Source organism: Tyto alba, unplaced genomic scaffold (genome assembly GCF_018691265.1).
Source record: "Tyto alba isolate M040663 unplaced genomic scaffold, T.alba_DEE_v4.0 Super-Scaffold_17, whole genome shotgun sequence".
NCBI lineage: Eukaryota > Metazoa > Chordata > Aves > Strigiformes > Tytonidae > Tyto > Tyto alba.
Window position 1 is genome coordinate 7506947 of NW_024881279.1, and position 227288 is coordinate 7734234.

The window sequence follows — 227288 nt, forward strand, 5'->3', positions numbered from 1 at the left end:
CACAGATGTCTCTCCCCTCCTCCTCCCTCCCCCATAAACATAATTTTTCAAGTTGTCTTTACCTCCTGAAGGGCACAGTGTTTTTCTGGCCCCGGTTTGTCACCATCAGAACTTGCCTTATTTTCTGTTCTCACTCGGTGTTTGCAAGGAGCCGACACAAGTACCCTCCTCCCAGCACCGAATACCCTTCGATGACAGGACTGTCACCAGTGGGCAGCCTCAGCATCCTGCGCACCACGGTGGCCACCAGCATCCCTGGGGGGGCGTGGCCATGGCATGGTCCCCCTCACCGCCCCAGCCCTGGCCACCTTCCTGCCGTTTGCATCCGACCTAATGGTTACACAACCGCACGGAGACTCAGATCACGCCGCTTATGGAACAGAAAACTTTCTGGTCCTCAAGCAAAGGGCAGCCTGCTTGCAGGCAGCTCGGCCAGCCCAGCTGGCTGCACGGCCACCGCATCCCTGGGCTCTGCTGGAGAGGGGCTGGAGGGGCAGCCGGGGTGGGGAGACGGGGACAAGGCATCACTGCTGTCATCATCTGCTGGCAGTGACTCTGGAATAAGCATACTGCAAAACCTCACCCTGAGGCCAACACAACCAAATTTCTTCCTAAGCAAAGAGAAGCTCTGCGGTCCCAGGCTCGCCTCGGGATGGATTTGCGGAGCGGGAACTAACAAAATGCTGTCCCCCACTCCCCAGCGAGTACTTTGCTCTCCAGGTTGCACTGCGTGAATGTGGCTCTGCGTCACGGGGTGCCCGGACCTGGCATGGTCCAAACTCCTCACACCTCCCACTGAGTCATCAGTAGAGGCATTTCTCTGTGCCCACGGTTGCTTGTGCCACCTCTTTTTGCAGCCATTAATCCTTTCTGCCTCCTAATTACCACTGTAAGGCCACACTGTGAGCTGGATTGCAACACCAATGGGGATTAAAATTAATTTTGACAAGAAAAATAAACAAGGCAAAAGGCTTGGAGGAGTTTTAAGCATCTGCAGAGTTTGCAATACCGATTACTTCCCAGGAGCAGCAGGGCAAGGAGAAGCCAGCAGCACTGAGCCCAGCACCGTTACATGCAATAACATCCCCCTAGAAATATATTTAATGAGGGTACCACAGACTAAGAGTTTTCTGTTAGTGGAAGAGGGAACATTCTGCAACTGAGCAACTTACCCTTCAGCTGTGAAGCATGGAGGTGCCTCATCCTTCCAGTTGTATTGTAAAAACATGGAAGTATTTTCTAATCTAGTTGGCGCTTGCACTTCCTTTCCCTTCAAATTCTTTTGCAGCTGCTGAGCACATGCAAACCCATGACCATGGAACTGCTTGCGAGAACAGCTAGTGTCTCTCTGACAGCCACATAGAAAAAAAGAGTTTTAATTCCAAAGAATTAAAAACTACACAGAGAAAAAAAGAGTTTTTCTAGTTGAAGAGAATGAAAGAGAGCTCAGCCCTGAGCACCTCAGTCTGTTCAACTCAGAGCTCCCTTGGGCTGGGCCAGTGACGCCTTCCTGACCTTCCACGCCGGCAGAGCCTCCTCTTAACTCAGACCAACACATGTTGAGATTTTCCTGGAATTCTTGGATTTTGCAGCTGTAAGAGGAAGGATGGACTCAAAACATGTCAAGCCAAGGCCAATTCATTATTTCATCCCTTACAAAGATGTGATTGGCTAAACGTGGCAATTCCTAAGAAGCAGGGTCAGTTGCAAGCAATTTCAGCTCTGTGGTTCCCACCAGGGCTCCCAGCAAGGCACAAGCTGGCTCAGATCTCCTGAGCATTTTGAAATGTGTCCTGGGTTTTGCATTTTGCAATAGCCATAAAAACTTTGCACGACAAGAATTAGCAAGTCTTCTTAAAATGTGCCTCTATATAGAGGCTCCTTCTTTCAGGAAGTAAAACAGCAGGTGGTTGGTTTTGCCAGCAAAATCCAAGCTGGCATTGTGCAAAGCATCCCTTGGAGTACAAACTTGGTATATATTGGAGACGTGCATCAGCCTGTTCATCTAGATGGATTTCAGATGGATATTCCTGAGATTTCTGTATCTGTGGCATGTCAAAGAAGTCACATGAATGTTCTCAAATGATTAGTTGCAGCAAAATTTCTAAGGGCCAAGCCAATTTTTTGGGGGCTGCTTTAACCCTCTGAATGCCACTGCATGGAGCAGGACCATGGCCAAGTGCTCCTATTGACACTGCTTCTCATCTCAGTACAGGTGACAGGCTTCACTTTAAAGATAAAATGGGGAAATGTGGAAAACATTCAAAGCCTTTTTCTAAAAAGCAAGATGGAAAGCTGAGTGTCTGTGAAACTACATAAATGAGTATATATACTCATTTAGTTAGGGAAAATCTGGAGAAATATTTTTTGAATCTTTCTTCTAAAGGAATTTGGTGAGCTTTATATGTATGCATATTAAATCTGACTAGAGGGCACATCAGTATAAAAGCAATGCCAAAATTCCCCCTTTAACCCATCACCAAAGGGCACTGATGCATGCAAATGAATACTACCCCTTCTTTTACGGTCCACATCTGTTAAAAATATTAAAACAGGCAAATTAAATCCCAATCTTGTCCTGCCTTGTCTTGTGTTATTGTCACATGAGAAAACTCCTTTCCATATGTTTTGCCAATTTTTCTACTCCCTTTTCAGCACAATGTCAGAAATAGCAAATAAACAAAAAAGAATTATGCCAAAAAAGAAAATGAACAAAAAAGAAAAATAAACAAAAAAGAAAAATGAATCTCTGGAGCGATAAGTGCATATGGCAGGGAGGGGGAGGATTTCCCTTTGCAAAGGGACAAACAATCCTTTCAAACATCTTTAGCAGCTGTTATGTTAACACACACTTAGTATTATCCTATAATGATGTGGTGAAAAAAATTGCAAGGCTACAGGGCACATCAAAATACATCAAAGGCTGAAGAGTGGTCATGGAGTGCAGCTTCCCTTTCCCTAAATTACAGGGGTGAAGAAATAGAGCCATTTAGCTTTTCTGTCTTGTTTGGAACAGAAAGCTGGATGCTGGCCAGCCCTACCCAGTTATGATATAGGGCTGGGCAGGGCATCAGAGAAGGGCTGAGAAAGGGCAGCTCTAAGGAAACATTTTTTAGGGATTCATAAGGAGACATCTTAGGGATTGGCATTTCCCATGGGTCTCCTGCAAAGGAGAGACCCTCGGCTTGCCAGGCACAGGGGAAGAGTGGGGGGAATCTGCCCGAACTGGGGAGGTGTTGCTCTGTAGGGTCGTATCTGTAGGGATGGGGCAGTCAGGAGGGCAGTGGTCCCTTTGCCATTACAGTGACTTTTCACACCAAAGTCCTCTCCCACATAGGGTTAGGGGAAAGGAGTAGTTTTGGAGAGACAAGGGAGGTGGCCTGGGGGGGAGACCTGCAGTGGGCAGAGTGTGCTGTGGGTGGAGATGCAGGCTGGGCTGCCCGCACTGGAGGCCAGCTCTGTAAGCGGGGACCATACTGCTGGGAGGATGATGAGCTGCAGAAAACCTCTGTGGGTGCTCCTTGGTTTGGTCGGGAGCTGTATTTAACCCCAAGCCCTCGCACTCAGTCTTTTCCATGGCCAACTCTGTCTGGCCATTTGCCTCACCCCTGAGCTTGGCTTCCTCAGACATCACTCATCACAACAGGCTGGTGTGGCCATCTCTGGGCTGTGTCTGTCCCTGTGAGGCTCACCAGAGCAGCTCTGCTCTCCTTGCTTGGCACTGCGGGACTGTGCCCGGTGGGACCCGCATCCTGCTGAGCATCCTGCCCCACGTCACCCTGTCCCATCGCCCCGGGCCACGGCTGAGCCAGACAAACACAGAGAGTGAGACCACAGAGTTTCCAGCTATCAGCATGGGACATGGGACAAGGCTGGCGGAGGAACCCCTGAGAGGACAGAAGGTGCTGGCGGCAGCGCAGCTGGATGCGTTAGGACACAGACAGATGTTCCTGTAAAACTCCTCTGACGTCAGTGGTGTTAAAAGGTTTTGAAATACATCTTTGGAAGGAACCAAAGGCAGATGCTGTGGATGAGAGTGGGTTATTGTTTGTACTGTTGTTCTTTGAACTCTGTAGATCTTGTACCCCCCCGAAAATGCCCAAGGGGATAGGGCAGCCGGGCAGGGAAGGGATGGGATGCTGCTAGCAAGGGGTACACACACCATGCTGCAGCTGCAAGTGTGAAGAGGCTGCCCAGGTCACATAAACAGCTGAACCCAGAGGAACAGAATGGGCTCTGTCCCTCCTCCCGTCTCCAAAGCAGAAGTTAAACAGAGCTGGGCTCCTGCTGCCACAGAACCAGGGAGCCAGCGGCAGACAAAGGTCATGGGGGCGAGACGTGCGTCTGGGAGTGGATGGGTTTCTGGCTACTGGCTGCTCCTTCTTGTAGCCTTTGTGTGTCAGAGCCTGGCTGAGGTCAAGGTGACCTGGGTGTCCTCGACACTGGTGGCAGCCGCGGGGAGAGCAGGGCTGGGGACAGTCCCTGGGGAGAGATGACACGGGAGTGCCGCTCCGGCCTCATGCGAGCCCAGACGCTGCATGAAGGCTGGCCCAGCTCTGCTGTGCACCAGCAGGGGCAGGTAACTCCTACCCCCAGTGTCTCAAGCTGGGGCGGGGGCATCGTTTAAGGTACCATAAGTGGAGGCTTCTTCTGAGCTTTTCCATTTCTGTCCCCGCTGCACTTGCAGAGCTGAGCTAGAGCAATGCTGGAGGTGCCACGGGGACCAGGCATCCATCCTGGCATTGGTCTTCCTTCCAGCACCTTCTGAGCAACTTCAGCCTCTCCAGCTATGAGGGTGCTGGCCCACAGAGGCAGGCAGGTAGGGCCCATGTCATGGGAAGCCAGGACAGGTGGATGGACAAAGGGTCTAAGTTAGGAAGACTTGCTCTTCCCAGACGCCTTTGAAAAGCAGCCCATGAGTTCAGCAAGAACAGGGAGCTTTTGCAAAAGGTGAGAAACTGCCTTTCAGCAGTCACAAAGCCATGGCCAATCCCACGCTGGGACAAATGAATTGTTTTAAAAACAGCTGGGTTTATTTTTAGGGTGTGAAATAGTTGCATGATGCAATTGTGTAAAAGAATTGAATGACCAGAAACAGTGCTAAGTACCAAACTTGCCTGCACACCCTTGCTTTTAACTGCTGGGAGCCTGAAAGGAAATTGAAGTGATGTTACTGCGTAGACTATCTGCCTCCCAAAATCCAGAGGTGGGATGGATGGTGTCTGTAAATGCTCTGACAAGAAGAGGATTCATCAAGTGATGGTGGGCAGTTACTGAATTCCTGGTTGGAGCTGCACTACGGGTACCTTGGATTTCTGTTGGGAAAAAAAGACAGTGAGAACCTGCTGTAGCTTGAGGATTTCTTGTAGCCCTTACACAAGAAGTATTTCACCACTTCCTGTTTCCTGACGTAAATTCACTGCTCTTTTCCAGTGAGGTGCATTCATTGTTTGTTTCAAGGAAAACTTGTTTTCTTAGTGATAGGAATCTCCCACCAGCCATCACACTTACAATACATTGTCTGTAAAACATAGACACACCCTTTTTCACTTGTGCCTGTGACAGCAATAAGCAAGATAGACAGTACCGGGATGTGGATCCCGCTGCCTGTTGCATCACACTTAAGGAAATCTGTTTTCCAGCATCCAACTATCACTCCACACTGCACAGGACTGGGACGCTGTCTTAATGACTTTGCATGCCTTGATGGTAGCCACTTCTGTTAAGCAAATTCTCAATGCCCAAGTCAGTGCTTGATGCCTCCCGGCCACCCAGGCTTCTGTCCACAGGACAGTGTTCATCCCCCGCTTCGGCTTTTATCCGCGGCCTGGTGTGGCAAAGCAGAGCTGAACACAGCAGACACGAGCTTGGTCTTTGGTGTTTGAAAGCCCTGACATTAATGCTGGTCATCACAGTTTTATATCACAATTTATTACTTTTGTTTAGCACCTGCAGAGATCCCAAATGGATGCTATGCCCTGTACATTTTCAGTGATTACTGTAACAGCTGGTGCACTTTATTCACTCTCCTGGTCTTCTCCTCCTGAATACCCCTCTTAAATTTTTGGCCGTTGCTATAGTTCTGCAAATACCAAAGAATAGTTTGCCTTGCCCTTTGAGTGGACAAAAGAGCTCTGGTATCTGTGTGACAACAAAGCTTTTGGCAGCAGGAATAACAGCACTAGAAATTAAAAATAAAAGCAGATTATACAAGAAAGGGATTTAAGGGAGCTCATCCTCAAATTCCTGCAATTGCCCAAGAGGACCACTGGTGTCTCACAAGCTATTTAAAATATCTTTCACTAAACCACATGCCACAGAAAGAGAATTAGCAATAACCCGTATGACTGCTCATCATTTGCTGATATAATCCAATGCTATAAGTATATTGCCTGGGACAAGGCAGCCAAATAGGTTTTTAATTCATTGCCATCACCAAACCAGTAAGAGCTTGCTGTTTTTAACTGCCTGCCTGCCAGACTTTCTAGTAGCAGACAAGACTAGAAGTGATAGTTAAGAAGCAACCTGAGGGCTTCTAGGACTGGCTACAGCCAACCAAGCAAGCAAAATCCCTTCTGAGCTAGTCACCTGTAGCAGGGAAGATGGGCAAGAGAACCTGGACATCAACTTGTACCTCCATTTGGAAAAGTGTATCAGCAGGAGAACGTGGATGCCCACCTACAACGGCATTTATTGTACGCTAACTTTAAGGACCAGTCTCACCTTTACCATAATGAAATGCCAACACACTATACTGCAAGAAAAAATCTTTTATTTTGTCTGATAAATAGCAGGATGCATGTCAAGCAGACAATAAGGTCCTTACAGAGTTATCGTTAATTCACATTTTTGTGGGAAGTTTTATGAGGACGCTACTAGTTTCTATAATTTTTAACTTCTGTCAAAGAAGTGTGTGGCTTTGGTACAGGACTCATCAGCGACTAGTGTTTAGGTTATTACTAAAGCAAACAGAAAAATCTCTGCCCATAATTTCCAGAGGTTCAATATTTACAATAGATTAAAATGGTCAGCTGCTATCTGAAGAACATTTTTTTTTATTCCAGTGAAAATGAATTCAAATTTCACCCAAAGTTCTCTAATGATCAACCCTTTCAGTATTTAACATTTCTTGTACCAGTGATCTTCTGAAATATATGGTTTCTTAACCAGATATATACATATAGACTTTTTATTATGTACATTTTTACTACATATATACTTTTATTTCACAGATACAGATTCTTAATATACATATAATCCAGAGTTGTAAAGCAGACCCTGGTTTAGTAATAATTTTAAAAAAATAGTAAACAATTAGAAACAGGTTTCATGTTAAATTTTATTCGGGGATTTTTCTGAGTTTGCCTCAGATCTACATCTTTATATTCATAATAGGAGGAGAATCTCTTTGATTCTTTTTTCTGCCTTGTAAAAAAGTATCAGAAAACAACCTCTAACAAAAGTCTATCTAGGATTACAGAAAGCTTGCAGCTCAGTCCACTTGTATCTTGGATAGGGGTTGTCCAGTGGGAGCAAAAGGAAAGACCCTTGTCACAGAGTTGACAGACAGATTAAAAATGTACCTGTTCACAGGATGAAGTCTTAGATTAAAATGTCCCAAAATAATGAAGGAATTTAATGATGTGCTTTTATAAGCTAAGTCAGTGACTGATTCCAGTTCCACATATAGACACCTGCAGAATAGAGAGTCTAATGGAGGAAATGTTTAGAATAAATGGAAGAAATTAACTGGAAATACAAAACCAAGATAGTGAACTTGTCTGATATGCACCAGATAGGTATAATCCACAGTATCTATGAAGGCAAGTGAGGGGGCAGCTCAGCTGCAAGCCTCTTCATCTCAGCGAGGTTAGCACACTCTGAAAGCTAACTCTCACCTAGCCTGGTTTCTTGATGGAATACTAAAGCACCATATTTTTGACTCTGGAATTTGTGTTTGAGAACAGCAACCTTCCCTGAGGCACAGCTGACATTTTTATTAGTCTTAATCAGACCTATCTCTTAATTCCTCTTCATTCTTTTGAGTTTCCATTGAGCTTGGTAGCAGCTTGCCTTTATAATTTGATCTATTTCTTTCAGTGGTAATACTTGCCCCACGATTAATTCAAGTCTTGAGTGATAAGATCTAACTCTAAGCTATTTGACTTGAAAATGAGAGCAAAGCTTGTCATATTTCACTTGTGTAACCTTAACCATTCCTTTCACTCTCGTGCCAAGCAGACATTTTCTGTGACTGACACTAGACTACCTGCATTTTCCTATCAGTCCATATATCAAAGGAAGCCTCTCATTCTCCAGCTTCTGTTTCATTTTTTAATAGCCAGCCAGTTCTGAAATAAATCCCCACATCCACACTCTCTGGGGTTTCTACATTAGAAAGCTTCTGCACCTTCTAACTCTACAGGGAATACTGCACTGCTTGTTGCACTTGCACACAGCCACAGCGCTGCTCTTCAATCTGTGACTCACCATTTTCCCTGGAAACATTATTAGACCAGCCATGTTTAGGGTTTTTTAACAATTTACAGCTTTTCAGCTGGCTTCACTGAAAACTGGGGTGAATCTAAGCTCAGAACAGTACAGAACAGCAAGAACATCACACCCTTAGGGCCACGCTAATCACTCTCCTTACTTCGAAGCAGAAAAAAAAATGGTGGATTCCAGATTCTCACTTACAGCTTCTTTGGTTGACATGCTCTTGCCTAAATCTGCTTTAAAAAAGTTTCTTTGATTTCTGAAATAACACTAAGCATTATTTCCTTTCATTCCCCTCTATTCAAACAGCAGTGGCAGCAAGACCCAAATGCAGTATTTAAGCCTAGAGGACAGGCTCTACTATTGCCTTGGTCTGAGTCACAATGGGCAGAAATGTTTGGTGTTAATACAAGGAGAAACACAGTCATCAGGTCCCTCATCTCCACATTCTTGTAGTCATGCACAAGCAGCTCCAAAGCAGAGGCCTCAGAGTGACACCAGGGAGGACTGCAAAGCTCTCCTGGGCACTTGCCAGTGATGTGGACAGCCTTGGCCTCGGCTTCCCATCCAGAGGGTTTTCAGATGTCTACAAAGAAAATATGGACACCACAGGCTGTGTCTCAAGTTCGCCCTACACTTCTGGGAGATCCTCGGAGCAGATGGCTCAGGTACAATATAAACATAGATATTCTTATGAAAGAAACCTCCAGTACCTCTCCATAGTGCGCAACTTTTGCCCATTACCAGATGCTTTCAGGCAAGAGTTCAGGCTGACAAGAACAAGTGAATGAAAGGAAATTTTTATCCGTAACAATTCAAATGAGGGAGTGAATGCCTACAGCACCATAACGCTATCTTGGTTTTGTCAGCCACAGCTATGCAAGGAGATGCAGCATATTCCCACAGAAAACCCTGGCAGACCACCAGGTTAGACCTCCCGAGGTTGCCTTCACTCCACACAACTCCACGCAATGGGCTGGAAGAAGGGGCTGGCTGTGGTCCTCCTCCTCCCTGTCCCACTGCCGCATCTGTGCCGACTTCGCTGCCGTCCCTGGTTACAGCACAGCTTGGCAGCCGGTCGCTCCGGCGGTGACAAAGTCCTTAGCACACCCTTTGTTCCTGCTGGACTTCAGAAGCCGGGCAGGCTGGGACCACCTCCAGACCCAGCAGCTGATCCTTTCCTAGGAGATGACTATCACAAATACAAGCAGCAGCAAATCCTATAAACCCTTCACTCCTGGCTGCTTTGCTCCCGGCAACTGGGGATGGAAATCCGTTCACCATTCCCAACCAGCTAACACAGGGCAGCCAGAGCAAGAGAGAGCCTCGGAGGTGCCTCCACTTTTGGGGGATGTTAGCAAAGGGCTGCCAGGAGCTGAGAGCCCCGTTGAGGCAGAGAAATGTTGGGGATGCATCTCGTGCCTGGAGGCAGAGTCAGATCCTTAGAAACACAGGCTTTGCTTATTCCCCACCTTCCTTTCTGGCACAGAAACGAGCCGTTTTCTGCAGAAATGAGGGAGAATTTCAGGGTGACTCTGCAGGAAGGGGAGGGCTGGGCAATGCCAGAAAGGCTTCGAGGTGGGGCCCCAAACCACACGCCCGGCACAAGTGTTTGGCACCGGCTTGGGAGAAGCCCTGGCTGGGCGGGAGATTTTAATGCATTTTTGCCACCAGAAGGCAGTGGGGAGCTGCAGATGTGAACCGGGGATGTTCAGCAGGACCTTCCCCTGGGAGAAACAGCAGAAGGAGCCGTTCCCTCCGCAGTGCCTCTTGTTCAATCCCCTTTGCTGTCTTCGGAAAGCCCAGCAGATTGCAGTTTACAAAGACAGTCTCATTATGATTTTCTTTGGAAAATAAATGTGCATCCGCCTTTTTCTGAGTAATAGCTATGCAAGACAAGAAAATAAAACCATCAGAATGGGAAGGTGGGGATGGTCTCCTGGAGCTGGGATGCAGAAGCAGCCATGGGGCAGCAAATGTGCCAGCGGTGCTTTAGCTGGGAGCGTTGCAGCCCCCCCGGCACAGCAAGTGGTGTCCGGCCGGCACAGGGAGGGAGCCCAGCCTGGGATGAACGTGCCGGAGATCTTCTGGCCGCTCGTCGGGCAGAACATCTCTGTGGCTGCACAGGTCACCTTCCCGCCAGGCACGGTTAGGTCAGGGGAGTCCCCAAGGAGGGGAAGGAAACACAGACACCACTGTGGTTCAGGGATTTGAAACCAGTCCTGGCAAGGCAGGCAGGAGGGAGCACCACAGGCCAGGCCAAGCGGAGGTGCAAGGACTGGAGCTGCTGGTGATTGTAGCTTCTGTAAGGACTCTGGTGAGTTTGTGAGCTTAGTTAGAAGCTGGTGTCAGGAAACGGCTCTTAAGCAATTTAAATTTTCACCTGATTAATGACAAAATTACATTCTAACTGAGAAATGGACATAAATCCTCAGCACACACAGACCTACCCTGCCCTTCCACCTGCTGAAACCCTCCTGGGGTGAGCAGAGGCATGGATCACCCCCAGCACGGATCACCCCCTTAACCAGGGATTGTCCAGTACTGTTGTTGTTTTCGGAGGGGGAGCTAAATGTGCAAAGTCACTCTGCCCTGCAGCTCCAACATATGACCGAGTGGTTATTGGGAATACAGCAAGGGCACACGAAATCCTTGTTGGCTGGTTGCAGCCACCAGGGCCACAGTGCAGCTGTGCTGTGACCTTCCCTCTGGGCATGTGCTCTTCCTCGCATCCCACACATGGTGGGGAAGAAGCTGCTTCTAGGCAGAATTTTTCCCTGGAAGGGTTGTTTCTCAGAAGCAAGTCCCTTCAGCACATACTGACTGACTGAGCTCTTGATGGCAATTTAAGAGGTTGCCAAGCTCAGTTTGCCACCTGGCCATCCACCAGAAGATGCTGCTCCATAGCAAGGGCAACCGAATAGGACGTAGGTCCCACCTCAGCCATTCTGACTGATAGTGGAGTATTTCAGCACAAACCTACCATAATCAACAATTACACTGGGTGTTAAAGATTCAATTACACAAGTCATTCAAGCGTATCTACAGTTGTGCTGCTTCTGCTAATCCAGCTGAGATCAAACCATGTGTCTTTTAGCTGATTTGCGTTCAGCCAGGACAGGTGCCCAACTCTAACCACGTGAGCACGAACAAGGAAGCCCCACTGAGGGTGGCATGCTGGTAATATAAAGAGAAGCAGGGTCAGTGTGAAACCACATGTGAGATTTAAGTGAAAACAGTACAGAAGTGTAAAAATATAAGACTCAATAGCCAGCGTGCAGAGTATCAACTGCACCTGGGTTTCTGTCTTCCTTAAAAGAAGAGAGTGATGAGGGTTTTTTGGTCAGACACAAAGACCTGCCAAAATGACTGAAATATTTGCCTCTTGCAATCCAGCCTCTTCAGATGCAGGAGCTGATGATTGCAAGAGGGAGAGTGGTGCGTCCAGAGAGGTCACAGAGCTAAATGCTGCTAATTCCCTGTTTATTGACTTCAGCAAATTGGGATTAGGATGGGCCAGGGATGTGAGGTGGCCTTGTGCTGTTTACACGGCATGTCAGGAATGCAGCTGCTCTACCACGATTTCTGTATGTTTTTTTAAGGAGAGGAGGTGGTGGGGAAGGCAGGCAGCTGCCAAGGGGAAGCGCTGTGCTGCAGCCAGTTCAGATACCCCAGGGTTGCGTTTGGCCCCAGATGCCTGGCTTCTTGTGCTGGGCTGGAAGAGTTTGTGTCCCCTGAAGCCGAGGGGTAAGCGGGGTGCAGGTGGGGGGCTGCTGGGGAATCCTGGCCATGGAACCTCGCCATGCCCTGCAGCAATCACATGTTGGCATGTGAGAAGAGATTTCCTGTCCGCCTTCCTTCGTAGAGTCAGTCTGGATGTTGTCCTGCCCCTCTCTCCCCCTAAATAAAAAACTCATTTACCTCTTTCCTTTCTCCCTGTGATATTCTACATTTTAATGGAATTTCAGTTGCCATTAATTGCACCCAATCAGTCCGTCAAAACTTAAGACATTTGCAAACTTGACCACTGATAATTGAAAATGGGTTTTATTCTTCAAAACAAACAAGAGCTTCCTTGGCAAAATAACAGCTTACAAACAAACACACAAACAAGCCCTGAGCCAGACAGCCCCCCCCAGCTGGCCACAAGCAAGGCAGCCCTGACTCCCAGGGGGGGTTGCATGTTGCTGTGGGGACACTGGTTGTAAGGTAGTTAGCACGGAGATGGGAGCAGCTCTTGCCAATCACTGTTGGCTCCAGCTGATCTGAAACGTGTGAGCTAAAGTGGAAAGACTTTCTGTTTCAGCGCTGCGTTCTCTCTTTTGGCCTCATTGCTAATAACACTCACAGCCCCTCTCTGTGCCCTGGCTCTCCGCAAGCTGTGCAGAATGAACACTTTGTCCTCTGCACAAAGTTTTGAGCATTGTTGATGCACTCAGGCCAGTAAGGTGGTGGCAGCCTGTTGCTACTGCTGGCGGCTTTAGCTGGTTGGGGGATGCTGTGTTTGCATCCAAAGGGTAATCTGCATTTCCCTAGAGAGGGAGTAACAGCAGAAGCCTCAACACACCAGAAGGCATCTGACGTCCAACTCTTGTTGCATGCGTTGCAGCCATGCTCAGATAAAATGCCTCAAGTGTGAGACCCTCAGGGAGGACACAATTCTGGAGACATTTGAAGGTCTGTGAAAGAACTGGTGGAAAGGGGCACAGTGGGAACCAAATGGTGCCCAGAAAACTGGTGCAATGCCAAAGGGAGCCACGAAAGCTGTGGTACATGCACAGAAACCATGAGGATTTCCATAGCTCATGTCCAGATCAAACTTGCACCTACTGTCTTGTCTTGGGTAACTCTGAGCTTCTGGGTTCCAGAAGTTTTCTGTAAAGTTCCTGTTCCCAAGAGCACTTCCTAGCTTGTGCAAATGGTATCACGTGGATGGGTTATCTTCTACCTCAGTACTGTGTCTCCCTGTCTCCTCCCATCCATCTACTAGTGGTCTGGTTCTGGTTCTCTGTTGCTTTTTCCTTTTTCTACTTATCTGCCTCTTCCTATTACAATTAAATTACAACCACAGAATCATTAAATGGTTTGGGTTGGAAGGGACCTTAAAGACTATCTAGTCCCACCCCCCTGCCATGGGCAGGGCCACCTTCCACCAGCCCAGGTCGCTCCCAGCCCCGTCCAACCTGGCCTTGAACCCTTGCAGGGAGGGGGCAGCCACAGCTTCTCTGGGCACCCTGAGCCAGCGCCTCACCACCCACACAGGAAATAATTTCTTCCTCATATCTAATCTAGATCTGCCCTCTTTCAGTTTAAAACTGTCACCCCTTATCCTATCCCTACCCCTCTGACCAAGAGTCCCTCCCCACCTTCCCTGTCCCCCCTTTAAGCACTGGCAGCCGCTCTAAGGTCTCCCCAGAGCCTTCTCTTCTCCAGGCTGAACCCCCCCAACTCTCTCAGCCCGGCCTCCCAGGGGAGCTGCTCCAGCCCCCCCAGCATCTTCGTGGCCTCCTCTGGCCCCGCTCGAGCAGCTCCGTGTCCTTCTGCTGTTGGGGGCCCCCGAGCTGGCCCCAGCACTGCACGGGGGTCTCATGAGTGTGAAGTAGAAAATAACACTTCTTACATTCACATTTATTAGCTTTGACACCAGCAGGACTTTATTATTTCCTTTAGACACTTACACCCCCACTGCCCCATTTTGACAATGTAAGTGTATCTTTTCCCATCCTTTACTCAGGCTTGCTCTTCAGAGATGTCATTGTAAAGAAATGTGTTTTCCATGAAAAGCATTCCAGGGCACATGGACATTGCCCCGTACAGAGATTTGAACTTGCCTTCCCTCCTGCAGTTCAAAGTTTGAAAGAGCAAAAGTCAGCGTTCTCCCGCTGGTCATCTGCCTTGACTGCCTGCTATCTGTCAGTATGGTGTCACTAATGTCCTGCTACTCTGACCTGCTTGATTTTCCACTAATTTCTTGCCAGTTTTCCAGAAGAGAATGAGTTTGAAAAGATCTACTACTAATGTTTGAAATGCAAGGAGAGCGCTAGCGATGTGGCAATGCCCTGCAGAAATTAAGGAAGGAGGAATTCTTCGGAGATTGAGGTTAGAGGGAATTAGGAATGGAAAGTATTATCTGAAAGTGCGGGAGGTTTCTCTGTCTGATAACAGTCAGGGCAAGAAAAGTTCCTAAAAATACAATTATTCGAAGCTGTGGTTCACTTAGAGACTGAGGATTGCCTCTCACCTTTGAGTGCTGCATGTTCAGGCTCTGCCAGCCTCACCACACTGCCCGTTTTCTGCCTTTCCAAATTTACTGCCAAAATCAGAGAACAGTACGCTCCCAAGTGTTTATCAGCAGAACAAGGCACATCTCCTGCAGGAAAGCCTGAACACACCTAAATGGTTTTCCTTAACAATTTCATGTTTGCTGTGTGGTATCTGCCGTTCCTCTTTCATCGCCCCTGCCCTGGCACTCCATAGTCTGGTCTAAAAATACCACCTTCTTGGCTGCCAAAGCAGTTAAATCTCTGTGCATGTTTCTTCTGTTCCCTTTATACTTTTTTTTTTTTTTTTTTTTTTTTTCCTTTCTGGGTTATCTCTCTTGTATTGATTTTGTATTCCTTTTATCTAAGTTCAAACATCTCGAAAATCACAGCATAGCATACGCTTTTAGCAGCTTTTTCTTTTTTTTTCCTTTTTTAAACTTATGCTGTTCTGTTCCCCTTGATGACAAAGCAGCACGGGCAGGAGCAGGCTTCAGGGCTGCCTGCCTGTGCCATGATTCAGCAGGTTGTAAAAGGAAGGAATGTTTTCTTTTTTGGGAAAGGGTGGGAGGGAAAGGGGAAGCATGTGTGATAGGCATGTGTGTGTGTATATTTGACTTCCTGGTGCTTATTTGATCGCAGTGGAAGTGTTGTGCTGTCCTGCGAGTTATGTTGGAGTTAATAACCTGTTCCCAAAGAGGGGCTTGAAAGATATTTGGTGAAAAAATGGATTTTGCCTAGATTGATAGAGGGAGCCTGCTAAATTATACTGCTTTGTTATCCTTTAAAGTATTCCTCCACGGTGTTTTTAGTTTATTTAAAGCACTTGGTATCTCTTGTGCTGCCTGTTGTTTACAGCCATTTCCCTGCCTGTCTGCCTGCATCTTCTGTTCAGTCTCTGGGTGTACCTCCGTCAACAGGGAGGTTTAGGAGCCAGCTTGGTGGCTTTCTGGAAAAATGTGAGCATTTGATTCCAAACTTCAGTGTAAACAGAGATTTGCTGATTTCATTTATGCTGAGCCTTATTTCTGAACGCCGGGGCCCTGTTTGTATTGTCCTAACGCGGTGGAATTTTCTCTGTGGGGAGACTTATGTTGCTGACTCATTGCATCAACTCAAAACAGATTTGTGTTTACAAAAAACCCTTCTTTTCTTTATTCCTTCTTTCCGCCCCTCCTAGCAATAGTGAACTTGGTATTCCTACAGAACAGCTTCTATCTGCTGTAACAGGCTGCAGCCCGCAGACCACACAGGAGCTGGATTTAAACTGGGCAGTTCAGATACAGCTTTCCATGTAACTGTTCTCAGCTGGGGCTGCTCGGATACAGCTTGAAAGTTGTATTAACAATCAGGGAAGAGTCGTCTGCTTTCCTCACTGTGGGCCCTTGTTCATTGCCATTCCGCACTGCTGTATGTTTCCAGGAGACCGGGACGCCTAAAGTTTAATTTTGCTCTGACAGCGGTGGTCCCACGCAAACCAGTTACCTCTTGCAGCCTCTCCTTCCCAGTCAGTACAGGAGGGACAATTATTTCTGCATTTCTCCATGCTTCTGGACTTGTCTGGATATATAAACATTGAGCATTTACACCGTATTTCAACTCGATGGAAATACATTATGTTAATTTTGGAAATATAGCATAGCTTAAAGCTTGATATTACACAAGGCCTTTAAACAAGAGGCTGCCTGAGCAGCACTGCCATGTTCTAAACACACTGGAGCACGTGTCATTTTTTATGGTTTTCTTAAGCCCTCAGCTCACAATTTGAGCAAAAAACACTAGACGTACTGAATTTTCTGAGTAGGCAGCAAAACTTGAAAAGCCATTCTAAGGAGCTATGGAATGAGAGAACAGGCGTAAAGGTGACTTTGCTGTTTAATATCATGGTGCTCAGGCACCGGGACAGGCAGCGGCCTCCCCCTCCCAGGCATCTGCAGCTGCACAAGGCAGACCCAGCGCTCCTCCTCCCCTGAGCGGGGTGAAACGAGCCGGGCCGCGGGGGTCTTCGCCCCAGGGCCTGCGACCGCAGCGGCCCCAAGCCTCCCCTCGCCCCTTGCCCGCTGCCGGGCGCTGCCCCCCTCAGCCGCCCCCTCTGCCGCCCTCACCGGGGACCCGCCGTGTCCCCGCCCACACCTCAACGGCCTCCCCTCAGCCAGCCAATCGCCCAGCACTTCCTACAGCCCCACCAACCAATAACAGCGCTCCACGAAGGGCAGCGCCGTTGGGGCGGGTTTGGAGACCGGCTGGCGGTGGAGCGGCGGCTGCGGGAACCAATAAAAGCGCCGGGATGGCGGCGGGGCGGGCGGGCGGGAGAGCTCTCCGCCAATGGGAGAGGCGGAGCCAGGTGGGCCGGAGGGAGGGGCTGGCGCGCGGTAGATAGGCGGGCGGGCGGCGGCGGCGCTGGCGCTGAGCGGGTGGACACGTGACGGAGGTGAGGGGAGGCTGGGGGCGGCGGCAGCAGCGCAGCGGTGCGAGGGGTGAGTCCCGTCCCGTACCCCCCCCCCCCCCCCCCCCAAACTGACCCCCCCAAACTGTCGCGACCGGGGCAGTTCCGCGGTCTTTGGGGCGGTGGAGCGGGGAACGGGCCCGCCGCGGGGCATGCCGGGGGATTGGCGGGGTGAGGCGGCGGGGGCAGCTCAGGGGGATCCGGGGAGGGGGGGGCGGGATGCTGCCGGGCCTGGGGTGCGGGGGGTGTCCCGGGGTGGGGTGGAGGGGGGAGCCAGGGTGAGAGGGTAGGCCCTGCGGCGGGAGGCGGGCGCGGGGCTGGTGCAGGCGCTGAGAGGCCTGGCGGGGAGCGGCGGGTCTTCTGGTAAATTCCGGCTGGCGAGCGGCGTGTGGCAGGGCCGCGGGTGGGGCGCTTGTTCGTGGCCCCCCCCCAATCCCCTCCCCCGGTAGGGTGGGACGGGGAGCGGCTGCTGAGGGGGAGGGAGGCAGGTGGGGGTCGCGGGTGGATGGGGGTTGGCGTGTGGTTTAGGTTTTATCTGGCTGCTTCTAACGTCGGCCACCAACGCGTGGAAATAAGGTACCTAAAAGCGCTCACCATGGGTAGGGAGCCCTGCAGAGTTAGAAGAGGAGGTGGGTGCGGAGCACAGCGTGTGCCTGGTTCGGGCTACGCGAGGGGAAGTAGAAGTCTCTGGAAAGGGGGAGTTGGAGGTGCAGAACTGGAGGCCCAACAGGTGGGGATAGATGTGGTAATCGAGCGGCGAGGGAGGCCAAAGGTGAAATACAGATGAGGAGACTGCAGCAGCAAGGTCTGAGAATTTTGGGGACTTAAAATGCATGCTTTGATTTTTATTTTTTTACCACCCAAATATCATTTATGTTGGGTGTCTTCAAAATAATATATAAATGACTTACCGTTTTTGGATGAGGATTGTATTGTGTGCTTTTGAAACAAAAAACCTCATACCTTTCAACTAAAGCATGCATAGCCTACTGCTTTCCTGTCTGCAGGGATTCTAAAGAGGGAACTTTCACAGGCAGTTCTGTGGTTAAGAACTTTCTAGGCTGTAGAAAGAAGCGCTGCAGGAAATCTGGTTGTGAAGGGAAGCAGACATGTATTAATAGTAGTAGTAGTAATGGTAAAGGTCCAGACTTTATTATTAGTGTTAATGTTAGTAATACTGCAGCATTTCTGCCAAGCATCGTGGAAAACTCTTTCTGGAACTTATTTAGAGTATGTTAGATGTCTGAAAACTAGTCTCTAGGAGTGTAATGTATTTCTAAATGCAGTATGTTTACTTAATATTGTCAGATAAGCATAGCTGGCACACAGGCTTTATGGGACACTTTACCCACTGTGGTTTGGGTTGTTGCTAAAATATTACAAGGAGACAGCGGAACTGTAATAACTTGAGATAATACAGATAAAATACTGGTTAAATACAGGTTAAAATATGTTACTGTAGGTTCACTCTGCACTTCAAATGACTTCCAAAACCTGCTTACTGTTGATTTGGCCATATACATGTTATATATTTAAATATTACATGGCCAAAACACTTACCAAAACTAGGAAAAGCTTTTGAGATAAATTTTGTGTTTATATTAAGTCTCGGTATTTCTATTTAAAAAAAAAAAAATATTGTAAGGAGAACACTTGTTCAATTCACAGACAACATCACAAGCTGTGTATAAGATGTAATCTACTTCCTGGTATCAGCTGCTCTCCTAGGAAGGGAAACCTAACGCAAAACAGTAGGAAAGCTTGCAGCTTCTGTTAGATTACCCTCTCATTTGATGTGCTGCAGCACTTCCCCCTAAGTAAATGAGTAAATCCTTTATTGAGAATCCACTCTGACTTGTATTTAGCCCTGCCTTTTACTTCCTTCTCTGGCCTTTCATTTTTCTGCCTCTATTAGTGATCATGGTGGCAGCCTGTTCTTGCTGGAATCAATTCTGTAGCAAACTTGAAATGATTTCTAGGCATGATGGTCTAAAAGATCTTGGGGCACCTCCAGATCTCCCCCCACCTAATGTAGTTTCCCTTAGTAGCCCATCTGTTTTATGGTCAAAAAGCCTTGTAGTTCTGTCTTTGCCCTCCAAGGACTTGCCATTCTGAGGGAATGATCTCTCTGCTGACAAATGGTACATGTTGTTTTTTCCCTTACTGCATCTGCACTGGTGTACGTTATTTTTAGAAACTGGCATATTTGAAATGCTTATTAAAAACAAGCTTTGTTGCTGTTGCCTTTTACACCTAATCTCTTGTCTGGTTTGCGCTCCTTACAACCCAAATAGAAGGCAGCTTTTTCTGTGGGGCTGTGGAGCTATCCAGGAGAGGTTTGGCTAATTCTCTCCAGGAGACACCTCAAATCTTATGTAGCAGTGTATCCTAGCCACCCCCTTCTTGGGGAGAAAAAAAAAAAAAAGGGGGGGAGGAGGGGAGGGGTCAAATCACCCCCACACAGAGCTCCTGCCTCTGGCCAGTTGTAAGCAAGGTGGTTTTAGTTTAACATTGTCTGCTGTTCTTTGAGTTTAAGGGAGAATCTTCACAATACTGGAAGTTGTCTAGCTGGAAAACTAAGCATTTAAGGGGAAAAAGGGTTGTCTGCATTTTATGAATTGCTGCATATAATACAATCATGTTCATATATATCCCTCTTAGAGGAGTGGTGAGCTAATGCACGGGTGAAATTATGGTGTTTGGCCATACAGTTGTTCAGCTTTGCCATAGAGTGTGGATTCCCCAAGTTTGCCTAAAGGCAGGTCTGTCTTAGGCAAGCGCAGATGACAGAATTGCAGTTGAAACTATGGCATTAGTCTGGCTTTGCTGCCAACAGCTTTATTTCCTCTATCCTTGGCTACTTTATCTCTCAGTACTTTCACTTGTCCTCCTACAACACTTTTTGCCTTTGCATGCTGGATTGGACTGAGGTATTGATTCAGGGTTAAAATACCATGGCAGCAGGACTTCGAGCCATCTTAAATCAGCTGCTAGTTCATCATGAGGCTGTGTAAACAGTTACCCTGGCACCGCAGAGGAGCCAGGATGTGGAAGGTGGAGGGACTGTGAGGTGTAGAAGAGATTTCCTCTGCTGTTCAGTAGTTCTGACTTTTAGAAAAAACTAGCGGACTACCAAGTAGAGTAGCCAAACCTTTGTTCAGAAACCAAAAAATAATCTGAGAGGGAAAATGGGATCTGTGTTTTAGCTTTTCTGTTCTTGTCTCCTTGCATTTTTTGTGTTCTAATGAATTCTTTACTTCTGTGTCTTTAAAGTTTTCTTCCATAATTCTTGCCTTGCATAAGGATGGATGCATTATGCTTGTTTTTATTGGTGTGCTTCCACTGTAAATACCATACTGACATCCAGTATTTGGAACACAGTACTTTGCTAGCAAATTTTGCTCTTCCTATACAAAAGTCATTCAGCTGTCACTTCAGATGCTGCTGAAATTGAAACCACTGATGTTCATCTAGTTAATATGAATTACACCTCAGCAATTTAAGTGACTTATTTTTAATAAGACCCATTTCCTCTGACTGTTAATTCCTTAAAAGAAAAGTAAGTAGTAAACTAGATAGCCAGTAGCAATTCAAATGTAGTTATACATTCTGAAATATGCACTGTTAAGAACTCGCTTGATGAACCACTCAAATAGATAAGTAACCAAGGAGATGATTAAACTGGTTTTGCAGGCTCGGTTTGGCCTGACAGGGAAGTTACTTTCTAAATAGTATGCTCTTGAAGTATGCTAGCAAAGGACTTAAACGTGCTTTGTGTGGACCCTTTGACTGTCTGTCCTTCCCCAGGACGTGTATGTTAGAGAGAATAACTGTCTGCTGTATTGGGTCAAATGTTTCCTGCGTCATGCCAATAATTAAGAATAACTTCCTCCTTTATGCTCAGTGAAAGAGGAATTCTAAATATTAAATCTCTGAAGCTGCATGACTCCCTTGAAAACCTTGAAATTCAAATGTATCAATCGCTCAGCCCTACATTTTGAGTGCCACTTCCATGGCAAGAAGCTTATCCTGTCTCTGTATTTCACTCCATTTTGGTTTAGTTTTTACTTTGCAAAAAGTAGTCTGTGTAATGCAGCTGTTCCAGGTGTCTGTTTTCAGTGCTCTGCTATAGCTCCCGTAAGTTCTGGGGGAAAATGCTTCGGCCTTTTGACAGTTGGGAACAGTGCTTAAATATCAGCTATAAATTTTTTAGTGTAGAAGCTGTCTGTGGATGGACAGACAGAGAACAAATGATTTGTTAGCCCTGGCAGTCTCGAACTCTCTTCCTAGTTAGTACTTTTGTATTATACTGCAGTAGTCTTCCCTTTGATCCCCAAGTGGTATATGAATGTCTGTGTCTGAAGACCTTAAAAAAAAAAAAAAGTTTTAGTCATCTCTGATGAAACGTTGTTATGGTGAAAATGAGGGTTGCACTGAAGTAGAATGGAGACGTCAGAAGCTCTCACCTATTATGAAAGGGTTCCTTTGTTAAAGGCTTTTGGCAGTTGCATGATCACTAACCTTCAGAAATATTACACAGTTAAACCTAAAGAAGGGAAGTGCAGGCAGAGTCAAAAATGGCTAATGATGATAATTTCTTGGAAACTGAACACTTCAAGGGAGAAATCTGATCATAATAGAGTAGGTGGCTGTGTGTCTGAAGGTTGGGCTACAGTTTAGGTAACTAATTGAACACCTGTAGTTGCTAGCAACTTAAAGCTCCATTGAAAAATTGGTTTATGCCTGTTCTGTATAAAACATGAATTTTTACTTTCTCCCCTTTTCTATCTTCTGTTTAGGAATAACCTAATTTACTAGGGCATAACCATGTTTCTGTTGTGTCCCTAAGGATTGTGTGAAGTGAAATTGAAATTTTCTCCTGTAACAGTACATCCGTTATGGTTAGAAGTAGCTTTTTAAATATCAAAAATGTGTGCTTCACTTAAATTGCTCTTTTGAGAACATAGTGTCTTTTATTTCCTATAATTTAGTTAGTTTATATATTGTTACAGATTAACAGAATAAAGAGTTTGGCAGGACAACTGGCGCAGCTGCAGGAGATGCTACCAGGCTGTACTTAAGGTGTGTGAATGGTAGTTTATGTTGAATTTGGGAATGATTTAATATGTAGGAGGTGTCCTGAACAGTTTTCTGTAGGGATATAAACTTGCGAATACTGCTTGCCAGTGATTGGTAAGAGGGAGGGACAATAAAAGTGGACTGGCTTCTCTTCATGCTTTTATTTTTTGGGGGGGGGGAGGAAAAAAAAATCTTGCTGGGGAACTTGAACAGATAGTACTTCTACCTTGAAATGAGGTTCAATGAGGCCTCAAATTCAGTCAGAGCATTAACTGGTAGATGTAGACTCATGCTCCCAATACAACCACACCTGTTTACCCTGTAGATGTGGAGAGTGGCATATCTTCTGCCCCTGCTGTATGGGTCACTGGTAGAATTGTCTGGTTTCACTGGGATGCTTTGACAAAAACTACTGGAGCAACCTTGCCTGCAGTGTGAGGCTGTGCAGTTTTGCAGATTACATGCTAGCATTTACCAAAGTCCATTTGCTGCTGACAAATATTTCCAAGGGATTGTAGTTGGGGTGGGATTGTGAAGTAGGTAATTATTACATATGGAGTCAGTACTGGTATGAAAGTTAGGGGAGATGATTTAATTCTTTTGCCAGTACTTTATCGTTGGTTGGCTAGTGGTAAGATTACTTAAGGGATTACTTGTGTGCTAAATCATTAATATCCTTTGCACAGGCTTGGGAGGAGGTATGTAGAAACTCCTTCATTTTAGAGAGGAGGAGATTGGCTTATTTTTAACCTTGCTATATTTTTAAGATTAATGTCCTCATATTGTTTTCTAAATCATGAAGTAGTCATTCTATCTGCATGATATAATTTGAACGCAATTTTAAAACTTGGGGTCAAATCTTCCTGAATTTAGCTCTGTTAAAAATACATTTGATGAGGCTGTGTTGGTTAAGGCAAGACAAAATTCAACCCTTCCCTTGAAAAGGTGTCCTTGTGCCATCTCATCTGTAATTGCTTCAGTCACACAGGACACATCTAGAGCTCTAGACACTTTTTCAAATGAAGTTTCAGGCTCTTGTTTTCTGTACTGTTTGTATGGCAGTGAGCATGAGTTTATTCAGAGAATATGCTATCTGTGCAAGAAGAACTTGAACTTCCAAGGGTACCGATGCTTCCTTGACAGTTTCCATTCCTTGGTTTTGTGGTTCCCACATTAGTAATAAGAACTGTGAGCTGCTATGAGGTCTGTAACTGTTCTCAATTTTGGCTGTACACTGTGCATTAAGCAAACAAGTGTTGTTACCTATGAGCAAAGCTTGAAAGTTTGTCAGCTGTTCATGCTGCAAATGGTGTCCTTTTGGCTCGTAGGTGTTTCAGTGCAGTTGCCTGAACTGTGAGGGGGAGGGTTGTGAGCATGCATTTAGACCATAATCCTCAAGGCCATCACTATTGTTAGAAAACTGGCTGCAATTGCATGTTGCTGTAGTGACAAACTGGACGTGACCTCAACATAAGTCTTCAAAATACAGTTTTGTTGTAGTTATAAAACATACCCTCTGTCATTAAAAGTAAGTTAAAGAATAATCTAAGAATGGTAGATGTGGTATGCAATGTAGTTTTGGAGTATTGGGTAGTGCTGATAAGACTTTTAAGACTGTAAATTCTTTTAGTTGCCTAAACATGCTTTGGAAAGTTGCAAGATTGATTCCTAGCATGATCTTATGCCCCTACAGGCACTATTAGCTCTGCTTGTAAGTCTACAGGACTACAGCCTGAGGCAGGAGTGTCAGGAGAAAAAAGTATTAGTCTCAGTTGCAACTCTGGTTTTGGAAGAAAAATTTGGAATGTGATTCAAAGGAGAAAAGGTGAGGTGAGCAAGGCATAGGCGGTTTTTGTGTAGGTTTTTTTGGGGGCAGATAAAACTACAAGAAGCATGCTAGGAGTGCCTTCTGTATGAGCCTAAAGGTTCAGTGATCTTGTTTTTCTAGTGAGAAAGCCAAAACAGATTTTACTTACAAGATCTTTTGAGCTACAGTTTGCCAGGGTCTACCATATTTTAGGTGTGACAATGTGCTGGGCATCTGAGAAACAAGTGTGATATTTTAATTCTGTAAAGCCTCTATTAACAGGTGTTGTTTTTCTTTCGTCATCCTGTTAAATTAGAGATCAAAAGAGGGTAATCAAATCAATTGTTAAATAGTAAAAAATTTTCTGCTGGGTCTGCCTCAGTAGCCTCAATTGCTTATAGACATCTGCCAGTAGTATCAACAACTGTTGGCAGCAATTCCGGAATAAAACCTGGAGAAGGGGACTGATGAATGAAAATGCCAATGTCCCACAGCTGAAAGGACAGGAAAATATTGAACAGAGGATAGAGGATTGATTACGCCATAGATTACTCTCTGCTTGAAAGAGCTAGCTATAATTGTATTTAAGTTCCTGAACTGAATGGCAATTTCAGTTTCTGCATGATGCATTTAAAGTCCTCCGTAAGCAAAAAATAGGTTTTTTGTTTAGGCTTTTGCAGGTACATAGATCATGGTGTTGTGTACATGTGTCTGCTGTTCTGCTCGTGGACCGTGGCAGTGTAAGGAGCAAAATTATGACACTTCTGCAGCATGATCTGCAGAACTTGCACACATGGTCCTCCGCTGTCATTAACAGACACAGTTAATATCTGTTTTGTATTCCATACTTTAGCTTTATCTTGTATTCCTCTCCAGCTTTTAGAGTTGTCTCAACTAGCCAGATGTAGTAAATAAGAGCTAAAAAGAGAAGTTTGTGCTTTTCTTTCACTGGTATGACTAGGCACTTCACCTGTTGGCTTGGATGTTTGGTTTTGTACCAAGAAGCAGTGCTTCACTCTGTGCAGTGCTGGCTTGACCTCTTTCTCTTGTCTTATTTATTCAGATCATGGAGCTGAAATGGCTACTGTTTGTGACCCTGCTCACTCTCGGGACTCTTGCTGTCCAGGCGCATGATATGGATGATGACAGTGATGGTGAAGATGTAGTTGATATTGAGGATGACTTAGATGATGGCACTGAGGAGGTAGAAGAGTCAAAGCCTGAAGTGAGCACTCCTCCTCCAACTCCAAAGGTTTGGCATGGGATTTCTTTTAAAAATTGAATTACTGCTTGTATTGTGGTTAATGTGAGTCTGATTGGAATTGTCCTTACTTTGCTAACATTTAATATGTTGTGATGTTATTAAAGATGCTATCTGGGAGTAGGGCTTGGAATTAAGCTTAGCTGCTTTGTTCCTGTTCTCATGGGCCGCACGTTCTTCCTGAAGTCTTAGATCCACCCTCGAAATCTGTGGTGTGATTATCAGGACTTAATGCTAATGTGTTCAGCTAGATATATACTTCAGTTTTAGTTACAGACAAGAGCACAATGGCTTGGCAGAAGGAGCAATATTTACATAACTTCTGTATTTATCCTGCAAGGTGTTCCAGGGAAGCTGTAGTTCAGTGTAGAGGGGGGAATGTGTGCTGTATATGCCTGTATTTCTTTAGAGTAGAGAATGTCCCTTGAAAGGTGCACAAATGCCTCTCTTCTTCAATAGGTTACCTACAGGCCCCCAGTCCCAACTGGCGAGGTATATTTTGCAGAGTCCTTTGATAAAGGAACTCTTGATGGGTGAGTATAATCTGAAGGATGATTCAGTATTGCAAATAGTTAAAAATTTTAATGAAAGGCAATGAAAACCTCTAGAGCCTGTGTTGTTCAAAACTGAATCAAAATGCAGTGCTTGGTAGGGATTTTAGCAGTGACTGTATGAGGCTGGATGTCTAAGTGCTGAGCTAAACTAGTATCTCCTTAAGCCCTAGTAACAAGGGGGAGGTGACCGATAGAAGTGTAATGTTTTAATCCTCATCTTTTTATTTTCCTCGGGTAATGTGATGACGATGAGGTGGTACTATTACTTTTTTACGAGAGGAAGACACTGTAGCCATGATCATACTTTGGGGGTGGGAAGTGGCGAATGCAGAAGACTTTGCAGGCTTGGTGATGGAACTTAAGATACTGGGGTGCAAACATAGAATAGCAAGGGCTGTCTTTGCTTAATGGCAGGATTTTTGTGGTGGGAGGGAGGGGAGAAAGAGTACGGTTTTCCAACCATTGGATGTCTGTCTTCTAGATGGATCCTTTCCAGAGCCAAAAAAGATGATACGGATGATGAGATCGCAAAGTATGATGGTGAGTCTGACCCAGGTTTTGGATGATAGATGTTTCTGCTGTCTGTCATCATAACTGAAGAGGTGCAAGTCTTTGTTTTCTGTTTCCCAGTTAAAATTATATTTGCTGAAAGGAATGGGAAGGGTATTTATATACTTAGCTAACATTATAAAGTATAGTTCTGATTTAGACAAAATATCCACTTGGAGATTTAAAAATGATTTTAAATGAAGTTGTTATGCTAATAACTAGATAAGGTACCCTATAGGGTGTTATTGCAAATTGCTTACTATCTTGTTCAAAATTGGACTAAACAAAGATTGTCTTGAACAAGTCATGTTAACTGTGGTTAACTTCTCTCCAGGTAAATGGGAAGTCCAAGACATGAAGGACACTAAGCTTCCAGGAGACAAAGGGCTTGTACTGGTAACCCGGGCCAAGCATCATGCAATTTCATCCAAACTTTCAAAGCCTTTTGTATTTGATACTAAACCCCTTATTATACAGTAAGTAAAGGATAACTTAGTGTTCTATTATTTCAAGGATGACACGATAACAGGCTGAGGTTCATTCCACAACTGAGCTTTTGTTGACCAGGGGTCTAGATGACACAAGATTCTGTAACCTATTATTATACTGTTTAAGTAAGAGTAAAATAGCAACCCAGATCCCCCAAATGGGAAGTTAGGAGCAGCATGGGTTCCTCTGAAGCCTGAAAAGGAAAAAAGTCTATGAAAACTAGACTTGGTAACCCGTCTCAGGAGTTCGATTCACTTGATTTAATTGTAGTAACAAGGTCAGGCAACTGACTTTTCTATTGCTAACTGTGAAAGTCCGTGTCCTTTTGGGCAAAAGGTGGTCTGTATGTGGGTCAGTGCAGTTCCTTATGCAGTAAACTGCCCCCTGTTTCCAAGGTGGAGCAGACAGAGTGGTGAAGATGTACTAGTTGCCTCCTTCCTTTGTCTTAGTTCACCTGTAGTGGAAGATGAACAGCTTGCCTGTCTCTGGCCATGACTGATGTAGAAGAATCTACTTGCATGTATGTTAGACTAGCAAGTCAGGAAGGAAAAATTGAATGAGAATGGTTGAATTGTGGATAATAACCTACTTTATCACTTTTAAACAAAGAGTAAGCTAATTCATATTTGCACAAGATAATGATTTGGCCACTTTACTTTGCATGACTGTTTAGTTTTGGCTCAAAATACAAGGCTAAAAATAAATCCCTGTGGTCATCTACTCCAGCAGCTGGCATTGGGAGAGGATCAAGCATACTGAGCCTATTCCTGACAGAGATGTTTTGCCTTTTTCAGACACCTTGGCACCCCTAAATATACCGTTGTATGCTTATATCCCTAAAGGGGCTTCTCCTAGGATCCAATTGTTGTTGCTTTAATAGTCTTGCAAATTAGGTAGCCTGCCACAGTAGTTGTGGTTGCTGTAATCTCTGTTAGTGTCTTATGTATAGAAAACTTTTTCTTCCTTCTCTCATTCTAGATCATAATCTTCTAGACCAGCACTCAATTCCTTTAATCTTTTCTGTCAGATATTGTCTTCTGAATCCTCAGTTTTTCTTTTCTCAGGCCCCTATGAATAGTTGTTTAGTTCGTAGGATGCAGTGTGTTTTTTTAATATTCACTGGGAACATGATAGAAAGCAAACAACAAAACAATCTTACTCTTAATTTGTACTTGAAAATTGTAGTTGTGTATTACAGAAATAATGTTTCCTCGTGTGTAACATGTTCTTCCCTTCTCTGTCCAAAACTAAAATTAGGTATGAAGTAAACTTCCAAAATGGAATAGAGTGTGGTGGGGCCTATGTGAAATTGCTTTCAAAAACCCCTGAATTGAACCTGGTGAGTAATGCTGCCACTTTGAGTATTAGCAGTGAAAGAAAGCTTTTTCATTTTGCTTCTTCCTGAAGAAACCTCTTCAGTAAAGTCAGTGGGGCATATTTAGGACCTGATGGCCAAAGTACTTTGCACTTGGCAGTTTCCCACTATTGTCAGTTGGAGAGGATAAATACTGAAATCTTCTGGCCTCATGAGTGGAAACTCTGGAGCTCCTTAGTAGGTGAGCAGTTCTAGACCATTGCTAAAGTCTGCAGTACTTCAGTTTTCCCTAGGTTCTAGGGTCACAGAGGAGATATTTTACAAGAGTAGCCACTATATGAGGACAAACCCTCTCAGGAAGCTATTGCACAGAGGAAGATTTGATGTTTCATCTTCTAAAAAACTAACGCAAATAACTAAAAACACACCTTGCATTTATTGCTTTGCGTTTGACATGTGAACACACTTGTGAGTTACTGGGTATATTTAAAAAAAAGTCTTGAGAGGTTGGACTGGATAAAACCTTAGATGTTCAGCTGCACATGCTAGTTATATAAAACCATTTGCTTCATAAATGACCCTTGAATGCATTGTCTTTAAGAGTGTGGTCAATGAAAGAAACAATGCTTCAACTCCTAAGGATTAAGAATCACTTTTTCTTCTCTCAATCATATACCTACCTAAGGTGGCTTAGCCTGTTCAGACAAAGCTTAACTGCTGATTCACCTTGCATAGGCTTTTGTAGTCTGAGTTTTCTTTATCCATCTTCCTATACTTTATAGGAAATAAATTTTATGACTTGTTAACCATCCTTGTCCTTTTATTCTGATTGGCGTTGTATTATTAATTCCTATAATATTAACTCCTCATTGGAGTTGTATTATTAATACAGATTCCAAAGTATTAAAAAAAAGACGCCCAAAAGACTACTTGGTTGTTTCCAGTTCCATACGTGCATTGAATTTTAAGATAATGTTAGCAAGAACAAAGAGACTTGCTTGCAGTGTTCAGTGGTGAGATTATTATATCCAGTTAGCTCTCAGATTGAGACAGTACAGCAGTTTATAAGTGTGTAAACTAAATACAGCTTGGCCTCGCTTTTAATGCTGCTTATCACTTTGTGTGAAAGAAACTCACTGAATTAGCTAGTCATTCATTATTATCAGTAACTGATATTTCTAATTTCTACATTGCTAGCTTTTAAAATCCTTTATTGTAATGTAGAGATATACTTAAACATTGTGGTTGTCACTTACACTTATCTTTTTGATAACACTTGAATAGCTGTTGTTTTCCATCTGGAAAGTAGAGACCAAAGGTGCAAAATCCAGTAGCTGGGATAATTCTGGTGTTTTTTGTAGAGACTTGGATTCCTCATGCAAGCTTTAGTGTGGGTACTTCACTGACTTGATACCCAAGTTGCAAAACAATTTGTAATGAATTGGGAGTTCTTATGTCAGCCAGTGACTTACGTTGTATTTCAAAATAATGGAAGGAAGTTTTGCGTTGTTTTTAAAGGATCAGTTCCATGACAAAACTCCATATACAATCATGTTTGGGCCTGACAAATGTGGAGAGGACTATAAATTGCACTTCATCTTCCGACACAAAAACCCAAAGACTGGCAAATATGAGGAGAAGCATGCAAAGCGTCCAGATGCAGACCTGAAGACTTACTTTACTGATAAGAAGACCCATCTTTATACTCTGGGTATGGTGACTGTTAACTATGCATGCTAATAACTATGTTTCCTGAATCAAAAGATTGTAAAATGAGCCAGATGAACAACTGAAAATTTGTGTCAACACACCGTACAACTAAAAACCACTTAAACTCTGAATATACAAAGGCTTATTTCTTGCATACAAGAAATCTTGATTCTTGTAAGGAGAATTATGAGACCTTGAACTTAATAGTTAAAGGAGAACTGAATTTCAGAGCAGTCATGAGTAACTTGATATGCTAAGTATATCCAAACTAATTACCAACATCTATGAACTGCTTGAATGCTGCCCCCTAGTAATTTGGGGCATACTAGGCATTAGATTTAGAGGGGATAGTCTTTTTTCTTGCTGTTTTCACAGTACCAGATAAGCTCAGTGGTTCTTGAAATACAGTGTATGGTCTGGTGTATTAGCTATGGTTAAAATATTTCAAGGAGTACTGAGGAGGATCTCCAGATTTTCCTGCTACAGAGGCAGCAGTGGATAAAGGAGTGAGATTAAGATCCTGTAGGTCGGTATTAGGGCGTCTTGAGTAGAATGTGAATACATACATTATTACTACTAAAGCAATACTTAGTGTGCCAAAGTCAACTTGCTGTGCTAACTGGTAAATCACTCTAAAAGCTTTTTTATGCTTTTAGCACATTTAAAATATGCCTTCTGCAAAGAGTCGTCTTTGTCACAAGGTGAGATGTGGTACATAATCACTAGTTATACTTTGGCAGAAGGAGAAAGGTTCTTAACAATTCTTTAAAACAGTTGCTTGGTAGGTGCTTCTTGGATCGCTGAAGTTTTAGTTGTACAGTGGGGATGAGGGATGTTTTATGGTGTGTGCTTTGTCATATGTGTAATGGCTACATCAACTTTTTTCCTTACAGTCTTGAATCCCGATAACAGTTTTGAAATACTGGTTGATCAAACAGTTGTCAACAGTGGGAATTTGCTAAATGATATGTCTCCCCCTGTGAATCCACCCCGAGAGATTGAGGACCCAAATGACCAGAAGCCTGAGGACTGGGATGAGAGACCAAAAATTCCAGACCCAGATGCTGTTAAACCAGATGACTGGTAGGCTGTTGGAGGGGTGGAATTGAGGGAGGCCTTTGACTGATAACTTAGACCTGATCAAAAGGTCTCTCTCAGATGACTTATGGAAGGTTTTGAGTCTCACCCTTGTAGTCAAACCATAATCAGTTTAAGCATCTGAGCAGCACTTTGCTAGACAGAGGCAGACAGGATCCATGTCCTCTGGGAATTACTGTTCAGTGCTTCTGTTACTGTGCAGGCCACAGTTAAAGTTGTTTTACTGAAACGGCTATGCTAGCTGATGCTTTCATCCTTGATGAGATCAAAAGATGATCTACAGAAGGTATAACTGCAAGATGTTTGTAGTTGTTCGTAATGCATAGTTACAAGTGACTGAAATATCTGACATCCTGAACCAGAAACTGATACAGGGTTTCTGTCTTTGAACCTGTGCTTTTTGAACCATGGGCTTAATTTCAAGCTCAAATGCGTGCTTGCTGTGATCACTAAGATACGGGATTTGCTGCAATATGCTCTTTATAGATTTGTTTTAAAAAATAAGTAGTATTACCTTACAGTTGGTGCTGTGACTGTGCCATGAGGCACATGCATAGGTAACAGGTTGCAAGGCAATTCTGTTCTGAAATCATGGTGTTACACTTCCCCTGTCAGAAGTGAAGCTGACTGGTTGTCTAGATCCAGTGGGCTTGTTCAGAGTCTGTAGAGTCATGTCTTGGCATTAAGAACTACTGCATTGTGTGTGTTTAATTCATAATCTGTTCTCAAGGGATGAGGATGCTCCTGCAAAGATCGCAGATGAAAATGCTGTGAAACCAGAGGGCTGGCTGGATGATGAGCCAGAATATGTAGCAGACCCTGATGCTGAGAAGCCTGAAGATTGGTATGTTAACTGCCTGTTGCAAATAACAGCAAATATTTCCTGGCTTTGGTACTGGCTTTTACAAGTATAACTCACTAACACTTACTGTTGCTCACTAACAAAGTCATGAATTCAGACTATCTTGCTTCAAAAGTAGAAAGCAGAGTTGGTCTGAGGAGTCTTCTTGCATTCCCCTATGCACTTTTCAACTCCTGTGATTGTAAACTGAACATGGTGGGGATGGTATCTTGTAATTGTATGATACTTGGAAGGGGAGGCTGTGCTCAGGGACTGGCTTTTGTTGAGCTTCTGTGCTTCCAAGCTACTTTTTAAAATCCTTGTTCCTTCTGTGGCATCTTTGTCTACAGACCTATGCTATACAAGGTTTCAGTATTGTATGGTAGGAATTTTAACTTTCCCAGAAATCAAACACTGTCAGAGTCTTACTCTGTATAAAGGTAAGGGGCAGACTTCAAATTTAATTTCCCTTTTCAGGGACGAGGATATGGACGGTGAATGGGAGGCACCCCAGATTGCAAATCCTAAATGTGAGACAGCCCCTGGCTGTGGTACCTGGCAGCGACCAATGATTGACAATCCAAACTACAAAGGCAAATGGAAGCCTCCTATGATTGATAACGTCAACTATCAGGTTGGTGTTTTCATTGCTTAAACTTCAGGCCAATGCAGCATCTCTTACGAAAAGCAGAATAATTCAGATTCAGCAGGTATAATGAAGAATACAAATACTGTCATAATTGTACAGAGTTTCAAGTGGACAGATTCAAAGTGCTTTCTTATTTAGCTTTGCTTTTTTTTAGCACAAATGAAAATTGATTCCCAAAACCTGAGGAATTGCACACATAAACATGATAATTAAGTGGAATGGATTGGTCTTTCTCTCTGTTCAAAATGGGCTGAAAACTAACAATTGTATTATAGCAGGTGAAGCTGAATGTCTTTTGTCTTTCCTAGGGTATATGGAAACCTAGGAAGATCCCAAACCCAGATTTCTTTGAAGACTTTGAACCTTTCAAGATGACTCCCTTCAGTGCTGTGGGACTTGAGCTATGGTCAATGACTTCTGACATCTTTTTTGACAACTTCATCATATGTACTGAAAGAGCTGTGGCTGATGATTGGGCCAGTGATGGATGGGGACTGAAAAAGGCAGCTGATGGTGCTGCAGAGGTGAGAAATAAAGGTTTAATTGTGTGCTTCTGACTGGAATGGTAGGAGCATTGCTGCTGTTCTCTCCCACAGTCTTTGTCAATATATACTTATATGTACCAAGGCTAGGGGTAATGCTAAACCAGACTGGAACCTCAGTTCCTAATTATAATATGGTAATTGTTGCTATAAGTAGCAACAAGTACTTGCTACTCTGTTGTGAGGCCTTTGGTATGACAATTGGATTGTTAACTTTAGCCTAGTTCTTAATTTGTAAACTGGAAAAAGTACTTGTGCAGGTTAGCTTTAATTTTTTTGACATATGAAATATAATGTTTAAAGTTGCAAAAAGCCTATTTGAAAATTCTGTAGCTTATGCTTAACTGCTACAACTTGCTGTATGGCGTAAAATTTGACAGTTCTCTTTGTTACAGCCTGGTGTTGTGGGCCAGATGATGGCAGCTGCTGAAGAGCGTCCCTGGCTTTGGGTAGTCTACATCCTTACTGTGGCTTTGCCAGTGTTCCTGGTTGTCCTTTTCTGCTGCTCTGGGAAGGTAGGCATTTCCTCTGATAATTAGTATAATGTTTAAAAAGAGATTCAGCAAAATGTGCCTTACTGTCACAAATAATTGCCTGGGCTTGACAATTTTTTTTTTTTTTATTTTTAGAAACAGCCAAGTGCTGCAGAATACAAAAAGACTGATGCTCCTCAGCCTGATGTGATGGATGAGGACAAAGAGGAAGAAAAGGATAAAGGAGACAAGGAAGAGGAGGAGGAAGAAGCGAATGAGGAAAAGCTAGGTAGGTAAACTAGATAATCTTGAAAGAGTTTGAGTTTAGTCTCTGATAGACTAAACAGCAGGATTGGCAGGCATGGAATAAAGCCAAGGGTGAACTGAAAATAAGTCAGAAAAGAATTATTTTTTTTAATTTCCTTTAGAAGAGAAGCAGAAAAGTGATGCTGATATAGGAAGTGCTAGTCAAGAGGAAGAGGAGGAGGAGGAGGAAGAGGAGAGGAAACCTGCATCAGAGGTAAGAGTGCTTAATCTTTGAGGGAAGTCTTGTGCATTTTTTTTTTGTCCTTAAGTCATGAGAACAGGCCTTACTAAAGTTTTCAAGTTAACCTGGCTCATGTGATGCTCCCTCCCAGTGTCAGAACTTTGGAAAACTTGATCACCCTGGAGAACAGGAATTGCTGGGGCCAACTTCAGCAGAGCTGGGCACCTTGCTAAAGGCACTGTTGTGAGAGGAGTGGGATTGTGTGGAATGCATCTTCTTGAGGCAACAGGCTTATTCAGCTTTGTATGCAGTCAGGATGTGACCTCTTAAGTGCTCCACAGTGACACAATGGCTGACTTAACAGTGGGTGTAGTGTTGCTTGAAGTTAAAGGGATTCTCACTGCAGCAGAATTTGTTGAGGACTCGGCAAAATAGTGTACATTCACTGTGAAAACAAGAGAATTTGTCTTTGCCATGTATAGAAAGGAAGCGTAGTAACAGCAGGTCCTTGCAAAAATTAAATCATATGTAGAAGTGAAAGTAGATTATTCTTTGTAGATTTGCTCAAATGGTTTTTATTTCTTTCATGTTTACACAAATTTATTTCTTGCAGGAGGAGGAAACTGTGAATAGATCACCCAGAAACAGAAAGCCAAGAAAAGATTGAAAAAAAAAAAAAAAAGTCATAAGAACTTGATCTGTGATTTTTTTTTTTTTAATTTTTTTTTTTTTTCAAACATGGTTCTGGGAGAGGACCTTGGACACCTTACATTGAAACTTGGACAACCTCAAGATTTCACCATCCACAGGTTCCAGTCACACTATCCAATGTAACGGAGTGTCTAGCAGTAAAATATTTGCAATCACCTGTTTTAAAGAACATCATTCCTGTAGAAAAAATGCATTTAATATAATGGGCTGTGGATTTTGCAATGTAACATAACTAACCTTTTCATTTTTGGTTTTAAATATTCTTTTCTGTTTAAGTAGATTGGTAGAACTTTTCCAGTCTCAAACCTTGGCTTAATTTAATATATTAATTAGTGAAAAATAACAATGAATCTTGAAAGTGCTAGGTGATAAAAATGCAGTTTTATAACTAGTTTTTTTTACAACTATGTAAATTCCTAAATGCAGCAATGTCTTTATATCCCTTAAAATTTAATAATTGTTTAAAGAAAAGTTGTCAACATATTTGACAACCCTTCTGCCCTCAAAAGAAAAAACTGGGGGGGAGGGGGGGATGTGTGGGGAAACATTAGTGAAACTCCAATCAACTTCATTATTTTGGGGGAGGGGAAAGAGGAAGGGGTGGAAGGAAAGGGTTAGTCATTCTGTAGAATATTCATACTGTGCATGGCGAAAGCCCTGTTAAGTGTTGACAAATGATCTAGGATTTGGAGTGGGTCATCTTAATGTGGCATTTAATTCTGCAGACCTTGCAGATAATGGATTTTATTAGTTACTGAACTCTTTTTGTAAAGCTAATAGGTTGGGGGGGGTGTGGTTGGGCTACTTCCCCCTCTCCCCTCTGTTCAGCCACTGATGCTTTCCTTTCTCTGTGACTATACAGCTTTTTCTGAGTGCAGCTTTGCCTCAGTTGCTGAAGTGCTTCATGTTCAGTTCATCGTCAAACTCCTATTTTTATAGCTAGGCCTACTCCTTTCCAGGGTCCAAACACTGGATAGGACAGTGTCCCATATCCTCTCACTGTTATCACTGTATGTCTACTCCTGTAGAAATGGGGGAGGTAGTCAGGTAGACAAGTTGAACTGATTATTTGTTAAGGAAAAAAAAAAATAAAACCAACCAAGATGTCAGTATTGTAGGTGGGGAAGGAGCATGTGGAATATCTTAACTGGTATGTGGAACTGTAAGTCTTTTATCTGCTCTTCATGTAACAAATGCATCCTAAATTATATTGTGAATGTTAGGGAGTTCCAATTCCAGCTGAATAAATTTTTTTTTAAAGCGTTGAGTCTATCATATTATACTGTTTCAAACTTCTTTTTCTTTGTGGAATGCAGGTGATCACTACAAGAGCATACCTCTGAAGGTGAAATCTATGTAACTTCATTACACTGTACCAAATATGTTGGCGTTTGGATGTCTATATAGATAACTTGCCTTTGTTTAGAGTGAAATTAAATGTCCTGAAATTACTCTTGCACTGAATTTAAACACTCCAGTGTTGTTTGGTTATAGGATAGATATAGTGTGGGGAGTAATTCCCAGGGGTTGGGGAGAAAAGAGTGTTCCAATTACCTTGCAAACAATCTAACCAATTACTAAGACTCTTGTTTTGGTTTTGTTGTTTGTTTTTTTGTGTTTTTTTTTTTTTGTTTTTTTTTTGTGAAACACCTTTTGCTGCCTGTCCTTATGTTGTATCCCTTGGTTGTTGTGTTTGAAATACTAGTGATCACAAATGCATAGCAGGATTTCTTGATCTTTTCTGCAGTGTGCAAATAAACTATTGTAAGCAAGATACTGGAAGTAATTTCAGACTTCTGTTGGGAGCTATTGCATGTTTAGAATGCCTTTGCCTGTTGAACACCTGGTAAATACTGTTCCTTACTGCAAAATTAGCTTATACTCTGACATGGAAGATGTCATAGCTTAAGCATTGCTACTAGCTTGTTCTCAGGACTGTATTTTTATCAAGGAGCAGCTGCTATTTATGACTCTTAAGTCCTTTGAGATGAAGTATATGTAAATGGTTTCAATTCAGCTAACATTTTGAGCACAACATAAAAATCTATTAATCTAATGTGTTTTTTATCTTAATATGCAGATTGCCTTAAATTCCTGAATTCATGTGCATACATGTTCTTTCAAAGCATCAAAAGTGAACTTAAGATCTGCTTTCAGCTTTTAAATAGTATTATATTAAAGCTAATTGTAAATCTACATTTGCTTCTGCTAAGTCTCCTGAAGAGGTCTCCTGTCTGCATGTTATGGCTTTTTTGATACCATAGTGTATGCTGCTTAAATAATCACAACAATAAATGAAGACTTTCCAAAATGGATAGACAAATCCAAAGTTACTCTTTATGCTTTCAGTTTAACCTCAGCATCACTCTTGCTCTTAAAGCCTTGGAGGAAAAAAAAAAGCTATCTGCCTATCCTGATCACTTCTACAGTGTAGCTGTGTTTTTGAAGTACTGAAGCTCTAACTGTTTGTGACCAGTGAATTAGGTTTGGAACGGTTACATAATACTTGAAGGTGTATTTTGGGCCTTTTGTGTCTATGCACCCAAGGGTGGCAGCTTCTGAAAAGGATGCTCTATGTACCTGAATGTGCTGTGTCTGAAGATGGGGGGGAGGAGGTTAGACTGAGATGGTAAATCAAAACAAAACCTTAGGAAAGCAGGTGCAGACAGTCTGAAACCCAAGGCAGTAAAATGCTGAGAACAGTTTTGTTTTTTTTTTTTTTTTTTCTCCTGGGGTTGGTGCTCAGTAAAGGGAGTTGATCAATATGCAGCTAATCAATGGACCTGTTCCAGAAGTATCCTTGGCCGTGCTCTAGCCTTTCTGGGTCTGGCTAATAGTGAATTGTCACAGCTTGAGGTTGTGACCTATAAAATGCGTTGTGAATGTCTGTTAGTGACTCCTGGGCTGGAGGAGGGATTCTTGCAAGTGCTAATTGCTGGTAGATACGCATCTCTGTGGTTGCCTGTCTCTTCTCTTACTCCTTCCTCAAAAGCAGTGCTCCACTTAGGCTGTGGTTATGTATGCGGGGCTTATGACCACTCTCCATACCCAAGTGTTTCCCAGTTACTACCACTATTGCCTCATGGTTTCAAAAAGGGGGTTGTGTTAGGTTGGTGTTTTTGGTTTGTTGTTTTTGTTGTGGGATGTTTTTTTATTTTTGTGTTGCTGAGCAAGGGCTGTGATTTCATTTGCAGAAGAGACCTGTCCATTTCAAAATGGTACTTGTAGATGCAACTTGAGAGGAAAAAAAAATGTAAAAACTAATCAATAAAGAAACTTAAATCCGTATTGGTTTTCTTTGTCTAATTAGCAAAACTGCCTCGCTGTTCCTCACTTCTTCTTGACTCAAAGTGCAGGGAGCCGGTCTGGACTTCGGCAAGTGATGAAGAGGTGACAGGAGCGTATCCCCGAGGCGTGACCGGTAATTATCCGCTGCACGACTCCATTGCCCGCTGCCCCGAAATCTAAAGGTTTGAGCCCAAACCGGAGGTTCTGGGGCTGCAGAGGCAGGTGAGCCAGGCCCTCCCCTCTGTCAATCACCTCTGGCTCCGCCTCCCGGTGCGCCTGAATGGCTGCGCCGTCTCTGCCCCGCCCCCTCCGTGCCCGTGCCTTTTAAACGTTCCGAAGGCCGCCTCCACCTCGCCGCCCACGCCTCCGCCGCGCCGTTCGCGCCCCCGCGCCTTTCTATTGGCTCGGAGGCATGTCCTTCACGGCCCGTGACGCGCTATGCGCCGTGACGTTGCCCACCACCCAGGAAGCTCCGCCTATTTAGTCGCTACTCGGCTCTTGAGGGGAAAAACAATTTCAAGATGGCGGCGGCGCGGATAACAATGGGGAGTCGGGGGTTCGGGCCGGCCCGTGCCTGAGAGCGGCGGCCGCCGGGGCGCGTCGCGCCGGAGAGGAGCGGGGCGGGCCCTGGGCGGGGGCGGGCGGCGGCCGCCGGGCGAGGCTGAGGGAGAGCGGGGCGAGCGCAGCAGCACCGGCCTCGGGGGAGAAGGAGGAAGTGGGGCGGGGGGGAGCAGAGCGGGCGCCGGGCCGGGCCGGGGGGCAGGAACCGGGGCGGGGGTAGCCCGGGTGAGGCCGGCGGGAGGGGGGAGGAGCGGCGGAAGGCCCGAGGGGGGCGGGGGGAGTCCCCCGCCATGGCCGGGGCCGGGGCGAGGAGCCGGTGAACGGCGGCAGCCGCCCCCCTCGCTCTCCGGTCCATGGTGCTGCCCCCCTGCCCCATGGCGGAGTTCGTGGTGCCGCGGCACAGCGCGGTGATGGAGCGGCTCCGCCGGCGCATCGAGCTCTGCCGGCGGCACCACAGCGCCTGCGAGTCCCGCTACCAGGCCGTATCCCCGGAGCGCCTGGAGCTGGAGCGCCAGCAAACCTTCGCTCTGCACCAGCGCTGCCTGCAGGCCAAGGCCAAGCGGGCCGGCAAACACCGGCAGCCGCCCCCGGCGCCCCCGCCGCCCGCACCCCCCCCGCCGCCGGCCGCCGCGGGAAGCGCCGACAGGACCGGAGCCAACGGCCTGGAGGCCGAGGCGGCGAGCGGCGAGCAGCACGGCCGCAGCAGCACGCTGATCGCGGTAAGCGGCCGGCCCGTTCGCGGCGTGGGGGAAGGAGCCGCCGGTCGGCGCGGTGGTGCCCGGCTGGCACCGGGCGGGGAAGGGGAAACGAGCCCTCACGGTCGGTGTGATGGCTTGGGGAGGGCGCTGCTTTGCGGAGCGCTCGTGGCTGCCCTGTTACAGCTGATGAGCGCTGTTTTATTTTCTCTCCTGTCACCTTTGTGCTCTGGGGGAGTACGGGAAAACGGCTGCCCGTTGAGGTAAGGATAGGGGGTGGCCGCCTGTGATGGTTACAGTCATTCAGAGTAGCGTGGTGTTCTTAATTGCGTTTCTGACTAATTCACCTAAAATGTCCCTGCAGAAACTGTCAGAGGAGCATTAATGCTGTGGTGGGTTTGGATTTTTTGTTTGTTTGCTTGCTTATGTCTTTAATTGAGGCTGTCAGGGTTTAGTGGAGTCACTTGATAAGGATATGCTTATTACTGAGGGGGAATTTTTAAGACAAATAATGTGTCTATTAAATCTGATATTGGAAAGAATTTCAGTGGAAAGGCAACTGCTTATTTGCACTCACTCTAGTGGGTGTGAACACTATGAGAATCCCACTCCACCCATTAAAAACTGGATTAGCTCAAAATCTTAATGTTTCTCTGGCTTCTCTAGCATTTCTGGTTGTCAGGACATATTCATACAGCCCTGTTTGTATATCAAGATAGCTATTGCTTAACTTATTCTGAGCCCTTTAAATATACTGCTGTGTACTAATGTGCCAGTAATGTAGGTTAGTAGGATAACCTCTTAAATGTTGCTTATCTTAATACCCGTCTTTCTTAAAGCCAGGTATTTCTAAATGGTGGCCTGCATGAAAATGATACAGCATTGTTCTGGGTGTCTTTAAAAGGGGATACGGGATTCACCAGATGGTGTGTGTGTGTTTGATCATGTTAGAAGCGAAGGGGGATGTGATCCTCTGCTGTCTTGCTCAGTTACAGTTTTTAAAACAGAGTTGTGATAGTGCTTATTGTATACTTGGGTATGACTAGATGTGATGTGAAATAGTAAAGCACGGGGCACAGCAATGTCAGGTTTAATGTGACTAGCACTAGGCAGAATGGGTGCAATTTGTAGTATTTACGAGATTGACTGAATTGATTATATTCTTGATAATATACATATGAGAATCTAGGACATACTGACTTTTCTGAAGAGTAAGGTACTTGTGGCACAGTAAGAGCACTTCAGATGGTTGTTAAAGAAGAGTCTTTGAGGAAGAGAGGAGACCTTGTGCATTCCTGACAACGATTCAGTAAAACTTTGTGGGTAGCTGTTGTTTAGTAGACTGATACTGAATGCAAACGTGTCAGAATGAAAATGACTCAAACTCGTATTTTATTATCTAAAGACATGGTGGGATTTCTGCTTATTTTCTGTCTGGGCTCTAAGGCTTTTTGCATATGGAACTCTATCCATTAATAATGCGTATTTTTGTTACATGGAGAGCTCTTTAGCATGTTAAATCCTGTTGCTTAAACTGCTGCCACACATCTTCATATTGATCTTCTAAAAGAAAGACGTCCTTAATTCATTGGAGGTGTTTCTTTTAAATTGCTTTGGATGTGGATTTGATCTAATTAGCATCCATTATAATGAGGACTCTCAACAGCAGTGAGGTTTTGAAATACACTACACATCTGGGGAAGCCCTTCTTGTACAGGAAGCTGCTGCCAGTGGCCAATTTACACAACAGAAGAGGGTTTTAGTGTATGAATGACTCTTCCTCGTGCTGGCCTGCTGTTTCCTTCCTAGGATGCATGGCTGTAAGCTTAATTGCAGCTACTGATTCATCACCTCGTTACTAGGGTATAAAGTTGGTTTGCTTAGTAATTCAAGTTTTGAAAAACAACAACAAGAAGAACCCTCTGCTGCTAATTTAATTCCTTCGGTGTAAAAGGTACCTCTGTAGGCTGGTATTTTACCTCTAGCAACCATGTTGCTGTTATCAAGACCAAGCATGTGCTTTGTACAGGAAGGACGTGGGTTTGGTTTACAATATTCAATAAAGTTTGGATGAACACCAGAATTATCTTGTTTTAAAATATCCTGGACATATTCCTTTCAAAAGAATGCTGCTAGATCAGTGGAACGTGTTATATCAGCTATCACTGCTGTTACGATCCAGAGTTTTCCATGAAGCTGCATATGAATCTTCTCTTGGAAACTGGCACTTGGTGTTGAAAGTTAAGGAAGCATTTATTGTGATCCTTGAAAAAGAAAGCATGTCATGTAAAGGGTTTGTGATCTAGCATCAAGGGCTTGTAGTAGAAGGACTTGAGCTGTGGTGCCACAAGTGTGAGCACAAGTATATGCACTCCTAGAGCTGTACTTCAGAGCATCTTCTGCAAATTCAGAATAGTCGTGGGGAATAGGATAGCACCATCACTTCCTTCTTAATGTCTTGTATGATTTTTCATGTGGCCAAAATCAGGTATTTTCTCTTCCATTAGTCTTTTCTCTATTTTAGATCCTGAAGTTGTTTACGAGCAGAAGTAAGTGGTAGATTGTTCCTTTGTTTTCTTACTAAGCAGCTCTAAAATTTGAGCCACAGAAAACAAGAGAATACAGTATTGATACAGAAATACCTTGGATGATTTATGCACCATGTAGGCCTGTCCTTCATTAGAGGATGAAAAACTTATTAGTCTTTTTTTTTTTTTTTTTTAATTTTGAGATCGTTATTTAATGGGAAATTCAAATACTGAAATTTACTTCACATTTCTGTTATTTAATGTATTATTAAGACTGTGTTCAAAGTAGATTATGTTTAATGTTTGGATAATGTATTCTCTGCTGTGTTAATCTTTTATTTTTGAGAAACAGGGAAGTGGGGAAGGGGCAGGACTTGTCATGTAGAATGTTTTTTTTTTCTTGCCAGGTTTGAGATTGACTTGAGAAAGTTCATTCTAATAATGCTGTTTAAATTCTCTGCAGTAGAAAGGTTGGCTTCCTCGTATTTATTTCTCTGATACACCATAGCGTAGCATATCACTGAGCTGAACAGAAAGTATTTCACTGGCATATGAATGAGGAGGATCACAAGATCTGGATTTTCATCTCCACTCCTTGTTTTGTGATGTGGTCTTTTGGAAGGAGACCTGCTCTCTGTTTCTTACTGTTTTTCTCCCCACCTGAGAGCAGTTGTTGTGTAGATGGCTTGCTTTGTCTAGGTCTGCCACAAAACCACAAACAGTATTTCTGGAATGGGCAGAGGAGGTCTAGTCAGTAGCCTGTCTTGGGAATGCATTGTGTTAAAGCTGAAGAGCAGACCAGCATTTGTTTGGGAGTGCTAGAAGATTTAACATTAATAATAGATAAATTCTGATTTAAGCAAAGGCACCAAGTAAAAAGTTTAAAAAGAAACTTAAGTATAAGGAGTGCAATGCAATGTTTCTTGGTTGAAAAGACCTAAAGTAATAAATTAAAGGGAATAAATTGCCTGGATTGTACTGAGAAGCATTAATAGCATTCCACTAATGAAACTTAGGCTGGTACACTAACAGTTCCAAAGACCTCATTTTTGTTTAAGCTGTGGTAAAGGGGTGTTAAATTGTGAAATTATGTTTTACCACAAAAATAGCAAATTATTTCCATGTTATTTATATATAACTATAGTGCAGTGTAGTCTTGCCACCGTTGTTTGTTTTTGCTGACAAGTCTGATAGTTTGTTGCCCAACAACTCAGACAGGTTTTTCTTTGTCTCCTTGTAATTCTGTGTGAGGTATTGTTGTATGTTTGAAACATTTCCCTTACTAGATTAGTTAGATATGCAGTGATGCTTCCTAAACTTTAAGGATCTGGGAGTGACTGATCTGCTGCTGCTGTTTAAGTTCAAGTGAGGTGGAGGATCCGGCATTGCAGCTGAAGGCACAGCAGTTTATTTGATTCAGCAGAACAATTCCTGTAGCAGAAGCTGCCCCTTGTGACTAATGCAGGCTTGGGATATTTATAGACGTGCATATCCACAGCCCTTCTTCACTCCAGCAGGCAGTCACCCAAATACAAAAGTCTTCTGGAATTAAAGTAAAAGTCAAAATTAAAATTAGTCCAGCAGTTTGGTTCTGACAACACAGTGGAATGTAGGAACACATTGAGTAATAAAATGCTTTCTTTGCAGCGCGGGTGTAACTTTGGAAGCTGTGGATAGATGCACAATAAATGGGGAGTTCTTAGCAAGTCATGTAGTCAAAATGTTGTGTTTTCTATCCAAAATTCATACACTACAATTTCTGATATTTGCATTGTTGTTCCAGCTTCAGAGGTTGTCATCTTTCTTACTCCTGTCCTTGGCCAGGCTGGAGAGAAGAATCTGTTTTTATAGAGGACCTACTGTAAGCTCTGGTTCATGGGAGCTTATATGTGTGGCAATACTACCACTTCCATGGCAGAAAAACAAATATATTCTATTTTGGTTTCCCCTTCCAGGTGAGGGGGCTGGTATTTAGCTAGGAGGCATATGGGAACTAGATCTCTACTATGTTTCTAGAGTAATATAACATTTCTTCTCTGAAAATGACCAGCATTATATTTCTCTTGCTGGTATTTCATGACATATAGTTGTAGATGTAACTTAATTCTGAGACTGAAATGGTAAACTTATTCAAAATAAAAAATTAAAGCTTTGTAGAGTCCTGTAAGAATATTTTAATCTCTGTAGCAGATGCTTTAAAAACTAAATGAGAACATTATATGGAGCCTAAAAGGAGCAATGTAAAAACTGTTTTTTTAAAGAAGTTTTTTCTGTCATGTTCACTAGGTATTTTTTCAGAAAAAAATGAAACTTGCATGAAGTTTCTGTTTTACTTTTTTATATATATATATATTTATTGTCTTCAGTTACAGGACTCAAAATATGACTGTTCTCAGTTTAAAAATTATGCATTCTGAAGGTTTTCTTGCTTTCACATGAACAATGTGAACTGTTATGCTTGTTAAGATCTAATGCATTGAAATGTCATTGGTTTCAGAATATTATCTAAAACTAGTTTCAGGTATCGAGTGTTTCACACTGATATTTTGATTCATGGAATAATCTTTTCCTCTTAAGAAAAAAAAAAAAAAAAGAGACGCAGAACAACTTTGTGCCACTTTTTTGATCAGTGATTCATGCCCCTTTCCCACCAAGGCAGTAACAGAGCACTGCACTGAACTCTGAAGTTTTGAATTCTGCGAGTGCTAACAGAAAAGCTGTAGAGGAAGTTTTAAAGCTTTCTCCAGTTTCTTCTTGTCGGACTTCCATGGTACTTTGTGGACAACTTTTATGAAGTCTGCCAACTTGTCCCTGCAGTAAGACAACAATATGGCTGAGCATCATTGTGGTAAAACTGGTGGGTTTGGGACACAGATTGACTATAGCTTATCAAAATTATTTGTGTGCTGTGCGTTTTCTGATGGAAGCCTTGTCATTTGACTGGGCATGCGTCCATCTCCGGCGTTGTGGTCCTGTGTCCTAGTCAAGTATAGCGTGCATGTACTGTGAATTATATGGTCAGAGGCTGCTTGTGTTGGACACCCCTTTTGTTGTGATGGATGACACCTGCGTTGTATCAGTTTGTGTTCCTCACATGAGGAATCCACATTTAGTGCCTGACTTACATGTGTGCTCCTGCCAAATGGGTGTATTTATTACCATGTTGAGGACTGTCTGTTTTGCTCACGTGAATAAAATGCAGCTCTGACGTGATGTGGAGGTGCAGCCTGTGGCCCTTCAGAGGCTGTTTGAGAAACTGTCTGTCCTCTCTTGGGCCAAAGGGCTGAGGCCTGCTTACATCCCTTTCTTCGCACTGTTGCTATATCAGTTTAAATACTTTGAATAAATCTTTTTGGGGTAATACTTTTAAGCAAAGCTAAATAGCAGAGGTCTTGGAGGTTCATCTTTTGTTGGGAAGTTGGTTAGGCTGAGAAAATGGGAATGCATTTCTGTGTCTGATCTTCTGTCATAGGAGGATTGGCTTGTGTATTACAAATAAAACTGAGTGATTCTGCTAAGAAAACCATGGACAGCATACCAGAGGGCCACTGTGCCTTACACAGAGTGATAATGGACAATAAAATTAAAGCTAAAGGGATTTTCTTAGTGGCAAGTAAGCTATGCTTTACTTTGTCAGTGTGGGGGTTTTTTTGGTGTTTTGTTTTTTTTTTGGTTGTTAGTTTTGTTTTGTTTTTTTTGGGGGGTTTTGTTGTTTTTTTTTGTTTTGTTTTTTTTTTTAGTTTTGGTAGAGGAGAACAGGTTTTTCTTGCATTGAGAACTCTTTTGGAGCAGCTTGATATGTAGACAGCTTGCTGTCTGACTTGTATCTTACGTGCTCCTTTTTATTTTTTTTTCCACAAAAAAACAGATTATTTGGATAGAAACAAACAGGGGGAGAACTGAATGTAACATTTCTTTTTCTGTTAAGAAGTCAAAAGCTAAGATAGTATGCAAGAAATGCATATAAGAAAGGAATTTCACAACTGGCAGTGACACTATTTGCAGACTAGTTATATGAATGTATCTGGTATGAGAATTTCAGGTTCTATTACTCAAAATTGAACATGAACAAATAGAAGGTATCTGGATATATTTCTAATGGCAGAGCTGAAGGAACCTGTAACTTTTGGCTCCCCCAAATTTTGATAGTGCTGTCTTTTCTTAGAAGAGGGAAGGGGGTAGAAAATGGAACACTGTTACTAGGTTAGTTTTAAACTGGTTAGGTGGCTGTATTGTAGATAGCTAACTACAGTAGCATAAATGTTAGTGTAGACTTACTGCCCCAATATCAAAGTATGCTTTTGACTCTCTTTAAGATGAAAAGCGAACTAGGATGCAAGTGCAGTTGGTGAATAGCTTCTAAAACTTAGAAGTTAAGTGTCCTGGTTACAATCTGGGCTCAGTCTTTTCTGATGGAAGATAAGCAGCTTTTCTTCTTTCCTATGTGTCTGTTAGCTGTCCTGTACAGGTCAGATATCTTTCAAATAATCTTAGATTTAGCTGAGGTGAAGCAAGGCTGGTAGCAGTCACCCCCACGTTTTACTTCATTAGTGAATATATTAAACTTATTTTTAATTCAATCCTCTTTTTTGACAAAGGAATATAGTTTTAGATCAAAGGAGGACTTTGTCTAGGGCAACTAAAGTCAAGATGTCACCAATAATCAGAAATCCGAGCATTATGACTGTTAAAACCCAGATAGATATGAAAGCTCTTACGTGCTTTTATTGACAGAAGGAGCCTGTGATGGATATTAGGGGTCTATATTCTTTTCTAAACTGTAGTAAGTGTAGTTTATAAGCATGGATAATTTAATCTTAGTCTAGGAAGCTGAATATATTGCAAATGTAGTAGTACAGTAACAAAGACATTACAACAGATTAACTTCTGGAATATTTGTCCAGCAACCCAGATGGGTTTTGCAGCCTGTGAGGAGTTGTGTGCAATTGTAGCAATTGTAGTTATAGTGCTACCAAAAGCCTAGTTGCCTTGAGTTATCTATATGAATTATAATTACAGCAGTGACCCCAATGGGCATGTATTCTGATTTAATATAGAAATTTTGCTACGAGAAGTTCAGAGTACACAACTAAATTGTTATTTGTATGTCAGTTTTCAGGGAGTGTTTTTTCCCTAATGATTGAGAATTAAGGAGGATCCATTCCCAAACTTTGATTGACTCATCGTATGACCTTGGGCAAGTTACTCATCCACCTTGAGCTTCAGTTTTCCCAGTTGAAGTATTAAGTAAACAAGGGGAAACTTGCTAAAAGCCAAATGTTGCGATTGAGTTGAGACTTCCTTGCTTTCTGTTGTTTTGCCTTTTACCAAAAAGTATATTTCCATTACTCTTTAAAGTCAGTATTTGAAAAATTCACTCCAGATCTGCTACTCCAAGCTGTAGACCTAATGTTCAAATAAATAGAATTCAAGTTCCAGCCTCCTCTCCAAATGTACACCACACCTCATCCTACTAGGTCTTCTGCTGATTTTGCTACTCTGCTGCTATTTCCATGAACCATATAGAAGACCATAGTCACCTGGGAAGCTGCAGTCTATCCCTCAGATAAAAATAAGATTTTGCTGCTACCTATGCAAGCATTAAACAAGTAATGTTTTTTTCCCAAAGATCAGCTAACTGCAGACTGTTTGAAAAAAAAATTAACTGTGAACCAGTCCTTCTATCCTTAAATCAAATAATGCTGTTGCCCAGGCATGTGCTGTATAATTCTTCTGATAATTTATGCTAGCTCTACATACTACCTCTTGCTTGAGTGCTGAGATCTTGAGGTTTCCCCTGTTTGTTCTTGGATGAGACAGTTTTCCCCAAGGGTGAGTGGACTGTGTTGTTGGGACTGCAAGTAATACTAAAATAAGTATACTTGTCTTGAGGTTTGTTTAATGAGCTGTTTTTCTGCCATCTGAAAGGACTGTTTTTCAGTGAACCACGATTCAGACGGTGGCTTTTTGAGGGGATTCTCCTCATGTGTCCTGCTGAGATGTACAAAAACATCTCGTACAGGTCAGGGGAGCTGATGGGAGCATTTGCTCCTCAAGCGCACTGCTCTGTTCCAGCAGTGTCTCTTCCCTACAGGTTTGTCTGCGTTGGTGTAGCATTCCAGCACAAGCAAAGCACAACTTTTTTTTTTTTTTTTTTTTTTTTTTTTCAGAATGCACCTGCGGGAGGAAAAAGTTTATAGTCAACTTTGATGTGTGTATGAATTCTGTTTTCAGATGTTTTTGAGGTCAATGGAGAGAACTTTATATTTGAAAGAATACTGCCAGGAAAGAGAAGTTGAACAAAGACTCTCAAACTCCAGTTGTAAAACTGTTGCTGTACCTTCTGGTTGCTTCTAGGTGGCACTACAAGAAAAAGAATATGTGCATTATTCACTGGCTATGAGAAGCCAACTGTTGAGCTGGTTGGGGCTCTGGTGGACATAATGCAGAGAGGAGCAGCTGGCAAACACTGTAGGAGAAGAGGAAAGGAGTAACCTACGGTGCTGGGATAGAATTGACTGAACTCTGAACTGCATTTTACATAAGTGTGGAACAGCGGTCACTCTAGTGATAAACTGGTTTTGCTTTAGTGCCAAAAATATGATTGTGTACAAAATTTATAGACATAGTTCTTATCCAAAAATTGTAATCACAAAATAAGTGGCTCTCTTTTTCTCTAACTGTATAAATGTGAAACTGCTTTATAAAGCAGTCTGTCGTGGTTTGGGCCTGGTTGGCAGCCAACCACAATGCAGCAGCTCTCTCTCCCTTCCCCTCCAGCAATGAGAAGGGACAGAGAAGCCAGGCTTGGGGTCTGAGATAGGACTGGGATGGGGAGAAAATTCCCCTTTATGGTCACGAGCAAAAGGCAGACTCGTTAGGGGAAGAAAAAAAGAACATACATTTATTACAGACGCTAACAACACATAACAGAGTAGGACAGTGAGAAGCATTGCCACATCTTGAGAACACCTTCCCCCCACCCCTCCCTTCTTCCCGGGCTCAGCTCTGCTCCCGATATCTCTACCTCCTCCCCCAGTGGCGCAGGGGCAGGGAATGGGGGGTGCAGTCAGCGCTGCCACTTCCCCTTATCTTCGGTGAGGGGAGTGTCCAAAACTTGTTCCTCCTGCTCCATCGTGGTCCCCCTCTCACAGGAGACAGTCCTCCACAAACTTTCTCCGACATGAATTCCTCCCATGGGCCGCAGCGTTCCCCACACTGCTCTGTCATGGGTCACTAACTTCCTCCGACTGGATTCCCTCCCACGGCTGCAGCCCTTCCCGAGCTGCTCCAGCGTGGGACTCCCCCGCATGCTGCAATCCTTCCAGTGCTGAATTACAGCAGCGGGGCTACCTTTTCCCATGAGACCCCGGCCTTCGTCAGGCACAGAACCTTGATCATCTGAGCAGGAGCAACAGGCCATAAATCAATGTCTGCTCCACCGTAGATCTTCATGGGTGGCAGGGGGGGCCGTCCTGCCGTCTCACCACAGGATACAGGGGGGTCTCTGCTCCGGCACACCTCCCCCCTCCTTTCTTCCTCCGTTCCTCCACTGACCTTGGTGTTCAGGCAGCTGCAGCAACTCCTCCTCACAAGTCCCCCTGCCCGTCACCACGTCCCTTCTTAAATACGTTATCACAGAGGCGCAGCCAATTGGCTCAATTTCCCAAACAGAAGTGGAGCTGAAGTGGAGCTGGGGGAGCTTCGAGAAGCTTCTCACAGGGGCCGCCCCGATAGCCCCCTCCCCTGCCACCAAAAAACTCCACCACTCACTCAACCCAGAACACAGTCTTACAGGATAATTACACCGTGTATATATGGGCCAAACAAAATACAGGTTTTTAGTCTCATCTAAAATTTGGATCTTAACCTTCTTCAATATTTTTTCATTTTGAATAGGAAAAATCACAATATATTCCAGTTCACAGCCATTTCTCAACTTTTTATTGTTGTCAAAGTGTATGGCAGATTTTGGGTTTATTTGAAAGAGGGGGCTTTGTTTGATATAGTACATATTTTTGAAAGCCTCCCCTAAGAGATTATAGTAAGGAAGTCAAAACAAATCTTATCTTTGTAAAACAAATCTTATCAAAGCAAAGATGTAACTTTTTTTTTTTTCAATCTTGTTTCCCTAAAATGTTTTATTCAGAGCTAGACAATGTTCTGGTAAGAAATAAAAATCCTAATCTATGAAACATAAAACTAAATAACTAAAACCTTCCTTTTTTTTCAGCAGCTCCATGAGACTGTGAAAAGAAAGCTTGATAGTGCTGCTTCCCCTCAGAATGGAGACCAGCAGAATGGCTATGGTGATGTCTTTTCTGTGTCCAAGAAACTGCGTCGTGATGATGGCCTTGGTGGAGTGAGTGGTTCTTCCAATGGAATGCCTCCTGTGTCTCCACTTCATCATCTTGACAAGAAATCTGGCAGTGGAGATACCTTACAACTTAATGGAAAACATCCGATGGGGCTAGATGGCATCAGCAAGAAGTGTCTTCCAGATTCCAGCCTACAAATGAATGGAGGTGGTGATGCTGATGATTCATTTCCTCTGAGTTTGAACAAAGAGCTGAAGCAGGAGCCTGTAGATGATCTTCCATGTATGATTGCTGGAGCAGGGGCTTCTATATCACAGAATAACTTGATGCCTGATCTTAATCTTAATGAGCAAGAATGGAAGGAACTTATTGAGGAGCTTAATAGGTCAGTGCCTGATGAAGACATGAAGGATCTCTTTAATGAAGACTTTGAAGAGAAGAAAGATGCAGATTCTTCAAATTCATCTGTACAGACTCCATTGCCACAAGATATTAACATAAAGACTGAGTTTTCCCCAGCACCCTTTGAACAGGAACAGATGGGATCTCCTCAGGTGAGATCCAATTCATCAGGTCCAGCATTTATTGGTGCTGCTTCTGTACCTGTAAGTGCTGCTTCTCCAGCGGTTGGTAGTTCACAGGCTATGTTTCAACCTTCCAGTCAGTCAATGACTGAAAATCCTAATCAGCCCATGATGCAGGCATCAAACCACTCTCAGAACGTCCAGAGGCCTCTCCCCAATGTGTTGTTACCTGGGAAGGGCGCAGGAAGTGCCAAAGAAATGTCTTCTGCTCATCAACTTCAGCAGATTGCTGCCAAGCAGAAGAGAGACCAGATGTTGCAGAACCAGCAGCAAGCTTCACAAGTCCACCAAACAAATCAGATGTCTACATGGCAACAGTCTGGGCCTTCTCATAGTCCACTGGCTGTCCCATATACCATGGAAAATCCCACCAGCCCATCAGTTTACCAGCCAGACTTCAACAATCAGAAACTCTTGATGTCTAATATGGGAACTAAAAGCTCACCAAGAGCTGGAGGCAATTACCATGTGAACATTTTGGGTCATCAGCAAAACAGCTTGAACCAGAACCCTGTGAATAGTCAAGGCTCTATCCTAGATTATGGGAACACCAAACCCCTTTCTCATTACAAAGCAGAATGTGAACAGGGGGTTACAGTACCAGGTCAGAACAAGACTCCCATGTTGGCATACATACAACAACGCCAGCAGCCACCGCTGTCTCACGTGAACGATGACCAAAATGGGATGATCCTGTTGAAACCCAAGTCTGGAAACATTGCCTACCGACTACCGCACAATCAGGTGAAAGTTGTGGTTTCTGTTACCCTTGTTTAGTAGCAGACTTAAGGTTTTGCCAGAGGGTTTTGGATAGATAAGGTTAGAGGACAGATTACTTGGTATTGTTTCAAAACAGTTGCTGCATGATTTTACAGAAGAAAACGATAATGTGCAATAAGATGAGACAAGAATCAAGAACTCTGTTTTCTATTGGGGAGTTTTTAATACTCTGTTGTAGGTCATGTGGTAATGTGTGATTTCCAGCTTAATATACTTTGTGGGCAACAAGTTATGTCACATTTCATAGAAGCTTCTACTTACAAAGATAAATAGATGCTTTGTAAACTTCTGCCTAAAATAACTCATACAGAACTGCAGTGTTAAACAGTGTTCTCAAAGAAGCTTTGATTTCTTTACCTTCATTTTAGTCCCTACTTGTGTCAGAGTTGGCTTACTATAAAAAGCCATGCCTTCAGTTGCTCCTTTTTTTGGAGAGAGCTGGAAGTCAGGGCTGCATTCCTGATTTCTTGGGTTTTCCTTGGGGCCCTTCAAATCTAAGAATTTGTTATTGACTAAGTCTCTACCTGGACTTGTGCAAAGCCTTTGACATTGTCCCGCATGACATCTAAGAGCAGTGACGAGTGACTTTCTTCAGGAGTTGGTATTGGGACAGCACTGTTTAACATCTCTGTTGGTGACACAGACAGTGGGATTGAGTGCACCTTCATCAGGTTCCCCGACGACCCCGAGCTGTGTGGTGCGGTGACACGCTGGAGGGCAGGGATGCCATCCAGAGGGACCTGGACAGGCTGGAGAGGTGGGACTGTGCAAACCTCATGGGAGTTCAACAAGGCCAAGTGCAAGGGCCTGCCCATGGGTTGGGGCAATCCCAAGCACAAATCCAGGCTGGGTGAGGAATGGATGGAGAGCAGCCCTGCGGAGAAGGACTTGGGGGTGTTAGTGGATGGAAACCTGTCTGTGAGCCAGCAACATGTGCTCACAGCCCAGAAAGCCAACAGTGCCCTGGGCTGCACCCGGAGCAGTGAGGGCAGCAGGGCCAGGGAGGGGATTGTCCCCCTCTGCTCCGCTCTGGGGAGACCCCCCTGCAGTGCTGGGTCCAGCTCGGGGGCCCCCAACAGCAGAAGGACACGGAGCTGCTCGAGCGGGGCCAGAGGAGGCCACGGAGATGCTGGGGGGGCTGGAGCAGCTCCCCTGGGAGGCCGGGCTGAGAGAGCTGGGGGGGTTCAGCCTGGAGAAGAGAAGGCTCTGGGGAGACCTTAGAGCGGCTTTCAGTGCTTAAAGGGGGGACAGGGAAGGTGGGGAGGGAGTCTTTATCAGGGAGGGCAGTGATAGTATGAGTGGTAACAGTTTTAAACTGAAAGAAGGCAGATCTAGATTAGATGTAAGGAATAAATTCTTCCCGGTGAGTGTGGTGAGACACTGGCCCAGGGTGCCCAGAGAAGCTGTGGCTGCCCCCTCCCTGGAAGGGTTTCAAGGCCAGGTTGGACGGGGGTTGGAGCAACCTGGTCTGGTGGAAGGTGGCCCTGCCTGTGGCAGAGGGAGTGGGACTAGATGATCTTTAAGGGCCCTTTCAAGCCAAACCATTCTGTGATGGGGGAAGCATGGGATAGGAGAAAAATATAACTTTAAGAATGAGTAATAGTAATATTTGTATGCTTGAAGCAATATGCTTCAGGTTTTTCCTGTAAAGGAATATTCTGGATGGTGTTTTATTGCCTTGTACATAAATGATACTACAGGTACGCTGCAGATAAAAACTTATGTAGTAGATGGAGGTACAGACTCGTTGGAATTTTGTAACATGTGCCTGCAATGCACATACTAGAGGGCTTGCTGAGAATAAAGGTCTTTGTTACAAGGATTAAAGCTCCTCTAGGAAAAGCTATTGGGGATCCAACTGTAGTCATATGTTCCCTCGACAAAACAAAAAACACGTGAAAAAGATGTGATTAGTCTGTGATAAAGACCACAGTGATACACAAATAAAAATCTGACCTCAATGTGTGCTTCATAAGTCACAAAAAAATTAATCTCTTTAAAAGCTAGCGGATGTAACAATCTGAAGACATTTTGGTGGAAGAAGGGGAAGGATAAAGATGATTGTGTATGTCACATCTCCCCCCCACTGAAAAACATGAGCGTGACCTTGAATTTACATTGCCACACTTGTACTGAATTAACAGAAATACTGATAAATGTTTCTGGAGAATTTCACAAAAGCTTGCGTATAGAAAAACTTAGCACAGCATTACCTATATTTGGCTCATGATTTCTTACAAAACTGCAGAGAGTGAGAACCAACAGCCAAACCTATTGGCTGAATTCTAAACTTGAAAGGAGTATTTGTTTGTGTAATTAGAGATGAGGCTGAACTGTGCTTAATAATTATTAAAATTGTCAAATTTCAAATGGATTTGCTGGTACAAAGAGGACAGTATCAGATCTTGTGTGGTAATTGTCCGATGTTGCTGTTGCCTAGACCAAGTTCCAATTTCTAAAAAACCAGACTTATGAAAAATTAGTAACAACAAGCTTTTCTGGAGTATTTTTCTATGGAGTATGATGATGGTTGGATTGCTGGAAAAATACATTGACTCATTTTCATCAGTGACAGCCTTCTTCCCCTTTTCCTGCAAATTTTAAATACTCTCATACTAAAAAAAAGCAACTTTAGTGGGGAGGCATAAACGCTTGCTGAATTAAATGCTGACAGAAGAGGCGGATTTAAATAAATGCGTTGAATAATGAAAATTTAAAATGTAGTGTTTGAAAAGCTGCTACCAAAGTAAGCTGAAGCTGGTGTGTAACTGGTGCTCTTCCTCTGGCTGAGCAGAAGCACACGGAGCTATACTCACCTGTTTGAGCTGGGCTTTGGGAAGTACTTTGAGACTGAAGTTAAAGCCTCTCTTCCTAAATGTTGTGGAGCTTCTGACCTTAACTCCAGACTGTTACTTCTGTGTCTGGCACTTTGTATTTTTGGCTGTCTTTAATCAGCTGAACTGGAAACTGTATCACATTTTGCCCTTTTCATTAGTGAAGAAGCTTTTGCATAAAGATTGCAAAATACGAGGAACTGATCTAATTTTTATGAAATAGTGTAAATGTACAGAGAAGCAATAATTGACAATTTCTGTTTTTCTGAGATGTGTTATGATTCCTCTCCCTGTGTAACTTTTTTTATATCTTCCTTATCCTGTAAAATTACGGTAATAATACAAATTGTGGTTATCATCATGAAAGTGCCTTTCCTCATCTGTGTAACCATGTAGAGTTTCTAAATTCTGGAGGGCTAACCTCTTTCTGTAACTCATGTCACTTTTTCTGTGTTCTACAGGATCAAAACCCTTCTCCTAACGTTCCTCGTGTTCCCGTTTCTGTCCCGGGCCCTGGCGTGGGTGCCCAGGCTCCCAATGTCTCCATGGCAGGTAACCACAACAACCCCCCTTATCTCAGCAATCAGCAGCAAGCAGCAGTGATGAAGCAACACCAAATGCTGATGGACCAGCAGAAGCAGAGAGAGCAGCAACAAAAGCACTTGCTCATGGAGCAACAGAAGCAGCAATTCCTAATGGAGCAGAGACAGCAACATCTTCTGGCTGAGCAGGTGAGAGGGGCAGGGGCCAGCAGTGCTTTTTTCTTTGCACTGATTTGCTTTGGTGGATGAAACCGAATTTGGTATTTTGCTGAACAGTTGTCACATTACAAAATAGGCAATGTAAACTACAAGCCACTTTGGTATCATAATTGCTGTTTTATGTTTCTATAAAAGTAATCCAAACACGTAGCACTTGATTGCTGAGACTTATTTTTTTCTGTTGTTACAAGGTACTGTGGTGAATGAAGAGAATAAAATAGGTAGAATTGAGTAGTGTGAAAATACAATACCTACATGGAGAGAATGTATCATACCAGAGATGGTGTAAATTCTTTGTGAAAGAAGGCAGGCAAATAGAATTAGAGCAAAAATAAAATAAAAGGTTGGGATACTGTTGATGTGTTCTATAAAGCTTTAAAAATGGGAGCAATGAGCAAGGAACCTGCATCCAACTTGCATCTTATCCTGCCAGAAGAATTTAACTCTGCTGCCTATCAGACTGTAGAAAGCTGCTTTAGCCTCTCTCAGGGAATTGTGCTCCTTGTGTGAACCTTTCTAAGCTTTAAACCTTTTGCAAGTTTTTCAGCCCAAAGGGCCTTATTCCCATCATTGGTGCTTTTCCGCATTTTTAAAAGTCCATGCAGACGTAGTCCAGGCACTGGCACTGTACATACAGAGAAGCTATCAATATCTGGTATGGAGGAAGGGGAAGATGAGTTTTCAAAGAAGGTTTGAGGCTCAGGGACAACCTGGTATTCAGATCTTCTGGAAAAAGCGTAATCATCTGTGCTGCTGAAAAGTTTTGTCTTTGAAGACAATGGGGGGAGGGAAGAGCCACAGAAACTGTTGTCTTCAGGGATAATAGTTAAAAAAAAAAAAAGGAGCCAGTGGTTTAATGGAAAAAGTTGTGAACTGCATCTATCCCTGAGATTTAAAAAAAGTGTTAAAAAAATATAAATTTAAATGCTCTGGAGTCCTTCAACTAATAACAGTTGAGAATGTGTAATTGCCTTAATTTTCAGTGCTGTTAGAAGCTGATATATCTCAATGTTCTCAACTTTAAAGTTGGGAGTCATTATCCTGGTAGATGGGATTTTCAGTGTAATAATAGTTCGGAAAATAGAGGTGGTGAGAGAAGGTCAGATAATGGTTGTGGGGGGACACACACACCGTAACTTCTATTGCAGTGACTGTCCATCAGAAGCTTTATTTAAGAAAGAAGGAAATGATACAGTCTCCTCTGAACTGAAAATATGTGAAAGCCCATTTTAAGGGGAAGGGTTGAGTAGGATATGCAGTATTGTGGAGCTGTGGCTGTGCCAAGTCCTAGCAAATGGTTTTTTTGATCACCTGGAGACTTCCATTAAAATAGAGGACTAGACTGACTTGACAGAAAAACCCTTTCCGTTCTTGACCCAGTGGAGATAAAACATAACCATGTGGTTGGCAGTGTTTTAAAGAAAACTGTATGAATGTTGCTAAAGATACATTTTGATATTTGGGTAATAATACAATTTGAGATTTGAGCTAAGGGAATATCATGTTGGAAATAAGCTGTCAAAGGCTGAAGGACAAAGGGTGCCCAAATCATAAATAATATAATATTTTCTGTATGAGTTCTGTGATCTATAAACTTGCATAAATAAATATAATACTTTTTAGTTAATCACTCAGTTTTTGATGACTTGTATTTTAATATTAAATGTCAAAAATTACAAATCGTTACTCTCCCAAAATGTTAACGAACAGGCACTCTTTGAAAGAAAGTGGGAAGAAAGGAAGTATGGGGTATTGGCATCCTGCTTGTACTTTTGCACCACTGGTGAATGGTGATTATTAGAACTCTATTACAGCTCTTAAAGCTGTGGCCCAGCAGGTTTCCTTAGCTAAGTAACAGACCTTGCTGAACAGCAGGGTGCTGTATTAACAGGGTGATGAGTAGCATATCTCAAACAGAGTGTCAAAATACATATTTTTTTTTCCTACTACCTATTTGCTTCTGCTTAGCCAGCGCATGTTGCTGTAGTAAATATCAGTATTATGAAAATATTTTATTCCTGTCCTAGTTATGGTAACTATGACTAACTTCTACAGCTTACATCTTTGTATACTGATACTCCCATCCCAAGTAAGGAGCAGCTCTGCTTTGGAGCTGAACAGACTTAGATACTGTGTTTGCCACATTTCTTGGCCTTATGCTGCTCAGTCAGTCTAGATCTTGTGAGCATTCTAAGTTGAAATTTGGATACACATGATATTAGATGTAGTTTTACAGAAATGTTTCTGAATCTGAATCAGCTGATCTGTATTTTGCAGGAGAATTACAGTTTCAGGTAGCTTCAGTGCCATTCCCTGCCACTCGAAAGCTGTCTTTCCATTTGGTATTCTGCATCATTTTTTTTTTTTTTTTTTTCCCCCGAGCCAGGTTCTGCAGCTCTGGGTTTCTCTCAAACTATGGCATCTCTTCTTGGCTTCTGTGGTCAGCCTCTTTCAGGTTTGACTGGTCCTGCAAGCAGCAGGTCCTTTCTGTCAGGCAGCCTGCCCTCTTCATTCCTCTGCATGTCTCAACAGCTTCTTAGTTGTAGACATTTCAAAAGGATGGTAGTAATGTGTGTCTGCCTATTAGTTACATTGCACTAGTCTCTTCTTTAAAGGCTTATTGCTCGTGTCCTTACCCCAGTACTCTTGGAAGGGAATTTCTGTCCCCTTCTGTGCTCTGTGTAACTTTCAAGGTAAGTAGGTAGTTGTGCTTTGTATCACTGCATGGTTATCCCAGAATTTCACTCTGGTTGAAGATACCTGTGGAAGAAGAGCCAGAAATACTGTGTCTGATATGTTTCAATATTGTAAAAGCAGCCTCTTGGCTCTTTACGCTGTCAGGATCTCTGAGTGTACTATTAATGCATGTACCTACACTCTTGACATTCCCTTCAAGGCTTTAAATTTAATTTTCCCAAAAAGCTTCCCGTAATAGAAAATTTGCTTGTTTTATTTTTCAAATATTTTTATCATAAAGTAGGTATGGGTTAAATGTGCTTTTAAAGAGGTAAGGTTATTTTGAATCATTAATAGTATTTGTTTCAGTTGATTGGTGCATTGTTAAGAAAATGGTTCTGAGCAGTGATTACAAACTTGTGTAGCTTCTGTTATAAACTTAGTTCTGCAGTTTTCCATAATCTTCTAGGAAGACTTGTGGCATATAAGAATTTGGGTTTGTATATAGTTTTTTCATTTTTGAAAACAAGGGCTAGAAAATATTTACATACTGAGTTTTTACTTTTCTGTGTAACGTTAATATTTGACTTGTACTTTAATTTCTAAGGAGATCTAAAATAAGTTGATCTGGAGGTAAAGGGCAAAAAAGTATGTGTGAATTTTTTTTATATGCACTTGCTTTTGCTCTTTTTGTACCTGTTAGTGTCTTTAGAGTATTGGTAAAAATGCCTGTTGATTATGTTACTGATTAAAAGACTCTTAGATTTTCAGTATTTTAAAGGCTTCAGACATGTATTGCAGTAACTCCTGTAATGCATGCTGTTGTCCTGTTGTCTCTGAGTTCCTGGTCTTGTCACTCATCAGATTAAATTGACTGCGTTTGAGCCTTGAGAACAAAGGTCTGAAGTGACTTTAAGGCTGTGGAAGCCCCTTTAATTACCAGCTCCACATAAAAGTATACGGATAGCTTGGTTTTATCTGAGATAGTCACCCTTGGAAAAAGTTTGGCTTGTTTTCTAATTGTCCTGCATTGGACCTTAGGAGAAACAACGGCAGCAGCAAGAGCAACAGCTGCAGCGGCATCTGACTCGACCACCTCCCCAGTATCAGGATCAGCCGCAGAATCCGTACCAGCAACAGGTTGGACAGTTCACAGGTAAGTAAACATGGCAATTGAAATAATGGCAGAAAAAATATCAGGAGTGAAAAATAAGGTGTCTTCAAATTTCCTGGATTGGGTGGCTTTTAATTAATTTATTACAACATCTTCCCACATCACTTTGTCTTAAAACTTTTAGACCTATACTCTGATTCAGTTCCAAATTAACAGCTTCCAATGTCCCAGATATCTGGGACAACTTAAGCTTCTGATTCTTAATATTGCTTTTGACATTCTTAGTTCTTAAGTACCTTCATTGTTCTAAAGGCCTTTCTATAATACCATTTTCCTTTACAGGCTCTAAATTCTCCTTAACTTTCATGTATTGGGATTCAGGTTTTTTTGAAGCTTAACATCACAGCTGCTTGTATCTATCACAGGCTCTCATTAAAGAAAAATAAGTGATGTATTATTTCTCTCATCTACTAGGATGAGTTTAAAATTCTCTAATATTCTTATCCCTGCTAGCTTTAGAAGAGAATGCAATTTGAATTCTCTTCATTATGTGTTAGTGTCCTACATGTTTTTTTTTTTTTTTTGTAGGAGAAGCAGCTTGGTATGTGTTCAGTCTGTTAATGCTGATAAATAAAAGATGTTGTTGCCATTAAGCTGGAATAACTTCATGAATGTGGAAGAACTAGAGAACAGTAAAAACTCATCTTCCTACCTGAAAAATCCTTATTTAACAGGGCATCAAGAAGCCACTTGTCTTTTTTCATAAGCACTTTTTTCTACTCTAGGTTTATTCCCTTCGTTTTGTTTCCTTACTCTGTGTTCACATAGAAATAAATACTGAAGGGAAAAGATGCAAATAGAAATGTGATACTGTCAGAACGAGGATGTTCATGACTGCAGTGTCTAGCAGAGCTATGACTGGGTTTTGTTACTTAACTGAAAGAACTTGATACCAATACAAAAGGATTGTGTTTTAAGTCATCAGTAGCATTGCACTGAAATATTGCACTGAAACATTTTTTTTTCCTGACACTTTTCTACAGCAGTACAGTAGTACACCTGTTAGAAATAGAGTATGTTTTGCTATAATGAACATCAGTATTATTAAAACTCTTTTTTCCATGTTATGATCATTGTAACTTTTTTGCATCTTAAAACCTGGTATGTGTACTACCTCTTCACTGGAGTGTTCCTCCTATCTATCCACCCACCCCCCGTAACATTGGTGGTTTTATGGTATGCTTTGTTGATAATTAATTCAATATAATTTGAATAAAATTATATTTGACTAAAAAATTGAATTAAGAATAATGGAGGGCCAGTATTCCTTAACTATCTTAAAATATAAAAAAAAAAAAATTTCAGCTTTTCGGTTTGAAAGTGAAGAAATTAATAGTGCAGGTAGGTCTCTCTTGGTTGTCTGTAAGAAGTTGGGGGGGATTATTTGCATTACACTTCAGTGCTTTTTTTTTTTTTTTTTAGCTTTAAGTAGGGGTCTGTTACTTCTACAGGAAGTCACTTTTTTACTCAGAATTTACCAGAACAAAGGACTCTTCTGTTTGCTGAGAAGACTTATTTTTGCAAATCATCTTGCTAGGTTATCAGCATTGCAAATTAACATAATGAATATTTCATTGTTGAAATCCAAAAGATACTTGACCAAAAATTTCTGAAAGTTATATAAAATAGAAGAAATTTCTGGAATTGCAAAAACACAGGACTAGAAACCCTACACTTGTACAATAAGAGATACACGGTGTATGCACGGAATAACTGACAGTGTGTATATGCAGTAAGTGGTATTTTTTAACAGCCTAGCAAATGGTGCATGCACTTCAAAGTATGTGTGTATACCTTTGTTCACAAAGAAGTATCAGTCCTGCCTTTACAGTCTATTTTATTTTTTTAAATTGATGATGCTGAACTCTTAGAAGTGGTATTCAGATTTTTTAGGACATTGGCATATCTGGTTTTGAGATCAAGGTGGAGGTGCTAACTGGAGCAACAACTGACGCCCTTTAATTAAAGTACTGCTGTCTGTGTGTTGGTTGCATAGGTTGGTTTATACAAATGCAGCGGCATCTCCGTTCTGGATTACAGTGTCTTCAAGCCTAGCTTGGCTCTAGTTGAACTGATGTATTTAATGTGCAAAATATTTCTGTGTATTTCAGGGTCATCTTCAGCCATGCCTGGGGTCAGTAACTTAGGACAGTCCAGCTCCAGTAGTCCACGGATATTTCCTCAGACCCAGAACATGATTCAGATGGGACCTGGACACAGTTCTGTTCCTCCACTCCAGTCAGGCTCCAGTCAGCAGGATCGGGGGGTGACTCAGTATACCAATATGCAAAACATTCAGCGAGGGGGATTATACAATTTGGCGTCTGGTATGACACAGATGGTTCCCCAGCATGCAACTCAAAGTGCCAATGGACAGCCACCGATGCAGAGACAAGGCAGCTTGGGCCAGAGTGCTGCCGTTCCTGCTGGGTATGGGCAGAATACCTTAGCAAACTCAAGTATTTCTCAGCAGCACAATAAAGGTGCACTGAATCCAACCTTATCTAAGCCACAGATGGCAAGAGTACCAGCTGCTATGGGGGCTCAAAATCCATCTTGGCAACACCAAGGGATCCCTAATATTAACAACCAGACACAAGCAAACAGTGGCTTAGGACCATTTACCGCCAGTTCCTCTTTCCACATGCAGCAAACTCATCTAAAGATGACCAACCAACAGTTTGCCCAAGGAATGCCTCAGGTAACCCTAAGCACCAGCAGACCGATGACCTCCATGAATGCTGCTGTCTCTGGGCAGATGTTGTCGTCATCTTTAGGTGCACAGCAGCGGACAAACCCACCTACACAACAGCAGGTACCCTCACAGCAAGTGTTGCCTGGCATGAACCAGACTGTTCCAGATCTGAACGCTTTCAACCAGAATCCAAATCAGCAACTGCCCAACAGAGCTAATCTGCACTGTAGTCAAGGGTACCCTGTGAGGACAACCAGTCAAGAGCTGCCTTTTGCCTACAGTGGCCAGTCGGGCAATAATGGACTTCAGAACTTAACTGGTGACACAGATCTGATAGACTCTTTGCTGAAAAACAGGACTTCAGAGGAGTGGATGAATGATTTGGATGAGTTGTTAGGAACTCATTAAAATGGGGCCGGGGGTGGGGGTTCTACCTTTTTAATTATTTCATGAAATACAAACAACACTTGGACCAAAAAACCTGTGGCATTGAGGAGACTTGCAGGCATTAGAGGTAAATGGTTGAGCTGCTTCTCAATGAGTGTTGATACATGGTAATGGCGCACCGAGCAGGTCTGTAGGAATAGTGCGCTTTATCTTGGTGTCTCTAAGGAGTCACATGCTTGAACAGGTCAAAAAATACTGTGCGTGTCCTAGCCAGCCTTTCGGAGATCTCACTTGCAGTGTTCTAAAGTTAATTTTTTTAATTATTTAAAAATAAAACAAAATTCCACAGAAATAGTGCAGAAAGAAAGCAAATAGTTGCACAAAATGTGTTTAGGGCTTAGTCTCCTGCAGCTATTATTTGCAATCATTATTTGTTCATAGCTTGACATGCTATTGTAGTAGTGTCCACCAAACTTCTGACTTTTTGTTTGAGAAGAGGCTGTATTGCACCTGAATATGCTTGCAAAATGTTTTGAATTGTTTCTTTTCCCCATCGCTGAAGCATGTGCCTATACTCTCAATAAGCAAGTGATATTTCACAGTAAATATTTCTATACGCTGGTAATAGATGAAAGAAAGTATTAAAACCCGGCCAGTTAGTCTAGGTAGTTGTCTTAATAGATTGTAGTCTTTTAAGCTGCAGTTTGCACTCTGTTGTAGAGAGGCACAGTTCTTGGCTTATACCTTGCTGTGTTTAAAGGGGGAATTTCTTACGGGAGAACTTTTAAACTATAGTAGGTTTAACATGAATTGTAAAGCCATTTACTTTGCACCTGTTTCTTCATAACTTATTTCCAAAGGTAGTTGTATTTAAATGAAGGCTTTGCTTCATGACAGCTCATCTAGTTTTCTTTGTTGTAAAAAGTAGAATTAACTTTTGAGATCAGTTCATTCCCCAAAGCTAGCAGTGACACAATGAGCACAAGACTTTGTCACTTCAGGATAAAAATTAGGAAAAAAGAATTTGGCTGAGAGGTAGAAAGTCCTTGTAAGCCATAATAGCACAGGCAGCCTGGGAGAGTACTTGTATCAGGGTTGCTCCAATATGGAAGTCTCCCCCTTTAAATACTTTTTTGTTTTGTTTTGTTTTACATACTGGGTTACGAGTTTGATAATCTTTCTATAGACTGGTGGATTTACTTCTTTAATATCCCTTGAAGCAGATGCTGGTTCTTTAGCTCAGCCCAAGGAGACCCCTTATCCATGTGTTGGGGTCAGTCCCAGAAAGGACAAAAACCACAATGGAACAGTCAATGTTCCAAAGTCCTTACTTTCTACCAAAAAAAATCCCCTATCCACCAACAAACCACCTTGCCTTAACCTTTATTTTAAAATTAAAGTTGTAAGCTTTTGTTTGAAATGCACAAATACCTCTTCCCTTTAAAATCCACTTTTTTTGAAAACTCCTTTAAACTTTCAAATCAAACCCAGCATTGTGATTTAAAAGCAATTTCCTTCAACACAGACTGGCTTCTTCAGGAGTTTTCTGCACTGCAGAGATGTGTGAGAGAGGGTTATTTCCCTGAGTGGGTGAAGGGAAGTGAAGGATAACATTGATTTCAAAGAAGGAACATATTTTACTGTATCTGCAGCTCCTTTATGAGACAATTTGCACTTTTAAAAACTGCTTTTTAACACTAATACTTTAACCCTTTCCAAATATGCATGGAACATGGTTTGTCCAGCACACTTACCTAGTGTGGATGAATTACGCTCTGTTGAACAGATTTGATATTCTATCATGTTGAACTGTTGGTGAAAGATGTGCATTGATCAGTGGATCCCACCGTTGAATAGTGGATAAAACTTCACTGAAGCAGACTTAATCCCTCGTAGAGCTTTTGAAAAGATAACATAAAGATTGTCTTCAAATGGGAAGATGAAGGTGTTAGTGACTTTGGTTGTTGACACTTCTGATATTTTCTAGAATAAGTAGTTGAGATGCAAATAATTAATGCTAACTTTTCTTATACTGGCAATCTAAGAAAAGAACTAGGGAGTTTGGTTTACTGTTAAGTTAAACCAAAAACTGGTCCAAGGTGAGTGTCGTTAGAAGAGTATAGCTATAAACTAGCAATGGCAGGGGAAGGAGTGTTTGCTGTAATTTTATTTTTAAGGGTTAACTGCACCAGTGTGCCTTCCCTTCCTGTTGGGGGTGCTTGGGACCTCATAATTTCAAGTGACATCCTTCAATGTCACTGTTTTTTTTCTCCCCCTTACAAACACTTGAGAGAAATAACAGGGTAGTAGGATTCAGCTTTTCTTTCTTCCCTGTTTAGGTTGTGGTGAAATCTGCTACATTTTCCAGTAGATTTTGCACACAGACTGTTCTGAATAAGTCAAAATACAATCCATCCAGTTGTGATTTCTTAATTGGAGGAAAAGAACATCTGCTGTTTGTATTATTACTACCAAAAAGGCAATCCAGCTAAATGTCCAGGAAAATGCAGATGTATTCCTTCCTCCGCTGTTTCTGGAAGCTAAGGTGGATATTGCCCTGCTTGACTAGAGGGTTTGTTCAGGAAGATATCTGGATTTGATGACGGCCTTTTCATGGTACTGTTGAAGTAAAATTAAGTATGATTCTAGGCAAACTGGCTTGTAATGCCCATCGGTCTTCATATGTGAACAGGATCCAAACAGCATTTAACCTGATAGAAAACACAGCCCTCGCTTCTGGTTTTGGTCCCTGTCCACATAATACGACCAGACTGTTGGAAATACGGTATCACTGTAACAAAGTGGAAACAGTTCAATGGAAATGAAAATACGGTTTAGATGTACATAGGTGCATGGGTAGGGCTGGGCTTTGCCTTTATGCCCTCTAACATGTAGCTGTCTATATATGCACTTGGGCTTTCCATTTGCTGCAGCTTCAGAGCAATAAAATACATCTCCCCTGAACTGTACCCAGCCAGCCGCCCATGGCTTTATTTATAAACTGCGGTTTTGGTTGGGTAGGAAAGGTGAGAGTGTCACTGTGCAACATCCACTGCCTTCCAAAAACCACGATTCAATTGAAAAGGGTGCTCAAAATTTTGTTATACACATTTCCTTTGTGTAAATAAATGTTTACAATTTTATATTAAAGATTTGAATAAGAGTTAGATCTTCTGACTGTATATTTTTTACTTTTTATAGATTTTAAAACTATAATTCTTTATATATGTGTTTGGGGGGGTATTATGGTAAGTTTTATGCTTGTAAATGGAGAACAGTTGAATTTGATGCTAACCTTTATGAATTTTTGTCATTGAAATGTATAAAGAGTCCATTAATCCCCTTATTCTTTTACTACAATTACTGGTGCACACCAAAAAGAAATCCTTCACTTCTGTTTTATCATTATAAAATAAATATTTTGCTAGTGTATTAAACATACATGGTGTGACTTAATACGTTTGTGTGAGTTGAGCAGAGTTCAGCATTGTTGTTTTCAGTGAGATGGTTCCCTTCATCCCAACACACAATTTTGGTCAGCCTGTTACTAAGGCTCAAGTTCTTCTGCTGTGTTTTACCAATTCTTACAGTTTCAGAAAGTCCATTTAAACAGGCCAGAAGTGGATAAAGAGGCCTTAGAGAACTTTTACTTTGAAAACAAGGCTTTATGCTATGCCCACTGCTTCTGGACTTTTTAAAATGCAGTTGTAGGCCTTAAGCTAGGAAATAGAACTGCAGTTGCGGTTGTTACTAGTGAAAAAGATGTTAATAACTACCGAGACCTCACAAGTGCAAAATTGTAGAGTTCCCAAAATACGCTCAGATTCCTTCAAAATAACAGGCCTTAGAGATTCAGACTGGTTTCCTTGAGACTTGTAAAAAGACAAAGATTATGTTTGTTTGAGATAGGCAGATGGCACACACCAAAAAAGCTCAAACAGAAATGAGGAACATGTACGGTAGGCATGAGGTAATGGTTCTGAGCAGGGAACAAAGTACTGGCAGCAGGTTGTGTGAAGACTTTGGCTTAACGCTGGTAAGGTCCCTCAGCCACTGCACGGAGCTGGTGTGTTGAACAAGCTGTGGAAAATAATGGCAAAATGGGTCTTTCAGCCCCTGCTGGATTGTTGAGCCTATTAAGAAGGACACTTACTCGTTTGTTGGTTAGAAGTAAAGCAACGATCTGTGGCTCCACCAGTGCCCAAAGGAGCCTAGCTTTAGTGGTGTGTGTTTGGATGTTAATATGTTCTTGTTAACAAGTTATTACTTGACGAATTACTCTGAATTGAACATTTCAAAGCAGTTCTCTTAGTGAATCATACCACTTGCAGCAGAACCAAGAATTCAGTTATTTATGTAGTATTTCCTGTTTGTCAAGTGTGCCTTTAACTGATGATATCTAGTCTTAAGTTCTAAACTTAACATCTCAAATCTCTCCAACCACAGATTTAGCAGTAGTGATAAACAAGAATTTGCAGTGTGACGCACACATTTCTTGCTAAGGCTGTATTAATTTTACACATTACTGTAATTTCAGGCATCCCCCTATGTAATAAGAATCTTAATCTGCTTCAAACACTGAAGGATCGTTCTCCAGGCATTGAAGTTGGTGTCTTATTATATGGCTATTGTGTTTAAGACCGCAGCTCAGAGCCATCAGATTTCCTCACAAAGTGCATCCTGATTTACCAGAATATAGTTTGAGTATATTCCTACTCTACAAGTTTTGAGTTGTGTTTGGGTTGGGGCGACAGACCTGTAACTTGAGAAGCTTATAAAGAACCAAATGCAGTGATAAGTAACAATACCAGGATGAGCTGCTTCTAGCCTATGGGAACTGTGAAATTATAACCTTAACTTTTGCTTTACTGTCCAGTTAAAAGTGCTGCATTGTATTTAATGTTGAGTAAAAGAGAAATTTCCTAAACTATCCCCCGGTGAAGTGACATGCATGTGCGTGTTTTTTCAAAGATTTTAAGGAGTCAGTGGCAGCTTGTGACAAGCCTCTGCTCAGAAAGTGATTTTTTTGTTTGGTTGGGTTTTTTTGTTTGATGTTAGTGTTTTTCCTAATGTAAACCTGTAATGGAAGTGCTTTCTAAAGCCTGAATTGTTTGTTGAAATGGTGTAAGCAGAAGTAGACTACGGGTGACATAACCCCTCTGACTTTTATATTGGACACCCGCAGATAAATCTTGGGTCACCAATAGATTTTTTTCAGTCTAGATCTGCTAGCAGCTTGGAGGGTCTAAAGTCACATCATATGAGCATTTTGCAGAGAAAGGGAGTGGGTTTGCTGTTTTACATTTATGGGGTTTTTTTAAAAAAGGGTGCAATTGTATATTTGAATTAATGAACTTTTCAACTTGATAAGCTGTCACGATGGGGTTTTGAGGTGATGAAGAGAGAGACCGGAAGAACAAGCTTGCTGCGTCTCACTCGGGAGAAACTGTAGGTCTGGTCACTTCTTGGTGTTGTGCAGAAATTCTGTGCAGAGGTTTTGTGTGTGTGACCATATGGAGAGAAATAAACCATTCCTGTCCCCTCTCTTCACCAAAATCAAGGTAAAACCTTCATTGATAATGAATGACACCTTTTTTCTCTTTTGGTTTTAAAAAGTTTAAAGTCAGAGTAGTCTTACCCATATAAAGTTGTTCCAAAACACAGGATAACTTTTTGAATTAATGCATATTTTGCTTTTGTGGAGCAGGGAGAAAAGTTATTCAGGGCTAAAATATTGCTGTTTTTCACATCTTACAATTATAATTCTGATGCCAGTGTAACATTTCTGAGAGTCTGCATGTTTCTACATTCCTCTGCTGCCTTCCATTCAGAACTGAGAAATTTTATTTTCTATGTTAGCCAGGAAAAGGTTTGTACTGCAGAATTTTAAAAACATTAGAAAACTACAAAAAGTGACTGAGTGCTAGAAAAGAATTGTACTCTTATTTGGTAAACTTACAGTATTAACAGGATAAAATATCTGAATGCTTTTTTAAAAATTCAGAATCCAGTAACAGAATTAAGTTACTCCAGCCGAAGTCTAGAAAATCTTTTATGTGGTCAACTCCACTACTTGGAATAAGAGCAGAAGGTCAGGTCATTAATTTCTAAATGCTTGTTAATTTTTACATCGCACACAATTTAGATGCTTTAGAGCTGATTAAAACTAGCAATAAAAGATCTGGAAAAAATGCTGTCTTCTTTCAACTGCCAGCAATATATAATTCAATCATGGTACGAAATCTGTAAAAGTAATTGCCAGAGTTTCACAGTTTGCACATACAAAACTTTGGCTGTTACGTAGTTCAGCAAGAGGCACCTGTCTGGAGTAGCTATTTTCTGATGGTTGGCTGCTTTGGAAAATTATGTGGCGTGGAGAGAGTTAAGGTGTGGTGGAGGAAGCGGCGTTGCTGCAGCGCAGCAAGAAAGCTCAGCTCAGCCCTGGAGCTGGCGGTAGTGGGAGAGGGGCTGGAGAGCAGCTGTACGCGTCACACCAGGCTGGGGTTTTGGTCCACAGTCAGCAACATGAGAAATGAGATAGACTTGCTGGCCACTGTCACAGTTCTGGGAGTCCTGGAGCAAGGTAAATGTCCTTTATATAATGCTAGGTACTATTAAGGTAATTATATTAAACTTCATGGGCCTTGGCTCCTTTATTTTGCTTGGAGTCTCTCTGGAATGAAAGTTGCTGTTTTCCAACATAGTGAAGTGATGTTTGGCCATTCACAGGGGGAGTGTCATGCCTGAGGAGGTTCATTATTTAGTGAGGATGAAAACGATTCACAAACCTCAAAGCTGGCATCCTAGAAGGAGATTAAAGTTTTATTTTTAAACTTAAACCTATTTCAACAATAGAATGTCTTTAAAATATTCTTTCCGATTGAATTTTAGCAGGTAGTTTGTAACTTAGGGGGTGGCTGGAGGTAGCCAAAATAAAGGCAGGTTAATAAATACGCTGATGAAGAGGTCAGTGTACAAACATACATCGTATATATATAGAAAAGACCATCATGTATACATGTATTTCTCCTCTGTGACCGATACCGTTATGTGTTCATAGAGCTTAGCTGCATGGAGCAGATGACAAGATGAGTTGACAGCACACAGTAATTTGGAAACTCATGAAAGCCCTTGTGGTCAGAAGTAGACAGAGACATCTTCAAAGAAACTCATCGACTTCTCATAATTTAAATAGGTGCATTTGGTTTAGACTTTTTAGAAAGAAGTAGTGTTGCCAAGATGTGTCTACTCTCCTGTTTAACTGTGGGGCCTTTGGGCAAAGGTCTGTCCCCCTTGGGCTTCAGGAGGGTCACGGAAGGGGACATTCCCCCTGCCTGGGGAAGGAATAGAGCCCTCATTCTTCACAGTTGTATGAGGGAAAGTTTGTTTGTGTTTTTTTTTAATTACTGAATGAATTCACCATAGAGCTATCGCACCTCTGTCTACAAATGGATATGAATCTCCGAGCAGCCTGATGTATTTTTAGCCATCAGATGATATATCTCTTAACATAAGTGTTATTTAAAGCACAGATATGCTACTTGAAAATTAGAGTTCAAAATTTCTGAATTATCAGTAATTTCCCCTCCAACAATTTACAGAGAAATATCTACAACTACAAATGGAAGATACTTTTTCTCTTATGAATTTTTGTGTTACTAAACTAAGTGAGGATGGACGGAGTGTTTAGTGTGCAAAGAGAACACCTGAAGAAAACTTGAAATTGTGTTATGGAAATGTTGCTAAGCCCTTTCCATTGGGAAACCCTCAGTAGCAAATCCTTAGATAGCAGATTTGTCTCAAAAATACTTGTTTTATGAGAGCTTCAAGTGTTTTTTTTAAAGGTTGCAGCCATGAAAAGAAAAGCTTTCATGCTATGCAAACCATACATAGGTGTGAAGCCAGCAGATGAGTAGCATGCATTGACACCCTCTTATCTGTGTTAGATTGGATAAAGTAGCCTTGTTTCATGGTCTGTGCATGGGAAGCCAAGGAGCAATTACAAAATACTATGTGTTTCTCTTCTCTCTACTAGTATGAAATGTGTGTGATAATGTCAATTTATTCAGAGCTGTGCAGTAGCTTTTCTTGCATATTTTGAAAGGACATTCTGTAGGTGATTTCCAGACCTGAGATTCATTCTGAAAATGCAGAGCACCGAACCACGGGTGTGCACTGTATATACAAATACTCTTCCATCGCATCCTGATTCAGGAGGTGTAATTTAATTGATTTCAATTGGCTGATCTTAATACAGTGTTGGTTGATATTTTTTTCTTTTTTTTTTTTTCTTATTTTACTGGGAGCCCACACTTTACTCATTCTTTCAAGTAACTTCCCCCTTTTTAATTTAGTTAAGCTCAGTTTAGCAAGGTTCTGAGCTCAGTGATCTGTAGATACATGCCCCTGCCCTGTGTTGAATGCTGCACCAGAGAACAGAACAATGCTACCAGTTTCCCCGCTTTCCCTCTGCCTCCCTCCCCTTTTTTTTTTTTTTTAAATGGTTTCAAAGGAACTAAAGCTTATGCAATGTCACTGTCTGTCAGTCCCAAAAGAGCTTGTTTGCCAGGTTCGTTCGAATGTGGCAGATATCAGCTATAATAGGGTTTGACAAGTTTGTGCACATAATCAAATAGAGGATGAAGGTCTGGCTGATATTTCCACTGAGGAGCAAAGTGCAGGGAGAGCTCAGCCCCTGTGAGCTATGTGAGAATCAACAGGTGCTTATCCTTAAGACATGAATCACAAAAAATTGTTCTGAATCATTCTGCAGAGTAGATTGAACTCTTTTCCCTAAAAGTCCATGCTGAGAAGGCTTGTGCAGGGTGCTTTTTTTCAACATCTTATTCTGAGAAGTGCTTTTGGAGGGTGACTGCATCCTTTGTACTTCACCTGTATGCCAGTTTGGAGGAGGGCTAGCTGTCCTCCAAAAGGCTCTTGCTCCTCCTGGGTGGTTGTTTCATATGTTATCCATCCCTAGGCATTAGTGACCTGTTGCAGGACTTGTCTGAATATTTGCCCCAGTACACAAGCAAGATGTTACACACAGAGTTGATGGAGGGGGTGGGTCTGAAGTTCTTGCTAGTGTTCCTCAGCCACAATAATGCTGTAAGGAGGGGTGCAGATGGCACGAATTAGGATGAAGACTGTTGCTCAACAGTGTCAGGCTTATGCCACAAGCCAGACCTGTGCACGATGCAGTAACTTTAGCTCAGTCCATTTATTGAGAGGTGTCTGGGGATGAGACCCTGAGAGCATTAATTGTGTAGGAGAGACATGCTTATCTGAGGTGAAGAAGAGGTATCAGGCTGGGTCATGGTTTCATCATTGTTTTTTCCAGAGCACTGCTAGCCACTGATGAATTGTCAGTTAAGCATCACTGCAGACCCAGCAGTTTGGTTTCACAGCGAGGATGCTGTGTTGCATCCGCCCAGATCTCAGGGCCAGAACGATATCCTTGCCCTCGACCATATCAACGTGCTACATGCGAATCAGAGGAAAAAAGCAAACTTGTTCCTCCTTACCTTTCTGTCCCAGCACCTCTTGTTTGGGGCTGGGTCACTGCACACACTGTGGAGGACACTGGAACACACAAATATTTTCTTAAATGAATGTCTGTGTATTTAAATGAATAATATGCCGTGTAATACACACATCACATAACATCAGATTATTTAAATTTCTAATTCCCTTCTACATGTGTTGTAATGCTCTTCTGCAGGCACACATGGATCTGTTTTTAATCTGTCTTTCATCTTGCAACATCTGCCCCTACTTTCCCTTCTCTATCCTGCTGTTCTGCTTTTATCTTCTTTGTTAGAATAAGACAGTCCACAAGGCAGTCCTTGCAGCCTGTCTCCTTGTCTCCGTTCAATGCTCTGGAAATGTTCCTACATTAGGACCTTGCTAATACAAGTGACTTCCTTAGCAGCATGCTGCCACAGCCACAAAAGTAATTGTTTTTATAATGTAGCTTTCTCCTATAGGAAAATTTTAATTTTTGATAAAGGCAGCAATGTAATACTGCACCTAAATATGAACACTTGAAATATCAGCAATCACCCATGGGTGTAAGAACTTTCATCAAACAGTGAAACAGTCCAAGTCTTCATGTTAACAAGTTTTCATCATTTTGAAGTGATTTCCATGTTCCTTACAAATGTACAAGGGAGTGATGTAGCAGACACTGAGTTAGTACCTCGGCCCAAACTTGGCACAGGCTGATAGCAGTCGTTGGCAGCACGCCTGCTCCTTGAACTGCTCGAGACTTGGGGCTACCCTGCAGGGATGAAGTGGAAGAAATAACCACCCCCTTCCCCATTTCCTTCTATTGACATGATTAATGGACTTAATCATACCCCAGTGCTGCAGAGTCTGGATGCTGCTCTGTGGCATGGGGCCATCCTTGTATAAAAGCTTTGTACCTGCCAGGTAGAACAGAAAGAGTTGCACATCATTCCCATCAGACTGGCTGAGGGTGTACTAATACTCAACACACAGTGCAAGAGTAAATAAGAAGAATAATTTTGTGATTGGGTGTGGATTCAGTTATGTTTTGGTGTGTCGCCAGCCTTGTGCAGTACCAGGATCTGCTGGGGATCGCTGAGGGCTCCACAGCTGTGCATGAGGGTATGCAAAGCACCAGCCAGCACCTCGGTTCTGCGGCACAGGTGCTCTGCCAGCATAACCAAATCTGAATTTAACGTACGAGCGTGAAATAAATGGCACTTTTATTCCAGGTTGTACGTGACAGCCCTGGACTAAGAACCTAGACAGGATCAGCTCTAACCACTTGCTTGATTCCAGGCTAGATAAAGCTTGACTAAAAACACTGCTGGACTGTTACCATTCCTGTATTGTTCTTTTTTTAGCCTATTTTGCACTGCAGGTGATCTATGCCCGGCGGAAGTACAAGATCTCCCCTCCCGAGACAACAGGTCACCCTGAATTTGACCGGATCTTCAGAGCTCAGTAAGATTTTAACTTTTTTGCGGTGACTCCATCCAGGTATGACTTGACTCAAGTGTTACTACCAGGAAAGACTGAAGTCACCCTCAAGTCACCTTTTCACTTATTGCTACTGATACTAGTTTTTTTTTTGTTTTTTTTTTTTTTTTAATGCTCTGCATCGGAGGTCTGAGTTTTGATTTGCAGCACTTTGCTCTGGCTGGAGTGTTTCTGTCCATCCACAATAATCCTCCTTCTGGCATTGTGAAAGGCAGCCAAATTACAAATTAGTAGATGTATGGAAGGGAAGAGGTGCTGAGTTTTAATGCATTATAATAATTAACTTTGATATTAACGTTGGGTCCAAATTGTGAAAGTAGCTGAAGCTACATTAATAGCAATATTTGTTTGTAAGTTTTTGCCATTGAATTGAAGGAAAGGATCTTGCTGGTGGAACCAGCTACAAGGATCTTCTAATTTTTTTCCTTTTTTTTAGCTATTGTGCTATGAAAGTCAGCACTTGCAGGCTCCTGCTGAGGGCTGTTTATTTTTGCTCTCTTCCTATGGAGAGAGCAATGCTGGAGCTAAACTGGAAATGTCCACAGATCCCTTTGGCTTCTAGCAAACACCAGATCCCATCTTTCATCTCAGTCATTCTGTTTCATAAGTGGTAGAAAGGAATCGGCTAGAGCTGGTTTGAAGGGTAGTTCTAGCATGGCATTAAATCCTGAACAAAGCAGCTGCGTTTCCTTGCCAGCGTGCAGGAAACATTTGTGGAGTGACAAAAACACCCGCTTTGGTCCTTTTGCAATACAGTGAAAGGCCAGCCCACATGGGAGGCATCAGCCTTCACTAGCTGGGTAGCTGCTGATGTGGCTTTTAATTAAATACTGGGCTGTGCATTAACTGAGTTGTGCTGTGGGCTGCGACACGCCAGGAAGCCCTCCACTATATTCTGCGGAGAAGGCAGCCTCACCGAACTCGGGTTTGAGAAGGTATTTCTTCCTTGTGTTTTTTTTATCCTCTCCTTTATTCTTTTCCCTGTGGAAAAGCATAAAAATGTATAATTTGTTTTGATATGTTAAAAACAAAAGAGGGGAAAAAGGTATTGATTTCTTATTCATGGAAACCTGGCAGCCTCCCCTTGCTGAGGCTCAAACTGCATTTGCAGTGTAAGGCTCTTCAGACTTTTTCCGATTCCCAGCCTGGCTCCATTCCCTGAGGCTTGGTAAATTTTTGGCCAAATTTAAGATTAAATTATGTAGGGAAAGGTAAATAGTAGAAGAAATTGAGAAACAAACCCACTGTCTTTAATAGCACTGCTCGCACTGTCTTTTCTTGCAGAAAACCTGTATTTTTGTCACTAAAAGTAAAAAGAAGAAAACCTGGCTGCAGTTCTGATCTCCTCCTGCTGAATTTGATCCGGGAGAAGGCTCTTTCTTGGAGCATGACTTGTGTGACACCCAAATTTGGGCTGTGCTCAGCCAAGGGGAAGAGCAAGCTCCTTAATGATAAGAAACCTCTACCTGTGCAACTTTTAAGCTGTAGCTGCACTAGATGTCTGTGAAGGTGCTGTGTGTGGGGCCGAGGACGGAGCCTGGTGAGGGTCCAGCAAAGACAAATCTCCCTCTCAGCCAGAGCTTGTTGTTGCAGGGTCCATGCGAATGTGGGTGAGGTGAACACTGCGTTGTTTGCATGCTTTTCTTCTCTAAAATACAGATAATGGTGTGTCATGGAAAAGGCCCTTTCTCCCCAGCACAGCACTGTCTCTTACTGGCCCTTTCAGTTTGATTTGATGTGCATTTCCAGCTCACCTTGCTGGCTTCAGTTAACTGGTCTCTGATGTATGAGGATGCGGTTTTAACCCTCATCTCTGGTTCTCACCAGGGCAAATTGCTCAGAGTACTTCCCGATCTTCATCTCGCTCCTCTGGGTTGCTGGAATCTTCTTCCATCAAGGTAAGGGGGCTGAGGGGGAAACCCAACCCAAACCACATGCACAAAACAAATAAACAAACAAACAAACCCCAATTTAAATCCCACTGCAACTGAGCCATGCCCTCTCTATACCTGTGAGGCTCTTACTTGGGGACAGCAAAATTCCCCTTTGGCGGGACAGACCAAGGAGCACCACAGCTCCGGTGCGCACAAAGCCACTGGTAGCAGGCGAGCTAGTCTGGGGCCCAGAGGAGAGGTTTGGTGGCATCGTCAGCCCTCGCTCCTTCACCGGAGCCTGGCTGTCCCCCCTGCACTGTTTCTCTAAGATAAGGTCAAGCTGGCACGTGATGCCAGGGTGGCAGCAAGCTGAAGCAGAGCTGCAACACGATACCCAAATCGCGTCAGAAGGAGAAACCATAACCCAAACAATTAGTCATCCACTGTCCATCCTGTACCAAGCGGGTTTTGGGGATTTGGCTGCTGCCACAGAGAAGATGCAATGAAGGACCACGGAAAGGAGCATTGAAAACCCAAGTCCCAGGGCAGCTTTGGAGGGCACAGAAGTTCATCCCTCACAAAAAGGGAAGAAAGAAAACCTGTTTAAACTCCCACAGCGTTGTAAAGCCGAGCCCCTCTGCATTTGGTTCTTGTGGCCCTGCCCCATCTGCAGCAGGAAGAGGGAACGTGGGTGACCGAGCTGGGCTGCAGCTCCGGCATCGTCTGAGGAGCCCCGGCCCCATCAGGACTCGGGTCCCCTCTTCCCCGCAGGTGTGGCTGCAGTGTGTGGGCTGCTCTACCTCTACACCCGCTTCAAGTACTTCCAGGGATACACCGTGGCTACGCAGGGACGGTTAGTACCCAGCTGGGGCTGTGGGCACCCCAAACCAACCCAGGGAGGCTGGGTGGAAGATGCAGCCCCTGGGACAGGTTTCCTTTCCACGGGTGGGACAGAAGGCAGATTGGCATCGCCTCCTCCTCCTCCCCTCATGTTCTCATGGCCATGCTACCTCTTCTCTGGCTCAGTCTGGAAGGAAGGTGGGGGGTACCAAGCCCTGCCAGCACACTTCGTGCTGCGGGTTGGCTGACAGTGTTTTTCTCCCCGCACAGGTTGGGGCCGCTGTACGCCAGCGCCCGGCTGCTGTGGGTGCTGCTGGGGCTGGCGGTGGCCGGGCTGCTGGCACACTTCTTGCTGCCCCACTCCTCAGGGTGGGCAGCACCGCTGGCATGGCCCTTCCAGCTGCTCGGCACCTGGTGAGAGGGGCCGTGGCCCTCCCAAAACCCACTGGTCAGCCTCAGCGGAGGGGAGGGAGTTGTGCAGCGTGGTCAGAGACCAAGTACCTCCCCAGCTCCGTGCTTACCTTTGAAGGGAGGCAGATGCTGGCACTCCTCTGCTCATGAAGCTCCACTCTCCAGAGATAATTTCCCTTCTAGAAAGCAAACGGTGCCCAGTCTCTACCCCTGCTGCTGGGCTTCACTGCCAGGTTTTGTAGCACTGTCTGCTCTAAAACCTGTAACACCTTTGGCTCTGCCATTCGGAGCATGGATTGACCCATACGCTGTTGTCACTCCTTTCTGCTGTAATGGTCTATGCTGAAGGATCACACCATGGATATACAAAAAATAAATTCCTTTTCTCAGTAGAAATGACCTGTGATTGTCAAAGGTGCTTGGGGACTGGGTGTGAGAACATCTGAGGGTTAGGGGACTGGGTTGCATGGGAAAAGCTGCTGCGATTAAAACTAACTTGAAAGGAGAGGTAAACTTGTCTAAAACTGTATCCAAATTTTGAGAAAAAAGCCTGACTCTAATCCAAATGCTAACATCTGTGTTTGGTATTGACCTGAATGACCTTGACTTGGCCCTGACTTCACTTATCACCCACCCACCAGTAGGACTCTGACCTCTCGCTGGATTTCAACCTCCACTGGAAATTCGAGGTTTGCCAGTAACTAAAGCAGGCAGCTCCTTGCTAATTTGTACATGGGTATTAAGAAAAAAAAAACAACAACATGTATTTTTTTAAGACAAAGAACTGGTCCACAATTGCACCCTCAGGTGTACAGGTGCCCAAGTGCTGCCTTTGCTCCCTTCTGAGGAAAGACCTGAACAACCCTTCCTTTTTTTTTTTAATACCTGGCAAAGGTTCCTGTGGCACTGGGGCAAAAATTACCAGTTTCCCACTGGGCTGCTCTAAGTGCTCTCCCCAGCTTGAGCAATGCTTTGGGAGTATCAGGCACTGGTGAGTGCTGAGGAATGACTCCATTTCAGGTGTAGGGGCTACAGCAGGTCCCTGCCCCCAGGGATGCACACCCTTCCTGGGGGGGGGACAGGCGGGCAGAGCAAGTGCCTTCCTGCTGTGAGTGACTCTCACTGCCACACCAAAGGTTTAAATTTAGCTTTTATTACAGTGCACATTATTTTATATATTTATATATAGAGATGTACTTGAAAAATCAAATGTATCCAATAATAAAAAATACAGCACATTAAAGTAGTATAATGCATTCCAGTGTATAGCTGAAAAGACATTGGGATTTACACTAATCCCTACTATTTTTGAACTGGGCTACTTCTGCTTTTTTTTTTTTTTTTTTCCTTCCAAAAAGGTCACACCAATCAATAACTGAAATAGTTATTTAAAAAGATGGTTTCTGCACTCAATCTCAAGGCATGAAGACACTGGAGACTTCACTGTGAGTTAAGGGGCTGTGTTCAATGCTGGCAGGCACAGTGTGGCATATTTTATTTTTTTTGTTTTCCCTGCCATACTCATAGCTCCAACCCCTTCGGATTTGTTCCTCCTCTGCTAAAGGAGGGTCAGTCTTCACCCTCATTTAATCCTCAGCTGTGGCCAGGACTGTTGCCTGGGCGAAGTCAAGGCAGACCTCGGTCCCTGGCTGTCTCCATCCCGGCACGCGCGCAGGGTCAGCCGGCAGGACTCAAGGTGACCAAATCCCACCTCTGTCCCCAAATACAGCCAGAGATTGCCCTGTCCTGGGCTTAAAGGTGCTTTTTGTCCCCACGCTTGCTAAAGCTCATCCCGTCCCCAAACTGTCCCCTGTGTCAGTGCGGCCCGAGCGGCACGCACAGCAGCCCGCACCCACCAGGGCCGAGGGGAGCAAAGCCAGCCCTCCGCAGGGGATATTGGTTTTTGCCTTTTTTTGCTCTTCTTCTGGAGAAGACGACGTCCTGGCCCTGCAGCACCAGCTGGGGATGGTGGTGCTGGCCTGGCGGCGGCTTTGCCGAGGCCTGTGGGCATGGGCCACCTCCCGGCAGCCGGGCCTGTGAGGTCCTTGTCCCGGGCGAGGCGCCGCGGGGAGGAGGGAGCGGGAGGGGAGGGAGCAGGACCAGGGATCCACGCGTGTGTCCACCCTTCCTCACGCCCGTTTCACTCCACTTTTTTGATAAAAATCTGCAAGAAGGGAGGGCTGGGATCAGAGAGGAGCGGTGGGGAGGCGGTGGGGAGCCCCGGGCTGAGCAGGGCTGTCCCTCTGCTGACAAAGCCCAGCTTACCTCGCTCAAGATGATCCATACCGGGGAGTCGGTCTGGATGGACAGCCTGATGGCCTCCAGTGGCCCAAAGGACGGGTCCACCTCGCCCTCTGCGACGCCCTTGGAGAAGGAACCTGGTGGGGAGAACATGTGGGTGACGCGGGATGGTCCCCCAGCTCCTGGGGGACCGCGGCAGCCATGGCAGCCTCCTGCTCGCAGCTCCCGGACACCAAGGCGGGCCAAAAACCTGCGGCATGGATGTCAATACAGTGCAAAATGCTACACTTAGGGCAACAGAAAAAAATCAGTGAAACAAAACAAAATGCAGAGTGTTTGGGTATATAGCACTGCTGTGCGAAGCCGGGGGCAGAGCGGCCTGACAGCAGCACTGTCCTGTAAGACACAAGTGTCGGTTCGGGTTTCACGCCATGGAGGCAAGTCTTACATCCATAGTGCTAGATTTTTTGTTTTGAAAATGCAACTGGGAGAAACCAGAGAGCATGCAGAAGAATGCTAAAATGGCAAAAAGCTATGCATGCTAGTGAATTTTTCTTTTATTTATCTATTTGAAAAAAAAAAAAAAGTTTTAGCAGGGACACCAGGGCTTTACCATACACCAGCAGGTCTCTCTAGGCTGAAACCACTCATTCTTGTCCAAGGGCAGGACAAGCACTGAAACAAGTTCAGGTGGCCTGAGACAAAGTCCAGCTGCAAGTGAGTACCAAGACAGGCCGTGGAAGGAGAGCACGAAATCGCCCATGGTAGAGGTTTTTAACACCAGGTTTGGCAAATGGATAATCTGAATAATTTGGTCCCAGCTCTGAGCAGAGACAGGCAGAAATGTAGGACTGAAAACTACCTGAAGAGGACACCTAGTCTAAGAGAGGAGGGCAGACAGTGGAGGAGAGGAGATAGTGACAAATCCTGTTCCAACCTGGCTCCTGGCAAGCAGAAATTATTCTCTGCCAGGCAAACAGCACTAAGGGTTTTGATTCACTAGAAGGTGAGGATATGGGCTGTGTTATCAAACCCAGTGGGCAGTTTGCCACCCTGCACCCTGCTGTACCTATCTGGATGTAGCCATCCGGCGTCCTGCGGTATCTGACAACTGCACCTCTTCCCTCCTGCAAGGCCTCCTTATCCAACTGCAGGCTCTGTGGGAAGGAGAGGAGCTTTGTGCAAGGCCAGTGGTAAAAGCTGTGCAAAAGCCCCAAGCAACAGCAGCAACCCTGGAGCTGCCCTCTCCAGCAGCCCTTGGCACCTCATCCCCCCAGCCTGGCACCCTGAGCCTCACGCCCCAAAATGAGGATATTTGCTGCCCTCATGCTGCTGTTTCCACTGCACCATCCTAACTCCATCCTCTCTTCTGCAGCCATCCCACCCATGCGAGCATCCCCTCTGCAGGCTCCTACAGGAACTGCTCAGCACAGCATCCCCACTCCCAAGGTGGTACCACACCAGGCATGACACCCCGACTCCCAGCCAGCACCTCTAAAAGGCACTTGGGTCTTGTAAAGATTCTCCCGATGGCTTTAAGCAGTTCCATTCTCTCAAACCTCTATTGCTTCCCACTCCACCCCCATCCCAATTCTCAATAAAACACTTACGTCAAATGGCAGAACCTCCACAGTCGTATTGAAGAGTTTGTCTTCTGGGTGCTCAATGTTCCCGCTGCGGAAGAAGAACCTGTGACAGAGACCAAAGCCATAGAAACCTGCACTGAGTGAGGGGGGACATGATGGCTTTCATTACAGCGGAACTATCAAACAGCTCAACGTAACAGGTACCTTCTTAAAAAGTCCACAGGTACATGGGTTGGAAGGAGACCTTCTGTGCCAGATTAGCTATATCATGGATCTCTCACAAGTTCAGGAAAGCAAAGGGCTACAGCAAATACGGCCCCACCAAAAAAGGGTCAAGTCACCCTCCCCCTGGTAGAGCACAGCTCCCTCCTCCTGGGCAGCCAAGCAGGAGATGGGCAAGAAATTCAACATGAGCCAGAAGAGCAAAAGGAAAGTGTCACCGCGTGCTCCAAGGTGTTCCCATCCCTCCCCCTGCTGAGCCCCCAAGCACTGGCCTTTCGATGCGGAGCGGTTTGAAGAATCTGAATCTGATGAAGTCCCCGGCAGTGGGAGTGAAAGCCCAGAAGAAGTCCTCCCGCAGGTAAGCCTTCTCCAAGGTGAAGTGCTGGTAGGTTTTCAGGCTGGTGCTCACCTCCGCAGGAGGGTTGACGTGCTCTTTCCGCAAGGCCTGCTTGCCAAAGTCCTTGTCCTTGGTGGGTACAAAGCAAAAGGGCAGAAAAGGGTCATGAGCTGCTCTTGCTCGTGAGGAACAGGGATCCCAGCAACAAGGCACCGCAAATTAAAAATTCTAGATTTGCATGGCACAGAAGGATGAGGGATGGAGGTGATCTGGGGAAGGGAGACAGGGCAATGCATGGCTGGATCCCAGGAAGAGACAACTTCAGGAGAGGCAACACAGAGGAGCACCACTGCTCTGCACTCTGATCCAGCACCAAAGAGCCTTTCATTGTCCAAGTGTCCCCAAATGCGTGTCTCTGCAAACAGTCCTTACACCTGAAGAGAAGGTGGCTGGGAGGCTGACGATAGCCTAAAATAACTGGATTACACAGCCTGACAGGCACTGCACTGTGACAGAAACTGGATTACACCATCCATTTACCTGGGGATCGGACAGATGCAGGACAGAGCACAACCCTGGGATGCGTGTCTACGGGTCCTGCACATATAGCTATGGGAAGCTTGATTTTGTTGATGTTTAAATACACACACAAACAATTTAAGCTCTCACACAGCAAGCTCTAGTTCGCCTATCAGTAAATCCCAGGAAAAAGGAGCAGGTGGGAAGGAAGTCAGATCACCCCAGGAGACACCTTTCCAGGGTTTTTCACTAGGTGTTCCCAAATCACTTGCCCTGACCATGGTTCGGCACTTGGGATGGGCAGTCAGGACCAGTACCAAGGCTTAAAATCTTGCAGCAACTCTTGGAACATGTCACTGTTATTCTGAGAAGTAGGACCTACATGAGCTCACTGTAATTCAGAATAAAACACAACCACTGCACAGAAATCCAGCTGCCACCATCCCACCAGTTGCTGTCACTGATATCCCCACCTCGAAAGCAGCCAGTTCCCGGGTGCCTGCAGGCCAGGCCTGGCAGAAAGGTCATCTGTGGCTGGGACAGGCAGCTGGTACCCACCTTCAGCTTCTGTATCTTCCCAGCCAGGGAGGAGTGGGTTCCCACATGCTGGAAGAGCGAGGGCTTGAAGCGGATCCTCAGGTTTGCCTTCTGCCTGTCACAGTGTTTCTGAAACGAGATGATCCCGCAGATCCCCACGGTTAAACCTCTGTGGTCAACTGTGACCCGCAAGAGGAACAGAAAAGGGCATGAGGAGTGGTAAACATCCCTGCCCCTTCATCTCCATGCCTTTCTGTGTTATTTTGGCTTTAATTTGGCAAGAGGGCTTTTAACCACACTCTGGAGGAACGTGACAGTGAGTCTTGGCCACTCACCCATCAGGCTCCACTGGGCAGCTGGAGTGCCCAGGTTCAAGTGCCAAATTTCTCCTTGACAAGCATAGCTTAGCAAACACTGAGCAAATCTCCTTTGTGCTGTCAGGTAGGGACAGCCAGAGAATTTAGTTCCTTTTGTCCTTGGCTTATTGAGAAAGCCTCTTTCCTACAACTCAGAGCTTGGGACCACCAAAATCTGAAGGTAGAGTAAGTCCTGGGATGACTCAGAGCCTAAGTGAACAGGTAGCAAGTGCGGGCTCTTTTCAGACAGGCAGAGTTTTCAGTTTGTTGGCAGGTGTTGTTAAGCAGATATATGGCACATGCCAGTGTCAAAGCTGTTTGGCTCATCCCACCACATAAATAAACTTGGAGATGCCACTCTGATCCAGGCAGTGATTTTCAGGGGGGTGGAGGGAGAGAGACGATGGAGAAGGAATAAAGGACAAAGGGGAAAAACACTGAGAGTGTCGAGACAAGAATTTACATTTTAAAAATAGTTAATTTCTCTCAGTTTGGGGGAGCATGACAAAAATACAGTGTTAAAAACTGGAGGGAGAGGGTATTTGTTTTCCGACTTTTGCTTTTTCCAATAAAAGAAATGCATGCACAGCCCTACCACCATCTGCTCTTGCAGCCTCCCACCCAAGAGAAATCCCGTCAGAAATCCCGCTGCCGGGTGCTGTGACACCAGCTGCCTGGCACCAGGCAGGGAGCAGTGGGGAAAGCCAGCCACACCGAGCCCCTGTGACGGGCTGCCCACACAGGCCACCACCACTGCACCGGGAGCTGGGAAATTCCAGGCATGACCCCTGTGAGCTGCAGAGGAGATAATCCCCTAATCCAGCTCACGTTACATTAGAAAATTAAAACTAGCCATGCTAATGGGAGAGACACAACTCATTGCCAGCAACCCTAGACACAACTCCATCGGGTCTGATCTCACTCTGGATGGGGAGGGGAGGAGGAAGGAGAACGGAGGGAACCACAGCATCTCCTGATTTCTCTTTCTCCCCTTTTCTACTAAAGAAACATTTGCTGAAAGCAGAGCTGTCTCACTCAAAATAGGAGGGGGAATGCTCAGTTGGTGGTAAGAAGGTCATCCTTTCACACAGCTCTACCCCAAGTAAATCTAAAATTAGTTAAAAAAGAAAGGGCAGAATATATCCAGAGCTGGCAAAGCACTTGCCAAAAGCTCAGGTCAAACAAACTTTCAATCAGAAAGTCAAATCCTCCCCGCTACCAATTCGATTCTGCACAGTGGGATTTACAAGGGGAAGTCATGTTTGAAAGGGTGCTGTGCAGAGTTAATCATGCAAACAGTGGGGGAAAGGAGCCAGAAATCCACACGGGAAGTAGGTTAATTTTTAAAAAGGCAACAAATTTAAGAGGTTTACAGGTTCCCCTGGGAAAACCTTGGCTCTGCCAGGTAGCAGAAGATGAGTGAAGATGAGCTAAAGAGAAGATGATCATGCGCAGCAGGATCTGCATTTAATCAGTGCTCAAGCTGAAGATTTTGAAGGGGGTCACAGGCAGCAGCCTAATTCCCAGCTCCATCCCAGCATCCTGCCACCTTGGCTTTGCCCATGGCTGTGAGGACCTGGACAGGCCTGGGGACTGCTCTGTCACACCTGAGCATGTGGTTTGAACTGCCTGGAGAACATGATGGACATCATCTGAGACTGGTCCTGCTGCATATGGGGGACTGGAGCCGACGTCACAGCCTCTTGCCAGGGATCTGACCAAATTAAAGCACATCCTTGTCCCAGTTCTCCAGAGCCCTGAGGATGCCCTGTCCCCCCCAACACATAAAGACAGCATTTAACCCCAGAGTGACCACTTGCTCTGGCATTTACCACCATAAAGTAGTTGTGGCCATGATGTCTGTCCTAAGAAACCAGCTTCAAGCCCTGCACAGGAACTCTGCTGCTCATTCTCTGCCGGGGGAGGAGGGTGAACGAGCATATGAGTAAATACAGTATGTTCAGAGAGGAGACAGAAGAGTATCTGGTGGTGAGCTCATCTTACATTTGCTGTCACACACTCCTCCTCTGCCCGTCCCACTCGCTCTAGCCCCTTGCTGCTGCTGCCAATGGAAGTTCAAACACAACCTCCGCAGGGCACAGGGGCTTCTGTGCTGCCGTCTGCAAGGCTTTGTGCAGGCATGGCTCCGCAAACGAGATGGCAGCATGAAAACGGAGCACTCTCCCAGAAACCCCGACATGAGCTTTGTGTGCTCTGGATTCGTTTTGGCACACTACGCATGGCGGGCTTGCTCTTGGGTCATCTGGGGTGAGCTCTCTGGGCAGCCTGCATGTGTGCTCCAGGCGGGTACAGCACATGAGCCCAGAGCCAAGGGGTTATTCTGGGGTTACAGTCAGCGAGCGGGGAACAGCTTCAGGGAGGGAAGCACACCGGAATGAAAAACAACACAGAAAAATAGGGAACAGCTACTCTCCTCTAGGACTGGAGGAGGAATACCCTGTTTAGTGCTCAGATGCAGAAATAATGCCTTTTCTGGCAGCTGCAGACTACAAAAGCCTGAACTCCCAGGTCTTTGCTTATATGATTCGCAAGGACACCTCGTGGCACACTTCACAGGGACAGCACGCTTCAGTGCAAAGTCAGTTAGCACCAGAGAAGATCCTCTGGAGACACAGACCAAGTGTACAGTTGCCCACATGCAACAGAAGGTTTCCTTTCAACAGAGGTTGTTTACATACTGCATCTTTCTCAGGGTTGCAGACTTTCACCCAAAGGATGTGATCCAGCAGCCAGTCAATGGGTTTGTCCTTATAGAACATCAGGATGAACTCCACGATCAAGCTCAAATCCAGAGACTTGAACATTTTTCCTACAGGACAAAGAGAGAAGAGAGAGCAGCTATGGTATGAAATGGTCAAGAATCAAAGCTGGGAAGAAAAAAACTTGGGAGACTGGGCTGTGGAGGTTAGATGTGTCCACCTCTCTACGTAAAGGACAAAGCATGAAGCTCTGCTTTATGAACCAGTGCTGCTGGCATTGCTAACACAGTTCCAGATTTAATATTCAATGCAGAATTAGAAAACATTAGTGTCTCACAGGTCACAACAGTATCAAAAGGTCTAAAACTCTTCCATTCAGTTGGGAGAAATAAGGATGAAAAACATTCAACCAGCTGCAGGAGAGACCATTTCCTGCCCAGAAAACTACAAGTTTTAAGCCATTCAAACCAGTATCCAAAATAACAGATCAAGCTGCTACTGCAACTATGCACTGCTGTTCCCAAAATAGTTCTGTGCTGATGTAAACTTCCTTCTGTACACTCTTAGGCAACTCCAGATCCTATCCAGCCTAAAAGCTACTGGTCACATCTAAGCTGTTCGACTGTCAGCTGGGCAACCGACCAGGTTTATTTTTATTAAAAGTGAGTATCAGCAGTATCAGCTGTGATGATCTTTCTCCCCTGTGCAAACACAAGGGTCACTGCAAAAATAAGGAGGGATAAAGTCCAAGTATTTTACCATCTCATAGGGACAACTCATTGGACCAAGAGCATAAGCGCTTGTAAGAACCAGCAGGCACGTGTGCCCATGCCTGATGGGACTGGGGTGAGTGGGGGGAGAACGTTACCAATAAACCCCAGCTGAGAAAACTCCAGGATCATCCACTCCTCGGAGGGCTGCTGCAAGGCAAAGTTCTTCATCGTGCTGAGATAGTTTGGTTTGGCCACAATATCATCCTCCAGCTGCAAGAGGAAAGGACACTCAGTGCCAGTGACCCATCCAGGTTCCAGTAAGAGCCTCTCAGTGCAGAGCAATCACACCGTAGACTGGAGGAAAGATTTGGCACAGACCTACTGCATTTTGGAAGATGCTCCAACCAGATTTTTCTCACCCAATCTAACAGGTAAATGAAACAAGGATTCCTGCCCTTCCTAGGTGGGAGCTCTCCAAGTCTAAAGTATCTTAAAACCCTAGCTTTTGAAGCTATCTGCTTAAACTGCACTCCCACTCTGCTGCATCGCACAACTGGACATGATCTTTGCCCTCTATCACTGGGGTATAAGCCATAGTGAACTCATAGGTACACCCATCTGCCCTCTGCCCCCAGCATCAAACCCACCTGCACGTAATATATCCCTTTGGACTGGGCATACATCATTAAAAAGCAGTAGTCGAGGTTCTGCTTTGTCCTCCACCTGCAAAAGACAAACACGATGGGAGTGTCGATCTCTCCTCAGATAACAAGCTACTCAGGGGAGCCAGTCAAGGCTGGGTTTAAGCTGGGAAGGTGACTCAGCTGTCAGAAGAAGGGATGGCATATGGCCTCTCCCTTTTGGTCTCAAACTGGCCGGCTAAGAGTTACTGCAAAACTCAGGGACTTCCAAAATAAACATCATCTGGCTTAAAATGACCCCCCTCGCTTGGTGACAGAAGCATCGCAGCACAAGGCAAGCCCTGCAAAGCTGGTGCCAGTTCATACCCCCACCACATCCTTCCAGCTCTTGGACAGAACAACTTTAAGGGTCTTGCCTGGCCCTGCAGAAGAGCTTTCCCTGCTGGAGTCAGGGTGGGAGATGCTGCAGTTACTTGATTCAAAGCCTGTTTGTTTTTAAGTTCATTGATTCTTACCTGACTCTTTCCTTGGGGTCCCCAAAGGATTCGCGCAGGTGGGAGAAATCAGGATAAAAATGCGGAGATGGGGAAATTACCTCCAGGAGACCTGAGTGTATTTCCTTTGGGAATCTGAGAGAGAAAAGCAGCAGTAAACAAATACCTCTATGTCTGACATACCATTTCAATAGACCAAATTGCTGGGTAAACACTGAGCTGAAGAACCAAACAAAAAAAATATAGCCTCTAAGATAAAACTTCCCCAGCAGCTACTGCATTTCCAGGCCTCATCAAAGGACATCAGCAGGGACTGCCAAGGAGTTTTAAAACTGCTCTCTCCCTCCCATGGTCTCTAATAGCCCCACGTTCGTGTGCTCTCCGCCAGCATCCCTCCTGAACACTCAGGTCAGCTTTAAAGACCAGCTGCAAGCACAACATATTCTCCACAGGATTAAACGGACCAGCAGACTGGTGCACCAAAGAAAGGACTTGCTGGCATTACCAGCATTAAGAGATTTTCCAAATGCATCAGTAATTAAAAGCCATTTTGAAGAGATTATGTTATACATTTCTGATAAGTTACTTAAAACACTGCTGTGCTGTAGTTAGGACAGCCGGCAGGAATTCTACCTAGTTTTTCCTTACACTGATAAAATCAGCATCTATTTTCCCTATAATGTGGTTAAGAACCCTTTAAAGAGTCACACTCAAACAGAAAAAAATGTCACCCATCTGAAAAATAGGTACCTACAACAGACTTGCAAGCAATACTCAGCGATTACTGTGGCTGTGAGAGATAAGCGGGAAAACCAGTTATTTTTATACTGTCTTTCTGAGAACATTCAGTGCAAGGCTGACTTCCTTTGTTTGTGCAGAGCCTGGAGGACGGGAGATGGGGCAGAGGGAGACAAAGTAGTGAGATTGCCAAAAACTCACTTATTTTTTCCCTTCCTTATTCTCCCTTCGGAACTGGCAAGATTTTCAGCTAATGTTTTCAAACCTTCCCTTCATCAAGCAGTAGTGAAACAGGAGCTTCTCACTGACCTGACAAAACCTGTACTGAAGCAGCAGTGGCTTTCTTGCTCCTGAGATATGAGCTCAGCCTGCCCTGGCCCCCACACCACTTCAATTCAGTTTGGAAGAAAAATAATTTCAATGAATCAGGGAAGGGCAGGAGGCACTGGAGGCGGGGGGACAGCAAGAAATCAAATCATTAAGCCAATTAAAGTTTCAAGCCTTCTATGCAGAGGCACCCTCTGCAGCAGCGCCCAGTAATTTCATCAGGATCCATCGGACAATCAGTCCATTATCCCCCGATAAGTGCGTCCTCCTGCCAGCAGGCAGAAGGAGGGGAGCTCTGCCAGCTCCTGCACAGCAAGATGGAGGGCTCTGTTTCAGCTCTTCTGCAAGTGCCTGGGAACACAACCCTCCCCACACACGTCCCAGCCCCTCTCCCATCATTGGCTCGAGGACGTGGGGCGCCGGGAGGATGTGCTGCCCTTTCACATCTCCTTCTTATGGCGACTGCGGTCCTTTGGAAACATGAAATTGCAGGAGCTGGATGGGAGTCACAGCCTTTTCTCTCACCACCTTTTCCTTTTGCCTCTGAGCTCTGATGCTGTTAAATGCCTGGACCGGCTCACGGCTAATAATCCATCACCAGCTCCTGCTTAAACAGCCACAGACAAAGCTGCAAAAGCCACTAAGACTCCAGGACATAAATAGCAGCGAGCATGAGAGACAAATGTAACTAGTGCCTAGAACAAGGGAAAAACAAACAGGCTGGAGCAGGAAGAAAAATGGATCATGGATTTTAAAGCAAAATAAGGCAGGAGCATTTAGGTGTGATTACCACACTGTCCAGTTGCTCTGACTCCACAGAGCAGGTAGAAAGCTGCACTAGACATAGAAACAATTGCCAGGATCTCTGGAAATCTAAATAATCCATCTTCTCTCAACAACACAGGACAGAAAGAGAAAAATGAAACAGCATGACTGCGTGTGTTAAATATTGCAAGCACAAAGGCGCCTACGGGAAGCTACATATGGGATGCATTTTAGAACAAGCAGAAAGTGGAAGTGGCAATAGCAGAGACAGCCCAGTTTTAAGAACAGAAAAACAAACAACAAAAAATACAAAAAATACAAAAGAGAAGCAGAAAAGCATGTGTTTTCTCCTTAATGAAGCCATTCACTGGCCTCACTACAGGCGCAGACCATACTGCTGTAGTCATTTGGAAGTGCTTACAAGTTTTTGATATTTTCTGCCACTCCGGCTGTGTACTGCGGATCTGTCTGAAAACAAAAGATAAGCAGTGTTAGGTGCTTCAGCCTCAGCTTGTGCCCCCCATGGCTCAGAAATCACCTTGAACACACTCGAGAGGTACCGTCAGCACCTCTGTACCAACTTCCTTCATCTTCATGTCTCCTTTTATCCAGTTCAACTGCTCTCCCCATGCTGACAGACTCCTAAGAACCTTCTTTTGTGGCCAGTGTGGCATCACACACCAAAATCCACTCCAAAGGACTCAAGACCCTGCACATCTTCACCACGTGTTCTCCTGGTACTTCTGCCCCTGCCAGCACCAAGCGTTTGCACAAAGTGTTAACTTCGGGGCTATTTATTTTTTTTTTTCTCTAAACATGCTGGCTTTCATCCAAGTGAATACTCTTGGCAGAAAAGGATCTCTACCCCTTTTGTGAAAAAGAGGGGTCTATTTATAAGTGTGCATTTTTCATTTCAGGTTCATTTCAATGCTTTTCTTCCTAAAAAAACAGTCTGTCCCACCATCAACCTATATTGGTTGGGAGGCAAAGGTCAGAAGCGCTGCACACCACTATCTGCAGGCAAGATAAATGCAAACACAAGGGCAGGCACTGGACAGAAAACCATCTGCACAGTGACCGGGAAAACAAAATCCAAGAACAAAGGGCAGGAGACCCAGGAGCAAAAACTGTGCTTGTTTCCTGGTGGTAGCATTGTTTTGGGCAGTCGTACAGATCACGGGACCATGTGTCCCAGGCGGATCTGCAGACGCAGCATCGCAGAAGTTGGGACTGGCTGCTGCTGCGCTGGGCGCCAGGCGGAGGTGAGAAGTGAGACACCGGGGAAGTGTGTCACAAACTGAGGACAGCGCTTCCACGCTGGAACAGTGACAAAGCAGGGTTTTCTCAAGAGGAAAAAGGTCCCCTTCCCAAACAGGGCTCAGACTCCCGGTGCTGGACTGATTTCACACCCCGACGCTGCCAAGAAAACAGCAACGGGAAAAACAAAGGCAGGAAAGATGTTCCTGCATCACTTTGGGAAGAGGCAGAGCAGGCACAGCAGTGGTTGCACGGAAGGAGGACGTTGTGTAGCTACAAGAGCAAGCTTGGCAAGAGAGGACAGTGATGGCAGTGGTGATCTGCAACAGCTACCATCGCTGTTACTCGGATATGGTGTGTGTGCTCCTGCACTTCATGGTATCAGAATTAATATATTCCTTGTTCACTTCCCTTGTTACAGGTACACAAGGAAAGTCAGCAGCTTCCACCACAGTGTGCACCCTATTTTCAAGTCAACTAGAAGAAATACTACTGCAGTCCAAAACAGGAGATATTTCTGATCAAGTTGCTTAAAATCTCTCATGCTTTAACTCACCTGCTGTGAAAACAGCCATCAAACCTGTCCCAGCCCAAAGAGAAATAATGGCCAGGACCAAACCTTGTCCCGGGCACTTTGGGCTGCACCCATCTGTGCACATCTTCTCCTTGTACAAAATACCAGCCAGAGTCCCAGAGGCCAAATGCTACTCAAAACATCAAAATATGGGTATACAGGCATCAAACCCAGACATTTATCTTTGTTCTGCTCCCAGTAACATGCTACTGAGGTTTATCTTTCTCACCGGATTTCTGGAAATTAAGACAAATGCACTTCAGGCTCAAGAAAATAATCCTGAGGGGAAGGCCATGGAGAAAAATAACCACCTAAACCTATAGATAAAAGCAGCTCTCGAGGATTGATCTATCAAGGTTTTTTAGCCCTTGGATTCAGCAACTGATTCTGGGCTCCAGACACCAGTAAGAAGAGGCATATTAGTCTCAGCCCCAAATCAGCGGGCTCTTGGGTTTCAAAAGGGGGTTAGTGCTGTCTTACAGGTATGTGGAGAAACAAAGCTGCTTCAGGAGCAGACCCCAGAGTTCCCCTAGACATGGCCCTGGGGCTGCTCCAGCACATTTTGGGAATAACCACTCAGACACCCTGCAAGAGCCATCACGATTTAGATCAGAACGATAAACACATGTGCTACACGTTTGCCTGCTCACATCCGGACCCTCTCTGGCCCAACCGGTGTTTCATTTTGGGCAGGACGCACCTAATGAGGTGGGTGTCAGTCTCTTCTACCAAGTAACAAGTCATAGGACAAGAGCAAACAGCCTCAAGTTGTGCCAGGGGAGGTTTAGACTGAGTATTAGGAAAAATTTCTTCACTGAAAGGATTATCAAGCATTGGAACAGGCTGCCCAGGGAAGTGGTTAAGACACCATCCCTGGAGGTATTTAAAAGATGTAGGGACATGGTTTAGTGGTGGACTAATGTTAGGTTTATGGTCGGACTCGAGGATCTCAAAGGTCTTTTCCAACCTAAATGATTCTATGATTCTATAATGATCCTGGTCAGATGGCAGCCTAAGGTTGGGCCTATCTGCCTTGGCAAGGGGCAGAGCTGGCCTCCAGGTGGGCAGCTGTCCTGTTTGGCACCGAGTTTGGCAGAGAGTGGGATGGGATGGCAATGGGGTAAACAGGCAGAGCTCTGTCTTACCTCGGCGATGAGGACGACGATGACGGAGTCCTCCTTCTCCTGCTGAGTGAGCTCTGAGATGAGGGAGTTGAGGGTGTCGGTGAGGTAGGAATGCACTTCCCGCTTCACGCTGGGGATTCCCATCACGACAGACACTGCCCAGGGCCATGGAGAGATTTTAGAGAGGGGGGTGTGATGTGACAAGACACTTCGCTCCACTCCCATGACCCATGGTTCACCTGCTTGATGCCACGCTCCATCATTAAAAACCAGAAGCGATCAGCAGGTTGATGGGTTCCTGGGATGCACAGGGTTCCCATACTCCTGTCCCCCAGCCCAGTACCAACCAGTAGCACCCCGGTGTGCCAGGCTGGCAGGGCACCCATGACAGTCAGATAGACTCTTTTCTCCCTGAAAGTCTGATGCCTAAAGAAACACCCCAAACCCCTTCCTCCTTCTAGGGGTCTTTTCAGCCTGTGAAGAGCAACTTCAAGACCACTCTTGTTCTCTCTCCAAACCCCTCCCATGGCCAGAAACACTTCAGTTTAGGAGGGGGAAGTCAGGTCTTTGACTTTGGGTTGGGATTTGGGAGCAGGGGGGAATTGTCCAGTCACCAAAATCCTATTCCAGATGGGATTTGTCTCCTAAGACAGGTTAGTCTCCATGAAGTGACCTCCAAACTATGCTTTCATCTGACCACCTTCCAGGCAAAGTATAGAGCACTCTGGAGATGGAAGCAGCAAAAAACATCTGGCAGAAGCATTGAGAACATTTTAGTGCCAGTCAAGAGCACAGAGAGCACTCCCCCATAGGCTCACAGACGTGACATGGCTTACCCACCCCACGTGTCACGATACCAAGGAAGCTTGCATGATGCATGCAGCCGTTCCTCCAGTCCTGCTCATATCCATACACAGCCAGGCCCGGAGGAAAGGGGAGGGACAGGCACCAAGGTGAGGAAGAGCACCAGAAGCAGCACTAATTCCCATTTACCTCCAGTGCGCCCCTGTCCCACATGCACGGCTGGCTGCAGACTGTTCTCCTTTGACAGCAAATGTGGCAAATGATGGAAGATGGTGGGAAGGTGCAGCACATTCTTGTTGGTGATATTCCACAGTTTTAACTTGGTTTCGTCTTAAAAAGGAAAAGGGAATCAATTGCAAGGCATGGTAGGTATGAAGAGACTGCAAGGCAAAAAGCCTTTTTAGAGCAGTCTGGCCACCCGAAACTACTGCTGGGTTATAAAAAATCAGGCCAACCTTTAACATGCTACCAGAAACCCAATTAGAGTTCAGCAGGAGCCATGAGGGCCTTAAAGAAGTCCCAAAATATTTGGGAAGAAGCGGGGAGAATGAAGATCAAATGAAGGTCAAATCGGATCTTTCTGCAGAGATCCAATTTTCTTCAACTGAGCAACTTAAAAAAAAAAAAAAAAAAAAAAGAATAAATAAATTGGCAAGGGGTGCTCAGCCAGCCTAACTCCTTCTTCCCTGCTCTCTCTGGATACCCATTTTCCATATGGATTCAGTACAGCCATAGGAAAAGGCATGTATGACTTGCAAGAAAAAATCCCAAACCTGTAAGCAAGCAAATTGGCAAATATGCTCAGCAGAGGCAAATCTCAATGTTTCATGATGCAGATGCACCTCTAATTAAACAGGAGTTTAAGAGTTCCCAAGTCCCTCTGCACTCCACAATTTGCTCGTGCCGGGGGAGAGAAGAGCATGTCCTGTCTGCAGCCCTGCACACACACACACGCATGCACACCTCTCTACCTCCTCATTAGCAACTGCTTCAAAACAGCCCAAGATCCTCAACTCCTCTGTTTATTCACCAGATAAGCTGCTCCAGGTCCGGTTAATATCCCTCAGGGCCTGCTTCTCTGAGATTGCTCTCTTGATCTCCTCCAGGACCAGGTTGAGCTCCTTCGAGCGCTTCAGGCTCTCCTGCTCGGCTGCGTGCAGTCGGTCCCGGAGGGCAAGGAACTCCCTCTGGTAGATGTCCACAACGTCACCTGCAGATGGAGAAGAGAGAGAAGCTTTCTCCTCTGCGCTCTGAAGGGTTTCAAGCTGCAAAAGCAATGCCCACCACTCGTACTTCCCCTACCTCCACAATCCTTAAAACATGGATTTAGGGAGCTGTGGTCCAGCACGCACCCGTCAGTGAGAGGGTTGGAGAGAGGGCAGTTTAAATTGCAGAACTACAATTAAAAAACTACTCCCATTTTTCTCTTTAACTTGTGTTTCCAGGTCATACAGAAATACGACCTAGTTCTCTGTGGCCAAAGCATGCAGCAAAAAATAAGTTGCATGTTAGTTCTTCATCACTGTATACTTGGAAAAGGGGAGTCAGATGCTGGCATTAATTTTACGAGCAATATTCTGCACGTCTCTGTAGCTGCAGAGCTTTGGGTGCATGAAATGGTGACCACTGGAGTGAGCAGTGGGGAACCAGAGTCAAGAGAAAAATAACTGGAAGCACTGGTGGTGATGGTCTGTTAAAGCCATGACAGACAAAAGGCACATCAATATTTTTAATTGTCTTGCTCCTTGCTTTGGTTTCCTTATGGCACACAACGGAAAGTTTTAAGAGCACATGTCAAAGGGCGTTCACGGGGGTAACTCAGGAGAACCCCCAGACAGCATCTCAAAGGCCTTCTCCAGGTGGCAAAAGGCATCTCCCTGATGACCCTGGGTGATGGAAAGTGAGATGCTGGCATGACAGATGCTGCTCTGCACTGAGACAAGTGTGAGGACAGCATCTCCTCCAGCTACAGAAGAGAGTCCCAAATTCTAATGGCCAAAAGGGATTTTGGAAATCTAACCTCTCTGAAACACAGCAAGATAAAGAATATCACATATAAATCCAAGTCATATATAAATCCAAGTGTTTGGATACACACCTTAAGGATGCATCATAAATGTAACATATAAAAAAGAAACTTTTGATAGGGTAATAAAGCTTTTTATTTTGAAACAACATCTTATGACCATGCCCTTTTTAAGCAATAAAACTATTGAGAGCCTTCAGTCAGAACTAATTATACAATAGCTGGGAGTGGTATCGGTTAGCCATTAATGGACTTTCCCAGGCCATTTTTCACCCCATTATTAATGAAACTACTCATTAAAAACACACTTTTATCTGTGGTCACTCATGTTTTCAGTAAGGCTGTAAGTCACAGGACTATACCCAAACCAGATTTAGCCACTGAATAGTAGACCCTTAGCCCAAACACAGCCAGAAGAGTTGGTGACCAAAAATACTGCACTGGAACTTCCCAACACAGGGCTAAATATAAATCAGAGCCATTGAAAAAAGATACACTGACTGCATCGATAACTTCTATTTTGGAGTCCATAAAGAAAAATGAATTTTGAAGATCAGACATACCCAGCTCCAAAGCACAGAGTTTCCAAGACAACACTGCTTCCCAGTCCAGCTCCCGGTAATGCTTTTGCCTAGGAAAAGTTTCTGCCATGTGGTCTCTTCCCCCCCAAAAAAGCCTTCTTAAAGATGCACTGCTTCAACACAAGGGACCTCCCCAAGGCAGTCTGGCTCCTATTAACCTTTCAGCATCATTTTCAAAGCCACTGGCATATGTGGAGGGAGCAGAGGAAGTTACACCCATTTGACTTCTCCGTCCATCTGAGAACACGTTACTCAGAGAAAGTCGAGGGATAGACATAAACAAGACCAGTCCTTCCTTTTTCCTCCTGTGCAATGCTGCTTGCTTTCCACTCCCATCAAGAAAACATTTAAAAACTTGCAGAAAAACAGGTTAACACCCAGCTTTGGGAGCTGCTATGAGAATTCACAGGAGGATGTCAGGCTTTAAACTGACGCCACAAGCAGCTAGACCTTTACCTGCTAGTACCTCTCAGATGTAAGAATATACCTTTCACCTTCCCAGTACTCTAGATTTTAAGTTTTCCTACCTGTATTACCAGCTGCATCTGCAAGCATCAGTGAGGAACAAGTCTCACTTTCTGTTTTTGCATGACATGATGGCAGGAACCATGCTTGTGCGAGACTGGAAGCATTTGGCTCTCAGCATACCAGGGGGTTACTATCCCGTGGACACTATCAAAGCCAAATCATAGCTAAAGGCTGCCATTAGATCCTGTTCTGCAATACCTGAAGCAGAGTAAAGGCAAGGATTTGCACTTAATGGCTTTTTCCAGAGCACTGCACTTCATTTGTGTCAGATTTAGAAGGGAAATGTCACTGATTATTCAGTCACTAATGACCTGCCCGCCAAAGCCAAGAGCTGTACTTTTCATTAGACTGCAGTGGTGATGTGCAGTCAACCATTTGCTGCTTTTCTGGCTAATGGTTGGAAGTGAAATTGTATTTGTTTCCGGGGCTCTTGTCCTATGATGTCTTTGTAGGCTTTCCATACTTTAATTAAAATTTCATGAAATTTAAATGCTGATTGATCGTGACCAGTTCTGCTGACAGCTTGAACAATCCGAGACAAAGCCCAAGATGGGTGTACAGTTTCCCATGAATTTCCAGTAATGCCATTTTGCACTCATCGATCTGCAATGACACATGGATGCAGATCTGCCATCCTCGCAAAAATCCTCAGCTGCTCAGCCAGGGAGGGCTCTGAAAAGCCATGAAGGGCAGCAGGGAATACAGTGGGGGGAAATTGGCTCCCATCTCTAAAAGCAAGGTTGGACACAGAAGTCATTTGCTGTTAATTAGGCTGAACGAATTTTTCAGCTAGTGTCAGTTCAGCACAGACCCTTTACTTACCTTTCAAAGAAGCAGCACTCCCTATCTACATATTTATTGTATTCTCTCCCAGTAGAAGACAGAACTCTTAAAATATCCCCAGACTCAAGTACTTCAGGACAAAAACTCCTAGCTATAACTATATTAAAAGAAAGACTTGGCTTTTTCTTGAAAGATAACACATTGCTTCAGGCTTAAAATACACTGGTTTAATAAAGAAAGTCAGTCAGTGTTAGGTGACGGTCTGCAGGACTGACCTGGGAGACCAAAAAAACCTCCTGAACAGGGACATGCAGTATTTGCAGCACACATTGTGCGTGCCCAGTGCCCCGCAAATAGCACATTTCACACCTTGCCATGCCCAGTATTTATACTCAACGGTCTTCCCTGAGCCTGTCTTGAGGAAAGGGCTGGCTGCAAAGCTCCAGGCGTGCATCGAGCATCTTCACGCAAGCCGGCTCTCTGCAGCCCAGACACGGCAGCGCTGGGCGCAGCCGAGCACCGGCCGCCATCTGTCCATCCCAGCACTCACCCGAGCACATCTGGGGGTGCATCCCTGGATCCCCACACCTGGAGCGGGGAGCAGCCTGCAGTGGAGGGACAGTGGCTGTAGGAAGTGTCTGGCTGAGCACTGTTCGCTGACCTGCAGCTCCCTTCTCTTGCCCTGGCTGCACCCGCCCGCCGCTGCCAAGCTTTGGGTTTTTTAGCTGGGGGCCTCCAGCTGAGATCCCTGCACTGGGTTTGGCGAGTAACAACGCAAACTGCTGGGGAAGGAGCAGGCAGGGGTGGTGTGAACGGGCTCCCTTCCCGGCTGCCGGGGTGCAGTGGTGCCCAGCGGATGGGCACACGATGGTGGGGCTCACAGGAGCCTCACGCGGACTCTGCAGAGTTCATCTCCTGCAGCATTCCCAAAGGTTCCTGTCCATCCAAGACAGCATCCATTTAATAAAAAGTATTTCTCCTTGATGGAGAATTATGGGAGTTTGTTCCTATTTAAGTGACTAATAAGCGCAAACCATGTTTGCTAGAAGACACGACGACTGGGACATCCATGCTCACTCTGTTTATCCATTTTCAGATTTTGAGTGAAAGCAAAATACCTAATCTAATCCTAAACCAGCAGACGGGCACAAAATCAGACCAGTATTGATACAACCCCTCCTTGAAATCTCACACAGTCATCCATATATATATATATGTATAGTCAGAAATGTTATAATTCTATATTCTGCATTAGTCTTTCAAATCACACTCCAACCTCCCAGGGAGCCTGTGGTGCATTTTAAACATGTCTGTATTTCAGGACCAATTACTTTTTGTTTTGTTCTCCGCAGATAACCTCTCCCAGCAGAGCAGACCCATGGCCAAAGCCAGAGATTTCCCTCCAATTCAATCTTTTCAAAAGCAAATGCAAAGTCTTTGCTAGCTGGATTTGCTTCTCATTAGGAAGACTTTCTATAGACTTTGTTTAAAAACTAAAAAAACAACCTCAAACCTCTAAACCGTTTATCTTTATAAAAATCTTGGCTTCAAGAGCACAGCTGCACCTTTTGACCCATTGGCTGCAAGAGTTCTCAGGGCCAAAAGAGCTGAAAAAAAGTGCAGTCCCCACTTCACAACACAAATGAGTTGGACCAGAAAACTAAACTGCCTACAGAAAATTTCTCTGCAATGACTGTCCTCCTTTGTTTTATTTAAAGCATCCCTTTAATAAAAAACTGTTCCCCCCTCTATGACTTGCAAGGGCCCGGGGTGACTCCAGAGCACACAAACAACCCTCTCCCCACGCTACAGCATCTATATTATCCAAAAATGCAACCGGTGAAGCACGAGGAGCCAGGCTGGCGAGCCATCCCACCCCAGCTTGCCACCGTCCCCGTCCCAGCCAGGCGCCTGCACTGCCCACGCCTGGCTTTGTCCCCAGCTATTTACAGGAGCTCTTGGAGTTAGATGATGATTAGGGATTTTTTTTTTTTTTTTTTTTTTTTTTTTTTTACATTTTGATGTTTAATGATTTATATAATGCTGGCACCACTCCACACATTACACTCTAGATTGCCCTGATTGAATTGCAACATTCATTAGGTATTTTGCTAACGTAATTTCACCAGACCATTAGAATGGATATAAGGAGTTACCGCGCCATCAGTGAATTAAATTCAGCTCCTGAGATGTGAAAAAAGTTAAGTCCTGATTTACATGGAAATCTGATGGCTAGTATAGCACACAGATGTTAGACACTTTGTACACAGGGATTGGCAGTAACTCTACAATAAACATTTTACGACATTAAAAGCAAAATACTGCCCTTTGCTTGTTTGGCTGTAAAAGGAACGGATCAGCTTTAGACTCACCATAAACAAAATCCCAAAGCATCCCCAAAAAACACTGGAAAATGACTCTGCTGGGGTACATGGAGCTACAGGTAAGTCGTGACAGCAAAAGTACTGTTTTAAAAGCAGAAAGAAAAAGAGAAGATAGTTCAGAATCCAAAATACCCTCAAAAGTCACTTTCCTTGCACAGGATGAAGATTCAGCAGGTCTTTTCCTTCAGATCTAAAGAAACACTAACTGTGCTCCTTTAAGATAAACAAGATGAGAGATATATCATCTCCTCTTCCATGAGCCACCACAACATTGTTCCCAGTCTTAACACTGGGACACCAAGATATGCCAAGCAACAAATTACACACGGTCAAGGCCAGATTTCAGGGAGTGGATGTTATCTGGCAGAATGGACCTCCTGAAAGGCTCCAGCAGTTGCAACTACTCTGCTGGGGGCTGATTCATATCCATAGAAAGAAAGAGCATTTCAGCAGTGCCATCATCACAGAGCAAACATGGATGCTTTATTCAGCAAACATTATGTGCCATTTACAGCTCCACTGTGTCCCAAACCACCTGGATACTGAGTCAAAACAGGCATTTTCTAGATGCTGCTTATAAAATACACCTTGAGTTTCTTTATTCTAAGTGTATTTAAACTTTTTTTTTTTTTTTAAGAAAAAAAGGTTTTAAAGGAAATCCCACTACACCACCGTCACGCTGCTCTAACATATCAGTTGGCACAAGAGTCTTATTAAAAGTCAGCCTGTCTGAAAAAATGATCCTCAAATAAAGGCGGCGCTTCCACTGGCTGCAATCTGGTGTGTGTGTGGTTTTTAATACAGTCATTCAGTAAGAGCCTGTGGTATATTTAACAGCATTTCAACCTTCAACAGCTCCATGTAATGAGATAGAAACGCAATGCACCTCTCCACTGACAGTCTCTACCCAGGGAACCTGGGCGCCCTTAAATCACTATTTCTTCTTTCTGCAGCAGTATGTTTTGATCATATTCCTGTTGCACATCTCCTCGCTGGAGTTTAATGTTGTCTCAGCACATATGTCCTCAGAGGGAGAAAAGAAAATACATCTCCCCCATGCCTTATTATTCCAAAGTAGGAGCAACTGTTTGCATTTGAGATCCAGTTCCGACAACATTCACAGAGATTATTCCAAAAATAAGCTATTTTTTTCTTCTTTCTTTTAAAGTCCTAAGTAGCAAGTTTCCAGGAATGGGGATGAATAGATTTCCTATTGAACCACAACATGGATTGTGAACATTACAATTCCCCTTCCAAAGTGGTGAGCAAGTCGCAGGGGTGCCTGTGCCCAGACCCAAAAAGCTCCCCAGGTTGCTGCAGGAGGGATGCAGGGATGTAGAAACCCAGAAATTAGGAAAACAAACAGCAATGCCCATCACCTATGCCTAAAATGTCTTGGATCAGGGCAGAGGCGGCAGCAGAGCCGTCAGACTGCTCTCGGGTACCTGCAGAGCAGGTTTGGGATCTCTTTCTGCAGCCCAGCTCCATGGGTGAATCACACTGAAGGATACAAAGAGCTCCGAGATCACTGTGAATCCCCTGGGTTTTACTGTGCAGCAAACAAAAGCACGGTGGGCGAGGAAATCCCCAGTAGGTATAAACCACCATCAGGTTCTGCAAAAGGAACTAGTCCTTCTGATTTCTCCTGGAGGTTTATTAACCCGTTCAAAGGATTTAATGAGACGGAGAAATCTGGCAATTAATTTTGCTACAAAGCAGCTAAGAAGGAGAAGGGAAGAGGGCAAATACTGCCCTTGATCTAAAGAGAAAGAAGACACAATTAAATAGTGAATTTTCATTGTAGCAAAAGGTTAACTATTAAGAGGAAGCCATACGGATTGCTATTAAACCCCCCCGTCTAATAGATTTAGCGAGGATCTGGAGAAGGGGATGAATTTGTGAAGCAGCCAAATAGAGAGCTGACACGGAGATAAGTTTGTCAAAGCCAGAAAAGAAGCAAATGACCAGGAGAAAAGGCAACAGAATGGCAAATTAACAGCAAAGCTGATAGATGCAAATTAATCAGAGGGGAATCAAGGTATTTTTCACATGGTTCTTAATTAACAATATTAACTAGGAAGGAGACCAGACCATCAGGGTGTCTTGATGCTGCTCTGCAGGCAGCAGCAATCCAGAAAAAAAAGCAAACAGGGATAGAAAGGGAGGCAAACAAGATGTTCTTCTGCTTAGTGAATGGGATCGGGAATAATACTATGAAGATTATAACATTATTAAAATGATGCTGCCTAATCCCAGAATAGTTTTCACCTCATCTGGAAAAGAGTATTATTACAGACTTAAAAGGGGCTTTAGAAGAGGGTGATGAGAATGATCAAAGGCCTGAAAAAAAAACCCAGCTCTGTGAGAAAAGAAAAAAAAAAAAAAAAAAAGAAAGAGATTATTCATTTTAGGATGGGCATAATAATAGGGTTCATGATGAAAAGCATAGAGTGATATAATGAAAATATATCACAGACTTCCGTTTGCCTTGTCTCAAAATACAGGAGTGACCATTCAATTCAAATATTAATTTGAAACTGATAAAAGGAAATGTGTTGCACAGAGAAAGTATATTATTTCTCTGAAGTCACTGCCATGGAAAAACACTGAAAAGAGGAATTTAAACAAAACTGAAGAGCTGGAAGGTGCTGCAAGCATAGAGGCTCCATGAGATGGGGCTGAGACCAGGGTGGGTAAATCATCAGCCTGCTGGTGGTCCCTGGCCTCGTCTGGGTTGGCAGTCCCCTTTTTCCCCTGTTTCTTGGGAGGAAAACTCCAACTTTCTGTGCTTTTCTTCACAATTTAATTAGAACCACTGCAGCTTTCTTCTTCAAAACAAAGCTAATTCATTAGCAATCTAATTATTTACCTGTGTAGCAAGAATACAGTTTTCAAAGCATTTTTCTCTCAAATAGAAAGTGAAGACTTTGTTCTTGGTGGGTTTTCTAATACTCTCTATTTGATTGGGGGATAAAAACATGCTGAAAGTGAATAAAATAAAACATTACAGAAATCATAGGTCATTAAACCTCAAAATAATTGCAGCTCTACAGGATTTTTAGTGAGGACTTTACACACGCAAACCTGGGCAAGGGGTGTAAAGAAAAGGGGAAAAAGGGGAATGGGAAAGGCTGGGAGCTTGCACACGTGGTCAGCCCTGACAAAGCAAACCTGTGCGGTTTAAAAGAAGATACATTTGCCTAACGCACCCTCCTTCCATGGCAGGAGCAGGGCAAACGCTCTCGGACGCACTTAAGGGCAGCAGGAACAGACTTGCAGCAGAAAGTGTGTTGCTCTCCTGTATTGAAAATGCACTTATAGGAACCTGCTGCAGCTTCGTCACATATTGTCGAGGTCCAGGCACATCGGTCATGGTGCTGGCCGTGCCATGGGTTGTTTTGCTTGTCACTTGTGGCCGTTAGCTTCACGCTGGATCGCAAACCATCACATGCAGTAGAAACCCAAATCAGATTTGCTTGGCTCTCACCACTTGCAAACTTCCAGACTAGATTTCTTTCCCTTTTGCCTTGTTGTCATAACAAGTACCAAAGCTAATGAGCAAAATCTCATAAACTGAAACAATCCCAAAGAAACAGCTGATGTCTGGAGCGTGCAGGACCGCGTTCCCATGGGTGCTGGCAAGGCCCAATCCTGGGGCTTTAAAGAAGCAGAAAATCCTGAAGCAGAGCAAATGCTTCACAGTCTAACAGGAGCCCCCTCTTTGTTAGAACTTAATTATGTTAATAGTGAAACAGAGACCGTGTTCTGCCAAACCCCAAAGCACCCACGCATCCCCCTCTGTGCCTAGTGCTAGTGGCTCGCAAGTCCATCAGAATCCCTCTAAGGAGGGAAGCCTTCTTGGATCTTTGCAAAGGTCACTGTGTTAATCATCACGCCCTTTCTCTAGCAGCAGCCGTCACTAATTGCCTGTGAAGGAATCAAAAAATTCTTGTTAATCCTCCTCCCAACATTACTAAAGTCCAACATCATCTTCATTCCCCCCACAAATGACCACGAGTTACTGGCACTTTGCAGCTGATGGACGAGCTCAGCCCATCTCGGGAGAGATGCAGCAGGGGTGGGTGGAAAAAGCAGTTCCACTTTGCAAATTGAAGGACAGCTTATTGATTAGTAGCAATAAGTGCCAGCACATTGTATTTCCGCACCCCCTTGTACGATCGACCATTGCACTCGTCATTCCACTGAAGTTACCACCAGATTCAGAACAGTCAAAATCCTGGAACAGAGGGAATCTGTTTAATCAATAACATATGAAGCTTTTGGCACAGCTGAGCATATGAAAGAATTCTACAGCAGCAAAATAAAGTATTGCTGTGTTATAAATCAGAGAACACATATGGAAAAGTTAGAGCGAGGTACTAAGTCAGAGGGATATCAAGGAAATCACAGAAGTTCTGGCTGGTGTCCCTGGCTCCACTGATGTTAATAGCTGAGAACTTCAATGCAGGTCAGGTTTGACTTCTTTTTCCAAAAGAGTAACTCATTTGCAATGCATGCAACTGTATTAGAGTGAAAGGATATTTAGAGCGCTCCCTTCACTCCACTGTCTATGTAAATTGTACATCTTGTCTACCTACAGATCCGCAGCAGCAAACAGATTACAATTTCCCTATTGTACCAATGCCCGATCGGATGCACAACTGTTCTGGTGGGTAGAAGCAGATTTTTAAATCACCACATACTGATCATGGGATGAGCTGATCTGAACTGCATTTTGTTTTAGTAGTCTTAAGTAATTTGCAGAATGCTTAAAATAAAATGCATACAGAACCTTTCAAAAATTACTCAGCATTAATATTTGAAATATTTATCCCCCAGGGTACGGGCTTGTAACATGAGCACTTAATGGGGTACATTTTCTTCTCTCCAGAGAAAAAACAAGACATTGCCACTAAATAGCACACTTAGACCAACTATAAGTGTTGATGCTATCTGAAGGCTCTTGTTTCATTTTATATGCTAGGATAATTCCTGGGAAAAAAATATACTGCTAAGATAGTAGGAAGACCCACTTCTCCCTTTTCTTATTCAGCACTCAAGAAAACATGAGAAAGGGTTACCAAATAATGCCGATATGCCTTCTCACAAAACCACACCAGCCTGATTTGGAGTGCAAAAAACCTTTTTATTTCTTCCTATTGCAGAAAGCACATCGCTGGAAGTACAAACAAGACGGAGTTCTTGACTTGCCAGCAATAGCAACCTGCAGTAATTTAACTTTTCCCTATCTGAAAATGCAGGGACTAACCGAGAGCTGGGAGGCCTTGGTTCCACATCCCACAACGGTTCAGCTGCTGAGCTGCCTGCCAGCCCCGTGCCAGCAGCAGCAGCAGCAGCGTTATTCCAGCAGATCGTCCCTGCTGCGAGGCAACACAGATGCTGGCGATGGCACAGCACAATGTGGGAGTTGCAGGGCATTTCAAGGGTAGAAAATAAACAGCTGGGGGAGGAGGAGGATGCTAACTACATGGGTGTCCTACTAAGACCTTTGGTTGCTTATTAAATAATGCCCAAAAGCTTCTCAACAAGCTGCTGCTCTGAAATGTTACTGGCATCTCCCACGCCGCCATGCCAAGCTCTGGGCAGGGTGTCACGAGTGGCTTTTGGGGATCTCACGCCAGGAGTGCTGAAAGGGGCAGGGTGCTCCCTGCGTTGTGCCTCTTTGGACGGCACCAACACCCATGCAGCCCCATGGTCCACTGTATCCATGGGCTGATCCCGCTGGAAAATTAAGCACCCTCGTTGCAGGCTTAATTTTTGGCCAGACCATCCCGCTGACTGAGCCAGCAGTGCAAAGGAAGCATGTGGAACCAGGATGCCCTTTTGGACAACAGCCCAAATGGAGAGCAGTTTAAATGGCTTGTGAAACCACATCCCTAGAAGTTTCGCTTTCTTGCAATGTCAGGTTTACTTAATGGCTTGAAGACTGCACCAAGACTTACAGTATGCTGCTTATCCACCTCCAAAAATAGGTATGCTTCCCATAGCCTGGGACCACAATACCATGACAGCTATGCTTAATTTCATGACTACTCCTAAAGTGCTGTTTAGTCCTGGCAGAGGACATTTCATGCTCCCTGTAAGCGGAGATGCACAGTTCACACCTCTCATTTCCTTTGAACATGTCTATTTAAATGCATTTGGGTTTTCAGTATTTCACACACCATTACCTTTACTGGTGGCATATATAAGGTAACGCTAATTGCTGTGTGGGCTGCTGTGGCTCAGTTTTCCAGACTTTGAAACCAGAGGGAAATGATACAGAAAGATTCAATCTGACATGTTTAGGTGCTGCAAGAATGCAAGATGGACGGGTTCCCTGCTGAAGGGAGAAGAGCCCCCGTCTCCCCACTGGAACCCATGAGCTGCAAACAGTGTCAGAGCCCACAGAGAGAGTTTTCCACGACTCAACAGTTGCATTTTATGCAGCCCAGAAAGCACCAGCGCAGCCGTATGTCCGCACAGGAGCATGTGCAGGACGAGGTTGAATCGGGCTGTCCGCAGAGCAAAGCGCTGCAGCACCCAGCCATGGCTCCCCCGGCAGCACCCCACTGTCCTCAGCCGCTCCTCAGGAGGAAATCAATCGATCAGTCAGTTTTGTACTGGGACAGGACGGTTTGCTGAGATGCTCAAACATTTTTAAACTCAGGAAGGTGTGAGGGGAAAACAAAAGAGAGCAGAGAGCTCCGGAGGGGCCATGGCTGCTCAGCAAAGGCACAGGAGGGAGAGGGCTTTTGCACAAGATGAACCCCAAGCACAGCTGAGCAAAGCCCCAGCTCATACCGAAGGAGTTAAATTGCACAAAATCACAGCAAACTATACCGGTGGGAGTGAGAGAGCGCAGTGCCTGACCCCACTGCTCCCTGCAGTCTGGCTGTCCCAGGGGTGCCAGCAGGTCAAAACCCAGGGAAAATCCCACTGTGGGGGAGCGGGGCTCAGCACGGCATGGGGAAAACAAGCAGTGTGACTCAACCTGATGGAAACTGCCCTTAAAACTTGCAGCACAAGTATTCAGAGCTCAATTCAAGCCCCTGTTCCCTCTGTACAAAGAGGTTTACTGTTGGACTGTAGCGCTCGGGGAGGCCACTTCTGTACTCGGGTGCTTTAGGTACCCTCGATGCATCTGAACATTGCTTTGGAAGTGGTCTCTCACCAGCCACCCAAGCTGCTCAGCACTCTTGGAATACTAAAAGCTGTCATTTGAGCACATGAAGAAACGTTTAGCAATCAGTTAATCCTTTGGAGTGCCTTTGTGAGACATCCATAAAGCAAATCACCCTGGGTGAGTCTCCTGTTAATAACTTACCCTTGTACCCAGCTTCCCAAAGCTTCCTGGGCATAGATCAGCTTTGTTACCCAGGATCACCGCTGTGCGTTGCTGCAAAAAATCTAAGCCAATTTTCTTCTTCTTTGGGATAAAACATCAAAAGAGGACAGTCAGTCTGTCACATACATTAACAATGTGGAAGAAGTGGAGGCAGAGCTGTGCCATAATCTCCAGTAAACCCATGTGTGAAAAGGAGCAATGTGGATGGGTGAGCTCTAACACTATCATGGGCTCAGAGGAGTGGTTCAAAATGCACAGCCCATTTTGCGGAACTCATTATTTAGTTTTATGACTATAGAAAAAAACAAAATGCATAAACAATAAGATCATGACTTTGTATGTAAGTATTTATGATTATGAAGATACTCCTTGAAGACTCCCATGACCATGTCCAAGGCTTGGTAAGAGCAGGGGCATTCTGACAGCCTTATAAATCAGTACACTTGAAGAAATATCTTAAGTTTTCCATAACAAACCAGAGCGAGCCCTGCCAGTGAAAATACACTGAAGGGATCCTGGACGCTCTCAGAGTGAGGCAAGCATTTATTAGCCCTACACTGGTGCAGGCCAGGGCAGCCCCAAGCAGAGCTGCCCAGCACCCTGCACCACGTCCCCAGCACTATGGGTTTTGCCTGGGTGCATATCCTCAGGCACCACCCAGAAGTGATCAAACCATTATGAAAGCCAGAGTGGGGTCAGAATGACACCGACCGCTGCTTTGGCATCACTGCGCCCCAGCGACATCCCCCTCTCCCTCTGCCAAACCACCTCCGGCACCCCTGCAGCTCTGGCACCGCTCATTTGCAACCCAGACAGTGCACGTTGACTGTAGCTAATTCCCTGGATATGCTTTCCCGAGAAGAAGCCTGGCAGCTCTGTGTGTGTGCGGCATATCACATTTCAGGGGGTGGCATTTCTACGCCCCTTCCTCGGCACAGATTGGGAAGGTGTCAGGCAGGCAGCCACACAAGCACCCAGGAATGGGCAGGATGCGAGTGCTAAACCAGCCTTGCACACCTGCAAAGACAAATAAATTCTTTACTTTAACATCAGACAGTAGACTATAAAATGAAGCTATAAGAGCATATCACTGCACATGAAGGGAAATTCATTCTGCTGCTAATGCCCATAACTTCCGTACTGAGAGTAATGGATATCAACAGGAGAACAGACATCTGAGAGTGTTAAAACGTGCACTGTTTTTTTTCCTAAGCTTGTGCTGGGCTCACTACTTGAAATACAGAATTGCTGAGCTCTTCCTTCTCCCCAACCCTCAAGCTGATGTAAGTGTGATTAACTATTAGCATAAATTACCAGAGTTATAATGAATTATCAGAAAAAAAAAGCCTGACTGTTTCTTTGGAGCTATGTTCCAGTTGTACACGAAGTTACATTTCAATCTAAATAAAAAACAACTCCTATGATGGGTATCAGATAAGAAATCAGTCTAAATGATGCTGGAGGTCTTTCCCACCTCCGAAATACACTGATTATAAATAACATGTAAGTTTATGTACTACGGGGACTGGCTGATTCTCCAGAGCTGAAGAGGGAGAGCCAGATGATCTTCCAAAGGCAAAGGGAGAGGAGAAAAGCCAGTGAAGTTTCCCAGCCAGGGCAATGATTTATGGATAGGAGCATTTTCTAACTTCAACTTCTTCAGCAAGGAGACCGTATGCACACGTCTTGCTGTTCAAAGGACATCTTGTGCGTATGAGTAAATTTGTCCAAATTGTTTTGGCTCTGGCCACGGTAGTATGTTTAGTACACTATTTCCAGATGTGTTTTGTATCCTTGTCAGTCTGGGTGCTGCTTCAAGCCAAGAGAGTTATATAAGCTGCAAAGCTTAATTGGATTATTTAGCCCAAATCATTGGCCGAGAAGCAGCGGGGCTGAGGAACTGGCCAAACAGCCTGGAGAGGAGCTGCACCACCACCGGCTTGGGGGGAAAAGGGAGGAAGCATAAGCCAGCAAGTAAATTAAAGAATTCATAAAGCAAGACTGGCCTCCCCATCTCCCTCAAATGTTTTCTCACACCTCCCATCCACTTTACAGAGGGTATATTAGCTGGTATTTTATTAGAGGTATGTTTTCCTACTTTAACAACAATTAAAAAGAGAATGCAACAAGCATTTAGAAGACACGAGCATTTCCTCTCTATCCTAACAAGCATTTCCTGACTGTGCAGCACTACGGCAAGGAATAATACATCCAGCAACTTCATTTTCCCACAATAATATTTTTTCCCAAACTCTGGCTGTTGCAGCAGCTTATTTTCCATTTAAGGGCATAATCCTGCTTGTGGGATAACCCACCCCAGCAGATCTTCACAGATGTAATTACTAAGGCAAAGTCCTAAAAAAGAAAAGTGTTGCAACTATTCTTGGGAAGGAATCAGGAGGGAGAAGAGAGAGAGAACCTGAAGAGTTTCCAAATGCTGTAGATATCAAAGTGTGCCAGAATGTTTTCGTTCCTTTTCTTTTTAATAAAACTGGATAGTTAAGTCAGAAGTTAACACAAGCATATAAACTCACACTAAACTTTGAGCAGGTTGCCTGCCCCATTGCTTAAACAAAGGGCATGAGCATGACTGAGAGCTACTTAAACCCTTGACATGAGGCCCTGAATGGACTTCATACAGCTTCACTACAAATAATTAAAAAAAAAAAAAAAAAAAAAAAAAAAGCAGCCTGGCATCCTTCTCTGCCACTGCTGACAACATTCCCACCGCTCTCCACCAGGCAAAGTGCCATGGATAAGTTCAACAGATTAAAACAACCAGAACAGTACAACAGGCAGGGATGTGCTCAGTTCTACTGGAAACGGCTACGCAAATACTGCAAATCACACGCAGCGCTCCCAGAGAGAAGATGCCTCTCACCCATCCCAGCTCTGGTCCCCAAAGCATCACGCACACAGCAAACCCCCAAAATCTGGGGCTGCAAAGTTCCACCACCTGCATCCGTGCTATGATTCATTAAGAATATTCCCATGAATGAGGAGCTTCCACTACCATGCTGTACAGAGTAAACAGCAGTGGTGATCAAAAAGCTATTTACAGAAGGGCTCTCTGCTACGATCCCTTGATTAGTAGTTATGGAAATTTTTCAAAAATGGAATACAAAGACATTTCCATAGGGCACAGTGAGCCATACAATTTGTGCTGTACTTGGACTTTGTAAATCAAAATCCAAGTGACGTTTACAGCACTGTAGTTGTTCCTTAAACTTTATTTTTCTTTACTGCGTGCATTTTATGCCTTCAGTGAGCTGCAGTGTAAAGCTCTCTGCTTTCCATCAGTCACACAGAAAGTTGGCACAGCCTGATTGTGCAAACCAGCCTCACGCCCACGTTATCTGCATTAAGAGCATCCACAAATTTGTGTAATACCCAGCATTATAGAAATGGATTTCCAACCAAAAGATCAGTTGGCAGGATTAAACAAGTAGAAAAGCACATGCACATAAAAAATCAGGAGGTCTGCACATGAGCTAATGGAGCAAGCAGAAAATAACTGGGCATGCTCCCTGGGCTCGGGACCGCTTCCTTTACGACAGACAGTAATGTCTCATTACGGGAGAAACAAATACAATAAAGATGAATATTCCATCATCCCCTGGCTACATTTTAAGTGTTAAGCCAATACAAATTCTGAGGTTATATTTCACAAAAACAGCTACTCAAAAAAACCTGCTGGCAGTGCAAAGCAAATTTCATTTGAAAGATAAATCCTACATTCTTCATAGGCAGATGTGAAAATATATCAGACTTTATCGTAACAGCCCCTCCCAGGACCAAAAGAAGCTACAGAGTAAATTTACAACAAAAGAAGTTGTTTCTTGTGCCCTTCTCCTATATTGCTTAACCCAATACAGAAAAAATTACTAGCAAACCAGCAGTTACTGCATCTTATAAATAGACACTACACACCTTCCCAGCGCTGTGGTACTCTGCAAAGTCAATATGGAATCAACCCAGCACTTGGGATCATCAGTAAAACACTTGGATGGTACAACTACATGGATGCTGCAATTACTGTCATTACAAAATGACCATTCAGTTCCACTTCTCCACTGAGACAAGACTGTACCAACCCTCTGCTAACAAACACAGCCTTGTTGGGGTGTCTGGGCACGAAAGCGCCTGACATCAGCCAGCGGCTGCCAGGAGAAGATTGCTGGCAATTTAAGGACATGCTTAATGCTGAGCTGCACCAGGACACCACAGCATCCCGTTTCTAGCTGATAAAAGGGCAAGCTCAATTCACCTCCACAATTTCATGAGAACTACTACAAGCTGATACATAAAATGGACTTAAAGCTGACCTTTGGTGCAGGATTATAAATCTGGATCACCCTTGTCTTCCCTCCCGCAGCAAAAACAGGGGGGAAGATCCAGGACATCACACAGAAGAGCAATCATCCATCTCGTACCAGGATGGGGCAGGGAGCAAAGGAGGAAGCATCTTTAATCAAATTATGCTCCGGGGCCCCCAGTGTAAGAGACATGGGATCTCCTTGAGCAGGTCCAGAGGCCACAAAGATGCTCAGGGGACTGGAGCATCTCCCTTATGAGAACAGGCTGAGACAGTTGGGGTTGCTCAACCTGGAGAAGAGATGGTTCCAGGGAGACCTTAGAGCAGGTTCCAGTGCTTAAAGGGGGTACAGGGAAGGTGAGGAGGGACTCTTGGTCAGGGGGTGGGGATAGGGTGAGGGGTAACTGTTTTAAACTGAAAGAGGGTAGATTTAGATTAGATATAAAGAAGAAACTATTTACTGTGAGTGTGATGAAACACTGGCCCAGGGTGCCCAGAGAAGCTGTGGCTGCCCCCTCCCTGGAAGGGTTCAAGGCCAGGTTGGACGGGGCTTGGAGTGATCTGCTGTCCCTGCCCTTGACAGGGTTTGGAGCTAGATGATCTTTAAGGTCCCTTTCAACCCAAACCATTCTATGATTTTATGAAATCCCAGCTTGGTCTGAGCTAGCCGATCCCTGCAAAGATCAACCCTTGGTTGCTTCCCCCAAACAAACAAAACCCTCTACGTGTGCAGAAGGTGTTGGAAATAGAATGCAGGCAGACATGCACTGTACTGAGGAGTGTGCTGAATGCTTAAAGATTAAAACCTGTGGCTCTACTCAGTTCTTCACCTGCAGTTCTCACCTACCCCCATGGCTGGGAAAGGAAAGGATTCAGGGTTGGGACTGTGGTGACAGGAGCTGGAATTGTCCCAGGCAGCAGTGACACCAGAGGACTGAGGGTGGCTTCCTGTCTTGTGCCTCTTGCAATCTCAAGAACATTTTTCTGGATTAAAAATATTTTTAATTAGGACTAAATCATTAATTATGATTAGTAACTTTAGCTTTAAAAGAGGTATGAAGCAGCCTAAATCTAAATAAAATCTGGTATGCTTGGCAAAGCTTTCCTGCTACCTAAACCAAGGCAGGAATAAGCTCGGTGATGAGCTCTGAGGTGCAACAGAGCTGTGCATGGGTGGCAGCTTCTGAGATTCATGTCTTTGGCCAAATCCTGACTGCAAACTCCAGAAATCCTGCTGGCCAAAAGTCCCTCGGATTCAAACACTGGAAGCAAACCTGCACCAAGAAACAGCTGTTTCTGCAGGTAGTAGCTTGGAAGAAGAGTTTAGGCTTTTGGGATTGCTTTTTTTTTTTTTTTTTTTTTTTAAATTGGTTTACCATATATTTATTCCATCTATAGTCTCCCCTTGTCTTGCATCTCCATTCTGAATTATTTATCATCAGGTATCACATTCATTTGCATACTTTATAAGGTGCAAAACAAATGATTAGTCATTACATATTAGACTTTCCCAAACCATCTGTGCCAGACTCTGCAGCAGTTTTGGTTTGGTTTTCTCTAATACTTGGGGGGGGGGAAATTCCAAGGGGAGAGAATATTGGATTTGCTGGAAACACACAGCAAAACAGTCCACATGCTTGCTGATAGCAAAGCCTTATTACTCTGTTATAGCCGTGCTCCACAAGGAACACACAGACTATCATCTTTGGCGTAATTTAACCTGTGATACAAATTGCAAGCAGTATTATTTCAAAGACCTTTATTTATTGATTAGAAACAAAGTCCTTATCCTCTTCCTGCTCCCTCCTTGAGTCGTGCTGATTGCACACAATAGAGAGCTATCACTTAAAGAGCCAATTAAGTCAACTTCTGAAAGGTAATTGAATAGCTGAAATTCTCAGTGCAATATTGTACTGCATTATCTTGATTGCAATGAAGAAATAACAAAGCAGTCAGAGCAACAAATATTAGAGAATGAGGCATTTGCTATAGGTAGGAATACTGAAATGGATGGTCCCATTACCAGAAAAAAAAAAAAGACGATTATTTTCTTTCTGTGGTTACTTCTAACCCTTGCTAGAGGTGTGAGAAGGAAAAAAACCCAAACAAACAAACAACTTAAGTCTTGTTTATATTCTGCACTTTGCAGGATTTTGTGCAGGATCGGCTGAGCTGCTGACTGGGCACAGAGAACAGTGCTGGCCACGGTCACCCCAGAGCACCCCATCCCATGAGGGAACCCAACATCTGGGTATCCCATACTCAACCAAAAGCTTTGATTAAAGCATTTATTGGGGCTGGACCTCACCTGTACCTTCTGTATGGATTCAGCCACACCTGACAGGAGTTCACACTACCCTCTGGCAGAGTCACCAACAGACCTTCTCTCTTCTGCCCTCCTGACTACTTTCAAAAGTACCTGGAGGATTTTAGATCACCTCTGGGACTTCCATACCATGGTCCAATTGGGCTAAAGCGAGACTAGGAGTTTGAAACCTGTTGTGAAGAAGGACATAGCTTCAGTCCCTTAAAACCCCAATCTTAAACAACAACAACAACAAAAAAAAAAAAAAACAAACAAACAAAAAAAGGGGTGTTGGGGGGAGAGAAAGTGATTGTAAGCCTGCCAATACTCAGAAGTTATATGAAATCACTCATTTAAATGCAGTAAAAAAAAAAAAACAAAAACAAAACAAACAAAACAAAAAAAAACCCACCACATCACAAACCGAGAGCAGAATCCTCACGAATTTGAAGATTGGAAGACACTGGCTTGTATATGGTCAAAATTCACCATCAATTTTTGAGGAACTACTCAAAGTCACAACACTTGCGCTATAAAGCAGTTACACAAGCACATAAAATGAAAGCTTTTTCCAAAGTAGAAAAGAGGCACCACATACCATAAAAATCTCCCTTTTCCTTCCTGTGCCAACAGCAGACTCTGGTGTGACCCCACTACCCCTGCCCTCCTGCCCCTTCACCTGCCCAGGTCTCCACAGCAGCAGAACCAATCGACCCAGCCCAACCTCTGCACAAGTTAATGGCTAACTGCTGCTTTCCTGGAGCTGCTTCTGCACCATCAGCCTCTCCACATGTCTATTTTGTCTAGCACTGGAGTCTTACTGTAAAACATACAGCTGAGCAGGGTGAGATGCTGCAGTGTGGATGCCTTCTCCAGCTGTCCTCCCAGCAGCTACCGCAGCGCTCGAGGTCCCTGTCCTGAGCCCCCCAGACTTTCCAGCCCAGTACAAGTGCAGATCTCTTAGAGCAACCCAATAAATGCCATTCCTCTGCTAGCAAATGTGCCAGCAGAAAAATGCAAACCCATCCTTCTGTAGACATGGCTTCTGTGGTCGAGGGGCAACAGGAGGGATGGTCAGAGGGAGGTTTCAAAGGGATTTATGCACCTTGCAGGTTGGGACCCCCTCCTGTGCCTTCATTTTCCACCTGTGAAATGGGCTGAATGATACCTAGCCAACTCTGTAGAGGGCTTTGCTTTTAATCAATTCACTTCCATGTCTAGAAGTCTGGTGCCACCACACTCACCCTGCTGCTCCGGGGCCTCAGGAGCTATCTGTCTGAACCAAAATGTCCATTAGTCCATCAGGAATTTGTCAGTAGCATGTAACTAACCTCTCAAATATGTGTGGTACCAATGTTTGCCACTGTGCACCAGAGATACGGCATTAGCACACACCACGGAATCCTGCTCAAACTTCTGCCCTACTAATTTTTGTCAGTTGCTCCTCAGTTTATTTTGCAATTATCTCTGCAATTCCCACTGAAAGTCTTGACACAATTTGAAGAACTTGAACAATTTTTTTCAAACTTAAACGGTCCTTATCCAAAAGAAGCCAGAAGGAAGCCTAGGTACTCAAATATATTCTAAGAGTCCTGGTCCTCAGACAACACTCCATAAAATGAGACTTAGTTTTTCTTAATTCAGCAGACAAAGCTCATCAAATACAGCAAAGCACCGGCCTCTCCCTGGTCATACTATACTTGAGACTTGTTCTATCTTTTCAAAAGCTCTTTTCAGTTACACAACCAAAAAAAATCTGTAAGGACTATATCTAGAACAGCTCTAAAAATTTGTCATACTTCCCCTGAGAGCTTACATCAACACATTGGATGGAGGAGCCAAGAGAACAAATATTTCATGGACCTGTACATAAATATTGTCCTGACACAGATGCACCATGAATACAATTACAACCTCACATCAATTACTAGTACACTCCAGAAACACCGTTTGTAGAAGACAAATAAATAAACAAACGTACATAAGCTTGAAATAAGAAATTATTTGACATTCTAGCAAGCCGCTTCACCTTATAATCATTATTTCCTGAGACACATTGTGCTGGTTCGTATTCCAATAACACATTCGTGTAACTGCACAGGTACAAGGGAAGCGTACAAATCATGTCTCGCAAAACAACTGTTGGCAAAGAGCAGGATTTGTATATTCATTGCTCACCACTGAACAGTTACATACATTTTAATTCTGACCTCAAACACAATTTGGACCACAGCAGATGTTTCCTATAGCGCAGGCTTCCTTTGGATGAGAGTTAATTCAGTTTGAACATAGCAGCAATGAAGAAAGGGATTTAAACATTTTCTGCTTATCCTCCAAGCTTAAAACTGCAGAGGTAAAAACGGGGGAGTACTAAAGCAAGCAGCTAAACTTGCCCCTCCCAGCCTCGGCTCTGAATTTAGACCAGCTCAGTAAGCCTGTGCTTTCCCTGTCACCCAGGTCTCCCTGCTCTGTGACACCAGCCTGTGTCGAAAATAAATTAAATTATTTTAATGAGGTTCTTCTGAATGCACACTGATGTAACCGAGAGGAGAATATGCCTCTTGTTTTAGGCTGGTTAATTTTCATCAAAAAAAAGGGGGCATGCTCCTCTGCAAAATTCCTCCTCCTTCTCTCCCCCTGTTACCCTCGGCAGCCTCCTCCTGTTCCTCCACATTAATAAGCAGATCGTTATTTCACCAGCCGCAATCAAAACCTTCCATAAGAGAAGATCCAATTGCAATTTTACATTCACATAGTTGCCCATACTGAAGAGCCCTGAAATGCTCTTAATGAGTTGTACGCACAGGGATCGTCTCTTCACCTATCAACGGAATGGGCTTGGGAAGCGACAGCTGCTGATATAGCACACATGCAGCAGAGTAGTGTAAGCGGAAAAGAAATATTATAAATAATTGAAATCACAGTAAGAAATGTAGGCAGAGCAGGGGGAAAGAGGGCAACTCAGAGGATGCTAGCAGCAGAAGAGATAAGGACTTCTCCTGGAAGCCAAACTAGAGTGCACGTACAAATAAATCCACACCTCTTCACCTATGTGCTACGCCACACAACAGCAAACAAAACAAGTTCTTGACCTTTTCTGCACTGTTTGGCAATTCAACTTTTACCCATCCGCAAGCCCTCTTTTGCCAACATCTTCCCCCCTCCTCCTCTCCACCGAATCCCTAAGCCTGATGCGAACAACCCCCATGCTCATCCCCAGCACTTCAGCAATCTTGGTCACCAAAGGATGCTGGATTTTAAATGATGTGGTATTTAAATGGCCAATTCTGCCATTGATGACTGTGTCACCTACACAGACTCACTTCTCCTGGCCCAGGCTTTCACGGTGAAGCTATGTGGAAGCTCCCCCATGCACCCAGCAAGTTCAGGGCACACCAGAGAGGATCCTGCTCTCAGCTGGGGCTTCTGAGCACCATAGGGTCACCATCAGGGGTAGCTGCAGAAACGAACACCTTTGGTTTGCAGACTTTAAGAAAAATTAACCAGCGCTCTGGAACAACAAAGGAGTGACTTGAACAATGCACAGAGAACTCTGCAGACATCCAGAATAACACCATTTCTCTCTGGGTACAACTCATCAAGCAGGAGATGGCAGGAGATAGTTTATTATGCTCTATGGAGGTAACACTTGGCACAACAGCTCCAGGTACCACTTCATCGCAGCACAGGGTTAAGCAAAGCAGACTTCAACTAGCAACTCAGTTAACCAGACAACTTTAACAAGTAGCAAGTAATGAGATTTCTTAGCAAGTGGTTCATTCAAAGGGCATGCAGTGATATCAAGAACCAGGAAAAAATCCCCATTAAGATCTCTGTGGAAGTCAAGAGCATGTAGGAGGGCCGGTTTTCTCAGAGATAAGATGGATATCTTGCCTTACACAGCAATTGATTGATTTTTAAGGGTCAACTGCCAGACCTCATCAGAATCTTCCTGCAGATTGTCAGCGGTTTTAGGGCAAAAGCCTGTGCCAGGCACCACTGTTAAATTCCAGTCCAGCTCCTAGAGCCACAGGTCTAGTAACTGCAACCGGGGGTAAAGAAACCTTGATACTAACTCTTTTGGGTGAACAATTCAGTTTGAGAGCTGCTGTTCAAGAAGCATGGCATCAAGATAAAAGGCGACCACATTTCTTAAATGTGATTAGTTTCTTAAAGAGCCTTTCAGAGGCAGCAAGGATCCCACATACCTCTTCTCTACACACAGCCCTACTAGGCAAATACCTTCTCTGGATATGCCTAATTACATATCAGACCCTCTTGCAAGCTACCTGTCCCAAATCCAAGACTGGCACGGGAGGGCTGTGCTTCACATGCCTCTAAGGACATCCTCCAGTTGGGACAGGCAAGTGACAGCTCACGGTGGTATGAACAGCAAATCTGGTGTCAAGAGCAACTTCCAGCCCACAGCAAAAATAGACATACCAACTCCTTGGATTTCGGCACAAGATTGGCCCTTCTAACCTCTCAGTGCCACATGATGGAGACTGGAAACCCAAGTTCACCTTGGACAGGACAGCATTTCTTGTTTGACTTCACATTAAAAGCAAGGAAGCCCTTCTATACTTCCAAAAGACATCTGAACCTTAACTATACTGCCACATCAGCAAGAAAAGATGGGAAACTTGTGATTCGAGAGGGTCTATTGCTGAGAAACTACATTTGGGCACTCTATGCAGTGAATGATGGAGTGTTGCCCTGAGAAGACAGCCATGCACATCATCTGTCCTCCAGTGTGCAAAGGGATGATGCTGACTGCCCATCCTCCTCTTCCAGATGGAGGACAGCTCATGGGAAGCCGTCTCAGCTGAAGTCCCCAGACCTGGCTCCCGTTGTTGGATGCACAGCCTGGCTCACCGAGGGATGCTGCAGCCGGTTCAGGCACGCCTCGGTCTGCTTAGCGTGAGGCTGGAGAGAAATGGCTCACTGACAGCTGGCAAACGCAGCTGCCTGCAGCTGATGGGGGATAATGAAGAACCAGCTGCCTCTTAGATGTGTGTTTCTGTCGCCCATACCTCCAAACAGCAGATTTCCTCTGACCACAGGGTCGGAGTGAACAGAGGTCTCGTAACAGAGGTCTTTAGTGCTGTTAACTGATCCGACCCCATCGAAATGTCATGGTTGCTGTCTATACAAAACTGTTCCTTTCTCTTCCTGCCATCCTCCACTTCATCCATGGGGCATCCACTAGGTTCAAACACAAAGGCAGCAAAGAGCCTACAACAAGAGCCTCATTAACTGACTCTGCAACTGGGTTTGTTTTGGAGCACAGTGCCGTCCCCCGCACTGCAAAGCAGAGCTCTTGCTGGGGGAAAAAAATGGATCAAATTAAAAAATATCTTGCATACGTTAATATTGCAAGCAGTGCTTCCATAAGACTTAAAACAACAGCATTACCAGCTGTAAAAGGGAAAAAAAACCCCACGAATTCTCCCAAAACTGCGGACCAAATGAAAAAAGAAAAGGATGAAGGAGGTTTCAAATCTGCCCTGGAGAGAATGTGTGTCACAGCTGTAACCTGCTGCAGGGAGGGGGAAAAAAGGAAACAGGATAGCAGAGACCAGAAATCTGATTTATTAGGACCAACCAGGTAGATAAAAGATAGATGATCACCAAGCAATGATGGCTATTTTGGAATCAGCTAACTTCTGAAAATGTCTAGTCAGCTTTAGCATTTCATACACATGAAATTAGTGTCCACACAAGAGTACTCTCCTGAAAGGACAGGATTTAATGCAGCTGAGATAATTATCTAGATCCTTCTTTATCCCATTAGTGGTTTTCATTCGCATCCTGGAACGCCATAAGCGGATTGTTCAAGAATTATTTGCCATCCGCTGTTTCAATCCCGATTGGAATTATCTTTATGCCTCGGTACGAAGAAAAGAGATTACATCCCTGCCCAGGCTTGCTGCAATGCCCACTTTTCTGAGGTTCCTTTTATCATTTTCATTCTATAAGGTGATGAAAAGAACCAGAGAACAATTGTCACGGACATGATTTTGCCCTCTCCTCCTCTTTCTTCCCCACACGTGCATTTGGGACAAGGTGGAGATGCTCTTCCCACCACATGCCCTGCAGGAGATGCACCACTACACCTGCACAGAGATGAAGCTCAATGAGACTGAGTCATCAAATTACCCAGGACAGGATCCAAAAATGGTCCCAGCTTCCTTTTGTGCCACGCTCCACTAATAAAAGAACAAGGATGAAACTGTTAAAACCAATTAAACAAATCGTTTGATGCAAGAGAAAGAAGTGGGATTCACTGTGCTAGAGATCCCAGGGGTGTGTGCTAAACGCCGCATTTCGTGCTCTCTAGTAATATATGTCACTATTCAAGCTCCGATGGAGATAAAGCCAACATCAGCCAAACAGCCAACACAATCCCTTGCTTCAAGGCCTAAAACAACAAGACAAAACTCCCCTCCCAGCCACTCTAACCACTTGCCAGGTTCTGTATTAATGAAAGAATTACATCTCCTTCCAGGTATGGTGACAACACAGCTCATCTTCCCGTGGGCATCCATGAGTCTGACCAACAGTGAGTAAAGATGCTTGGACAACACAAAAACTATCACTCCTCCTTATAAGGAGGTATGTGTTCAGACACGACATGAATAGGGATGCATGTACTTCTTAAAAAAGCATGCTTTACCGCTGTGTAATGAGATCTGTAGGAGAGTTATCTTTATAAACAAGTTATTAAAAGGGGGAGGAGGGACACAATAATAGCAGGTGCCAATTACTCAGCTCCCAGCAGAGACTTTCCAATTTCTCACCTTCCCCCAAAGCAAGATGTGCCGCTGTACGGCAGCACATTTACTTGCAAGCAAATGTGCTTTACTTGCCTTCTTGGAGTATTGCTTGTCTCCCACAAAACAAAGCTGCATTGCCGCTGTGCAACTGGAGAGGGGCAGCCCGCTTCCCCACCAACCCTGCACCAGGCTTGAGACCAATACGGCATGAAATTAATTTGGAAAGAGTGAAAGAGCAGAACGTAAATAAAATTATCTTTTCATTTGACTCCAGAATCTGGCCACTCCTCCCGCCAACAGGAACATCAAATTTGTGAGCTAACTGCAACAGCCAGGTTTGCATCTCTGCAAATATCTGCTTAGTTTCAGGAACAAAATGCCAGTAACAATTTTGTTATTTTAAGACGGTGGCATAGCTTCAGATAGTAAATGTCCACATTGCAACTGGAGCTGTCAGAGAGATTCCATCCTTTGAGGCAAGTACACCAAGGTAATGATTAATATTACAAAAGTAATCTGAGCTTTTAAAATCACTATTTCCAAAATCAGCAAATAATTACCAAGGTCCTCAGCAATCAATACCCAAGATAAGTAGACAATTAAATTGCAAAAGAAACAGAAGAAAGTAGTTAATATTTGCCAAACACAAGCCAAATACAGTTTTTCATGGTAACCAAATACTTCCAGTAAATAGATATTTTAGCTCACTGGAGAGGCACTTTCAGAAAGTAATAAATTAATCTAATAAAACAGACAGACAGGGTGGAACCAGACATTAACGAAACACAAACTGATCTATACAGAGCCAACCCACAATCCATGTCCTAATTATTCTCATCCACCATTCCGGGCACTTACCTCCCCCACCCAGGTCAGCTCTTTAGCTCGAGGAAAATACATGTTTCAGGCAGATTCACTGGCACAACACAGCAGAGAATTTCAGCCATCAAATGACAAAGTTGGTGCTCAGCTAGAATCTGCATTTCCATTTATTTTTTTTTTCTAAATACCTCTCGCTCCTCAGAGTCAGCAAATTAATCTGCTTTTAAAGATGTTTCTTGCCTTGCCTTGAATTTAGTTTAAGCTCCATCCACAAGACGCGGGATGAGCCCTCGCTGCGTGGCAGCACCAGCCGCCCACGCGCGATGCCCGTGCAAGTGTCCCCACGGCACGGCCCCACTCTGGAACTGGGAGGGTTTGTCCTGGGGGGCTGCGCCCTGACTCGCCATCACTCCTGGGACCCGGTGGGACCCAAAGCAACCCCTGACACTCAGTGCAAGGACCAGCACCACCTCCTCCCTGGGCAGCCCAACCTTTACTAGCTTCTACCCAAAATCAGTGCTTGGAGTTAATGAAGCCACACTATTAGGTGAGCATATGGTAAAGTTCCTCAAATGGTGGATAACTTGAATGGGACAAGATTAAGAGAGGGAGAGATGTGTGGGAAGATGTCCATCCTGGTCATTTTCTGAAACATCAAAGGAAGGGAGGAAACTGAGGGAAATGAAAGACAAAGAGAAAAGATATCAAAGCTAGATCTGGAGAGAGCACAATGAGACATGGCACGAGAAAGGAATAGTTAAAACACAAAAGGCAAGATCAAACAAAAGCAAAAGATCACAGTCTGGGCACAGAGAGGAGGGAGGGGAGACAACCACACCACTTTTGCCAGTATTAACTGAATAATTCATCTGACAGGTACTTGTTGGTGGCAGTGGTTAAGTCTGAGTGTCCAACACCGTCCAGGTCCATCCATGCACCAGGCAACTCATGGGATCAAATAGTGTTCTTGCTCTTCACATCCAGCGTGGACATGCCATGGAGACACTGCACAGCAGTTCCACTCTCCTAAGCTCCCATTTTGGGGGGAGGAATACAGTAATTTCATCCTCACCCAGAAAACTTCTCCATCTTCTTCTGCCTGAAGTTGTTGGTACTGGCAGGGTTAGTGTTGCTATCACGCATCCAAAGAATAGGTTATACAAACATGCAGTGCTATTATACATATCTTAAGTAGCTCATATCGTAGTATTGGAAGTGTTTCTTTGATTATTTACAAGGACTTTTGAAGGCTAAACAACTTTTTTGGTACCACAGACCTCCTCTCTAAGCCATAATATTCCTCAGACCAGTGACAATACAGAGGATTTATTGCAGTGTATGTACAAGCTGTGAGTGACAAAAAAGGGTCTCCAGGTTAAACCTTATTTCCAGAAAGTTCTCGCTATCACAGAGAGAGAAGAAAAACCTGTGCGCTATAAGGCAGTCTTGAAAATGCGATCAGGATGGTCTAAAAACTCACAGAGCAATAGGTGGGGACCAGCTAGCAGCACTGACACAAGTCAACGCTGTGCTCTTTGCCCACGTCAGCATCCATCCCATGACCAACAAGTCCTAAACCACCAGTGTGACAATAATACTTACAAGTAAATGGACACTGCAACTCAAGAAAACTCGTAATGAAAATAAAAGACAGGTGGAGATTAATTTTCACACAGAAGCTTCTTTAAAGCCTAACAATTTACATTTTAATACTACTGCTGTCCACTTTAACACAAGCGGAAATGAAAACACCTTGCACAAACATGTCTAGTCACTTCAAAATACAGATTAACCTTTAGGTAAGTATTTATCCTGTATGTAGCACAAGAGGGCAGAGATATTTAAATATTAGGGGAGTCACTCCAAGGCAGGGGCAGGCAGGAGGGAAGATGGAGTTACGGAGCCATCGCTGTGAATCAGAGATGAGTCCATGCTAATGCACAGACCCTGGAGACTCAAATGTGACTTGACACCGGGACAAAAACAGAAGAAGCAGCAGCCAGTGCCACAATTAATGCAAAAGAGATGATTTAAAACAGAAATCTGCCCCTCCCAGATTTTCTTGCTTTGCAAGAGAAGCCTAACGTGAGCTCAGAAACAATCTCAAGGGCATCGCTGAATAAAAAGCGCCCTACACTTCAAATAAAAAAGGCAGAAAAGACGCATTTCCCTCCGTCAAAAACAACAATCCTCTCCCTGAATCAGGAAGCTGTTATGCAGATGCTTGATCAGCACTCCTCAGAAAGCCTCTCCTCCTAAGAGCATTAACCTGCCAGCCCCCACTGAAGCCCTTTGTTTATTTTCATAGTTTCCACAGTCCTTTAATTTGACCAGTGACTTCTGCCGCTGCAGCAGCCCTGTTCACCCACCGAGCCCCGCCGATCTCTTGGGCTTTGTCTCATGAAAAACAAAATGTCAACATTAGAATTGGCACGATAACGATATGGAAAATCTTCAAGTGAAACACAAAAAGCTTTGTCTTCAAATGCTTTTAGGCAGGTGGCTCAGCCCCACCTCGCACAGGTTTTCTGCAAAGCACCGGGTGGCTGTGGATGGGTGTTTGTTTGTGTTTCTTTACACCATGAACTGAGAAATTGGTACTTTGGGGACTGGTTTGGGTTTTGTGAGGAGGGAGAACTACAGGTAACTCAAGCCCACCTGCAGTAGCCTGCTAGCAGCCTTGTCCAATCTATCACTAAAGCAATTTCTCCACCACTTAGCAGGCTTCAAAGCTTTCTGGAGATGACTGGCAGCTTCACTTAAACCAGCCAGCTATAGATGTGTTTTACATTAAACACTAAGTGAATAATCAATGAACATTCAGGATATAAGCACAAATCAATGATTTGTTTTGGATGAATCAAAGGGAATCACAAATTAGAAACGGATTTGCTCTGTAACAGAAGTAAACCAAGAGAAGCACTTGACTGTAATTGGGTGTGTATGTGTTAACCTCCTCTGCCTGTTCCTTTCCTACACACTGACACAGACCCCACTGTCACAGAAGAGTGGCTGTGTCCTCCAAACCCCTGTGACAAGAGATGTCACGGTCCCCAGAGAGCAGATGGGACCTGAAGCATGAAACCAGCCAAGTGACTTTCCCAAGACTGGGAGGGATACGGCATGGCAGGGACCCAAATCCAAGTCTCCACTTCCAGCAACTTCAATTCCATCACACAACTGCAACTCATCACTGGAGCAGCAGTGGGACATGGGCAAGCACACAGGCAGTACAAGAAACCAGCTTCAAGACCTAACAAAACCAGCGAAGAAATAATACCAGAAATACAGGCGACTCCAGACAATGAAAGACTTATTTCAATAAATGCATATCAACAGATTGTATGGTGTCCCTTGCACTTGGGATGAATTTGGGCAAATCATATGCAGGATAATTTTACAAATGCAGGTGCATTCCAGCCACCAGTTCCACATAACACCTTCTGAGCACCACACAGACCAAGTAAAGGCTTTCAGAAATGCACCTGCATATCTTTTTATTCACTATGCCTTGTAATAATAGACTGCTAAGCTCCATGGTTCCTCAATCAGGTCCCTGACTGCACCTCCTCAGCCATTAGAAGCACACGCTGGGTCTGCTGCCGGCATCTCTTCTCCTGGTAAATGCTTCCACGGATCGCAGTGAAAGGAGCCCAGCTCAGACCAGAAATTTCACTCACACCAGTCCAACCACAGCTTGTGCCCAGGACTTCAAAGAAACTACAAAAACCTGAAGTCAAGCCAGTGCAGGTAACTGAAATGAAAAAGCAGCGTGAAACCCTGCATGCCGCAAGATTCGGCTCGTATTTAGCGGTATCACAAGCTTTGACTCTGCCGCTTCTAGAGCGGATTAGCGTTCACGGCTTTTATGCATTATATAAGACGACTTTGTAAACACGCTCAGAGGAACATCCCTCCAGGACAAAGTCTGCTTCCCACAAAGGACACCCCGAGCAAGTGGAGCATCCCGCCATGTGTGGCACCGAACAAGCAGTATTTCTTTAGGGAGGTGCTGCCGGAGCCTGCCCCGCCGCAACGGGCACCGGAGTGACGTCCACGCTGCAGCTGCTGCCCCGCGATCACCGACACCCCAGCACCCCGCTCCCCACCACGGGCGCGGGTCAAGAGGGAGACCCCGTGCTCACACCTGCACCGGGACACCCACCCGGGATGCGAGTGGGGAGCCCTTCGAGGAGCCTGCGCGCATCTATTCCAAAGCGCCTTCACAGCGCCCGCGGGAAAAACAGTTCCCAGGGGGTGAGTGTCCGAAATACCGCACAATCAAAACCAATCTGAAGGGCGTGAAGCCACCGTACAAAGAGCAACCCCACTTTGCAGGCAAATCTACAGGTGCAGAGGTGCCTGCAGTTTGGGGTTTTATTATGGAAACCTGGAGCTGGCTGGTGCTGAGTAACTACAAATTGTTAAAATTTGAGGGGGAAAAAAACCTGTCAGGGGAGGCCTGCACCAGCAGCATGGGTACGGAACTCGTGCTAAGCTACGCAGCCATACCCTGGAAGTGCAATCCCAACCTCAAAACGCAGCATTTCCAAGGGGCAGCACATCAGGAGTCTCCTAAAAGGCTCACACAATGTTTAGAATTTCCTATTCGATAAAAAAAAAAAAAAAAAAAAAAACACAAAACAAACACACACTTAAAAACCAAATAACCGGTAGTATTTATGGCTCTGGGGTAAGCTGCAAGAGGCAAAGAGAAGGGCTGAAAAAACAGTATGTGGTTGGTCAGTCAGTCCAGACGAGAAAAAACATTATGGATGAGAACTGAACAGTTTTCATCATTGGAAAGAAAAAGATTCACAACAATTTAATTGCAGGTAGGTTAAAATTTGTTCACCTTTGTCCCATCTGCACCTGTGACTTATCTAAAGTCATGAAAGCTTCTTGGTTTTATTAGGCCCTCAGTGAAACACCCCCTGTAATCCCCACATCGGGCACGCTAATGCCTGAGCCTGCCTGTGCCTTCCCAAAGGCTTGATCCTCAGACTGCAGGTCACCCTCCAGTTAAACCCTGCAGGTCCACCTGATGACAACAGGTTACAGAAGAGCTTCTTCCACAGCAGTTGTTGGTTTTTGTAAGTTTAACCGTACTTAAAATCAGCAAACAGAGAATATTAAACTTTGGCCAAGACACCCACCACCACGATGCACAGCACGTGGTCCACCTCCAAACCACCCCGTGATGCTGGACATCAGCCACCTGGGTGACTGGTTGTGCTATTTGAGGCTGCCCTTCTCTTCCTACACCATCAGACTATTTCAAACCTCATTTATAATTGGAAAGGGGCAGCATCTGTTTTTGCAGACCATGAGGTCAAAACTTCACTAATAACCACAGCACAGCAAAACATCATTAGTGGGTAAACAAACACTGCATTGGTCACAGAAAAGCAGCTCTAGAGCTGTTTTAACCTGGTTTATTTTCTTTAAACTAATTGTTTTGTCCTCCCAACACAGAGTGGGAAGACAAGAAGGCTCTGCAATGCTTTACATGTCTTTTAATATAGTTTTATTCCCTATCAGAGGCAATGTGGACACCTTGCCAGCCTCCTCAAGAATGCAACAACATGAGCAGCTCAGGATCACCAGGAATTCTCTGCAGCCACTCACAGGGAACGGCTGATGTGACACAGGACTGGCAAATGCAAAACCTGTCTTTGAAAAATAAGGGGATGGGGATAAGGAGGATGCAGGAAATTACAGAATAATCACCTTAGCTTCAGTTGAAGTGCTTAGAAGACAAAGAGAACTTGAGTAAGAACTAACCTCTGTTTATCAAGAACAACTCACATCAAATCTATCGTATTTCTTTCTGTGACTGTGTGCCAGGACTTGTAGGAAGGGGAGAAGAAACAAAGATTTCATAGTGTCTCACGGGACACCCCCATGACACAGCTAGGGACACAGGGGCTGGACTGAGCCACCTGAAGGTGAGTGCACCACTGCTGAGAAGACCAGCAGTGAAGTGGTCGTTGTTCTTTGTGCACAGACTGGGAGGACCTTACCAAAGTGGGTTCCAGAAAAACCCATCCCAGATCTAATACCACGTGGTGTTTTCATCTACAACTCGGCCGATGGCAGAGAAAACATGCTGACTGCCTCTGACCCCAAGCTGAGAGGGACTGCAAGCAAGGAGGAGGACAAAATCAGAATTCAAAACAATCCTGACACTTTAGAAGAAGCAGTCTGAAAAAAAAAAAAAAGGATGCAGTTCAAAAAGGACAAGCATGAGGTAATGTGATTTGGTAAGAATAATTAGCCAAGCAAATACAAAATGAGGAACGAAAAGCGGGAAAAATTCTGGAGAAGAGTGGCTGAAGGGTCAGTGGGATAAAAAAAAATTGAACACAAGTAGCCTGTGGCAAAAGTAAAAAGCAAACACACTGGGATGTATAAACAGAATCATCGTATGTAAAAGGCCTGAAGTAATTCCTTATTCTTCTGAGCAAAAATAAGGCAGCGACTTCAATCCTGTACTGCAGGTTAAGCATCACTCTTCATGAAAGATGACAGTCCAGAAGAGAGTAACAAGATCAACTGCAGACCAAGAATACGTGACCAAAAAAATGATCAAAGGAACCAGTGTGGTTTAATCTATATTAGCAGGGACTAAGTCAAGACACAGTAGCAACTTCTAAATATCTAACAGGCTCCTGCAAAGAAGGAAGGAAAGAAATTTTCTGCCTGTGCCCAATAAATGGAGAAAGAGCAACAATCACAAAACCAAACTAAAGGAAAAGATATTTCTCTTCAGATCGTAAGAAAAACCTAATGGCAGGGCTGCTAAATGTCAGACAGATTGTCCGGGGAGCTTAGGCATCACTGTCATCAGAGGTTTTTAAGAATGAATATGATAAACATCTGTCAGGAAGGGCTTGGTTATCACTGATCCTGTGTAAGGACAGGAGCTGGACTGAGTGACCCCTCAAGGTCTTCTCCAGCTCTGCACTGAGTAATGGCCTGATACGTAAATGACCATAATAGCCGGAAACCTGCTGTGCTGACACAGCCTGACCTGCGTTATTTGTGACCTGTCATGGTGATTGCTGTTTGCAAGCAACAATCTGTTGCTGTCAGAGGTAAACCCGTATCCCAGGAAGGGTCCTACCAAGAAGGACAGGGACAGCGGTGCCCAAGGTTGTTATTTTGGCATATGAATGCACAATGGGAAATGTACTTGTTAAAAAATAAAAGTGAGTCAAAGGACGACACAGTCCAGATGGCACAGACTACCTAGCAGGGTTGGCTGCCCTGCTTCAGAAACCAGGAGTGACTGCTCAGTGCCCGTGCAGCTCTGCACACTGGTTTCACTTCATTTCTGGGAGGGAACTACGAGCAGAGCAACTGTTCAGAGGTAACCACAAGAAAGCAGCTCTCAGAGTGCTCTTCTGCCCCTCCACAACTTCCTACAGTCTAGCATTTCTGGCTGAAAGCACATATAACACCTGGTTTGTCCAGCTGAAAATCCCACCAGCAGAAGCTAACCGATCCACCGGCAGTACCCCTGCGTTAAAAAAGCTCATCACCCAAACCTTTGCAAGGAGGCAGCTCTGGTGGGATTAAAACCACATTAGCAGCACATCAGGAGAGCCCTTCAGCTGAAGAACAAGAGAGAGGAGCCCAAGCAGCCGCAGCTGCCAGGAGATGACATGTCCCAGGCACTCCTGCCCTGCTGCCAGGGCTGAGTGGGCACCTACATGAACTCACATCATCCTGCCTATTGGGGCCAAAAAACAGTCCCGCAGTGCTGCCTCAGCCCTGACACCAGCCTTGCACCACGCACAAGCTGCACCTTGTGATTGTGCGTGGTGTATGGCAGGATTGCAAAGCCACCGAGTCACGTCTTACGCTCAGCAAAAGCCGCTTCTCACCTGTAGCGGGGAGAGATGCTAATAGGGTGAGTGGGAAGAGAGGGTCAAGGGCTGAATGGCCAGACCGCTCATCTTTAACAACCTCTAAAATTGCAGGAACGGGAAGAGCTGAGTGACTAGCATGGACATGAGAGGTTGCACACCCATACATGAGACAAATCCACAATTCAGAAGCAACTACCAGAAATGTCCTCCAGGCCAGGATAAGTCTGGTGTGCTGCTTTAGTGAGCGACAAGACGGGGAGAAGCAACTATTATGTTGTCAGGAAAAACTGGTGGTGAGCATCTCTGTGACACCTGCACGGGGCTCCCCCGCGGCCTCGGCGGGATGGGGCCCTGCACCCCTGCTTTACAGCCGCCTGCTCGGGGCAAAGCCAGCACCGAGGTGTAAGCGCTGGAGGCGGCAGCCCTCGCACCCATCCCACGTGCACTTCAGTTCCGGGGCTCAGCACTGAGCGGCAAGAGCCATGTGTGGTGTGGGGAGGGCTGGGCTACCCGGATCTCCCCCTCACCTTCAGCTTGCCCAGAGACCCCCTTCCAGCAAGCAAGGGCTCCCCCCAGTTGCTCAACCCGCGGGGTTTGCATTGTCCACGAGGGTTTTCACCATAAACACGGGGGTGCAACGAAGCACATCGCCGGAGCGAGGCCTAACGCACCCCAACTCGGATGACAGCCCATCCGTCACCTCGCAGCCCCCCGACCCTCTGTGGGTGCTCCCGGGGACGAGTAGGGACGCCTGGCCCCTCCCGCCCTGCTGGGCACGTCCGCGGCGGGGGTCCCGTGGGTCACGGTCCCGCGGGGGCCGGGGGGTGCTGCGGGGCCAGGGGAGCACAGGACCCTGCCGGGTCCGGATCCCAGAGGCTACAGCCGGATCCTCCCGCTCAGGACCCCCCGGGTCCCGCAGGATGGGGAGCAGGGGGTGGAGGGGGGGGGCGCTCCGCATCCTGCCGGGCCCGACTCTGGGAGCACACCCTCCCCCCCGCCCCGCTGCAGCCGAGCCCCCCTTACCTTTGTGCCCGCCGAAGGCGCCGTACCAGGACAGGGAGAGCAGGGCGCACAGGCAGCCGAGCAGCAGCGTGAGCGCCGTGCCGCTGCGGAGCCTCATCGCCTCCTCGCCGGCGGGGGCGGCCGCATGTCCCGGGCGGGGCGCGGCGCGGCCTCGGTGGCCCCGGGGACCCCGGCGAGCGCGGAGCGGAGCGGAGCGGGGCGGACCGGCCGCACGCAGCGCCCGCGCCGGGCCGCGCCGGGCGGGGCGGGGCCGGGGGGCGGGGGCGGGGGCCGGGGGCGGGGCCGAGGGGGCGGGGCCGAAGGGGCGGGGCGGTGGCGAGCGGAGGGCGCCCCCGTGCGGGGGAGTGAGGGGCGGCGGCAGAGCGGGGGCGCGTGGGCGTGGGCGCACCCGTGGCTGCACAGACCCACGCAACCCACCCGTAGATATGCACGTGTCTGTGTGGGCACAGGCGTGTGCTCAAGGGTGCGTGGATGCGCCTGTATGAACAAGCCAAGTGCGTAGGTATGTCCATTAATACATGTAACCCATGAACGCGCACGTGTGTCCGCATGTGCATGCACATGCACACACGTGTGTGCACGTGTGGATGTGCGTGTGCATGCACTCGTGTGTGTGTGTGCGCATGTGTACACGTGTGTGTGCATGCACATGTGGTCACGCGTGTGCGTTCATGGGTTACATGTATTAATGGACATACCTACGCACTTGGCTTGTTCATACAGGCGCATCCACGCACCCTTGAGCACGTGCCTGTGCCCACACAGACACATGTATATCTACGGGTGGCTGTGTGGGTCTGTGCATGCACGTGTGTGTGCATGCCTGGGCCCATATGTGTGTGCACGTGTGTGTCTGGGTCCATATGTCTCTGTGCATGTGTGCACGTGTGTGTCTGGGTCCGTGTGTGTGTGTGTGCGCCTGGGCCCACGTGTGTCTGTGTGTCCATATGTCCGTGTGGGTGTGCACACACGGTCCCTCGCCCGGCCCCGCGTGTTTGCAGCTCTGTGTGCCAGGCTGTGTGGAAACGACTCAACGCTTGGACTGCGCCCGGGTGCCGATGGACGGAGGGGGGTGCTCAGCCCCCCTGGATGGGGTGTCCCCACAGATGGGGGTGCACCACGGGGGGGGTGCAGGACAAGGTTGGGGTGCAGCAGCCCCCGTAGCTGTGCCGTGCGTATTTGCTGCTGTTTCTGCAGAAGCGTTCCGTCTTGGTTAAGGAAACAGTGTCTAATGTTTACTGAATGAAAAGTAATGCCAGATGAAAATAGCAAATGGAAGCTGCTGCCCCGGGGGGACATCATCGCTCGTCCAAAGGACCCGGCATTCAGGGGTTATGGCCTCAAGCTGTTTGCCTGGATGAAGGACAGGAGAAATCAGATTTTAAAATTATTTTGCTCATGTTTTCTTCTGTTGATGGGTCTGGCTTTATTTCATTATAGACCAGGAGGAGCTGTGCAGTGAGGTCGGGTTCGAAATGCCGAGTTTACACGCCTCCACCGCCTGAACTTGCTTTTGCGGTTGTTTGTGAGGTCAAACAGGAGGCGGCAGCTCGTGTGCCCCATATGTGGGTACATAATTCCTCCAGCTAAAGTTGTCATCTTCCATTCCCTGGAGCTCTTTTAGTGAGTAAATATTTCTCAGACGTGTAAATATTGTAGGACTGGCTTCCAGCGATCCAAGTCTGTTGTTTGAAATGTTTGGATCAATTAGTAATGTAAAGCGAAGCGTGTGCCTGTGCCAGAGGCAGGAGCGGCGACGCAGGCGCTCGGCGATGCTCAGCTGCAGCCTCGCAGCCGGGTTCCATGGGCTCCACGGGCATTTCTCCTCCCGGCAGCACTCCAGCCAATGTGGGAATCCTTTTGAAATGGGGAAACCCAGCAAACGGGCCCTCCGGCCTCCACTCCGTTTCCTTCTGGAAAGGCGAGAGGTGAAGGGAGCTCAGCATCCAGGGCGGGCACAGGGGCTGCCTCGGGGTGCTCTGGGCGATATGTGTGTCTTGTTGAAAGTCATAAATGTGTATGAGGAAAAGCGTGGGATGTCGTTTCTGCAGGAGATGGTCTTGTCTACCTGTGTCCTTGGACTCTTCTCTAGTTTATAAAATTAACCACATTTTTCAAGTCTTGAAATGGCCTCTCCTGGTGATTAGAAAATCCAGGAAGGAAATCAGCAGAGGGAGCCCTTTGGACGGCACCAAAAGTTTCTGCCTCTGCTGCCAGAAGCTGGCGAGGAGCTGCAGGGCCCCAGCGCAGACCACCGTTGCTCACACCGAGCACATCCCTGAGTAGGGAAATGCACTGAATATCACTCTTGGGAATACTGAAAAACATCCAGCGGAGGGAGGCTGGATCCGTGCATCCTCGCCTGGATTTTGCAAGGCCCTGCCCAAGCGACCGTCATCTGCAACCCCAGCATGTCCCGTGTCCCTGAGCAGCCCCGGAGCACTTGATCAGCTCCATGGAGAGCAGCCATGAACCCAGGCTCACACCCCGACCCCAGCACACCCACCTGTAACTCACTCAGCTGCAGATAAAGCCTCAACCACATCAGCAACAGCATTTTCACCATCAGAGCAAATAAAACAAACCCCAGAAGCTCAGTCCCACCCAGGCTTGCTTTCTCGCCTTAAACCTACGTGTTAAACCCAGGAGCCAACAGAGGGTTCACATGAATTAACGGCAAAAACTTTCCAGAGGTGACAGACAGCTAAGAGCTGCCTGTGGGAAAGGCGTGTGAAGTCCTACTGCCGTGACAGAGTTTAGAGAAATAACATGACACATTTTAGTGCATTAGATGTTGGCTGGTTATTTTCAGATGTGCAAAATGCTCTGACTGCTTGGGATATGTGGTGTGTCTGCAGCGGAAGAGAACGGAGTAACATTAATAATTTCTCCAAGACAATTAATTAGACTCTTTCCCAAGGATAAGGCTTAATCTGATTTCTACCGTTATACTTCGTCTTCATAAAAGTCTGAAGAAATTAATAAGCTTTATACCACCTTCACATGACAAAAACCTTGGGCTCTCTTGGAAAAAAATGAGGGACTAAGAAAAATTGCCAGCACTTGTGATTTTTATATCAGACCTGCAAAGTTCCCTTTTATTCTTGTAGTTCCTCCCTCTTCTCCCAGTTTTGGCTTTTATTCTGTTTTTAACAAGCAAGTTTTGAGCCTTGGTTCTTTTGCAGAGTAAAGTTTAGAATATGAACTGCAGAGATTCAAAACCCCAGCAGCAAATAAACAAAGTGAAGATTTTTTTTTTTTAAGGTCATCTCATGATCTTTGAGCAGTTGATGTTGGCAATACTGAGCACGCTGCAGAAATGAGGACCTTCCATGGAAAGCACTCCAATAGCAATCCACAGGTCCTGAGGCCATTACAAAAATTAGAAAGAGGAAACATTTATTAGATCTAAATAGAAAAATGCAATTAATATTTATAGCTGATTTATCTTGCTCTCTAGAGAGTTTGACTCTGGAGTTTGGCCCATCTGTGGGAAGGTCAGGCTCAGTCCTTCTGGGGCTGCTTGCTTTAAGCAAAGAGCACTTGTTTTTCTCATAAAACAAAGTAACTTAATTTACTATGTGTTTTACAGGTTGCTGTATTCAAACATCACCAGGGCTTGCTTCACTGCAGCACAAATGTTTCCAAATTCTTAGCTATGAGAGATGAAGATCACAACAGATTGCTTACCCTCGATGTGTTCACACGCTGATGCTTTAATTCAGGGGAAAAGCTACAACTCAGGTTCTCAAAGCAACACACCCCGAGCAATTTGTGTACATTGCAAAAAGTTCCCTCTCACCTTTGGGAACGAGAAATCCTTACATATCTGTATGACACCCTGAGTGCGCTTGTACTTTGTGCCTGCTCTCCACCCATTTTCCCTATCTGCTCCTCTGTCTCAATGAAAACACTGTCCCAGAGTTTTCTGCTGTTAAGTTTCATGTCACACTAATGAGCAATGATGTTGAGCCTGTGTAAACAGCGGATGTGGCAGAGCTAACCTTCAGAAGGACTCAACTTCAAAAATGAGACAGCAGAAAAAAAAGCTCTCGGCTTTCCTTTCTGCCTGCGCCACTGAGGAGGGAGGGTTTCTGCTTCGGAGGCGGCAAACAGCATTTTCGCTGGGCTGGTGGAGGAGGGAAGCTGTCACAGGACCCGGCTGAGTCACCGGTGTCTGACCCGACGCGTCCGGAGGATCCTGCACCTCTCCAGAAGCCTCTGGAAGGAGCGTGTGGCACCTGGTTCAGCCTGGTGAGAACCTGCCCACTGCGGCTCTGTGCTGTCTCTCCATCACTGCACATTGTCCTGCCAGAGCCGAGGAGTGCACAGGGGCCAAACCTTCCTCCCCTTCACCAGGAGTGCCAGGGCAGTGATGGGGGCCTCAGGCTGGAGTGATGATTTGGGGAAGAATTCCCTCTGGAAAATTATCAGCAGCATCTGTTGTGGTTTGCAACCAAGGAAAAGACTGGAGACAGCCCCCCTCCCTCCCCCCATCCCCATCCCACCCGGTCTTTACTGTGAGCATGAAAAGTTTGGACACAATGAGTATTTCTGGTGTTCGTGCCCTCAGAGCAAGAACCTCACCAAATATTTTTAAACACTTCCCAGCAGAAGGTGGGCGTAGAGAGAAAGCAGAGTGCTGCATGGATGCTAACTGCTCCTTTTCAAGCCTTTCCTCTGTTGAAATTTTAAACTTGAACAGCTTTTTTTCCCCATTCCCTTTGCTACATCCATCTGCAAAACTGGCTGCTCAGCAGCTAGGGCTGAGAAACCTCTTTTTGGGCCAGGGTGCAGTGATGCTATGGGATTCCTAAACAGCCATAAGAAAACATCCGCACAGCCAGTGCTGCATGCCGAGAATGCCAAAACTCGGATCATCTAGCAAACAGAGGGAAAAACATCTCGAGTTAATATATGTGGGAACACAGCACAGCTCCTCACACAGCCTCTCCAGGGGGCTGAGAAACTGCCCGCAGCCACAACCCAGGGCTGGGGGCAATAGGAACAGCTGGGAGAGCGAGGTCTGAGGTCTGCGCCGGAGAAGGTCTCGCTGGGAGGAAATCCCCAACCTCGAGGAGGAGGAGGGGACGACTCAGTGAGTCACCTCTGTCCCGTGATCGGTGAGCTAAGCTAAGAAGAGCAGGCTGGTGAAAGCCTTGTTTTCCTTATGTTTTGTAAAAGTGCATGATGTCATGACCAGAAAGCTGCGCGTGACTCAGCATGCCCCACCAGGAGAAGGGAAATTCCCTTTGGCTTTTGGCCCCTTTCATATTTGCCAACTGGATTAAAGTTCACACAGAGGAAAACTTAGATTTCTGGTTTTAATTTGGTGAATCGCCTGATAATTACAAATGCATCAATTAATCTGGAGACACAACTGGCTTGAAAAGACCTGGTAACTTGAGGACAAGACTCTGTGCCTCAAAGAGCCAGGCAGTGATGGTGAGGGGAGTAGGAATTGGTCCTGCCTGGGATGGCAGCAACTTAGTGCCTGAGGAATGAATGTGTTGGGGCTGGGTCCCAAAATACAAGTCTTTGGCTCTATAAATGAGACCAAAAGTGGCCATTGGTGTCCTCAGAAATAGGGCACAAGATGGGCGTGCTGGAGGTGATGCTTGCCAAGGCAGATACAACACTGTCAGTGTCCTGTACTGCATGCCCTGCTACTGCCAGTCCCAGTTCTGATTTTATGGAAAAAAAAAAAAAAAATCATTGACATCTAGGCAGCAACTTTCACTGACATTTTCAGAAATAAGGATACACACATCAAAGAGGCAAAAGGGCAGGAGAGTGAAATACACCTTTGCTGCATGCCCAAGCCTTTCAATATCTTGTGCTGTAAAACCTGGTGAATCATTCCCTGCACAGCACTATTCATGCTTAAACCTCAATCTGCTTATGTTTAAACTTTAACTCAACACTTCATGGTGGAATAGTGGCTGTGTCATACCTAGAAATCAAAATTCCTAGACAACTTTTAAAGTAAAAAAGGGCAACCCTTCCTACTGTAAATACTGTTTTCCAGAAAACTGTCATGATTTCAAAATTGTCACACATATGCCAAAAATGTATCTATACGAAAGGCCAAGTGTTTTAACATACATGTGTTAGGTCAAGAAATAAATTACTTCCCCACTGTGGAAATTAAAATTTATCCTTCTCTTGATTGCAGAAGATGATAAATCATGACAGTTTCTCCTAACTTTTTATTATCTTAGACCAAGAGATACATCACTAAGAGTCAAGCGTGGTCAGGCCCTTGGGTGAGAGGAAATTAACATCAACGAGGAACCTAATAATCATTGATCCATCTTTATTTAATTACGCTTGGGCGGCACAGACAGCGTGTTCTGCCAGCTGGACACTCCTGTGGCCAGATTAAGAGGCCTGTCAACTCTATCTGATCTGCAAAAAAATCTTGCTGCCAGCCAACTTGGAAAGCCCCCAGAACATCCTCCTTAATGTCAGTTATGTTTATACCAGTATCTTTATTTTTAGCCCCCACCCTTCCGAAACAGTTCAGGGTTCAGGGAAGGGCATTAGCTGGAGAGTTATTTATTCCTGTCATGCTGAGCATGCAAACCCCTCCGATGGGCACCGCCATGCAGGCAGGAGTGGGGCAGGCGCACGGCTCCCCACCTCCGTCACCCCGCTGGGTTGGCTCTGCTTGTCCTGGTGCAGGTGACAGAGGTGACGAGCAGAACCGGGGTGGCCGAGGGCTGTGTTAGCAAGTGCCCTGGCTAATGCTGGGTGGCTACTGCCAGGCAGCGATGGGACCAGCTCAGCGGGGGGGCCGCCCCTTGGGTGCACAGCAGCTCTGCCGTTGTGTTTGCCCACCGGTGGGTCTCAGAGGCCGCGTGGGCACCCAGAAGGCACCGACACGGCGCTCGCTCCCCGCTGCCCAGGCACCGCTGGTGCTTTTAGCACCAGCAAGGCCCTGCACCCCCACACCGCTGGGCCCCCCGGCACTGCTCCGTCTGCCGTTCGGGGGGATGCAAACTGGGGCGCAGGGCCCGCTCACGGGGCTGGGCGCGAACACGTGTGCAAGTTCACTGCTTTTTTTTTTTTTTTTTTTTTTTTTTTCTCCCCCCTGTTGCAGGCGGCGCACCGGGATGGAGGGGACCATCGGGAGCTAGCGAGGGGGCGTGGCCTGCTGGATTGAGGCGTGGCTTGGAGCGAGGGGGCGCGGCTTTAGGGTGGCCCGTACCCTGAGCCGTCACTCGGGGGCGGGGCGAACGCTGCCGGCCCCGCCCCCTCGGCGCTATAAGGCGGCGGCGGCCAGGCCCGCTCCCGCCCCGCTGCCCGCCCGCCCCCGGCCCGGCCCGGCCCCCGACGGCAATTCCTGCTGCGCCACAGCCATGGCGGCCCTCACGGTGAAAGCTTACCTGCTGGGCAAGGAGGAGGCGGCCCGCGAGATCCGTCGCTTCTCCCTGCCGCCGCCCGCCCGCTACCAGGCCATCCACGACCGCGTCGCTGAGCTTTTCCAGGGGTTGCTGCGGGCCGGGCCGCCGCCCGCCTTCCGCATGCACTACAAGGGTGAGGGGGGACGGGAGGGCACGGGGGTCCACTGTGGGTCAGACCCCCAAGTCGGTGTCGCTGGGGGTGGGAAGGGCACGGGGATGCCCCCCCCCCCCCGCGGCACCTGACCGGGTGCCTAATCCTGCGCTTTACCCTCCCTAGATGAAGACGGGGACCTGATCGCGTTTTCCACCGACGAGGAGCTGGAGATGGCGATGCCTTACGTGCAGGACGGCATCTTTCGTGTTTACATCAAAGGTAACGCCGCACAGCCCCCCAGGGCGGTAGCAGGTTTCCAGCTTTGTCTCCGAAAATGGGAGACGCCAGCCCTGGCCTTTCCCCTTGTCCTCAAGGGCCTGGTGTAGGCTGCAGCTTTTTTGGGGGGGACACGTTAAATAAAGGGCAGGGTCATATGCCAGAATCTGAATCCTCCCTGCTGAGGTGGGGTAAATGACGACAGGTTTCTTCCCAGCCCTATTGTCTCAGCTGGCCCACTGCAAGCCACTGTTGTCATGCTGGCTCCCTGTAAACACTGGCCTGGCAGTGGTATCTTTAATACAGTATGTTAGGAAGCCTTAGTTCCAGCTTATTCAGCACATACTTGCTCCCTAGTCCCTTCTGTTTGGATAGATACCCCCAAAGCTTTATTCACAGTGCATCTGACGAGTCACACAAGGCATGGCTGTGGTCCCCATTCTTCTCTGTTACGGCTTCTGGCATTTATTCCTAACTCCCTCTCAAGAAACATTGTGTTCTTGCAGTGCTTAGGAAGGTAGGATGAGAAGCCAAATGGGGCAGTGCAGTACTAACCTAAAATAAACATGCCAAGAGACTGTTAAGGATAAGGCATGCTCAGTTTAAGGAACAGGTATCTTTGCGAAACCCTTTCGCACTTGGTTTAAGTTTTCTTACATGTCCTCAGCTTGTGTTTGGCAGACAGTGTAAAAATAAACCGACCTAGTAAGTCAATACTTAAACGGTGCTTTTGCCAAGAAAGGTTATGATCATTGAGGTCCCTTCCAACCTGGTATTCTATGAATACTGATCTGACAAGGGCTGTTTGCACTTCCTTCTCTTCTGCCTGATTTCCAGCCTTTAAATAGTAACCTTGTTCTTGATGCAAAGTTTCCTTTCCTTAATAGAGAAAAAGGAGTGCAGGCGGGAACATCGCTCGCAGTGCAGCCAGGAGCCTCCCCGTGACATGGTGCACCCCAACGTGATCTGTGACGGCTGTGAAGGACCGGTGGTGGGTGCCAGGTTCAAGTGCACTGTCTGTCCAGACTATGACCTGTGCAGCACCTGCGAGGGTAAAGGCATCCATAAGGAGCACAACATGGTGATGTTTCCAAGTCCACTGCTAAATCCATTTGAGGTGAGGACAATCTGTGGAAGGGAACTAATGAATGGGATATTCCTCAAATTTAAGTCTTAAGTTACAGTTACTCAGAATCTGGCTGTGTGAACAGAATCACATGAACATTACCCTTTACAGTGGTTTCCCCGAGGACGCTGGCTCCGTAAAATGCAGCACGGTGTTCCACCCTTCCCGTGGATGCACTGCTGGGGATATCCTGGCCCTGCAGCTCCATGCCAAAACTCCGAACAAGCCCAAGCCAGTGCTGCAGCCTCCAGCCCACCCACTGCAGAAGGTAAGAGGAGATGCCCTGGTAAACAAGGTGGTGGTGGAGCCAGAGTAGCTGAGGTTCTGCAGCAGAGGGTAGAATCTGGGTGGAAAAATAGACATAGGAACTAATCTAGTTTGCTTGAAATAATTAGCACCTTTCAGCACAGAGTGGGATTATTTTAAAGCATGCTTGGGCCCATGCAATCAATGAGGATACAGAGAGAGTATCTGGAACCAAACCAAGCTGAGCTATTAGGTCAAGCATGTTGCTACTCAACTCCAGATCTACCTTTCAGCATGGCTAATGAGCCTTAACAATGCTAATGCCACTGGTTTTCTGTTCCAGTTTTTGTTTCTATACTGCCTTTGTTGTGCAGTGTATGTGAGTGACAGGAAATAAGCACCAAGATCTCATGGGGATTGGGGATACACTCTGTAGGTGCTCTTTCCTTCTCGGCTTCCATGTGTGCTAACAGAAATTGTTTTTCTAGAAGCTTCTACTAACAGCCAGCCTCAAGACCCCAACGTCACCTTCTTAAAGAATGTTGGGGAGAGTGTTGCAGCTTTTCTGAGCCCCCTGGGTAAGTGACTTAGTTTGTTACCCCAATCCCTGAGACTGGTTTTAAAGGTCCTTTTGACAGGAGCAGCAATCAGCTTTTGTGACTGATACTGGAACAACCTCATGCTTCTAAGCCTTGAAGGCTTAGTTTATTGCTGCCTAGGCTTAGAACAGCCACTCAGTACCTTTTTAGAGCCCTTCTTTGGGTGGAAATGAGGAAAGATTTCACTAACATGTCACCACTGTAGCACAAGTTAGTGGTGACTCATGATTTTGCCTGGCTTGTGTGGACATAGGTAACTTCTGCCCTGGCCCTCTAAATGTATGGCTTGTCTGTCTAGAGGAAGATGACTGTTTGGTGTTTTAACTACTCTTTGTTTAAAGAATGCTTTGCATATTAATTTCTGCACGTTACATGGCAAACTGTAGGATTACAGAAACCTTGCAGCATTTAGACCAGGATTGCCCCATGCTCATTTAGGACTGTGCTTTGGAAAAACCTCTGTAAGACTTTGTTCATCTCAAACGCACTTGCAGGTATTGAAGTTGATATTGATGTGGAACATGGAGGACAGAGAAGCAAAGTGACTCCTGCTTCTCCCAATCAAGAGAAGAACAATGCTGAGTCAAGCAGCAGTACTCTTAACCAGAATGTTCAGACCAAACCAGACTGGAGTAACACAGTTTCTGCTACAGAAGTAAATGTTGTTGCAGAGCAGATACAAGACATGGTGATAGATCCTGTGCCCACACAAATGGAAGATGGCAGCTTCCAACCCCAGGTACAAGAACTATGACACTAATTTAATAGTGCTTGCTGCAGCTTTACTAAGAAGGAAGATGATAATTTAGCATGCATTGTGGGGTTGACTATTAAGATGTCAGCAGATTAAGTGATAAACAGCACCTTTGCTTTACCAGTTTACAGCAAAGGTGGTGGGACTTCTTGTGGATGTAACTTCATATTAAAGGCAGATAGTAGGGAGCATGCATCTTACCTGGAAAGCACTGCAGCACCCAGACATTGCCCCTTTCCATTTCAGGAACAGAGCGAGTCCAGCAGTTCATCAGGGGGTGAGGAGGACTGGACCCACTTATCTTCCAAAGAAGTGGATCCTTCCACAGGTGAACTGCAGTCTCTGCAGATGCCAGAGACAGAGGGTCCCAGCTCCCTGGATGTATCTCGGGATCCTCCCCATCTAGGACCTACAGGACTTCGAGAAGCTGCGCTCTACCCCCATCTCCCACCAGGTATGAGAACGTGTGCACGTTTCACAGCTGAGAGTAATTGTCACTCAGGAACTGCCAACTTGCTTGATACAAGCAGATGTGCTTTTAGAGAAATGGTAGAAACCAAGGTCACTTAAGTTACAGCTAAACTTGTCCATAACTTCATTAGCAGGTACAGCAGCTCTTACATTGTTAGAGACAGACAGGTTCTCCTCTTGAATGTGGGCAATTAAGTCTTAACAAGACTCCTGACCTTCGACTAAGAGGCCATTTGAGTGATATGAAAAAGTGTGGTATCCTGAATCATGTCCTTGCTCTGTACTCTTGAAGAAAGCCTTTTAATGCAGGATGCAGACTAATACATCCTGTGACTTTAAGACAGCATTTTTCTGGTGGGAGCCAATAACACTGTACAAGGCCATTTAATGGAGATCAACAGCACAGTCTTAGAGCAAGGCCAGCTGAGTCTGACTCAGCAGTTTTCTTAGCTGGTTATGTATCTTTTATCTCGGACATCTGCCCTCCTGGGAGACAGGGCATGTCTTCTAGCATTTAATCAGCTATGCTGGATTTACTAGGATTAGTGCTAACCCTACCCACTCTGTGGTATTAAGAGCCTTGGTTGGTTTGCCACCTATGTGAAATATTTCAACTTTAAACTATTCTTCTCTTAATAGAAGCAGACCCTCGCCTCATTGAATCTCTGTCCCAGATGCTCTCTATGGGTTTCTCGGATGAGGGTGGATGGCTCACTCGACTCCTGCAGACAAAGAACTGTGACATTGGGGCAGCACTAGATGCCATCCAATATTCCAAACAGCCACCTCACTTGTAGTCTGTGTAACAAAAAGCACTTCACTTTCTTCCTAACTGAAAGCAGACAATGCAGTACAACTTGGCACTTCATCTTTCTTCCTGCTAAGGGTTTCTGTCTCATGTTCCTAAGTGCTTGTAGAATGGAAGAAAAATAAATACTACTTCCTGGGATGAGTCTGTGTCAGTGTTTAAGTAGCACAGCTGTGTTACATTTGTTTACTGTAACTTAGAGAAGAGTTGTGGGACTGAGCTAAGAGCATGTGATTTCACTGAGCAGCTCCCTGTGCAAGGGAGGCAGCGCAGGACTTTAGGCCTGCCTTGCACCCTTCTTGCACATACCTTGGTCTACCCTTAGGACTCCACTTCTCAAGAGAAAATAAATGCTTTGCTGGCTCTGAAGCCTGCTCTGCAGCTCTGGAAGAAAAGGTTGCTATGGTAGCTCTAAACAAAGAGGTATAGTACAGGGGAAAACAGTTTGTAAGGGGGAACTAATCACCGAATTAAGTGTGCAGGCCAGAAATCTTGCCTGGAAGCTTTCTCCCCCCCAAGCTGACCTACTTCTAGTCTTACTTCAAGATGACAAGGTTGCTAGACAACACTGCCTAACTGTAGCACTTGCCCATTGCAACATTATTCCACCTTCCTACCCTTCCCCCAAACACAGCCATAAAGCAAGTAAACAGCTTTAATCAAACACAGCCATAAAGCAAGTAAACAGCTTTAATAGTGCAATTCTGTAAGGCTTAGAGTAAAGCCACTTTCAGTTAAAAATTTTGCCAAATACAGTGTAGAGACAAACACAAAAGTGATGCCTGGACTTCTCAGAGATCAGCATCAAACTCCTCACCTGTACAAAAGAGGTGTTCAGAAGAAATGCTGCTAGGCTTTGGCCCAGTGTTACAGGTAACAAGGATGTCTGCCCTGCCGGTGCTAGCCAAACTGTACCTTCTGGCAGTGGTCTCTACACCACCAGATCCTGCCCCTACCAACTGACTTTGAGGTTCTTTGAACAACACGTTCTCCTCAACTGAGTAACTGGTGCTAGGCAGTTTTGAGACAAGCTGCTCAGGGTTAGCAACACACTTTTTAAATTCAAAACCTGTACCTTGAGGTAGAGTTCCTCCAGCCTGTTCTGAGCATCTACTGGCCATACCATCTGCTGCAGCAGTGCTGCGTAGCCCCAACCTTCCACTGCCCTCCTGTGGTGACAAGGTGACCCTGGCAGTGTTTTCACTGCAGCTGTCAGAACATGAGAGGAATTTTTCCCACTTTGAGGGTTTGGTACAAGCAGGTGGGGTTTGTGTATTCTCCTCAGGCACTACGGACTCACAGACAGCAGGAACCATACTGACCCCAGAAACAGCATCTCCATCATCTTGATCAGGTGCTGCTACTAAGTATTTCTTGCGCTGTAAGGAGAAAGAGAGCTTAGTTATAAATCCAGCACGCACAGCCAAGCCACATAGAAACATGCAAAGAATGAGCACTCAGGTCCTCCAAATGCACCCACATTCTCACCAGCCCTCCAAGGCAGCGCTGAGGCCGATGTGCTGAGCCCTATGAACTCTGGGCTGTGAAGACTCAGGCCAGCTTCACGGGCACTGCAGGTAATCACAGTAACCTTAGTGATGGCATGCTACACAGCTGCCACTGCTCAGTAAGGCAAAGCAGCACAGACTGCAGCTGTGCTGATGGAGGAACGTGGCTCAACCACTCAGCCTGCACAAGGTGGCGTTGTTTTTCCTGATGAAAACCCTTCAGAAATGCCTGACAATTTTCTTTTCCTACCCAGTCATTCAAATAGAAGACCAGGGAAAGACTCATAAAAATACAAAATTATGATGACACAAGAGGTCAGGATAACACTCTTTTGTTGTATTGGTAAGAAGCATCTTCTACAACAAAAATACATCAGCACTTTTAACCTTTTTGGCTTGGTAGGCAAGCTGGAAAACTCCATTTTCTTCTGGATAGTCCTGAGTATCACCGGAGAGGAAGCTCTTCTGGTGTTTCCTAGCCAAGAAAACAATTCACAAAAAGGACAGATAAGCAGTGTGAATTTTTGTCACAAATCACCAGAAATGTCCATAAAATGCATTTCTCTAGCAATAAGAGAAGTTTTACCCCCAAAAAACAAATCCCTGCTCAGCTCAGGTCTTACACTGCAACCTCTAATTTATTCAGCTGTTGGAGATGAGCTACTTCCCACATTTCCAAACCAAATGTCACCACGTGGGGACAGGAATTACACACACACAAAAAAAAAAGTTATTTTTGTACCTTTGTTTTTCCACAGTGTTCTTTCTCTGGGAACAGAACTGTTGTCTTTCTGTACCTGCCACCTTCTCCCCATCTTCCTGATCTTCATTGTCCTTGTCCAGATATTTACTCCAACGACTGACTTCTACCCTTCCCTCCTACAACACTGAAGAATTACCAAAACCAGCAAAATACATAGTGATGCCAAAAATGAGAACCCTGTCTATGCCAAATGCCTCAAATCACAAGTCAGTTTAGGACATGTTCTTGTATCATGTTCCCAGGTTCAGCATCCTGGTGGAGCACAGTTTCTGTATACATCTCATTGTCTCTCTGATGATATACACTATTTCAGCTGTCTCAACCCATACAAAGGGATCACTAATTTCACTTTGATTCACTTAAGTCAGTATGGGTTGGTATTTACCTCAGCTTTGTAGGTATCTTACCTGTTGGACCGAAGTGTCTTCAAGTTGGGCTGCTGTATTTTTTCTGTCATTTACAGGGTCTTCTGTGCACCTAAAATAGAGGTTTAAACTAGAGTTTCTAGAACGCATTTCTGTCTGTTGATTTACAATTTTGAAATCACCCAGTCATAGCACAAGGGATTGGAGAGAAAGCATGGATAGGAACACTGGATAGAAGGCATGTCAGAAAAAAAAGAATCTATAGAAAGGCAGATGTCAAATGAAAGACTTGCAAGACAGGGTACCCAAATACTTGGAAAAAAAAATCTAGCTAAATGGTAGCCCTCCTTTTTATGCAAAGAGTAGCAAGTCTGATCTAAAGCCACTAATCATGAAATGATGAATTCTAATTGATCATAACTAGGGATATAACAGCGTGAATTTGGGACAACAGCTTAAACTCACTAATTATATCCCAAGCAACCAAGGAAAAAGGAAACTTATTTCACAATGTTTTGAATTTCACAATGTTCTGAATTTCACAATGTTTTGGGAACAGAAATAGCAACCCTTTTTGATAAAGAGAACAAACAATGAGTTTTCTTTCCAAAGCTTAACCCTGAAGCACTGCATATACATGACTAAGTTATCTTACTTGCTTTGACTGATTTCTGAAAATAACCTTGAGTAAAAAGCAAGCTGGACCAGTTCAAGAACAGTTCAAGATTAGGCGATTTGTAAACAGATTCAGGAACGAAATAAACAGGAAAGTGCTACTCAGATTTTTCAACCCAGCAGGAATTACACCCAAATGTTTGCACTAAACAAGTCTTTTTATCAATAGCAACATTGATTACTCAACAGACTCAGTATGAAATCCCTGAATGTCAACAGTTGGGTAGCAACAGCTTAGACTGGAGGATGTTTTCTCTCTGAGGATGCTCCTCTGCATGGTTTGTCAGTCTGTAAGATGGACATCTCCAGTCAGCTCATCAAACAGTAAATAAGAAAGACCAATTAAAAAAAAAAAAAAAAACAAAACAACAAACTAAACCCAAACCCTACTGCATATATTTTAATGGGTAAAGGCCTGACCAACCAACACTATTGATTAACTTACTTGAAAAAATTCCTTGCCAAAAGAAACATGCCAGGACACTAAACCCAATAAATACCTTGTTCCTATGAAGTGATGACAAAACTGGCACGTGTCATGGCTTTATAACAGGACAAAAAACCCTCCTGTGAGCTCAGATCAGATAACAGGCACCCAGTGTGTGAAGATGTGCATCAACTGTAGCACATCAAAAGAAACAAGCAGGTGAAGATTCAACACCCTACCGAGATGTCCAAGCAATTGCTTCCTCCGCCTCACCCTGCAGCAAGTTTAATTTCTGGACATGGTGCCTACAATCCAGGCCAGACCCTTGGCCATAAACCTGCAAAAAATTTAATAAAAACAAGGCTTAGGGAGCAGTCAGAAGGAAAAAGCACAAAGTGAGACTTCACCTCAGGTAATACAGAAGTGCTAACTCAAGTTAGCACCTACGGCAGAGCATGTGATGTCCTGGGTATGGCTAATTGCCACGCTGGGCTGCCCACTGCCACGCTGCAGGGCTCCACCGCCACGCTGGGCTGCCCACTGCCACGGCCCAGGCCGCCCCCTCACCTTTTGCACGGCCTGCCGCTGGCCGCACACGCTGCAGCTCCACTTCCCGCTCCGCTTGACCTAGGAGGGCGCAGACGGGGTCAGTCGCGGCCCACAGCCCGCGGCCCAGGGTCCGCACCCACGGCCCGCACCCACCTGCTGCACCTGGAAGAGGCGGCAGGAGCAGCACCGCAGCGCCCAGCACCGCGCCGCCATCCCACCCTCACCATGGCAACGCGCGCCTTCCGGCCACGTGACGCACCTGCTACCAGCGAGTCTGCCGCTCTGGCCCCGAGTCCGCCGAGCCCGCGGGCGTTACGCGCCCCAGCGACAGAGCGCGGCGGCCGCAGACTCGCACCTTTTCTTAAAAAAATAAATCATTCCACTGCCCTGAGCCGGCCTCAGACGGGGGAAGTTAATGCAGCGCCTGGGAGCCGACAGAACCGAAGGTTGGAGGGATGGCTGGGATGTGTGTTTGTTTAATAAAAGTCGCGTTCTCCCAGGAGGGAAAACAGTGTGTGTGTTCACCTACCTGAAACTGCGTCAGTCTGTGCTATATAAAAAATAAATATACAGAATAATAATTAAAAAAATAAGAAGACAGAAAGACAGAAAGGAAAAATAAAAGAGAGAGACAGGCAGAAAGGAGAGAAAAAAAAAAGATTACAAAAAAAGAAAAAGGGGAAAAAAAGAAAACCAGAAAAAGATGGGAAAAAAAAGTGTGAAAAGAAAAAAAAAAAGGAAAAAAAAACTTTAAAAAGGAAGGAAAGAAGGAAAGGAAAAAAGTTAGACTCCATTCACACCAAGTCTGTTCTTCTAGATAACCGCCATGGACAAAGCAATATTCCATGAGCTGAGAAATAAAAGGCAAAGTAGCCTATAGGATTCTGGTTCATTTATTGAGTACATGACAGGTAAGACAGACAGACAGTGTAAAATCACATGTATTATTTGTACTTTAAAAAATTACAATAAATTACTGAATAATTAGTAAAAGCAGTTTTACTAATGGCTGCTCTCCAGTGATACAGGACAGAGGAGGCAGAGAAATATGTACCAGCTGTGAATACATACAGAGAATGTCACAAGGAGTAATTAACACTGAGTAGCACACCAAGTAGTGTTAAATGGGAACATCCAACCGTACATGTCCTTCCCATCCTTTACATTCCAAATGCCAGCCAAAAGTTGTGGCAAACCTGGCCCTCCGGCGCGGGTCTGCTCTTGCCGAGCAGCAGCAGCTCCTGCTCCGGCCCTGCAAGGCAGATGTCTGCGTACTGAGATGAAGTTATCTGTAGGAACAGCATTAATTCTCCTTCCTTGGCGTGCACACCCTACTACCAGAAGGCTAACTCTTAGTTTCTTCTGGTCTTAATTGATTTAAAAGAGCAGTCACTCAGTCTCCCAGTTATTTTGTCTTTAACTGGAAAGAGATCTAGTCTATCGAGGTTCCCGGTAATGGGCTGATGGCAGAGGGCCACACTGCTTTGAATTCTTCTTCTTTAGGTATAAATGCCCTTTGCTGTGTAGTAGTTTCTAAGAGCATGTCCATTGGTAGACTTTTTGTACAGGAGATGTTCATAAAGGACACGCTGAGCAGGTGCAGGTGGGACAACACTCCTGCACATCTTCCTGCCCCAAGCATTTGTGAGGGCTGACTGATCATAGTATTCTTAGGGGTCATCTTAAAAATTAGACTGATCACTAGCTAGTAAAAACAGAGAATCAGCAAGAAACAGTGAAAGTTTACTGACAGGGAAAGTCCAGCAGACCAGCGTGCCACTGCCCTGTAATGCTGAGCCTGACTTACCGCCTTCTAATTTAGGAACTTATTCCCTCATTGTAACTGTCATGAGCCCATTGATTGACTCAGTACTACTTCTGCACTGAAGTCAAGGAGCTTGTGGCTTCCCAGACAAACTAAAACCAATGGCTTTCAAAGAACTAGAAAAGCAAATGCTAGAAAAGCAGGTTTGTCTGAAAACTCCTGAATGCTGAAGGAGAAAGTGATCATACACTATGAAAATGCAAAGTCACATCTGAAAGAAACCTGCAGATTTGAGAAATGTCTGTGTTTAGATCTTAGGGTGCTGGGAGCAGTGGGGCACATTTGCATCATAGCTGCTGAGTCACAGAACAGCACTGAAGAATTTACAAGACTATTTATAGGTCAGGGTCCTATAGCACTTGACTACACTGCATTAGCTCTCAGACTGGCAGTCAGAGGTGAACATGGTTTCAAGCCAGGCTGCATCTGCTGTGCAAGTTACCCAGGAACCTACAGCAAACAAGGGCAGGCAAGGAGCAGTTACCGTCTGAAATAAAACTTCATTAAAATAAACGACAGCAAAAGGCAGACATGCATAATTTATGGTGGTAATTCTATATGTCAGGGGCTATTAGGTTCTAATGGCTCTTGAGAATGTAAGTCTAACTCTGTCAGTCAGAGTAGCCAAAGAAGCACCTACACAAAACAGTCACTGTCAGAAGCCCCTTAATGATTGGAATCTATTGTATTTGTGTAGTTACTGGTCTCTGATTAAACAAAAAAAAACCCCAAATACAAAATATCAAACCATCCTGCCATCTGCCACGTTATCTCCCTGTTCTATCTCCCAAAGACAATTACTGCTTTCTTGAGCTCACCCTGACACAGAGGAAAGTTCATAGTCACTGGATGAACTGAACTGCCTTTCTACCTTCTTCTGATCTTTGATCTTCTGCAGAATGTTGATTTTCTTCTCAAAGTAGTTTACAAGGGCTGTTTCTGTCAGCATGGAAGCCAAGATCTGCTCAAAGGAGATAGACCAGTCAGTATCAATGGTACTACCATACCTGGCAGCTGAACTACTGCCTTCACAACCAACCAGGACTGTGTCATCTGCAATGTCTTCACACTGCAGGGAGCCTGTGCTGACCATGGAGTAAGAAGACATGGACATATCATCTTTGGTTTCATCATCTGACAGTAGTTGTAAAGGAGAGCCTTGTCCTTCCCCTGACCCATCTCCTAGAGTTTGGTTCTCCTGCTGTGTTTTTTCAGGCTGAGCATCTCCGCACGTTTTGTCCTCATGGTCAGCTTGGGGGTGCTGCTCCACTGCTGAATTCTGACTCCGTTCAGATGTTGGTGACTCCTCTTCACTCACAGCATCTTGGGTATTGTTTGCTTTGCAGTCCTCAGACTTCCTCACGGGCTTGTTGGAGAATTTTTTTCCAACCTCCCCAATTCGCAGGAGGAGACTGGCTACAGTAGCAATTGCATGGTACAGCTCTTGCTCCACTGGGTCCTCACTGAACATGTTGTAAAGGGTCTTGCATAACTCTATGAATTGTTCCTTTGAAAGACAAAGACCAGAAAGTCATACTTCAGGCTGAAAAAAACTGACAGTGGCAGACCACAGAATTATAGCATATCTCAAGTTGGAAGGGACCCATAAGGATCGAGTCCAACTCCCCGCTTGTTGCAGGACTACCTAAAACAAAAGCTATGTCTAAGAGCATCATCCAGATGCTCCTTGAGATGAAGCAACAGGCACCATCCTGACTGACTCCTTGTTTATCTGCCTCCCCATCAAGTAACTGTCAACTTATTGTACTAATTCAGAACAGTTCAATACAGGCAAAATCTTCCCTCTCTGCGGTAGAAGCTAAATTGAGGTACAGCTAGCAATTTAATAGTGGTGGAGGTTTTTTCTGACAGATGAACAGAGTACTCACATATTCAGATCTGAGAAAACCTAAAGTTTTACTTCTGTCCTGCTACTCTCTTGTGGTCAGCTTCAAAGTGCTTCTGAACTGGTTTAAGTAGCACCCATCAAGGAAATGAGAGACAGAAAAGATCACACCAGTCATCAGACTCTCTTTCCTGTAACCACATTCTTTGCTCTCCACTAAGCAGCTGTAACTCGAGGCAATGCAAAAATAAAAAAAGCCAAACAGGTTTTTACAACTGATGGCATATTTGAAACATACCGCTCTGGAAGGAAAATGTAGATTGCAGTTCTTACAGGAAAAATTGGTCTGGGAGGCAGACAGAATCAAACACATTTGATTGGCAGAAAAAAAAAGCAGTTTGTCTATGTCCACTGAGGAATTCAACACTAACGTGGAATTAGAAGCTTCTAAAGCTCCCCAGGCAAGAACAACAGGGAAATCTACAGGCAAAGACTGAGTATGCTGGCAAAATGGCTGCACATATCGCTGAATTCCCCACTAAGCTGTCAGTCATCCAACTGGAAACCTTCACATTCACTTCTTACCTGGCTCATTTTGGGGAGATCTTTAATGGTTTCTTTCTTGGACTCTTTTTCCTTGGCCCACATTCTTAGGTAGTATCTGTAGTCCTGTGGACTGGTACCTTTCTCCTCTGAGAAGCAAGAACAAGCCACTACTGTCAGGTGGTTAAAGGTTTCAGACTTAAAAAGCGAACCTTGTGCCAGCAAAAATCATGCTAGAAGCAGGTTTTATTGACAGTTCAGGAAAGCATCTACCAGGACAGTTGCATTGTTTTCTGCTGGTTTATCTGATACAGCTCAGTAGAGCAAAAATGTTAACACTTCTGCATCAGGCTGACTTCTCATAAATGAACTCTATGAGTTGACAACTTACCAAACATGATTTACAAATGTTACAATCTGTGTTATGTAAAACAGTCAGAGCAGTAATGCCTAAGAGATTTTTTTTCCCAGCTCACATCTCACTTCACCTGTCCACGAGGGACACTTTGAAAGGTCTCCTTGATACAGCAATGGACAATGAATAGTTCATAATATGAGAAAGACAAGACTAGAACGTGGTCTGTTTATGATGAAATTACCTTTTTCTGGACCATTCTCATTTCTCCTTCCTTTATCTTCTTGGGTTTCTAAAAAATTATGGAATTATAGAAGAACAATTAATAGCTGATTTTCAGCAGCACAATGCCTGAAGAACATAAGACAACTCATATACAAATCAAAATCATACAAAAATATATTTAATAGAAGTTAGCTCTCACACTCCCACATCATGTTTGGAGGAATGAACAGAACAGGATGGAAGCAATAGGCTGAAGGAATGAACTGGGTAAAAAGCTACACTGAAAAAGTAGGTTGAAGAGCTGAGGTAGAGGGCAGAAGTCTTAAAAGAAAGGGTGAAACACAGATATGAAAGACCGTTAAGCAATGTGATGACTTAAAGAGAAGTTCAGTTATCCAAAGCAAGATAATGAATGGAAAAAACCCAAACCGCCACTGAGCACATATGTGACTATCATCTATACTCACCATTATTTCCTAGCTGAACTGACACTTTGGGATTAATTTGCAGAGTCTAACTTTACAAACTTCACTTCTGGTTCCCTATATTGTCACTAGACTATATAGGAAGTCTTGGTTCAACTCAGACTGTTATGTTAGCCACTTAACACCACACAACACAACTACCCGTTGTACATACTTGCTCAGATTTTTTTTTCTGAGCGCTATTACATTTTGGTAAACATTTTGCACAATTGAGATACTTTGATCTCCAATCTGACAGTCCCTAAAATAATATTTTAAGAGATACAGTAAATTAGTCTACTAACAGCTTTACAATTCAGTGGCATGCATCCTTATGTCTTTAAGTTAGAACTGTCAAATAGGCACAGGTATCATCTACCCAGGCCAGTAAGCCTAGCAGCCCCCAACATTCTGCCCTGAATGTACTTTCCACCCATCAGTTTATAGGGTGAAATAAATTCCACTGAAAGAAGCTGGACAAAACCTATTTTGACCAAGGTTGAAACTCAATAGGTAGAATACACTGAAAGATATCTAATTACTTATAGCACTTTATTCATAGTGGGAATGTTATAAGAGAGGAGCAGCAGCAACAACTTCAGAGTATTTAAAATAGCACACTGGTGCTAGCAGATGATATCAGCATTATAGCCATGCTCAACGCATGCACATAATCCATGGACTGACCTTGAGACTCACAGTGAAGGCAGAAATCCAGCTCTGAGACAAAAGGAGATACTTGAGCGGCAGAAAAAGGGGTTGAGGAGACAATATCCCAGATTAAACAGAAGAAAAGGCCAGACACAGACAGACACAGAGAAGGAAACAAAAACAAGAAGAGAGACAATGAGACTTGCAAGAAAAACCTAAATCATAGTGGGAGGCAGGGGCTGGTAAAAGCGCACTGCTCCTCCTCAGCAGTCTATGACTGTGCTTCAGAGCATGCTGTGCCCTCCATGAAATGGGCACTGAGGAGTTTAAACTCCAAACTTCTTTCCCATCATGCAACAAAGACTGTGAACTCAAACACACTGGAAATCCTAACATACTGCCATCACGAGACCACACCTTGCACAAAATCACTATTCACAGCACATGGATTTATGATGCAAATCCTGACTAAACTGAGAGGTAAAGGCAGCAGCGTTGCATTACCTTCTGTTGTAACATCCTCTGTGAAATAACTTGTGGCCTCCAAAGCAGACTCTGTCTCCTCTGGATTCAGAGCTGTATTTACAGAGAAGGATATGTTAACACCTCTAAGCTAACTGAATAGCAGTATCACCCACTTCATTAGCAAAATTCACGAGGCATCGCTTTTCAATTGCATGTCAGAACAGACCATGCTCAATAGTAGTGGTATATAGAAGCAATCACTCACCAGGAGGCAGATGCAGTTTGTAGAGTACTTTGAGTTTTTCAGTGAGGTCGCCATGGTACATACCACCTGTGAAGAAAATAAAAAAACCCCAAACAGGTTAAGAAAAACAGAACTTCGGATAAAGAATCACCCTCTGCTCACAGACTCAAAACAGAGTGAGTTCACATACAGCGAGGAAACACTAACTGCACAAAGCCCTCTGTAGAAGCAGTGAAGAAATCCATGGCAAAGCCACATCTTGTTGGTTTGCCACCTATCGTTTCCCACAGCGGGAGACTGCCTAGCAGCATAAAATCATCTTTTGTTCTGCCTGAATCTTCCCTGGCACCCTCCCCTCATGATAGTGCAAACACCACTATCTCCTTTTAGTTCTCTGCTTGGAAAAGGAGAGGAACAAGTTTTGCAATATTCCATCATCTCCAGAAACACCACTTACTCATCCCTGTCACAAACTCCTTGAAGTTAATGAGAGAATCCCTGTTCTCATCCAGAAGCCGGAACAAACGCCCTGCTAGCACAGGCGTATGTGCGCCACAAGACCAGGGGGTCAGACTGATGAACAGCTCTTTGAACTGCTCCATGTCTATGCGATACTGCTCCAGGTAGGGCAAACTCTGATCTCGGCGGGCAGCTGCAGCACGGTTATTTCCCCAGTAACAGCTCATCAGATACTTTGCCTTTGGAGGGAAAGGATTAACATGTCAGCTTCTACTATACAACAACCCACACGAGTGGAGACTTCGTTATAACTCAAGAATAGCATCAAGTAAGCAAAGAAGAGACATTGCAGGACAGACTGTTTATCTTCCCCATTACTTCTAGTGTTACTTCACTATAAAGTAATATGAAATGAAAGAAGAGATAGGGATTTCACTAAAAGCACAAAGAACAATTCTAAGTGAAAAATACAAAAAACACGTTTTCAGTTTTGAATGAAATGACACTCAGGCTTTACTGCAAAGGGAACATGCAGGTTTTAGAACTAAGCCTCTCCTTCTGAGTCTACGGCACAGTGCAACCAAGTTTGCAGCGACTTTGGTAAATGCAGTTGGGTAATATCACTCTTTTAAAAATACATACATTGACAAATAGATGCAAAGCATTTAAGTAAAAGTCAATGGCAAACTTGAGAATAAAAACTGGGGTACAGTCAATTCTAGGTTGCCATTCTAAGTGCTATTTGACATTCCTTTCCATGGATTCCATGATCTCTTTCTGAATAAGTATCATTTAAATACCGTGAATGTGTTTCGTCCATCACTGGGGGGAAAAAAGTTAAAATAATAAATAAGATAGTAATAGGGCCAGTCTTACTGGCACCATGTATAACAGAATGCCACATCTGTTTCTGACAGGTTGGATTAAGAATCAAAGCAAAGTCATTGCTTCCATTTCAACTTATTCTGATATTTGTTCTCTCTGTGTCAGAAGACATTTTTCCTCCCTCTAGCTTCTTACCTTGAACACTACATACAGCTCTTCTAGTTCTTCAATAGAGAAACCAATGTCACTAGACACAGCTCGGACCTATAGTTAGGGAGAAAAATAGAGTGGACAATTTATTTCAAAGCTATAAAAGTTAATTATGACTCACTGAAAAATCTTTGTAACACAGAAAAGAAGAAAACAAGTGCAAGGAGATAGGACACAGGATGGGAGGGAAAACATAACCATTCTACTACTTCCCACTGCTATGGATTATATAGGTCAGGGAGACTGTTTCTGGTCAAGTAGAAACTGCTGACATTTTGAGCAGCTAGAAAAAAATACTTCACTTATTTCCTGTTTGTGCAGACCTGACTGTGCAGACTGTGTTGGCCCTCCCTCTTGTTTTTATCTTCAGATGTTTGACTCAGATGCATTGAAAAACAATAGTAAAAGAAACATATGGATGAGGTTCTCTACCCAGGACATAGGAGATAATTGCAATAGATATGGATACTTCCTTTTGGCCATGACCCCTTCTATAAAATTCCCTAATGTGCTAACTAATGTACTCTATAAATGACAAGAAAATGATTATTCCAGCTAGTAAATCCATTTTTCACATGAACTGCAATTCTTTAAGTCACTTAAAACTGGGTCTGCTACAGTGCAAACTTTCTAGATGCTCACAGCAAAACACATTCCATTAATATGCCATTTGGTAGCTCATTCAATCTGGGAGTCACATACCACACTCTTCTTGGCTGTATCCTCCAGAGACTGGATCACTTTCAGCCTTTGTTTAAAACGCATTTGTTCCATGTCATCTGCCTTCAGATTGCTAAATTTCTACAAGAAAAGGAAGCAGACCAGGTCAACATCTCCTAAAGAAAGAACAACCCCTGTTCAATTACATGTTCTTTAACAAGTGTACTATCCCCTCAGAGATGATCTAAAACTCCTAGAAGCCTTTTACCAGCAGCAAGAAGATGAGAAAAAACTTGAGCTCTATTCCCTATTCACCCCCATCTTGCAAGAGAAGTCATACAAAATCCACAAGAAATCCAGTATCAGAGGTTTCTAAATAACAGCTGAAAAAGCATCTGTCAGGACTGACAGAAATACAGATCCTGTACTGTGGCAGAGATAGGGGAATAGGCATGTTGTCATTCCTTCCATCCCAGTTTTTCTCTAGGACCCATATAAGATTCAGCTAGAAGCACCAAAGTTAAGAGGCTTTTATTCTGACTGAGTTGGACAAATAAGATTAATTTGGTGACATTCTTTTATAAAAGCAACCAAGAACAGAGACGGCAGATTTCAAAAAACAAACAAAATACCCAGCAGAATGATAGCTGCCTGACTGTAAGCAGCTGGAAGGGGATAGGATGAAAAACAGGAGATAAAACAGGGAAATGAATCTACATTCACCACAGCATAGCAGAGAACTGTCAAACACCAGTTCTCTTGCCTGTGTTTTTTTCATCCTTCAGGTACAAATTTCTTATGAGTTTGTTCTCCATATAAATAATGAGGTACACCTCCACCAGTGCAGAGGTATTTCAATAGCACTGGCATCATTCTCAAGTCACCTTCCAATTACTGTATTATGGATCACAGAACAGGATTGCTGTGCACATGAACTGTGATGCTTCCATGTTTCTGCAGTATGCTTCAATTTTTACCCTGAATTTCCCCCCCAGCTCCCTATCACTGACAATCCTCAAATACAAGTAAGAATGAAGACTTTTTTGGCAAAGCAGGAAGAAATCTCTGGTCTGTAACTTTTACTTATTTCAGTCGTCATTTTAGTCTCCACTGGTGCTGGGGAGAGTCTCTGTGATCTGCAATAACCAATAGTGTTAGGCTCTACTCGTACCAAACAGGTGGATTAATAGCTTGAGCCTGCACTCCTTAAGCACCTCAAGCTATGAAAACTGTTCAAATTCTGGCTGCACAAAGTATAAAACTGGATGTTAGTAGAGAAAACTCCCTTGGGCAAAAACTAAGCCAGAACCTCACCTCATAGGATGTTTTGATAAGTTCAAAGATGTCAATCTCAAGTGGTGGGTCATCTCCACTCGTCAACAAGGCATGCAAGTGGGGAATAGGGGGAGAGATGCTCTGTCTGTTAACTACATTGTCCAAATATCTGTGGGGAAAAAACAGAACAGGTGCAAGACTCCAGGATTAGTGTCCAGAAAAGAAGTAATATCCTAAACGCATCATTCCCAACTTCTCCGTATCATTAATCTAAACATGTAGGAAAATTTAATTTTTCCCAGCTAACCTGCAATGCTACCTTCGTGTTGATTTTCACTCCTTTTTGGGGCTATCTACTCTTTTTAAAGTGGATTCCTAGTCATAAGCTGAAGATCTTGCTGCACACAGAAGAGATTCACATTTCAAACAAGAAAATCTTATATTTATTAGACTTGGGAAGTATTTTCTTGATCAAGTTTTGTTTCTAGAAGGTGATTCCTGCCAGGATCTGTTCTTAATACTGAATTATAATTCTTCTGTGAATTTTGAATAAGCAATCTTTTGGAGTTCAAATTCAAACTAAGATGCAGGAATGTATTATGCTGCAAAGCAAACAACTGCAGAAATATGGGATTCCTCCATACTTGAGCCAAAAATTAATTTCAGCCATTGTAGAAAGCAATATCAAACCTCTCTGGGGCTCAAGTTTCGTCCTAGGATGTTATCTGTGACCTCCTATGTAATGGAATTAGGTAGAAAGAGATGACTAAGTGTACTGTTATTATTCAGTTAGAAATAAGAACAATGAATGGTACCTGCCCAGAATAGTCATGGCTTCACCTTCATCACAGCACTGTAACAACTTCTCCATGTTGGCATCAAGTATGGCCAATGACACCTGCAAGATAAACTTGATTCCTTCATAGAAAAAACAGTCGACAATGACCACGGCACTCTCAAAGGGCATGACACTGAGAAAGAGAGTGAGAAACCAGGAAAGGGATATGGTGGAAATCACTCCTAGGTCCTGCATCTTTTCTGACAGCTGTGGAAGATACTCCCGTGTAAGTTCTTCAAAGATGCCTTGGTCTACCAATGCACCTAAGAAAACAAACAAAAACAGTGGTAGAATTCAAATTGGTGGTATCATGGTACTATACTCAAGCTAATCAATTCTTAAAGAAAATAGTGTGAGTTCACTTTAATTTCATATATGCCTCAACATTAGAACTAAAATTAACACATTTATTTAGTTTTGTTTTCTGTTCTCAGTAAAATTAACATATTTAGATAGAGACCATTCCTACATTGCAGAGCATGCAGAAATAGAATCTCTCATTGATCTACGTATTTTCCCTGAAGAGTGGTGGAGGATTACTGATATTATGGTATTTACATCAAACTTTTATACAGACCAACTTTAAAAGCCCATGAAGCGGTGCTTTCACTAACCTTTCCTGGAAGCCTATTCCAAAGATTTAATACATCATTCAGATGGGTAAAAAATAACCCAATAATTTTCTTCTAGATATGCCTCCTTAGTGCTAATGGTCCCTCCTGCTACCAATTTTTAGTGACTTCATCTTCCTTGTTACTACAAGGCAGTACTACTACCTTGGTAGCCTGCAGTGTCTCTTCCTACGTCTCCATCACACACCTGCAACTTTAAAGGGAACAGGGTTGTGCTTCATCATCTTTAAAATGCATCACATTTAATTCATTCTGAACAACAAAGTGTTCCTGAGAGATGCTGGTACAGCAGAGATGCTGGTAGCTGAAAATCCAGTCTCCAGCACAAATTTGACAAAGACTCACCCACGACTCTTGTATTGTAGTAATCTGGCAACATCCGCTCACATAAAGCCACGAGGAGCCAGAAAGCCTCTTCCTCATTGCAGTACAGCAACAGTACTGATGTAACAATGTTCATGGCCTACGAGCCAGCAGAGTCAAATGGAGGAGAAAAACACAAAGATGTTTATGAAAACTCTGTCATTACAGACCAGCTAAACTTAAGAAGAATGAATACAGCAAAACTGTCACTAAGTCACATCTATTTCCAGCTTTTACTTGTACCTGAGTCAACAGATGAAACAGGAGGGTAAATTGGCTCAAAGTCAGTTCCTCTGTTTGTGAGGTAGCAAATAATACAACTACTTTTCATCAAGCACTTTCATTAATCAATGTGATTAAGTATAATTTAAAAATTTTTATGAAAAGTTTTGTAACAATTTGGTTGTAACAGCACAACATAATGAGAACCTCTAATACTCCAGCAATATACAAAATGAATCTGAATTTCCACTGAGTTGTTTCACAAATAAGCAATTGTCTTAATTTTCAGTATACTGTCCATGTGCATCATCACTTATTCAATTTAATTGCTCTTTTTAATGAAAGCAGAAGATGTTTTTGCTGAACTAGGGAAAGCTCTAGCAGTAAAGCCAGTACAAGACTCTGTAATTACACGTAACAGAAATGTGCAAAGTCTATTTACATGCTGTATCCAAAGGACAGTTAAGAGATCTTGCAACATAACCACTTCTCTCCTACTCTCACACCACCACATGGACGGCATGAAGGAAAAGCTTGAAACTAAACAAATACTGCAGAAAAAGTCCATGTCAATCACAGTCACAGTGTAGGACTAACAAGTCTAAGACTTCTTTCTTACCTGACAGTACCCAATTGTTGGATTTCTGAATGCATAAGCTGTTAAGACTCTCCGGAGGGCAGCAATTCCTAACTCATTCTGGAAGGCAGGATGTTCTGGCATAGAACGGTGCAGATCTCTCTCAATTTCCTCTGTAGCAAGGTTGTACTTTCCCATTGACTTTTCCACAAGATCTGCATAGTAACCAGGATGAGTCACCATCTCATTCCAAGCCCCTGTAACGACAAACAAATACTGCTTCACCTCTTGAGCTTTGGAATACAGATTTTATGCCCAGTTTCAGAGATGAGGCAGTCAGGAAGCACTACATGAACTCATTAACTACAAATAGATATGAAAGTATGTTAACAAACTCAATCATCCTGTTAAGAGTCTAGGTCCCAACACTGAAAGGCAGACAAAGGAGACCAAAGAGCTACTACACTCATAAAAAAAGTCATCTCAGGAACACAATCACTGTATTTTTAGCAAAACCACCATGAATTATCATTCAGGTAGAATTAACTTGTGATTAATATCTTCTGAAAGGAGCTAAGATTTACACCTTTTCCTCTGAGATATGCAGAAAGCTTATTTCTGATATCTCAAAGTATCAAGCACAACATCATACCTGAGAAAAGGAGCCACAGTTCTCCACGAAGATTCTCTGGGATTCCTTTTTGCACCAGCTCCCTAGTCTTAGCAGTGCGATACATACACATCCCTCGCCCATATTCAAAGAAATGAATGTTCCAAGACTCTTCCTTCATTTTCTCCTTTGCCTTCACAGGAACAAATATGGCCATGTTAGGAGATTAATGCATTTTTTATGTTTGTAGGACAGGTGATTTTTGGGTATACTCAGGCCTACATTTCACAAGAGAAATGCATTGTGACATTTAAAGCCTTTCTTCTTTCTGCTGAATAAAAGGGTGTATGCTAATCTACACTGTTCTGAAATGGTTCTGACCTTGCTTAAAGTCAAGTCTTTACAACACTAACATGGGCTGTGCAATGGCATTACACCTTGAAAATCTCTATATAAATGCAAGCAAAACCATGGTCTAAGATGATTAACTAGCAAGCAGAGATACTGGTTCTCTGCTTTCTTGATCTGAAGAAAGGTAGTTCTTCACAGACATGAATTTACATCCCAGAAGCACAGTAACACTAATTTCTCAGCCTGCAGTCAGGTATCTCAGGTATCTCAGTACTGATACAGTAATTTGACGGTCAGGTTACATCTATGCAGCACTATCATTGTGACAGACACAGCAGTGATACTGAAGGACTGACTAGGGCTAAAATGCATTTTCGGTGGACAGGAAATCTGTAACTTACTGCAAACTATTTAGAGTTCATTGTTTTCAGTTAAAATATTATTTACCCCTTTGGGTCCCAAGAGCTCCTCGGAATTTCTTCTGAACAGCTTGAGTAGTCCCTGAGAGGCTGTTGGCACTTCCCCAGCACAAAAGTTGACAGGTCGATTGCAGAGTGTAGACGTGGGGCTAACTGCAAGTGGGCTGCTGGAAGGCAACTCCGGAACCTCCTGAGCAACAGAACATAAAGCATCAGAGCTCAGGCAGCCTTCCTCCTCTGCTACTTGACTAACAAAGAGACATGTGCTGGTAACAAGCACTGTTAACGCACTGTAAGGAGCATTACTCTGGAAAGTCAACAAATGCTCCTCCCAGCTATTTCCTCAGTACCTCACAGCCAGGATCAGCCAAATTCCACTTCCACTCCCTGTCGCTGCTGCATGGTTTCTTGGATGGTGTTCTCTGCAAGAAGTCAGAGATTCTCTGTACCAAGAAATCTCGGTCTTTCAGATTGGCAAAGAAGAAGGTCATTTTACTTTTAGTGCTGATGGACAGAGGGCTGGGCAAGACACTGGAACTATCTGCCTTCTCAACTATTGTCACCTAGAAGACAAAGACAAGGGCCAGTTGGATCTAGCAGATACTCCATTATCTATAAAGCACTGTACAAAAGATAGAAGCACGCAAAAGACAAGAAGGGCCTGTAATCTTAATATACAGCTAAGAAATCCCTACCTCTCTGAGAGGAATGATGAGATGACAGGCTTCCTCTGCCTTGCTGGCAAAACAGATGTAATTGTTGGAAACAAACATCTGGCCAGGAATATGCATCTTGTTGAACGGTGTCCACAAGGTACAGTCTGTATGTCCATCCAGGCATTCATCCTTGGGCAACCGGAAAGTGGCACGGTAGCACTCATTTTTGGCTCGAGCATCCAGGTCTCTGGGAAAAGCAAGAAGTAGTCTGCAGAGGTTCTTTTCTCACTTCAAAAACCCACTCAAACACTGATGTTAAGCATTCATTCCAATCACAACCTTCAGACTCTGCTGTGTATTCTTAGTATTAATTTCTCTAAGTTGCCACCCCTTATCTGACTCCTCTTTCAGCCTTCAGACATATTTCACTGACAACTTACGTCCTGCAATACAAGATAAAATATGCAAGTGCATCTGTGAAACGTAAATGTTACATGAGATTCTGAAACTGCAGAGAACAGTCCTCAGTGGGAGGATTTATTACACTAGAAATGTACATTATTTTTTATAAATCTTCAACTTCAGACAAAGGGCCGGATGTAATTTTCCTCATTTTTTTTTTTTTTAAACAGGATTTTCAACAGTTTCTAGTTGAAAATTCCTTCTGACAGTGCCTAGTCATCCATGAGAAAGGCATGAGGGTGTGTGTGAATTCAGTAGCAATTTGGGATGGAAAAAAAAAAAAAAAGGATAGGCAGAGGGCTAATGACTGAAGTAAGTGATGCAGACCCAAGAGTGAGAAAACCCCAGCAGCACCTCAGAGCTACACAGTAGTGCAGATTTATTATTACAATGCCCCGTTATCTGTCTTCTCTTCTCACTGCCGGGAACATATACCTTTTTAATGCAGAGATGTTCTTAAGAGGCTTCCTGGGCTTCGGGAGGGACTTGTCCTGTAGGAAGCTCTCATTATCCAATAGCTGCCGCATAGCAATGTTAGCCAACTGCTCCATCAGCTTGAACGTCTCGTTGATGTTGAGAAACATGGAAAAATAAAGTTCACTGTCCCTTGTGCTTACTTTAATGCACTCAGGGAACAGCAGTGTAGCATTTTTTTCTAGCTGGGTTACATCCACCCACTGGATCACCAGTGTAACTGGGAAAAAAATTCAAAAGAACTACTATTACAATTCAAGGAAAAAAAACAAATAATCAGAAATAAAGCTTAAGCAGACAGTAAGATCTCAGTATAGCAGCATTTTTCCACTCTTACACATGGACAATTCTTTTCCTCATACTTTTACTGGGTTCTCCAAAAGTACTTGGAAATAGTCTTTGGAATCAACTAGACTAGAAATAACGCAGTTCCAAAAGGACTATCTCCGATCCAGAAAATGCTTTCAATTACCAAGTTTTCATTTTTTCTTTCCAGCAAATTTGCTTTTGACTGAGGAGTTCAAGCTTTGCAAATACTGGGTCCAAATAAAACTCACAAAAATATTGCTTGGTTCTCTAATCCATCTGAAGTAAAACTTCAGGTGTAGTTGTACAACTTGAGAAATGTTTTGAAAAATGACTCAGGCACTCAGTCTAAACATCACTGCCGTGCCTATGAGAGCAAGGACCGACCTATGTGTTGAACTAGAGCTTAAAGGATTTCTAAAAGGAAAAAAAAAAAAGTCAGCTTGAAAAAAAGTTCACACAGAAGATCAACTGCATCAAAAAGATCATGGGAAATTACAGCAAAACAACTAGCAGGCTTATAACTCACCCTCTTTGCCCAGCAGGAAGGAGTAGAAACAGAGGTGATTGACGGTGAGGTACAGCCAGCCCTGCCTGGGTACACGGCCCTTCCAATAGCTGCAGGAATAGTAATTGACCAACTTCTCCACCTCAGGCATCCCAAACTGCTTCCGCATCTTCAGTTCAGCCTCTTTGAATTTACCTGGATCCTCTTCACTCTGAGGCTGCTCATTCTTGTTCTCTTCAGCAATAATTCCCTGAAAGGACATGGGAGGAGAGAGAGAAAAAATGGAAGGAACATGCTGACAGACATAATATATAGCACACAAGGTCACAGCAGCAATCCAGAAGACAGGAAGAAGAAACACGACACAGCAGTTATTTCTCCTGTCACATCAGAAAAATAGTAAAGACATGCAGAAAGAGAAGTCAGATAGTCTGGGAGTCTATGAGCTGGGATCTACTCCTGAACGCATGCAGCCGGCATTCATGTTTAACATTTGACTGACTTTTTCACGGCTGGCCTGGTAGCACTTTGAACACCCTGCAGGAGAACTGAAGCCTGTTTTCACTTGCAAACATGCTTCTTCAACAGGAAGATGATCTGCCAGGAAGGGCAGAACTCCAGAGTCTGTCAGATCTTGATTGGCCAGAAGGAAAAACAAATGACCACGATCTCTCAGACACAGAGAAAATCAAAAAATCTGACTGAAGTACTGGAAAAGACTCTAATTGCTGCTGTTCAATAAAGAATTGTATTTATAAAGTTTCTACTCTGCAGGATTTGTGGGCTGCGAATCTGAAGCATGTTAACTGTACAACAAGCAGAGACACCTCTGACTCAGAAGTCAGTGGAAGCAAGGTGCAGTTCCTTTACAACCTAGATGTGTTTTAGACCATTGTGTCAGTGCAAGTACATTGCAACTAGAATTCTCTCTCCAATATTTGTTGCTGAATGAACACTCCTTAAGCATTCTCTCTGCATCCAATGTATAATCGGCAAGGATTTTAAAGTGGTTTTATATTTTAATATAATTAGTAGGAGCATCCTAAGCAGGCTGTTCCTTGAGATCTACTGCTTATAACCTTCCCCCCCCAAATACATTTGTCCGGTGTTATAACCGTAACATGATGCCGATAATGCTGTATGCATCCCATAACAATTCCCAATGTATGTACATATGAAGAGGAAGCAGAGAAAAGTTTTGCAAAGGAGCTCTTGCTCCCTCCCTCTCAAGGGTAAAAAATTCTTAAAACCACCTCCCCATTCTTTCTCAGGATCTGGAAGTCCTTCAGGGAAACATGTCGCTTACATGTATCTTGCCCTTGACAAAGGTGGTGATATCTTCTTCGTTATCAAAGATGGATAGAGTCTGCAGCAAGTTATTCTCCAGCCATTCCCAATGCTTTGTGATCTCTTTACGAGATGAACCTAATTGCAGAGGTGAAAGATGATGGGAAGAGCAAAGAACAAAGACAAAAGAACAAGGTCTTTTTTCCTCCAAATTCACAGGAGAAAACTAATAATTACCAAACAGTGATGCGGGCAAATCAAGCACACCAACTGTATACATGTCAAGAATATTTTATGTACACCAACATTATGTTTCTAATGTAATGTGCCACCGAGGATGATCAGCACACTCCCAACAGATCACCCTATTTGCCAGTGCACACCAAACAGGTTTTTTTCCCATAGAAAATGCATTCTTATGTTCCAGACGAGAAGTACTCTTTTACTTCCTGGTATTCTAGAACAAAAATAATGAAGTTTCAGAAGAACCTTGAAATTTCAGAACAACCAAACTTGTTACACCTACAAAGAGGTTCTGTTTTCTATGGGCAACAGTCAGTAGAGAAAGCAACTAAAATATTAATGTCAGAAAGTTCTTTGCTTTCTTTAATAAAAATATCCCAGCAAACTTTATATCAGTTAGTTGTTTTTAACCATGCAGTCTATAACAGTTCAAAAAGGATAAGTTTCACTGTGTAACCAGTTTAAAGAACTTTTCTATAGAAAGTTGCCTTAGCTAGTTATTAATAATTTCAAAGACTTGTGTTTACTAAAAGATTTCTTCCTCTCTATTGATAGCTACAAGATATTCTCTTGCAGACAGAAAAAAAGATGCAGAAGAAATAAAAAAAGCAATTATTTTTTTTAACAAGGTAAGAAACATTAAATGTACACAAAAGGAAATCTGTTTAAATACAAGTCAGAGACATTTGTAAGTTTTTCTTTGCCAAATTCCAGTGAATTTATCTTCTGAAGTTTCATACAAAAGCAGTGGGATATCTAAAAACGTTAACAGCATGCCTCCCACTACTTGATTTCTCTGCAAGTACATTAGACCCCTCCGTGTGGTTAATGATGGAAAAGAAGAAAGCAGCAAAGACAAGCAGTTCCCTAAAGCCACTGCTCTACCTGACTTTCTTTTTGAGTAATATGAAATGGCTTATTTTAAGGGCACAGAATTATCAATTATAGGATGCTTTGGTTGTGGAAAAAACCCGCATGTCCAGTAACAATGACAGGGGAACAGTGTTCTGTTTTGTTTCATCAGCTGCATCTCTCACCAAGTGACAGCAGACAAATTGCTAAAATAAGTCAGACCTCAATAATTGATCTTTCTAAGAAAAACATAAGAATGACATATATGAAAGAGTAAAATTCTGCAATTCCTACAAAGAGAGGTGTAAGAACAAAGTGTGGAAAGGCCAAAGCTGCATGCATGACCACAATGCTGCCCACTAGTACTTACACATAATAAATCATAAATAAAAGATATGCATTTTTCAAATAGAGAGCCATATACATTTTATCACTTTAAGTGAATGCCAGTATTCTTATCTTAAGAACCAGGTATGATTAAAAAAATACTTCGGATGAAGACAATGTATTTATTCCAGTATAATAAATTATCAAACTCCATTCAGTTGTAATATAGCCTATCTCATTTGACTATGCTGCATTATTTAAAAGTAACTAAGATACAGAGGGTATCAACTGAAACACTCCTGAAATAGTACAAAAATAACACGCTCATTTAGTGTGAAGATACTATAAACTTTCACATTTGCACCATATGCAGCCACTAAATATTCTGTTTTTTTCTATGTAGTTTCTGGCCTGCCATTTTGTTTTCTGTCTTTCTTCCTCTCTGCTTTTGCCTTCCTCAAAAGGGCAACTGAGTTCCTGTGAAACACAGCAACTTCTAAACCTCTCTGCTGCACAATTTATGTAGCTCTGCAAGGGAGAATATTGTGCTGGTTGCCTGGGGAGAAAATGGGAACAGGAAAAACAAGACATCAACATCTGTGGGCTTAGAAAATGACTACTTCATGCTCAGATTTTACATCTCAACCACAAAGTGAGAAGTGAAGATTCTTATTATAAACAAAGTTGGTCTAACAAATACGTCTGAAGATATTTTCTCTTTAGCAACCAGTAGGACCTAAAGCCTTAATCAAAGTTCACCACCAGGTATTAGAAGGTTATACCATGATATTCTAATACAGCAGTTACATTTCTCAAGTAAAAGAGGCCAAAGATTCTTGATGTTTTAAAAACTATTATTGTAATATATTTTACAGATATAGTATATATATACATCTATTACAGGCCAGAAGTAACAGGAGAAAAGTAAATTGGATCAAGCCATTAAAGAGATTCCCCAAAGAGTGTTTGGCACTTTGACCAACCTTACATGTTCCCATCCTGTACCGTGTTCCTGGTAAGCAGGTTTTGGCACAATACTCATCATCCCACAGTAATCTTATAATCACATTTTTTTATTTGAAAAATCTCACAATGACCTTGCGAACAGATACACCTTGGAAGAAAGAAAATTCATAACATTTGCAGAAACAGAAGCTTTTACAGAACCTTAAGTTCCCAAACTACAGTTTAAGCAACACTAAGAAGTTCTGTCATTTCTGGCATCTTCCACTATCCTGCCAGAAGCCCTAGGAAGTTTCCCAAGCATTCACAGAATAATCCTATGCAGGATAACTGACCATCTGAACCTAAAATACAATAGAATAACACAAATCCAGGCCCTGACAAGAGTCACATCAATACATACCGCATGCTACTGCCCAATACACTTGAGAGTCCTGAGTCTGGTGCAGAATGCGGTATGGGGCGACTCTGGCACTGGAATCCAAAACCACATCTAATGTTCCCACAAGAAGACCTAGGAGGCAAAGAGAGAGAAATTAAACCAACATAATTCCAAAACAAAGAACTGAGTTAAGTACAAATACAGGATCAATCAACACAACAGAAAAATTCCAATGTTCATGTTATATATGCTGTGATAGAAAAGCAATGGCACTTGGTTGAGAAAATTAAGACGTATATCCAGTCACTTCCAGCAGGTTACTTATAAATCAACTATAGCCAATCCCACTGGCAATGGATAGTTTAGATGACAATTACATGTCTACTAAACCTCATTATAATTCTCTGCCTTGCTAGGAGAGTTTTCTAATAAAAGTTAAATGTGTTTTCCTCTGTGGGGTTTCTGTTTGCTAATAGTGATTTTTAAGCCTAAACTAAAACACGGAAGAGTTTTCAATGCTGTACCTTTCAGCATCACCTATGCAAGCAGTAGGCAAGAGAACTAATCCAAAATGGAATCAAATAGCTCTTGAAAATCTGGTACTCACAGGTTTCAGTGATGTTTCTAGAAGTACTTTGATTAAACAAAGAAGGCAGAGAATCAAAATTTGGTAATACAGAAGCTAAAATATTTTTAGATGATGTTAAATAAAAAATAAGGCACTTTCAGAATAAATGCTGACAGTCACCACACTTTGTAAAGTACATCTATTTTTTTCAATTAAGTCTATTTACTAGATAAATCAAATATCTAAGATGATACTTTGTTTTGTTATTCTAGATAATGTACTATGAGAGTCTTTAATATAAATTAATTTTGCAACATCCTCACGATTAAAACTTTTCTAACATTAGAACTCGGAGAGGGAGCAAGGTTGCTCCTCTGGATCACTACTGGGGAAGCCCAGGCTCAATTCCCTGCTCTCCTCCCTACAGTTTGGGTAAGTCTGAGCAAACTGTACTCATCCATAACTCATTCAGTATCATGTAACATGCTACTTCCTCCCCTTTACCTCTCTTGCTATCCAAAAGCAAGTAACAGATTAGAAACACACCACTGGTCATACTTCAAGAGAAACACCATCCACAGCAAGCTCATCTGGTAAGCCTTAAAAAAAATACGGATGTATCCAGCACAGCAGGATCTCGGTTTGGGCTCCAGGTTTCTTGCGTGCAGTTTTAGGCAGAATACAGATTAAAAAGTCATTTTGAATACTTCCTGTAATAGCAAACGTGGCAAATATTGACATATGGACCCCTAACAAGACACGCTTAAGACCCTGAGTCCGACAGCAACTTAAACACCTTTCCAGCTTGTCTGATTATCTACGTTCTAACTCCAAAATGTCAACTTGCAGTCGTACAGCTCTTTAAAGAGAACACGTGGCTTTCAACATGTAGGAGCTCTAAAGAAGACTCTCTCACTGAGAGTGAACTAGCTCAAGCTGAGAGTGAACTAGCTCAAAGCTTCAGCCGTTCAAGAATAAATCAGTTTAAAAGTTTCTAGAATAGCACCAGGCATCATTTGTTCTAGAAAAAACCTAGGAAATCCCAGAATACAATTACATGCCTACATACAAAATTACACAAGTTATGTTACATAAAACAAAGTAATTAATTTTGAACATTGTGAAAAGATGAAATATGCCAAGGATGTTTATCAGCCATATCATTTCTGTAGTTAGTGTATTTGGTTAACAGGGCTAATATGTGACACTGGCTGTGCATAATTCACAAATGTAAAAAGCACGGTTTTGTTATTCACATAACTGTGTAAGCATTTTGCACATGAATGGAGTGTTTTAGAAGTGAGGGGATTTTTTGTTGTTGTTAACATTGTGCCTTGGTCAGTTATGTTATTTTAACAGTTTCTTGTCACCAAACATGGCTATCAGGCATACGCACACAGGGGTAGTTTTCATGGGGCTGCACACACACAACTTCACCCCTGGGCCTGAGCACTGCACAATTTTCATACAGGTATTAATTAAAAACAACATCTTACTTTCATCCTCTAAATCTTGAAAAAGCACACCACCAGAAAAAAAAAAAAAAAAAAAAAAAAAAAAGAAAGAAAGAAACACCTCAATAATTCAAAGCAACACCAGTATTCCACAGAAGCCATTTTCGACGAGGGAAGCAGATCCTCGCAGCCACCCCGGTTGCACTGTGTCCTCCCTGGCAGCACAGGGTAGGGGAGGCCCGCCCCAGCCCGCCCCGCCGCGCTGCCCGGCGCTGCGCACCCCCGGCCCGGGGGGCGAACCGAACAACGGGGCAAAGCTGCGACCGAGGACGTCCCGGCGGCTGGGGCGGGGGTGTTACAGGCAGCGAGAGGCAAAGGCGGCAGGAGCTCCGCTCACCCGGCGGGGCCTGCATCCCCCTCCCCGGGCACCCCCGTCTCCCAGCGCCAGCCCCGCAGTCCGTCCCCCCCCCCCCCCCCCTCACCCCACCGCCGGGCCGGGCCCTGCGGGGACGCGGCAGCGGGGGCAGGAGCTCCCCGTCCCTCTGCCCGCGCCGGGCCGGGCCGGGCCGGGCCGGAGCCTCCCCTCAGCCCCGCCGCGCCTCACCCGTGAGGCCGCCCCCTTTGCCGTGTCCCCGCCGGCGCTGGAGCAAGAAGAAGGGGTTGGCCCGCTCCGTGACCCACAGCGCGCCAGCCAGCAGCACCTCCTCGGGCCCCAGCCACATCGCGGCGGGGCGGGGCGGTTCGCTTCGCTTCGCTTCGCTTCGGTTCGGTTCAGTTCGGTTCGGTTCGGCGGGGCTGGGCCGGGCCGGGCCCGGCCGGAGCGGGGAGGCGGCGCGGGGGGGAGCGGCCGGCGGGTCACGGGGGCCGCGCCGGCGGCCACGGCGCCCTCTAGCGGCCCGGCCCCCCTTCCCGGCAGCGGGGCGGGGCCGGCCTGCCGCCGTGGCGAGGAGGGGAGGGCCGCGGCTCCGCAGAGGGCGAGACCGCGGGTTCGAGCCCTGGTCCCCCTCAGAGCGGGCACTGCCGCTTATCGGCCTCGGTGGGCAATTGGGGCTCCCCCCTGCGCCCTGCAGAGGGGGTCCCCTCCTCTACCTCTCGGTGGGACCCTGCACCGAAAAGACTTTTACCAGGGCGGCTCCACTTTGTTGAGAGTAATGTGTTTATAGAGTAAAACATCAGGCAGATGAAAAATCTTCCTGTGCAGCCCCGTGGGAACCCATTGAAGCTGCCATTAACTAATATTATTTAAGTGCTGCCTCCTGTTGTACCCGCAGTAATTTATTGGCAGGGAGCTCCCGGTGCAGCTTTGCAGGGGGCTACAGCTTCCTCCAAAGTGTTGCTGTCACCGGCAGCCCCCAGCCCCCTGCACATCGGGGACACAACCAGCTCTCCTGCCCGGGCTGGCGATGCTTTCATCTCCCTTTTGGGGAGATGGCAGTTCATTTACCCATTTTGCTGCAAAGCACATGCACTGCTGGGCACTACCAGCATCTACCCCACTGGGACGGGGTGCCCAGCATCCCCCCTCTGGCAGCCAGCTTCATTCTGGCTCTCGTTTTGGGGCTCTGGAGCCCATGTGGGGCTTGTGCTCAAGTCCAAGGACAGTCTTTGGAGCAAACAGGAGAGCAAGAGAAGTGGTTCCTTCTCATCTCGTGGCAGCAGAGCAGCTTCCCAGTAACTCAGTGAGCTGCTATTCTTGTTTGAATAACCATTAGAGAGCCTCCCCGCAAACCCTGGAAGTGTTAGAACAGCAGAAAATGTTGACATCTACCATATCTGTGCTTACTGCCCAGCTCCCAGGAAGGCGGGAATGCTGTGCTTTCTTTAGGCTATAAATCCTTTAACCCTGGGATGATCTATGTTAATGCAGTGCCCTAATCCCAGCTGGAGCCTTTGTACACTACTGTAATATAAATATTTATTAGCTGGCTGAGCTTTCAAAGGCTCTGCCTTCATCCTGACGGCACAGTTGTGCTTGGGAGCAGCATGGCGTTTTCCGAAGGCTGGATGTGCTGTGGGAAGGGTTCAAGCACTGGGAGAAGGTGCTGAGGGATCCTTCTCTGTGTTACTGTCTACGTTCCTGCTCGCTGTGTGCCATCTTTCAGGTGGCAAATGTTGTGGGAAGGTGGATTAGTGTCTCCTGTATATTCATAAGCCACTTTGAACCATGTGGCCTTCAGTGGCCTGAGATATAGCAAAATAAAACAATGTTTACTGCAGAGTTGGAAAAATAGCCTCTGAAAATGGATCTTTTGACAGTGTTGTTCCACACTGTACTCTAAGATACATATATATAAGAAATACCTATATATATATTTTTATATATATATATAATATGTGACTGGAGCCACTGGGCAATGCTCTCATCCTCCTGTATTTTGAGAGACACCAAGCTCACAAACTCCACATTTTTAAATTGCTTTTTATTGAAATGTAGTACATTAGCAAACCCTAACTAATCGGTATACACTATTAACATATTGGCATATACCACGTAACTACGATACAGTGTTATACGTACATCAAAACATGTCAAGAAGTTCTGCTGCTGTCAAGCTACAATTTCACAAGGGCTGGAAAGATCTGACTGTTGGGAGGGCACCGCACCGCCTGCATCCCTGCAGCGTCCCTGTCACTTGGCCGGACCCCTGGGGCCTGCTGGAGTTTTTATGTTACGTGGTCACACCAGTGTGGTACACCTTGCAGCAAGGCAGTTGAAACAGACTTTTCATTTTACACAGACGCAAATTGTTTTTTGTTTTGTTTTTGTTTGCTGCAGTTTCCCAAGCCCAAAGGCTGGAGTGTCCCCTCTCTGCTGGGATAAAATGATCCCGTTTTGGTGGATTCTGTGCATAGTTAGCCATGGCCTCGAGCAGATGATCCCAAATAGGCACAGTAGTACAGAGAAGCTTTTAGTATTTAACATTTACTTGCAAACTGCAGCAGGGCTGACTGGATAAGCAGAGGAGCGATGCTATCACTCAGTTTGCTCAGAAAAGTTATCCCCCATTATAGGACTAGTGTGACCAATCTTACCAGTGCTGGGAGTTAAGTCTAGACTTAACGGGGTGGAAAAGTCTACCTGCTGATGTGATGGCAACTGAGAAAGCTTCTTTTTCACAGTGCCAACGCAAAGTGACCCCTGTCAGTTGACAGTTTGGGACACTGCCTTGCTGGCTGCAATGCAGGAACTGCACGAATCTGCAAACAGGAGCTTTGCTTTAACAGCCCCAAATGCCCTATTAAACCTTCCTGGATTGAGAGCAGCAAAGAGTGTCAACTTTATTTTCAAGCCCAAACTTTCCCATGCTGGAGCATGGGAGGGTTGCTGAGCTGTTGTGTTGTTTTCTGGAAGGTCCTCTCAGTGCAGCCCAGGTAGTGCAAAGGCTGCAGGCAGATAAAGCCTTTACTGCCCAAGACAGCCAGAGGGTGTTACAGGCACAAGCACGGTAGATCAAGAGCAGATCTATCGATCCGGTGCCGTTACCACAACCCAGCAGCGCTGCTCTGTTGGGAATTAATGGGTCTTGGGCACCCTGAAGGGTTTGGGAAGCTGAAGATCAAGTCAGAGCAAAGCAAAGGTGAGCCCCAGAGCAAGTGGGAAGCAGCAAAAAAAAAAAGGCAAATGATACAGCAAACACACAGAGCTGAGCTCAGGGCAAAGATTAAAAAGCGTCTTGCTCCTGAGGGGCTCAGCCGCAGTAAGCTGCTGGTGTATGCAAGCCGAGGAGGGAATAGCCTGTGCCTGGCAGCAGCAAGCGAGCCTTTACTTGCATGTCCAGCAGATTTTGGGGCTGTGAAACCCCAGTCCCAGCTGTATAACACTAGCTCACGTTACACTTCAGCCTTGCAGTGAAACCACTTTCAATAGCTTCAACTTTCAATAAAACCCTATGTACTTCTTACCTTGCAGGAATATTAATACTTAATAATTAACCTTTTATGGAAGGGTCTATTTTAGGGCAACGCCTTATACCACAGGGCCCCCCATGCCTAGAGACTCTGGACATTATTGCCATAAAAAGAATACATATTCAGACATTATTGCACAACCTACACATCCAGCTCTCTTCATCTCAGTATCTCCATGAGGCTAGTGGGCTGAGGAGTGAAAGGATGCTCCATGCAGGGATCCACAGAACAAGCATCCCACAACAGCCCATGTGGCCGGGAACAACCCAGCGGGAACCTCCGTGCCTCCACGGACCATGATGCTGGTTCAGAGCGCTGAATCCCCTTCGAGGGGCTGGCTGGCATGGTGACAGCACGGCGATGAAGATGCTGGAGGCCGGGTGGATGGCAGTGCCTGCACTTTAGGGACCTTCACCCGGCTCTCAGGAGGAGGAGGAAACCGGTAGTAATCAATAGGGTGGAAAGGCAGAGATTAGTTGGGGAAAAATAAGAGTGTTTGGGAATGTTACAGGCTTTTAAAAGGAGTAGGTGAATGAAAGGATCAAACAACTGACATAGATAAAAAGGCGTCAATTAGTGTTGCTTTGCAAAGGCTCATGAGAGTGACTTTCATCCCCCCAAAGCACTTCACAAGCACCAGGTAAACCTGACGGGCCCCTGTGAGGTTAGGATTTTGTCCAACAGGTCAGGACATGACTGACTGGAGGTTATGCAGCACCGTGGCCCCATGCTGGGAGCAAAATCCCATCTGGAGCCCTGCTCTTGTCACTGCATCCCACAAGGAAGGGTTGTGGGGCATACCACTTTTTGTTCAAAGACATTAGAAACAAAGCAGAAATGAGCACCAACCTGCAGATGTACAGTCTACCTTTCTCCTGATTTCCCCCCAGTCTGGTTAATTGGAGCATCTTTCCCTCTCTCACGCCCTCCCCTGCTCAGTGGTTTCCACCCAGCCGGAGCACAGTCTGCCCTTATGGCAGTACCCTGCGGTGCAGCAAGTCTAGCAGGGAAAGGAAAAAGCGAAGATATATTTAAATATAACAACACATATGCAAGCTGTCATGGCACATCATGCATTCTTCTGCACGGCCCCGGTTGGAAAATTAGGTCACATATGGATGTGTAACACTGGGGTGAAAAAGCAGCGAAAGCTTCACTTATGAAGTTCAAGGTGTTTCCTGGGGTCCCTGCCCTGAGCCCTCCTGCCCTTCTCTCCCCACCCGCAGGGCTGGCAGCAGCCCCATGGCTCTTGTATTTGCCCCACCGTGCCTTGGCTTGTGCGCTGCTGTGCTGCTGTCTTTGTTGTAAAAAAACAGATGACTATTAGCTAAGCAAAAAAATACATATTTTTAACAATTAAGTCAACTCACGCCCCAGTAATCAGGCTGCAGAGCTGCCTGAACTTCAGCTCAACCCTGGTGCCTTCATCCTTCAGCTCATGACCTATGACTGCGGCATTATCTCAAAGCTAAATTGGGCTAAATGAGTCCTGGAGCCTCAGCGTGACCTTTGCCTCCTGCAGACCTCCCTCTGCTTTTCAATAGCTGGTAAAGCTCTTGGCTCTCCCGAGCCTTTGCACTGTTTAACATGAGCGTGTTTAAAGAAAACAGATGTGTGAAAGTCTCATAACGTAGTGCTAAACACATTTATTTAACTATTTTTGGTCTTTCTTTGGCTTATGTTGGATATCTGGCTATTCCTATAGCATCCTCAGGTGCCAAAGCAAGCATCCTAGAAGCAAGGGGACAGTGCAGATACCAACACATGAGCTCACTGAAGGGAGTAATCATGAGTGTCATTAAGTAAACTTTAACATGCTTCAAATTTAATACTTAATGTTAGTATTATAGGTAAAAAAGCACACTTACAATCTGTTTTTTTTTACTGGCGGTTATCCTCTAAGAACACAAGCAAGCCTTGATTTTACAAATGTCTTACGGGAACATGCAAAACTTTCACAGAACAGGAGGCTGGGAAAGAGAAGATGAAGTGCTAGGGTTTAAATAGTTTACGGAAACACTTGGAGATAAAAGCTTTTTTTATATGTAGAAGTCATAAAATTAATGTATCTGTTAAAAAGCACTTTTTTTTTTTTAACCTTAAAAATTATTTTCCAAGTTACTGGCACTTACAGTTCTTGGTAGATTGCAGTATATTTTACTTCTATGAAATGACTCAACCGTACACAGCACCAGTGCAGCAGAACAAGAACAACGATGCTCATCAAGCTTTTTTTATATACTGATTAATATTAAAAGGAAAACCTCAAACTTACCAGCAGAGCCCAGAAAAATTACTCGTGTTGCTGTGGTGCCTCTTCCCCATCCTAAATATGGCTAAGTAGAACGCCTGCTACAGCACGTCCCAGCACGCATGTAGGGATCAATTGTTTGAACTAGCTTTTAATTTTTCCAGTGTTGCAAGATTTTCCAAATCCAGGATGTCAATTATAATCGTCAGTTCCCTTATCCAAGATGCTACAGCACAAATCCATTTTTATATCACTATGCCAGACCCTGATCTCCAGAGGCAAACCTTCCCTCCCCCTGCTTTAAACCAAGATGTTAGGTTAGAAATAAGGAGATTTAACAAAATACAATTGACATTATTTATTATTTTGTCTTTGGGGGCTTTGTACTTTCTAACGTTTCTTTTAATTTCCATGCCTTTTCTAGCTTTGCTGTACACTCTGGTACACAGCTGGTGCAAACGGTCTCAGCTGGAGCTGAGAAACCGTTGGTTTTGGTTTTGTGCCGAAACTGTGCCCTCATGACGTTCCCAGCGGCCTTGGGGCAAATCCTCACGTCAGTCGGAGGCAGCCCCTACAAGGAGGATTTGCTTGGAGCACCCACGCCCCGCGGCAACGGGCTCTCCTACCCAAATCCTCACTGGCGGGGCGCTGCACCGAGCCGCTGCGGTGCCAGTGGCCGGGGCTTGCGGCACAGGGGAGGCTGTCGCGTGCGTGCTGGAGACACCCAGGCATTTTTGTATTTAACCATGAACACCCAGGTGTTTGTCAATTTATTGTAACCTGACTGCCCACCACAGATGAAAACAAGCCCTAAAACATCCTTGGGAGAGATGGTGATTTTTCTCTCGGGCGCTTGTTTTCGGAAGGCCTCTGCTCTTGCGTGCCTGCCTGCTGTGACCTGGCAGATGTAATTATGAAAACAGGGGTTGCTCAATCAGCCCTTCTGCCGCCCCCGAGCGCTGTATGGGCCTGGGCACAGCTCAGCCAGGCTGGCTTTGGGAGCTCTGCCCGGGCTTGCCAGTGCTGTCAAGAGCTGCCCCTCTTTGTACATCTGCAAAGAGATGAAGGATGCTGACCATGACCTGCTGCTGCTCAAGCCACTGACTGCCATTTTCTGTGACCTTCACTCTGCTTTGCAGGATAAAGTGGGTGTTAAAATTGTGCTCTTAAAAAGTTTGGGGTTTAAATGTATTTCTAGAGTGAGCTGAATGACAATAAAAGTGCATTTAGTAAATATAAATGTGGGTATTATGAGAAAAACCTCTCTACACTTCACACCACCCACTCTTGAATTATCAGATTAAATAAAGCTGACGCACAGCAACAAAAGTCAAAGCACGCTCAGTAAAGAGGATCATTTCCTCATTTTACAGAGCTGGGTTTTTCTTTTTCTCTTAAACATCTGTGTTAAACACACAGCTGAATCACACTTCAGGTAAGGATATATGTTAAGCAGACTGCTACACAATTAAAAAACATAATAAAGAAGGGGAAATTCCCCCACTTGTAGCAAAAGCAGATGAAATTAAAGCATGGCAGGGTATGTCTTACCTTTCTTTTTGGCTTAACTTCTCAAGATTCTCAAGATTCCTATATAGAAGGTGAAGCTTTGTTTCACATTACAAGGACACAAATGCATTTCTACACCTAGAGTAACTTCGACTGCACTGAGAAAAATCCAAACATTCATTAAACAGCTATTCATTGTCCAGTAGGAAAAGGTGAAGCAGGAGCCCTCGCTCCTCCATGTCTGCTCATTTGAGGAATGCTGTGGATGACAACTCCAGAGGTTCCTGTCTCACTCTCCATTTCTGCGTTACTCTTTCAGAAGCTTGCAAACAATATTCATTTCCCCACCGCTTTTGTCACATGCCAGTAAAAATTGATTTTTCCTGCAGCGTGTCAAAGCAGTTGCTGCTTTCCTTTTTTCTGCTGCTTTCTACATTCCCATCATTGATGTCAATGGGAGAGGGCACGGCTTAGAGAACGTGTTTGCTGTTTTAACTGTTGCAGATCTCAACGGGAGAATGGGATAATAAGCTTACCTCTCTTCTTCTCTGTGTAATGCCAACATGCTGGCTTTTAAAAAACTTCAGTGAAAAATTCGGAGGATTTTTTTAAACACCGCCTCCCACTCCCCCACCCCACCCCCCCAAAAAAAAAAGTTAACTGAGAAAGAAAGCTAATTAGATTCCTGCATATTTCAAAAAGTCTAATGGTTTTCAGGTAGATCAAGTGCTGGTTCTGTGAATGCCCTCTCTACAGAAAGAGACTCACTTGACTTGAGCACACGGAAGGACTGAAAGTATATTCTGTGTAGGCCATTTTTCTCCTGCTTCAATCGAACTGGAGAAAAAAACAAGCGTCGAGTTCCTTGAAATCTTTCTGCAAATGCAGGTCCTCTCTGCAGCTTTAACATCAGACTGGTTTGCTATTGTCCGGGGTTACGTGGGTTGTAGGAAATTCAATGCACTTAAAGGTCCCTTTCAGAAGGGGCTACTTCACAGTAAGGTTATGGATTCACCGAGATATACGAGTGCTTTTACCAGTCAGTGGTCATCTCCTCTACAACCAGTTCCCTTTCTGACAATGCCCAACCATCTGGACAATTAAAATAATGGAAACAGCAGATGCCTGTGTAAGAGACGCATTTGCAGTACAACACAAACTCTTAGGACCACCACAAAACCTCTTCTGCATCGCCATGGCTGGACCGACACAGCTCCCCATGCTGTTACTCATCAATTTCCATCAGACAATCTTGCTTGTGTGCAATTCTTTGTCAGCTCAAAGATGCCACCCTCAGAAACCACCACAGCTGGTCTTCATCTTTGCAATCTAGAAGGTGGGTTCGTGTTCTGGAAAAAGCAGCTCTTCTTCAGACAAAGGAGATCCATGGAAAGAGTACACAACAATAGGAATGAGAAATGAAAAAAACGGAAAAAGGGCCAGGAAGGAGCATAGATTCCTTTCAGGTTTTGTTCTCATCATACATGTCCAAGGCAGGCTCGATGGTTGAGAACTCACTCTCGTAGACCAGGCTTCGAGGGGACAGAGAGTTACGATGAAAGAAGTGACTGCCTACAAGAGGTAGAACAAAACCTCATTAAGAACACACGCGGACAACGTAAGAACGGAGTAAAACATCCTTGTACACAGGTGCCAACTGCAAACACAGTATGCATGGAGAAAATAGCCACCCTTTAACACAAAGCAGTAACAGCCACGTGAAATAGTTCACCTCCATTCGTGTGCTCCCCTGCCAGTTCAAAGCAACTGCTTTCCATATGCATGAACAATCCCACCTCAAATGGTTCTTTCAGATAAAACAGGTCAAGTCTGAGCAAGGCTGGGGCAGGCCAGAGTTTTGCACTCAGTGCTTGCTCTTGATTTACAGCCTTGTAAAGCAGGTATGTGCTTCCTTGAGAAACCCAGAAACCTTTGGTAGGCACCCAGTTCCCCATGCCATGCACCAGCACAGAGCACTCCAGCATGGGGTCGAAGGAATGAGCAGAATGAGCGAGGAGGTCACCAAGAATCATCCAACCGATGCTGCTGAAACCTTGGCCTTCTCCAGAGCTCAGCAACCTCCATCCACCCAGAGACAACCTTCTAGAAATAGGCACGTAAGTATTTCCTTACACAGAACCAAAGGAGACAGAACGCTCTTCAACATTGGTGATACCTGAAACAAGCATCAAGTGGCTGTTGATAGAGTAGGGAATGGAAGTTAATTTTTTTTCCTTGGCAGCAGGGCATTCCCATGATTCTTCAAATCCACAGATGTGTTTTGCAAGGAGCCCAGCCCTACTGCTGCACAAATGTTTCTCTCTGAAAGCATCTATCAGATCAGGCCCTTGGTCAAAACATTTAATTACTGGGTTTCTTGATCCCAGGGGGGATTATTTGGGAGCAAGGCTGCTTAGATTACAATATGCCAGTCAGCCACATGAGCCAAATTGGAGGCAACTGAAAAGCTTCCAAGTTCATCAGAAAGGCACTCAGCAAACCAAGGTGCCTCCAGTTTCAGGCATTAGTGGAGCAAGACACTTAGGGGAGTGGAGTCGCAGCCCTGGCAGAATTTAGGTGCTTAAATCCTCCTTTCTTTTCCAAATTTCGAGTCCAGCCCGACCCTTCGTAAAGAGCTTACAAAAGATACGAGGGAATAATTATTTAGCTGTTACTGTCTAAAACACCTTTTCTCCATCCCCACTGACAGAATCTGAAATGAAAAAAAAAAAATGTCCTTATTAGGATTAAAAAGAATAAGCTAGAGTTATAATCAGATGCACAGACTTGTTGAAAGAGCAAAAGCAAAGATGAACTTTGCACTTCTCAAAGCAGAAGCCTTGTAACAGCACTGGCTGGAAGAGCCAGGGACAGTATAGACAAGCTTCATGCAAACTCATTTTGCAAGCTGTGACAGCAAGCTGTCATCCCGATTTGCAGCAAGCTGCACAGCAGTTGTGTGCCTGGGTCGAATCCTTGTCAAGAGCAGCAGCAAACTGAAGCTGGGCAAAGTATCTGCTGCAAATTTCCTAAATGCCCCCTTTAAATCCTTCTTTTATCACCAAAAGCCAGTATGCATGCTCACTCCACCATTTGCACTGAGAAGGGGAAGTTCTCATAAGCAAATTAACTTATTATTGATTTTGCAGTTAACTGAGACAAGAGCAAAATTAGTAGTTACATTGCATAGGCATTAATTGCTCATTCTGCCAGGAGCACATATCCATGTATTTGGAAGAAGTGTACTGTGTTAGAATACATTTCACAGAAACAGGCAGTAGGGGATGAACACCCACTTTCTAGACCTGAACCCGCTCCCAGATTTACAGGTTTCTAAAACTAGGGAACACTTGAAAAAAAAAAATAAATTAAAAAAGGTTGAGTTTTTGAGGGAACATAAACTTGGAACTATGACTTCCATAGTCTTGAAACAAAAAAACTCAACCTACTTTGAAATTATACCAGGTAGAACTGACTTCAAGATTCTTTTTGAAATGTGTTATGGGTCAGGATCATTTAATTTTTGACGGCTGAGTCTCAACTTGCAGTTGAAATAAGCTACGGATAGTGGATGTTTCATCTTCCCCCGCTGAAATGTTACATATTAAACAGCCAATGCTGAAACAAAACAAAGGGGATTCTAAAAGCTTAGTGTTGCTTTTGTTTTTATTACACAGAAGTCAAACAAGGGATTAGGAAGCAGACAGCCCAGGCTGTCATTTCCTCTGTGTGTGCCCAGATTTCCACTCAAGCAGATTGAAGGGAGAGATTTAATCAACAGGCAGACGGGTCATCTGACAACAAATATTTTAAATTAATCTGGAAAAAAGGCACTGTCTATCTAACACCTCTAAAATTCTTTACTGTGATGTTTTCTTGCTTCTTGGCAAAAGAAATTTAAGCCACCCACTTCCAGGGAGGCTGGATGTTTCCATACAGATACGAATTTCTTGGCTTTCATACCACTTTTAGGACACCATTCATTCTTTTCCTAAATGTTTCTCTCCTCTACCATTCAGCACAGCCCACCCAGTGCTGAAAACCCGGCTGCTTCTCAGTGCTTTTCAATATTTCATCTTCAGGTGCTGTAAGAACCAGGTTGGTATCACTGCTCACAACTTATGGTTAGACAAACAGAGTCAGAAGGGCACAGTAACCCAGCTATGCTCATCTTAATGCAGAAAATTGCTCATAGTTGTTTAATAATGTATTTTAAGGACAAGTAGAAACATCCACGGTTCCAAATTCAGCTTATGAATCCGTTCTTCCTATTTTGCACTTACCAAGAAAGATTAAAATTTATCCCTTGGGTATGGAAAACAAATGGGAAGTCTGCATTCAGTTTTAATACATGACAATGAATCCTTCAGTGCTCTCTGCCACTATTCTTCATTATATACTTACAAAGAATTTTTCAGGTAACTTTTATTGAGTCTGAAAATAAAACATACTACCCTGGAATTGATCTTTATACCTACTGTAGGATGCTACAGAAGTGGGCACAACACCAAGGCCAAAAATTCAAGACACAGCATTGCAGGTGCATCAGGAGTAAGTACCACCCAGTGTTTCCTTTCCGTCTGAAAGTATTTTAATGCCCTCAGTCACTGATCAGGGCCATCTTCTGCCACAAGCTGCAGTCCCTCTACAGCTCTTCTGGCATAATGACTTCTTAATGTGGAAATCCGATCAGAGCACTCCCTACCTCAGACAATCTGTTTCAGACACTCTCTTGGTTAAGAAACAACAGAGCAGGATTATTTCATAAAGTATTTTTTCCCCGAAGCCAGCTGTTTAGCAAGCCACTGCTACTCCCTCTTGAACTACACCCTATTATACCCTTCTGTCTGCCCAGTCCTGCCATCTTTGCAACATCTGGAACGAGGGACCAGCTCTCCTCCTTTCCTCTCACTATTATGGTTATGCGTATGAGAGTAACACTACTCATCTTTTATGTGGGGATACCTAAAAGCATGACAGTAAACAGAAACTTTGGGGATTTACTTGTGGTGTCTATCCAGAGTCAAAAACTTGAGTTTCTGGGATGGTGCAGAGTCCACCTTTAAATGTATTTATTTAATTATCAGGATAAACTTAACATTACTAGCCTGACCTGTCATTAACCTAGCAGATATTGTCTGTATTTTTATTAACACTTTGAGTCAATTGTTAGCAGCTCAAAAGAAAGATTAAAAAAAGATGGCCCTGGGTTATTTAAATCCTCTACAGAGGGAAATGCACTAGAAGACCTGTCAACCATTTTGTTCCCAATATCACTCAACTTCTCCTCCTGCTGCTGATCTGTAGAAGAAACATGAACTGGAACTGTTTTGTGGTGCCTTTTGTATCTGGGTCACCACGCTGCTCGCTATCCCTGCGCATCCCTCCTGACAACACTAAAAAGCACTGAAGGATTTTTGTTTCAGGAGACAAGCACAAACATATCAATTTTACTATTGCTGTTGAGAGATGGTAAAAAAAAAGTCACCCTTTTTGTTACGTCGCCTGTACCCTAAATCATGCTCTAACCACATTCCTTCATTTTTGCCAACAGCGCTCAGTTGAGAAACACTGTATTTTACAAGGAGATAGTGTATTTGAGGTTTTTTTCTCTTCATGAGTAAGTCCAATGGGGTTTCCCAGTCTTTCAAAATGCATTTATTGCTCTACTGATTGTTTTCATGTTTCTTCCAAAAATTCACAAGGACACACTGAAAAATAATTCTATTAAATGTACTGTAACTATCACATACTTCATTTCTTATTGCAAAAGCTGCCTTCTCAGCTGAAGCCTGCTGGACAGATAAGAATTAGGAAACTATTTTAATGTAGACTCTGGCTGTGTTCCTAAATTCTAAAAGTGCCTATACATAAAAATAAAATTAAATTAAATCTTCTATTTCCCAGTACATAAAAAACCCAAATCTTACAGTAAAATTGGTTCTCTCTCCATTTAATTAAATTAGAAAGCATTAAGTTTCAAATGTCTACATCTTGATACAAGAACAAAAACAACCAAACACAGAAAAGGTTTTAACTTCTATCAATTATATTTTCCTTACCAATTTGTTACCTTCTTCTACCCATCTCATTAACTCAAGCATTAGCATTTGGCTGCAAATCAGATCCGCATGTTTTAACTGACTGTTGTGAAATTACTCATACACTGCTTGCATAAGTAAACTTGCATAAAACAGCCTGAGTGAGGACAGTGATGAGAGATGTTTTCCCTCTGCCTCCTCACCAGTAAAACACCATGGCAAGAAGCAACGTGTTTGTATAGAGTTTCTACATTACAGTGAAGACCCTTATCAATCTCTCTCATGATCTGAATTTGAACAAAAATTAATTACACTAATATAAAATGAGGCTTCACAGATGGCAGTGGGGAAAAATGCTACCTTTTTCTTTGTATTAGGAGGGAAGAAGTGGTTTAGAGTAGCTTCAATTTTATCAGAAAGAAGGATGGGGTGAAAGCAAAAGAGCAAAAGATTTATGATTTGTATGTGGAGAACACGGTGTTGCAGACCTTCAGCAATGCCTGACCTGAAGACAAAAATCATACTGCAAATCCTCCCAGTGTGACACAGAAGTGTTACAGAAGGAGAAACGGAGAAAATGTTCTTATTTCAAATTAATTCTCAGCTGGAGTCATGATTAGCCCATTACATACTAGAATGCTTGGTCCAGCATTTTTCCCTAACAAGCTGGTATGGAGCAATTGCTAATAATACTCGTTAGTCATTTCAGTGCTGGGTGGCATCACAAGAACGGCACTGTGTGAGATTTCCACTTGTTAGCTTGCATGTCCCAAAATGAAAGAACACAGATCTGCAAAGATGAAATAATTCAGAGGAAATAAAGCACTTTATAAAATTTACAAAAGACTGGCAGACTGAAGTACTAACACAGGAAGTCCAAGAAAAATAAAATTCTCACAGAGTAAGATTTCATAATTAAAGTTTTTTTTATTTCTTCACTTTTTCCTTAATACAAAGCTTTGGCATCAGCAAATTTTATGAAAAAATAGAATGTACTAAATAATTGCTTGTGCTGCATGATCGATAAATGATGCTTAAAAATAGGTGTCTCTCTCCAAGGCAATCGGCCGAAAAGCGTTTCTTCAATACCATTCTGCTCTGTGGGGCAGAAAAAAAAAAGGAACAAAATATTTATATTAAAGTTAATACTGCCAATACTAAAAAAAAAAAAAAAAAATCCTGTGAAAGTAAGTTAGTGAGAAATTACCAATTATACAAGGCCAGAGCACTGAAAGAGGTCTGTGCTCCTTACATCATTCTTACAAGATCAGTAAAACAGAGATGACAGCCAGTTTAAACACTTCTAAACTTTTGAGGAAACTCCATCTGCTACTGAAAACTTTCTCTAAGTGGTGTTATCCAACAGCTGGGCTTTTTGGACTTTAAAACACAGTTATACAGTAATTTCTGACCATTTCCTAAGAAGCAAAGCAGAACATGCTTCCTTTTGTTCCTTTAATTCATTACCTAAATCATTTAATAGTAATAATGCGTGAAAATTATGAGACCCAAGAGAAAGCGGCTGGTTCCTTAATTTCTTATCTCAGTGTTTACTTTTATCAGGAACTATTTAAAAATGCATGTGCATGTGTATATACATATTCACAAACAAATATATACACAGTTAGAGATACATATATACACACACACACAAAACTCCAGAACCATTGCTCTAAATAAATATGTTTAAGCTGTGGGAAGAACATAGGAAAAAAAGATCAGGACATGTTTTTAAGTGACTTTTAATGCAGAGTATTTGGCAACTTTTACTTGCGTCAGCATATTATGTGGCCTCATTCTTGCTACTGTTGTTTTCTGATAAGAAAAAACCATCAGCTTCCTCTTGAAACACTACCATAGCAAATGTAGGGTACACCAGCATCACTTTTTATATGGAGAACAGCATAAAAAGCAGGTATGCTGTTATGACATTTAATGGAAATTCCAGTGAGGGGGAGCTGCCATATATTTGGCATGATATTCAGCACAGGAAATGCTTTGTCTGTCACTGGGGAACATAAGGTGTCAATGAATAAATAAATAAACAATAAATTTAAGCAATTAGTGTAATACACAGATATTTTAAGCTGTCTAAAATGAGTAGTCAAACCTAGCAGCACTTGTGGAGGCTGCTTAGATCCCACAGGATTCAGTTGAAATGCTGCTGAGGTTAAAGGATACAGCAAGGTACCTCAGTTACCTATGTAAGTGATTTTTTGACAGCTCTGGTTCCTGCAGTTGCTGGTTTTCTTAAGTCTGCCTCAAAGTAGACACTTGTATATGCTCATATTTTCATTCCTATCTCTCCGTACATCAGCATGCCCTTTGTTTGTACGAAGGGAGCACAACTGTGAAAACACTTTGCTGGAGGCCCTAACTCTGCCAGTGTGAAGAAACTTGCCCTTTCAGTGAAAACAGACCCAGATCTGACAGAGCAAAAGCCAACAAAAAGAAGAGTTGCAAGGCAAGGCAGAAATGCAACTGTTATCAGTGCCCACATCTGGATGATACTACATGGGATGCAGTTCCTTTGTCTTCTTCCTAATGATGTGGAAATACCCAGAAATGCAGACATTCCTGTTCCACTAATCGTCTTCCTTCATGCTTTCCCAAGCTATTTTTCAGTGCAGGTTAACTGTGTTCAGCTAGCTACAGCTATGCTGCCAGGTTGCTGACTGATAGTTGCAATTTCAAAGTTTTAACAAATGGAAAAAAAATAATCAGGAGATTTGATAGGGCTATTTGAAGTTCTAAAACTTTTCTTCATTAAAACTTTTGGGAATTAGCATGTGAAAAGAGGAGGAAAGAAAGATTTGCAAATTGGTGGTAATCAAAGATCCCGGATGACCAAAACCTCTAAGAACTTACTATGGCCTCTCCTGAAGAAGATTAGCTTGAGACTGTCTAAACTTTTAGACTGGAGACTATTAGACATGTTTCCATCTTATTGAAGAGGACACCTTATACTTTCCAGACAGCAACAGAAGTAAAAAAAAAAAAACACTTTTACCTCAAAAAAAAAGAAAGAAAAAAAAAAAGAAAAAAAAAGAAAAAAAGTAAATCATGTTTATAAAGCTATATTTCCAGGCTGCACAGGAGACTGCCTTTGAATCTCACCTCACTTTTGGTAAGAGATCAACACAATGGAAACTCAGCTGCATCAAAACATTCAGAGACAGAGAAAGATGTTGACACTTTCCCTCCCCAAATAAATAAATTATGATTAAACATATATGATGAGCCCAGATGTTCTGTACACCTAAATGAAAATATCTAGATGTACCTAGTTAATATATCTGCAGAACAGATTTATACTTGCCCACACACAGGACTATAAAAAAAGACAGAAAGTCACATGCTAGAGTAATTTCTTGTCCAGCCTGTCTGAAGGGAGGCACTGGGGGTGTCTATAAAAATTAAGAAAGCGTGGATATCTTTAAGCACTTCTTTGACTGCAATTCTTAAGCATACTAAAATGAGAGGTGAGAAGACTGATTGGCTCTCTTCACTTGAAAGAAGAAACAGCAGTGTATTCATTGCTTTCATCTGTCCCTCTCCTAAGAGCAAAAAGGTAGTTTCCTGTCTTAATACCTTTATTCTTAGCTGAAAGTGTGACAACTAACAATATAGATATATTTTTTTTTAATAGGAAATTTGGTTATGAAACCGAGGTGAAAACTGTCAAAGGTAACCAATGGTAGCAGCTTTTGGCTCTGCCAGGTAAATTTTGAACATATGGATTTAATGGCAGAAATGTAATGTTTACCTAGACCATTGATCAAAAACTGAATATAAGTATTCTCTCTTTTCCCCATTCCATGTTTCCACTTAGCAAGGAGATTTCCTCGGGCAGTCCAGCTAAATATAAAAGGGACTTTAGATGTTACCCTGGAATCTACTGTAAACAGAGAGACTTACATTTGAGAAAAGCAGAAAAGGCATTTGATTCTTTGAAAACTGCATTTTTTCCCCTTCTCTATTCTCTTGGTATTTGTTCCCAATGTTGTCCACAACACACACCCGCCAGAAATACAGAGAAACATCTGAATATTTACTTACTCATTAGCATTCAAGCTAGCTGTGGCTTTGATGATCATGTAGCAGAGTGTAAGGGCACTGAGGAGGCCAAAACTGGCAATAATAAACCATTCTTCTGTTGACAAAGGAAAGGGAGGAAATCACTCGTGGGAGAAGGCTTATGTCAAAGCGATGGCAATATTTCCCTCAAACACCACTGGCGGAAGGCAAGAGGCTTCTAAGCCATGACTGGCACCAGGAGGTGAAGCAGAAGGTTAGCCACAGAGTTACTGACTGGAGAAGGCTAGCAAAGAAGAAGTGGAGAAAGGTGTGGAAAAAAAGCATGGCACAACAATATTTCCCGGCTGAGCCCAAGGGTTAGTGATAAGGAAAGATTATTTAACAATGTAAAGTGAAATGCAGGAACAAGGGAAAATGTAATGAAAACTCTGTCCGCCCCCAAGTCAGAAAAAAGATTGTCAGGGTTGGTTCATATTTGCTGAGATGCGGCTCTTCACATAAGCATACTCAATATACTTTCACACTTAACTTGTGTCTTCGCCCCCTCCCTCCTGAATAAATGCTATAGTGCTACTTTAAAAAAAACAAAAAAAAAATAGGATAGCTTGTTCAACAGTAAAACATAACTAGAGTTTTCCATTTAATATACAGGAATAAAACACGAAGATTTAATTTCAACATTAGTGTATACATACAGACAGAATAAAAAAAATAGTAATATAAAGAAGGCTATTAAAGAATGTTCACTATTCAAAGTTCTCCTTCCTCAAGATCAATTTGGCACATAGTAATAGTTCAGAACACAAACACTTTTGTTGAATACGGCTGTTGGTTTAACTCTCATGCATCAATGAATGCATGTGTCATCCATAAAATCCAAACATCTGAACAGCCTTTTCTAAAGCTTTATTTTATAAACATTGTCAGAATGAACTGTTGCTGATCATTTCTTCTTTTACCCTGGCATCCCACCTGTGCAAGAGCAGTACTACAGTTGGGAACAGATAGTAAAAATATATTCTGTAAAATGAAGCAGTGAAAAGTTTCAGTTAAACTACAGAGTTTTTCCACCCATGACAAGGAAGGCAGCACACCAACTGATTTGCTCTCTGTTCAACAGAGCTGAGTGCAAGATGAATCAGATGTCGAACACTGCATGACAAAGTGACTTACTGGCTTTGTAAAGAATCTAGATTTTGGATGTGGATTTTTCCTTCTCAGATCAGGACATTTCTGGATACAGACTATGTATTTCATAAAATGAGATTTTTTTAATGAGACATTTACTTTGCTACATTACCTAAAGAAGCACTCTAATGGACTGCATCAGTTACACTGCCTCTTATATCAGTGGCAAATAGTAAGTTCAGAATCTAGATCATAGATGCACATAGGCAAAATACAAGGAGGAAATTAGACTGTTGTACTGCACAGATTCTATTTTTGCAATTCAGCCAGAAAAACAGCTATTCATGCATCAAATTGAGACTGTACAGCATATGGAAAAATGATGCAATTCCACACATTTTGTATTCATTACAATGTTATCATACATTAAAAACCCTAGGTAAAATCCAGTGAGTGGAAATTTCCCATGCTGTTCTTATGGATAAGAGCTCGCAAGCAGTGCAGGAACAGTGTTCTGATGTCATAAAACACTTGGACAATACTCAAATGTTGGTATATCAAACACTTCTTTTAATTCACAAATTTTGTAAGAAAAAACATCTGCTAAGAGACATCAGAATTCCAGTAGCAATGTTCTCAGGGGAAAAAATGTCTGCAGAAATAGCAATCAGCTAAAATATTTATATTTGTATAAATTATTGCATGTAAATTATTCTGAAAGGTTAAATAATGGTTTTGGCAATCCAGCTTCTTTTACTGGTTACCAAATTCAGGAGGGTTATTTTGTTGCCATTTTAGTTCATCCAGTGTTCTTTGCATGCAGATCTAAATGGATGTACCATTAATAATGAAAGTGTTGGCACTGTCGTACCTAGAGTTATCGGTTTCAATACGAAGCGCATGCCTCTTGCAGAGACACTGAGGTCACCTTTGTCCTTGCACGGAAATCTTTTGCTATGGCCCTGCAGCACAGAGCTACAGCAGAGCAAGTGCCTCAAACCAGGAGACCCACAGAATGGTACTGGGAGTCAAAGAAAACTTACTTGTCACAGCAATGTTGATCTCTCCTGACCTTGGCGTTAGCTCCCCGTCCTGTGGAAGCTGTGACATCCCAGAGGTGCGCAGGGGCTCCAGGCTGAGCGAGCTGTCATTGGCAAAATCGCCGAGTGCTGAGCGCCTGCTGGCTGGCTGGCCTCTGGTGAGCCTTTCCATGTCAAAGGCTACATTATCTGTGCATGGCACGTTTGGCTGGAAAAAAAAAAGCGATTCCACATTACAAAGGTGAATGTTCAACACGTGGCAAACCTATAAATTGAGTAAAACCACACATACACACTTTATTCAGCTGCTGTGGCTGTCCTCAGCTCACACAGGAGAGAAACACATGAATTAGCAAGTTCTATCTAAATTCATTCCTTCAGTCCACCTTAAAAAGGTGGAGGAAGAAGCAGAAAAGATTAAGGCTCAAGAAAGGGACTCAAATACACCTTTATCATAGCCTATTCCTGCATGGATTACCACCGTGAGCAATGATGACATGCACTGGATTCTACTATATCGTCCTCTAAAAATCCAGGTATATTATTAATTGCAAAATCAAGTCATCTACAATGTATCTGCAACTATTTCTTAGAAAACGGGCAAATTTGCAACTGACACAACTAAAAATGGAGGCGTGATTACTCTCACTGGCTTGATTCAAAAGCTGCTTTAGACAGTATCTTCATACGCTCTTATCTTTCCTCCTTATTCCTTTCTTCTGAAAAGAACAGTGCTCACACTTTGCAATTTTTTCCTTATAAGGGAGAGATTAAAAAAAAGCCACTTTGATGTTTTGCACTTCTATCCCCTTATGAACTGGTCAACAAAAGCAGTTCTTCAGGGATCCCATAAGCCATGAACTCATTGAGGGAAACTCATTGGCCTTGGCTAGGTCATGACTTTTAATGTGTAAACAAATTTAAGAGTGTCTATGGGAGACCACAGCAAGAACAAGAGATTTACCAAGTAAATTTAACAAAGAAGGGTTGAAAGAAGTTGAGAAAAGGGAAGATTAGAGAGAATCTAGTAGACTTCCAGTAGATAAGAAATTGTTATAAATGCAAATATAACAACACAGGCTCAATGACTAGCCTGGGAAAGGACCATCATCACCACACCAGCTTTATCAGCAGCAAAGAAATTGGTAAAAAAACCCAAACACTTTGAGTAAGGGTACTGGAACACCCTTCCCCCCCTCTCCTCTACAATTACACCTCCTGTTCTGTGTCTCAGACATGGGAGGAAGAAGAGCTCACAACAGTGCAACTTACCACAATTCCCAGTGCCTTCAAAATGTTAAGTTTACACATTGGACACGTACAGTGTTCACTAAGCCATGGATCCACACAGGCTTTGTGGAAAACATGCCTAGAAGAACAGACAAGGCATATATATAATTTGCAAACAATTCTATTTTATACCACAAGAACTACTTTAACAAACTTTTAGAGTGTTTCTTTTTTAATTAAGCCAGCAGAATGGAGTCTAGAATTGCCAGTATTCTGTGCTGACTGCAGTAAGAAAAAAATCATAAACTCTTGCTTGTTGTTGCCACCCTTTACTAATAGTTCAACTAAGAAGAAACACTTAAAAGGAAGATTTATTATTTTTTTTTCTCTTCCTTTTATTGTGGATATTAGTATGCACATGGGCAGAATAACTATGGTAACAAAGTCCTCACTGTAACTTTGTGTAAAGTCTTGTCTCATTTTCTGTGTAGAACCTGGCCATGAATTTGTTAGGAAGAGCACAGGTCCACCAGCAGTCAATTTTATTCAAAAGTCAGTGCAACTAACCCAAACACACTTACATTTGATTTTGAAAGGGCTTTTATAATTATCCCGTATAAGTAAAAAGAAGGCTTTTCCTACAATCAGTATTTCTTGATATCAGGAAGGAAAACATGTCTATCTCCATATGATGGTCAAAAAAAAGAGAAAATAATCTTTAAAAGATGAAAAGGCAAACTGGGGTTCTACTTGCACAGCACAGAACTCTGCAACAGAAAACAGGCTGATTTGCTACATACATTGCATACAAAAATCTTAATCACATACACAAATATAAATCTAGCAGTGTTGGGATTGATATAAACCAGTATAACAACGAAGGACTATGAAGAGATCAAAACCATGTATCTGAATTAAAGGAATTAAAAGAAATGTCCTCTTGGCTTTTCAAAAGCCAAAGAACTTTTCAGAGCATATTCATGGCAAAAATGGGTATCACTAGATTTTCTACACAATGCAGCTTTACAAATACTCATAATAGCTGAGTCTGAATAACTGCCTATGATAAGAACCCAGATCGTTCATTTCCAGCGGCACTGACCGCAAGAGCAAAAAGCCAGTAAGAGTAGGCACACCTGAACACGACAGACTGGTGATGGTGACAAAGACCAGCAATTACAAGGGCTGCTGAGCCAGCGAAGAGCTGTGCTCTGAAACCAGCAGGCAAGGGGGCAGTGGCAGAACAAGGAGTTCTTGGACCTATTTGAGGCATCAGCACCGTCTGTAAGAGGTCATGCATGCCCCTGAGGCAGCATGAAGTTGAGATACCTTCAGTCCCACCTTTCTCAGCTTATATTTGCTGCTCTATGCCTCAGCAGGCTCATCATGGGGTCTGGGGCTTCTTTGCTCCCTATTCCTTGGGATTTTAAAACCAGAGACCAAATGAGGCATGTTACCAAATATTTCTCTTTAATCTCTGGAAAGCAACCTGAAAGAAAGGCCTCCTGAAATTGTTAACAAACATGAAAAAAGACAGTATATAATTATGTTTTCTCTATGGCTACTAAGACTGATGGAGGGACTAAAGTATATCAACATAATTACATTTCAGTCAGCTACAATTATATATCCTACCTGTACTAACTAAAGATACATAGATTTACAGAGTATAATATAGTCAACAGAACGTGGATATGGAGTAAAATAATTTTGTTTATTTATATCCCAGATATTGCAGGAATAGAAACTTAAAGAATCTCAGCTAGTCATTTTGCTAGCCTGTGTTCTTTAGCAATATGGCAATCATGAAAAACAGGATATATACACTGCTTACTGTTCAAATAATTGCACAAAATACAGACTCACTTCTATTGTTATTAGGTCTTAATGAATTCCCTTTATTACTCACAAAGCTACAGGAAACAATGTTTAGAAATCCTGTGTGATAGAAAATGGTTTGAAATCTTTTGTAACATACAGAGATGCTATTTTTCTATGTTAGGCAAATCATGGCTTTTAGTTGCTTATGTTTCCTTTTAAGTGTCTGAAGTCTGTTTTTTTTAGAGTAGGACAAACCTGAAAATCTAATATTTTGGGAAATAGCAGACATCAAGACTCCACAGAACTATAAAAACAGCTTTAATATATCATTATCAGCTAATCAGTGCTGCAGAAGCACTCAGATCAAGTGAAGCAGGCAACTGATATGGATGCCAACACGCATCTGCTAAATATTATAAGTTATTTTAGAGTCATTAGCAGTTTGATGTAGTTCAAATGCACCAAACAGCTCAACTGTTTTTGTGACCTCTTAATTCTTTGCTTTTAGTTCCTAAACCTTCCAGGATGTTTATTAGTGTGCTTCAAAAAAAGTGCAGTTCTCCAAAGGTTATTTACTGATTTAGATCAGCATGGCTCTGCCTACTACTTAAGCAGTTTATCTACCCCCTTAAAAGCGTGCTGATACCATCATCGTGGCTCAGGCTCTGTCTGGATTTCTCTACTTGCAAGAGTTAAAAAGCAGTTATACAGCAATGAAGGTAATAAACACATGAATTATTTTAAAAACTCAGTCTGATAAAGTAAGCCCTTGCATTTTCTACCATCATAAACCTCCATCTTTGTATCTCTGTCACTTGTTTTCCAAGACCATAAATCTGAAGAGTTCTTAGCAAGTTGCTCTAGGTCACAGTGGCTGATGACGTTCCCCCAGGAGCCACACACTGGGAAGTCAAGTGTGACACAGCTTTTGCTGCTTCTCCAGCCTTGGGGCTGGAGGAAGCATGGCTGGCAGCCAGGCTGGTAGCACTGAAGGAGTCTCCCATGCGGGCATAACTCCAAACAGGTGACCTGCAGGTATTTTTCCACTCTGTCAGCATATCCAAACCAGTTGCCCTCCAGCTTGTAACAAACACCGTAACACTGACTCTCGTACAACACAGCTTCTTTGCAGCACTTCACAGAAAAAAAGTGAGTTAGAAATCTCTTCTGGTGGCGTAAGGCCTCCTAATTCACATATACAAGGAGAAGGGTTTGAATGAGTTTACAAGTGGTATTTCCCAAGAGCTTACTACACTTCTCTGCTCTCAGTGCAGCATCCCACCAAAGGGACATGATCAACCTGATGCTGCAAAGTAGCACCTTTGGCTACTGCTGGAGGCAGCTACTCCCCTCACCCTCGGCTACGAACCTTCCAGCCAGGCTGGCAAGCAGCACACAGGTCCTTCCCAGCTAGCACAGCTGAGGAGAGATGCCTGGCCTGCTGCGGCAGGGAGGAAGGCACGGCACCATGTCTCCCCCCTAGCAGGCAATGCCAGGGAAGAGCAGCCTCAGTGCTTTCCACAAATACATCACATTGCTGGGGGAAGAGAGAGACCGTCCTCGCAAGCAGGTAGCAAAGAAAGTGGGGGTTGTGCTGAGGCACTGCAGTAAGCAGAAAGGATGGCATTGAGATATGGCCTTAATTTGCTCTTAACCAAAAAAAGAAAAAAAAAAAAAATAGGGGCTGCTATTTGCAGCAGCACAGAATCAGACAGATGAATATCTGGCCTAGTCATTTTTGTCACTTCCCCCCTTCTTGCTCAGTACACAAATTAAAAATTTGGCTCAAAACCCATTTATTTTTACATATTCACTACTCCTTTAATTCTTTTCCTACCTTGTAAATTCCTTCCTTCCCAGGCCATCTTTCTGTCCATTCCAACGTCAGTCTCTGCTTGTCTCTAACCTGTCACTTTGCTTTCTCCTTCCCTTATCTTTACCTACTACTTCATTCTACCCGCTCCTGATCACTTTTCATCTAGTGCCTGTTCATTTCCTAGATGCAATTGTGTGATGGTAGAGTAAAACTATCTGAATAAAGAAAACTGTTTGTGAGGTTTATCTTTTGTGAGAATCCTCCTGACATCTGCTTACTCTACTTATTTTTTAACTTACATAATGATATTCACAAGGACAGATACATTCCTCAGGCTTGTAAGCCTTAGACAGATGGCTGCTTTATCCCTGTGTGCACTAAAAGCCATAGGTATGTCCATAGGCTGCTGGTACTGAACATATTTCTCTGAAACACAAAATGAACTGTAGAAATTCAACTGCATCATTTGTAATCATTTTCACTTTAGTTTATTTTTAAATTTGCCACAATTTTCCACCTGCCACAAAACTTCACATCACAAATACGGTGTTTCACTACAGAATTTTAAATGCAACTCACTTAGCTGCTGGTAGGTATTGCCTGCTGTGTATCTGCCCAGACCAAATTCCTCTCTCTGCTGAGGCACAGAGTGACAGACCATACTTAACTGCAGAGAACAATTGTGGTACCAAAGGGAAATGCTACTTTTAACTTGATGAAAGCAGCAAGTATGTCATATGTCAGTGATTTCTACTGTCTAATGATTATAGCTTCCTCAGCAGGCATGGTAAGAAAAACTTCTAGCCTTTCATTTACTTCCTCTTGGTTGAGCCCTTTTCTCCATGGTTTTCTTGCAAGTTATTTTCTCATCTGGATTAGAGACTCTCTTATAGGGTCTTTTTTTTGGTGTAGGTGCTGTTGTGGTTTTTGTTTTTTTTTTTTTTTTTTTAAAACTGACTTTGCATGTTGCACTAAAATGAGAAGTTGAAGTATCAGGAAGTTGAAGTATCAGGTAGTATCAGTAAAGGGATTAAAACTCCAAAACAAGATACAGGGAAAAGCATCTCAGATGCTGAGGACTGAAAAGTCCTATATGCAATCTGAAATTTCTGAAATTTACTGGGCTCATCCATGCAGGTACTGGTTGGCTCTTCATCTACAATTATAAAAATGTCTTGTGGAAAGTATCCATCTCAATCTTTCTGTCTAGACAAGATGGTATTGCACTCAACTCAAAGCTGAGCTGCAGCAGATGAAAAGTGATATTTAAAAAAAAAGGTAGAAGGTGAACATAAAAGTTGTCATATAGTCTTCAGCAGGAATGTAATCTGAGCTTTACTGACCTTATATTCTTGTGAAAAACATAACAGAAAAGGATCTACACAAGAGCCTTGATATCTTCTTTACATGGAGATTGTACTGGGAAAGGTTGTGCTGAGATGGCAGCCAGGTGCACCATCACCCAGCAACCCGAGGCAGCTGTAACTATCCCTGAGTGCAGGGAGCTTCCTGTCTGCAGGACTGCAACTCAAAGGTGTCTGAAGGAAATGGACTTCAAATGATTTTTTTAATTAAGAAAAATAATCAATTATCATCTTGGTTAAATGCTCTGTATCATATCTGCTGATACAAGCAACATATTGACTGGACAGTGGCTGTTTAACTAAGGAAGTTGACTTTTAGTCCCAACTCTGCCTTGTGCTTAGTGGAAGAAGATTCTTTCCTACCAGATGAAGACTCATTCTCTCTTTGTTGTCAAGGATGTCTCGTCTGACCTCTGTTCAGTATCAAGGGAAAGGCACAGAGGAGTGGGAGTTGGGAACTTCCATTCCACATACTTGAGCCTCACAGTACCACCCTGAACTACACAAGCAAAGCTTTCTTAAGGGGCAGTTTATCAATCACTTATCTTAGTGGTCCAAATCTGGCATGCAATTTCCAGAAGTTTCTCCTCTAATTTCCAAATAATCTTTTGCACAAAAAAAAAAAAAAATCAAAGACTAGGGCTTAATTCACATATGCAAGCTTTACTTGAGATTACAATATAGTATGTAGCTCTCTGGAATCTTTACTTAACACTTGGGAGTATAATTTTTTTAGGGCAAGACGACATAGTCTTTGAGTAAAAATAACTGAGCTGTAAAAAAGAAATGTACACACATCTGTGTGACCAAAAGCTCCCAAATCTTTACAGATCTAAGACCAAACTCTTCTATTTCTAGTTAATGGGAACTTTTAAACAAACATTTGTAGGGTATACTAACTAAACAACAACACTGAGAATCTAAAACAAGTAATTGTCTCCCACAGTCCAAGAGGTAAAGAACATAGAGGAAAGTAAACCGAATTAAACTTCTGGCTTCAGAAGTAGAATGCACGCATATTTTGATCAATAAGATATAAAATAATGCTGTTTTCTTTTTATGATGATAGAAATTCATTATGCATTAAAAGAAAAGTATTCCAGCTATTCAGAACAGCCTGCAGAAGGATTTAGAGGACCAATAATGAGCTCTTACATGCTGCTGCTGCATGACTGAAGATTGACTCCAAGACCATGACTTTGTTGCTTCTAGAGTATCATGCAGAACACTATTTATATACCAAGCACAGGCCAAATTACTGGATCTTGGCTGCACGTATACAACATAACTTACATGTGTTTTTTGTGTCTAGAGATAAAGTTTTGCATTTCAGAATATAAGGGAAAGATGTCCTTGATAATGCTTAAGGCTACCAAAATGTACCAATTCATCAAAATTAATCACCAGGTGAAAAAGTACTTAAAAGCATCTCTCAAAGAGCAAATATCCCAAAGCAAATGAAAAATGGAAGTGGAATGGAAACAAACAGAAAACCTGTAAATGTCAAGAGAACACATAGAAGGTGGAGGAAGTTGTTACATTTCAAGTACCAGTGCAGAATATCCAGCAGGTACAAACCTTCATGCACAAGCAAAGAATACACTGCACTGGAGAGACAAAAGACAGATGATAGCACAGTGCCTGATTGATGTCAGAGGAGGTATGAAGGTTGGAAAGACTGCATTTCTGTTTCCTACACTCTTTCAGAAAACAGCAGCCAATGTTGCATATCTACTGTGCAGAATGCTGCAGCTGCACCTGCTGCATTATACTTAAGTTTTTTGTGTCTGCCCAGTGCTCAGTCCTTAAATCTGTACCCCTGCATTGCAACCCCCCCCCTTACAATCTTAATAGCTCCACCGCTGATATGCCCAGACTGTCCATCTTCAAGATCATGATCTTTTGTTTAATCTCTACTGTCATAACAGTGCCAGCACCTACCTTCACATCTTCTGGTATATTAGTATAAAATAAAGTGGCTGTTATTAAGACTGGAAACATCTAACAAATGTGTCTGTGAATTACAATGCATGTATTCCATGAAATGAAGCAAAGGAAAACAAAGAAATAATAGTTTCCAAACAAAGCAACTTTATTATCTTACTTGCATGGCAAAATGCGAACAACATCGTTCTGCTTGTAACTCTCAATGCAGACAGCACAATGATCAAAGTCTGGGTCTGTTTCCTAAAATGAATAGAATGAAAATTCAAGTCAAGAGTTGAGGCCATGACAAATGTAAAAGTAGTTGTGACTAGTACATGAACTGCATCATGCCAAATTACTGCTACTAAGATACAAAACCAGTGACTGGGTTGTTATATTCTAATAAGACTTGAGAAAAGTACTTCATATATACAAAACTCTCTCTCCCCTCATTTGAAGCTGGTAAATGATCATTTGAAACAGAAGGCCTAAGATGGTTTTAATGTTCAGTTGAATCACTATAAAAATATAGTGGTGATTTTCCTTGAGGCTTTACTTCAGCTTGGAGCTAAAACTTCTATTTTATTCAGTTTTTTTTTGGCACAGTAAGAATCCTGGGATTTCCTTTTATAATCAGAACTAGCAAATTTTACTTATTTCAGAGTAGTCCCATATTTTTGACTGCTGCTTACTTGCAGAATTATCATCATTCTTATCCAGACATGAAGATGAGGTTCACTAACTGACTGGCTCCTCTCTTTTCTCTGTTTGCTAGGAGTTATGATTTTGTTATTATTATTATTTAAAGAGGAGAATTTAAAATTTCTAATGAAAAAAGGCTGACTTCATATGGACGTAGACACGGCATCAGCAATATATATTTAAAATGTCTGGGCCTGCGACGCAAAACAGATTGTGCCTTCTCTTAATTCAAGTTCATTATTCTTTCTGATGCCAGCAAGCTACTAGCAAGACACCGAGACAGGAACCACATCAAGACAACAGCCGCTCCCTGGTCAGCACCAGTCAGTGCTGCATGCAGAGAATCCCCATGGGCTGCTCTGATGAAGGACAGGTTTTCTTCTACTCTTCACCTGCGTGTGCATCACACTGTCTGTACTTCAACCTACACATCACTTGCCAGTTTTGAATTTATGCTGTCAAGATGACAGCACCTTTTCTTTTAATATGGAAAAGTTCCCATTATCTATATGTACTCCCATACCCACAAAAAGAGATTTAGTACAGTGGGCCATCTTGAAATAAAACTACATAAGGAGGGAGAAAGAGCAAAAAGAATTTTTCTCTGCCTTCTCTCTGGAAGCAAATTTTTCCATTGCTTCCTAATCTTCCATTGCCGATAGTGTTGATAAGAAAGATAAAAAGGCCCAAGGAAATAATCTTCTCTTAAAAATCGAATCACAGCCAGAATTCCCTTGCCTTCTGCAAATTAAAGAGCAAATATTAAGCAAGATTAAGTGACTTGTTTTTTCCTTTTGAATCAAAGACAAAGCAGTACTGCTCATAAAAGTGGAAAAAGTTTAGGACAACACACCATATGCTTTAGTTGGTATGCCAATAAGAAATAGTCTTGGAATAACATTTACTATCTTTAATGAAGTATCTGTTTATACTCCTGCTTAGTTTACTGGATATTCGTATTTTACATAACAGATTGTCCTTTATTACCGGTCTTTTAAATTTATTTTTTACTTTACAAAACTTAAATATGGAATGATTCTAAGCTTACAGAATTCCTCATAAATAATGTTAGCCCTAGGTACTACTACCAGCAAAAACCCCCAGCCAGCTAGTATACAAAACCACTCTCAAGTCACAGTTGCCAGATGGAGTGCAAGTAGTGTTTAAACATGAAAACATTATTTGAAATGTACACACTTACAGCATACAATAATACTAAAAGTTACCCAAAGTACTGTGCCACAGGACAAAAGTAAGTCTCCAACAAGGAAGGCAAGGTCATAAATCAGAAGCAGAAAGGAAAAACTGAGATTGTTTCCCCCAGAAAAAATTGAATATCATGCTCAAGTTTACCAAGTTGAAATCTTATTATTATACCTTATCACCCTTCTTTACTGTTCTGGTTGTCAATTTACCAATGGCTTTCTTGGCAGCATCTCCAAGACGACGCTAATAAAGTGACAAAGAAAAACACAAATTAACCCTGATAATCAAGCTTCATTACTGTCCTTTATAATGACTTATTTGGGCTCAGTACTAACGTTGCAATTCAGACTATGGCAGTAGGACAACACAAGACAAAAAGCATACACAGCAAAGTGCACTGATTTGTCATGAAGGAAAACCACCCCAAAGTTGAGCCCACAAATATACTCTGTAAGCCTAGGCATAAACCTCATGGACCGTACCGAAGTCCACAAAAGTGATCCAACATCTGTGTGACAAAACTAATGAAACCCAGCCCCCAGAATAAAAGCTGAAGCAACATGCCCTCTCTATGATTTCCATTATATTCTGTTCATGCAGCTTTTGTTTCAGTGTGCTGTAATATACCCCTTGTTCTCTTCTTAAGCTTGATTTTTCCCCCCCTCCCCCTGAGCAGGCTGATCTTATTCTGAGATGTAAGAGATCCTCTCAGTATAACCTAGTTTCTCTCCTGAAACCACCAGGAGCTCACAAAGAAGAAAATTATGGGTCACAAAATCTAAATAAGCCAATACAGACTTAAATAAAGCTGAAATTAATACTGGTTTGAAGATGAACCTCAATCTGAATGCAGAGGCCAAGGTATTTTTTTGTTGTTTATTCTGATTTTTATGACCACCACTTTTGGATGGAAGGAGCCATTTCGGCAATTCATGTCCTGATTCCTACTGCAATGACCAGCTCCCAGCCAGTGAAGAATGGCTGTTTGCCAGCTGGTCCCTGGGAGCCCAGAGACGGGACACCAAGTGGTATCAAACAAAGCTCATGTCTGCTTGCTTCAGGAACCTGAGACGTCACATTTGGTTTACACTGACTGAGAAAAGGGAAGTTCATGTATTTCATCCTTCACCTCCATCTTGTACTAAGTAATCTGGCTTTGAAAGAGATGGGCTGTTTCTGAGAAAGTAAACTGCACCTACCAAAACTTCCCCTGTAGCTTGAAACAAGCATGTGCTTTTTGTGCCCACCTTCTATACAGTGGAAAATCAAATCCTTCATAAAGTGTACCCCCCTGTATCATGCACTTCCTCTGCACACAAACTGAAACTAAGGCGGCTGCTTTTATTTGAGAAAAACAAAAAGCTCAGAAGTCCACCACAACCAACTGTACCACTGTTATTCTAGAATTACATAAGCACTCTTTTTGTGTGGTTTCCATGAAAGAACAGTTCTTATATTTTTAAGAGCATGGATTTGGGAAAAAAAAAAACAAAACAAAACAGATACTCAGTTGCAAGTACTGAAATATACCCATGTAGGAAATGCAGCATCAGAAAGAGCCAGGATGGGGAAATTATATGCTTCCTGAAGTCAGAAATCTCATCCTAACTTCAGCATGTGAGAAATTGGTCAATTTAAGCAAATCTAAATTATATGTCCTGAAACAAGCATATTAGCCTGAGCACTTAACGACACAGAATACCCTGGCACACTGCTGGAGTAGATAATCATTGCATAACCAGAAATGTGATTACTAAGAGAGGAAACAAGGCTGAAAAGGCATTTAACTTAAATGCTTAATACTATCAACCAAGTAGCTGTGGGTAGTAGTTATATTTAGTTATACTGCATATGATTGGATATGTGCTACAAGAAATCTTGAAGAAGTATTATTTTCTTATTGGAAGTATGTTTCAGAAAACTCTTCCAAAATGTATACCTATTCTCTTACATAAATAAATTTGCTAAACAACCTTCATCTTTTCCATTTAAGAGATTCCTCTCTCATTTTCTAATTTTAACAAATATATTTTATGCTAACATTGGAAGTGCCCAGGATTTGCTATTTTGATAAGTTAGGGCATAGGCATACAGCATACGCTTGCTTTTAAAACCCAGAACTGTCTTGATGGAAAAGGCCATCACCACATGCAAGAGAGTTTCATACCTCTGGCGGAAGCGCGCAAGAGTAATGATGTGAAATACCATTATCTACTTGCACTATCTACAAAACAGCATGTTTTTGATATTTTTTTTTTTAAAGTGTGCCTTGACATAGCTTAAAAACAAGATCATAGCCTAAAACAAGTTATTTCATCACTGACAGTACAGTCTTCTCTCTGTGAAAGCTCTCAAAGCTCTTTAAATATAAGCTGTAGCTGTCACCACCTTCTTATTAAAGTTTAATAAGCTCAGCTTTTTAAACCACATAAATTTTTCATCAAGTTTCTCCTGACTTTTGTAAAAATCTAAAGAAAGAAAAAAGGTCATAAGAGCCTTTTCCCCATGGAGCAACTGTTTTGAAACATGGTCATTTGGAAGAAGCCTAGAACCATGTAGGGGATGCAGAAGGCACGATTTAGTATTCCACAGACATTCATTGAGTAACAGTTATATTTAAACTTTCATCATCCCAAGGGGCCACACTAAGTACCAGTTACAGTGTGGTCATTTAAGAATGACATCCTTAGGAAAATCTACAGGATGCCCATGGGACCTGCAGCATCAGACACTATTTATAGAAACTAAAAAGGAAATCCTTTGTCACAACTGAGGCTTTATAAGTTTGCATTTGTTTTAAGTTTGACAAAACACCAACGTGCTGCCTCACAAGTGAGCTCCTATGTATTAGCCGTAATTCAGTAGGAAAGGGGGAACAGTGACTAGGGGTCAGCAGCTTTGTAAGTTAGCCTTGATAGAGCAATATTGAGGCAAAGAGAGCACAGCAGATTCCCAGAGGTTTACTGACCCTTCTCAATAAAAGCCAAGGCACACTATGGAGGCAGTGGGTCATTAAGTCCACAGTAGTAAAACATTTACTTCTAAAGTTTAATGCATATTTGAGTTGATGACTTGATTTAGTCAAGATCTCTGAGTATGGTCATACTTAATTCAGTTCTTAAATAAAGAGCTGGAAAAGAATGTAAAAGGCATATTGGACAAAATTTTACTTAAATTACATGACCAGGAAAATTAGGCAGTCCATGCCAAGTGTTATCTTGAATAAAGCTGAAAGTTAAACATAGATCACTAAGCAGCTCTATACCTTAGTTTTCTTACCCTAACATTCATGACAGATTACAGTTTGAAAATACTTTTATACAAGTTCTGAATTACCTTAACTATGACTGAAACTCCTTAAGAACATGGATAGAATTCATAACACTGGCTCTGTGTTCCCCCATGCAAGTTCAATCACAATTTAACTTTCCTCCCCATTTCCAACATACATACAATATGTATTATTCAGTCAACACAGCCTGGTGCTGCTCAGGATAAAAACACTTTGCTTTATGAAAATCCTTGTCTGGCAACATGCTCTGCCTTGGAACAAAGAGGTTCTGAACACTAGTTTGATGGACATTCCTTATAAATTATTCGTTTTCTGTTGCCTGCTGCATACAGGAATATCACATCCAGAATTTAAGAGAAAAAAAGGAGTCCCCTTACCTGATTCCTGTCACGTGCACTTGTGTATCTGATCTTCTGGATGAAGTAAAATATTAACCATGCTGAAGAAATTATCATCAAAACAATGAATGATATCGACACAAAGACTAGAGAGCCCCGACTAAAGTTTTTTGGAGGAACACGGGAACCCACTGCTATTGCCATCAGGACAGAGATATTCTTTTCCAAGTAATTCAGGATCTCCTTAACCTTTGATTCTGTAATCATGACAGCAACAATGTCTCCAGTTCCTGTAAAAAGATAAAAATACTTAGTTTACATTTAGAATCAAAACCGTATGCCACTTAAAAGATTTTTCCAAATGCAAAGCCATTTGACAATTTAGAGATTTTAATCTAAATCATCTATAGCACATGGAACATGCTACTGGGTACTCAACTCATGGTTTGTCCTTCAAACCCAGATTTTAAAATTAGGGCATTAACATGCAAACTGTCTGCAGCTCCACACATAGTAACAGATCTCTACTGGTGGTTATACAGTACTTCCCACATTATAATTACCGTGTGCAGTCTGAACTAGCTTTAAAAAGTACATTTGTTCCAGATTGGAAGCTGTGAATACCTAAATAGGTAACACACAGAAAAACATTTAGAAGATGAGTTCAATAAGATTTCTAGAGTGGTCTTAGTATACACAGTGCTATGTACAAGTTGCTCTGGACAGTTATGGAAGTTCCCCTGCATGGCTATGTGGCTTTCACATGCCACCAAGGTTGTCAAGGACCTTAAGTCACAGTTCCAGCACAGAAGCAACAAAGCCAAACTTCTACCTACATCACTTCAGACAGAAGTGAAAGTAAAGCAAGTAAGTCTGGCTGCAAAGTAGAAGAGAAATGAAGAACACTTGGCAGAAGTTTGAGTGCTGATTTTATCACCCATACAAAGACACGCTTGTTAAGATCACAAAGAGGCTGTCAGCTTCATCAGCTCCATTTTGAATGTGTAGCCCATCTGGTTTTTGTAGTGTCTTGCTTCTAGACTACCTCCTGTCCTAAAGAGAAAATTATTGGTACAAGTATAATAAGAGAATTAAACCACAAGACTTGCTGAAAAAGAACGAAATCTCCTGCAGAGCAAAGAGAGCAGCTGTGTTTTAAAAGCAGAGGCCCCATTTAAAAAAAAAAAAAAATCTAGAACTCAGGGAAATTTTGATCTAAGTTCAGAGAAAGCAAAGATTATAGAAAAACCAAAGCCAGAAAAAGAGCCTATGAGTGCCATTCTTACTCATCCAGTCCTATTTGCTTCCTATACTAAAACCCCTTTCAAGACCTATTTTCAAAATGCTTACAAAGTCTGCTCATCTGTTTGCTCCATCTGCTTGCTCCAATTCACATTCCTTTAGAGAGGAACTGTATAATGCAAGTGACTTCAGCCCCGAGATTCTGGATTTAGAGTGGATTTAAGTTACCAAGAAGCTAGTGTGACAGTGAAGAGAGAACCTGAGGTCTTATTTTAACACAAGTAATTTGTTCCAAGTCTTTTAATCAAAATCTGATTTTTAAGAAGTTATTGTATCCACAAGATGATGTAGAAGACCCAAAAGAGCAGTATCTTTGAAACTCAGGGCACAGTAAGTCAGGGTGACAGACCCAGACAGATACATAATTTTCCAAAATGGGGGCTTTAATGGAGTTGTGTAATAGTCTTAAATATTATCTCATTGCTCTTTCTATTCACCATGCCAAACAGTAACTTTTACAATCACTATCCTCAGTTTTCAGAGCAAGTTTCCCAACACTGGTGTTGCAGATTGTGCTGACAGAACTCCTTGGAAGAATCAAAGCTGATAGTCTCAGAAATTAAGGTTTGCATAATAACTTAAAAACATTCTACAGCTCGAAAATTGTTTTTTCCCCCCCAAATTTCAACTTTTCTTTATTTAAAACTGAAATGGTAAAGACATTTACACCTTGTTCTAGTAACATGGGTCTAAATAGCAAAAGAACGTTTAGTGTTTCCTTCTGAATGAGAATTTTTGAAACAAGTGCCACAATAACTCCAAAGGTCTGAACAGCAACCAAAACCCAACACAATTTATGAATACAACTTATTTAATCACTAGTATACCACAGATACACACAAGGTCCACTTTAGTTCAGCCCTCCAGACACACTTCAGTTCAAGACATTCTGAGTTTGGTTTCATGTAAACTATCCGAGATATTTAATAGGCAGTAAAGCTCAGAAACAGAGTAAAAATCCACCACTTGCTTTATTTGCAGAGGAAATCTACTTGGATTCCTTTTTGTCCAGTTTGGAAGACAGTCCCTGCCCAGACTTGAAGCACTTAATAACAGGACAAGAGTCACCTTTCCTGCAAGATTCTGTACATAGGTGCAGCACATGCTCCTGCAACCCAAAACCCCTGCAGCTCAGATGGTGCAAGATCAATCAAGAGCAGATAATGAATACTGCTTGGTATTTTCCCTAGGCTTTACTTCTGTTCTTCATATCTAGTTTATATAGTGAAGAAAGGCAGGGAAGGGTGCAGGGGGACTGTACTTCCCACAGCACATGTTCTGCTAAGCTCCCTAGTAGATGTTTATTTGCACTGAGGAATTGTTAGTATCAAGATATAGGTCAGAAGCACTCAATGTAGCATTCTGACATGATTTACAGTTATCTGCAAAGCCAAGCTGACTAAGATCTTCTGATACTAGTCAAGTTCTATCTGAATCAAAAGCTGAAGCTTCTACCTATTCCCCGCTGCCCACGGAATGTGACAAAGCTGACAATCTGTCATGCATTTTATATACAGCCCAGCACAAAGGGAACCTCTGGCATCACTGCAAAGTGATTTGCATCCAAATGATTCAACTGGGAACAGCCAAAGTGCTACTGCTGCTTCTGACCCTGTGAGAGCCAAGGAGAACTGCAGAAAAGAAAAATAAATTGTGCTTGTTTAACATACTGAAGCTCAGTGGAAACTGGGACTTGGTTCATCCGTATTTTTGTCAGTGGCATCACCCTAAGTAATTTTAGCAAGAGCTGCCTGTTTGAGAACAATTGGGGGCAGAAGGAGACACTGACTCATTTATTTTAAGCACCTTGAAACCTTGCATTTCTGAAACTTAAGCAGAAAAAAAAAATCCTCAGGTGAGCACAGAAAAAAGTAACAGTATTTGTAAAAGTTAGAATATGGTCCTACTACATAATCTTACGAAAAGCAATACTCTCCTCAGCCAAAAACACAGTGTCCAAAGAAAAGAAGCTGGAATACTAAAGTCAATGAGCTGCACACTCAACCATAGATGACAAGCTAGGACAGACAGTAGGCATAAGATAAATATTGATGCCTGTAAATATAAATCATTTAATTACTATCATCCAAGCCCAGACAGCTCTTTATAGCTTGCAATTTTACCATGCACATATTTAATTAGGATAGTTATACAACTGTATGTATGAAAAGGGATGAAGTTGCAACTAATCATTAAATCTGTGTAATATTACATTGGAAGAAGAGAAGAAAAGAGGACTTAAAAGCTGAGAAGACACTAAAAACAAGATGGGAAAAACAGCAACATCCAGAAGTTTCCTGCAGACCTCCTAAGGAAGCTCCTTTGCTCTCTTACTAATCTATCCCTATCTCCCAGCAAGTCTAAAAGAGCACATTTAGAAAGTCAGTAGAAAGTAATACGAAAGAAAAATTACTAGTCTTATCACAAGTAAATAACTGTTTCCTTTTATGTTTGTTTTGTTGACTCTTGACTACCAAGTGTTTGTCTGAAGCTCAAAATATGGACAACTATGGTCACAATTCCATGGCATGGGATCTTTGAACCAGGCATGGGCCAAAGAACAGACTTCAGGCACCTTCCATCCAACTACCCTCCCTTGGAAGATGCAGGGAATGGCAGCCTGGCAAAACGCAACTGCCAAACAGCTAATTTTTTTTTTTTTTAAGCAGCTGTTTAGTCCATACTTAGTGAGAAGGACAGGTGAGAGGATTCCTCCTGGGCATATGATCAACCTGGCACCAAACTACTGCTTCTGCTGCAATGCTTCAACCACCTTCTCACAGATGGGGAAGGCAAAAACTCAGATCCCATATCAACTGTGGCAAATGCTGGACTGACTATAAGAGGCACTGAACTATTACGATTTGATGTAACAAGGTTTGCAGAGAACTGATAATTAAGTCAGATATCCATAAGAAAGGTTAGTGCTCTTCTAATGGCTGATTTTTGGCTAAAGTCCTTGTAATTTCCTAAATCTTTGATAGTGCCTGCTGATGCTGCAGACACAGCATGAAGCAGATAGACTGCACTCATCTCAAGCTTGTGAAAGAATGTAATTCTCTCCTTAAATAGCAGACAATATTTAATTGCAACTGAAGCCTTTCATTACTTCATTCTGAAAAAACTAAGCTTAACAGACATTTATCTGAATAATTCTGCTGGTGAAAATTTCAGGGTACTTAAAAGAAGCAAACAAAATCCCCACCTTCCTAATAAAGGTAAAGAATGGTGCAGTCACTTGTAGGTTGGATTCAGACATTGAGATATCACTGCCTATTTCACTGCAACAATCAGAACACCATAATAATGTAATTGGAAATAAAACTGCTCATCTTCACACTCCAGACTTCCCTGTTCTAGTAAAATCCTGTAACTGTATGCAAAGCACTTGTGAACAGTGTATCACAAAAAAAAAAATACAGCACCACACACTATTCAGTACTCAGGAAAGGCATCAGTCCTATTACTGTGAGTGACAGATTTCTTGGAATAACAAACTAACAGTGAAACTGCTCCAACAGAATTTGGGATTCCACAAAATGTCAACAAAGAAAACAGGAAGCAACAAATGAAATTTTGAGAGACCAATCACAAGTTCTGTGAAAACACCAGAATACATCTAAGCTGCAAGGGAGCAGAGGCAGAAGCAATAATTACTCCTACAAGGTAAGGGATTTAGCCACAGAGGATATAAACCACAGAACCCACAAGGTGATGTGTGGGAAAGGGAAAAGGCATACTGAGCTGTATGCAAAGCTGCACTGTTAGAAAAGGTGGGCTTGTGGAGCATAGTTTTTAAATATAAATTCCATAGTATATAACATTGATGAAAAATACATAAGTTCAGATACCTTAAAATTTTAGTCTGAAATAAAACAAATTTGTCATGAAGAGTCTTACATTCTAAAACAGGCTTTTGGGAAAAACAGACACCAAGAGGAAGAGCCTTGGCATATCTTCAGAGTAATTAAAACAGGTCTAGCTGCACATATTTTTATTTTGATCTAATCAAAGTAAACAAGAGCACATTCAAGCTGTCAACACACAAGTGCAATCTCAAGAGTAAAATATGTTGTTTGAGATGTCCCAAATCAAATACTTCTGAAAACAGAAAAAACCTGTAATATTTGTCAGTTATTTAGTTCTAAGCAAGGCAAAAATTTAATGCCAACAATATACAGCAGTTTGAAAATGACACTGGATAGTATTTTAAAACATTTGTCTTCCTGTTGCCTTTATACCAAAAATGTTGAATTCTTGTATGTATATAAACATTTACTTTAGGTACCTATTTTATGGTCAGATACTAGAACAGATGTTACAACACAACCATGAGAAAATCATGAAGGACAGCAATATATGAAACTGTAACCTAAAAGTTAAGCTTTTAAGGGATGCATCAGTTAAATACAACCAGTGGAACAATTAGCTATCCCAAAACATTGAGCAGATATTTACATAAATCTCAAGTGTCTTTGCTACACTGACCTATGCAAAACAGCCTGGAAAAAAAAAGAGGAACCTTCTGAGATTAAAACTTTAATTCTGACTGTCTACTTAAAGAAGTAGATATTCAAGTTTAGTGAGGAACAGGCTTCTGTGAATTGCAACCGAAATACAGTTAATTTATGTCTGAAGAACACTCAAAACGTTTATTTGCAGCAGAGAGCTATGACAGATTTTACTCTGCCACTCTAAGAAAGGGCACTGCACCATGCCCTCTAAATATGACTACATACATTTTAGTATTTTGCAATGTCCCACCCATTGCTGTACTGCTAACAGACATGACACACATTCACAAGGTTCTGCTCCTTCAAGAAAAGCAGACATATGATTGAGACACAGGATTAGAAAACCAGAAACAGCAAGAGTAACTTTCCAAAGATGGGCGTGACAATTAACTTCAAAATAATTATTAAAGCATAATCAGATTCTTGTTGTGCTAGTCTGTAACACATTAAGTCCATAGGTGATAAATAATAATCTTGTAAGCAGAAATTACTTTCCAGTGCCTGCCCTCCTTCATTAAACAAGAAATGATGCCTCAGTATAATGTTCTTGACATATTTTCAACCAGATTTATAATCTACTGTGGCCAAGAATACCTAAAAGGACAGCTAAAGAACAAAATCAGTTGAGGAAACTGTTGGGCCATATTAAGATTAAAACTGCTGACACATTATTTCATAACCCAGTTGCTCATTTCTGATACTCAGGCAGATGTTTCTTAAAGAAAAGTCTGTAGAAGATCAAAACATGTAGTCACAGCTAAATCCTCCTGCTTCATTCACAAATGCAAATCATGTTGATATATGAAGGATGGTGGAGCTATGCCCCTGGATGTCCTCCAGCTTGACAAGGTCCAGCTGTCTCTGCAACACCCACCGTACCCCACTCAAGAAAACCAACACTTACAGTCTCTCAAAGATACAATACAGTATCAGTATGTAGAAGAGAGGCATTGGACTTCTGCTTTACTGCAGATCATTTCCTCTCCATCAACCTCACCCAGAGAGCTCCTTTTCGTCTTCTGTCATGTCAAGTGACACTAAGCCTGTTAGAAAAATTAAGAGCCATCTATTAAGCTACAAGATGCACCCACCTCTTCTCTAAGCGTCCCACAATTCCTGACTCTTTGTCCCATCCTGACTTTTGAAAGCAAGTATTTCAACGCTTCTGATGGGCATCAGGAAGACAGATTCATGCCTGGGCTGAGAAGGAGGCTGCACCCAAAGGGAGAATCTATACATCTCTGGAACCAGAACTGCAGCAGAGATCACTTAAAATGGTAAGGACACTGGGTTTGGTGTCATCTGTCATCCCCCCCACCCCCCTTCCAACTGCCTTGATCATTGTACTTATATATTCCCTTTCTGTTGAATGACTTCTATCTTCTGGGATTTATATTTATACTTTTTTTTTTTTTTTAATGCATGTGACCTTTTGGGTTCTTTACAGCAGGGAAAACCAAGCCTAGATAAGGAAAAAGCAGACAGATGTTACAATGATTTTACAGACATTTCACACAACTTTTTCCTCTTTTAGCAATGCTTCTTCACATCTACTTGCACTACAATTTTTCTGAAAAGCAAATGGCCATTCTACTCAATGTCAGAAGAATTAAAAAAAATAAACTTAGTACGAAGGAGTTCATCATTTTATCATTCCCTTTCCACAATCTGTGCACAATTTTTTTTCTTTCATTCACATAGTTTTACAAAGCATTTAACTATGTATTATAGTGCGTAATTGGTATTTGCAGTCCTATTTAATGAATACTTCTACTGTTAAGGTATTAGTATGCTAACAAAGTAAACTAAATTTTATATTCAAACCTTGAACAAAAGCAAATTAATAAAAACCATGACTAGGGACATGATGTAACCCTAACACAGGACACATTACCGAAAAAAGGTTCCTCATGTCACAATTTCACATATTTCCAAAATATCCAAGTCTTTCTATCTTTGAAAACAACTTTTCTTCATGTATACTTATGAACAATGTCCAAAACCTGTTACCTTAGATCTGGATTTAACACCCAATCACCAATTACAGTGTCACATTCTTGATTATTCAGTAATATTAATGTAATGTAGACCTTACTGGTCCATTCATCAATTTAAGACACACTTGGATTTTGATACCTAAAAGTCTCTGTAATCTTGCATTTTGTAGTGTGCTCAGGTGCTAGTAGGTGGCTTCCATTTTGTTATTTCTGGATAGCAGTCTGTATTCTCACTAATGGAATCTGGAGTTAAAAAACCCAGGTACTTCTAAGAAGGACATCTATCATGCTGATGTATTTTCTTCTACCTACAGACAACTTCCACACAGATCCATCAACCCAAACAGTCACGCCAAACAAATTTAGCAAAGCATGGAAATGGCAAGTGAGCTTTACCCATGGACACTACAAAAATATTTTTAGAGCTTCATAAATAGCATATTCATAGATTAGTATCATAAATTTGATTCCACTGAATCCATAGATTCTGGGAATTATTCTGCTGCTGGAGCTCAAACTTTGGATAAGAAAAAGAATGTAATTACTTAACAGTCACTAACAGTCCCGTGGGCCTTTTTACAGTCACAGAACTAATTACCCTTTCAGTTGGCTAAGGAAAAATGATCCTAACCGCTGCTATTTCAGTTGTGGATGAGGCATATACCACGCAGAAACACTGGTAAAAAGTTCTGCAAGGAACTGGGGTTATGTTAGTTTTGTAAAGGGGTTTCCCTGGCTTGTCTTGAAGAGACAAGTGCTTCCTTATGGTTCAAAATCTGTGCTTTAACCACTCCTCTCCACATCTTGTTAAGTGTCAGACATCTCCATCTATTGTGATATATTTTCCTGATGGATACACCTCCAAGAAACACAGTGGGAAACAGGATCAACTATAATGCTGCTGACACTTGCTCCCATTTCCAGTTAGCAAATATAAACAATAAACAATATAAAATGACCAAAGATATGCAAGTTATGGTTAGTCTATTGATTGTTTTACCGTTTTTAAAGCTTCAACTTTAATGACACATCTCTCCTTCCTTTTCACTAATATATACTCTACAGTAAATTAATAATATTACAATATTATATATTTTTTTAATAGACAATAAAATTAGTGTTCAGCTGTGGATTAAATGTAGGTGTCTGCAATCCAGGGAAAGTTTTGCAGTGGATTTGGTACAGAGTTGAAATATTCATCAGCACACATTTGTGCAAAATAATCTGCAATGCAGCCTGCCATAGCTTTCACACATCAGTTCAGCTTACGGATACATGAAGAGACATTTGTAAGAAAAAGGAAAGTGGCAGAGGAAGAGATGTGCAGCACGCAGCGAGAATACCACAACAGAGGAGAGCGGCATTTCGACTGCCGATCTCTGCAGTCTACTCTACCCACTCTGAATGAGGGCAAGACCATGGAATAGCCATTAGATGGCAACAACTCCAAATTACTTCCTGTCCTTCCTGCCTCTGACCCAGTGACCTAAAATAATCCACGTAAAATACATTCAGTTTTATCACAGTTCAAAGCAAGTACAGACCTTGCTTCCTGTGCTAGCGTGCTTTTTAAGTAAATACAGGGCCAGAAATCCTCCCCCTGAAAGGAAACTGTTTCTGGAAGCCAGCGTTGGGCAGCTCTCCTGCAGTACTACAGCAGGAGAATGTCACCTTCTGTGCACATCACGGAACAGAAACACCTTCTTATAGAAAACAAATGCATTGTTTCTTCAGAAGTGCAACAAAAAGATTGAACCTGATGAGATGTCTACAGCTTGTTCTAAAGACTTTACAGGTTTCACCTGTAACAGGTAAATCCTCTGACAAAGGTATTATACTAGAAGTTGTTTAAATACATCATGAAATTTCTTCAGCACTGATAAACAGTAGTTACTAGAATCCAGAAACAACTTCCACATTTGCTTATCTGAGTATGAAATTTTAGCTTTAGAGGCTTCTTTGGCTTATATTCTTTTCTATAAATCCACATAAAGGTCTAGATTTTAATAGAGAAGGTCAATATAAAATTTAAAATATTTTGTACTTGACAGGACTGTCTCCACCACACACAAAAAAAGAATTCAAATACTATTTTACCTGCATTTCCTTCATATTCCCATAATTGATTATAAAGGAGACAGCTACTACATATTTTCTTTACCACTCAGTCTCTTTTTTACATTAGACAGTCTTTGTTCTGCTTTAAGAGAAGTAGCAAGCAAAACCACTCATAAAACTGCCTTCCTGCCAGTGAAATCATAGTTTAACATAATCTATGCTGGGAAAGATGTCCTTCACTTAGGTTGATAGAGGACACCTAAAATAATGTGTAAAATAAGTTTATTTTATATGCACATATTAATACATATAAGGATATATACAGAAAAAATAAAATAATGTTGCAAATAACTTTTTTTTAAAAAAAAGTTCACCAACTCCTTAAGATCAATACCCACTTTAAAACTGAACTTGGAGTTGAAGAGGCAGACACTTAGTGGACTATCACACAACGAAAAGAAAATTCTGGTATTAGCAATAGAAACTGTTCATTTGACATGGTGATGATAGATTGATTCAAGAGTGACAGTTGTTATCTAACCACCAGCAGGAATTTTTATTCTGCTAAGTAATATGTCGAGTATGAACAGATTTCCCTAAGTTTAAAATTTTCAAATGTGTGTTCAAGCATAAAATAGCTTGGATAAAATATTAATCCAATAGGCGAGAACTGCTTACTGAGCTCTCTTCACAGAGAATCACCTCTCTGCAGGTGGGCAACATACATAAATCTATATAACATTTTACTTATTTTTAGCATAGATGTTGCCTAAGCGGATGATTGGAATTCATGGAAATATCAAAGTAGAAAAGCATTCAGTTCACAGATTGTGCACGATCAGCAGTTGCCACCTTCTTCTCCACTAGGAAGCCAGAATATTTCTAAGGCTTGGTACACAGCAACATAAAAATTACATTACAGTGTTATAAAATGACACAAGGTCTATTTTCTCCTGTCTGTGGAAAGAAACTTAAAGCCATGAACCTTGTCATCATCATACAGTTGCAAAATTGTCTTGTGAACAATGCATTTTTAAAATAAAAGAGGAATACTGCACAGTATTAGACATCATATGTGATGTCATAGTATCAACTTGGTGGCTCACCTTCATTATCACTTTATATCAACTCCAACACATTTAACTGAATCAGCAGCAGAACAGCTATCAAATACACAGGGTCAACTCCTCCTGACCTTTAGGGATAGAAAATACTAGAGAGATGTAGTGCACCACAATATCTAGTTAGTGGATTATGTGGTTGTTCACCACCTAAAGCATACAAGCAGTGAACTGGTTGAAAAGGCAGAAAAAGGAAGACCAGAGAGTGCCTTGAACGTGTGTAGGACTGCTTTACACACAACGTTTGTTTGAATACACTCATCACGTAAGCAGATACATGCATCTATATCCCACTTGGAATAATTCTCACTGAGGGGCATGCTGGATTCCAAACCCTCCTTGGCCTAGGGCTAAAACCCAAGGACTAGTCTACATCTCAGTTACACACACTTGCAGTTCCTACGTCAAGCAAACAGGAAGTTATTTATAGGAAGCTCTGCAAAGTGCAGATTGCTAAGGAGATCCCTTACATGACCATAATGCAATCAAAAGCCATGGAATGACATTCCTCTTCACTACAGTGTGGTGCTGAGGTGGTACTTCAGTTCTAGATAATTACTTTTAGTCTGTTGCATAGTTTTAACACTTCAAGTCCAGTATTAATTCTGAGATAGTGCCTACAGCCCAAATCAGTGACAGAGATTCCAGTATACCAGGGACTGAGTACATGCAGCTAAAACCCAGTATCTCGAATACTCAAAGATAAAGCAAGCATCATCTCTAGTAATTACATTTTTTTAAATATTACCATGAGTAAGAGTAAATATTTGGAAGTCAACATGATGAAGACAGTATTAGTTTTTTTCCAAGTATCAAGTATCCAAACAGTTGCCTGGCTAGCTTATAAGACACCATTTTACCCACAGCAGCTCTCACATTTCATAACTTGAGACATTATTTCAACCTACCAGAACCACTTGACCTATTGATATAGTTTCAAAGGCAACCCACTCATCTGCAGAGATGAAACACTGAGTGAACTAGGATTTCCTAACAAAAGACAGATACTATCCCACTGCTATGCAAGCAGCTGCCAAGTCTAACAGCATTATGAGAAATAAAGTATTAAAGTTATAATCAAACCCATTTTATGATTTAACATGTAATAGAACAAACAACGCTAGAGCTGTATTGTTAATGGCAGTCTTTTTTTGCTGCCACAGTGAGGTATTCCAGGCCATAGGAGAAGTCACAAATCATTGCTCAGAGACTGCAAGACCTTACAATCTCACAGGTATTTCAAAGAGAGGGCACAGCTGAAGGTTTAGGCAGGTATTACATCATCAGAGAAGTGGCAAAAAAACACAAAAGGAAGGCAGTACAAAGTGTTCACTAGAATATGGGAGTTTTTGCCTGAAGATTACTTGCAAAAATGTCTAAGGAAGGTACCTAAGATAAAAATGGATTGTGAACAGGCTTTGAATTGTGACACAGAGGTCAAAATCCCCCTGGAAAATTCCTGTGGTAAAGAGAATTGGAAAGGTCAAACCTCACTAAGCCAGAAGCCACAAGACATTTCCCTTGTGAAAAAAAGAGAGAAAGAAGCAACCATAACACTTATTAGTAAAAGAATTAAATTCTAATCGTGTGACAATATGCAGAGCATCGGCCAGTAGTATATCCATTGGATATAGAAATAGGCCTTTTCTGATTAAGCTAAATAATTCCAAACTGAGAAAACCTTCCAGGAAAATGAAAATTGTAGTTATCAGAATTGTGAAAATGATTTTTAACCAATGAAAATATTTATGTATGAGGCTCCCACTGGCTAAGGTAACTCACTAACAACAGAGAAACTTTATACCTAGATAGCCCTAAAAAAGTAGAAATCTGTAGAAATCCAGATTTTCAGTGTTGTTCTAGACAACTTAGAGAGGCAACTGCTCTCCAAATTACTGTTTTGTTGATTCCTGTATGGCACTCAAAGATACATTGTAGAAAGAGAACCCTCTGTAAACTGTCATTAAAAAAAGCATGCAAGCTCGGATCCTGTTAACATTTGAAAGCCCCCACCGTAACAGCCAGTTGAAAACATGCTATTATAAAAATTCTTCAGGTACAGATGCTTTGTAAAATTCTAGATCTTCCATTATTCATTAGTTTCTCTTCTTCAGAAAGGTTTGAAACAGGTTGCTCCTAAAATCTTATAGATTTACTCACTCCAAAACACCCATGTCCTCAGTGTAGAGGAAAGTGTTCCTCATTGGATAAAACATATGCTAAAGGAAAATAACATAGCAGAATAAGCCAATAATTCTAATATTACATATGTGTAAACATTATTAGAGAACAGGCAATTTCAAATAGCATCCGTGCACTGCCAAGAGCTCTTCAGCAATAGTTTATATGGCAAAAGAGTACTCAGGCAAAAAAGAATTACAGTGAAAGAGGCTACATTTTATTTACCTTGATGAGTCATTGTGACAGGTTCTTCACTGGATATATTGTTGTAAATGACCACAGCTGTGGCATTATGTGAAGCTGCTCGCAGTATCTTCTCTCTAAATGTACAGTTTCCTCGCTGTAGTAAAGCAATCCACTGCTTGGTGTTTGGTGGAACTTGGAAACGTGTTCGAGGGTCACAGCCCAGGCGATCTGCAACTGAAATGGGAAATACATTTACACAGATGGCAATTTATTCAAACAGGAAAAAAAAACCCTAACTTCAACTTTTGCTGAATTACTTAACTGTTATGCACTAGGAAGTTTATTAACTCTTGTTAATAAAGCCTAAAGCTAACTGCATTCTTATGAAAAAAAAGTCTTGAAAAATAACAAGTCTTGCACATTGAAAGCTGTGACTATATGCCCGAGAATTAGGCTCACTAACACAAGCTATTTTTAACTCTAGTGCAGCTAGAACAATGAATTCACATTTGGATCAATAACTGCCTAGAAGCTGAAAAACATTAGAATATGGCTCACATGCTACAGGCATTTCTGAAACAGCTGTTTATCAATCATTCTGGGGAGGATAACTTTTTTCTTTTTTAATGCAGTCATAAATATCACTGCAGTGGTAAGTATAACTAAACAAAGGAGATTGTGAAAAAAAGGCTTCAGACTTATCTGACATGTGCAGGCTACTGTAAAAAAGGACAATATTAAAACCTGATCTTGTAAAACCCCAGCAGCCAACATCAGCTTTTTACATATGCACATTTTATCTACAAGGAAGTGCATTCAAATTCATAGAGAAACAAACCGTTTTGCAAACACGATGCACTCAAGTTGTCAGCTAAAGAGGTATTGATTGTATAAAGGAAAAGTAATAGGAATGGCAAATGCCAGATGTCCAAATTCAACAGTATGCAAAACTCTTTTGTCCCTTCTGATGCCGTAATGTATCCTGAACAACCCAAACCCACACAGAGCTATGCACAAAAGGCAGAAAAAGCAACCCAGAAGGCAACTTCACAGTACAGCAGCTGAAACTGATAAAACACATTTCTGTTTATACAACTGGAAACACAGTTTAGTCTGATACATTGGTCATATCATTAAAGGATTTTAGAAATTCAGAGCCAACAGCAACTTATCATACAAATACATTTACTTTTTCAAATGCCAAGATAAAGGAATCTTTGGCTACTAAAAATGGTCGGGATAAACAGTGATTTTTCAAGACATGAACAAACAATTTATTTGCATAATAGATCTGAAAACATTACAGTTAATAAGAGCAATTCAAATTAAGTGTCCCATAAAATTATCCTTTTAAAGTAGTGAGTTCTTCAGCACAGACTATGGGATTTCAGCACAAGGTCTACCACATAAAATATCCAGTTTAACATCAGCTGGAAACAAAACAAAAGATCTTTTTAAGCATTCTCAGCTTAACATAGCTCAGGTTAAAACCTATAACAAAGGAGATTCAAATAGCTAATGGATCTTTTCTGAAACATGAAAGAAAATCTTTTGCTTGCCTAAAGAAAACTAGTGCAGATGAATCTATACTGTGGCAGTTGTACAGGAAGTCGTTGCATCTCTTAATTTGGACAAGAAGTGCCTCTCCCTGTTCCCCTGGAAGGAGGGTGGGGAGCCAGATATAAGCACATCCTTTTCACAATTGTTTTTCAAGGCTGTGTTACACATTTCAGATATGGAGGGCTATGTGCTGTATTTTTGTATTTGTGCTTTTGTTTTACATAGGGATTTGGGAAAATACAAAATACAGATGCCTGAAGCCAAATTTTATAGAGTATTTTATTCCATTACCCTGACATTATTACTCCAATCCCTTTGGAAATTGCTAGCTAGCACTGATCTACATATATTGTTTTGGAGCACTGATGCAGGCCATCACGAACCCCAATGATCACAGGAGTGCACATTCATACCGACTCCACTTTTGTAGCTTGTCTTTGTAGTCTTAAATTTAAGAGAACAGTACATTTTTTTTAAAAAAAAGGAATTCTAGTCCTTTTTGAAAATGTGATAGAAACATAACTCCGAGTATTTGCAACCAACCTTGGTGTCCTCTGTTAAGACTAAAGCAGTTTAATGCACACTTCCTCCTTGTTTTTCCCACTTAATGTGGGAGGGGGAAAGCAGCAGCAGACTATAAGATGTTTCTCAAGCCTTGAAAACTAAAAAATCCCACCTTTCTCCACTGAAATCATATACAAGAATCTCAGGTGTGATACATACTTTGGAAAATACCATTCAATTTCACAGATTCTTCCCAAAATTTCAAAATTTACTCTGAAAGTACACACTATGGCCAACGTAAATTTACTTAAAATATATGGGATGGATGAAAAGCAGCAATCCCATAGATTACGTACAGTTTGCTTCAGTACAATCATGCTCAAAACTAAATCACTAAGTGAAAACAAAAATGGACACAAAAATAAGGTAATGGGCTATCAAAATGAAAAAAAAATCATAAAAACAAAAGACAAAAGGCACCTTGAAAAGGGAGGCAGCATTCTCAAAAGTCTGTCATATGGTTCAGCTTTACAAAAATTTATGTAGGAACCTTTAAATTCGTACAGCTTGAAATTTTTAGCTTAAAAACTGACAGAGAATGTAGTAAGAGATAACAGAAACCGCATGTGTGGGAAAAGTAGTACAAAATTTTCTACCATGGCAGAGATCAAAGTCTCTCAGCTGTGGACAGAGCCATGAAATGTTACTGGATAGAGCAACAGGATTAGGAAACAAGATATTAAGAGATAAAAGCTTTCCAGATATAGACCAGCAAACACCACTCAAACACATACAGCATGTTATTCCTGATGAGGTAGATTCAGTATCTCATGATGAAAATTTAACAGCTGACAATATTATTTTAGCACTATTTAAGTAACACAAAAACATTAAGGAAAATCTAGTTATTTTAGATAAACCTGAACAGAGTAAGTGCAAGTCACCTGAGATTTAAAAGTCACAAATCACTTTTCTTTACATTAGCATCCTGTTATACTACAAAAATGCCAAGCAACCTTCTCACTTTTAACTAAATAAAATTCAGGAACAATAGTGGAAAGTCTTAAGTTTCTCTGCTGATTTTTTCAATAGACTTACTACACTCTGAAAAGAGTGAAAGTCTTACAGTCATGGTCACCTTTCTAGAATAATTATCTGGCTAAAATAAAACATCTGCTATACACCTAACATGCCAGGCACATCAGTTGGCATTGTAAGGGACATAAACAGTGTCAGCAAGAATCATCACTGATAGCTCTCCGGTTTTGTGCCATCTATGCTCCGTTGTCCAAAGTCCACTTCAGATCTAAAAGACTAGGGCTTGCAAGTATTACCTGGATGATGTCCATGCCAGAATGAAAAGCAACTTCACATTTAATTATTCTAAAACAATCACTTGCACATAAAAAGATATGGTCTGAAGTCACTCAATTTAATAATTTCAGAAGATCTAAGCATACAGAAAACCATATGTGTTTCCCTATACACGTGCTATTCTTCTGACTTATTTGGAATACAAGTTATTTACTCCACCTTTCCTTTCTCCACATCTACCTATGCACCATGAATGTGCTGGCAAAAAAACAAATCTCTGTTAGAAGTGGCAGCCTGCTGGGTTAAAGAGTTATGTACAATGTTGTTGTAAATATCTCCCTTCCTATCTTCCTCTTTACAGAAGGATCAGCTGAGATTTAAGTACCATTAGGCTGCACGTTTGTTTTCAACTTTAGGAGAGCTTCAGTTTCCTCTTGCAGAACACACAGGATCACACAATTTATATATAACTGTTTCTCCTTAAGCACTTTTTTAAATTGAAAAGCCCTTCCCACTGAAGGACTAATGTAACTGCATTTTAGGAATTCATGTGAAAGAAATAGTTAATAACGCAATAGATCTGACCAGGCTTCCTCAACTACTGAAGTGGTATTGGCAAGCTCACGTTAGCACAGCAATGGTACTTTCCTCCTCATCTTTTCCAATTGCTTGACCAGGTCCTTTAGCCTTCCCCCTATAAGAGGGATAGCCATACTGTGGAAGCAAAAATGAAATTAATAGGTCTGCTGCCAGAGGCTTTGTCAGAAATAAGTACACACTTGCCTGAATGCAGACCGTCTCCTCCTATTTCTGAACTGTGACTGGGTTTGCTTTCTCTCATATAACATGCGTTTATGTTGATCTTGTGTGGCTTAGAATGCAGATGTGATACCCCACTTCAGCCAAGGTTGCTGCATTGACTTGTTATCAGACTTTGTCCCCTTTTCACAGAAGAAGGCCAGTGCCGTGATCCCCCACGCCAGGCATTAACTATTTTATTCCATGTTTTTTTATTTTCTTTTTTTAAAGGTCGGATATCTCAATACTGATTGCATCTTAGGTAACACTCTGAGGCCAGCACCAGTTGCCAGAGCTGCTCTCTCAGCTACACATACAGAAATCATTTTAAAGTCTGACCTTCAATCACTGTAATATAATAGGTGGAAAGACACCACCAATATTTTGAGGGGCAGCAGATCAAGAGACTCCAAAAAGAAAACAGCACATGGGAAGATGCAGTCCCATGCAACCTGCAGCCCAAAGCTTTCCCTCCCTCCCTCCAGCAGGCACTGCCCAGGCAAGTGCTATGTAGCACACCTGACTGGCAAGACAGCCAGCCTTGTGCAACACATTCATTACAATCCTGTGATAAAACTTCCAGAAAAGGAATTCAGCTGGGCAATTCACAGAAGTAACACAGCAGCACTGACTGATTCTTATTTCAAGGAAGGGTACCAGTTATTTGCTATCCCATTAGGGTTTAATACCTGTAATATATGTCTTTTATTTCAATATATTACTACTTGTGTTATTATCAATATAGTCCTTATTCAAGCCAGTTACAATTTCTACTTTCTAAAAGTTATATCAATTAATTACGTACAGCGATATTTTATTTTCAAGAGCTATTTCAGGTAATTGCTTTGACTAAAGTTGGCTTTAACACTAAAACAAACGCTTTGAACAAGAGGTAATCTTGTTTCAGGGAAGAAGTTAAACAAAAGAAAAATTACTGAAGCTTAGCAGAGTCCTGCAATAGTCTGGGTTTAATCTTGTTAGCTCAGTAAGTATACTACAATTATGGCTGTAAACTCTGATATATAACCTCCACTTTTTTTATCAATTAATGACTACTAATTAAGCTGGATACTGAGACCAGTGGTAAAGGATGGATGCATGGCACAAGATTTTTCTTCCACTACACTACTGATATGTTGCTTGTTGCATTTTCCTAAAGCTTACTGATTTGGATTCTGGGCCAGAAAGGAACACAAAATTCTGTCTGAATGTTACCTAAAGCTCTGCAGTTACCAGGAAACTGGTGTTTTAAACCTTCTGCAGCCAAAACTTGTTCACACAACATGTTTATGAAGTGTCAGATGCTACAAAATGCTATAGTTACAGTACCGTGCCAAGATATACCTCCATTCCTAACACTGTGACAATATTGTTTCTTCCCCACTTCCACCTTTTTCTAGACTATGTTCTTCCTCAAATTCAGTCATCTTGCCCAGCCACAACCCTACTACCCCTTCAGCAGAGATCTCCACATTCTATGAGTTCTTTCTCCAGTGCAGCTTTCATACAACCATCACCTCCCCACATGTCCTCTGGTCCCTTTCCATCCCCCCTCACCCTCTTGTTCCTGACCCTTTGGTTCAGTGAGTCTTAAGGTTTTTAAGTTTGACTTTGAGTCTGCTGCTACTTCACTTCCTATCAGTCCCATCTCCGGTCCTAATCACCCTGCCCACTTCCCCACTACCCAAGCCAGCCAAGGTTCACAAAACCTCGCCTCCTAGCAAGGTCCCATCTGCAAGGGGACTTTGAGAGCACACAGGACTGATGTTCCCAGTCCTCAGCTGTGTATCCAAACCCAGAATGACATGCAATAACCCACTCACCAGTTACAGAAGAGTCCTGTTCACCATGGAGGTGAACAAAAGTCACAAAGCAGTTTCTACCAAAGACCATTAAACTGAGTTTTCAGTGGCTTCTAGCTTGATTTGTCATAGCAAGAGGAATATGCCCGACATGTAAAGGTCAGCACCACAGCTGGTGTCAGGCACATAATACCAAAGATGCTTAAAAGCAGAGGTCACTTAAGTGGCACAGGGCTGCATGCTTACACAGTCCATGTACATACACTGCCACAAGTACCTAGGCAGCTTCTGTGAGACGTTTGGACTGAAATGCATGTTTCTAGAAAGTCACAAGTAACGGAGGACGAGACTGAATGAGAACCTCACCAAAGAGTGAGGCTCAGTAACCTCACCGAAGAGAACATATAAACCTGAACTAAACTATCAGAAAAGCTGTATCAGGCTGTGAAGACACATTTTTCTATTACTCTTCTATGCAGGAGAGGAACATTTTTTGATCATCTGCAAGCATTCATATCCAGAAGCTGTTTAAAATGCTCTTTTGTAAGAAATTATTTAAGTCATCGCAAAAGATCAACAAGTTAGAGGAAGAAAGAAAAGGAACTAGAAGTGGAAGAACGGAAGAGAAATTAATAGAGAAAGTCTGCTGCTATCATGCATTTGATGCACTTGGAAAGATACACGTACACAGGTGCTGTATTTACACCCAGCAGCCAACTGTGGCTGCCAGCTCACTGGAGCTGCACTTTCACAAGTCACATTCACAAGCGGTCATGCGAATTACTGCCGTATCACTTCCAGGGGGACATTGCTTTTGAAAGCTGGTATCAATTTCATACAAGGGTCTATAAAAAGAACAGGGAAAGAGTTTTAATACATGTATTAACATGACAGGGTTGAATTAGATTACAGAAATTCCACTAAAGAGATGGGAGAAGTGACTGAATACATCATTCTGCACTGATATTTAGAGGATGGATAATCACTTAGGACTGGCAACATCAAAAAGTAGTATATAAAATATGTGGCATACTCAAGAACACAAGTTAACAAAAACCACTGCAGAGCACAACACTTAAAAATCACAGGCTGTGCTATTACAAATGGTGTCTGTTTAGCAGCAGATCATTGGCCCTAAATCTTGAATTAGTAATTTCATTTATTTCGCTGCAGACAATTAATAAGGGATCTTAACACAGCATTCAAAAAATGTGACATTAAGGACATTTCAACTCTCAAACATGGATGCTCCAGTCTACACCATCAAGGTGCTAATAGAACACCCACATGGAAATTCCAAGAGATAGCCCATGAATGGGTGAATGTTTGACATCAAAGAAGTTTCAAAGTCAAAGTATCTTTGAACATAGTTAACAGTTTTAGCATCCTTCTCTTCTTAAGACACATGGTAACTGGGGTGGAGCATTTACTCCTCTAACAGCAAAGGCTGGTAATAGCTACTCATGTTAAACACTGTTAGAAAAAACTATTTTCAAACAGGTTCTACAGCAATATTAACAGGCTGATAAAAAGTCATCAGAGCAACTACTTTGAGCAAGACAGAATTGTCTTTAATCAAAACTAGATATAAAAAAGCAGAATAATATAAACTTAAGACCCCTAAGCATTCAAGAGCATTTTAACTAAAAGCATTAAATATTGCAATCTTTCCTACTATATGAAATGTTTTTAAGCCACGTTTGAAGCATGCCTCAGCAAAATTAAAGTAAAATGTATACTATGTAACAACCTACATAGAACAGTTCAGAAAAACTTGAAAGGAAGACAGCTGCTACATGTTTGCTTTAGCAGTCTTCTGTTGACAAACAGGACAAAACTGAATCCCTCCAACAACTGATGGCAAAGCTTTAATGAAGGCAGCATGTCAAAACTGCAGAAAATGAGGTCTGCAATTTCACAATTCCTGCGGTGCTTTCTCACTGAACTTATTCATCATAATACTTAGCAGTAAGGTATAAAAATGCTGTTTATGGACTGTGCAGAATTTTATTTAGCTCTTGCCTCATTGTTAGCTTCCTGTGAAAATGCTGTCAGCCTCCCTCAATGTTTTAATCACTCTTTAGTGAAGACCGTATCAGAAGAAATCAGAAAAAGTTACAGAAGCAGGTTAAAAAGTAATATCAAACCTTTTGCTTGAGAAATAAGGCAGCTACTTTTAGAAAAATAAGAATCAAGCATTTTGATAGCTTGCATATATTAAAAGGCAGCAGTTTTAAAACCCCTAAAAATACTACTTGCAGTAACAGCGTTTATGTGCCTAACGCTTTCAGGAAAGCCTCCTGATTTCATATGGCATTAGGTATGTGTATTTAAGTGAGGAATATCAGGAAGCAGAAGAAAGACAGACTGAGCATATTTGATGATAGCTGACACTGAGATGATGGATGGTGAAGGTAGGAATTGAAATACAAATGAAAATCATTTTACAGTAGACTTTCCATTTCCTCACCCTTCCACTCAAAAAAATATGCTATATTAATATATTCTAGTTAACACTTCGTAAAGCTAATGAAACCAAGCTTCAATAAAACTGGCAAGCATGTGCTGATACACAGTCTGCTTCATACACACTAGAAGCTTATAGCAGGCTGCATTTTGTTCTGAAGAAGCATCAGAGCATTTCCCTGGTCTTAAGATTTGGTAAATTTTTAAAAGGTTTTAATAATACAGTAGTTCTGCATTATCAATTCATTTAAAAAACTCTTAATATTCACCACTTGGAGTCTAGTTTTAACTGACTACATTATTTAATTTAATACATTATTCAGAGGTTTACTCTCCAGGAGACAGGTTGGGTCCACTGTGATCTATCAAGTGGTCCATTTCTTAAAGATGGCAGGTTAGATAATGTCAAGAAGGGTTTTCAAAATAAGGTACTACTAATCCCACATCATTATGACTGAAGCGATTGGTTTCATTTCAGGTAATAATCAAGATAATACCCTCTCTTGTTTAAATTATTGTTCTCTATAAAACCCAACATTTCTCAGAAAGCAATTTGTCACAACAGCTTCACTTAATAAAAAGAAAACTTATCTGGAAGCACTACACAGTGTTCAGTACCCCTCAAACAAGCACATTTCGACCAGCCATGAGTAACAGCTTGATGGCTTCAGTCTTTCCAAATCTTGATGGACAGCTTAAGCAGCATTTTTAAGAAACGTACACGGACAAATCATGACTTCATGCAGCAGCAAAATCCATCCAGATGCTTGAGACAGTATGCAGCTGTTCTGAGATTCATGGCAACACTGTAACCAAATATTGTTAACTATCACTACCGACTCTCTGTAATTAGTTTAGAAATAACACCTTCATAGCTCAATGTGACTAGCCTACTGGGATTCATGCTGGAAAACACATTATGCTTTGCAGAGCCGTTATTAAAGCCAGCACTCTCAGAGCACGGATTTTTTTTTTTTTTTTTTTTAATTTTCCTCTGGGTAAGTTCTTCCTCCCCTTCTGTCAGAGCTCTCTAGGAAAGTCTGAAATCCCAGAGGCCACCCACCCTGTAAAGGAGGCACCCGACAGCAAGCCACGGCCGGCCGCGAAGGACGCGTTACCTCCGTTGATGGGGACGGGAGCCACCAGCAGGCCCTTGACTTCCACCTTGGGGGAATCCTGCCCGTAGCGGCCGCGGTCGATCCTCAGCAGCGTGGGGCCGCCCCGCTCGGGGCTCAGCACCGTCACGTTGATGAGGGCGGTGTAGTACGCCTGGCTGGCGTTGTCGGCGCCGGCCGGCCGGCCCCAGCCGTGCCAGAGCAGCAGCAGCAGCAGGACGGAGGAGCCGCCGTTCCGGTGCTGGCGAGCCCACCGCCGGCTCATCTTCGACTCCGGGCGAGCCGACAGCCGTCACCGGTTGCCTCCGCCGCTCCTCCCGCTCCCTCGCGGCAAGCGCCGAGCCCCACACGCCCGGGTGTGCTTTATCCCATCTGACAGCCCAGCAGCGGAGAAAGACCAAAACCAGGCGGCGGGGGGGGGAGGAGAGCACGGGCTCATGCCATGGGAGGAGCCAGGGGAGTCATGGCAGGTCCCAGCCGAGTCCGATCCGCACGGCCGCGGCCCCCACGCGGGAAGGCTGCCCGGGGCGAGCCCCGCTCCGCCGGCCCCTCAGGGCGCCGCGCTCATGCCGCCCGCCCGCCGCCGCGGGGGGAGCCCCGGCCGCCCGCCTCTGCCCGTGCCGGGCGAGCGGAGGGGAGGAGGCGGGGGCGGCGCCGCGGCCCCCTCCCCGCACAGCCCCGCGCCGGCCCTGGGGAGCCCGCCGGGAAAAGCCGCCTCAGTCGCGCTCACACACAGCCGCGGGGCTCGGCTCGGCGCCTCGCTTCGCGGCTCAGCCGCCACTTTAGTGCGGCGGGAGGCGCGTCCCGCTGCCCAGGCCGGTGGCCACGGCTGGTGGCCACCGCTCCATGCTCCACTCCAGTCCCGGGGGTGGGGGGGTGGTGGGGGGGGGCCCCCGCAGCCGCACCGCGCTCCACCGCCGGCTCCGCGCCCGGCGCCTCGACTGCAGCCCGGCGCTCCTCGCACTGCGCAGGCGCGCCATGCCCCGCCCCACGCCACGAGGGCGAGGGGCGGGAGACATGCCCACATAGAGGCGTGGCTAAGTGGGGAGGGAACGCCCGCGCATGACGTCACCGGGGACGTGGAGGGAGGCGGCCATGGCGGGCGGGACGCAGCCTAGCGGGGAGTTAGCTGTAGGAACACACAGGGCCTGCCATGGGTCCTCAGCGTGCGTCGTTTTCGAAACGAAATCCCAAATTTCCCAAAATCGGGAGCGCTGGCCATCAGGAAGATACGAGAGATGGTTTAGATGCGTGTCTCGGCGAGGAAAAGGGGGTGGATGTGGGAGAAAGAGGTGGAGTGTACTCTGTCTGTGCAGCCAGCGCTGACAGGGCTGTGCCGCGGGAGCAGCACGGCCTCTGTCAGAGTTTGGTCGCTCCTGTCTGATTTGGAGTTACTCCGGGCGTAGTTGAATGGGAAACATTACAAACAAATGTTTCTATTAAATATTAATGCCATGAAATACTGTAAAACAAGACTTGAGTTACTCTAACGAACATCATCGTTTGGAGGATTTTGGTCTCTTCAGAGTATAACTAATGTAATGGCCTCACGGGACTTTGAAAGGCAAACTATCTTAAAATTACTTAAGGCAAAGAAAACAAGTGCTTCAGGGCTGTGACTGAGGATATTTTATAAATTTCCGAACAAATAGCTGTGCTGCTGTTCTTCTGAGATACGGACTCCTTGGTGAACTTCCCCAGCTGCTTGGGAAGGCCCTCCAATAAGCCTGGTGTTTAACCTGAGCATCTTACTAAACTGTTCTCTTTTGGAAGGTTTTGTAGTTTGTCCACTTGTGATGCACCTGGTCAAATATGCATGTGAGATAACACCATCAAAGCACAGTCTGTTTCACTGAGATGCAAGTGGTGGGTCTAATCCTGACCCTGGGGAGACCTGTGCTGTTCACAAGGAAAGCAGCAAGCTTGCAAACCTGTCTCCGAGCAGAATGGACCTATGGGCTCTCCTAAGGCATGTAGTGTGTGGGTATGGAAAATCTGAGAAGCTGTTTATGAAAAGCTCTATAGAAATGTCAGTATGATCCAGAAAATGTTTCTGAAGCAGCAGCAGCAGAATGTTCTGCTTCCACTTTTTTTTTTTTTTTTTTAAGTTTGCCCTTCTCAGTAAATGCTGTGTGAGGAACCACATGCCATTAATGGCTTTTCAATGTTTCGCCCAACCTTTTGCCCTAGACAGATGGTGAGAGTCATGGGAAACACACTGAGACTGCACCATTGCAGAACATGTTTCGGACCTGCCGTTCTTGCAGTGCAGACACTAGTTTTTTCAGTACTAAGAGCTCTGCATCGTTTCAATGCAAAGTCATGTGCTTTATTGCTGAAATTTACTCAGAAGGGGCCAGGGAGTCCTAGGAGCCGAAAGGATCCCTTGCTATTACCGCTTTGACTGTCACAGAAGGGTTGCAAAGCACTTTTGAAAAGCATTGAGAAAACATTTGCTGGCCACGTTGGAAGCAAAACAAGCTGGTGGGCCCAGCCAGCAACTCCCCAGTTCTCTTTTCTAACCACCAGAAAAGGATGCTTTTCGTTTTGCCCTGTCTGGCTTCCCATGGGCTGCGTTTCCGCCGGAGATAAGTGTTCTGCCGTGCCCGGCTCCCTGCAGGAGGGCTGCCTGCTCGGTCCAGTCCCTCGCGGAGCCGGAGCTGGGAGGTTGCTCTGTGCCACACGCGGGGCCGTGAGCGCTCAGCCGGACGGAGCGGCCGGGAGGGAGGAGAGGAACAGCGGGGAGCTGCTCTAGGGCACACAAAAGTGGGGTATTGCCCGAGCAGAGCAGCTTCGATCTCCTTGTTCCCCAGACGGGCAGGTCCCTGGGTGGGGAGAGGAAAATTAAAAGGTGTTTTTGGCCTCTTCCATGGGTGGTGGAGCTGGTTGGAGGGATGGTGCTGGAGATACTGATGAGGGGATGTCCCCTGGTTTCTCCACCCTGCACACAGCAGCTACACCACTGCCAGTGGCTGCTCCTCAGGGGACCTTTTTTCTGGCAGACAAATGGCACTGAGGGCTTCGCCAGCCACCACAGGGGCGAGGAGGATGCCATATCTCAGCTTTCACCCCAGCTCCTGACGATTTCTTTTTTTTTAGGGGGGGGAAATGGTCATAAATCCATTTACGTTCTATTTCCAGCGCTCCCTGGAACGTTTCCTTCAGCCGGTGACTCACACCCGTCCTTCGCTTTCCTGTCAGGTTTGACATCGCCAGCGGCGAGCCCCGCCGCCATCTTCCCGCCCGGGCTC

The 227288-nt window shown here is 43.4% G+C and overlaps 9 protein-coding genes across 18 annotated transcripts in view; 4 read left to right on the forward strand and 5 right to left on the reverse strand.

Annotated features, from left to right (window-relative positions):
* Positions 1–1527, reverse strand: part of LOC104357925 (leukotriene C4 synthase) — a 6369-nt gene extending 4842 nt beyond the window's left edge. The window contains exon 1 of the mRNA XM_009963435.3: positions 1173–1527. The gene's annotated coding sequence lies outside the window, so the exon portion shown is untranslated. The remainder of the gene's footprint in view (positions 1–1172) is intronic.
* A 15583-nt stretch (positions 1528–17110) lies between these two features.
* Positions 17111–38055, forward strand: CANX (calnexin). 3 transcript variants are annotated; one of them, XM_042790105.1, is made up of 15 exons: positions 17111–17187; positions 25152–25340; positions 25809–25882; positions 26385–26443; positions 26787–26928; positions 28199–28280; positions 29775–29967; positions 30860–31049; positions 31795–31908; positions 32383–32539; positions 32863–33078; positions 33492–33611; positions 33726–33858; positions 33998–34089; positions 34670–38055. In XM_042790105.1, exons 2-15 carry the CDS (start codon positions 25155–25157, stop codon positions 34721–34723), a joined length of 1812 nt encoding a protein of 603 aa, XP_042646039.1. In that variant the 5' UTR covers positions 17111–17187; positions 25152–25154; the 3' UTR covers positions 34724–38055. The 3 variants fall into 3 exon arrangements, with proteins under 3 accessions (XP_042646039.1, XP_042646038.1, XP_032861955.2); XM_042790104.1 differs by having other exon boundaries at positions 17121–17233; XM_033006064.2 differs by lacking the exon at positions 17111–17187 and adding an exon at positions 22215–22284.
* Positions 38056–38790: 735 nt separating this feature from the next.
* On the forward strand, positions 38791–65479 carry MAML1 (mastermind like transcriptional coactivator 1). Of its 2 annotated transcripts, none has more exons than XM_042790215.1 (5): positions 38791–39335; positions 50073–51485; positions 54817–55086; positions 58834–58948; positions 61078–65479. In XM_042790215.1, the coding sequence occupies exons 1-5, from the start codon at positions 38970–38972 to the stop codon at positions 62067–62069; spliced, it is 3156 nt and encodes a 1051-aa protein (XP_042646149.1). In that variant the 5' UTR covers positions 38791–38969; the 3' UTR covers positions 62070–65479. The 2 variants fall into 2 exon arrangements, with proteins under 2 accessions (XP_042646149.1, XP_042646150.1); XM_042790216.1 differs by having other exon boundaries at positions 38860–39335; positions 50076–51485.
* Positions 65480–68460: 2981 nt separating this feature from the next.
* LOC104357001 (leukotriene C4 synthase) lies at positions 68461–77531 on the forward strand. 2 transcript variants are annotated; one of them, XM_033006161.2, is made up of 5 exons: positions 68461–68631; positions 72920–73019; positions 74883–74953; positions 75701–75782; positions 76040–77531. In XM_033006161.2, the coding sequence occupies exons 1-5, from the start codon at positions 68574–68576 to the stop codon at positions 76185–76187; spliced, it is 459 nt and encodes a 152-aa protein (XP_032862052.1). In that variant the 5' UTR covers positions 68461–68573; the 3' UTR covers positions 76188–77531. The 2 variants fall into 2 exon arrangements, with proteins under 2 accessions (XP_032862052.1, XP_032862051.1); XM_033006160.2 differs by lacking the exon at positions 76040–77531 and having other exon boundaries at positions 75701–76019.
* Positions 77318–129103, reverse strand: MGAT4B (alpha-1,3-mannosyl-glycoprotein 4-beta-N-acetylglucosaminyltransferase B). 2 transcript variants are annotated; one of them, XM_042790220.1, is made up of 15 exons: positions 128901–129103; positions 93166–93345; positions 92325–92465; positions 91353–91486; positions 88798–88844; positions 86568–86681; positions 86059–86134; positions 85567–85681; positions 84678–84808; positions 81644–81751; positions 80502–80695; positions 80032–80110; positions 79491–79578; positions 78446–78558; positions 77318–78344 (listed from the first exon to the last, which is right to left on the reverse strand). In XM_042790220.1, exons 1-15 carry the CDS (start codon positions 128995–128997, stop codon positions 78321–78323), a joined length of 1641 nt encoding a protein of 546 aa, XP_042646154.1. In that variant the 5' UTR covers positions 128998–129103; the 3' UTR covers positions 77318–78320. The 2 variants fall into 2 exon arrangements, with proteins under 2 accessions (XP_042646154.1, XP_042646155.1); XM_042790221.1 differs by lacking the exon at positions 92325–92465.
* A 7066-nt stretch (positions 129104–136169) lies between these two features.
* Positions 136170–140821, forward strand: SQSTM1 (sequestosome 1). 2 transcript variants are annotated; one of them, XM_033006268.2, is made up of 8 exons: positions 136171–136439; positions 136584–136679; positions 137564–137793; positions 137914–138070; positions 138537–138626; positions 139142–139386; positions 139648–139855; positions 140512–140821. In XM_033006268.2, the coding sequence occupies exons 1-8, from the start codon at positions 136262–136264 to the stop codon at positions 140667–140669; spliced, it is 1362 nt and encodes a 453-aa protein (XP_032862159.1). In that variant the 5' UTR covers positions 136171–136261; the 3' UTR covers positions 140670–140821. The 2 variants fall into 2 exon arrangements, with proteins under 2 accessions (XP_032862161.1, XP_032862159.1); XM_033006270.2 differs by lacking the exon at positions 138537–138626 and having other exon boundaries at positions 136170–136439.
* Positions 140822–141352: 531 nt separating this feature from the next.
* MRNIP (MRN complex interacting protein) lies at positions 141353–145414 on the reverse strand. The gene is made up of 7 exons (XM_033006316.2): positions 145121–145414; positions 144986–145045; positions 144658–144755; positions 143359–143428; positions 142931–143067; positions 142576–142663; positions 141353–142059 (listed from the first exon to the last, which is right to left on the reverse strand). The coding sequence occupies exons 1-7, from the start codon at positions 145178–145180 to the stop codon at positions 141472–141474; spliced, it is 1101 nt and encodes a 366-aa protein (XP_032862207.1). The 5' UTR covers positions 145181–145414; the 3' UTR covers positions 141353–141471.
* Positions 145415–145844: 430 nt separating this feature from the next.
* On the reverse strand, positions 145845–168343 carry TBC1D9B (TBC1 domain family member 9B). 2 transcript variants are annotated; one of them, XM_042790435.1, is made up of 22 exons: positions 168113–168343; positions 165508–165618; positions 162739–162857; positions 161454–161682; positions 160580–160838; positions 159722–159929; positions 159377–159589; positions 159055–159216; positions 158299–158449; positions 157689–157903; positions 156830–156947; positions 155830–156115; positions 155054–155183; positions 153782–153880; positions 153065–153133; positions 152043–152283; positions 151607–151672; positions 151381–151452; positions 150913–150963; positions 149781–149828; positions 149224–149330; positions 145845–148299 (listed from the first exon to the last, which is right to left on the reverse strand). In XM_042790435.1, the coding sequence occupies exons 1-22, from the start codon at positions 168228–168230 to the stop codon at positions 147607–147609; spliced, it is 3765 nt and encodes a 1254-aa protein (XP_042646369.1). In that variant the 5' UTR covers positions 168231–168343; the 3' UTR covers positions 145845–147606. The 2 variants fall into 2 exon arrangements, with proteins under 2 accessions (XP_042646369.1, XP_042646370.1); XM_042790436.1 differs by lacking the exon at positions 150913–150963.
* A 7484-nt stretch (positions 168344–175827) lies between these two features.
* Positions 175828–224995, reverse strand: RNF130 (ring finger protein 130). 3 transcript variants are annotated; one of them, XM_033006218.2, is made up of 9 exons: positions 224041–224995; positions 214518–214712; positions 201159–201409; positions 197661–197732; positions 195760–195842; positions 188697–188793; positions 187428–187632; positions 185278–185371; positions 182126–182316 (listed from the first exon to the last, which is right to left on the reverse strand). In XM_033006218.2, exons 1-9 carry the CDS (start codon positions 224300–224302, stop codon positions 182301–182303), a joined length of 1275 nt encoding a protein of 424 aa, XP_032862109.1. In that variant the 5' UTR covers positions 224303–224995; the 3' UTR covers positions 182126–182300. The 3 variants fall into 3 exon arrangements, with proteins under 3 accessions (XP_032862110.1, XP_032862109.1, XP_032862108.1); XM_033006219.2 differs by lacking the exons at positions 182126–182316; positions 185278–185371 and adding an exon at positions 175828–176749; XM_033006217.2 differs by lacking the exon at positions 185278–185371.
* Positions 224996–227288: the final 2293 nt, after the last annotated feature.

Excerpts from the sequence above, each read along its gene's own strand:
- CANX (XM_042790105.1), top strand. The coding sequence starts at position 25,155 with ATGGAGCTGAAATGGCTACTGTTTGTGACCCTGCTCACTCTCGGGACT. Across the intron at positions 33,079-33,491 it reads CAGCTGATGGTGCTGCAGAG|CCTGGTGTTGTGGGCCAGAT; the intron begins GTGAGAAATAAA and ends TCTTTGTTACAG. Across the intron at positions 33,612-33,725 it reads TTTTCTGCTGCTCTGGGAAG|AAACAGCCAAGTGCTGCAGA; the intron begins GTAGGCATTTCC and ends TTTTATTTTTAG.
- MAML1 (XM_042790215.1), top strand. The coding sequence starts at position 38,970 with ATGGTGCTGCCCCCCTGCCCCATGGCGGAGTTCGTGGTGCCGCGGCAC. Across the intron at positions 39,336-50,072 it reads GCAGCAGCACGCTGATCGCG|CAGCTCCATGAGACTGTGAA; the intron begins GTAAGCGGCCGG and ends CTTTTTTTTCAG. Across the intron at positions 58,949-61,077 it reads ACAGGTTGGACAGTTCACAG|GGTCATCTTCAGCCATGCCT; the intron begins GTAAGTAAACAT and ends TGTGTATTTCAG.
- LOC104357001 (XM_033006160.2), top strand. The coding sequence starts at position 68,574 with ATGAGAAATGAGATAGACTTGCTGGCCACTGTCACAGTTCTGGGAGTC. Across the intron at positions 68,632-72,919 it reads TCTGGGAGTCCTGGAGCAAG|CCTATTTTGCACTGCAGGTG; the intron begins GTAAATGTCCTT and ends TTCTTTTTTTAG. Across the intron at positions 74,954-75,700 it reads TGGAATCTTCTTCCATCAAG|GTGTGGCTGCAGTGTGTGGG; the intron begins GTAAGGGGGCTG and ends TCTTCCCCGCAG.
- MGAT4B (XM_042790220.1), bottom strand. The coding sequence starts at position 128,997 with ATGAGGCTCCGCAGCGGCACGGCGCTCACGCTGCTGCTCGGCTGCCTG. Across the intron at positions 79,579-80,031 it reads TGGAGGTTCTGCCATTTGAC|AGCCTGCAGTTGGATAAGGA; the intron begins GTAAGTGTTTTA and ends TCCTTCCCACAG. Across the intron at positions 78,345-78,445 it reads TATGGATCATCTTGAGCGAG|ATTTTTATCAAAAAAGTGGA; the intron begins GTAAGCTGGGCT and ends CCCTTCTTGCAG.
- SQSTM1 (XM_033006268.2), top strand. The coding sequence starts at position 136,262 with ATGGCGGCCCTCACGGTGAAAGCTTACCTGCTGGGCAAGGAGGAGGCG. Across the intron at positions 136,680-137,563 it reads CTTTCGTGTTTACATCAAAG|AGAAAAAGGAGTGCAGGCGG; the intron begins GTAACGCCGCAC and ends TTTCCTTAATAG. Across the intron at positions 138,627-139,141 it reads AGCTTTTCTGAGCCCCCTGG|GTATTGAAGTTGATATTGAT; the intron begins GTAAGTGACTTA and ends ACGCACTTGCAG.
- MRNIP (XM_033006316.2), bottom strand. The coding sequence starts at position 145,180 with ATGGCGGCGCGGTGCTGGGCGCTGCGGTGCTGCTCCTGCCGCCTCTTC. Across the intron at positions 143,068-143,358 it reads AAGACACTTCGGTCCAACAG|GAGGGAAGGGTAGAAGTCAG; the intron begins GTAAGATACCTA and ends TCAGTGTTGTAG. Across the intron at positions 142,060-142,575 it reads TTGCCTACCAAGCCAAAAAG|CGCAAGAAATACTTAGTAGC; the intron begins GTTAAAAGTGCT and ends TTCTCCTTACAG.
- TBC1D9B (XM_042790435.1), bottom strand. The coding sequence starts at position 168,230 with ATGTGGCTGGGGCCCGAGGAGGTGCTGCTGGCTGGCGCGCTGTGGGTC. Across the intron at positions 152,284-153,064 it reads AGCTGTATGTAGTGTTCAAG|GCAAAGTATCTGATGAGCTG; the intron begins GTAAGAAGCTAG and ends TTCCCTCCAAAG. Across the intron at positions 150,964-151,380 it reads AGAGGATGTTACAACAGAAG|TATCTCCTTTTGTCTCAGAG; the intron begins GTAATGCAACGC and ends CTGCCGCTCAAG.
- RNF130 (XM_033006217.2), bottom strand. The coding sequence starts at position 224,302 with ATGAGCCGGCGGTGGGCTCGCCAGCACCGGAACGGCGGCTCCTCCGTC. Across the intron at positions 195,843-197,660 it reads CAGTAAAGAAGGGTGATAAG|GAAACAGACCCAGACTTTGA; the intron begins GTATAATAATAA and ends TATTCATTTTAG. Across the intron at positions 188,794-195,759 it reads GTTCGCATTTTGCCATGCAA|GCATGTTTTCCACAAAGCCT; the intron begins GTAAGATAATAA and ends CTGTTCTTCTAG.